At 51.6% G+C, this 285,234-nt stretch overlaps 4 protein-coding genes across 4 annotated transcripts; 1 reads left to right on the top strand and 3 right to left on the bottom strand.

The window, feature by feature from the left end:
- Positions 1–12,476: 12,476 nt before the first annotated feature.
- LOC106500264 (gonadotropin-releasing hormone II receptor-like) lies at positions 12,477–15,430 on the top strand. Its single transcript, XM_013961983.2, has 3 exons — positions 12,477–12,989; positions 13,614–13,815; positions 14,595–15,430. The coding sequence occupies exons 1-3, from the start codon at positions 12,477–12,479 to the stop codon at positions 15,005–15,007; spliced, it is 1,128 nt and encodes a 375-aa protein (XP_013817437.2). The 3' UTR covers positions 15,008–15,430.
- A 5,586-nt stretch (positions 15,431–21,016) lies between these two features.
- PARP16 (poly(ADP-ribose) polymerase family member 16) lies at positions 21,017–27,672 on the bottom strand. Its single transcript, XM_013949022.2, has 6 exons — positions 27,406–27,672; positions 26,454–26,591; positions 25,270–25,476; positions 24,322–24,493; positions 23,440–23,581; positions 21,017–22,757 (listed from the first exon to the last, which is right to left on the bottom strand). The coding sequence occupies exons 1-6, from the start codon at positions 27,589–27,591 to the stop codon at positions 22,613–22,615; spliced, it is 990 nt and encodes a 329-aa protein (XP_013804476.2). The 5' UTR covers positions 27,592–27,672; the 3' UTR covers positions 21,017–22,612.
- Positions 27,673–69,758: 42,086 nt separating this feature from the next.
- On the bottom strand, positions 69,759–167,169 carry IGDCC3 (immunoglobulin superfamily DCC subclass member 3). The gene is made up of 14 exons (XM_067305786.1): positions 166,907–167,169; positions 154,140–154,445; positions 110,490–110,634; positions 107,632–107,762; positions 101,562–101,699; positions 94,870–95,028; positions 87,369–87,534; positions 78,282–78,529; positions 77,448–77,612; positions 72,001–72,189; positions 71,623–71,727; positions 70,536–70,674; positions 70,016–70,223; positions 69,759–69,902 (listed from the first exon to the last, which is right to left on the bottom strand). Exons 1-14 carry the CDS (start codon positions 166,980–166,982, stop codon positions 69,759–69,761), a joined length of 2,319 nt encoding a protein of 772 aa, XP_067161887.1. The 5' UTR covers positions 166,983–167,169.
- A 9,589-nt stretch (positions 167,170–176,758) lies between these two features.
- Positions 176,759–279,369, bottom strand: IGDCC4 (immunoglobulin superfamily DCC subclass member 4). The gene is made up of 20 exons (XM_067305335.1): positions 279,277–279,369; positions 244,101–244,430; positions 235,661–235,802; positions 229,188–229,321; positions 210,028–210,162; positions 206,792–206,947; positions 205,845–206,255; positions 204,403–204,567; positions 202,794–202,931; positions 201,167–201,340; positions 200,382–200,615; positions 195,188–195,295; positions 194,252–194,435; positions 193,423–193,550; positions 192,305–192,475; positions 191,027–191,164; positions 190,322–190,427; positions 189,359–189,593; positions 180,623–180,787; positions 176,759–178,783 (listed from the first exon to the last, which is right to left on the bottom strand). The coding sequence occupies exons 1-20, from the start codon at positions 279,335–279,337 to the stop codon at positions 178,253–178,255; spliced, it is 3,846 nt and encodes a 1,281-aa protein (XP_067161436.1). The 5' UTR covers positions 279,338–279,369; the 3' UTR covers positions 176,759–178,252.
- Positions 279,370–285,234: the final 5,865 nt, after the last annotated feature.

The raw sequence follows: 285,234 nt of genomic DNA, 5'->3' as shown, positions 1-285,234 counted from the left end.
AGCTAGTCCCGGCGTCGCCGTAGGGCCGCCAGCCAGGGAGCGGGTCGTGCCGGCGCTACGCGGCTCTCGCCCTCGGGACGCTGCAGGTCGGGGCGCATTGCACCGCGTGAACAGGCTGCTGCTTAATTCCTTCCCGCGGTAAATTCTCGTTGTGGACGAGACTTCCTGCGCCGGGGCTCAGCCTTCCGCAACGTGGGCACGGTGCAAGTCGGTTTGGACCGTTTTCCTTTGCATCCCCACCGGGGCTGAGCAAATGGCGCCGGCGTGCGCCTCGCTGGGAATATTGCCGGCACCAGCGCTGGAGCAGGCTGCCGGCCGCCCCAGCCCTGGCGCTTCCGAGCGGGATGCGCCCGTCGGGGCGAGCAGGAGGAGGAGCGAGGTGCCGAGGAGCCGCGTTCGCAGCTCGCCTTGGTTGCCGGCAGGCGAGGAAGCGGAGGCGGGCTGCCCGGCGTGCCGCGAGGGCGGCGTTTTCTGCTCTTCGCACAAACATTCGGCTGATTTATTGCGTTGTTTTTTCCCGGAGAAGCGCTGGGCGGCTTTCCCCCAAGCCTGCCTCGGTTCGCGCGGCGGCTCCGAGGGGGAAGGAGCGGCTTGGCGAGCGCGGTGGGGCGCGCCGCTCATCCAGAGGTCTCCGCGTGGCGGGACAGATGGCCTGTTTGTCCTTTCCTGCTCCGACAACACCTTAAAATTAGGCATGGGGGGGGGGGTTGCACATCCCTTTTCGGAAGCTGCTTTATTTCCCTGGCAGCGCTGTGCCCGGGATCCACGGGAGAGGACGAGCGCCGTCCCGGGGGGCGATCGGTGCCATCCAGCCCCACCGCCCAGGTGGAAAAGTGCCGCCGCTTTCCGGCGTTGTTCCCGCCGGCTCTTTGCTCCGGTATCTGCTCCGGGGAGGTGCGTTTCGCTCCGGCCCCCGTGGGACGTGCCGTCCCCGGGCGTTGCCGCCAGCCCGTCCCGCCGTGCACGTTGCTGCAGGCGCTAAGAGCGGTGCCAGAAACGCCTCGACGGCGAATCCCAAGGAACCGGCTCCAGACGGCGCTTAAGCCTTTTTAATTACGTTGCTGATCGGGGGAAATTGAGATAAGCGTTTTGGCTCATCTAGAAATTCCCCGCTGGGGGAGACGAGCCGTTACGCTGAAGTCCTCCCCAGGCAGCGCCAGCCCTTCCCGGCGCAGCCCTCGGCGCGTTAACTCCTCGGCGACCTGCAGCCGGGGCACGGCCGCTCGCTGGCGTCCCCGCGCCGGCGGAGCACCAGCGCTTGCAAGGACGGACGTCCTGCAGGGAGATGCGGGCAGGGCGTAAGTTATGGCAGGGCAACGGAAATGCGCCGGCGGCGAAGCCGGGGCCGGCGTGCTCCGAGCGCGGCGGGGGCCGAGCCAGCGGAGAGCCTCGACGGGGGCATTTAAAACGCAGGGGAGCCGCGGACGCGGAGCGCCAACCCGCAGCTGTTTGGTTTAGCTGCGACCGGGGCTGGGCGGACAAAGACCGTCCTGTGCTGAACCACGTGTTGCCTTGGGCAACTGCTTGGTCCTGAAGAAATCCTTCAATTACTACTCTTATTTACGAGCGTTAGGTGCGGGCTCAGAGCCACGCCGGGAATCGGGCTGTGCACGTACGCTGGACCCGCAGCAGGAGGGCTCGTCTCTGCCTCCTCCTGTCCATTCTCTTGGTGCAGATCGGGCTGATTTGGGGCTGATTCGCGCTCTCGGCGCTTTGGCCAGATTTCCCCAGATTGGCAAAGTCTCGCAGGGGCGGCGAGAGCCGCTTGCCCACCGGCGCGCCGGGGTGGTCTCGCGACGCGCTGCAGTTTGTCGCCTTCCCGCGCCGCACGGCTTCGAGGCTTACCTGCACCCACGGCGCGCAGAAAGGGCTCGGGCTGCGTAAGCACAGCCGGAGCATCCGGAGCCAGCAGCGAAACTCGAGTTCAGGCTGGGAGCTCCCTTTTAGAGTGCAGACAGGCTGCTGGCTGCCGGGGCCTGGGAGAAAACGTGCCATTTCTGCACCGTTCGTAGCCACCTCCCCAAGGCGTCTCGTGCCCTTCCCCAGAGCAGCGCTGGCGGGCTGATGATAAACAGGACGGACTATCACTCTGATCCCATCTGGCAACTCCTGCGCTCCTTTGAGGGTCTGGATATCCCTGCGGGGGATATCTTGGCGTTAGAGCTGTGCAGAGCTAAAGGGACAGACCTGCAACGGGGGTGGGATGGGGTGCAAGGTTTGCCGGGGCTGCCGGGGGCTGGAAGGTGGTATTTTCATGATTGGTCATACCCCTGGCTGTGGATCAGCAGTGTTCTTCCCTTCCTCCCCCAAATAGCATAAAAAACACTGTGCTTTTCGTGGTAAGAAAGCCACCATGTAATAAAATCAGGGGAGATTTTTTTTGGTTAGTTGATCTCGTTATACGTAATTCTTCATAGGTGTCACTGAAATCTCAAGATTTTGTGCTGTGTTTATGGCTCGACTTCAGGAATGAAGTCGTCATGCCCCAAAGCGCGAGGAAAAACAAGGTTCAGCTTGGCGGGCTGGTGGAGGAAACGGCGGGAGGCTCCAAGCTCTTCCTTGCTGAGTCACACGAAAATTTATTTCGGGTTTGTCGCCAAAGCGACACGGAGCCGAGCCCGGGCTGGCGCAGTCAGGCTGCTCCGTCGCCTTCGAGGGGGCGAAGCCACTCGACTCTTGCAGGAACCTGCAGAGAGCCCGCGCCATGGTGTCGTTGCCTCCCCGTTCGGTTATTGGGGCGACGAGAGCCGTAGCACATCCCCCAGCCTCAGCGAGGTCACGAGTGTCTTCACATGCTCAAAAAAGTCCAGCTCTGCTAAGCCAGTTTAGCCCTAACCCTAACCCTAAACCCATCCCCAACCCCAACACTAACACCAACTCCAACCCTAACTCCAAACCCAACCCCAATGCTAACACCAACTCCAAACCCAACCCTAACCCCAATCCCAACCCCAACCCCAACTCCAATCCTAAACCCAACCCCAATCCCAACCCTAACCCTGGGGGATTTCCCCCAGGATGGTTATAGCTGTATCACCTTTCTTGGTAGTGTCTGTGTGGGTTTGCCGTAAGCCTTGCTGGATTTCTTTAAACCCAGCTCTGCTCAACTTAAGAAAAGCTTCCTTCCTCTCGGAGAGCCTCCCTGGCAGACGGGGACCTGCGGACGTGGGCAGAGGGTTCGAGCGCCTGGTGTTGATGGGTGTTGGATCAGGGCTTGTGTTTGCTACAACGGCGGTGAAACAGCTACCGAAGGAACCTGCCGACAGTGCCTGGATGTTAACAGCTTGTCCTGGAAGACGCTCTGGATTAGATTAAAAAATCAGGACCAGCTTGCAAAGGCAAGATAAGCAGGTCAGGAGAGAAACTTGGCGTCATGCTCACATTGGGGGAACGAGCGCCTCCTTCCAGACCCTCCTCCCTGACAGACCGGATCTGACAAGGTGGAAGTATCAGGACCAAAACCCCGTGGCCAGACTGGTGTGACGAGAGTACAGCCGGGAATATCGCTGTCCGGGAGCTCGGCCGGCCCTGCGCTGGAGCCGGCTCCTGGTACGAGGGTAAAAACCGGGCAGGGGGACCTGAAATAACGGCCCTTCTGCTGCTCCTTCAGCCCATTGCATCCAGCGTTAGCTCTAGCTCTTCGCAGAGTCACCCAAGTTGGGCTCCTTTCCTAAAAGCAGTCGTTCTTGAAAAATGCTCCGCGAACCTCACCCCGGGGCCTCTGTTCCCAGCGTTTCCGAGCCCTGAAGGCTGTTCGGAGATAAGAGGATCTGAACAACATGCTGGTGAAGCAGCCACCAGGGAAGCTTTCCTGGTAGCTTGCTTGTGAAATTCGTGGTTCCTGCCGGTGATGTTTCTGTTAGACTTTCAGCTTTCAACATCTTACCTCTCCCTAACCAAAACGGAAGAAAACAGCACTTGAGTTTGGCTGTGGTTCAGAGCTGTGTTTGGGAAGGAGCATGTGGTCAAGCCGGTGGTAAGCACAGTCTGTTGAAAAGGCAACATCTGGATAATTCATAGTGCCCTGCTCAAACAGATTTGCAGATGGTGCTCCTTGACAAAAATAAAGAAGAACCCTGTGTCCTCTCCAGAAATACTGAAGGAGGAGATGGCAAGGATTGCAGCTGGTTTCCATCCCGTGTTAACTCCTTGGAGCACCAACGAAGTTGTAAATACAGCTTTTACTGTAAGAAAAATCAGAACGGGGCCTGAACAAAGCACGTGGAGGAACGTGGCCTTTCCCATGGGGCGCATGGTCCTGGCTGCAGCGAGTGAAGGGAAAGGGTCGCTCCGGCGTGAGCAGAGCAGCATTTTAACCTGTGGGCTCAGGAGTTTTACCCCCTCACACACCTCCAGCATCTGTTAGTTTTAATAGCATGTTACCTTTTGCAATTTGTTTTGCAGAGGGGAGGAGAAATAGCCAAAATCTCTGTGACATAAGTAATAATCACTTTCCCGTAACAAGTCTGCCTGGGCACCAGCTGGGGATGGCAATGGGCAATGGCCCAGGCCAGGGGCACTAGGAAGAAAACCAGCAGGGAAATTCCAAGATTTCTGGCCTTAAAGATGGTCTTGGGGCCATAATATCTTGGGGTCTTTGATTTTGGAAGCGTGGGAGAGAGGAAGGTATTTGATGTTTGGATCAGTGTGATGTGCAGGCCCAACGGCCGAAGGTCCAGCCCGTGACAGCCACAAGCTGGCTATGGGTGATGACAAGCTCTTCCAACAGTCACCAAAACCCTGGACTTTGGCAGATCCAGCAGCTGATGGACCTGTGAAACTTCCTTGGTAATTGCCCCAAATCTGTCACCTTCATCCCCCAGCTCTGAGAGCAGCAGGGGAAGCGTTGGCTGATTTGGGGGTTACCTGGCCAAGCAGGACATATGTGATTTTTGCTGGGAGAGAAAAGACATTATTTTTTAGCTTGCAGAGCCTTGCTTTTCCCATTGCACGGCCGGGTTGTGCTGCAGCCCAACGTACTGCTGCAGTACAGGAGGTCTGGCGTTTCCCCCGGCTGTACGTGAGCGGGTCCTGCCAGTCCGGCGGGATGATCCTGGGGCAAAGCTGAGAACTGGCAGAAGGGAGTTAAAAAACGCAGAGGATGAAAGAGAGCATGAAAGGGAAAGACAAGGAGAGCAACTAGGACCCATATAAAACAAGGGCAAAATTGTTCAATTCCATGCGTTAGTCACAGGGAAAACATTCCATTTCCTAATTTGTTCCAGCTCAAGAAAAATACCCACTTAGTGCTGGCTGGGTTGGGGCGCTCCTGCCGGCGCCGGGGCGGTAGGAGCCGCAAGCGCCGGAGGAGGCCGCAGCACCCGGCAGCGCGCGGGAGCCAGCAGCGGCTCCGGGACGCCCTTCCGGACGAAGCGGGGTTGCTTTGTGGGGATGGGGGAGCTGCGAGCTGCGTTTGCTGGGCTTTCCCGGTATTAACGGGGATGAGACTTCAGCCGACGTTATGCGAAGCGTGCTTTGGGTCCCCCGTCTGGGTCCACAGTGTCCCTGCGGGGTATTTGGCTTGGGCTCCCAGCGTGGCTTGGTGCGATGGGCACCGCCGGGCAACGCAAGGCGAGCTGTTCAGACACAAGACGAGCAATGGGTTGCAGCATCAAAAAATGCATTGGCCTCCAAGCGATGCGATGCATGAAACCGAATCCAGAAACAGTGTTATTTCGTGCAGAAATGGCCCGAAGCAGCAGTTTGCCAACGTGTTGAGCTTGGTGGGCAACAGAGATGCCGCATGTGGCTGAGCTGGTGCCAGGCGGGTTACCCCAGGGATGCGTTTTACCCTCCCTGCTAAACGAGGACTTTTCTGAAGGGCGACTGGATGACCCAGATTATCTGTGAAAGCCCTGGGATTGCAAACGAATCCGAGCAGCGACGCTAATTAACTTCCCACTCGGCAGCCTCAGCGAAGCAGCCAGGGCTGGGTGAGCACGGGAAATGCATCGCCTCCCCGGGGCTCGGGCGGCACGTTGGCGGGGCCACGGCGGGCGCTTGTCCTGCCGCTGCCCAGTTTGGGGGACGTAGGGATGGAGTGAGGGGGTATAGCATCAGCTCCGATCGAGAAATAGGGATAGACGCGATTGCTTTTTTGCCTCGCTGTTTGGTGCTGACTCCCTGTGGGGCTGGCTGGGCCCGGGGGGTTGCAGCGCTGCTGTCCCAGCTGTGGACAGCGAACCCTCTACTTGGTGTGGTGGTCACGCTCATGGGCTGTTCTGGGCTCACAGCTGGCCAAGGTCTAATTCGTTAATGCCTGAAAAGCACCTGGAGATACTTGTCCTCTTAAAGGGCATGGGATGATGCTGGTGACTGTGTGTGCTGCTGCAAGATGGAGCTTGAGCTGGTGCCTGCTGCTGTGGCAAACCTGCAGTGCAAGAACTGAAGTCAAGAGCACGCGTGTGCCGGAGTATTTTATCCTCTAGGACCAGTAATAGCCTGGGTTTATGGCCGGGCTTTACTCCTTTGCAGTGTGGTGGCTGCAGGCTGCTCCTCCGTTTGCTTTCTCCCAGCCGTGGTGATTTCGAGCAGAGCTGCAAATCCTTTGCGTTAGCGTGGACTCGCTGCCGTTCACCTTCCGCCTTCCGCAGGCTGTTGAAAAGCTCCGTGCAGCGGCTCTGCTCGAGCTGCAGGGATGCAGCTCCGAGGGAAGTGTCTGTGAGCTTGCAAGGTTTCTGCTAAGTGTGTAAATGCGATTGCTGCAAAGCCCATTTTCACGATGTTTTCCCATAAACCCTTAGGGATGAATTCAGCCACTCTAAGTAGAGAAAGGTGCTCGGCAAAAGTAGTTGTCACCCACCTGCTGGCGTGGCCGTGCAACGTGGCCATGGCCCGTCCCTCTCCTGTTCAGACGTGCGCTGCCACGTTTGGGGGCTGCTTTTTTGGGAGGGATGTGGCTGGAGCACCCTCACGCTGCTCTGCCCAAACCGCTCCTGTTGCAGCGGCAGCCCCTCACCTGGCGAGTCCTAAAGCACGGGCTGGCCAGGAGGCGACTTTCCTGCCGCCGGGGAAAGCAAACCCTTTCCCGTATGGTTTTGCCGTGCTTGCAACCAACCTGCATCTGCTTTGCCACTGCTCATCCCCTGGCAGGGCTCCCGCGGGCCGGTGTAGTGCAGAGCCGCAGCCCAGAGGCTGTTTTTCGACGGGCAGGGTGAAAACCGGGCCCTTCACGGTTGTCTGTCTGCCTGTGAACTTTGGGTAACGGTGGAAGCCGTTCCAGGGGTGAGCTCACCGCTAACCCGAGGAAATGACCTCAGGGACGCTGGTATTTACTCGCAACAACACCGCATGTCAGATGTCCCTGACTAGACTTTCTGTTTCGAGTCCAGCATGAGACAAGAATTTCCTTGGACAAGTTGCTCCTGAGACAATGCAGGCCTTGGAGAGGGAAGAGGGGAGAGAGAAAAAAAAAAAAAAAAAGGAAAATTCTGCATCTGAAATCATGAGTCCTCCCGAACAGACAGGAATCCCCGTGCGGACACCCAGGCGGGAGCAGCAGCTGCCTGCCCTCGGAGGGGGAGACGTCGCAGCCCGGGGTGGCTTCCTGCAGCCTCGCACACCTCATCCATCACTTTGCATTGCTTCGGAGGCAGCTGACGGGAAGAGACCGTCCAAAAACACGGGCCGGGGCGGTGCGGAGGGCCGGCAGCCTGGGATGAGGAGCTCGGCCGCCCGGCTGCTCCTGCACCAGGCTCTGGCTGGGCAAGGTGAAAGCTCCGTATGGGGTCGTTTCCACCTGCTCCGGTCCCTCTGCCTTTGGGAGAAGGAGCAGTGTTGGCTCCTTTGCAGCTCCCCGGAAGGAGGTGGGAAAGGCAGGTTTTCCCCTGAGACGCGGTCAGTGGTCGTGGTCTATCAGCAGACCTTCCAGCAGCCTCCACGGCGCGCGCGCCAGGCTGACCAGATCGGAAGCGATATCCTTTGCTAGCTTCCCAGCACGAGGTTCCCGGCTGCACGTGACATTACTTGCGCCTTCCTTTAAGTCTGCTCGTGCAGAAATTGCCGCTGGATCGTTACCGCAGCTGCTGCGGCTTCCTGGTTTCCGCAGCCCCAGCAGCGGGGACGCTGATCCGTGCGGATTCGGGAGGAAAAGTGCCATCCGCAGAGCCTGGAGGTGCTGTGGCTCCCCGCGTCCCGCTGCCCGCCAAGGTCGATGTACAACCCCGGCATCCAGAGGACTTGGACCAGCGCCAGCTCGCAGGACCCGCGGAGGCAGGATCCCCAGAAACACCCGCGTCCGGGCGCCCGGACACAAGCCCTGCTGGCCAGCGCTGCCTCCTGAGCCCAAAAATCAGATGGCTAAAACAGTTTGGGAATATCTGTCCAGAGATGCAGCTGAAGGCTGCTGAGCAGACAACATCCCAGCTGGCCTTCGAGGAGACAAAAAGAAAAAAAGGGGGGGGGGAGAATTTACTGTGCAAACGCCAGAGGAAAATAGTCATTTTAACAAGGAACCACACCCTCAAAATAAGACTTATTGGTAGCGCGGGGCCAGGACATTTCTGCATGACGGCATGCTGAAAGCCTCCCCTCTGAACCGGGACCAAAGCCCTTCTGGTGCCACGAGCGAGGTTTACGCTCCCCAGGAAAAATCCTGTCCCTCTCTCGCGTCATGCCGTCGGCGAAGGGGAGGCCGTTTCCAGACAAAGAGGTATCCAGCTGGGAAGGCAGGCAAACAGGGAATACATTCCTGACTCGCTATTTAATTGGTTTAGTGCAGGTGCAAAGAGCTTAATGAAAGAAAAAAAAAAATTAAGGATTACCATGTGGCGCTGAATTAATCTCTACTCTAACCAGGAGGCTGATGCAAAAAAAAAGGCTGATGCTGTAATAAACAGGCTCCCGTCCAAAGTGCTTGCAGTTTCTGTGCTTTTTTCCTCCCAGGGACCACGCTCTTCCTCGCGCACCGTGCAGCAGCCAGCGGCGCCGGCGGACGATTCCCGCGGCCGGGGCGGCAGCCCTCTCGCGTGCGGCTCCGGGGGGATTTTCCGCAGGGATGTACGGGGGCTTCGAGTGCACCCTTGCTGAGGCCGCGAGGATCAAGCGCGTGCCTGGGATGTGTTTCGTGTCTTTTAATTCCCAGAGCCGCTGGGGATGGCTTTTCCAAACGTTGCGCTGAACTCGCTGTAAAACTCTTTTGTTGGAGCGGCCGGGACCATGGGGACGGCTTTATTCCACATTTGATTTTCAGCCGAGCCTCGGAAGCCAGGGACCAGCTGTTTTCTCTCTTTGGAGCAGACCTCGATGCTGGCGCAGGAGGCGGCTGAGCGCCGTGTTTGCCCAGGAAAGCGTATTCCCGGGAAAGTGTATTCCCCGCAGCGCCCCTGCTAAGGCCGCCAGTGGGGTTTCTCTCGGATTTTGGCAGCTCCGGCGTCAGCGCCCTGCTTGGTGCCGCTGGGCCTCGAGCGCAAACCGGGGGCGAGAGCGTCGCCCTGCGCGTACGAGCAGGGAGGTGCCAGCGCCGTGCTCCGCGCGTGCCGAGACGGCGCCGGCTGGAGCCGAGGACCTGATTTGAGAAGTCTGCACAAAAATACAAGAGCGTTCCCTTTAGCTACGGCCCTGGAAACCCTGCTCGACAGAGCTGCCGTCCTCCTGCGACTCCGCGCCGGCGGCACGCCGGGCACCGGGTCCGGATGGGTCACCTCCCCGGTGATAAGTCGGCAGTTTGAACAGTCATGCAAGCAGATATATTTTCCTTCAGGGCACAGCAGCTTTGCTAAAAATTAATGTTCGTTTCCTCCGGTGCAAAAACTTCATTGGGGTAATTTTCCTGGGCTTTCAGCGGTGCTTTGGTGCAGCGCGTTCGAGCACCGCCTCCCGCGCGGGGCCTCGCTGCTCTGCCCGCAGCCAGAGCGCTTTGTCCTGCGGGTCCCAGCGTCGGTTTTGTTATAAGCCGAGGGAAGACTAAACACTTGAAACACAGCTGAGCAGACACGGGCTTCCCATCTTTTAATCATCTCATTGCAAGGACGCGCTGGGGCACAGCGGCCGCAGCTTCACCCGCACGGCGAGCCCTGCTCCGGGGGGCTGGTGCAAATCCCCTTCCTGCCCGTTGCTGGCCCTCTGGCAGCCCCACAGCTTCTGCTTTTGCAATCCTCCCTCCTTTTGCTGGCTGGAAAAGCTGCACGGGCTCGTTTTCCATCCCAGCCTTTGCACTGCGCATCGTGGGTTTTAAGGCCTTGTGAGCGCTTTGTCCCTCCCGGGTTTCGTGCAGCACGTTCAGGGTTTGCTTGCACCGCGTTGCGCTGAAATAAATACGAAAAGAGCAAAAAGGGAGCTGAGAAAGTGCAGAGGAAAGAGTGTATTTCTCAAATGGCAAAATGACCTCAGTTTCCCTCTGTGTTTAATTCCCTCATTAGCAGATTCCCAGTCCAGGCACGTACCTGTGTCCACCCCGGTGGTGCTCACGAGGACCTGCGTGGCCCAGGAGCATCACTTGTGTGTGTGTGTGTGTGTGCGTGTGCGCTGCGAGTCCTATGGTTGTCTAAGCAACAGAGCCTTCATCAGAATCTCCAGGGATAATTAACTCATTTTCCTGTATTTATAGAAAACCGATGCACTGAGGGTTGGCAGTTATCCCTGATGGGGCCACACTTGGCCGTAACACCAGAGGCAACATCTTGAATTTTGGCCATTCCTTAGAATACGGCAGATTTGTCATTGTCCCCGCTGCCTGCTCATTAAATCTTAAAGTGGGCAGCTCGTTAAGCGCGCGAGGAGAAGGATGCCGGCTTGCTGCCCGGAGCGCCAGGACCGGGTCCCTCGGCTTTCCCCGCTCCGTGGGTGCTCTGCTGGGACGGGCGCCTGCCCAGGCGCCGCTCGGGCCGTGCTCCCCCATACGGACCAGTGCGGGAGGTGCTTATATCAGTTCTGCCCGCTCCGTACGGCGCCGCGGGCGTACGCCTGTGCTGCAACAGCACGGCTCGAGGCTCGGCCCCCGGCGCGCCGTGCCCGAACCGCCGCCTTCCCCCTTCCTCGCGCGCGGCGTGGCCGGCTAACCCCCGTGCCGCGGTGCTCCCCGCTCCCGCGCCGGAGCCGCAGCAGCGTCGCGGCACAGTGCCGGGCTGCCGACGCTGCAGAAGAGGAGCCTGAGGTTCCCGGGCACCGAGTGCAGGCGGCGGGAGGAGAAGGAGCCCTTTCCCTTCATGCGTATTCCAGGTACGGCAGCAGGACTGAACCAGGACGGCGGCACGGGGCTCCTCCCGTTCCTCCGAGCTAGGCAGCAATCAGTTTGGTACTTTTTCCTGCCTTTTCTTTTTGCTGTCTGCTTTTTGGTGTGGAAGGAGGGGGGCGAGCGCAGCAGGGCAGGCGGTTCTCGCGGGCTGGGTGCAGAGGAAGCGGCTGCAGGAGGGAGGCTTGCGGCAAGGTGCCGGCGTCGCGGTCCTGCCTGGGCTGGAGAGAGGAGAGGCAGGTTTGCTCAATGCTGCTCTTTCATTTCTGCGAAGCGGGGGGAGGCGTTATTTTGGTATCTGTAAAGCGGAAGGTGCTTAAAGCACCATGAGACCTCGCAGCAGTTGGGAACGTTACGGGCTTGCGCTGCCCTGCGAGGTCCAAGCAGTCGCCCTTGAAATGCGAGTTGCTGAAACGTCGAGCCGGTCGCGCTCAGGAGCAAAGGGCGATTCAGCGAAACCGGGGTGGGGGGATTACGGGGGGGGGGGGGGGGGTCGCCCCCACGGCCACCCTGCGTGTGCCCCTGCTCCTGCCACCCCCTCTGCCCAGCTCTGCTCCCCGTGGCGTCCCCAGCACCGCGGGCTCAGCACCGCCGGCGACGAGGGGGGTCTTCACCCCCTTGTCCCCCACCCGGCCGTGCCTGCACCGCGCGGCAGCAGGGCACGGAGGCTTCCTGCAAAAGTTAAGTTTGAACACGTGAAAGCGCCCTTGGGGGGGGGGGGGGGTTTAAAAGGCAAAGCCTGCTTGAAAAGTCCCTGCTGACCGTCCCGTGCTGAAACCTTGACTCTGAGCAAGCTGCCCCGAGCGGGGCTCCCCGGGGAGCTGCGCGACGCCGGCTCCGGCGCAGCTCCGGCGCGGCGAGCCGCACAGCCGCGGCCCTGGGGAGCATCGCGGCCACCGCGTCACGCCGCCCCGGCCGCTTCCCAGCTGCTGAACCGCACTGCAAAGAGCTAAAAATACCTATCGCTGCGAGCGATTGCTATAGTTACGGCAAGGTGGGGAGCGCGAGCCGGGAGAGGACCACATGGGCCGTGTAACCGGGAACGGGAGACTCCGCGGCTCCACAAAAGCAGCCGCAAAGCCCGGACGAGGTGGCCTGGACGGCGGCAGACCGCTGCCATCGCTGCCGGAAGGGCCTCTGGCTCCTCGCCAACCCTCCCGCGCAGGGCATCCGCCAGCCTCCCAGTTTCTCTTCATTTATATATAATATTATATATATAATTGCTCATATTTAAGCCACAACGCACTAAAGCACTAAAAGGGTTTGCCATTTTTTGCTTTTTTTGCTGTTTGCTTTTCCCCAGGGAATGCCTGAAGAGCAGCACCGAGCATCTCCTCACCAGCCCGCCGCCGAGGGCGATGCCAATATTTCTGCCTCCAGCTGTCCCGAGCACTGGGTCGAGCCCACATTCACGCCAGCCGCCAGGATCCGTGTCATTGTCACCGTCGTCCTCTTCCTGCTAGCGGCATGCAGCAACGCCGCGGTGCTCTGCAGCCTCATGAGGAAGAGGAGGAAGTCCCACGTGCGGCCGCTGATCCTCAGCCTGGCGCTGGCGGACCTGCTGGTGACGGTGGCAGTGATGCCGCTGGACGCCGTGTGGAACGTGACGGTCCAGTGGTACGCCGGCGACCTCTCCTGCAAGCTGCTCAACTTCCTCAAGCTCTTCGCCATGTACGCGGCCGCCCTGGTGCTGGTGGTCATCAGCCTGGACCGCCACGCGGCCGTCCTCCGCCCCTTCGCCTTCGCCAGCGCCCGCCGGCGCAACAAGCTCCTGCTCTGCGTCGCCTGGGCCGCGAGCGTCCTGCTGGCTTCGCCCCAGGTAGGGCTCGGCCAAGGCCATCCCCAGCCATGGACCTCACTGGCACCGGGACAACACGGTGCTCAGCACCGTTTTACACCTTGCTTATTACACTGGCTCACTAAAACATGGACTTTATATAAGTAGGGGGGAAAACTCTAGGAGCAATTATTTTTAAACTCTGATGCATGTGGCTATCTGCTCCTAGAAATGCATCATTGTGCTACTACGAAAAAAATTGGACTGGACCAAGACAAACCAGACCAATTACTGACCAAATTAACATGCAGGTAGGACAGAAAGTAAAGAGTGAAGGCCACATTTCAGTGCTCAGGCAGAGCCCAAACCCGCTGAGTCCTGAAGGAGATTTGCAGGGGACACTGTCTTCCGTCTACTCAAGCGTAGACCCTAACTCACTTCTACCTCCAAAACAATGAGGTTTTTGAGATAGCAAATAGGACTTCACAGATGGCCGATCCCATCCATCCTGGCCAAACCTGTGAATTAGCCTGGGAGACACCAGAGCGTGTCTCCCAGTCCAACAGCAGAAGGAGACTGTCCTCAGTAACCCAGCTAGGAACATTTTCAGGATGTAGTGCCCTGTTTCACAGCACCTCTGAGTTGTTATTTGGTTTTTGATTTCAGCTTTTCCTTTTCCACCTGCATACCATCCCGGGAGTGAATTTCACCCAGTGTGTCACTCACGGCAGTTTCCAAGAGCACTGGGAAGAAACTGTCTACAACATGTTCACCTTCACCACCCTCTACATCACCCCGCTGAGTGTCATGATTATTTGCTACATCCGAATCATATGGGAAATCAGTAAGCAGCTAAAGATCAACAAAGGTAAGCGGGCCGTGGCCATTTAATATTCAGCACGACTCCATCCGATCAATCCTGTTCTATCCTTGAGTGTTGTTGGGTCCATCCCAAACCCCTGTGATTTCAAAGGGGTATTTGGTTGTAGGGTTAGACAGATCTTCTCGCTTCTCCAAGGCCAGGCAATATTAAGGGAAGTGCAAAGTCACCTCTGATGGAAAATAACAGAGAGTTTCATGGGGGGAAGTGTTTTAGAGAAAGTCTTGTGCAAGAAATTACACGCCATGGCAAGGGGTGGCAAAGGCTATGGCTTCTCTCTGGGTTTTTTTGCCCACCTGTGCCAGGATCTCCAGGTTCTCCTTGCGCCATCCAAGGCCTGCAGGAAAGGTGCATGGGAACAGTTTGAAGGTGTCTGGTGTCTTACTGACTTCATGCCCTTGGCTTTGTAGGGTCAGACCTCAACCTGGCTTTATAAGCAACTGTTCACTTGAAGGGTAGCCACTCTGAAAACTGGTATTCGTCATGGTCTGTGCCCATGAATTGCACTAAGCCACTGTAAGAGGAGATAAACCTTGGCATAGAGCAGCCCACCAGCACCCTGCGGTAACCCAGCTGGGGCGCTTGACACAGTCTTCTTGACCCCCATGCTCACTGCCCTCTGCTTTCTGTGGGCATTTGACCAGACCGTAAGATAATCTTCCCCTCTTTGGCAGATAGAGTGACTCCGGCAGTCACGGATGTTTTTGTTTTCCTGTTTTCCTGGTTCCTGGCTATCTACAGTTAGCCTTTTGACTCTCCCCTGGCAGGTCTGATGATAAGAAATAGAAACGACCACATCTCCAAGGCACGCATGAAGACTCTCAAGATGACCATAGTGATTGTTGCTACCTTCATCATCTGCTGGACTCCGTATTACCTCTTGGGCTTGTGGTACTGGTTCCAGCCAGACATGATCCAAAGGATGCCTGAGTACATCAACCACAGCTTCTTCCTCTTTGGCTTGCTGCACACATGCACCGATCCCGTCATTTATGGACTGTACACCCCCTCCTTCCGGGAGGATATGCAGTTGTGTCTCAGAGGCATTGAAACAGCATTTACCAGGCAGGAGAGACCCAAACCTGTCTCAGACTCAGAGAAGAAAGTCAAAGATGATGCTGGAAATGGTGGGGTGGCATCAGGGGGCTCCAACGGGACAACTGTGCACACGGTGTGCTGAAGAGACATATCCGAAAGGAGTCCAGAGACCCAGTTTCAGGGGCTGCTTCATCCCGCAGCCTCATTTTGGAGACTGTCACAAGGAGTTTCCACCTTACTTTGGTCAGTGTGAGCCTCTAGCCAAAAACTGTAACAGGGAATGTTTCTGCAACCTGTACTCAGGGTGAAAAACATTGATTTTGGAGGTAATTACAGTTATTCCTCCATATACTTGGAGCCCTGTGACAACGAGGAAACTGGCCTTTTTATTGCCTATGTGTGCTGCTCCAGGCCAGACGTCCCCTAGCACCAACTCTGGGATGGAGCACCTGCCACACATCCGGAATCAACCCATGGGAGAAGACACGCTGGCTTCTCAGCCATATGGTGCGAGGGCCACGTTTTCTGGGAGGCTCAGTCTGTGGGTGCCCCTTGGGGCCTGTTCCCAACTGCAAATTTGTGCAGATGCATAGTGCTCTGGGGAATTGGGCCCCGAGACATTGCAAAAGCGGGAACTGCAGGTTTTGATTCCATTTTCCCCGTCCGTTGTAGGAAAGTCTCTCTCGAAATTTCTGCTCTCCTGGCTCCATGCCCGTCTGGTTCTCCCACAGCCTTGAGTGAAGCTCCAAGAAGGATTTAAATCTTGGGGAGTGACTAATGCAGGGTGCTTGTTTTGTACTTTTTGCAACCTGCACAGTAGAAATAAATCGTCCGTGAATTGTTTGTGTACAAGTGTTTCTTGGATTGCTGTCCTTGGACCCTCGGAGCAGTGTTTGTGTTAGCGAGAGCTATTACAGGGTCTGAATTTTTGGGTGGCATCTGGTGTTCCACCCCAGCAGAGGACAGTCAGGGTGGGTGGGTGTTGACCCACATTCTTCAGCTGCATCCTTTGCTCCACACATGAGGTCTTCCTCATCCCACCCTTCTCCTCTCCATGGCCTCAGAATCAGAGGGGAGGGTCCTTTTCCGCCCCTCTTCTCCCACCAGGCTGGCTCTGCAGGGGGGGAAGGAGGAGATGCTGGGGAGGTGGAGAGGCTCAGGCAAGAGGAGGTATGAGAACTGCTGGGGGAGGGGGGGGGGGTTTCTTCTCCCTTTTGGAGCCTGCCAGAAGGGGAAATACTGCCTTATTCTGGCATGCGGGGGGTTAGATAGACATGTCCGTACCTAGCCGCTTTCTGGGGCACATGGATCAACTGAGAGGGAGCATTTGGGATAACAGGAGAGAGAGAACAAGACCACAATGTTGGTCTGTCCCCCTCAACTGCCTCTGTCCCAGGTCCCTCCCCAGGGAACACGCTGGCAGGTCTCAGACCATGCACTGGGCTGTCTCCAGCAGCAGCTGATAGAACAGAAATCACAGTTTCTCCTCTGTGTTTTCACCTCTCCCATTTATACACACGTGCTTAGTCCTAACTGCTCAACCCGACACCAGCAAGAGGCACTGCGGGCTCAGCCACCCCCACCCCAGCTCACTTCTGCCTGAAGCAGGGTACCTGCAACCATTTCTGCAGGCCAGGGTGATGCTGGGGGAGTTTCCCAGCAAGTAACATGATGGGAAACACCTGCAGGGTGGAGGGGCCAAATCAGCAGTAATGGGTGCCAGGTGGGTGCTGCTGGCTGCACAGTGTGGGGAAGGGATGCTGCTGGAGGGGAGCTCGGGGCAGAAGCTGGAGCCCTGCACAGGATCAGGATGAGGGAAGGAGCTGTGATGCATCAGCTGAATGGTGAGTAACGTGGATATTTTGCTTTTCACCAGTTTGTGTGGTCTTGGGGGAAAGCTGCTTCTGAATGGCCATGAAGGTTGTGGCCTTTCCCAAGGGTGTAGGTTGAAAAGCTGGGTTTATTCGATTGTGTTGTTGCCTTCTGAGCAAAGAGAAATAGCTGGGTTTTTTGCTTGTTCATTTTGTGTGCTGATTGCTGTTAAATACATCTTAGCTCTTGAAGCTAAATTTAGTTTTGAATTTGGTGGATTTTTTGTTGTTTTGTTTAGGAGGCAGTGAAATCTTTGGGCAATTCAGGAGCACTTTGACCCCAGCGCTTGGCAGGAGGCAGTTCTCTGGGTATTTTTGTGACAACTGAGGCTCTTAATGAGCATCTGGACTTTGTAACGATGAAAGATTTTGTTTTAAAAACAATTCCTGACTTGCTCTGGATGAGTGTATAGGGAAGTTGGAAGGTGTCTCCGCATGGGCCAACACCGAGTCAGCAAACATCCTTTGGGCACTGGGGGAGCTTGCTCAACCCTGTCTGCCAGAAGGGATGGATCCCCATGGGTTGAGAAGGACCTGCTAGTGCCTTCGTGGCCAAGGGCATTGCTGCACAGAGGGGCAAGATCTTGCTGAACTTCAGCCATGTGAAATCCGGGTGCCTCGTCCAAGCTTGCGTCCAGCCTCCCTCTCTAGGTGCAAGGAGAAAGGTGTTCTGCGGGAGGAATGTGCTGCATCCCGGGAGCTCGGTCTTTGCTGGGATACTGGTGCAGACTTTGCCTTTGCATCGGTGCCTCCTCCTGCTCTTCTTCCCCAGCCACAGAGAGCAAGTGGGATTTCAATCAGAGAGGTGGCAAGTGGTGTTTGCAGGTTGGCTGACGCTGGGCTGGAGAAAGGTGTCCGACACTTGCTTTTCCCCATGCTAAGCCAGCGTTTATGCTAAATGTGCTGCACAAGGAAAAACTTCAGTCAGAGCAGCAGGGGCCCCATCTGGCTGGTGGGGATTAACGCGAACCCTTTAGAAAGCTTCCAAACTCACTGAGATGCGTAATCGTTGCTTTGCTTTCCCGGGCTCGCTCTGTTGAAGGTTAATTATGCAATGCTAATGGGGAGTGGAGCTCACTGCTTCCGTGCTGTCTCAGCTCGGCCCATGCAAATAGGAATTTTTCTCTAAGGTGATGGGAGTGATTTGTGGTACAGGAAGATAATTTATTCATCAGACTCTCATTTGGTCTCATGGTTTAAATGGCTGAAGATATCTAAGGGGAGACAGACCCGTAAGGTGTCTGATGGGCCTCAAACAGCCAGGAAAGTGTCCGTAATCTTATGAGGATATTCTTCATCAACTTCCTACCATGTGGGAGAGAACAGCCCAGTGTTGTTCATGTGCTTAAGGCCACTTGTCCCTTCTTGTACAGCTGCAAGAGAGCTCTGAGGTCTTCTCCATGGAGTAAGAAACACTTTTTCCCTTGTGGGAAGGACTCGCAGCCTTTACAACCCACAGGTATCTTGAGAGGGCAGAAGCCGGTTTTGCATTAGGCAAACTAGCTCAGTGGGAAAAGCATTCTTCAGGATGCTATAGAGGACACCTTCCTCGCAGAAAAAGGGGTGGGAGGGTGCTTGGACAGACGGTGTGCTGGCTGGAACAGCTATTCCCAGAGCATCCAAGGTTGGGGCTTTCCTGCCTCCAAGGGTTGGGTTTTGCACAAGTTGTGCACTGAAAACTGTAGAGTTTGTGACTCAGGTGGGATAAAATGAAGTAGGGAACTGAGGAGTGTGTCTGTGACCAGGGAAGAGCTGACCCTGAAGCCCTGGAGAGAGGGGAACTTGTCCAAGCCACGCTCCGGATCCCAGGCCCTGGGTCGTGCTGCCCCTCAGCTCTTCCTGCATTTTGAGTTTTATCCTCTGGCCATTGGCACTCTTGCTGTTACCTTCCTCTCCTTTGGTGGTGCTCGAGGCTGACATTTCAGGAAACCTGGAACGTGGGCAAGGTGCCCAAAGCGACAGCTTTCATAATAGAAGGAAAATGTCACCAAAAAAGCATGTTGCCAAGCAGTGTGCGCTGCCTGCAGAGCGCCAAGCGGGCAGGCAGAGCTGGAGCAGGGAGAGCTGCCCAGGAGGAGCCAGGGCAGCCGTTTGCTGGGTCACCGCGGGGCAGTTCAGCTAATGTGTTTCTGCTAGAGGTGGAACGAAGCCCAGGCCTAGCTTGAATTTTAAGGTTGTGCTGCCTGGATCTGCCTTTCTGGACGTGAAGCCGTGCCTGCGTTTCTGATTCTGCATTTCTTAAACCAGTTCATACTTTAGAGAGCAAAAGATTTGTGCACTGTGAATGTGAAACCTGGTTCCTTGGTCATCTTCAGCCAGGAGGTGGTTCTCCTTTATCTGTAGCAGTTCCCTCCTCCCCCACACTGCCTCAAACCATGATCTCCAACACCTGCCCTCCACCTCAGGTGGCTTTTAAGACCTTTTTCACTTAATATATTATCTATTTTCCCCTTATCATAGGAGAAATCTTCCACTTCTCCAAAATGCTTCCATTCCCCCACCACGAAACACCAGCTGCTGTTCTTGCCCTTGATGCATTTGTTGCAAGATCAGATTTGTCTGATTTCATACCAGATTCTTAATATCCACCACAGTAATGTGATGAATGTATTAATAAGCACAGGTAGCTGTGTATTTTAGAGCTTCATGACCACCTAATCCTGGGCTGCCTGCTCCAGACACACTAATCCTTTGTTCAGGAAGAAACTCTGATTCACTTCCCATTAGCATTTTTATAGCACTGCACATGCTCAAAGAGCCACGCAAGTGCCTTAAGAGGCTAATATGAACTTTAGGTTAACTCGTAACATTGTTCGTTACTCAGCACAACACTCAAATCCATTCAGCTGACTGCCTCTCGCCACACTGGGAAACATGCTGAAATCACCAGGGAGCACTGAAAACAAGCACAATATTAGTATATTGAGAATTTTGCTGGTCCATTATGGTAGAATCTGAGCACCTTAAATGCACTTATTTTCCCATTATCTTGGAGGACAGTGTCACCCCTGCTCCACAGATGTGGAGCTAAAGCACTGAGGAGCTTGTGCCCAGCTTCACTGCAATGCTAGGAGCAGGAGGGACAGGACTAAGAGCCCTCCAAGGGGTTCCTGAGACATGTACGTCAGGACATCAGACCCTGGGTGCCCACCTGCAAACCCCTCTTTCTTGTGGGTCTAGTCAAAACCTGACAGTGGCTTTTTCCACTGGCTCTTCCTTTGGTATCTCATGATCTAGCTGCAGTGCTGGACTACACAATTCCTGCCTTGAATACCCCCAGAATACTTCTCTCTGAGGAAATAGCCTACAGCAACTAATGCAGATCCGTTTGGGATTAGCTCCCTGCATAGATGTTGTTATTCCACACTTTCTGAGTTAAACTAAAAAGTTTAAAGCCAAATAAAACCCCACACAGATGGCAGGATTTAGCGCTGAATGGCCACCATGCATTAATTCCTTTGCTTATTCTACAGGAACTTTCCCATGCAAAGAAACCCTAGTAACAGGGCCTCAAAAACCTGCTGCCCTTCTGCCCATCTGTTCCTTTTGTCTGTCCTGCTGACTCCCAGGTTTGTGCCTTTCCTTGCAGTGAAACAACCGCCCATCGAACAATTGCTGCCTAACCTCCTCCTTTTCCAAAGGGCTCCAAGTATCCCATCTGTTCCAAAAGATGCTTCATTTGCAGACACACACTGAGCCTTTTAACAACACCGTCCCCTTTAGATGGGATTAAATGCTTCTAGGTTTTCTGTCTGGCACATTAGCCATCCTAAACTGGCATGTACTCGTGTGGCACACCAGTAATGAGCACTGAGGAGGACCAGAAATGGGCAAATACTTTCAGGAACTCCATGTAGGCTTCAAACTCCCAAGTCTCTGCACGGGAATATCAAGGAGTTAACTACCATAAAGTAGTTAAATCTGTCATGTGATATTTATGTATATTTTAATTTCAAATCAATGCTATAATTAGTGCGCACATTTCTTGGGCTCAGGAAATGCAATGTGCTGTAACAGTGAGCATTATTAATGGACTGTAAAAGGCAATGGGGAATTGGATTATAATGTTCTTGTTTTGCAAGCTGTATGGTGAATAAATAAATTTGTTCTGGCAGCAAAATTAACTGGAATAAATGCTTCTAGCTGCATCCACCAACAAGAGGGGTTGCTGTAAATGGACCAATTCTTAGACTTGAGTTAGAAAACCTGATTACCAGGTCATTATTTCTGGCAATTAGGTAACAGAACAACATCAGAGGAAGACAAGATTTTCTTTGAAATATTTAATGAGTAAGGTTGTAATCATATACTCATCTCCTGGGAGTATGTGATGAGATTTATTTAATTTTTTTAGGGTTCACTGTCCAATGAAAAGCTGCATTTATCAAGTCCACAACTAAAAGCCAGAGTGCAAGCTTGAACAGTGACAGGTATCTAGCTTTTCTGCACCTAGAATCTCTGGGCCGTTCATCACATTTGTCCCATGCCCAAGGGCACTAATCAGAGGATATTTCTTTGTTCCTTTTTCAGTTTCAGTTAGTTGAAGGTTGTTTTGTAACAACAGCAAATACAAGAGACTTGGACAGAAGGGGGAGGATGTTTCCTTCTTTATGTTCTACAATGAACTCATGCATGCCCTACTCGCTTATTTTCAAACAACCCCCCGAAACACAGTCAGAATTCCCTACTTCAAGATTAGAAAAGATGATTCTGAGATGTACTGAGGTTTTACACACCAGCATTAAGCCAAAGCACATTGCAAAGAGTGTAACTGCTGTAATTCTGACCATGAAAAACTCAACCTCGTTCTGAAAACTTAACGTGGACAATCTATCTTACAAACGTAGTATTGTGCACAAGCTGTCATGTGGAGACTTAGGCGAAGTCTACGCAAAGCTAATTATACTAAGAATGTTCACAGTTACAAAATACATCCCTGCCAGCTCTGCTGCCGTTTTATTCCATTTCTTAGAAAACTGTTTCAGGAAATAGTTGGTATGTTACTGCTAGTTAGCCTATCTGTTTGTAAAGAGAGGCAGAAAACGATTCAATATGGGTACAAATGTTGAAGGTAGATCCCAAAAACCAAGCAGTGCCAACCCTAAAAAGCCTGCCAGGTGTCAAGGTAAGTGGAAACCTTCACCCTCCCCCTTGTTGGCACAGAAGATACGAGTGGAAGGCAGTTTACCAGGAAAACCCTTATTTAATATTGATGCTGAGCTGATATTTCAGCCTGATCTATACGCTAAGAACAAGGCAAGTCATGACTGAGCACAAACTGTGTGGATTTTATGTAAACAAAACAAAACCAAAAAAACCTTTACTAAAAAACATTTAATTTCTCCCATTTTGGTTGCTATTTCATGCTGTTTTCTCTTTATGCTCAAATATAAAAATTCCTGGCCAAAAACAAAGTTAGTCTTAAAAGTGACCGTCTGCATCACTACATGAGAAACATCACTAAATACAGTTTCTACAAATAAACTGGTAAAACCTGCTACAGGTAACCTTCTCTGACATACAGAATAATCTTCCTTTCCAACTACATGCAAATATTACTACCTCAGTTTGACAGAAAATAGTCACACTAAGTTTTCATTAATTTTAAATAACTTTTTTTTCATGGACTCTTAACAATTTGTTCACGCTAGACTGCACCATCACGACCCTTTTCAGCTGTACTGGGCATCCTCATAAATCATGGGAACACAGAAATAAGAATAAATGGAAAGATGCCATGAAGATAATTTAGCGGAGGCAGAACTGGAAAGCTCCAGGCACCTTCATTTCCAGAGCTCTTAAACAGATGCAGTACATAGTGGATTTGCTATTATTAAGGCACGTGGTGAAAATAACAGTTCATCATCCCAGGCAATTCATCCTTCCGAGTCAAACATTCTGTGCCAGTAGTAGAGGAAGGTTGGTGAATTGCTGGCCCCTATCACCATTAGCAGCAGTAGGTACAGCATCATCATTACAGCAAAACGGTGGGTGGAAAACCAGGAAGATTGACTACAGGGCCTGAAAAGGGAGAAGTGCAGGAATTCTGTGAGATGTACAAATACCTTGACAAAGTGATCATCGTAGGTTTTGTTATTTTAAATGACTGAGTACACTAATGCAATAAAAACAGAAAGTTGCTCCGTGAGCAGTGCAATGAACAATACCTCTTTTCCCTATAACTAGTATCTTGTGAACCCCAAGTCATCATGTCCCACTCCAGTCCTTTCTCCCCATATTCACACCTTTTTCCGTGACTGGTTCGGAGCTGTGCCGGGGCTGTAACTGGCTGGCCTGTACCCACAGGCTGATTAGCTGGGTGAATGCTGCCTCCTCAGGACAAGTAAGGGCAGAGTTAAAACTGCCCTTATGAGGGACACTCATTTGGGCTTCTCCCTTGTTTCCTGCCACGGACAGACTATTACAGGTCTCAGAGATTCTTTCTAGGTTCTTACAGATTTGGTGAAAAACCCAATTTAGCTGAAACTGAGTGTTAAATTACCATGAAGGGGAAGGATAACTGCAGAGATGGCTATAGAGGCAGCATGATCGTGTAAGCCTTATTTCCACAGGAAATAGGCTAAACCCAAATTCTGGCAGTGAAGCGTCATTGTCTTGCTTGTTGTCTGCTGTTTTGCACAAATGAGATGTGTTTATCTGGCTGTTAGAGCATGCTCATCACTCTAGACAGCTGAAATCTTACCTCCTATGCTGTTTCTGTGAATATACTAGTAAGTATTTAACTCGTAAAAGCTGATTGTTTGTGACAACGAAGTACTTCTGTGGTACATCACCCCCTTCGCTGTTTTTCACTCTTGCTCTTTTCCTGTCTATTTCTTCTGAATCTGCATGGGAAGAGAAGAGGTCTTTTGGGGAACAGAAAAGCAAAAAGAGACACCCAACTTTGAGTGTATGAAACAAAACAAAGAAACCCATTCACCCACAATAGTGGGAATGAGATAACCAAAGATCTAGTCTTGGCATTTCCCAGACTCCCTTAGCATCCAAGAATAGACTGAAAAGTTTATTTAAGGCTATACCACTCCTAGTTATCCTTGGTATGGTTGGAATTTTGCTTTGGGCCAGGGTAAAAAGGAGACGGATCTCACAGAGTGCTTGAACAGCTGCTAGCATTAACAGGGAAAGAGAAACAACACTGAAGGATTGAGCATTCCAAGCAGGAAGCAGTCAAAGCAGACGGACAATCAGAGCGGAGGTTTCCTATCTCACAAAACTCATTTTTATGCGTTTGAGTCTTCTGTCTTTCAATCACAAATGACATGACCAGGCATTATGGAACATGCTTTATCACGCTATTGAAACTAGTAAAAACAAATGAAGTAACCAAAATAATTTCCAACCTTTAAATTGACTGTCTTAAGAAAAGCTTCACAGTCAAGAAGGCTGTTGTACATTTGTGAAGGGTCAACCAGAAAAGGTGCCCCCAGCCAGTTCCTGCTGAAGGGTATACACTCCATATGCTGCACAGTTTGTATGAGAGCATATATGCACAAGGCTGAAATATGAGACGTACTAACAAAAGATGAACCGTATGTAATGATTATTATTATTGCAATAGGCTCACCTTTCTTCTTCACCTGACACTTTACATCTGGGTGGTCAATGATCTCACAAACAGCTACGCAGCTAAGGATAGAGCCCAAAACACTCCGCTGCCACCCAAGCCCATGAGGGCTGTAGAGGAGAGCCAGGCTCAGATCACTGGTAAGATAGGTACCTTCACCGAACAGGGATGTCTGAAATAGAGCAGAAATATATCCTAAAAGTCTGCAGTGCACCCTATAAGCAGCATACAAGTGTTCTTTATTTTCAGACTGGCTGTTCTGTTTCTGAAAGTAAACCAAGAAAGGCTTTTCTTACCCTTGTTGGGCTGGGTGCGCCCACTGCTTTTGTCCTGAGACCACCTCTTTGGGGTGAGGCGGCTGCCTTCTCCCATCCCTCAAATTAACGCCTGTTTGGCATGGCCTTTGGCATGGATGGACTCATTCTTTCCCATATTTGGAATAAGTTTGCCAGTGTAAGTGTTTTATATCAACACGACTGAAAAATTGTTGGGGCCCTTCACTGATTTATTAAGCTTGCCATTGTTCAAAGAGTCGAACTTCTACATACAGACAAGGCTTTACTCCCATTTAGAACCCTGCCTTACAAGAAAAGAGGGAAGAACGCTTTAAGGGCGAATACCTTTCAAATATAATTGCTTTAATAACTTTGAATCAGAAGTTTTGCCACACTAGCTAAAATCGTTAACCCAGTAAACCCATTACAAAGAAGTAAAGGATAGCCATAACTAGTCACACTGGAGAATAGGGCAGTGGTTCATGCCACTTCTAGTTTTTACCTCAGCCTACATTAGAAAATCCAGCACAACCACACACACAAAGGTCTACACTGAGGTGAAAACAGCAGTATAAGATCATCAGCAAATTTCCTATTCCTGAATGAATTTGTGCCTGTTTTTGAAAAGTGTCACTGGCTTCAAGTGAGCAACAAGAAAGAGCAAAAGCCTCACCTTGTTCAAATGGCACTGCAGGCCGTTGTGCAGAATGGAATGGAAGTTCTCGAGGCGGCTCCCGTGGAACGCGTAGATGAGGTCCCGTTCTCCCCTGGTCTCGGCAAACTTGGTATTCATTTGCTCACAATACATTATCTCAAACAGGAAGTCCGGAGCAGGAACAGCAGCACCAGACATCCCAGTGAGTTCTTGGATCTTCTCATACTTACAGGCAGGAAAGAATACTCGTGTTGGTTTAGGGAGTTAGATTACTCGCTGGAAATTCTCCTTACTGTCCCTTAGTCTTCCAAATCGTTTTACATATTTTGTTAATTCCCTCTGCATTACAATTCAACATTCCCACAGTTCAGAAGGAATAAGTGTACTGTGAGAATTCTGACAGTTTCTTACCATCCTCTATTTTAGCAAATTGCTTCTCTATCAAAGCTGAATCATGATTTCTCTCCCAAGAAAAAAAAGGTTAGAGCGTGACTAGAAATTAACTGGTGATGTAAGGAGGGTATCACAATCTTAGCGTGCCAGTTTGACTACTAAGATGATACATCATCAGCTGATCTTGGAAGAGGAAAAAATGTGAAACTAGAAGGTATTTTCATCTTGCTACTTATCTCCGCAACTATTTTGGTCCCTTTTACAGAAGCACATCAGTGGCTCACAACCTGCTCTCTCCATTTTTGTGGGGCAGTATGCATTTGTTATCAAATGTATAACAAATTAAAACAAACTTGTTCAAAGTCACACAGGAAGGCTGTAAAAAGCAGAGAAATGAACATTGATCTCCCAAGTAGCAGGCTGGCAGCTTAAGTACAATTTTGTCTGAGTAAGAAGCAGGACCTAGCTCCGTGATACCTGAAGTTGGACTCCTTGGTTTAGTACTAGTGTGTATGTGCCATGTTAATGAGTAACCAATTACAGTTATTGCCAATCACCAGCTACTGACAATGAGAACTATTTCTTCTAACCAGCTTTCTGAAAAACTATAAAAAAAATATAAAAAACTAAAAAAACTATATAAATATATAAAAAACTATATATAAAGAATTCTCTGTACACAGAAAAAACATTCATTCACATTGAACTTCAAACTCTTAGAATAACCAACTAACTTCTGGCATTCTCTGAAATGCAAGTTTGCCTTAAAAGGCAACTTCTAATCAAGACTTTCAGAATTGAAAACTTACCTCCTGCTTCTTAGTACTTTGTATCATCAAGATCTTAGATGATAAAATCCAACTAAACAAATCCCAGGTCCTTTTCTCTGTGTTTGGAACAGATTCTAGAAGTTCTTTCAGGCTTGGTAAAGCATTTGTATCTGCAAGCTAACAAGAAAGACGTTTAGTACAATTTCCTTCTTTTCATTATGATTAAACAGAGACCTCTAGTGAAAGTAAAACAATATTTCACCCTAAGAGCTTGTAAACTGAAAACAGTTTTTGTTCGGAGATATAAATGTTTGCATTGACTTTGTGGGAAAGTTTGTCACGTGTTCTCAAAACAAATGCCAGAGAAGTTATAAAATATTTATATTTATCACGAGTATCTGTAAGGTACGCATAGGAATGATCAGACAAGCTCCTGGAGGAAAAAAAGCCACGCAGCATCTGAAGTGGGACAAACGAGGCATTCAGGCCATCTAAAATGCAGACCCTTCAGTTGCTTTTAATTACGCGCAGGGCAGGAAGCGCCCTCTTGCACCTCTTCCCACTTCAGTACCGGATTTGGACGTTTCCAGGTATGAGTTCATTAGCCAGAATCCCCAATTTACTTCAAAACCTAGATTCCTTAAATGGATAAGCAATTTACTGCGTCTGACTTGCAGCCGTGGCGCTTCGCTGACCCCCACCGCGGAGAGGCAACCTCACCTGGCCTCCCCCCCCCCCCCCCCCCATATTCCCAGGCGTTTTGGGCCAGGACCGGCACAGTCACCTGGCAGCTTCACCAGGTGGTTCTTCCTCATTCCAGAAGCAAAGCAAAGCATTCCTGGAGGTTTTTAAGCTGTTCAGCGACACAGATTATTAAAATAATAATCATAATAAAAAAATCTTTGTCCCAGGACCGTGAGGCTAGCTCACGTGAAAAGAAGCAAGCGCTCTTCTCGGGCTCCCCCCGCGGCTTCGGGCTCGGCACACTCACCAGCGCCTCGAAGTCCTTGCTGTCGCCGCCCGCGTAGCGGCCCGGGAAGGGCCTCAGCGCCGAGTCGCGCTTGTAGCTCTGCAGCGCGGCGGCGAAGAGGCTGCAGCGCAGGTCGGCGGCCAAGGGGTCCCTCCCCGCCGCCTCCCTGACGCGGGAGGCCGCCTCGGCGGGGCCGGGAGGCGGCATTCCTGCCGCCGGCGGGGCAGGGGGCTGCCGAGTGGCGGCCGCTACCGGCAGCGCGGCGGCCGGAGCGGGGCGGGCCCGCCCGGGCGGTGTCTCCCCTTCCGCCTCGCCGCCGGTGGCCGCGGCCTGGCGCCGCCGCTCCGCCCCGCTCCGCCCCGCCGCTGGGCGGGCGCCTCCGCCCGCCCCGCTCCGCCCCGCCGCCTCAGCCCGCCTGGCCACCCCGCGGCTCTGCCGCCCTGCGCAGGCGGCCCCTTGGGCGGGAAGGCGGTGCCTCTTCCCCGGAGACAGGGAGGAGAGGGGCCCCGGGAGAAGATGGCGCCTTCCCCCCCCAGGCAGGGAGCAGGAGAGGGGCCCCGGGAGAAGATGGCGCCTTCCCGCCGAAGCAGGGAGCGGGAGAGGGGCTTGGAGGGAAGATGGCGCCTTCCCCGAGGCAGGGAACGGGAGAGGGGCTTGGAGGGAAGATGGCGCCTTCCCCGAGGCAGGGAGCGGGAGAGGGGTTTGGAGGGAAGATGGCGCCTTCCCCGAGGCAGGGAGCGGGAGAAGGGCTTGGAGGGAAGATGGCGCCTTCCCCGAGGCAGGGAACGGGAGAGGGGCTTGGAGGGAAGATGGCGCCTTCCCCGAGGCAGGGAGCGGGAGAGGGGTTTGGAGGGAAGATGGCGCCTTCCCCGAGGCAGGGAACGGGAGAGGGGCTTGGAGGGAAGATGGTGCCTTCCCCGAGGCAGGGAATGGGAGAGGGGCCAGCGGGGAAGATGGCGCCTTCCCCGAGGCAGGGAGCGGGAGAGGGGCTTGGAGGGAAGATGGTGCCTTCCCCTGAGGTCCACTCCCTATTGCTGGGGAACAAGATCTAGAGCTGCTGATCCCTATGGATCGGTATTGACCCCTCTCAATCTCGGCTGGCATCTGTAGGTTTCGCTCTGGGACGGGTTTTGCTGTCGGTGAGGCATTGGCACCCACCGCTGCGGATAGGTCTCGATATGGCGCAGCATCGATGCCTATCAATTTCCAGACCTATCGATATCGATCCTTATCGATAGGCATGAGCTGGGATTCCTGGCGAGTGATTAAGGAATGGGGAAGGGCAGCAGTTCCTGTGGAAAAGCTAGAAGTGAAGGCCAGCCTGGTGAGATGCCAGTGGGGAGAGCTAGAGGGAAAGGATTTTCCTTGGAGACACAAATTCTGGAGATGCTAATCTCACCGTGCCACCACTTCTTTATATTATTTTAAGAGAGTCTCTCAAAGCGAAGACGTTTTGTTGACTTGTCCTGGCGTGAAGAAACTCACCCAAAATAGATCTAAGACATGACTGGCATCATAACAGTTAATGACGATTCTGAGCGCATTGATCCCAAACTGATGTGTACCTTTGGGATCTCAAATGGATGGTGGTTCCATTACGGCAAGCTCAGCTGATTTAGGCAATGACAGATATTGATGAGATAACAAGTTTGCTGCATTGGAGTTGACCCAGAGTGCTGGCTGGTTAAATTCATCTAAGACTGAACTAAAACGTGTGTTTTACAAAGCAGCCACTAAACCAGAGACTGAAGCCTGAAAGCTTTTGGTGCCAGTTTTAAGGGAGATGCCCCTTTGTGTGCCAGTGGTGCAGGACACCAACCCGCTGCAGACTCAGGCCTACAAAATGTGGGGGGGTATGTCAGGATCAACGTTAGCGAAAGGCCACTGCCTTTCTGTTAAAGTTATCAGTGTGATTGTTAGGGCCAGTCTCCTTTTAGATTTTTGTCTTTTCTCCCAGAGTTAGGGGTTTACTTTTAAAATTGTGGGAGGTAGGAGTGGAGTAGACAAGGAGTCCTGTACTTGTAATTACACCAAAATGGCGAAGCCAGTTAGCTGGCAGCTTTGGAGAAGCACAGTTCTCCCCTGTTGTTAGCAACACCAGATATGGTGTTCCAGCATGACCAACGCTGGAAACCGCAAACCCGGCCGATCTCATCTAATCCTTCTCGCAACAGCTCTAACAGGCATGGTGTTGGCAAGGCTTTGGAGTCAGAAGAAATACATTACAACAGCTGTTTTAGCTTATGCATTGCTGCGTTTTAATTAAGTGCTGTGAGTGTGTGCAGCGGGGCAAAGGCTGAGATCCACAATGCGTCTTCCCAGTCCTCCAAAAAAAACTGATCAACAGACCTTTGAACAATACGGCATGCGCCTCAGCATCGCTTAACTACTGCATCCCCCATGGCCAAGCTAGCTCGTGCGCTTCTGCACCCCTGCCCAAACTACTTTCTCTTGCATTATCTACAGGCAGGCAAGACTGGCTGGGAGCACTTCCAAGGAGCTATGGTTTTTTTGAGAAGTGCCCTTAAAATATATTTCCCTTTTCAATTTTATTTGTCTAGATATAAAAACTATCCTTAGTGGTTTGCTATGATTCAGTGCAAAAATAGTTTTGTAGAAGGTTCTGAAAGGGTCATTGCCAGTGGAAGAGTTTGAATAACGTAGCTGTACAGCTTCTTATGAAATTGCAGATCTGATTATTTAACGTACATGGTAATAAAAATAGTTTCTGGTGTCGGTGGATACATTTCAGCATAGAAACATGGCTTAAATGTCTTCATTTAATTCCAGTGTGTTTAAAATTGATCTCATGGACCGGAAAAGAGATTTTTTTTCTCCTTAACTAGGGTCTGTGAAGGAAATTAATATAGGGAAGGGAAAATAGAAATACAATACTACACTCAGTAAAACAAATGCTTATGACTGAGGGGTTCGTTACTTGCTAGCAACACTGGAAAAGCCAGCTGTATAAGGTATGTTTTATTATAGAATTAACCTTGACCTAGGGTTCAAAGAGAAAGGTTAGTTTGAAATAAATCAGTAGTATGGTCAGGTCACTTCAAAGAGTTTAAAGCTGAGCTTGAAGATTACATGCTGTTTATGTGTATCCAGTTTGAATAGAACATATGGTAAAGATAATAGAAGTAAACTATTTATCTCTTCCCTCCCCCCCCCCCCCCTTAGGATTTAACGCCTTTTTGTCCTTTCCGTATAGATGCTGCAGGGGATATTTTTGTCCTGAGAGATTTATTGAAAACAGAAATGTGGAATAAAACAACCTTCTTAAGGCAGTTGGGCAAAATATTCTTGCCTTTAACATGTAAAATAACTTGCTCAAGTGAAAGCAACAACTGTTTTGGAAATAGTCATGTGAATATGTTGAATCATATTTCTCTGCCACTTATATAGGTGAATTTATGTAGTCATAGGAAAATGAAAACAAAATGTGGTCAGTTCTGAGTTATTGTAGTTCTCACCTAAAAACAAGACTACATTTCATATTTGCATGCTAATTAAGTGGCTTTAAGAGCTTCCCAAATACCAGGTAGTTCATGCAACATCCCAGCAAAGTAGGCATGAGTATCCCAATTAGCATGGGGGGTGGGAAATGAAGGGGGTTAAGCAATTCACCCAAAGCCACTCATAATCTATAGTAAAACTCAAAATGGTCTTCAAGGCTGCAGTTGATTTCAAGGCTTTTTGGGGAGTCCTGGAAGATACCAGGACTTCAAAGATGGAGACTCCAGCAGCTATTTGGGCCGGTGTTCAGATCTGTATAAGTCACTACACAGGGGGAAATAAAGCAAATTTTCACTTCACCCAAGCACACCAGAGGATGAAAATTGCTCTCTGTTAATTCCTATTAGATGACAATTTTCCAGGTCTTTCCAAACCACCACAGGGCCAGAATATCCAGTAGCATATGCCTATGCCCAGGCAGCCAGAAAGGCTTTTTCGGTTGTTCTGGTGAAATTCAGGAACAACTCCACTAAAGCAAACATAGTTTCAACTAAAAAATGGTGTGGCTAGAGAGCCGGGTTCACTATGTATAGAAGGAAATCACGCTTTCTCGATGGGTAAATACCACGTTGGCAGATGCAGTAATGAACTGGTGGTATTCATTGTCTCAAGTGTATAGGTCCTCCCAATTTGAATTGCTGGAGCGTGCGACATATGTGAGGGTAACACCGGAGTTTTGCAGCGCTTACACAGAAAAAGTGGGAAGAACAGAGCTCTTGGCATTGCTGGGAAGCGGAGGGGTTCTTTTGCTAAAATTAAAACCAGCTGCTGATTTTAGACATGGTCACTCTGTAATAGCTTTGCCCAACAGATTGTTTTTTCCCTGATGTGATACATGCATTGTGCAGATAGTAGCACATTTTAAGATTTATGCTTGGCTGGTCTTTCCCATTAATAGGGAAATCTGATAATTATCCGTTTGAAAGCAATTGCTAAACAATAAGAAGGGGCATGCTTGTTAAAAGTAAACATAAAAGCGAGCTGGATCTATCTTAGGGTGCTGAGCCTTTGATAGATTTGCTCCTTACAGCAGTCTTTGATCTGCCACACTAGAAAATAAACTCAGTGGGAGAGTGGATATGGGATATAGAGCAGTTCACCTCTAGGTCAGGGGCTCCGGTCCGAGCCAGGGCAGCAGCGACCCTCCGGGTCAGGCTTGGCAGCGGCTGGGCGGCACCTGCTTTGCAAGGACACAGAGAGCGCGGGGCTGCCGGGCTGGCGTCCCCCTGCTAAATCCTCCTCAAGGAGGGAGGAATGTCATGGACAAAGAAGGAACCTATGTCTTTTCCCCCTCTTTCCCAAATGAGAGGTTTACAACTTTTCCAAGGAGATGATTTGCAGCTTTTCCAGCGCGTTCTAAGCCAGGTCTGCGTGCCAAGTTGTGCCAGCCTGCAATGCAATCTGTGTTTTCCTCTGATTTTTCAGAAATGCAGTATGGGCTGTGTCTGTTACTTATCAGGTAATCTAAACAAAAGAGAAGTCTTTAAAGTAGTCCTATCAGTGCTACAGGAAAAGACCCGTGGGACTGCGCAACAGTTGTCCTGGAGACAGCAATGTCTCTTCTGGCAAAGCGCTGTACTCGCTGAATTCCCTAAATCGCTCTTCAGTCTGGTATTGCTGTGCTACAGCACAAGGTGACAGTGTTTGTTATGGGCTAGATTCTCTCATCTGATCCAAGTGGGAAGTGGTGCTCAGTGGCACAAAGCTAGCCCAGCTTGCCCCTGCAGCCTGCTCTTGATAGCACAGGGAGGAGCACAGATGCTCTTCCACCATCTGCTCCTGCTACAGCCACGGGAAAGAGATGTGGCAAGGTTGTGTCTATGCTCAAGAGACCCTTGACACGGCAGTAGCTGTATGTGAAATCCAGCCTGGTGGCTCGTTCGCAGCAGGCCAGCCCCAGGGCTGGTGGGGTGCAAAAGGGGCTCCCGACCACCTTGCCCGTCCCCCAACTGTGACATTGCCTGATGTCCTAACCAGAGGACTGACCATCTTGGTTCCTCCGAAGTCTGCTCCGGTTTCTCTTTCTGTTACATGCTGTGATACCATCAGGTGATAATATTTTGGCCACAAAGCTTCACTGCCCCTTTTTCTTCTGCTCTGCACCTTGATCCCTCTAAAAACCTGTAGCAAGGTTTCACAGATGGTTTTCACAGATTCTGGTTTAAAGACTGTGTTGTCAAGAACAGCCCTCGGTGGGCTGTATTAGAACTGACCACTTCTTGTGAGGCTCTGGCTTCATGCTGTAGTAGAACAGGAGCAAAACCACCTTGGCTTAGATGGTCTGGACAATGGAGCCAGCCCTGGCAGAGTCAAGCTCTTCACTCTTTCCCCGCTCTTCTTTCCTAGCCTGACACAGTTGCTTCTTAATCATCCCCATTTAAGAAAAAGGTAGGCTATTTCCCTTCCCTGGTTCCATGTGAATGATAGTCAGTGGCACCATAGGAATCTCTTAAGGGATAAAAACCCTTGAGAGAGGCAAGATGCAGATGGATTAACAGAAATTTGGGGTACCCATCAAAGAGGTTGACATAATACTCTACGACCTGTACATACAGCCCCAGGATATCTTTTGAACTATTGCATTTTCAATGATTCTGACACAAATTAGAAAGGGCTATTATTTCATAAATATTTAAGGCACTATGTCTCCCCCCCATGCAGAGAGCAGATTCCAAAGGAAAATTGGTGCAGCTTCATTTTAGAAATGGTTGAATGCAAACTGTTCCACACAGGAGGCACAGCACTTATACCAGGTCACAAATAGACTGAGCTCATGGCAAGCATTTACAGAGAATTAGCGTAAGCTTTTCTGGCAGTGCTGTATCCAAAACTTGAATCTGAGCTCAGAAGGAATATGGGAGAGAAACAGAAATTAAATGTGAGAAGTGAAAAACTCAGGGTTTCTCACCATTGGGGAAGTCACTTGTGTTTCTGTCTGATGCTTCCAAAAAGAGCAGAAACAGAGATTTTATTGCACTTCAGTCGTGTCAGATCTGGGGAGCTAGTTCTGTTTTATCTCATACGAGAGACAACTGTTGAGCTTTATCTTTGTCGGGTGTTTTGCAGAAGGGGAAATAGAAGTGAGAAAGGTCTGGAAATCTGATGTAGCTCTGTCCAAAATTCTGTTATCTGGACTAACTGGGTATCTGGAATAAGTGGCTATCTACAGCCCAGCCAAACCTCACTCTGTGTGAGTCTTTCAACACCAGACTAGAGCTGTGAGGCCCCAGACTAGGGCCTCAACTCCAGCCCTTAGAGCAAGACTGAGCCTGCCTGCTAGGGGACCGCGCACCTAAAAAGGAGCTTTCTGACCCCAGAGGAGCAGTTTGAACTGCTCCATGGGGAGCTGAAGGTCTCGGCGCAGCCCAGGGCGGGAGGCGCACACTCCCGCTAGCGAGGCAGCCCTGGGAAGTGGCCGCGCGGGTCGGCATGGTCGGTCCTCGAGGAAGCTGGGGCGCATGAGCCGGCAGCACCGCAGGCAGCTGGGCCAAGCCTGGCTCCCAGGACGGGTGGGACGTGCAGAAGGACCTGATCGCTCGGTGCTATCTAGAAATGACTGAGATCTAGCTTGGGAGGTGTTAAACTTCTGCCTGTAATATTTTTGAAATCAGCTTTCACTTCCTCTTTAAACACCTACCTTCTTCGCTGATGCGTTTTCTCATGATTTAAGCCAGCAGGCGACAGACGTGTATTTTGGGAAGACCACGAGGCCTTCTGCTTTGAGGTGTGGGCAGGCAATGAGCTGTGAGATTGGCAGCAATTCACCCAGCAGGAGGTCAGGGAAACGCAGTGTAGAGGCGATTTTGCATGGCACAAGCCTGTGCAAGGCTCGGTAACACCAGCTCCTGCGGGCCGTGGGGACCCCGAGATCCTGTGGCTAATTACAGGGGCCCTGCTGGAAAGGGCAGAGCAGGGGACCGGCAGGGAGCACTGGAAATTAGAAAGTGAATGACCTAAAAAAATCTAGATGGAAGAGGCATGAAATTATGAAGATGGTAGAGCCAGCTTGCTTCTCAGGGCTGCGTTTAGTCTCTGTATCGAACGCGGTGTATAACTCCGGTGCAACGTAAGTTGTGCTTCAACAGCATGCAAGGGAGCTGCTCTGCCAATCCCGCTGCTGGTGAGCACTGCAGCACCCAGCCCAGGTCCGCGATCGCTGGAGAGGCCTGACTCATGCTGCTGCTCCAGCCTCGCGCTTCAGCAGCCGCTCAGATGAGCAACGTTGGATAGCGGTTAGATAGTAGACAGCTGGCATTTAACCGTGAGTTCTGCTTAAGGAGGTCCAGCCTTGGTCCACGTCTGAATATGCCAGCCGGCGCGTTGCTCTTTTTGCACCGAAATGCTCTTTGGAGTGCAAACCGCAGCCGGACGGTTTGGTGCGTGCACTGAGCTGCGCACGTCTCGCCTGCGGCTGCCTGGGCTGGGTGTCCCCGCACCCCGTGCGCTGGTTCGCGTTTGCCAGCTGATGGCAGCAGTGCATCTCGCCAGGACCGCCAGCCTCTCCCGCCGCTGATTTGCACTGCTGAAGGTGGCCGGGCAGGCAGGACGGGGCGAGGCGCCTCTCGCCAGCTGCCCTGCCGCTTCCCTGGGGTGCCCTGACCACGTCGCCCCCGCTATCGCAATCACGGTTTTAACGCAGCCTCCCGCCGCCCCCGTGCAAACCGGACCTTGCAGCTCACTGAGCAGCTCATGCGGGAGGAGAGTTTTCGGAGAACGGCACGGACAAAAGTCTGCTGATTTGGAGGGGGAACACTGCAGGAAGGAGCGTTTTGTGTTGCTACACCCATCTTCGGATTCTGCCCCTTTAAACACAGCAGAACTGATGAACCGTCTCCAAAAGTAAATGCCGGGGTCTGAATTGTTCCTCCTCCAAAGACAGAACTGAAATTTCCTTGGAAGGCAGGAGGTGAAGGCGCAATCCCTGCCTGATGGAGGGGTCTGCAGGTTTTGCCACGCTATTATCCTGGTTTACCCAGGGATTTCTCAGTGCATTACATTACGTTTAAAGCGAAAGAATATTCCCCTTTTGCTATTTGCTATTCACCTTAAACACAAGTAATCATTTTAGGGGAAGAAAGAGGACAATACATTATTGTTATGCCGCGTTCCACCTCACCCTCACACTGAAATATTTAAGATCCCCATGAATAATGCAGCTTCAGCCCCAAGCCTGCTTTGCACTTCACACTAACTGTCCCATAAAACAACAGGATTCCTCCTAGCATACATTATGCCGTGTAGGACATCTCCCACCGAGGGAAGCTTTGTCTTCGCTGCTACAAAGGTTGTTGGGATTTTTCCCTGTCTCCAAGAGAGATAAGGACCATGAGAGCTCTTGCTGTAAAGTGTTAGTGGAAACAAGCCACCTGTAGTTTTTACCTGGTGCTAAGTAGCTGCGGTCAGCGCTGCATCTCCTGCTTATGGCTGGGCTTGTGTACTTTCCTTCTTATTAAACTGCCAGGCCCTATAGCAAGAGAGCTGATGCACTGCAGTTCATCTACAGGAAAAATGTGCCGTTATTTAGCAGAGAGGCAAAGACAAAACGAGCCAGGTCAGTGGTTTGCACCCTTCTGTTCTGCCACAACAATTGCATTCATTTGATTTAAAGAAGGAAAACATGGGGGACGATTTGCAGAGGTTGAGTCTCTCTCTGACCAGCTTCACCCTGGCATAATCTGTGTCTGCCGGAGGGTTTGATCTGATTTACATTGGCCTCCGAAGAGAGTCAGGTATCGTTGAGTCCTGGGAAATAGACTGATGCATTAGGCGTCAGGATCGCTCTATAAACCAAAATAGATATTATTTCTTTTCTTTGCGGTCCTACAAGGAAGGCATTTCAGTGACAGCTCAGAGGCTCTGCAGCAAATACCTTTGAACTAAAAATTACCAGAGGAGACTTCAGCTTGAACATCAGTACTAAGTTGTTACAGGTTGTGGAGACAACAGTTACACTTCCTATTCCATCTAACAGAGGTCCTTATGTGGCAATTCAGTTATTTTAGAATTTCAGGCTGGAGTTCAACCAGAGGAAGACTTTTCCCTTCTTTGTATGCACCCAGTCAGAAGTACTTATTGCATTTATAAATCCAAACTTTGGGATGCACCTAATGCAGACTCTATTCCCCTATAACGCTCTTTTCAGCACTTACTAGACTCATCCAGGAATAATGTGCCTAAGATGGGGCAATAAGCAGGGGCAGCAGGCTATAATGGCCCAAGGCTCATGCATATCCTATCACACAAACCATATCCCTTCCCATATCCTTGTAAAGTTCAAGTGAGATTTTTATAGCGTTTTAACGACGTTGCCATTCAGAACGGGACCCCTTTGGTGTCAGGTTTAGGCGTTCACAGCCGTGCCGTGCAAAGCTCTGCCCTCCTCGGAGGAGAAAGAAAAATGAGGCACGGGGGATGGAAATGTGTGCCTCCTCCACCCCTTGCCATGAAGATACCTTTACACTCGCCCCAAACTACAAAGGTGAGGCTCTTGAATTTGGGGTTAAAAGGAGCAATATGCCTCCCTGGACATCTGGTCTGTCGGCAGTAATGACATTAGGATCTGTCACAGAGGAATTGCCATCTGTGATCCGGTCGGAGGCCTTTCAAAGGAGAGGAAGCGGGAGGATGGAGTGGGGGGTGGGAGAAAAGAAATGGCTTGCTGCAGGGAGGAGGGCCTCGCACGCCCCGAAGGGGTCTGTGTCCTTCCTTTGACTCTGCAAATCATCCCGTTCCTCCACCAGCTCGAGGGAAAAGGTGGAAAAAAATGGGGTTTTGGAAAAATCCTGGGAAGCCTTTGCTGAAGGGAGGAGATTAAGCAGGGGAAGTTAGGATTGTATGCGAGGTGGTGCTATTTAGAAAGCATGGCTGTACTGAGTGAGTGCAAAGGTTCATCCACACCTGACCCTTCTCCCGGGTAGAGGCTAAGAGCGGATGCAGAGGGAAGAGTAAAGCCGTGGACAGGCAGACGGGGGTACTTTTTGGCATGCTCTGCCAGCCTCTGCTGTGCTCAGGGACTTCCCAAGTTAACGTGGGATGTCTGAGGGAATGGCCAAGCTCTGACGTTCGCGTCCCTGTGACCCCGCTGCCAGGATCAGCCCGACAGTGCCCCGGGTGCCCGTGGTGCCTGTGGTTAGCTTGGCTCTGCTCACGGCTCATGTCCTGCACCGTCGTTGCCGATTCAGTTAACAGTCGTTCACCATGGCCAGCGGCTGGGTGGCATTTGTCCGCTTCCAGCTTGCTGAGCCGTATCAGGCAGAAGGTGGAGGAAGCAGCTGGATTCAGTCCTTCAGTTCAGTGGCTGTTTCAGCTTTGGCCGGGCAAGGACATTGGTTTTAATGGTGGGGATGCCCTCCTGATAACATGGAGGGCACTACCATGTCCTACTCAGCCCTGTCCCAGGCACACAGGTCCTTTTAGGTGGTCTCCACTGTGTACATGATGGAGCTGAAAGTGGTTGAGCGGAAGCTGCAGGATTTGATGTCTGGGAAGGAGGAGCAGCAAATGTCCTCTCCATACCAGCACCTCTTGTTGCCTGTTGGGATCTTGACGATAACATTTTGCATTGTCCAGATTACACCACCTGCTAATCCAAAATGAGGGTTCCTCTCCCAAAACGGTGATATTTGGAAAGATGAGTGTTTGGATCTCCCATGAGCAGTGTTTCCCGGCTCCCAAGGGAAACGCACCTACTGCCATGATGGCAAAGGCAATGACATTAAAACCTCCAGGGACCTAGTGATGCTATTATCCACGCATTTTGTTTTTCTCTTTATTAGCTAGGTATAAATTTTCCCGTAGAAACACAAGATTAATCCAATCACCAGCCCATCAGCTATTTATTTAAAGAGGTAAATCCTCATCTTGTATTTTGGCCATCAATCCCCATTAGTTTCCTGTATGGTTGATTGAATAGTCCATTGGCTGTACTAATAAGCACCCATTAGTTGTCCCACAGAGCTTTAGTTTTATTAGAAACAATTCATGTCAGTCTAGGCCAGATGAAATGCTTTTAGCTGGATTGTTTTGATTACATTATTTGGAAGGTGGCATCTGAGAGCCAGGGAGGGTAGCGAGACGCAGGACCTGCCTGCACTGCTTTTGCATAATGCCAGGCCACATATGCAATGCAGGAGGAAACGCAGATGACACTGTCCGTGAGTGAGGCGAGGATTTGCTGCAAAGGCACAACGAGGGCCTTTAAATTGGCAGAAATCCTGCCCCCTTGCTCCCTTCTCCCTTTGCCGCGATTGCCAGAGGTGCAAGAGGCCGGCTCGGATTGGATAGAAGTGGTGGGATCGTTAACCGTGCACTTGCGCATGCTACGATCGTGCTGAGGGCTCCTTAGGCTAAGTGGGTACTATATATAACCTACATGTTATTTCCATTGATAAACAGGGCTTCTCCGGCCCCTCTGAGTCCCTTCCTTCATGCTGGACCTGGTCCTATGGAGCAGGACAGCTGCGCTTGGGGAGGAGTGCGAGAGCCAGAGCTCTGGAAAAGACAGGGCTTCACGAGCCACTCATCAGGCAACAGGGTGGTTTTATCCCTGGCAAGAGCCTGCTTTCTCCTCCTTCTGAATGCTCCCCTTTTCCTTGTTACTCTTTACTGCAAGTTCCTCTTGCTCCGTCTCTCCGTGTCTCCCAGGCACAGTGTCAGTCTCCTGCTTGAGCAGGAAAGGGACGGTGATGGCGCTTGGCTTGGCTCCGCTTGGGACCCCCGGGCCTGTCTGGTGCTGCCGGGATGAGAGCTCAGGAAGCTCTGCCCTCATGTTGGGCTTTGGGTTAGTCCGGACGGATGAGGGGGCGCAGATCTGCTCCGAGGACTCGAAGAAGCAGTTCCCTTCGCCTCACCTCTAGCTTTGGGTTTTCCAAAGCCAGTGGGTCTAGGACTTGTCACTGGTGCTCCTCTTCACTTTTCATTCTCCCTCTTCATTTGTCAGACCGCAAGTCCAGAAATACCCCCTTGCCCCGTAATTTTTGGCTGAGGTAAGCTGTTTACAAGCAATTTGGCTGTCCACTGCACAGAGCAGTGTGGAAGGCAGGAACTGCTGCAAATCACTGCTCAGCTGCTCTTCATCACGCAAGCTCTGGCTTCCATCTACCGGACAGTCTTGCTAAAAGGATAATAATGCTTTAAAAATTAGAGTCAGGCGAACAACTACTTCATAAATTCATGGCCTTGCCCTGATCCTTTCCAGAAGTTTTTCTTTCAAATTGAGTCCATGTCAGACCTTGGATTCCTTTCCTTTGGAAACGCTTCTTCTTTTCTCCGTTCAGCCCTCGCACTGGGTGACCCAGCTATGCAAGGGGGGTTACCAATTATCTGTCATTATCTCAGCATAAACAAGCCTCATTTTAGGATAATCTTGTGATCTCTCCTTCAGAGAACACAAGATAATCTCTCCTTGATACGGTCTCATTGTGGGATTTCGTCCTTGATAGATAAACTGGTCCTTAAATCCTATTAAGAGCTCTTCAGCCTACCCTGAAAAGAGGCAAACTCCCAGATGAAACAAACTCCTGGCAAGTCAGAAAAGACTCTTAGCTTTGTCTACCTGATGGGAAACAGCCCTGTTTTCCAGCAGCTGTTTCCATCTGTGCCAGTTCTGAAAGCAATTTAAGTTCTAACACGGCCCCAACTTTTATATAGGACTGATGGTCCTTCTCAGCTCATCAGATCCGCCTTGGAGCCACTAGCAGGCAGCTGTGCCAAACAAATTGAAGGCTTGCTAGAGACCCCGCTGGAAGGCAGCACTTGGTTGACTGGCTGGTTTAATGGGAGATGTAGCATCTTTTCAACCAAAGGCAGGGCGTAGTTGCGGCAAGGGCATTCTGGCTGTTAGTAGAGAGTGTGTCCGTTCTCCCAAAATAACTCTGAACTTGGTGTTTGACTTTAGCTACATCAAGAGAGGGATAGCTAGCGCTCTGGAAAGTTTTCAAGTATCATAAAAGGGATGTTCATGTAGAGGAAACTCTTTAATGCTCTCACAGAGAAAACGGCTGCAGTGTGGATTCAGTAAGCACCAGAGTCAACTGGAGAGAGAGAAAACGAATGTCCCATGTATAGAAAAACTTTCAGCGGATGCACAAACTCAGACACGCAGAATCTAATCACTGCACATAAACCTGCAAGAAACCCGTCTACGGCATATCGTTTGTGTGATGACTGCTTGATCATTGCTTTCCTCAGAAGAATTTCAGGACCTGCCACACCAGCACCATCACTTGGAGGCTAGCGGAGCTCAGCCTGAGCAGAAATGCGTTTGCCGTGGGAGGGGAGGAGAAGGCCCCGTGCTTTCCTGATGATGTGCAGCAGCCAGTGTGTCACTGCAATAGCTCTGGTCCCTGCAGCGTTGCCCGTGGCTGGCCCTGCTACAGCAGCATCTTGTACACGAAGCTTCAATCCTTTTGTCGGTGTGTAACCACCCTTCTCAAAATGCTCATCAGTAGCTGTTAGAAGCAACTCCTTAGGCAAGAATTTGTTTTGGAAGACAAACTTGTACAAAATCCTAGGTGGTCTGGATGCAGTCCAGGCTGCAGGGACATAAAGACTGGCAGGAACGGTGGCACATGCAATGCAAAGAAGCATCGAGGGACAACGCTAGGGCACTGCCTGGCACGCGTCGCTTCCCCTTGCAGTGAGTGACGTGTTGCATTCAGCACGCAGGCTCCCTGAACTCGGACCTCCACAGCTCGCAACGTGGACAGCTGTGTCCCTGCCCCGTCTCCTCTCGCTCCCTCCTGCTTCGCGGTGCTGGCTTCATGCTGCAGGCCATGGCATTCACCTTGCCCCAACACCCTGGGCAGCAGCCACAGCCACGCTGGTCATCCCGACTCACCCCAAACAGGAGAAATTATACCTTTACCCCGAGAAATTAGGGCTCCTGCTCGTCCTTGTTTTTCTATATATCCTAAAACGCTAGACCGGATGGCCAGAAACACTAATAAACATCCCAAACCAACTAATCCCTGCATAAGAGCTCCAGAGTGGGTTTTGCAGCTGGTTTGTCAGATGGAGGATTGTCTACCATCAGAAACTGCATGTGCAAATGTCATCATTGCTTGCCTTTTCGGTTGGTGAGAAAGCAGACTTGCCGCGCTCATAGGTGCCCACCTCCTGGACTGGGTGGCCTTCTTGCTCCTGAGTGCACACTGCATTGCCTGATTTTTCCCCCCCCCATAGAAAAATGTAGTAACACAGAGCTGCTGCTCTCCCATGAATAAATAAAATCAATAACAAACATCTGTAACCCAGATAAAACTCCTCTGCCTTCAAAGACACCCTGGTCTTCATATGCCTGGGATTAAAGATGAGCCTTGCAGAGAGAAAACGTAATAATATATGGTAGAGGTTGGGCTCCAGGGAGCCTGGAAGGTTATTAGAACCCACGTTTCCTCCAAGCGCAGTTTTGTTCCCTGCTTAAACTCTGCGCGTGGGACTTTATTAGCAATAACAATATTCTGCATTGCGGCTGCACCCGCCGCCGCTGGGGACTGAACGGCCCCGCGGACGCGCGCGCCTGGGAGCACCGGCGCAGGGCGGGCGGTTGTCGGCGGCACGCGCTCAGCCCAGTTTCTCCTCTGGTTTGTTCTTTCGTCTTGGGGGCTCGGTTTAACCCTTTTGTACCATTGCTTCGCTGTCCGCAGCAAGGAGGAATATCCCTGCCGGGTCCTAAAATGTCCCACTGCGGCTGCAGGGACGTGAACGTGAGCGTTAGCGCAGACGGGCATGGCCAGGCAGCGCTGCGGGTGGCTGCAGCGGCGCCGAGCCCCTGCCGCGAGCGGGGCCTGGTGGTCACGTCTGTCTGTCTGGACGTCCTGCTCGGGGACAGGCTGTGCAGAGCTTGGATGCCCCAAATTTGCAAACCATGCTATTTATTAAGAGGGTCATGGAAAACGGAGCTTAACTTTCCAGCAAAATCGAGCCTTGAGAAAAAATGTCATTTACCCGCTGCAGAGAGCGAAGGTCCGTGCGCGGCGGTGTTCCCTGCACCGAAACAGAAAAGCGAAGAGGAAAGTTTAAAACAAAAAATACTACGGCCAGAAAAAAGGACCACCTGCTACGTGGAAACACTCCGACAATACCTGTGGCTGATAGAAATCTTAGCTATATAGAGAATTTATTTTTGACTCCTGGCTGACAATGGCAGTGCGCTGGCTGGTTTCCCTTGGCAGAGTTCATGCCTCTTGGGTGACACGAAGATTTTAAGAGACAAAGAAATATCGTCTTAGCGGCAGTCTCTGGGACATGGCCGTAATAAATACAGACTATGTTTTTAGGCAGCTTACTCTTAAAATTTAGGATCTTTATGTCATGAAGGAAATTATGACAATAAAAGAAAAACAAATCCATTAGCCATGATGGGAGTTTGAAAATATTTTAAGAAACGCATATGGATCTGATTAAAAGAAAAAAAAGTGAGGTTTAAAAATGCCATTTCTTATTTTAGAAATCTGACAAGTCCAGAAAAATCAAATTGCTTCTCAAGGGATGTCAAAGCCAGATTATGGGAAGACACATCTACCACAGCCCGGAATTCATGAGAAAGGAGAGGAAATCTTCTAGGTTGTCCGGGATTTGTGTTTTTCCCGTCGGCGCAGAGCCACTCAGCCGCAAAGGACTGCTGCCTTCCTCCCAGCTACATCTTGCCCCGCTTAGTCCCCAACTGGTCGTACTTTCATGGATGAGACCATACATACGTTCTTCGATTCGCTTTCCAAACCATCCGGAGACGGCTCCAATGCGCCGGTTCCCCTGGGTCACGTCGCTTGTGGTCACGAGCTCAAAGGCTAGTACAGATCTGCTCGGCAACACGAGCGTTTGGGAGGTGCCGTGAGCATTGCCCTGGGCTGCAGAGTTCGTGTCCGAAAGCAGCCAGACGAGCTGGGTAACCCGCTCGGGTGCTTTTCCTTCTCTGCATTTTGCTTTCGGCCTCTTCTGTGGTTCGGGAGGCCGGAGGTGCTTTCCACGGATTGGGAGTGGGGCTCCAGCTCTTCTGCAAAAGGTGCTTTGACCTAATTTGGGAAAAGTCAATATTCCTGGAAGGATGATTTTTCCCTATGAAAGAGAATATCTGCTTTGCGCATAGGTGGGTGAGGCATTTCACTGTGGCATGCCCTGCCAGTCCTGAACTGTCCACCCTCTTCTAGTGCCCCCCTGTTAGGTCATCTCCATTGGTGCAAACGGTGAATTGTAGGTGAAGTTGGTGGAGTTGCCGCCAGGCCTGAGTCTGGCACGTATGCCGTCGGAGGAGCCGTGAAAGCTCTGGGAATGGTCTCTCCTCCTCCCTGCATAAGCTGCTGGGTCTGTAATACGTCCCCCGTGTGGTTTCCTAGCCTGAGGACTCGCAAGCGCACGTCCGATCTTCAAAAATAAATCCATCGCAGGAGCACGGAGCAGAGGAAGCCACAGCAGATATAAAGGTCAAATTACAAAGGCCATGTTAAAATATGCTCATAGGAAATGACAGCTTATAAGTACCCGGTTATCTAATTACTTATGTCAGGCAGATATGTCTGAATAGCAATTATTTTTAACCTAAATCATGCAGACAAATATTGTGGGACCTTCTGCGGTTCTCCTTGAATTATAATTTTGGGGGGCAAAATGTGGAGATCTGCAGGACAAAGAGCAGTCTCAAAGGGGCAGTTTTCACTCTCTCCAGAGTCTGAAGGTGGGGATGCTGCTTTATTTTTCACCTTTTCCCATGCTGAGAAAAGTAAACCCAATGCATGGTAGTCCACCCTGGGAGAATGGCTTGCAAGGCCGGGAAGGATCATGCTGCTCTCCCGATCAGACCGGGGCGTAGCGCGGGGCTTATGTGCTACAGAGCTCAAAAAGCTTCGTTGTCGAGCTAGAACACATCTGCTAGAAGCACACGTTGCCCTCGTTTCTGGGGATGGAAAATCCCCTTTGCCCTTTTTCAAGCTGGTAACGCAGCATTTAGCTACAGCTGGGCACGTGGCTTCCAGTTCCTGGGAGTCCAGGATCAGCTTCCAGCCTCTGCGTGTTACAAAATCTCCTGTCATCTCGATGGAGAAGCTTTCTAGCCAAAAATATTTCTCTGTGCCTTATGGAGAGATCTCGGGACAGCGTATCATCTTAGCCGGCGCTTCGGCCTCGGCTCTTTGCCCTGCGCTCGGGCGAGCTGCCCCGGTTTGCTCGAGGTCTTTTGAATGTCAGCAGGGACGTTCATCATCGCGGGGCGCAAGGGCAGGTATTGATCATGCGTGATGGATCGACGCGGGTGTCTTGCAGGAGGAGCGATTAGTTAATGGACGGAAGAGGGGAAAGCTCGCGCTTTCCTGCCGCGTTGCTGCCCGCTTCTCTGCCTGGCCGGTGCGGGAAACGCGCAGGAGAGCGAGGCAGGGTGGGTGGGTGGCAGTGGGCACCTTCACCTTCACCTCCTTGGGACACAGCGTGGGCTCTCCCACCGCGGCAGCCGGGACCCCCGCGCGCGGGTGAGGAGCTTCACCGAAACGCTGCCTTAGCCTGCAGCAGTGCAGCCACAAGGAGGATCCGGCCCCATGGATAACACGAGAGGCCACGTTTCCCTTGATTAAAAGAAGACTTTGAGTTCTGCACCAGTGCAGAGGAGCATAAATGGACCTTTAGTCCGCAGCGAACCCGCTGCAGCTTTGGCAAAGTACGTGGTTAACCTGCTACGGCTGCAGTGTGAACGTGGTAACGAGTGTTACCGCAGCAGTGTCCCTTCCAAAGTGAATAGACTGATGGGACTTGCTTGGCTGTGATGTTTGTTTTGCACACCCCGTTAGTGTCATTGCACCAAACCTACTAACTAGCTGCTTCGATAACGATCCGTTTTGAAGCCAAATTCTTTCTCTCTCTCTCTCACATTCTCCAAAGATCTTTAAAGAAACATAAAGAACTCCTTTCACCTCAAAAATGTGGAGGAAGGCTAAAATATTCGCCTTGCTCGTTAGCTTCAGGGAATACCGGATTCAACAGGTCTTTTTGCCTTTGGAGTAAGATGAAGCACGGCGCGGGTTTAGCCCCGAGCACAGCCTCGTCCGAGGGCCGGAGGTGAACGACCTTTCATGGCCACTGAGTCGCCCGGCCGTCCCTGGGGGGGTTCGATTACCGCGTCTCTGAAACGCAGGCGTGTGTCCTTCCTCTGTCTTTCCACGTCTCCTCCATCCCATTGCGCCTGCCCATTTATCTCTCTGGACTAAGGAAGTGTTTTGGGATTGAGGGGGTGAATTTTCCCTCTGATCCGATGGCAGATCCCCGGGGTAAAGATAAGCAAGGCAATGGGTTGGCTCTCGATCTCCAGGGAATCCCACTCCTCGGGGTCGGGATCAATTCAAAACCCCACCGAAATCCTACAGGAGGCTCCTGCTCTTCCCAGCCTGCCCCAGTGGAAGCATCCTTGAGCAGACGGGCTTGTAGTTGGAGTAGTTGGAGTAAGAAGCAACGCTCTGGGGACACGGTGTGGGGAGAAGTGTCACGTTGTAGGGTCTGTCTGAACTGCCGAGGATGCTGAGGGCTTCTCGGAGCACCAGCACTAGAACGTGTTCCTCGTGGGGCTTGAGGGCAACGTGAGGAGCGGAGGGATGCTGTGCACACGCTGCTCCCCAGCCGGCGGGAACTATTACCGCTAGCAGTTCATGAAACCTTTCCAAACCACTGCAGCATCGCCTGTCCCCACCGAGAGCTTTTCTGCATGAGATGTTGTTCCAAAGAGCTGTTTCTGATTGGTTTTTTCCCAATTTTTCCCCTGTACGAATACTTTGGAAGGAAAGCACGTTATTCCAAATGAGATTAAGTCATTTGAAAGAGGATTACGGTGTTTTGGAATAACGGCCTCTTAGTCCAGAATGAGATCAGTCACACGGGGAGTTAATCGGAAACAGCTCCTTTGCTCATCCTCCGAGCGCCCAGACCGTGCCGGGCGGTCGGAGCGCTCCCCCAGCCACGCGCCTTGCACTGCCCGCCGGCACCTTGCTTCATCCTCGGCTCTGCGTGCCAGCTAGTGGGTCTGACTCGAAAATTCGGGGATAGAATTTTATTATTTCTGGGCTCGATTCTGTGTTCTTTTGTAGTACTGAAGACCTCAGAGGCCTCCACAGAAATTGTAATGGGCAGGCGCTTCACGGACTGAGAACTGAGACAATTCATGACGGGCTGCTGTTGACTTCAAGAGCTAGGGGTTTGCCTGCGCCACGAATGATTTTGCATCCTCTGGTGTGTATTTGTTATTTAAAATTAAAGGGTTTCCTAAATTTTGTTTTCCAAGCCAGGACCAAACGCAGATTACCCATTAAGCAACGCATACTTATTTCAGGCTTGAGCAGGAAAAATATAACTTCTTTCCTTGTGTTTCTGTAATTTCTTTTCTGTGCATATGCAAATTGCTAGTTTATTTGTGCAAGATTTATGCAGCTAAATGACGGGGAATTATAGAGGCAATTCAGCACTCAGAAGGGAGAGAGACAACTGCTGCAATTTACTTGTGCCACGTGCTAATTCCTTCAGAAAATCCTTTTGCTCATTTATTTGCATCAAGCATCAATTTCAGCACCTCGGAGCGAACTTGCAAAATTTCCTCCAGAGTCCCCATACAGCAAATGGTATATATTTCCTTTCGCCTTTGCCATTGAGTCCCCATAATACTTTATAATAATTAATAACAGTAATGAAATATAGCCGTGATTTCTCAGCACTGGCTGAAAAACCGCAGCCGACGCTTGCTTGTGAATCAAGCGCATTTTCTAGTGAAATTGGCCATTTAAGCATGCTGCTCAGGAAGCTTTAAATCAACCTCAATGGATCGCTACAAACTCAGCTCCACGGGGGGAAAAGCAGCCTTAGAAGCCGCAGCTTTCCCTTTTCCCACCCGGTTTTGTCGCTGCCAAGAAGGAACCCGCTCGGTGTGGGGCAGCTCCCCATCCCGATCCTGCAAACCCGCGTGCGAGCGGGACCTCGTCCTCACCCCGCCGACGCGGCGAGACGCCGGTTTGCAGGAGCCGGGCAGGGAGAGCCTGAGGATTTCTTGGGATTTTCCTCCGGGTGCCCCGGGAGAGGCCGAGCAGGGAGATCCTGCTGGGCTGGATCCTGCTGGACCCGGGGCAGAGCTGCGGGACGGAGCCGGGACGCGGAGGGCTGGAGATGGCGGAGCTGACTTGGAGGTCCTGCAAAAGGACTTGGTGTAGTTAAATGTCACAAGACAGCTGGTGCCCGGCACTTTAGAGAAGGGGAAGTGATTTAGGTTTGGCCATTACCAGAAAAACATGTGTGGAGGACGGGGCAGCGAGAAGAGCAGCCGTTTTCTATTAGGATAAGAGTAGGTCAGGTGTAGTTAAAAGTGGGTAAATGGAGCAGGAAATGTGGCTGTATATTACTCACCCAAGATATATTGCGCACATTAGATTTGTTTGATCGGGTTATTCTGAGATTCTGCACTCCGAGCGGTGGTTTAGGGTGGCCAAATCCAGGCTTTGTACTCTATTAAAATAAATATATTGCTAGCGTTTAATAAAGTCGCTGAGTTTAAATGTAATCGAAAGCCTGCGACGGTCTTTTTTGGAAGTCTGGGGCCTTAATGAATCCATGCTTGTGATGTGCTTTTGAAGGTGGAAGGTGTGACATTAATATTGTTCATACAGCAAAATAATTTATCAATTTTCATTTAATGATGTTACCAGCCTCCAATGTGTTTCTGCTCTTGGGGGCTCGAATGGTTTTGGCTGTCGTGGCAGAGAGCAGCCCCGTGCAAGGGGAGCGAAGGCTTTCCCGAAGGCTTTCTCGAGCCTGCTTTGGGAACGGCCATGGGAACTGGGCCCGGCTGCAGGAGCAAGGCCAGGCTCAAGTTTGGCTTTGAAACCTGCGTGTTTCTAGCAAAAGAATTAGGGAAACAATCTTGTTCTGGAAAAAAAGCTGCACACAGCGTGGACGGCGTTACTGGTTATTGGCACCAGGCAAGTGAAAACGTGTTGGGTTTTTTTAACGCTTGGAGCTCTAAAAGTGAGTCTTAACGAAGAATTGCGTATGCACCCAAAAGTGGAAAACTAGAGCAGGATCTGCTGAGGAGGATAGTCATTATATGCTAAAATTAATTTGCATTAGACAAACTTCTACAAATAACGCTACTTCTTCTCTCGGCCGTGCCCTGCGCACCTTCTTGGTCTGCGTCTTCCTCAGGTGCCTTTTGACCCACCCCTGGGTGCACGGACAAGCTCTTTATAGGGTCCCTGTGCCTCCTTCCTAACTTCTGGGATAAATTCCTGAGAATGCTCCCGGCAGGAAAATATCCCCGTCTCCATTTTCGCGATGGGGAACCGAGGCCCAGACCCACCCGCCCTGGTCTGGGACGCCCGGAGCGGGAGCGTCCGAGGTTCGCCCTGCCGTCGGTGGGCAGAGGGACGTGGGCAGGGCGAGCAAACCTCCCGCCGGCCAAATTCCCCGCTGGGACGCCGCCGGTCTCCGCTCGCTCCGGCTTTCGGCCCCGCCGTCGCCCCGCCGAGGCGCTGGCCCGGGAGCGATGCGAAGCGCAGCGTCTGCGAACCCATCTGGGGGCAGTAAATTAGGAGGCGGCGTGACGAAGGGGCCGTCGCTTGGTTCCCTCTTTGCCTCCGACAAAGCCTGATTGTTTCGGAGCGCTCCGCTTTTAGGGGCGCCGGAGTCACGGCCGTATATCTGTCCCAGCCGAGCGCCGGAGGGCAGCTCGGACCCCCGCGGGGTCAGTTCAAGGATGTGTCGTGGCCGCGCAGCAATTATACCCTGAGCTTTAAAAAGCCGGGGCCAAAGCTGCTCCGTGACCCGGAGTCGTTTAAATCTCTGAACGGTCCCAGGCGGGCGAAGAGCGTGGCTGTGCCGTATCCACGCACCCTCCGCCTCCGGCCCACGGGCTTCCTCCAAAAAAGGTTTCCCGCTACCGCTCGGCGGTTGGTTTATCTGTGCGTCTGCAAGACTCCTTCGATGCAAGTAACGCGCTTCCCGGCCCTGCGTGTTCCCTGGGCCGTGCGCGCGGTTCCCAGCCGCAGGCGCTTGCTGCCGGCACCTAAGGCAGGAGGCTGCGGCTGCATCGCGGCTGGCGCGGGAAAGCAGAACCGTGTCCTGGTCCTTGTCCTAGTCCTAGTCCTAGTCCTGGTCCTGGTCCTTGTCCCTCCCCGCCTCATCCTGCGCCCCGGGGCGACCCATCCGTCCCGGCTCCCTGCTGCTGGTGACCCCGCGGAGAGGCAGGGATGGGGCAGCAAAGCGGTTTCTGTCTTGCTTTCCGGAGCTGCTCGGACGGCGGACGCCTCCCAGCTGCAGCTCAGCTCTGCTTCCCGAAAAGCGGATTTTCTGAAAAGCAAACTCCGGCCGCGGCAGAGGGCTGCGGGCGCCTCGGCGAGCCCCCTTCCCGCCGCTCCGGGCAGAGGGGAAGGCTGCTGGCTCACATCAATTTGCTAAAATAATAATAAAAAAAAAAAAAAAAAAACACGCGGGCAGAAGGTGCGAGTTTTAGGGGGAAGGATGCTGTCGCCCCGGGGAGATGCCAGCGTGTCCTGTATGCATTAATGAAACACTTTCTTTCCGGTTAGGACTTGAACGATGCTCATTGAAAATCAGGCTGCCATGGAAACCAAAGGTGTTTAGTCTTTTGGGAATGCTGTTGGACGGCGGCAGAGAGAGGTGCAGGGAAGCGGGGGGAGGAACGGGCTGCGCAGCCGAGGCGTTTTAGCAAAATCCTTGATTTGACATCGCTTGCAAGGTTTTGCAGCCCGTGAGTGGGAAATGCAAAGGGGAAGGCGGGCGAAGGAGCGTCTCCGCTGCCCGGAGAGCCCCCGGGTTCCCCTGCCCCGAGCAGGACGCCTGGGCCCCGCTCTCCGGCCCCGCTCGCTGCCACCGCTCCTCAAGGACGAAGCAAAGGAAGATGGAAAAATAATGAAATTAGGGCGCCTCCTTTCCCAGCTCTGTCATGTACCATTCATTTTAATTAGCAGAGAACATACGCTCCATGACAGCGTTATTAATGAAGGTTGGGAGGTTATGGAAAAACAGGGTCGTCTTCCTACACCTTGTCACTTCCCGGCTTCATCTCCGGGCCACGTTCCCTCTCCTTCCCCTCTGCTTTCTCGTCCCTTCATCCCTCCGGCTTTCGCCCTGAGCCCTGGCGCGTGGCCCCGGGCTCGTCCTGGAGCCGATGCCGGACCCGGCTCTCCCGCTCCCGCTCCGCGGCAGGCGGATGTGCACTGCCAGAGGTGTTGCCTGCTGCCTACCCCCGTGTTTTAATTAGCCGGAATAGCTAAATGAGCTGGAGCAGGGAAAAGGGCAGGCCCAGCTCCGGAGGGGACGGCAGCCGCGTGCGCGGGGCAGCTGCTGGCGGGTCCCGCGGCGGGACGCGAGCACGACCGGCGCTGACGGCGGTCACGGACGGAGAGACGCCCTTGCAGACCCCAGTTTGGGCGCAGCCTGTAGGATTAGCGCCCAGTAATTAAATTGCGTGCTTGAAGCCGCGGTCTTTGTCGGGAGCGGGACACAGGCACTGATGAGCGTCCCGCACCGTCTCCGCCGGCGGCTCCCCGTGCGGAGGCGGCTGCAGAAAGGCGCCGTGCTGGCGCCGCGCTGCTGCCACGAGGCAATTGCCACCCCGAGCGTTTCCACCCGGTGGTTCGGCTGAAGTCCCCTCGGCAAATGGGCACGCTGCAAAGTAGAGAAAAAGAGCAAAGCAGGGCGTATTTGCTCGCTGTTTCCTGTGTTTCTGCCCCAAATTGCACGCTTCCCGCCCACGCTCCCTAGCCCACCGCTGCGCCGCGGGAGACGGCGCTCGCGCTCCCGGGGGTGAAGCCGCACGGGGATTTTCATCCACTTCTCTGCTGCCCTTCGGGCCGCCCGGGGCCATAAGGAGAGAGTCGTGCTGCGCAAGCTCGGGTCTGGGGCTCAGGACTCGGGGCCGCGGGGGGGAGCCAAGGGCTTCTCGCCTGGACTGCGAGATCGATGCACCCGTGATCCGCATTTCTCCTTGCACAGCAGCCGCCGCGCTCCCGGCGTTTCGCCACGATACGCAAGCTCCTAATTACGCTAACTGCGCCTATTGATTAGCAGCCACTTAAAGCCATTAACAGCCCGGTCCCGGAAAGCCGCGGGAAGGGCGCAGGCGGGCGAGCGGCCCCGTGCGCCCGGCGGATGGGCTGGAGCCGCTCTCTGCCCCGCTGCGGGTTAGCGACCCCCTGCGCGGTGCCTGCAGCCACGGTGCAAAAACCGTGTTTTAAGAGGGATTTTTAGGAAAAAACTAGCGATGTCCTCAGCTGAGGAGCCACGTTTCTTGTGGGTTGGGGTTTTAAGGCTCTGGTTTCTCGGTTGCTCCTCTGCTTTTCTCAATTCCCACGGACCAAACCGCCTGCGCTTGGGGTGGGCTTTGATTGCTGCGCTCGCTGCCCTCCGACGGTGGCGGGGGAGGTAATTCCCTTTTAAACTAGATCCTATCGAAAGTTAAGCCTGACATGTTCTGCAGGAGATCGCTATCTTAACTATTGCAGCGCGTCTCGAGCCGAAGCGGGCGATAAATAAAGGAGTCGGCTCTCGATTGCAATTGGAAAGTGAGGGGAGCCGGCCAGATACAGAGATTAGGGGAGGTAATTGCACCGCGCTGATATAAAATCAATCTTTGTCCACTAACGTGTGGAAACCCGGGCAAAGAGAACCCGGACGGTGTGCCTGGATTTTAGAAATCTGGTTTGGTTTTCTTTCCCTTTTAACTGCTTCTTTGTCCGGTCGTGAAATGTTTTATTTCTGGGGGATTTCTGGATTGCCTTTTGGAAGTACTTTACGGCGGCGGTGGCCAAGAGATGACAGCTCCGTTTAACGATGAGCTTTATGGTCTGAAATTCATTTTTGTTCAGCACTGGAAAACACCCAAAACCTCTGAATGTTTCTGTCTGGAACTGTCCTGAAACACCCATTTGCGCAGGAAAAAGAAAACGCTTTGTCTGGGGTCCTGCTCCCAGGGGTGCGAGGGAGCTGGGGGAGGCAAAGCTCCCCAAAGCATTTTGGCTGTTTCAGCGAGAAGCTCCAAGCAGATCTGTTCTCTTACGGTGTGAAAGCCTCGGAGCCCGGGAAGCGGGTTTTTCGCGGTCCGAGCCAGAGCAGGGGTACGAAAGCATTCTCGCATCTGCTGCTGCAAGGAAAGTCAAGTATTTTCTCTGTGCCTCGGTTTCTCTGCTGGAACACCAAATATTTTGTCTACCTGTCCATTGAAGCAGCAGTACTCTATGTTATGCTGATTAGCAGATATCCAGCTCAGCATTTTAGGTTAACTTGTTTATCAAACTGGAAGACAACCAGGTCCAGCTGGAATGGTTCAAATTAAAGAGCAGAAATAAAGCTCCGGGTTTTTTGTAGAGTCTGTCCTGATGTGACGGTGAGCCCAAGCACCAGAAACACAAGCTCTTCTTTACATCTGGCCTGCCTTGTTTTGTCTTCGAGGAAACAAAGCCAAATTTATCAAAAAACCACCAACAATAAACCGACACTCTTTCTCTTGTACCAGAAGAGGACAGTGAATAACATTCGAAAGGGTCCCCAAAGAAGCAGGTTTTTTTAAGGTCTCCTCAAGAAAATGCAGGTTGATGAAGCCCTCCGCAGCCCTGGGAGAGGTTGGAGACTCTAAAACAAAACTTGTAACATTCAACATCTCCAGTGCAGGAGCTTTTTTCTTCTTTCCCGTTGAGGAAAACGTTTACCAGGTTTCGTGGTTGCTACAGTACACGTAAATGGTACAAACCAGAACCGGTCTCGCGCAAAGCCTGGGCCACGTGTAGCTCTGAGGTTTCCTTACACTGGGCCAAGGAACCTCTTCCTGCGTGTCCATCCTCGTCTCCGACCTGCTTTGCCCGCGCTGAGCCCGACCATTCCGTGCTGCCCTGGGAGAACGACCGTCCCTGTGCAGGGTCCCCGGCAGGAAGGAGCTCTGCGCGTTCCAGCTTTTAAGCAGTTTAAATCGCTAGGAAAACGGTGTTCCCTGTCCTTCTCGTCGTCTTTTTAACGAAAAATAAAAATTTAAGGCCTTGCGAAAAATGCAATATTTTGAATCAGTTTCTGTGAAATTCCATTCGTTTTTTTTTTAAAAAAGCCGTTCCGGATCTGAGAAAGCCAAAGCCCAACCGTTTGGATGTGCAGCATGCTGCTTCTCTCCCCATCCTCATCCTGAAGAAAGCCGGCTCCATCGTAGCGGGCTTCACCTCCCTCCCCTCGCTCGTCTGCTCCTGTTCCTCTGCCGGCCAACTCGTACCGAAGCTGGGACGTAGCAAGGTTATTTTAGAAATCCGCTTTGTATTTTGGGCTCTGCTGGCCGGAGGGTCAGCGGGAGCGGCTGGGAAATCGTCCGCGTAATATTTGAACGTCCTCCAGCAACACCCGCGTCCCTGCCGCTTGTTTTCTGCCCCAACCCTCCGAGGAGGAAAAAGGCAGAGGGTGAGGCTGAGCCTGGCCCGAGCCGGCGCTTCGGGGGTCTGAGGAGACTCATATATCAGGCTGACTTGGAGATGAACTGGGAGATAGTAAATGTGAAGAGTTCGACGGGGCGTTACACAAAGCAACTCTGAGAAGCGGCAATAAAAGGGAAAGTAATCCAATAACCTGGGAGAAGGAAATTCCTGCCTTGTACACAATATCACGGCTCTTTGTAGCACTTGTGGTCAGGCAGAGGAATCAAATCCGATTCTTCCTAGAAAGGAAATGTGTCATTCCTTAACTTTTTTTTTTTTTAATGGAGGAAAGTCGAGGAGGCCTTACAGAAAACATCTGGCCAGGGAGGAGGAGGACGTGCAGGACACGGGCTGGAAACCTCCGTCCCTGGCACGTACGAGCGTGGGGCTCGGGACCCTCTGGGGCCGGCCAGGCTCTGGCGACCCTTCGGCTGTTCCCGAGCTCCCGAGATGAATGTTGCTCCAGGTGGGAGCCGCTGCTGCAGTCCGGGCTGAAAACCCCAAGCAGCACTGCAAAGGGCTCCGACTTGGTGGGATGCAGGGTCCTGGCCCCTCGGAAATGTGAAGGGCTGCTTAGTGGGGAGGTTAATTAAATTAATCTGTGAATGTCTCTACAATCAGGTTTTCCAGCTGGAAATTTGTCATTTGTGCTTCTTCCTTAACCGTTAGGTCACACCTTAGCTTTTCCAGCTCTGGGTTTTATCGCCCTTGGAACCAGGTAGCTGATGCAGCACCATAGCTGGTGTGGTAGGCACGTTAAGAAAGAGGAAAACATGGGATTTCAGATGCCCCCATTCCTGTAACGCCTGAGCCTAGAGGAGACCCCAAAGCCACACGCGACCGTGTCTCCTGTTTGGGGACACAGAGGCAACCCAACGCTAAAGAGGGTTTGTGCTGGGGCAGGGACTTGGTCCTTGCCCCCCTTAGCCAGGAATAGCATCCCGATAGGTTGTACGGACCCATTGGTGTCGGGCACGTGCTATTACTCATATGAATATTTAGGGCAGGCCACGCTACCCGTGGCCCACATCCGACAGTCAATAAAGCAGGTGGCAGGCTCCAGGCTGGCAGCTTCGCTGGGAAGACTTAGCGGGGGCAGAGAAACCGCTAGGGTGGAACTGAGCTTTTCCCGGTTCATTGGAAGAGATGAGGAGATAGGGGAGAAAGTGGCTTTTTTGCCTTCTTGATCGCTCTTGCATTTGCCTGCCCGTGTCCTCCCCAACCACATCCCTCTGAGCAAAACCCCACTGCGCACAGGTGCTGGGAGGCAGGCACACTTCAGAGCTGCTCGCAAGGCACAGCTCATCAAGGGATGTATATTCAATATGGGCTGAGCAGAAAAGTGTTTCAGGTGGAAGAGGTCAATTCCACGTGACCGGGGTGGTAAGTTAGACATCCTGAATAGCAAATGCAGAGCACCTGAAGGATGCCTGGCTGGGAATGCAAAGCAATCCTGCACGGTTTGCGGGCTGCAATTTGTTCTCCCTGTGCCTTCAGTGACTTCTGAACAACAGGCAAACGCGGAAGGATCCTCCTCTCCCTGCAAAGCGCCGGCAAGCCGAGGAGCAAAGGCAGCTCTGTCGTCTCATGGCAAGGTCTGGCCTGAGGGTCAAGTCACAAACCAAAACTGTAAATCACTTCTGTATAGAGCTGCTTGGGGCGTTCTCTAAACCAGGGTGCAGCAACTGTAAATATTTGCAATTGAAAGGATTATTTTCTCTTTGGGAAGTGACTTGCTGTGTGTGTGACTTATCTTGTTGCTCGATCTGCGTACCTAGGGTTTTATGTGCACGCGTGCCTGTGTATCTGTTTATGGTTAGTGCACAATGCAAAAACACATGCTATGGTGTGTGCTTTTCCATGTCGTCCTGTTATATTGTATACGAAAATAACTTGAGGGTTAAAAAAACATATCTTGGGTATGGTATTGTTCATGCTGGATAAAATTCTGTGAACAAAGCAATTGGCATAATTTCACTTGCAAATTGAGCAGTGAAGCAAAATAGCATTTATGAAACTGTAATTTATTCTTGGAAAATCAAGCACTTACAATGTCTGCTTGTCACAGGTTAAGTTACAGAAAGGGAAAAAATAGATTAATGATGAACGTGACAACATTTCAGGGTAAATCATCACAGCAAAAGCCTTTGAAAAGCTTGTACGCTCTCTGCACAAACTGTTTTTTTTCCTCAGCATTAAAACAGCAGTTGCTTTGGACCCGAGAGTTGTAGGCTGAGTCTTAGAAAGCAGGAGCAAGGTCCTGCGTGGGTCTTCAGGGAGCACATGCTCCCACTTTGCTTCCCTCCTGCTGCATCCTTTGCTGGAGGGACTTCCACCACCTTCAGAAGGTGCCCAGCAAAGCCATTCTGGGGACTTGAACCAAAATCTTGGATTCGGGACTGGATCTGGATTTGTAGTCTTTGGGAAAAGAATCAAATCTGAAGGTCAGATCCAACCTCTGGAGCCGGAGTCTTCCCACCGGGAAGCTGGAGAATGGACTCCTGTGCATGTAGGGTGCCAAACACGAGCGGGATGAGATGCACAGGGGCAACCCATGGACTGAAAGGAGAATGTGTGCTTGAATGATCCCCTGGATCTCAGCCCAGAGTTGGGAATAAACCCCATGCCGTTGATAGAGACGCGTCTCTTGAGCATGGCAGTTGATCCATGGCTTTGGTAGAGCCTGGATCTAACTTGGCTGAGGTTCAGCCCTATTTTCCATTGAAGTCCCCTTGAGGAGACCCCCCTTTCTCCAGCCCATAACAGAGGTGCTGCACTTGCACACCAGCAACACGAAGCACAATTATAAATCCTCCCCGCGGCTTTGAGTATCTCGAGGCAGGGGAGCCTTTCTAAACTTGTCGTTGCTCTGACATCTCAACATAAGTTCTTTCAGGTGCTCAGAGCACCTTCTTCCCAATAACTCAAGACCATGTGGAAGTGGGTTATATTAATTTAAGGGGGGAAAAAAAAAGTTTGGAGTATGAATAAGGGTGCACAGAGTGACTCAGGACCATAGTCTCCTGCGGGTTGTCCTGGTGCAAGCCTGCAGTCCTGCCGTGGGCCTCAGCTTGGTTGCTTCCGATTTACCCCCGAGGAACTAAGGGCAGAATTTGCTGCTATGCAGCCAACCCTAATTGGGATGCAGGCGTTTATTATTTGCATTTTTAGGATGACAAATAAATGATTGTGCTTTTCTTTTTTCTCCTGTCTGCAATTAGTATGTCCTTTAATGATCCTCTTTCTTGCAGATGTGCATATTATTACCGCTTGTCCATGTTTCCTTATTTTAGCTGTGCAGTACCAAAATATAACAAAGACTTAAAAGAAATTAATTTTTATACCATGTGTTCCCTTGAGCTGCTAATAGCATTTTAAAGATCCATTTGGCGAATGTCTAATTCATAAGAATGGGAGACTCTTCCCCCCACCCACCTCAATTTTCCCAGAGAGGGCGAGAGTGAATCAGCACATGGGCAACTGTGGTGGCCGCAATCATGCAAAGCGGCCAGGTCGCAGGCTCCCCATTGCCAAGAGCAATAATCCAGGGGATTATTTTGTCCGCTTGCCACAGGAGAGACAAAAAATCTGAGCTCAACTTTCCTGCTGCCAAGCCTTAGGCTTAGCCTCAAACCTTTGGTTGAGGGTAAAATCGTAAAACCTTATTCTTGTGAGACCAAGAACTCCACCAGAATAATCTGGGCAATCTCCATGTTTATTTTCCGCGTGATGAATTTTTGCTCCCTGTTTGTCATTTTCTCCTTGCCAGCCTGTCAACTCAGCTTAAGGATGTGGGCCATCAATAGCGAAGTATATTCTCCAGTGGGAACATCACTGGTGCTACCACTGGTGCATCAAATCCAAGCCCTCATCAGCTCCTCCCAAGGACCCGCAATGCCCAAGAGCCGCTAATGTAAGCGGGCACCACCAAGAGATGCTCCACAACCAGCTCTGTCGCAGAAGGTGATCTTGTTAGTTCTCCTTTCTGCCTTTGCTTTTACTCCCCATCCCACCCTGTTATCCCTTTTCTCTCTGATCAGAAAACAAGAGTAAATGGCTCTGCACAGCGTGGGAATCTCTCTGTTTCCGTAAGGCACATTGGTGTAACTGCAACTTAGGTGTGAAGAAAATGAATACTATTCATGGTGGTGTGCTAGATGAAGGCAGAGCTTGTCAAAATAAGTCAATAGACAATTAAGAGGTCTGGCCTCTCTTCAAAGTGCAGGGGAGTTTCTAGACCACTTAGTAGTTGTGAATCAAACAGCTTGAATCAACACTTGAGATCACACTCTGGACTTACTCTTACGTCTTTACTGGGAGAAGTATCAGGAAATAGTCCTAGCCTCTGCGATTTTGACTGCATTGAAACGAAAGAGAAACGCAGAGGATATCGCTCCTAAATCAGCAGGTGGGAAGAAGAGGTTGAGCTTCTCTGGTCCTTTCAGCGGAGGGAAGCGGTGCGGAGAGCTGTAGGTTTAGGCTGTAAGAGACTCTCACCTCTTCAGGACCTAGCAGGCTGTCCCCATGTCGAGCTGGTAATTCAGCTCTTTCTGTGCTGAGCGCCCCGGAAAGCCGGTGGAAACGTTGGAAGGGACGAGGGAGAGCCAGCTGCTGTGCCGAGGGAAGCACGGTGCCACCGGGCAGCCCGTGCATCCAACGGAGCGTGCAGGGCGCTTCCCACCAGCAACATCTCATGGGGTTCAGGTGTCACAGTGCTCTTGTTCCTCTAGGCCATGGTGGTCAGGTCTTCAGCTTTGCATTTGGGCTCTTACCCGCAGACCTGATCAGCGTTTGGGCTGTCTTGCCATGGCGCTTGTTGGAAAGCAAAGATGCCGAGATGAGAGGACGACAGCTTGTTTGCACCCCTGCGCTGTCCCACGTTGCCTGCTGGTGAAGTTGTACGATCCATACCGCGTCTGTCCCCTTCCCATGCGTCCAAATTGGGGTTTCCTAAAAGGTAGCTCTTAAAATCTCACCCCAAATCAACCACTGCGTTTGAACCCCCGCCGCTGCCTTGGGAACGGTCATCCAGGCTCGTCCTGCCTTTACAGGGTCTTGGCAAGGAGGGGAGGAAACTCCTGATCCTAAAAACAATGTTTCGGCTAAAGAAATTAATTACATGGCCGCAGATTTATTACTGCTGGTGGCGAGGGTTTTGTGACCCGTCGCTGAATCCACGCGCCGAGGAGGGGGCCGTGTCCGGAGCGGCCATGCGTACAAATGTACAAATATGCACTGGGTTTGGGGGGGGGTTTTTTGTAACCCCCAATGCAAGCGCTTGTGGAGCTGGGCAGCCGAGGCTCGGCTTTCTTCCTCGAGCTCGCAGCAGCGCGCAGGGAACCCGAGGAATACGCCCTCCGCGACATCGCAGCATGTCTGCCTGGCCTCGAGGGAGCTGTGATGAGTTTGCAGGTGCTCAGGGGCCAGCTCTGCACCCCGCTGGGCCAGGGCCGGGCACCGCGGTCCTCGCGCCATCCCTGCGGCCGGTGCCCGCTGCCACGCGGCGGCGGTGGCACCAGCTTTCTGGCTGACGCTGAAACAGGAGCTGTCCCCCGGAGCCGGTCCCGTATCCCTCCCATCCCCGTTTTCCGGGGCTGCAGATAAACAGGGCGCCGGTTAAGCCCCGACCTGATGGATTAACACAATCGAGATTTAATTCTGCCTTTTATTCTCTCAGCACCCAGATGAAATCAAATTCGCCCAAGCGGCGGGTGCAGAGGCATATATATTTTTTTATGACGTCCCCATTTAATCGTAATCCCCGTTACCGGCTGTTCGGGACCCGAGCGGGTACGTGCATGATTCGGAAAGGGCCAAGGCGCTGTGCGTCTCCCTGCAGCGCCCTCGAACGGCAGTTCGTGACCTCGGGAGCTATTGCTGGCTGTAATAGTGTGTCACGTATTAAGGGAACATGTTTGAAACCACATTAGATTATTAAAATTCATAAGAGTGATTTATAGGGGTTTTTAAAAAACAGCAGCCTGCCAATATAAATTGGCTTAGGAAAGTCAACTGTAATCCACACAGGTCCAAATAATGACATTTCCTCCAATACATCCAAAAAGCTGAAAAGCAGAAAATAATATCCAGGCTCCAGAGATAAGGCGAGCGCCCAAGGGAAAGAGGGCTCTAAAATATTCATGCAGTTGTAGATTGGATGTCGGAAACGGTCGTTCCCAGTGGCGATGTTTAGGGACTGATGAATTTAGTTACTGTACCTTTATATTTATCGCTCAATAAACAAGACAAGCTCCTTTACAACTCCGAGCAAGACTAATTTAGCCATTTTAGCGCCGAGGAAATAGCTTTCTGGACAACATGAGGTTTTGATAATGAGCAAGTTTCTTACGAAATTAGGCCAATTTTTAATTTATCCTGGCTGGAGGTAGCAAGGGTTCGAGGGCCCTTGCGAAGCAATGCGTAACGGGGCTGGAAGCCCCAATCTGGGGACTCTGCCGGCTAAACGCCGCGGGGCCGGCGGCCGCTCTGCGCCGTTCGCCCGCAGCTGATGAAGATGTTCCAGCCCTTGGTTTTTAGAGATGATTTTCCAAGGCAGAGAACATCCCCATAAAGGTTTTACAGCAGCCCGGTGGAAATTAAGGCTAGATTCATAAAAGTGTCAGCAAATGAAACCATAACGCGCAAGCCGCATTAAAGCGCAAATGACCTTTCGGATAGTTAGGGTTTTATGGGCGAATATAAATTGCGGGCGCGTTGGCGGGGTTGTAACCAGGACGCTGGGGGCGGCGGGAGGGCTCGCGAGCGCCCTCGGCCGCCCGGGCACTCGGCTGCTCGCGCGGGAGCTGAGGGCCGGCCCGGGTTCCCTGAGCGCCCCTTGAGCTGAAGGTCGATATCGAATGTTTCCTGCGGAAATGTGAGGTTCTACGATCAAAACGAAGCGTCTTTTACCGGCCCTTTGGGTTGTTAGAGGTGAGAGTTTTGGACGCAGGTACCTTTTCTTGACAATGCGGATATTTCCAATAGCCAAAACCCAAAAGACTGTTGAAAACCATGAGACTTAAAAGTATTGTTTGGCTTCTTTTTTTCTTCTTCTTTTTTTTTGGCTTCTTCAGATTAATATTTTCAAGCCTTTTTTTTTTATTGCTGTGAAGGCAAGGAAAGTCCCTTTTTAATGACAGCCAAGCGCTTTATGCAATACCTTGATTCCAAAATCTGCTATTTTCAGGTCCATATTTCACAGAATTTGCAATAAAATCCTTAGCGTTAACTAGCTCTGATCTTTTTTCACCTTTCACTTTGCAGCTGAGCAAGAGAATCAGTTTTTACGCTTGTGTTTATTATGAGATATATATTTAGACACTCAGAACTACAACTTCGCAGTTCCAAAAGCATCTGGGAGTTGCTTAGAGTGACTATTTTCACTGACCTGCTTACTGAAATGTTCTTTAGCAAGAGCTGCTTGTCTCCGCTTCATTAATTTCCTGCAGAATTTTACTCTGAATGTCCTTTTGCTCTGAAAATAGCAGGAAAAAAACAGGAGGAGGAGGAGAGAGTTGGGCTGTTCCTTCACAAAGCTGTTGAAGCCAGGTGGGCTCCCGAAGCTGCGTGACCGCCGCCGGCCTGCCCCAGCCCTCCCTGCAGCGGCTCCCGCGGCCCCTCCTGCTCCCGGCAGCGGTGGCAGCAGGAGCAGGTTCATGGCGTGACCTGGCTCCTGGTTCCTGCCCCAGGTGCCCTCCTGGGGAGCTGCTCATTGCTAATGCACCCAGCACAGGGATGCCCAGGACATGGGATGCCCAGGGTGTTAGAGATGCCCAGGGTGCGGGATGCCCAGGGCGCGGGATGCCCAGGCTGTGAGATGCTCAAGGTATGGGGTGCCCAGGATGTGGGATGCCCAGGCTGTGGGAAGCCCAGGGTATGGGATGCCCAGGATGTGGGATACCCAGGGTGCAGGGTGCTCAGGACATGGGATACCCAGGATGCAGGAAGCCCAGCACATGGGATGCCCAGGGTGCAGGAAGCCCAGGGTGCAGGAAGCCCAGGACATGGGATGCCCAGGGTGCGGGATGCCCAGGGTGCGGGATGCTCAGGACATGGGATACCCAGGATGCAGGAAGCCCAGCACATGGGATGCCCAGGGTGCGGGATGCCCAGGGTGCGGGATGCTCAGGACATGGGATGCCCAGGGTGCGGGATGCCCAGGGTGCGGGATGCTCAGGACATGGGATACCCAGGATGCAGGAAGCCCAGCACATGGGATGCCCAGGGTGCGGGATGCCCAGGGTGCGGGATGCTCAGGACATGGGATGCCCAGGGTGCGGGATGCCCAGGGTGTGGGATGCTCAGGACATGGGATACCCAGGATGCAGGAAGCCCAGGACATGGGATGCCCAGGGTGTGGGATACCCAGGACATGGGATACTCAGGGTGTGGGATGTCCACGGCGCTTTCGGCCAGCGATGAGCCCAGCCTCGCCGCCCTCCTGCCAGCGCGGCGGGGGCCAGCACAGGTTCCCTGACGGCTCCGCGCTGGCATCCCACCACCTGCCCCCAACCCCCGTGTCCATCGCCAGCGCTGCCCAGGGACCGCTGCTGCCGGGCGTTCGGCATCGGCGGCTCGAGGCGATGCCCCCCGAGCAGCCCCGGGGCAGGCGAGGGACGGGCAGCCCAGGCTCGCGCGGCCGCGCTCTGCTCGCCGCCGCTCTCGAGGCGGTTAATTACTTTCGGCAGTAGCTAATTGCCTCCGCGGCCCCGAATCCTGCGGCCCGCTGCCACCCGGGCCACGCTGGTGCCGATTTTCTACCCAGCGGAGCAGAACTTACGAAAAATCATTCGCCTCTTTCAGGAGCCTTTTGCATTTAAAGCGAAGGCGCCAATAACCCCCCGGCGGTTTTAACGTAGTTAAAATAATCTGCAAAACCGGGCGCGTTCGGCTTGCCCCGGGCAGCGCTGCCAGCCCCGGCCGCGGCCCCCGTCGGCGCGGGAGCGTTGCGCTCCGGCAGGGCGGGCGCTGGAGAACGGTGCCCAAACCTCCGCTGGGACCATCAGCCGGGAGACCCGGCACTGCGGCACGCGCCAGCCCAAGGCTGCCCCAGGATTTATGAGCAAAGCAGCAAAAAAACCCCCAAAAAAACTAAGCACAAGGAGCCCCGGGCAGCCAGGTTTCTTTGGAAGCCGCGCGCGGAGCACGGTGATGAGTTGGCCGGTCTCTGCAGCGAGCAGCCGGCGCCAGCGCGGTTCCCACCTCCTGCTGCGATAACAAAGCACCGCTCAGGCCGAAGAGCTCGAGCTAATTTATTCTAGTTTTTATTTTTCCTTGTACAAGTAGCCACAGGCTAAAATCTAAACAGAGCAAACTACAAAAAAACTGTTTTTAATTCCTTTTTTTTTTTTTATACAGAGCTAACAATCATAGGATCAGTGGGATTTCAAATATCAAGACAGTTTAAAGTAAGAAAGGTAGAAAACAAACAGTAGAAAAGTGCTTCGCAATTTGGGTTTTTCGTATTACTTTAACGGCTGATTCCCGAAGAGGACTGGGACAAAGTTTCATCATCTTTATTATTACTTTATTACAAACGTAAAGATATTGCGAGTTTAAATGCTGTAAAGACGATCAAAGTAAAATCCCTCTTTGCTTTGTAAGTAAGACCCGGCTCCAAAGCCCCGTGAAATCCGGCCTTTCCCTGACTCCCTGGGCTTTGAACCCGGCCCCACGGCCCGTTGCTTCATCAAACGCTGACGAGCGAACGCGGCTCTCATTTACGCTGGCGCAAACCCAGAGCCATTTCGCCGATTTACACAGTTACGGTGCATTTGGGCTGCTGCAACCGAGAGGAGAGCGCGGCCCCGAGCGGGCAGAGCCGAGGATGCTCCGAGGTTCGCGCCGGCGCGTTTCCCGGGCTCGGAAACAGCCCGGGTGGCAAGCAGCCCCCGCGCCTCGCCTTTCCCTTTTAATTTCTTGATTCGGTGGGTGAGGAAAATAAATTAGCAGGCGTCAAGTTGCTAGATACGATCTTCAGTCTGCCTCTAAGGGCCCTGCGCGGGGAGGGATTTATTTCCCGACAGTGTTTGCACAAAGTAAGGAGACGAGGCGAGCGCTTCCCCCGCCCGCGCCGCTGCCGTTTGTTGTCGCAGGCTTTGAATTTCCTTTTTTACTGATCTTGCCGGGCTTAAGCGCTGCCAGGCAGCTCAGGGGGGCACCTCGCCGCCCGGCCGGGTCCCGGGCCGCCCCGTAACGCCGCGCGGACGCGGCAGCCCTCCTTCGTCCCGTTCCCGGACGTGTCCGCACGCAGACACCACCTTTCCCCTACGTAGCGCCAGCTTTGGGCTTCGCGCTGTCTAAATATCTTAAAAAAACCCCACAACAGCACTGTGACAAATGAACGGAGGCTTTGCCCCGGCCGTTTTCCGCCACGCAGGGAAGCGCCGGCACTGAACCGGCGGTGGCATGGCGTGGGAGCCGGCGCTTTCCCACGGGGCGCTGCACACGCACGCGGAGGAAGGGAAATGGGGAGCAGCGGTGGAAAGCCCGGCGGGGACGGACGCGTGGAGAAGTCGCGGCTGTTGCAGCCACGCCGAACAGGCGTGAAATGAAGCGGGGTGGAGGAAACCCCCCGTTTCAGTGCAGCGTTCTCGCACTGCTCCCGTTTCTCCTCTCCTCGCCGGTATCCCAGCTCTGCGCACACCAGTGAGCCTGGACCGGGGCATCGAGCCGCGAAAGGAATGAGGAGAAGAATTACGTGACACTTTGCTTTGCTTTGCTTCGACGCACCATCATCCGCCCCTCGCACGAACATGCACACACGTAAACCCAGCGTGGGAACTGCTGCCGCCTCCGTTCACCGCCCGGACGTGGCCCGAAACGCCCTGCCGCAATCACCGCGCGGCACAGGCATCCCGGAGAACCGGCCGGGCCGCGGGCCAGCCCCGACCCGCCGCGGCCGGCGAGCCTCCCCTCCGCCAGCACGTCTCCCCCAGGGGACAGCGCTTCGCGGCCTTTCTTTGCTTTTAGTGCCAACTTAAAACGTACAGTCCTTATCCGGCGTCATTTTGGGCGGAAGCTTTTCAATTCCCAAACCGGCCTAGCACTTAAACGCTCCAGCATCTTTACAAAACAAGGAAGAAGAAAGGTACATTAGACAAATAAATACCTGAATCCAACAGCATGAAAATACCCTGTCGCAGCATAAAACTAGTCCCTGTTCAACTAAACACAAGGTGGATACTATCCCTGAGGTAGCAGCCATCTCCGGTCAACTTGAGATCTCCAAGAATAGGTTGTGCCCATTATGGGTTACCAAAATCAGCTTTTGGATACTTTTTAGTCCTTGCTGCAATTTCATCTCACTGCAGCCAGAAAAGCAAGAAGGTTTTGGAATTGCCCAGAAAGGGCAGTTAGTTGAATCAATGGGATTATTTCCTTGGAAAAATACTATAGGTCAAGATCCCTATCCCGAACTTCAGTGGCTCCCAGCAGCTTGCATGAAGTCCAGTATCTGCCCATTAACCAGCAATTTTTTTGTCCGCAGATGCAACATTTTGATTCCTCCTGACTAAAAAAGGGGGGGAAAAAAAGAATAAGGAATCTGGCAAGCTTTTGCTTAAGTGCTTGAGCTGTATCCATGGACTATCGGGGTGGAGACCAGCGATACGGCGGGGAAGCGCCTGTCGGGTTTGGCCATTTGCCCTCTGCGATCCGGGAGGGGAACTTCAGACGGAGCACGGATGCCTTTGGTACAGCATGTCCCAAAGCCCCCAAAACAGCCAATTTCAGGCTTTCTCCCACAGTTCGGGAAGGCCGGGACAGGTTTCCAGGGCAGAAACCCTCCCGCTAAACCAAGAGCCTGGCCCCAGCCTGGAGGCGATTGCCATGAAGAAACCTCTGCCTACATGAAAACGAGTAAGTGCTCAGAAAAGACCCGGCCACGCGTTACGGATGCTTGTGAGACCCCGGCCGGGTCCCGGGAGCGCGGGGGACCTGCAGCCCTCTTCTCCATCCAAGCGTAGTTGTGCTCCCGTGATTCCCATCAGGGAAGGGGCAACAGGTTGGATCAATTAAGAACGGATTTAAATCTGTGCCCCAAACGTCAGTTAAAGCCAAACTCTTTGTTTTCTTTCCCTCTTGTTTTACAGATTAAAACCCAAACTCCAGGCAAGCTTTGCCCACGTGGTTGGTCTTGGTCCGGGCTTGGCCGTCGGGGCACCGGTGACCCCAGAGACGGGCTGCTCAACAGCACGCAGACCCCGCTTGCTGTCCCGAGGTTTTCTGCCCAGCTCTGTGCACTTGGGAGGCTCTGAGAATCCAGGTAAGGTCGCATCGTCCTACCGAATCTCCAGGCTTTGGAGGCTGGCCGGCCGCAGACTTCCACGGATAGGTCCCAACGGTACGGATTGACAAGAGCGTAAAAGAAACCCCAAAAAGAGGAAAAGCTAAATGTCTAAAAATAGTCTTTAAAGATTCACATCCGTCTTCAACCGTCTCAAACCAACACACAAGCTGCATTGGTTTAAGCCATCACATTTCTGCATAATTATTTAAAGAAAAAAAAATCTATTCTTGACATACTACCATATTTCAACTAGTCAAATGGCACAGCATTTCCCTTTAATAAAAGGAAGTAGTGACAAATACTTGTTACTATTACAATATCACAATAATATGATATTAAATTAATAGCGTGTTCACAGCTGCAGGATTTCTGAGCCGAAAGCTAGTCTAAGAAGTCATGTGTTCACTTTGGCAACAGTACTTATTCAATGTGAACTTCAGCATTACACAGAAAACCCAACAAAAATAAAAGCTTGGCTGGGCAGGGAGCAGGGCGAGAGGAGGAGATTTGGATTCGCTTTGATCTGGGGTCATAACCGGCGGACGGGGAGATACGTCTAACCGCAGCCCTTATTTCCCTGCCTTGTGGCAGCAAAGCAGAGAGCGGGAGCTAGCAGGGCTGCGCCCGCCTTGCAGGGACCTGCTCCAGGACCCGGCCTGGGCAGCGAGTCCTGCAGCTCTGGGCCAAATGCGGCGAAATTTGGACTTCCGATCGATGCTTTTGGCCATTTGGGCTTTTCCAAATAAGTGTTGGAGAATTCCGGCAGGACCGTGCATTTGAGGGAAATAAAAGCCCTTGAATCTGCTGAATTTGATCCCTTTTTGGCCCTCGAAGGCCAGCAGGAGCTGCATATTCCCCCCGCGCTTAAGCCGTTGGGCATCTCCTCCTCCTCCTCTCTCCCACCGCCGGCATCCCCTGGCTCCCCGACGGGCTCTGCTGCGGGCGGACACCCGGGCATCACCCCGCGCAAGCCGGTTCCCTTCACATCCTACTCCCGCATCCGGAGGGACCCTCCCGGCGGCACGGCGGACACGTGAGCAGCGATGGGTCCGAGGGGCTGTTCAGGGAGAGGCTACCCGGGGGGTTCATACATCTATCGATTTGCCCCTTCGGATTTCTTCGGTCCTGCAGGATGCTGACAGGAGGAGGGAGCTTGGAGGGCGAGGGCAACCGCGAGCACCGACCCTCCTGCGCTCTCCTTGCGTGCGAGATCGCTGCTGTTGTTGGAGCTGCTCGTGCCACCCCGGCTAACCGGAGCTGGAAGGAAGCGGTCCCGCCGCCGGATAACCCCACCGATGCCGGGCTCCGCTCGGGGCACGGCACCTGGTGAGCCGCGTCTGCCGTACCGTCCTGTACGCTGCGTTATTCGCACAGCTATCCAGCTGCCAAAAGTGCAGGTGAGGGGGGATGTTTCCGACGCGAGGGACCGTCCCACTGGTACCACTTAAAAAAATAGGGTTATTATTTTTTAAACTTAAACTCATTTCCTTTCCTGACTCCTTTCACTCTTGAAACGGGCGACGCGAGATTTACCACCGCTTATACAAAGAGCTCAAACCTTCGCATCCCCCCTGGTGTTAAGCATCCCAGGCAGCCGGGAATCATCCCAGGCACAGCATCCCGACAACCCTCTTGCGTGGGGGGTCCCAGAGGGGGTCCCGCGCGAATCCGCTCTTTGGTCTCGGGGAGCTCCTCTGCCCAGCGGAGCACACCGGGAAGGGGCGGCCCGGACCAGCCTCCGGCGCGGCATCGCCCGCCCGGAAGCCTCCTGCCCTCGTCCCTCCCCAGCCGCTAGCTCGGCAGCTCCTCATCGTTTGCAAGCGCCGCGCCGGGGTTTCCTCGTGCGGGCTCCCAGCGGCAGGGTGGGCTTCGGCGGGATGCGCCGGCGGCCGCCCGGCTCCCAGCGTGCGGGAGCCTCACGCTGCTCGGGATGCTGCTTGCTTAAATCATCCTGCGGAGACTGAGCCCCGGAGCGCGGCGCTCTAGCCGGAGCAGAGCCGACAGTCTTTAAAGTAAAAAAAACAAAAAAACAAAAAAAAAAAAAAAAAAACCCAAAACACACCACGGCACGAGTCTCCGCCATGCAAAAGCACGCCGGAGCCCCGCTACGTGCCTAAAAGTAAAGCTCATAACACTAGCGACGCGCGGCCGCGGCGGCTGCGCCTGGCGCCAGCCCGCTGCCCGACGGGGTCTGCTGGAAGGGGGAGGCGGCGACGCGCGCGCACGAGTTCCTATCACGCTTGAGGTAGAACATTGCTTTCAAGGTTTGGAAGTGCTTTACATTGGAACGACGACGACGACGACGACGACAAGGACAAGAACGACGACGCGGCAGGTACAGAGCGCGACTGCTGAGGTAGGACCAAGCTTGTACTGACCAAGTGCTACGCTACTCGTTGCTGAACACGAAGGAAGACGCAGATATTTCTGCTTCCCAGAAGACATTCATTCCGGTTGAGGTAGGTTCGGATTCCACTCGGGTTGTTTGTCCAAGTCTTTCAGTAGCCCTCAGGCAGGCCTCCTTTGACATACACTCTTTTTTTTCCTTTCTTCTTCTTATTTAGAGTCAATCAGCAAAAAAGTATCCTGAGAAATAGAGAAAGTGTACAAAAAAAATCACCAAATCCATGGAGAGACGGCCTTCCCAGGCCTCAATTTTTGGAGTCAAGTTAGAAGGATTTCTCCTCATCCAGTCTTCTCGAAATAAAAAATAGATCCAAAAAGTAGTCCTAAAGCTGCTCATCAGGAAGAAGTCCGTGACGCCAAGAGAACACAGCTCACCATATTCCCAATCTGCCGGAGACGGGAGAGTTTGCCAAACGCGGCCAAGGAGGCTTTTACTTAGCAGCCGTGGGAAAATCCATCCCGACCAGTCTCGATAACGTGGCCGTCGGAAGAAGCGCACTGAGACAGGTCAGAAAGCTCAACTTCACAGAGTTTCAAAAAGGCTGTGTGTATATATATATATATATATATATGTATATTTATATATATATATAAAAATAAAGCAAAACAAAAAAATAACAATCAGACCGTAGAAATCTTAAATTGACCTGAGATTGACGAATCATTGTAAAGACATCACCAGCCGTGGGTTTGGTTTCTGGTAACTCCTACAAGAGGGTTCGAGTCGGGGCAGTTTATCCTTCATTGGCGGGACCGTGGCTGGCAGCGGGAGCGGCGGCGGGGGCCTCCGGCGGCTCCTCCTCGATGACGCTGAACTCGTCCAGCGGCAGCGCGGACAGCTGGGTCTCCTCGCGGGAAGCAGGCAGCCCCGGAGCCGACTGGCAAGAGAAAAAGGGAAAACGCCGAGACGCCGGCAGGTCGCTGATGCTCTCGGACGGGCGGCCGCGTCGTTGCCCTATTGCGTTTCCCGTCCCGCGCCTCCGGCCCTTACCGTTATCCCTTTATCCTGCTGCTCCTGGGAAGGCAGCGGCGGGAATAACCTCTCCAGCTCGTTCATATCCAGCTGCTTCCCGTTCAAGTCGCGGTCGTCGCGGTCCCTGCGAGCGGCGCCGTTGAGAACGAGGCCCGCGGCGCTCCTCTGGCTTCTGGGGACCTGCGGGGTTGACAGCTGCTCCTGCACGTTCTTACACATCAGCAGCCTGAAAAACCAAGCGGCAGAGCCCGAGGGTGAGCAGAGCCGGTGCCGCTCGCCCCCTTCCTCCCGCCAAGCCTTGCTCCTGTGCCCTGCTCCTTCCCAGCCAATCCCGCTTCTAAAGTCACGTCTCCTCCCCTCTCAGTGAGCAGCTTTCGTTTTACGGCGACGGTCGGTGCTTTCCAAAGCAGAAATAGCGACGTTCCCGGGAAGCGCCAGGTCCTTCGACAGGGACCGTGCTGGGGTGGGAGGCCCTGCGGGGCAGGTAGCTGTGGGGGTCCCCGCTGCCCCCCGCGAGCAGCCTCACCGCGACTCCTACCTTCCTCTGTACCCGAACATGAGGAAAAGGACGCAGAATATGATGCAGGTGACGCCGATGTGGATCCCGATGATGATACCCGTCGTGGAGGTTTTATTGTTCTGCTCGTCCTTCATGCAGTCGCAGGGCGGGTTCAGCACTGGCAGGCGAAACGGGGAAAAGCAACGGTCAGTGGTGCTGCTCTCCTACTGCTCCTCCAGCTTTTGGGAGCTGCCTTCGTCTCCCCGGCAAGGGGCACGGCGAGAGGCGGCCGGTACGGGCCAGCTCCCCGCTACGGCCCCAGCGGGGGGCTCGGACCCAAAGCTGGACCCCGCGAAGGCAACCGCAGCAAGCAAAGGACCGTAAGGTCCATGGAGACCCAGGCCCGTCGTCCTGGCTGCCGTTAGCAGATGCAATGACTTAACGAACAAAAAGGGATCTGGCTGCCCAACCTCAAAACCAAAGTTAGCTCGAGAGGTTTTGTTTTTCCCGGAGCCAAAGCCAGCAGCTCGAGCAGCGCTGCGGGGCCTCGCCACCGCGCTCCGACGGCGCTGAGGCCTGTTGCTCTCATGCCCTGCAAGAGGGCTGCGGGGTCCGAAACACCTCGGCACCCCGGGGTGCTCGCCGGGCCAGTAACGCTCCCGCAGGCCTCCCGCCCCCTCGCAGCGCCTGCCCAGCCCCGTAACGCTTCAAGGGCCAAGCCGCCAGCTCTGGTCCCTAACGCCGAAGGATAACACGTCATTATTTTGCCTTTCCACCTGGGGATCTGCAAACCTTGCATTCTCCCTGTGCCAGCGGTGGGACGAAGGCACCACGCTGGCGAGTACGGCACGCCGGAGCGGGCCGCGGTATCTGACGGAAAGCACCGCACGGGCAAGTGCCAATGAGCTCAGTATTTACTCTAACACGGATAGAGGAGGAATAACTAGCTCTGCTTTGAAGATACTCCCAATGGAAAGCTTAGAAGGACTCCAAAAGCAGCAGCAGGTGTTTTACACGTAGCTGAACGGTGTCTGCTGGACGTGTCGGGGTGAAGCCCCTGCTCCTGGCCAACCCTCCTGCAAAGCGCTTTCCTCAACCCGCTGCCGGGAACGGGGCCGCTCCTCACCTGTCCTTTCCACGGTTTCCCTCAAGGACACAAAGCGGACAGTCGAATTGCCATCCCCGTGCTGGTTATAGGCGAGGAGTTTGACTTCGTACACCACCGACGCGTCTGTTTGGAAAGAGGCACAAGCAGGGTGTTTCAGGCTAAAGCATCAGGCTTCTCTCCCCAGGAGGGTCCTGATTTGGGAAACACACCTTACCAAGCGCATGGGACTGCTCCAAATAACTCATGAGGCAAACTTTTGCTGCCTGCAACTGGAAAAGCACCCAGAAAACCTGGGGCAGAGCTGCAGCACCTCCTCCTTAGTAGCCGACCCACGTGCCCTAGGCAGGTCCTCCCGGCCACGGAGGATGACGTGCATTGGGTGGTTGCCATACGTACCCAGGTGGGTGATGTTGTACGCTGTCACATTGCTGGGCAGCACCACCGGGCCGGTGTACTGCAAGAGGTGGACTTTGCGATAGAAGAGTTTGAAGCCTTCGTGCTGGCCCAGTTTGATGGAGGGCTCCCAGGTGGCCTGGACGGTGGTGCTGTTGATGACTTTGATAAAGAGGGATGGCATCGCTGGGACTGAAACAGAGAGAGAAAGACAGTGGGTCACGTGCGTGCTGTGGTCTGCACGGCGAGAAAGCCCCACTAGGCTTCCCCTGCAGTCACCGAGCCAAAGACCGTGCTAGACGAGACTGAGAAAAATCAGATTAGCCCAGATCCTGGATTTTGAATTTTATCAGTAAGTTGCATGAGTTTCCGAGGTTTTTCCTATGCTCGGTTCAGCAAACGGAGAGGCTACCTTCAGGTTCCGGCTGCAATCCGATGCTCAGCCCCGTCCGGTCAGGGCAGGAATGCAGCGACTTGGGAAATGCATTCCTCTGCCCTCACCCTGGGGCAGCGAGGCCCTTTCGGAGCGATTAATCCCTGAGGGAGGAAGCAACCAGAAGGGATGGAGCCAGAGACATCCGTCTTAACAGCAGTAGGGGAAATATGCTGCTACTCAGCCGAGCTCGCCAGGCACCTGCGCGGGCTTGCAGGGTGCGCGGGAGCTGGCTTGCCCCGTCAGCTTTGGAGGCAGGTTTGGGATTCTGGGATCAGGGGATCAAGGAGAGAAAGGGAGCATCTTCAGTACTAGCCCTAAACGCCTGAGCAGCCCCAGATCACTGCCTAGCCGCAGGCACGCACTTACCTGGCCTTAGGGATGCACAGCTGGGAAGATGTCCCTGCTGCTGCCCGGTGTCACCGAGGCCTGATTCAAAGGCCACTGGGAGGTCTTTTGCTACCACCAATGGCAGTCCCACCAATGCCAAAAAATCCTGCCCTCATCCCTGGGGTGTGCTGCAGCACGGTGTCACTGCCACTTCCACCGCGGCGCCCCAAATAGCTGGCTAGCCCCGGCGCGGCCCAGCCGCTGGGCGGAGAGGTGCAGGTTTGCAAGCCAGCGCCCGCTCCCTTGTGAGTTAAACGCACGGGTTTTCCGAAGCTGGTCCTGCATAAAAGCCCTCCGTGGAGCCCTACGCGATGCTGCGGTCACAGCGGGCCACGCGTCCCCCGAGCGGCTCGCCTTCCCCTCGCCCTCCCTTTCGCCATCCACATCAACGCAGAGATGTGTCTCGGCAGGACCTTTCATCAATGATTTTTTTTTTTTTCCACCTAATTCCCACAAAAGGCCGAATGCTCCCATCACTTCCTGAGCCTTTTGCACCGGTCGGAAGGCGCGAAGCGCCAGGCACTGCAGGGCTCTGCTTCTCCAGCAGCCTCGGGCCAAGAGCAGGCTTTGAGGCAGAGCTACTTTCCGATCCCAATAAGCTCAGAAGTCCCCGAGTATAAGGCTTGCTGGGCTCGCACGGGACCCGTGCAGCTTTTTGTCTCATTTTTCCCCAAACGGTGTATAAATGATAAGCATTGAAGCCCCAGCCTTGGCGGCGTCCTTTGGCACAGAGGTCAGCACAGCCGTTTAGTGAGCACCGGCGAGAAGCCGACGAAACGCGGTCGTGTCAGTCCAAGCCTGACAAGAGCTAAAAAGGGATATTCCTCGATTTAACAGCACAGCACAACAGTTTGCCTTCTCCCAGCCACCGAAAGCTCGAGCTTTGGAGGCGCAGGGGAAGGAAAGACGAGTCCCGCGGGCGAGCAGGTGGCTCCGTGCAACGCTGCAGAGAGCTGCCCTCCTCCTCCGAGCCCCTGCGGGCCGCGGGGGCTCTGCCAGCGCCCTCCGAGAGGTCCTGGGGAGAGGAACGAGGCCCTGCCGACCATGTGACTTCAGGAGGAGAGACCACTGCGTACAGCGAGCTCACCCTGCCTTCGTGCTGCCAAGGGGACGAAAAGCCCCGAAGTGCTCCTGCTGGCTAGGATTTATTCTGACGTGCGCTTCGCTGATGGGACGTCTGTGCTTACCGATTTCTGGGTGCAAAACACAGAGCAAACTAAATTTACACCAGAACATACCATTCTTCCCAAGTCTAGGCTTTTTTTTAAAAAAAAAAAATCCAATGGCATAATTTTTTTTTCTAGTTCTCCCAATTCCCTTTAGGGCAAAATCAGGAATTGTCTGGATCCCCCCTCGAAGAAGTTGGACCCTTGTTCCCAGAATCATTTCTTGAATCACGAGTGAGAACACCACAGAAAGGGAAATCACATTATCCCATGGACAAAGAAACACTAAAGTGGGCCATCCTCATTTGTGAAGAGTCGGCTTTATTTTACGGTTGCAGAGCCTTACAGTTCATAAAAACCACAAGAATCTCTCTCCTTCAAAGTATGCGATATATAGTATTTATTCAAACTTTGAATATATATATATAGATATGTATAATATCGATTATATGTATGCACTTGTAGAATGCATGTGCTGTTTATAATGTCATTACACAAGTAAGTGTATACAGAATGGAGTATATCTCTGTGTGTGTGTGTGTGTGTGTGTGTGTGTGTGCGTGTGTGTAGATATATGCACACACATGAGTGTATATGTGCTTCACAGAAGTATATATAAGACATAATATGTATCTAATATAAGTGAGGCATCTCCCTCATGCTAAGGGCTGGGATACTTGTTTTCCTCTTCCGTGCTGTTTGGAATTTTCCCCAGGTCATTTCAACTTTCTTCTTGAAGGCGTCTTTAGCCGAAGGTGACTAAAGGAACAGTCTTCATCCTAGAGAAATGTCAAAAAGTCCTGGAGAAAACCCTAAAAAGCATTAAAAGACAAGAACAGGGGTGTGTGCTGCTTAACGAAGCGGATATAGTTTGCGATTTAAAATACCACAGCATTTGTGAAACGGCGTAAAGGAGCCCAGAGCTGAGCTCGCAGAGGAGCACGCGCTCGCCGGAGTGCGGAAGTCGAGGGGTTTTACAGGGAGCGAGCGAGCTCCGCGTCCGCCTGGAGCTCTCCCGGCTGCTCCCCCTCGGGACGGCACACCGCAGGCGCCCGCTCCGCACCCTGCTCCCAGCGCCTGCTCTCGGGAAGCGCAGAATTAGTGCCAGATGGAAAAGCAGTCAGTGCTGGGGGAAAGGAGAGCAAACACCACGAAGGACAGAAAGACCCTTCCAGCGAGAGAAGCTTAAGGAGGAAAGAGTTAACTTGCTTAGGTGCTCTTTGGCATCTTCCCTTCTTCTTCCTTTCATCCAAAATCATCACTGCTCACAAAGGAAGGAGCATCTTTCTTACTTTCAGAAAGCATCGGAGACTTCAGCCAAGCCCATGTTACCGGTACTGAAAGGAAGGCCGACCTCCCCAAAGCCCAAAGCAGCCCCATTCCTGAGCATCCCAGCCACTTCTTCACTGTATTCCCGCTCCAAATAACAACCGCATTTTAACATGGTAATTCACCCTCTGAGTAGTATTTCCAGCTGCCAACATCTCCAGGAGCCCCTCAGGTAGGTAAGTGCCGTCCCGGCCCCGTGGAGCCGAGCTCTCCGAGGTGGGCACAAGCATCCCCCGTGTCCCACCACGGCGGTGGCGTGACAGCCAGGGCCCGTGGCACCGGGGCTTTGCCCACATCGGTGCACACACACACCTTTGCACACATCTCACGCCCATCGCTCGGAGCCAACCGGAGGGGGCTCCATCGATGCCGGCCGAGACTGCAGCTCCTGCATGCCCCGTGCCTGGGAAATCCCCTCCTTTCCCAGTGCTGTTTCACTGCACAGATCCACGCACCCTCCCACCCCTGCACGAGTCACAGGTCTTTGGGGCACCTCGGGGCGAAACAGCGTGGCCGCGTGCAAGAGCAGGCACATCTGTCCCCCACGCCGCGGATGCAGCGACACGAGCCCCAGGACCCGGCTCCCTGACCCGCTCCCAGGTAAGTGAGCAGAGGGCAGCAGGGACCCGAGCGAAGCACACCAGGGCCGTGGCTGCCCTGCAGGCCCTTGCGCCCAACCTGCCTACAAATCAAGTCAGAACCGGGGCTTTTAAGTCTCTTTTTATCTTCCTACAAGGCAAACCCTAGCTGGGGTGGAATAACTTTTTAAATGGGCCGGTTTGTCTGTCCAGAACATGTAGCTTCTTGCTGAAACTCTGTTACACAGGACAAGCCTTTTTTAAGGACAGTAGAGCAGGACAATGATGCCTTGAAACTTCAGAGAGCCCAGAAATTTATGATCCCATTACCAGATGCCTAACTATTCCTATCGTGATTGAAGGTAATAATGTCAAAAAGTCCTGTCTAGCTTGACCCAAACTTCTCCAAAATATCCCAAGCTCTCTGAAGCATGGCTGGCTTTTAGCTGCTGTAGCTGAACTCAAAGCATTGGGTCAAGGAGTTTCAAGTTTTAGCTTCGTCAATCCCTCCACCTCTAAATTGGAAGGAAAAACAAACTCAAAGGGTGACTGATTCCCTGTCGAGTGTCAAAGAAATAAACTTGCAGGGTAACAACCCAGCAGAGCAAGGATTTATTGGCGTTGTTACTTAAATGCTGTAATAAATGTCTGCAATAGCTGAAAATGGAATGAGATTTGGATCCCCCACCTGGAAGTCAATCCACTCTTGCCTTTGATTCTAAATCACGTCCTCATACCCAAGGCCCTCTCTGCTCCAAATTCATAATTACTGAGCGCTCCAGAGAAAGATGCAGTGTTCCTAAGAAATTACTTTCAGATAAGTGAGATAAGCCAGGACGCAGAGGTGCTGGAAAGGCACAGGAGCCTGCAGGAACACACTCCTGCAGTGGCAGCTGACAGATGGCTGATGATACCTGACAGTTCACCCAGGGGCTGTGGCTTCTATCTGGTGTCTGCGCACAAGCGACCCGCATTAAAGCACCCAGTTTCTTCCTGGGGAAGTTAACTGGTGGCCACATCTGGGAGACAAAGTCAGGGAAAAGCCTTGGAGACTGCCCTAACTTTCCACTGAAACAGAGGCTGCTCCAAGGCTCTAGGTCAGGACAGCTCAGCTCTGGTGTGCTTTCTCCAGGGTGGAGCAGAACAAAATTCAAATTCAGAAAATGCGGCATCTGTCAAGAAGAGCTGCGAGTACCAGAGCTGCTGGAGACTGCTGAGAAGCTTCCTGAGGAAGGAATCCGCAGTTTAGGAAAAGCCCAGAGCAGCTGCGATGCACGAGATCAGCTGGACAAGAGGACTGACGTGCACTCGCCCCCTGCCACAACACAAGCCGTGAGAGGTAACGCCACGTTTAAGACAGTTGGTCGATCCCCACGTAGCGATACAAATGAGTTTCACACAACCTCGCAGGGTACCCGGAGGAGCGGGAACAAGCAGCAGCAGTACAGGCCGTGTGCCAAGGGGCTGAGGAGGGGTATCAGGGTGACTGGCGCTGCTGCCGCACGCACAGGGGGTTTCAAGCATCTGACGGCTCAAGCGTTAAGACTTCCTTACCTTCTCCTAGCGTGCTCACCACTGTGACTTCGGAGGCTTTGCTGGCACCCCGGGAGGTGTAAGCCTTTATATAGAAGCTGTAGCTGGTCGAAGGCTCTAAATCAGTCACTAGCTGCTGGAACGTGCTCTTGCTAACAGCCTCCTGATACTCCATCTCCACGGGATCTGCAGCACAAAGGAAGGGAGGGCAGAGTGGTGTTAGGCTTTGCAAGCGGTAAAGGGACTAAACAGATGCTGTAAGCCGTAATTTTGTTTCCTATCAAGGAAATGTGTCTGCCCAGGCACTAGTTCACTCGCATTTCTGCACGCTTTGCCAGAGACCTAAGCGGGCAGCAAGGTCTTGACCATGCAGCTTCACCTTCCTTCCCTTCCTAAAAGAAATCCCAGCCTGTGCTGCCGCGGTTAGTGCTGCCAGCTCTGGGCTTAGTGGACAAAGGCCACCAGGAACACAGCAAAGCCTGTTGCGGGATGGCCCAGCACTCCCTAAGAAGCTGTCTCTGAGCAGGGGCAGAGCAAGGCAGAGCTCAGGTGGTGCCAGATGCAGCAGTTGCTGAAGAAGGCCAGGTTCTCACGAGCCCCAAACCAGAAAGTGTCTTGCATTAAGGCAGGTAACATAGCTAGGAAGGCTGAATGCTAGCCACCCCACTCTCCTCACCCTTTTGGCATTCACATCACCGTTGCTGCCTTGTCTCTGTCTTTCAGAAACACGGAGATGAGAGAGGACAAGGGTGGCAGCACTGTCTATCATGGTGCAGACCTGCTTTAGCCAGTGGGCCTTGTTGCTAAACCGTGTGAAGGATAAGGAAGCTCTGAGCAGCGGGCAGAGTGCCGTACCTGCAGCTTTCCGGATGTGCAGCACGTAGCCGATGATCTCCTTGGTGTTCTGCAGAGGCTCTTTCCAAGACACCTGGATGGTGGTTGCAGAGACCGTCTCAGCCTTGACACTCTGCGGAGGACCAGGCAGACCGTCTGCCCACAGGACCGTCAGGCGAGCACTGGCTTGCGTGGAGCCGGCGCTGTTCTCGGCGATGCACTGGTAGATGGCTTCATCCGCCTGGTTGATCCCATAGATGGTGAGAGTGCTACGGGGGGACACAAGTGGGACAAGCACCTCAGGCACTGGGGACACCCACAGCTCTCCCTGCACAGACGACCCTCCCCTCCCAGTTGCGCCAAGGCCACCACGATGGGTCTGATGGTGCATGCAGTGCTAACTCGCCTACGGGGGATCATCACACAGCTACCGGCAACGAGCCCGCGCAGGCAGCGCACACGGATGCTACGCCAAGTCTCAACGAGTGCAGCCAGAAAGCCCGCTGGTGATGCTGTAATTGTATTATAGCACATCAGAGCGGTCTTAGGGTAACATCCGGATTAGCTGACTTATCCTGCAGGGTTACAGCCTCAGCTCCTGCCTTTGCAGTCTCAAGAACCTGAACACCGTCAGCCAAAAGCCAAAGATTATGAGCAAGTCGCAGGTTTTGTCTGCAAAACCTCTGCGCGTATTTCCGACGCTGGTGCATCAAAGCTTGCTTTCCCACGGCAGCCGTCAGAAGGTCCTTCCTGCCTGCTGCCAGGTGCCTCCACACCAGGCTCAGATGCTGTTTTCAGTCTGAAGATAAAGACAATCTCTGTCTACCTTGGTCGAGAGCATCCCTCAACGGGCGCAAGGATGACCAGACTCCTTGTACGCACAGCGAGCTGGACTAAAAGCCCATTTTGAGCTGCACGACTCTGGCGATACCCATGCACAACCGGGGCAATCCCAGGCTCAACGCAGGGGCTGCAGCTGCCCAATGCCTTTAAAACAACACCAGCAAATATCAGCTCAGGAATAAATGTGCAACACATTAGCCCTATCTTGCCATTCAGCATGCAGAACAGCTTCCCTTAATAATATTTGTTGGCAAATAGGGACACATCACTGAAAGCTCAACACGTTGCAGGGCTTGCACGGTTCCTCGGAGATCAAGCCTGGAATAAAGCAATTCTATCTATCTGTGACAACCCAGCAGATAGATACCAGACCCTGCAAATAACCCCCCAGGGCATCACCCTGGGGCTGGTGGGGTCTCATCGCACTGCTCCTAGCACCGAGCTGGAAGTGGAAGGGCAGACTTCGAAGTTGGAGAAGTTTTTAACCAACCTTGAGGCAGTAGCTCAGGAAGGTTATGATAAAATACGCTCAAATACCTTTAGGCCAGTCAGGATGTGTTTATAAACCAGGCAACTTGGGGCTATTTGCAGAAATATAAACTTTTAGTAGGGGCCCAGACTGGCCCGCCTAAACACAGTGACACCTTTGACGGCACTGTAAATGGCAATGTAAATGGACTCCTTACTGCAAAAAAATTCCAGTTTGCAGTAGGCCTAGTCCTATGGATGGGCTATAGGGCAAACTATTTGTCCTAAAGGGATCTACGTCAGTTCAGCAATGGGAGAACTACCATGAAGTGGGTATCTGGGGAAATCATGCAGAGGTGAAGAGCTTCTCTCATTAGAAATCTTTCCAATACGGGCAAAGAGAGGTCCTGGTATTTTATGTTTTTAGTATCATTGCAATGTATGAAATCAGAATTACTGGCAAATTAGAAAACATTCCTGCAAATCAAAGATATCTTTGTCACACCTCGACTCAGCGTTCTTACGTCCACCGTGCCCAGACTGCAGGAATTGGTTTTTACCAGTCCTTGGGTTGCTGTTTTAGCCACAACCCGCTACAAGGTGTTTCTCGTAACCTGGCCCAATGCTGCCCAGGTCCTGTGCTCACCCACACAGCATGGCTTATAACTGCGGCTCGCCACGGCCTCCCCCTCTGTTTGAGAGCACCGCTCACACGTGCACTGCTCTGGATCAATCCTTATTGTACATCTGCATTCCCAACACTATCCAGCTCATTCAAAATTTGCTTCACTTCTGGTTTGGCAAGAATTAGTTTAGGAGACCACGATGTCTTTGAGCTTCAGCATCACCTCTTTGGCCAATATGTCAAAGTTTGCACGCGCCTTTTGGCTGATGCTTTTCTGCAAGAAATGGTCCAAATCTAACCACATCCATAGCTTGCTTCCAGGGAAAAGTGAATTATTTCCTCCTCCTGGGGTGAATTCTCAGTGGAATTCAGATGTGTCTGCACCTGGGTAAATTGCAAGCACCTCTGCAGGTCTGAGGGGCATTTCGCAGCTTTTCCGGAGTCATAATCAAAGCTGCCCTGTATGTAAATGAAAAATTGTACACAAAAAGTGGAAATGATAAATAACCTGCCACTGCCTGCCTGTATGTCAGAACGAATGCTTCTTCTAATTGCAGCAAAATATTGGCCTTCTTGTATAAAAATTTATTATTGCTGTTGATTTAACATTCATAATTCTGTCTTGCAAATTATTGGGGCCACGGTGAGTGAGCAAATGTTTAACAGTCATCTATTTATGTCCTGTGCCTTTGTTTCCTTGGAAACATTGTAAGTGGAATATCAAATGTGATGGTTTCGGCTGATATGGTGATTTTAGAGAATGGGCCCTAAGCTCCCCTCATAGCCACAGGCTCAATGTATCTGATTAAATGGAAGGAGAAAGCCAGAGCCAGGGGCATGGGCGGGGGCAGGAGGGGGGGGAAGACCCAACATGTGGCTCTTCTGTGTCAACAAGGCCTGGTTTCCGTGAGGACAGATGGTGTCGGGCAGGATTATGCAGCCCGAAAGCCGTAGCCGCAGCTCTGCAGAAAGCAGATGTGTGAAAGGAGCAGCACCGCTTCCTTCTGCGCTGTCAATGCCGGGATTATTTTCACGCCGCCGCTGTGCATCTGGGCACCTAGGAGCAGGCAGCCGCGGCTGGCACGCCACTCGAGAGCCGCATTAAGCTCGCCGAGCACGGACAAAGCAGCCCAGGAACAACGAGGAGCATTGAGGCTCCGCTGCCTCAAAGCTCGTTTGCTTTACGTCGAAAACACGGCGTGGGTGGGGGGACGATGCAAGGAAGAGGGAAGCCTGGCTGAAAGCAGCCCAAGGGGTGCAAGGACTCCCACGTTGTGGATGATGGGAGCAGCCCGACCCCAGGACCACCGAAGACCTCTCCTCCCTGGGAGGGCTGGGGGCTCCTCTCGCGCGACAAGCGCTCCTAGTGCAAGAGCTCCCTCGCAGCACGGGGCCGTGGGGGACCCGGAGCGGGGCAGAGCCTTGGGCAGCGCCGCTGCCTCTGCGGAGATCCCCAGGCGGCTGATAGCACTGCCGTGCACAGCCAAGCCAGAAGAAACTGAAACAAAGCCGACCTCCCTCCACGCTGGAGAGAGCAGGTAGCTGGAAACTGCTCCTCAGGCTTCCAGAAGTTCATTTTCCTGGGGATCTGCAGTCGGGAAGTGCCACGCAGGAGGAGCTGCAGCTATCCATCACCTCGGGGCTGCGTCACCTGCAACGCCGCGCAGGCACCGAGGCCAACGGAATTGCCGGATTTTCTGCTATCCCTATAAATCCTGGTTGGGAGCAGAACCCGAGCGCCTGAGAAGCTGGTGAGCAGCATATAAACTTTGCGAAAATAAGGGTTTTTCTCTCCTTCTCTGCCAGTCTCTCAAACACGCATGGGGAGAACGAACCAGTCCGCGCTGCAGACCTCGGGAAGAGAGCAGAGCAGAGCAGAGCCGCCTCTGCCGGGCTTCTCCGTGCGCCTTACCCCTTCCCCGACTCCGCTGCACCAGCCGCGGGAGGCGGAGGACGCGGAGCGGCCGCTCAGCCCGGCCACGGAGCCCGCTTTCCCAGGTTTGGCTGCCAGAGCGGCAGCGGCGCCGGCACAGCAGGCCAGGCGAGATGCCGAGGGATGCGGGCACGGGCTCAGCCGGCGCACGGGGGCCCCCGGCCGCGGCGTGTTCCTGAGCTGTCTCCCGGTCTGCAGCAGCTCCCGAAACGCATGGGGATGTGCGGGCGCTCCGTTGCGCCCGTTCCCGGGCCGCCGGCCGGTGCCACACTGGAAAGGAGCCTTTCCCTTCGGGGCTGGTTGTTGGCCGCTTTACGAAAACGCCCCGTGTTTGGAGGTCAACCAGGCCAGACTGGGAGTGCGCTCGTGCGGAGACGCTCCGGCCAGCCCTGCCGAAGCAATCAGGAGACCGCGCAGGCTTTCCACGTGTCTTCCAAACAAAGTCAAACCCATAAATTATTCTTAAATCAGGAGCAGCTGGTTCACATCCCAGTTCTCCACGTACTTATTTATCATGCTTCTGGGAACTAAAATATAATTTGCTATATGGCACCTTCCTCATAATCACCAAAGCTCTCCAAACTCATTGCATAAAAAACCTGCAGGCTTGCCTGCCCTTCCTTACAGTGTCCCAAATCCCTCTGAATTCAAGAGCTTGCGGGGTGTGCGCAAGGGCGCAAACAGCCCCAGTCCAGACGCGAGTTCGCGCTCTTCAGAAACTGGATAGCTGCCATCTCCCAGCGCCGGGCCGAAGTTGGCGCGCGCATCCCGGCAAAATGCAGATTCACAGCTCCCGGAGCTGGCCTGCATCCAGGCAGGATGCACGAACCACGTTTGCATCTCCCTGCACCCAGCCGACATAGTTTTTGCAGCAAAACGCCGTCCTGCAAGTGGCGGTGGCATGCGGCAGAGGGTAGTTTGCTTCGATACCGAAAGGGCTGCTCTGTCCCAAGCATGTGGGTGTCTCTGTTTGAAGCCTGCTCTCTGTATCTGCGCTAGGATTGAGCAAAACGATGCATGCAAGAAAAGCAAAGTGGCCCTTAAGTTTATTTACGGAGGAATATTTTCTCTGATGAGCCATAGGCATATATGTCCCTTGGAGCGAGTCATTCCCAGGGCACTAAAACAAGTGCCAGGCAGCGACAAAGAATTTAAAAAGGAGACAGTTCATGAGCGAAGGTCACCGAGGAGAGCAAATGCCACCTGAGCCCAGGTTCTAACGAAGCCTTTTTCCAGTGGAACAAATGAAGTCCCTTAATTACCATTTTGTAAATAAAATCTTCTTGGAAAATCAATATTTGGAGCCTGCCTTCTCTGAAGATGTTGGCCTTTGTTCCTTGCTGTTCCAGCAATATAAAGCCCATGGTGTGATATACTTCTAGGCTGAAAATTACCCCCCTGCACCTGATTGGGTCGGAGCAGGAAAAGCCATAAACCTTTCAGAGCAGTGATTTGGGTACCGTTTTGTGCTTCCTTGTAAATTTTGAAGTAACAACCTAAAAAGCCCAATTTCACACAAGCTCACAATTAACACGGCCAGTAACCAGCCCTTCCCCCTGCAGCGATACGGCTGCTTTTGGGCCAGGCCGGCGCTGGGCACGGCTCCGTCAAAGAGGCTCCACCAACTTCCACCAATTATTTCTCCATCCGAGACCGCGGTTCAGTGCAGCGTCACTCCAACAGCTGCCAACTCCATCCCCAACACAGGGCTTGCACGGCAAGACACCTCCATCGCCGGCTCCCTCCGTGATTTTTATTTACAGCTTTTAATGGAAAACCCCACAATTCCCTATGCCTGCGCCTTCATGCATTTTTCATTAACAATTACGCGCTATCCCAGAACTGCTTTTGATTTTTCTGATCATCGATTGGATATTTTGTTCCCACACAGCTGGCATTTGCAAAACATCACCACCACCCCTGGAGAGAGCACAGCAGAAGGCTCCTCTTTAATGTTAACGTGCCCGGAAGTCGTCGGCACATCAGGCCATCAGAAGCCACATCCGAGGGACCTCAAGGGAAGAGGTGTTTATCGGACGTGGCCTGCAAAGCTTATTTTATTGGGCTAAAAGCCTGGAAGTCGCCTGGTGTGTGACTCAGGAGGCGATTTGATGTCGCAGATGGCAGCCACAGCCAACCTGCCGTGAATCTTGAAGCTGCCATCTCATCCTTGATGAAGGTGGGCTCCCAAAGTCCCCCTCCATGGGGGTTTGCTCTCCTTGGGTTTGCAGGTGCTGCATCCGAGAGACATCGTGGGGTGACTCACATGCCAACGGGCCCTTCCCAGCGGCGCAATACCACAACGGTGTGAAGCCCAAGCAAGTGTTTGATGGACGGATTTTCCCAGCAGCTGTGGTTTTGGGCAGTTATGCCGCTGCCTGCAGGAGCGATGTCTTCAGTGGCGGTTGCACTTGCAAAGCTTGAGGGAGCAGCGCAGCACCTCGAAGGCGCTGTGTTCTGCAGGGCTGGACCTCATTTCTAGCTGTGTTGTTTACAAGTTTGCTTGTAATGATATATTTTGCAATCAATTAGCACACATCATGATTTGGGATGATTTATTCTTTTTTCTAAAAATCCCTCTGGGGGCATTCAGACCTTCATTGCCCTATAAAGTTTGAATCCAAATGAATTTTCTACGGAACCATGTAATCTAATTAAATAGCTCATAGTACACTTTAGTAGTTTCATTGCTAGAAGATTCGAGATCCATCTTTTCATGGACAAATATTTTCCTAGTGCAATAGACTGACAAATCCAAGGCATAATCACAAACTGATTCTGCCTGGAACTAAGTGAGTTACAGCATTTAGTTATGCCCAAGAGAACGAAACAAAGGACAACCTGGAAAAGCTCAGAGAAAACCAGCCGCTGATCTGTTTTCTCCAATCCATGGCGTGCCCAGCCTCACTGCACCAGCAAGGGCATTTCTCAGACTGACAGCTTTGGAAATTGCCGGGCACAGCCACCTTCCTCAAGTCGGGAGTCAGGCTAGACCACAACTAGCGCAAAGGAAGCCAAAAGTTCAGCATCGTCAAGTACGATGGCTTTAGGGCTCAGGTTTACAATCGTCGCGTTGCTATAGCTTAAGAAGATGCCGCGTGTCAGCTGCGCCCCAGTGACTGGCCGAGCTCCCTCGGCCTGTGACAGATGCAATGTAATCTGATCGCTTAGCTTGCAGCGAGAAAGACTGAAGCCAAATTGCATTAAATGATTGCCATAAGAAAACGATTCCAGTGATGCTCACCCAGTCGCAGCTCACATGCACGCGTAGCCCAGCTCCAGGGGCAGGGACCCGGCCAGGATTCCTTACCACGACCGGAGACACGACTTTTGCCTCCCTTGAGCAGTGAAGAGAATGATTTTACAGGCTAGGCATGCAGGAAAGACGCAGAACTGAACTCAATGTGAGTTTTGTCATGGGTTTAACAACTGCTTGTAAAGTCTTTGGTCACTTATGACTCTGCTTCCTGGTCTATAAAGGGGATGGCACTAATTTCCCTTCTTCTGTGTCTGGTCGGTTCATATTGTAAGGGCAGAAATGCCTCAGCAACCCACAAAACGAGCTGAAACACTGCAAGCCTGGAACAAGCAGCAGCTGTATGTACATATGCAAAGTTCCCTGAAGCTTCCTAAAAACTTCCAGCTGGGAGAAAACCTCCACCGATCGTGAAGATTTTATTGCAACTCACGGTCTTCCCTCAGATAACAAAGCTTAAAAAACAGCCCTCAAACCTGAAAACAAAAAGCCATATTATAACGAAACACTGAAAGATAAAACCGATGCTCTCCCAGGAAGAACATGCCACGGCACCTGCACAGCACTTCCCGATGGACTAAACTGAAGGACCAGACCCTACGGCTGGGTAGCTGCTTTCAGGAGACGCATTTGTTAATACACGTAACAGTTATATCACGCCATAGAGTACCAATCTCTACTGATAATTCAGATTTACAGCACACGTACTACTATTTTTCGGCATATTGTTCCACGCTATTTCCATAGAAACTGTGTTGCCAACTTGTAATTTTCACACTAAGTGCATCCCACCGTATTATTTCCACAGTACAAACATCCCCATACTTCAGCATGAAAATGCAGTTATTTAGTACTCAGAGAAAACACTCTTGCCCGGTGAGATAAAAGGCTTAAGTAAGTTTAGTGAAAGTCAGCTTCCACGCAAACATTATCTCAAGCGGGGGCAAACGTATTTGCATTTGCACACACAGGCAGGTCAAAACACACGGGTTAAAGCGCGGTGCCTCGGCTGCTGAGGGAGCACGGTTCGGCATCCTTCCCTGCTGCCGTCAGGGACAACATTCGGTCCTTCCAGAAACACCCAGGAGAGGGTCAGGACAGAGGCCAAATTTCTGCCAGGCTCCAGCATCATCAGTCACAGCCTAACCCCGATGTCCGGGCACAATGAAGCACAAAGCACTCAAGTGTAAGCCCACAAACCGAAGCCGGTGGGACTGGAGCAGACGCCTCCGTGCTTTGCCGTGCGGAGCCCAAGACCTGCTTCTGAACCCTCCCGCCTTTGGAGCAGCCCTTTGCTAAAGCAGAAAGAGAGCCGACGTCTCTTCCCGCTCCCTTTTCCACTGGCGCCCAGGTAGTTCAGAATAATGGCTTTTAATTTAGCCTCCCTCGTAAGCAGGGCCAGGGAGCATTTCATCCGTTGGGAAACCATCCGAGGGAGGCGGGACAGCGACCCACCTCGTCTGCCGAAGCCGAGCCGGCTCTAAGGCGGTCCCTCCTCGAGGCACTCGAGCAGCAGGGTCGGAGCGGCTCTGCATCGCTCATGCCGTTCTTGGCCTCGAGCACGTAAACCACTGCCCAACGCGAGGGGCTACGGCTAAAGCCGGGCTTGCACGGGCACACCGGGACCTGTTCCTGCCTGCCCAAGGGGCAGTGCGGGGGCAAGCGCCAGCGCTCCCTGCTAGCCTTCACCAACCGGTCAAAAACGAACACGTGCATCCGCGACAAATCAACCGTCTCTGCAAAAGCGGAAGCCCACATGAAGCTAACTTGCTCTTTGCCCATTTTGATGCCATGTCCATAGCTAAATAACATGAAATACGTCTGCAGGGACAGCCATTTCCAGAGGCCACCAGGCAGGACATCCCAGCCTTCTGAGCAGGGTAAGCCCAGATCTACACCAGGGCCACGGCACAACCCGCTGCGTGTTTCACACCACCCTCCAGCCCACGCTGCAGCGCCAGTGGCCCGTGCACGAGGATTTACCTGTTGTTATTCTTCAGCTTAATGTGGTCGCTCGTCTCCAGGATCTGCCCGTTCTTCAGCCACGTGATCTGCGGCGGGGGCTCCCCTTGGGCCACGCACGTGAAGATGGCAGTCGTTCCCACGGGGCGGGAAATGGACTGCGGATGCTGCACGAACTCCGCGGGGGCTGCGGGGAGAAAGGAGGAGAAGGATGAGGAAAGTCATGGGGATCCCAGCACAAAGAGCAACCTCAGAGGTTGTTCTCCAATGAGCATCGCTTGCCTGGGGACACGGGGAGGGAAAGCCCCAGCATCTGTCAGACCCAGGGCTACCTGGCCGACGCATGGCACAGGCTGTAGACAACCACAGTCTGGATGGCCTGTCTGTAATCAGTGCAATAATGCAATTTGGCTGCCCAGTGCGCTGGCAGTCACGGCTTCATAGCGGGCACCAGGTCAGCTCGGTGCTGTACGGAGAGCTGGGTACCGGGAGCCTTGGGTTCAGGCGAATGGGAAGAGGGTACAAGACCCCTCATCGCTCCCCAGTCTCCCACTGAAAGCAACCCCAATGCTGCAAAAAAATCCGTATCTGACAAAGGTTATTTAAAAACGCACCCTGCCCGTTACGGGGAACAGGCTGGAAGATTATCGATCTCCAGCTGTTTGCAGACGCATAAAACGGGAAGTTTGCATAACCCCACGTAGCAGCACACAGCACCGAGGACAGCCGTCATCCAGGCAGAAACGAGCCCGCTGGTAGGGTGGCTTACAAAAAGCAGCACGATTGACAGCACGAAGAGGAAGGAAGGCTGCAGCTAGCACGTGGCAAATATGGCATTTGCGGTTGGGAGGTTCTGCTGGACAGAAATGCACAGAAGGGCGTAGAGCAACCCTGCAGGTGCTTCTCCCCTCCACCAAACATCAGCTTCGCTGCAGACCCTCCCAGCAGCAGGAGAGCGGGGAGACCTCTCTGCCCTCCATGGGCAGCCTGGGGTCCCGAGGTCCTGCCGAGCCTGGGAGAAGACTCCGCCATGCCTGTAACTGCTGCTCATAACCAAAAGTTTTAACCTTTATCAATAAGATTTTTGAACAGAAAGTGATTTCTCCCTCTTCCAGCAGCTCAGAATAGATTTAAAATCATTTCTCAGAATAAAAACAGCATATTAGCCAATGGAAAGCAGGGCCTGAAAGACACTGCCAAATAGGCGAGTTTATACGAGCAGTTACACTTCAAAGGACAAAGTGATAAATATACTCCCCGTTGCTGCCGAGACCTAAAATCAGGTGGAAGCTCCGGCAGCCGTGATGAAGGCAAACAGATGAGAGGTATCAGTCCGCAATGATTTTACCAGCCAGCATCCTGCAACGGATGGCTGGCGTTAAATTTTTCCGACAAAAGTGAGAATATCTAGAGCGAGGCCAGCAGGCATTTTCCAAGCGAGGGGTCGGTGCGCTCTGCCACCAGGAGAGATGCAGGGACGGGAGAAGGGAACGAACTGGTCCAGCAAAACGTGCCGACCGCAGGCAGGAAAGAGGTGCCCAGGAAGCGAGCAGAAGCAGCTACGCAAGAGCAGAGCTTTGTGGTTTGTGGCCAAAAAAAACCCCCCTCAGCGTCTGCTGCAACAGTGCGGAGCGCTAAAGCCCCTTCCCCAGCTGCGCGCGGGCAAGGGAACGGCATCGTTACCGCTGCAGCAAGGCCAGAGAGCAGCGAAAGGTGCCGGCGCGGAAGAGACTGCAAGTCCTGCAAGCAGCAAGACACAGAAACCCACTGAAGAGCCCGTCTTCCTCGAAGGAGCCCCCTCTTTCATTTTTAATAAGCAAAGCGAAGCGGAGCATGGCAGGCCGGACTCACGCTAGCGGTGGGGGGTGTCCGCTGGCAGAGCTTATTGCCAGGCCACTTCTGCTGCTGACCGAGTCGACTAATGAACCTGATCTCAGCAAACTAACGGATATGTACTTCCAAAACCTCCTGCTAAACCGCCCAATGGGTGCCAATCAATGCATTTTCCCTCTTCTGCCCTCCTACGTTCTCCCCCTAGATGAAATTAATTCATAAATTAAATTAAAATGTCGGAGGGATTCAATAAAAGGTGAAAGCCTGGACATACGGGGGGGGGGGGGGGGGGAGTCTGCCCTGCAGTGAATGGTGCCTTTGTGGCGTACAGTGAGAGCAGAGTGCATTAGAGACTTGATTTTCAAGACTTCCTTCACCTCCCGCCCCTCGCTTTGTGCTGCCGCGGTTTTGCAAGAGCAATTATTTTGCAAGTGGCTGTGCACCTCCCGGCTTTCATCCGGGCTCACGAGTTGTGCCCACAATACTCGCAGGTGCAAAACCCGGTGCCAAGCAAAGGCAGGGCCATCGCCCAGCTCCTCGCCGCGGCTTCATTAAGGACCCTGCCGCTTGGCTCTCTGCCGCTGCTCCCCCACCCCCACATCGCAAACCTGCTGCTTGCTCCAGCAGAAGCAAAGTTTAAATATGGAAAGAGGCATCCGGCATAACCCTTCTGGAATCACTTGCTCTCCTTATCCTCCCTTATTAGCCTGTGTCAAGAGGGAGTAATTGGAGCGGTGTCGCGTGTGACTCGGGGGTAACGAACGTGCAGCTGCGGCTGCTGGCTCGGCGCCAGCGATGCTATTCAGCCCCGCGGCCCCTTGGGCTCCGCGCGTCCCTGCTCCGCTCGCGCTCCCTCCTCCGAGGGAGGCACAGCCACACCAGACCGTTGAACTTGCTCAAGCTCTCCGGGGAGCAGAAGTTTGAACCGCTTCGAACGGCGCCCACCTCCGCCAGCCCGAGCCGCTCCCGCTCGGCGGCATCCCTTGCCGCGAGACACGGGCCGTCCTTCTGCTCCTTCTGCTCCTCCGGCGTCTCCCCAGGCATTTTTCCGTCGTGCTCGGGTCTTGCCCTCCTCTTCGTTTCCCCGCATACCCCGACTTGGGCTCTTGGTGCAAAAGGAGCAGCAGCGTGGAGCCGCCGTGGCCGAAAGGCCCGGGCTGCGGCAGGATCCCCGTCCGCAGTGGAGGCGCCTGCCCTGCGGCCAGCCCTCCGCCGGCTTCGTCATTCCTAATTAGCAGAGCACCCTGGCAGCGCCCGTCGCAGGCTGCACCGGGGTACACCAGCCTGACGCCTCTCCTCCTCCCACCCCACCCGGCGAAAGGCCTGGGCCACGCGAGCGCCGAAAAGAAGCATCTCGTGGCCAAGACTGGCGTTCGGACTCAGACGTGGCGAGGAGGAGCACGCACGCTCCGGCCCTGGCTGGTGAAGCACAAGGATGCCGACGGCTTGATTATTCAGGACTTAACGGGAGGGAGGAGAACATGCGGGTTTAATGAATATTTAAAGGCATGACATTGGTATCAAAAAGCAATAACGCTCAGAATTGTTAACCGAGTGCTTCAGTAGGTTTTGCTGCACTTAACATACTGTGCTATTATGAAGACGCTGTAACGGGAGACTCAGACTGGCTCCGTCCCTTCAGCGACATCTCATCTCGGCGGTGACCAGCCACCAGCCTCCGCGGCTAAAGGGGAGCTTCGCTGCCCAGGCACAGCCGTCGGCACGAGTTTGTGGTGCGGAGCGTGTGAAACCAAGCCTTTCTGCATTAGGAGGTGCCGGTGTTTTCCCTGGTAGCTCGCCGGGGCTGTCCTAAGGAACGGGGAGCCCTGAAGTGCGAGGTGCCAGTGCCAAACTAAAACTTGCCCCGTGCACCTGAGCACAAAACAGTCATCAACTCTCAATAGCCAGAGCACCGGCGTGGGGAGGGAGGCTGGGGTGAGGAGAAGGAGGAATAACCTGGAAACAACAAACCCTCAGAAATTAGGCTACCGTAACATACAACGAGAGTATACAGGAGAAGGCAGGTCTTTGGGGGAGTCAGCTAGGCACAGCATCAGATGACGGGCGACTGAAGACGAAGAACTGCTCCCCACTTTGCTTCTCTCTGTTGACTACAAAGTGCACCCAGATGTTTATCTGAGCATCTGGTGGGACTGGCAGGGCCATACGTGGGAACTGTGACCATGTCTCCCCGGGAGCCAAGCAGAGACCACTCAAGGGGTTTTGTGGAGGCTGTCCATCACCCATCAGAGGGCAACGAGTATCATGACACGCTTGTCCCGACGAGGTGCAAGTTCGAGCTCTTCAGGAGTGGGACGTGTTCCCATTTCACCTCCCCGCGTACTCCTGGGAGGAAGCTTCGGAGGGCTCAGGCATCCCAGCTCGCTCCAGCTTCCCGACGGACGAGACCTGAGTGCCCGTCTGTCCCTGCATGGCCACTTTTCGTCAGGAGGAAAACGAACACGTGGGCAGGCAGGGGACTGCTCCGTGGGGCGCGCCTGCCCCACAGAGCAGCTTCCGAAGCTGCTTTGGTAGCATGGATTTAGGCCAGGAATGCAATGGCTAAACTCGAGGGCAAACCAAGCCCCACAGAGCCGAGCCGAAAACACAGCAAGCACAACACATCTGCTGATGAATTCAGCCCCACGTCCGAAGCTTGCAACAGCTCGCTCGGCGAGCGAGGGCGGTGGAAGAAACGGCAGGAAACGCAGCGGTGGCCGAATCTGCTGGACCAAGAAGCGCAGCCCAGTTCTGCCGGCAGCGAGCACCACGAACAAGGCAGTCATTGTCACCAGAGCCTTCAGAAACGTGTCCTTAAGATGGGCACTCATTTATGAGATGGGATCTCATTTTTCTGCATAGCTTTCAGGAGGAAATGAAGCGTGGAGTGGAGAACACTGGTGACCATCTGGCCATTCACAGCCCATCAGTTTGTTATGACACCAAACACATAATAAAGCACAAAAGATTGCACAGGAGGTAGAGAGAAAGCGCTTTGATATTTTTTTTTTCCCCTTTCCACCGAAGCCTGCTCTTCCCTTGCACCACACACACGCGCACCCCCCGTTTCGGCCGGCGACGCATTCGGCCCTTCAGCAACTCCCCCCGTGAGACTTTCATTCGCAGCCCGGCACAAAGCAATATTCAAATGGCTGCGCTGGGATCTTAAGAGAAAATGGAAACTTTCTTGTGTGAGAACCTTATAAAAGAGATCAAAGGCGCCTAAATGGCCAGGGGAGGGCAGGGAGGGAGGGAGAGGGGGGCTGAGGCCTTGTCCTCCGATGGGAGGAGGAATTCCCAGGGAGATAATAAGACAGCGCTCGATGATCTGAAGGAGCGGCTGCAAGGCGAAAGGCTGTTGACACTGGAGCAGACTGAGCGCTCACGCGGGAGCGGAGCCCCGCGACAGGACACCGCTGCCCACGCAGCTGCCAAGATGGGACGAGGTGGGAGGAGGAGGATGGACGTGGCTTCGGTCCCAGCCTCCTGCTAACTCCTTGCCTTGCAAAAGGAGACGTCGCCCTTTCCGCCTGGGTTTCCCTGTAAAACGCGCCTCCTTTAAATGGCACAGGGCAAGCTAATTTGGGGCACTTCAAGGGCCCTGCGCGGAGGCAGCAAGCACCTGGCCTGGCCGCTCTGAGGGCTTGCGCGTTGTCCTGGCCCCACGCTGACTTCCTCTCCAGCCAGGCTTTTGATCGCTTCTTCCTTGCTTTTATTCCCTTTACGGATGTAATTTGCATCACTGACATCTTGACAAAGATAAAACCCACAGTCTTCCATGTCAGTCATTATCGGTGTTTTCTTCCCAGACAACCTCAACGGCAATCATTTGTACCTCTCAACTGGAAAATTCAGGCAAAATGAGATTCAGATGAAGGAGAAGCTGCTGCCAAAGGGAGGCTGAGCAAACGCGGGACGAGTCCAACAGCTGGGCCAGGTTCTGCCATTAGCTTCCCGGGGGGAAGGCCACCCCTCAGGAACACGAAGCACTTCATGGCGGGCGACAGAGGTGGGGATGGCTTGGAGCTCCTGAGCCATGCCGCTCTTGTCCACAAGGGCTGCTTGGAGGACGCGTCACCCACGCTTCCCTGCTCCACCGCCCACTTCTCCGCTAACCCTGAATGCGAGAGCATCTCCCTTGCACAGCCAGTGGCTTTGATGGCCCTTCGATTAAAATTTTCAGGACAAAGTCTCATTTTGGTAGCCAGGGAGAAAACCCACAGTAATTCCACCCCAGATGAACTCCAGCGCTAGAGCAGCTGTTCAGGAGCCGACGTTCAAAACTCTGAAGAGACTGAAAACTGCTCACCTGTAGCAATGAGAAGTTGTGCTACCCTTTTCCCTCCCATCCAGTTGCTAACAGGAGCAGTCGACGGTATGCAATAGCTACGCTTTTACAACTTCACAGATTTTTCAAGTAACTTCTTTTGGCTCTGCCTGCCTGCCTGCCGGACAACATCAGCTCTGCGTTTGGATTCAGTAGCCTCTACTACATGCACCACGTGCAAAGCCATCCGGAGCAGCTCTAAACCATTTGTATCAGTACAGCGAGGTTGTCCTTAATGCCTGGGGTGGCATTTCTTAACCAGGGCACTCACAGGTGTGACCACCCCCGGTCAGTTGGGAGGTTCCCTCATGACATTGCTCACCTAGAAATGCAACAGCAAAAGACACTGCGAGTTTTCACCTCCCGTCGTGTCTGATCAGCACCTGGGACTCAGGAGGAACGAGCAGCCCCGCACAAATGGCCCCTTCTGCATCGCTCCCCACCCGCTCCCCAGGCAAAGCGGACTGGGGGACGCCAGCGCCCAGCGACCGCCACCACCGCAGAGGTGACGCGGTGCTGAACTGCCACCAGTGACTCCCGGGACCTGTCAGGTGAGCGTCAGGGCTGAAGGAGGGCACTTTCCCCGTCACCAGCATGAAAGGTTCAATTAGCTCGCTCCGGCAGGAGGTGTATAATTTCAGATTCAGGATATCATCAGTCAATAGTTAATGAGTGAGCTGATGAGAGCACGAGATGCTTTAAGTGGACTAGGTTGAAGAGGAGGTGAGTGCCTGTAATCAGGGGCGGATTGCTGCCATTCAGCACGCGCTGCCAGCTGGGTTTGCCTGCTGAAATACTTGCCGGGCTCCCCTCACCATGGAGACTGGTCGCTCGGAGCACGCGGAGGAGGTTTGTTTGGTTTTCCGAGTGCTGATCTCTGCTGTGGGTTGAATCACCCTACAGAAGTGGCATTTCAGGACAGTTGCTATGGGGAAGGGGAGCAGCCTGCATTCCCCAGGCACGGCATTGGGGCATTTTGGGGATAACCCCCAAAGGGCGCTTCGCTTAGCGAGGGTCCTTGAACATCTCCTGAGACATACAAGGGCGATAACCAGTAACAACTGGGGTCCGTTACCTCAAATGTTTGTGATGGGGTGGGAGGCCATTTCAAGCCATGCCCCAAAGGCCCCAGCTGGATGATACTGAGGTTGCTATTCACCTGCGTGGGATACAGAGACATGTACTCACCTGGGCATGGCATACATGGGAAAAGAAAAGAAACACTTTGTCTGATACCATCAGAGAAGCACGGTCAGCATTTGCCCAAACCAACCCACCACGTCGCCCAGGGGACAGGTCGAGACCACATGGAGGGCACAGCAAAGTGGGCATCCCCACTCTGCAATCCCCGATTTCACTCACCTTGCACAACGAGCCTGCCCTGGGCAGTCCTTCGCACCCGAGTGCCGGGTTTGTTCGCAGCGCACACGTAGATGCCAGAATGCTGCACGGTGACGTCTGAGATCATGAGATTTCCTGTCCCCAGCACCTGGATCCCCTCCACGCCAATGGGGCGGCCGTCTGAAAGAAGGGGGAAAAAGGTTAAGACTCACGTGCTGGTTCTTTGGGCGAGGTTCTCCAGAGCACTGTCCTTGGTGAGGACAGATCTAAGCACTTATGGACTGATACCATGCTCTCTTACTGGGATTTGCTGAGTAAAGTCAATAGGTTTTAGCTCATGCTCTTAGCAGACCTGCCCTCCAGAGAAAACCAGGGTCATCAGTTAAGTGTTTGCTCACAGTCACACTGCACTGCTTGGAAAACCAAGGTACCACCACTCAGGAAATCTGAAAGCTTTCAATAAAACGTTCAGATTAAAATGAAGCCCTCAGAATGCTTTTCAACAGAGCAATAAAACCAAGTGAAATCATATCAGCCTCTGTGAGCCATTACCTGGGCTCTTACAGGGACATTAGACCGGCCAAAGATCAGACCTGGGATCCAGCCAGCTCAAGAGCCTATTTCCAACAGAGACAGTCTGGGAAGGAGAGGAGCAGCAAACCTGCAGGACCTCCCTAATGCACTCGCCCAGCCATGAGCAATTACTGACTTGGGGATTTCCTGAGCCAGAAGAGACATGTTTTTCTTCTGCTAACCCTTGATGTATTTTTATGCCCTGGATCTCTCCCATTGCTTTCTGAAACCACGAGAACCCTGGATTTTCAATTGCTCAGCCCCTGAACACACAGCCTGGCCCAGAGCCAAGGAGCCAAATGCCGAGCTGGGCGATTGGATCTGCCTGGCTCCCTCAGCCCGGAAGGGCAGCTGGAAAAGGCTGCCTTCATCCTGCAGCCCCTAGAGCCCCGCGGCCGGGGCAGGCTGGCAGGAGAGCAGCGATGCTTCCAGCAGACCCTGCCTGGGCTTCAGCAGAAGGGCTTCAAAATTGAAGGACTTTTACTTACATGAAACAGTTCGGTATCAGGGAATTTGCCCTTTTCCAACAAAGCCCGTTTCATTGGAAAATTCCCAGCCAGCTCTAATTACAATGTGTTTCATTAGTATCAGGCTATTGCCTTTTATTGTTTCATTGGTTTGTGTTTTAAGACACTGTCTGACAAATGCAGCTCTAAATCAGTCCTAGCATGTGTCAGGGTGTCTGAGCAGAGGGGCAAGGCAGGGGGAGTATGTTTACTGGAGGAGCAGTTAAAAGCAGTGAGGGTTCTCAGTCCAGAGTAATGGCAGCATCTCACCAGGAAACGCTGGCAGAGTGGACTGAAAATATGAAGCCGTTTACAAACATATCTCCAGCGATGCTCTTTGCAGTGTTTTTCAGGAATCTTTAAACTTAAAGCTTTCCTTGCTTCACCACGTTGGCAATGCCAGGCCACTTCATTATTTACACTGCAAAGAAAAATTCTCAGGTCTTTTAGACAGAGAAAAACAACGCCATTAAATGATCACATAGCTGGTCGAGCCACTGCAGCAGTAAATGGCTCAGTCATAAAAAGGACAGTAAAACATGACCTGTCCCACATTTAATGAGCAATAAGAAGGAACCATTCCCTTCAAACATCATTTCAACTGAAGTGTAAAGAAGGTCTGAATTAAATTCAAATTGAACTTGATTTCATCTTTTAAATTAGACCTTTTGCAAGTCCATATTTACAATAGGTGCAAAAATCAAATCTCTCTCTCTCAAGGGAAGGACAGGACCAGTGAAAGATGCAAAGCGGCCATACCTGGACGCTTCATCACACCATTGCCTTAAGAAATATCGCAGAAATGTGACTCAAATGTCAGCAGGCTTATTGTATTATTTATGATGTGCTACATAATTTAAGCATGAAAGACCCAGCCTGCCCCAGGTACTCCACACGGTCCAGATATCAGCGTCTATATATCCTCAGTTGTCTCTGCAGCTCCAACTATTAATTAGAGGTGTGATGGTCTGAAGAAACGTTGCCTGTCAACTGAGCGCCTCTTATTTCCCTAAAGAAGAAAGTTCCCCGAGCTCAGAAACCTCGGGGGAACCGCCATTTGATTCAGGGAGTTTGGCCCTCTCTAACAGCCAGGAAAGAATACTGTGCCAGATCAATCCGTACACCTCTCGCTCGACATCCCCCTTCCAAAAAAACGCTGGAAACGGCTTCTGGAGTACAGCCTCCGCTTTCGCAGCTGGCTCCATCCTCCTCCTCACTCCGCTGTGCTCTGGGGGTAAAGAGCCCAGTCCTGCACTCCTGAACCCCCCAGCGCCACCTCGATGGGAGGAGAGGCAGGGCCAGACAGCACTGCACAGCTGGGACAGGTTTGGAAAGGGCCAGAAAGGGCTCTGGAGCCCAAGCCAACCCAACCTGAGTCATCCTCTGATCAATTAGAAGGTCTTCAGCTGATATCAGGCCCAACAGAGTAACACACAGAGCATGTATAGATCGTACTTATGTAAGAAATCACTTGCATCCAAAAAGCTCAGCACTCTGCAGAAGTGCTGTGCAGAGGGACTGATGTCTCACACCTGCTTTGCAAAGACTGATACCTATTTTAACCCTGTTTCACTTACAGGGAGACCTGGACGGTGGCTTGCATCAGTGATTTCAAACCCAGAAAAGCCACCTTCCTGGCAGTGCTTTCCGTCACCAAGTCAGCTCTCCATGGAGGAGATAAGACTGCAAGAGCTAACACTGTTGCTTGCTTCCCAAAGCACTTGGGACCCAAGCAGATTTGAAACTGTTGCTTACTTAACATGACCTTCCACTTCTTTTTATGAGGTCAAAAGCAGAGATTTTGAGGGCTGAAAACAAGCCAATCTGGGTGGAAATGCAGATCCTCTCTGTTGATCCCTGATGGAGCATTGCAGAAGGAGCAAGAGCAACGCCAAACAAGTTCACTTCTCTGATGGTGGTCAGCCTGCAAGCAAAGCCAAACTAAAAAGGGATATAAACCTTTTTACTTGCCATAAGACATTGAGCTGGACAACTCCCTGTCCTGATGAGGACAGGAGAAAAGGCAAACATCAATACGATAGGGAAAACCTGCAACACCAGAAAGCAACGTTCGTGCTGGCCTGGCTCCACGTTCAGTCCAAATTGACAAGAATTTGCCTTCCTGAGAGCCCACTTTCCCACAGAGGAAAGAAGATGCTCCTGCTGCAGCCTGTGATCCTGCAAAGGGGCTTCGTGCAGTGGGCACGGTCCTGGACAAGAGCAAGAGCACTTCACCAAACTCTGAAGAAAGGTTCAGAGCTCAGATTTCACCTTGAGACTGTCTGTCCTGGCCAGGGCCTGACCCTGCAGGGTGCTCAAGGACCTCAGTAGGGTCCTACGCACTCTATGCTCTCTCACATCAATTCAGTGAAGCTTAAGAGTTTGTTGTGGTCCTAGTTTAGGAATGAAGCGGTCACCCATTCGTGCAAACCATCCTCATGCTGCTCGTTGGAAGGGCTTTGAGGTGAGTGAGCCCCAAGCACACGAGTCTCCTCTGGGGCTGCAGGTCCAGCCACCTCCATCGTGCTGATACGGATCAGATGATTGTGGCAAAACAGCACCGGGAACCAGCGAGGAACCGGCAGGGCAGATCAATGATGTGGCCCTGAAAGGCACGCTGTCTCAAAGCGGGGTTTCGGCCAGTCGGGAAGAGCAGTGGGGCAACCGGTGAATAAAGCAGGCCATGCTCCAAATGGGTGATGCTCCCAAAGAATGCCCTGGCTGGAGACAAATAGAGGTTTCCAGGTTTCCCGTTGGAGCAAAGCCTGGTTAAAAGATGCCTGAAGTTTGAGAGCCAAGTTATTTATTTTTCCAAGGTGTATGCGATGCTTTCTGGAGCCCATTCTCCGCCTGCTAACCAAGTGATTGGCACACCGGCACCAATTACGGAGCTCCGTTAAAACGTGCCAGGCGATATGAATATGCAACAACACGAACGCCTTTCTTTTGTAAGCAGCAAGTAGAAAGAAAGTAACAACTTTCTAATGTTGATCATTTAGGTCTTTTGTGCATTCTTTGTATTGTGGCACAGTAGCCTTCCACTTTTTAGACACATGGGTCTCCTGCTCTGTCGGACATTGGGCACCGTGGATTAGCATATTTAGAGTACATTGCAACAGTTGACTATTCAGTATGTGAAGTGGTGAAATTTACTCTATTATTTCTAAACACTTACGGGAACGGTGCTCCTGTCAACCAGTCAGCCATCTATTGCAAGCTTCTGTGTCCAATAAGTTACCAATTAATTGGCTCCTACAATTGTTGTATAGTTTACTTCTTGAATGGCTCCCTCTCTAGTAATTTCCTTCCCATTGTGCGGCCCTTTCTGACAACTTCTGTATAACGCTATCAGATAATCACTGTCTTTTCTTTTTCGCCTCACTCTTCTATATCTCTCTAAATAGTGTATTATTCTGCCTTGGTACCTTTTATGGAGGCCAGCTCAGCGGCCTGTCAGTTAAAGGGTAAGGATACATTAAAATCGTCATTCATTCCAAAGGCTTTGCAATAAGTGCCCAGGATATTCATTTGTGTGCACATACAGGTCCAAGCCTGAAGTGCGTAGTTCTCAAAGGAAAAGCCCTATCTTCCCTGAACAAACCCCTAATGATTTTACATTTCTCCCAGAGCCTGCTCTCTAATGAATGTTGACATTTCATGCGCTGCGAGACACAGGAATTTTGTTTGTGGTCAGGGGCTACAACATATTCCCAAGGAAACTAAATTCAAAATTGATTGTATAACACTCAAAAACTGGCCCAGAATCTGAATGATTTCCTGCAAGCAAGAAATAGCTGCGTTTCCCACTGAAAGAACAGCCAGGTTTTAGCAAAGCCAAAGCAAAAAGTGGAAATGGTTTCACGGCTCCTGCCCTCAACAGAAAGCTGTGAAAGCAAAATTGTTCTTTTGCTCATTTCTGAGGGAAGAAATGCCACAATGTCAGAACTGCGAGTAAAGAGGTTCAAACAGATGCGTACAGATGACAGATGCTAGGTGGACCTCCCTGTCCAGCGACACCTCCTCTCCACCCTGCTGACGGCACAAGCATCGGGATATGAAAATGCTCCTGAAATCGCTACAAAGAGATGACAAGTCCACAAACTCATCAGAAAGCCTGTAAGCCACAAGGCTGTCGAGACCGAGGTAATACTAAACAAGATCTTGTGATTCTTTGGACAAGAAACATTCACGCAGAAGGAGAGGTAAAATAATGGGATCTCTTTCCCATTCAGTAGCTCCATCTCTGTTACCGTGCCACAAAGCAGAGTGGAAAAGGTATTTATTTTTGGTTGAAGGCAATGCTGAGCTTAGACCATCCAGAGGAACATAGCATGAAGCTATTACATCTTCATTATTACGCTGCTCTATAGAGACAAGTGTTTTGAAGAAGGCAATAAACTGTTATAATTAAGGCAATTATAAAGTAGTTTATTATAGTTGAGCACTAATGTAGAGCCGCCTTGTGTCCAAGCGAACCAAAACAATGATATAGTATATCTGGGGAGTTTTTAAAATGGCATCAGTCTGACGGTTATGGCTCTGGGGAAAAAATCAGTCAGTGGCAGACGGGGTTTGAGTGTATGAGCCACCAGAGGATGCAAGCAGGAAGGCAAGCGAGGAGAAACCGTGCAGGACTGTTGCTGGATGCACGTCCTCATCACCTGGAGCAGGAGGTCACCCTTCGCAGGAGCCAGGCCCCGACCCCACCAGCACATCCCTTGGAAAGCCCCAGGGGAGAGGTTCTGTGTCCAGCACAGTAGCGTGAGGCAGAATTACCACTATTTGTGCTTCACAGCTACCCTTGCGTGGCTCTGGGAGACGAGCTTGTAAAATTAAGTGACCTTGCAGAACAAAAGTGCTTGGGAAACATTAACTGGGTTCAGGAAACACAACGCCCCAACACGCGCACACACGCGTGGAGTTACAAGCTCCAGAAGACAAAACAAAAGGCACCAACTATTTGCTTAGCACAGATTTCTTCTGTCTAGCAGTAGAAAGAAAGTGCCATTCTGCGCAAAATATTTTCTGAGCTAATATCGCACAGGTAGAACCTAAATTAACCCTTGCTTTCGGACTGGAGGAAACACTGCACTTAGCTCTTCCTCGCTTGTACGAAGCCACAGGACAGCGGCTCTGGTTTCCACGCTAATTAATAAATACCAGTAACCCCACCAGCAAGCATCTGCTTTTTCAGAGCTTCAGATATGCTGCCTTCACCACTCTCTTCCCCTCAAGATTGTTTAAAACTCACTGAGCAGAAAGCCAGACTCTTTCAAGTCTGTTTTACGCGGAAGAACTGTTTGTGTATGCTTTTGCTTCTCTGGGCCAACACTGGTGATGTTTTCAATGCAGCTGAAGAAAATGCTGTCACTTGGGGAAAGATAAAATTATCACCTTTCATGAAATGTCTACGCGTTTAACCAACCCACTTCTCTAATATGTAAAAACAGGATCTTGGCAGAGAGAAAAAACAGAGTGTAGACAAGAAGATAAAAAGCACTCCGAGCCTACAATTAACCTGCGTGGCAATGGGAGGGCTGAACCACTCGTTGCATGAAATAGTTGGTGGCACCTACCTATTTCCCACGCGAGGGCAATGGAGAGGAGGAGGAAATTCCGGCCCGCGGGGCTTACCTAGGCGGCTCCAGGAGACGATGGGCCGGGGGTTGCCCGTTGCGATGCACTCCAGCACCGCGGTCTGGTGCACCGTCAGCGTCAGGTTCTCCGGACCGACGAGAATCATGGGATCCTTGTAAACGGTAGAGTGGGAGCCTGCAAGGACAACATCATCGTTAACAGGCACTCGCGTGGCCTCCCAGCGTCTGATTCTCTCTTGTGCAAAGGAAACCAAGAGGGCCTCATAGGTTCTAGCCCCTGCTGAGAGTCTTTTTGAGAGATGCTCTCCCAGGGAAGCTCCTCCAAGGGCTGCAGCCCACAGGGTACTTGTTATCATGCTTTTTACAGCACCCCTGTCCCGGCCCGCTCTGATGCAACTGCATGCAATGAGAGGATGCATCGCATTGCTTTCCACTGACACAATCACTATTTATTTGCACTACAGTAGCACCAGAAGGCAGCAATCAAGAATGAAACCCCACCATACAAGACGGTGAGCAGATCACAGAATGACAGAATCACAGAAGGGCTGAGGTTGGAAGAGGCCTCCGGAGATCATCTAGTCCAAATCCCCTGCTCAAGCAGGATCACCTAGAGCACATTGCCCAGGACTGTGTCCAGACAGCTTTTGAATATCTCCAAGGAAGGAGATTCCACCACCTCTCTGGGATCTGTCCTCCAGTGACCTCCAGTGACCTCCACTGACCTCCAGTGCTCTGTCACCCTCACAGTGAAGAAGTTTTTCCTCATATTCAGATGGAACTTCCCGTGTTTCAGTTTGTGCCCATTGCCTCGCATCCTGTCACTGGGCACCACTGGAAAGATGTCCCCATCCTCTTTACACCCTCCCTTCAGGTACTTATACATTGATACGATCCCCCCTCAGTCTTCTCTTCTCCAGGCTGAACAGGCCCAGCTCTCTCAGCCTTTCCTCATAAGAGAGATGCTCCAGTCCCCTAATCATCTTTGTGGCCCTTCGCTGGACTTGCTCCAGTAGCGCCACATCCCTCTTGTACTGGGGAGCCCAGAACTGGACGCAGTACTCCAGATGTGGCCTCACCAGGGCTGAGGAGAGGGGGAGAATCACCTCCCTCCACCTGCTGGCAACACTCTTCCTGATGCAGCCCAGGAGACCATTGGCCTTCTTGGCCACAATGGCACATTGCTGCCTCATGGTTAACTTGGTGTCCACCAGCACTCCCAGGTCCTTCTCCGCAGAGCTGCTTTCCAGCAGGTCAACCCCCAACCTGTACTGGTGCATGGGGTTATTCCTCCCTAGGTGCAGGACCCTGCACTTCCCTTTGTTGAACTTCAGGAGGTTCCTCTCCGCCCACCTCTCCAGCCTGTCCAGGTCTCTCTGAATGGCAGCACAGCCCTCTGGCGTATCAGCCACTCCTCCCAGTTTGGTGTCATCAGCAAACTTGCTGAGGGTGCACTCTGTCCCTTCATCCAGGTCATTGAAGAATAAGTTGAACAAGACTGGACCCCGCATTGACCCCTGGGGGACACCGCTAGCTACAGGCCTCCAACTAGACTATCCATAATAAAAAAAGCCCTGGCGCAGGGACACTGGAAAGTAGACAAAGGACAAGCAAAAAGGAACACATCCCACTGGACAGGAGACCATGGGACAAAGATACCATCCCACGTCACATACACCAGAGCCGAATCCATATCTCCCGAGTCCCCAGAGAGTGCCCTCTCCCTGGACTGAACATCTCTTCAGCCTTCGCTGCCACTTGCTGGAAGCAGGAGAGGAGGAGGAGGGCCATGGGCAGGAAGGAGAGGTCCTCCATTCTCCATCACTGAACAGGGACACTGATAATCTGTGTGTCAGTCTGCTCTAAACTTGCGAGCCCCGTCCCTTGTGCCGAGGCCATACCACAGGCACAACAACAGGACCCTGATCTCGCATGGCATCTCCATTCCTCACTACAACAGATAAGCACAAGCCCTGGAGCTCCCGGCCCCATCTGCGAAACCTCCCAAACACAAATGAATCAGTATTATCCATCCTTTAGTTATATACAATAAATGTCTCCCACTGCTAAAAGCTCCCGCGAGGACCGGAAAGGCAGCGGCGGCCGCGGCGGGCAGCGCAGCCTCGGCACGCTGGTGTTCCCGCGAACGCCCCAAGCCCCCGTCTGACCTCGCGCCCCAGATCTTCAGAGTCCCCGTTTCCTGCGAGAGCTGGGTTATACTCCAGAAATGCTGAGGTCAAGCAGTGTTTCAGGAATTTCAATCATGACAGCTGCTGCTGGCAAAAATAGTCAGTACACCTGCAGAGAGAAATACTTGGGCTGCTCTTCCCCCTGCACGGGAGAGGGGCACGGGGAGGGCCGGGAGCAGCCGGCTGCCAGGGGCCAGGGCTCGGCTCTAGCCGCCGTCCTGCGCCGACTCCTGAACACGGGGCCTCTGATGAGCAAAAATCTCGCTGGAGAGAAGCGATGCACCGAAAAACCTCTGCAAGGGCTTTTCGCCAAGATTTTCTTTCTTCCTGCACTTTTTAGCTTCACCCTTTCACAGCCCATCAGGTGCTGAAATCAGGGAGGCAGCAGGGGGGATTTTGCAGCGGTCCGAAGGCAAGGCCACATCAGACTGGCTCATCTGTTCATCATTTCTGCAGGGGCTAAATGGGGGGTGATAAAGCGACTCGGCGATTGTGTCTAAATGGGCAAAATCCAAGAAGAAGCACCGTGTCAGCGGGACTTCAAAGCTGGCTTTCTCACTAAATGCATTTCACTGCAAGCCATAAAATGCAGATTTTCTGATGAGAACCAGAATGCGCGATAAATTCATACGACCAGCTGGTTAACCTCGAGAGATCTGAAAAACAATACCTTCCGCTCAGTACCTCAGAGTGCCTTTAAAACCCACGTAAATTTATTGTTCTAAATCACAATACTAAACGTTCCTGTTTAGAATAATACGATATTATCATCATATCACATAACGATTTCAATATTTCAAAACGCAGAGGAATGAAACGCATTGTTCAAGGTTAGCCAAGAAGGTCGATAAATGGGAGCTGAGACCAAAGCAGGATTTATAAAGCACGCTATTTTGGCTACAACAAAAAAAAAATTGCACTCTTTGATTTGTATTCAGAGTCCTAAACAGGCATCCTGATTCTCACCAGGGATGAACATGCAGTAACTCTCCAGGACATCAGTCGACCTCTTATTTAAATAATCCCCCGGCATGTAGCTTGGGGTATCCCAGCACGTGCCAAAGCTGAGTCCGGACGCAGACTGCTGCTCGACGCCCTGAATTTGGCCCAAACCTGCGTGGCTCTGAGATGGGCATTTCCCCCGCTCCGCACCCGGCTCCTTTGCCTGCACGTCACCATCCCTGCCGGCTTTGCCGCCTGCTCCTCGGAGCCGAGCCGGGCGCCCGCGGCCACAGAGGAGGTTTCCTTCCGCAAGCGGGACAGCGCTTCGATCTGGGGTCAGGAAGGAAGGAGTGACAAAATGCGGGATTCTCCGTAGATGAGCGCGGGCTCAGATCGCGATCAAAAGGAGAGCAGCAGCAGCAGCGGGGAGCCGCGGCTCGCGCGGGGACGGCGTCAGCGCCGAGGCAGGCTCCCCTCGGGAACGTCGCCGCCAAGCAGCCACTTGAAGATCATCAATCAGCGGGGCTGGCAGCCACATCCATGCCCCTCGCTGTCGCCACCGCCGCTGCTGCCAAGAGCTCAGGAAGGTGCTGCGAGTGGGCTGCTTCATCCCTGCAGGCGGGCACCCTCCTCCTCCTCCTCCTCCTCCTCGGCAGCCCGGCTGCAGCAGCGCCGGGGCACATGCTCCCAGGACCTGTCCTCAGCCTCCGTCCCCTCCCAGGGGCTCGCTGGGAAAGCCAGGGCAAGGCAGACCCGGGGCAAATCCCTGGCAAAAGGTTTTCGGTGGGCCGAGAGCGTGCAAGCGTGCAGGCGCTGCGGCTCCGCGGCCGTACGGGAACCGAACCGCGGCCCCAGCCCTTCAGCAGACACTTACGCGCTGCGCCCACATCCATCATCCGATTGCTTTCTTTAAGGAAGAGAAAAACCACAAACATTTCACAGACAGGAAACCTGGAAAATATCCATTTGAAATGAGGGATGGTCAGATGAGAAGAGCGAGCACTTTCTGCTCCGAGGGAAGTAATAACCCGGAGCAGTAAATTGTTGCAAAGAACTTTACCACGCTGAAAATTTACTGTTCTTTTTCCCCTCCGTGTGGCTACTGTTCACATAGATCAAGAAAACAGATACGTAAGAGGCAGCGAAGCTCCCAGGCCGTTCAGAGCCAGTTAACCCGCTTGCTTCCCCCGGCAGGGCTGACGTACGCAGCATCTCTCTTTCCTCAGCCTCAGCCCGGTTCCCGCGAGCTGCTTTTTTGCCGTCGGCAGAGGCTCATCTCGCGCTGGGCGGAGGCGGAAGTCTCCCCCTGCAGAAGCGCTGCCCAGGCGGCCGTTTCGGAGGAGACCGCCGGCGACCAACGCACCCCGCCAGCGAGAGGATCACGGCTCAGGGAGACGCGCCGCTGGTCTGCCCGGCCCCAGGACATCGCTGCACCGAGCGCTCTCTGCAAACCCCGTAAATAAGCTGCTCCGGCCAAAGGGCTGTCAGGGTTTGCCATCCCCTGGGTGGGCAGGATTGGCACCGCAGTCCTTTTGGCAGCTATACAATTTAGGGGAAGACCCTTGGCTGCATAGAAAAAAGCTCCAAGAGAAACACACACCCAACCAGATTCCTCTACGGCCCTCGCCTCTTCTATCTCCGAAGCTGTCAGCTCGCTCTCCGCAGGCAGCCTGGGCCTGATCCCCCAGCGGAGCACCGCGGATGCACTGCCGCTGCTGTCACGGGGAGCGGGGCAGAGGCACCCAGGTGCCCAGCGTCACAGGGGTTTCTGCCCTGCACCGCGTCCCGCATCTCAGAGGCTATCCTGCCAGCAGGACCTAGCCACAACTTGTGGATGATCATTTCTTTGGTGCTCTTCTCTTCCACACACAATTGCTTTCTTTAAACTGGGCTCTTCTCTGAGCATCCTTCCTGCCGTACATTGCAAACGAAGTGTTTATGGCCACAAGGCATGGAGAGCTCACACTGGACATCCAGACCTTTGGCTTCTTTGCCCAGCAGAGAGAAGGTAACCAACAAACGCTCTGAGGTCCAGGAGAAGCAAACTGTCCCGTTCTCACGTGAGGAGGTTGAGCGTATTAAGGGCATTTCTAAGAAGCGACACAAAGGTGTCATTCACTCCTAGCTGCTTGATCAGCTTTGGCTGCATGATTTGATACTGCCCGCTTCCCAGACGCTAGGCACAGTTACTGCACCGTCAAGAGAGGCACTTTTAGCATCTGAGGCTAAAAGTGTTTTACATCAGAAAAACTGACCAAAAAATAAACGCCTAAGTTAAAGGCAACAAACTAACATCAGCATTAGAAACCGGCTGATCAGCTACTGCTCCAAGGGGCTCCAAGAGATCAGTTTGGGTCCCGCGCAGGTGGGTGGGCAACGGGCAGGTCTGTGGAGCGCAGCAAAGCTACGGAAATGGGGTGAGCACCTTTGCACCTAATCCTTCCTCCACTGTTTGATGCCACTGCCTTCCAATGTAGATGGAGAACCAAATCAAAATGCAGCCGGGGTGCTCATGATTCCTCCTCCTCCTTCTTCTAAGGAAAGGTTAGCCCGCTTTGGTCCCAATGTAATGCTAACAGCCAGCAGAACTTAATTCCTCTATTAGATAAATAATTGATCGCCCTGTGTGCTGCAATTACTTCCAGAGTGGGCAGGTCTCATAAGGATATGATGAATCTTTCACATTTCCAAAAGAATTTATTTACTCTAAAGCTGCTGTAACTCATGTTCTCACCATCCTTCCTCTCTGCAGAAACTGGCACTAATTTAAAGGCAAAGGGACAGATTTATCTGCTATCAAATGGACCGATCTGGCAAGAACTCATAACAATCCAGAACAAGGAACATACTATTGCTGGACAGAGGAACGCTTTTCAGTGCTATTATCCTAATACTCTGTTAAACCATCCTAGTCCAGAATGGCAGCAGGAAGAAAAAGACGGAAAGGCTGTAAGGACAATGTTTACTGGTACTAACCTGACACAGTGAGTCTGGCCTCCCGGCTGAATTTCACATTAGCAATATTGGTAGCAACACAGTGAAAAATCCCACTGTCTTCTGCCCTCAGGCCGGTAATCTGGAGGACTCCCTTAGGAAGCAGCGTGTACCTGCAGGAAGCGCAAAGCAGAAACAAGAGCTCGCAAGGCAGGACACGACTGGAAAGCAGGCTGCGCGCCCTGCGCGGGTGCTCCGGTTTCGGCCCCGCCGGGGAGGCAGGGGGCTCGCAGCACCCGCTGATGCCGTGCCCAGGAGGCTCACCCCACACCAACCACTGCAGCGGTTACTTCATTTTTCTGTATTTCAGTCTCTGATCTTCTCTTATAGAGGGTAGGTTCCTTTTTTTAATCTTCTGATACATCCTTTAGAAAGGATGGCTTTCTCTGGAAGGCTGCAATGTAAATGCTCTATATTTAACCCGTGGAAGAGCTTCATAAGTGCATTCTCATGTGATCATGGCCAACCATGATGTGGTGAGCTACCACTCATCAGCTGGTGCACAGTGACCACGGATGGTCATCCAGGGAACGCGTGGTTGCGCCCCACGCTCCCAGCGCCAGGTCCCAGATACAGGACTCAAATCCACGTAATCTTAAATGCATGGGAAGGCATGTTAAAAATAGATACTGTGTGTGCATATGTATCTAAATATGTATTTTACATATTAAAATATAGGTAATTTAAAACATACATATGCACACACACACACACACATATATATAAATATATAAGTATACACATACACTACAGGTTGCTTGGCAACTGTGTGTTTAAATTGGTTGGTAGTAAGTCATTACACTGTGATGAGTTAATAATCCATTTCCATCTGGAAGATGAAGAATATCTTTTTCTATATCAGCATATGGTTAAGTGTCTATAACCTGCTCTCTGCGCTGGGTTCCAATAGCGCAGCTCAGTGTTGGAGGCAGCGTGACAGCAATCAGTTTTATACGTCCTGAAGTTGATTGCAATCTCTCTGGGACTTTAAAATGCCCATTGTTTTCGATGAATTATACCACAAGAAGCCTTCATTTTTGTTAACAATCTGCCCACAGCATTAGAAGATTCAATTCCAAAGCTATTATTCTGCCTTCAAAGCCTCAAAGTGCAAGACTCAGCATACAAATTTATATACACTTTATACGCAGAAATGCACCAAGCATGATTAATGCAGAAATCCAATTCCGTTAGAGAAGCAACCCTCATCACCCAGTCCCATTGGTGTCAGAGATTAATCTACTGAGCTAACAATAAAAACCTTCCACAGTAACCTTACTCCCACAAGAAGCCAAATCTGCTCAAAATCAGGACACTGAAGGTTGGAAAAATGCTCCTAGCCCACCTCCTCCAGGGCCTGGGCAAGCTCCCTTGCCCTAGAGGAGAAGCGGTGAGGATGAACGTGGCTTGGGGCTTTCCGGCTCTTCCTCCTCAGTCTTGGAGAAAAGTAGTAGTTGTGGTTGCACCCAAATCCTTCCCACATATTTGTCCCCATCCCTGCACTAGTGATCCTGGGCTTGAGCAAAACCTGGGAATAATGCATGAGGGACCTCTAGGGAACTTCACATGTCCTGCAACATCTCATCTGGATGCACACAGGTGTCAGGCCCAAATCTGCACCTCATACCCCCACTGATACCACCTCAGACAAGCTGCCCTGCTGTGCCACGCCACTAGTTTAGGACTTGTGTGAGCAAGGAGCCTTCAGCGGAGATCAAGTTTAATAAACCAATCCTTCGCTGGGCTAAAAAAAGCCCAGATGAAAAACACAAGTTAAAACAAAATCTGACAGTTGTAGTTTCCAGCTCCAGGGCTGGGCCTCTTGGGTCCTTCTACTGTAAGTTCACCATAAAGATGAAAAGGTCAGGCATTGTTTCAGCCCTCGTGTTTTCTACAGCCCCCAAAGAATCCAACCATCTTCTGGTGCACAACTGACATTTTAAGAATAGGGGCTTTCAGGAAAATATTTACAGCTTCCTGGTTTCATCTATTCCCAACGCACGCACGTCAGTTTGCGATCAAGGTGTGCTGCGACTGATTGTCTCCTGAAGAGCGGCCACACGGCTCCCGAGCTGCAGCTGGGACCGTTGGAGGCCAGCCGGCGCGAAGCACGCGCTTCCTGCCACCTGCCCTGCGCCATCCCCACCGCCGCTTGGGAGATCAAACCGTGATTAGGGGCACTTCCTACGCAGAGGGAGCAGCCTGTCAAAGAAAGGAAGCGAGGACGTGCCGGCCCAGGTCTAGGCTGGAGAAGGGGGACTGCATGGGAAACGGCAACCCAGGGCTCTGCGGGACGCTCTGCGCAGACCCTCCCTGCTGCCATGGCTGAAGCATCACGAGGGAGTCCACCTGGGAAGGCAAGGCTAGCGGCCACGTTGTTTTTCAGAGCTTGCAAGAGTTCAGGACCCACCTGCAGGACGCTAAGTCACGGCTCTGACTTGGAAAGAGTTGCACAAATGGAGCCTCCTGGGGACAAAGGCTGCCAGAGTCACCCCAGCTCTGCTAGGACTCCTGAGAGGGCTTTTCATGCTGGAAGGTCAACATGGAGGAGGGCTGCCTCCTCTCAGGAAGGTCAGAGCGAGCCACTGTCCCCTCCAAAAATCAGCTAACAGGGTTTATCTAGCTCTCCTAGGAGATGCAGCATTTCTGTATGGTCCTTGACCAGAAGGAGCCCAGAAAGCCCACAATATTAACTAAAAGTCTTCTATGGCGGAAATGCTGGGGAAGAGCCTCAGCCCAGGTCTGTTGTGTCCTGGGATAGCTGTGGGGGCAAGAGCAAACCTGGCCACCTGCTTCTATCTGGCGAAAGGGCAGCAGTATGTGTTTTGGACGTCTCCTACCTTTCGTTGTCTGTGTTGACCGGCATGCGATTTTTTTGCCAGAGGATGACCGGCTCAGGCAAGCCATGGATCTGGCACTGGAACCTCGCGACGCCGCCTTCTTCCACAACCGCATTTTGAGGGTGGATGTGGAAGTCAGACATCGCTGGAAGACACAAAAAGAGACAAAACTATTCACACATGAAATGAGATCCATTGCCAACAGCATCACATGACCTAGAAGCACCCCAGTTTCCCAGAGCTGGCAAATGGGACTGTAATGTAACCCATCCCGGCAGAAGAGAAGGCTGGTTTGCAGCCTAACCTCCTGCATGGAGAAACAAGACAACTGGCAAGCTCGTGCTGTAGGTCTGCCCCTGCACACTGAACTGGTTGACCCAGCTGGGACAGGAGGCAGTGCTCCATGACCCATGTGCTCCACAGCAAGTTCTACAGGGGCAGCAGGATGCCCAGACACTGCGCTGTCACTTATTGGAGGTCTTTCTCAACAGCTGCAATGGGTTTCAGATCCAAGCTCACATCAGAAAAGAGATGTCTCTCTTTTCTGTTCCCTCCAATGCTATCGGTGTCTTTCTGTCTTGTCTGCTGTAAACATGCTTCTGATGTGCATGGCTTGACTACTAAATTCATTTTCATACCTTCACTAAAAGCTCCCAGATACCCTGGTAAACCTTGCAATCCTTGATTTTCCATCTCTGCTTGGTATGTGCTCCAGGCAGCTTCAGCTCATGGCATACTCTGCCTTCCAGCATCGCGGAAGCAACAGTCACATCCCCCTGCTACGGAGCATCAGGCCTCGGTCGATGGAAAGAGCAGGTGGCCCAGAGCTCAGCAGCTCAACTCACCAAGACACCAGGGGTCGGGACCACCCGACTGCCCTGGCTCAGGGCAGCCAAGGACCATGCACGCTGCAGCTCCGTGCGCAGCTCAAACACCAAGCACGCCCGTCAAACAGGGCCTGAGGCAACGCGAGGTGGCAGGCACCCAACGGAGGCAGAAATGCCAGGGTGCCCCCAACGCCCGCAGCTGCCTTGGCTTCCCCATCCAGCCGCCTGGCAGCAAACGGCAAATCCCAGCGTGCCCGCCCAGGACAAACGCAGACCGGCCCGTTCCCACACAGTCACAGCTGTAACCATTGTGTGGAAAGACTCTGGCACGCTGTTAGAGCTACATAAATAATACAGTAATTATTACTATTAATTAATTGGAAGGTGCTGCCTGTTGACTCTGCAATAAACATATTCGAGGCTAATAAACATCCCAGTGGTTATTTAGCTCATGATTCATTTATAGTGCCACACGCGCGGGAAGATCTCTCCCATTATCATATAAAATAAACTCCGAGAGAGCCCCCTGCTCTGCCATCCCAGCCCGATAATACCGCGCTCCCCAGCGGGAAAGCCTCGTCCCCTTTTACATGCACCAAGTGTAATGAATGTACCTCGGCGGCGGAACAAGCTGCGTATGTGTCAGGGCAGCTTAATCATTCATCTGCAAACTCCAGTTGGGCTCGGGCAGATGGGAGATGGCCATTAGCAATCATACATTAAATATGTGCTGCATTAACCCGCACCGCTCCCCGAACCATCGCTCTCCACCCGCTTGCTGCAGATTTGTTAAGCCGATCGCGCAACACAGCAGCGAGGCCCCAGCGCAGCTCGGCCGGAGGGTGCGCGGGTCCTGCCGGGCCGGGGCCGGGGCCGAGCAGCGGCCCCGAATCGGGGACAGCGATCAGAGCCGCCGGCCCCGGGAGGGGGTTCTGCAAGGCCAGGCAGCCAGATGTGCGGACACATCAGCACAAGCTGAAAGACGATGCCAATATCTATTTCACTTTTCCAGGATGAAAGATGATGCAAATGTCCTCTCCGGGTACAGGACAGAGCCCAACGGCAGAACGGCTATTTACCCAATTAATAAGAATGACGCAAAGCTTGTTAATAAAGCAAAAAAAGCAGGGATTCAGATGCCTGCAGGAAAATTCCTTTGGGATACACAGATCGCCGGTGCTGAGGTTTCGGGGGCTGGCAGGGCTGATGAGAAGAGGAAGGTGTGAATGAGAGCGGCCCTGGCACAGGCACCGTTCTGCTAGCTGCAGAATTCATTGCCATTCCTTTATTTCAATAATATCATCTCTTATAGGTAAAACTGCAGCAATAACCTCTACTCTTAAAGACACTAGTATTAATATTTATCATGAATAAAACATGGAAAGTTATAAATAATTCAGTTATGAGGATGTTAAGTAAAATATTACTCTTCAATGACCCTGTAATGTGGCTCTGAAGCACAGTCTTATGTTAAATGCCTAGGAAACACTGTGACCCTTGCCAAGACCAGCTGGTTTGCAGAAGAGGCATTAAAAATTCATGCACTGAGCTACAAAACACTATTTTTACCACAGGGTTACGAGTTTATTTACAGTTGTAGAGACAAAGGCTTTTGTGGCCCCTCCTGTAAAACAGCACCAAAGTTGAAAGCAAGCGATTACCTGGGTGCTGTTTCCAGCCGGGCAATAAATCACTGGGTGCGCAGAGGGGAGAGGGACGGGAACCTACCGCTCGGAGGGCATAAATCGCTGCTGACCCACGTAAGATTTTTACACACGTCCCACCCGACTGTAACCAACTCCTACAGCGGAGTGCCTGCTCCTGTTTGGCGCCTGTCCTTTCACCAGAAAACGCCAGGGCTCCCGTTATCCGACGGGCTCTATTGTTTCAGCCGAGGCGAAGAGCTGCGCAACATCCAGGGTGGAGCTGGCCAGCAGCCAGGGAGCTGCATCTAATTTCTATGCTAATGGATATAATCATTTTTAAAATAAATACATGCAATCACAATATTCCCCGGCATCCTCGAGCTCCTAAGCAGGGAGGCGCTCTCCAACCCATCTGCCCGCATCATCCATCACCCTGCTGCGGTCGCCCTCATCCCGCCAGCCGCGCAGCACCCCCGTGCGAACGGAGGAACCGGACCCCTCTCGGGCCCCGCTACCCGTCGTCAGACGGGGTCTGTGCCCCCCGCTTCCCATTAAACTTTCCTTTTCCATCTCCGTGTGCAGCAAGGTACCATCCATGCACAGCATGAGCGTAGGTAGCCGGTGAGCTGTAAAATCACCCCCAAACCACGTGCACGCTGACTGCTCCGTATCGGCACGTGCTCGGGGGAGATGAGGGTTAGGCAGGCTCTGCAGAAACCAGGGCTGTGCCCGTCACGGATGTCACCGCACGTCACCTCCCTGCAACTCGTCAGGTGATGCCGGGGCAGTCTGAAACCTCAGCCTTCATATTGCTTCTCCGGGTCGGTGCAAAACCAGCTGACTTTGCGCTGGAGTGGAGCAGGGAACAGCCTGTGCCGTTATCTCCGCGATGTTACGTTATCTCTGCAGGGTGGAAGATCTCAGGGATGCTCCAAGCCGTGGCATCTTGGTGCTGCTATCATCATGCCTGAATTTTTGCCCCAGTACCTATGGACTGGCACCGAGCAAGGAAAGGCAAGAGGAGGTGCTACAGAGGAGAGCTCGCAGCAGACGGGGAGCTGTCGTAAAAGCCTCCCATGCCGTGGGTGCAAGCTGTTAGTGCGCCACGAGCCCTGGTGTGAAGGCACAGCCCTCCGCTCTGGAAGCTGGGGCAAGCTGCATCGTGCAAAAAATACTGTTAGGGAGCATTTTTTGGATGAACTAGCGATACAAAGCCCCACCACTGGTTAGGGAAGATCCTATGGCACTGCTCATTTAGCAGGACCGTTCTCACTCCGGCACCCCAGCTGGGCTGTCTGCAGCCGTACCGGACCACGAGTCAGAGGAGTTGCTCTTCCTCTCTTCCTCCCACATGTTGTAGCATGGATGATCTCAATTGGGAAAAGGTTGGATCATGGGTGAGACTCTTCCCTAAAGAGCACCGCAGGCGCGGGGTCTCCCCTCATCTAACCCTCCCCAAAGGTGCATCCTACGGACACCGCGCTGACTCCACAGCACCTCGCAGGTGAGCAGCAGCTCTCATCCTCATCCATATTCATGGAGGATTTCTGCTAGCAAACAGGTTTGCTGGGTCTCCTATAATCGAAGAGCAAACACACTTCCCAGCCTAGCAGACCCCATGGAAAGGCCAACGGAATAAAAATGAAAATAGCTATTGAATGAAATTTTCTTTACTCCATGAAAAACTAAATTGAAACCATTAGTGGCCAATCCTTTTTTGCTCAGTTCAGCATTAGTGCTAAGCCAGAGATTGACCTAGATTTGATATAGAAAAAGAAAACATTAACTTGGTATGTCAAAGCAAATCCCAGGCCTGTTGGAATCATTAAAACGCAAACATTATTATCAACTGCAGGCACACGGGGAGGAAGACGACGAAAGGTTCAGCACCAAGCACGGTGTTAAGAGAGTACTGGGGAAGCCCAGCTAGTTTTGCAACCGCATTGCTCTTTGCTTTTAGATTACTTCAGGGGAAACAAATACCCAGGCTGGCTGTGATACAGCAGGGTGCTGGGGAGGCGCTGGGCATCCTCACCGCCACTGAAGCCGGCAGCCTACAAGTGACAGCTCAGAAGCAAAGACCTTTCCCAACATTTCTGCCACTAACTTGTTAAATACAGACTGCTTCCGATGGTTAAAACACTTCAAAGTTAGCACGGGACACAGAGCAAGAGCTTAATGGGGACGTGCCTCCGGCACTGGGGCTCCCTGATGGGGCTCTGCGGGTCCAGCCGTGCCACCCTCACGGAGGAGAAGCTCGGCAGGCCAGCGGCGGCCCTCCCGGACATCCCCAAAAACCGTCACGGCTGGATTTCCCCGCACCGAAGGACACTGGGCTGGTGCCGGCCGGGCCGTGGCTTGTGGCTGGGGCGACGCAATGGGAATGGGATGCACCTGAAAGGATGGCATTGGGGAGAGGAGCTTTCTTTGCCCACGCTAGACTGATTTTAGGGGGCACACCACCACCGAGCTGTATTTTCCACTCTAGCGGGTCACTTCATTTGCTCCCCTCCGCGCTCTGGCAACGGAGGATTTGCCTGCAGGAAAGAGCCGGGCACAAAAGGCGGGGGGCGTACGGACACCACAAATCCCAGCCTCCCCGCGCCGACCCGTTTTCAGACGGGAACGCTTTTACAAGGCTTTGAGACGCTGCATCTTCATCTTTTTTTTTTTTTTGGAAAAAAAGATGCATTTTAAAGAACGCAGGCGGCGGCGGCGGCGGCGCAGCAGCAGCGCGGCGGCTCCTCGCAGCTGCGGGCGGCTCCGGTGTCCGCGCGCCCGCCCGGCGTGTCTAATGCCGCTATTGTGCAAGGCCGCGGCTGAGCTGCTCCGAGCCCAATTTCGCATGCCAGCCGCTTTGTGCATAGCGGAGCGTGAACGGCAGCGCCGCCCATTTATCTATTTAATTCTCGAGGAGTAGCGGGAGCGGGGGCCTTCGCTCCCAGCGCCAGGGAAGAAAAATCGCCTTTCTCCCCGGCTTGGGCAAGGGAGGGGAATATTCAAGACCGGCAGCGCGGAGGAAAAGCCCCTCCGCCCCCGCCCACTCGCCACAGGGCTGAAAAATCCCAAATCGCTCTTGTCCGTCCCGGCCCTCCGATCTTGAAGGAAAACGGGCTGCAAGAGTGCGAATCCAGGAAAACATTTTGGAGGAATGCAGCTCATTTGGAAGTGGCCAGAACACGTGGCCGAAAGAAAGAGGGGGAAAACCCCGTCTCGTGCTGTGTCGGGCAGATGGAGAGAACATTTGCAAATAACTATTTATTCCTCTAGCACTTGCTTTCGCTGTGCTTTTACCCACACAAAGCCAAAACGACTGCTCAGAGCAGGGACGGAGGCGTTTCACCTCCTTGCGTCTCTGCTGTTGCACAGTTTGAAAGAGTTGGACTCGATCCTCCCCAGTCAAAGCTGAACAAAATAATTTCAGGGAGATTCAGAAGACACCCCATCACGCGCACTTCTCCGGCTGAGGAACAAAGTTTCCCCCTGCCCTGGATTTTTTCCCCCTCCGCTTGTCGAAGCCCCTGGGACAGGGCTGCAAAGGAGGCAGCTGAGCTAATGCCTGGCGGTGCGGCAGAGCATCTGCCCGCAGGAGCGGAAACGCAACAGATATTTTGCAAGGGAAGGGGGGCAAAAAATCCACCACTTGGCATCTCAAGCGCACCAGGAGGCAAAATCGCCGCTTGATGTGCGATGATGACTTCCGAATCCTTTGCATGACACGGGAAACGCCGGCGGGCTGAAACCAGCTCCGGCGCTGCCCTTCCTGCACCAGATCTCCGTGCACCAGCGCGTCGCAGTGCGTTTTGGCCCCCGGCGCTCAGGTCACCTCCGGGCATTGCTGCAGCTCGCTCCTCTCCGCGAAGCCCCACGAGCGTCGCTTTGTGTCCCCCGCGCCCGCTTCACCCTCCCTGTAAAGCGGCTCATCCCCCAGCCCCGCTGCTCGCGGGACAGGCTCGGGCGCGTGTCCGTGCGGGACAAGCCGCCCCAATCCGCCGTCCAGCCCTCAAGTGCCAGCGGCGCGCTCTACCCACGAGGTTGCGCCATATAAATCACTCGAAAGGAGGCATCTCGGCGACTTCGTGGGCGAAATTTCTCCCTTCTCTCCTTTTTCGGACCGCCAGCTTGCTGCCCTCCGCGTTCCCCACCACGGCCGGCAGCACGAGGTGCACATCTGTCCTCCAGCACCCTCTGGCTTTGCAGGGGAATCTGCTGATAAACAGCCCCTTTAGCACTCTTGAACTGGTTTGGGGGAGGAAAGACATTTCTGGCAGAGAGGGGGGGCATCCCTGGGAGAGACCGTTATCAGGGAGGGCTATTGCAGGCATTTTTCAAGATGGATTGGTCACTGGCTCACGACAGCTTTTAGCGTGTCCTGATGCCACCACTGGTGAAGCCCAACCCGCGGTCCTGCCGCCCTGCTGCCGAGGGAAGGGGGAGCGTTAAACGCCATAAAGAACTCCTCGTTTGCTTGGGCGGGCCGCACACGGGGCTAGCGATCCCGGAGCGCGCGAGCAGGTTATCCATCATCGTTACAGCGCTCCGGCACCGAGGGGTGACGCCGGCTGGGCGACGCCGGCCGCTCTCGAGCTGGGCGACTTCTCCAGCGGGGGAGACCCCAGACGTGTCCCCCCGGGCATCCTGCGGCGTTCCCACTCCTGTCGCATCCCCAGCTTGCCCTGCCGCGGGAAACGGCTTCTTCCAGACCTCGCCGCCAGCCGGGCTCTCCTCTGGAGCACGCGTTTGCCCTTTGCAAAACACCTGGGAATGATGCTGCCCGCGAGGCGCCGGGAGCGAGCGCTCGGCCAGGCGCAGCGCCGCGCGCAGCAGGCTGCCAGCGGGCACGGCTCCGCTGCCAGCTCTCCGCCCGCAGCGTCCTCGGGCTCTTCCTACTCTGACACACACAATTAAGACAAATTACACGGTTACCGTCCGGATTTGTCGCACAATGACGATGTTTGCCGTCCCTCTCCCAAATGTTGACGGCGACAGCACAAGAGGACGTTCCCGCGCTGCCGGTTTTGGCCCTGGACCATTCTGTTGGCAGCCAACCCCTTTCCGATAAGCGTGGACCTGTAATCCCGGTTCCTAAGAGCTCGGAGAGGCGGCGAGCCGCCCGAGCAGCGCGCCGCGAGCGCGATATTCTGCAATAGCAGAACAGCGCACGGCGCTGTCCCCTGCCCGTGCCCCGAGAGCCTGCTGCAAGCAGGAGAGATGCCTACGGGAGCTAGAAACTCCCGTAACTCCAGCAGAGGCACGTCGAGCGGCTTCAGGCGGCCACACCGCCGCCGGACACGAGGCCCGTGCGGCCGCCCCCGTCTTTTTGCGCTTGCGAACGAGCATGCCTTTCCTTCTGGCATCTCCGGAGGGGATGGTGGAACGCAGAAGCGCGAGGGAGAGGAAGCTTTTTGCCACGGCTGCCCGCAGAAATGCCACCAGCCCCGCTCTCGGGCAGGGAGCTGCCCTGATTTACAGGCTAATGAATTTTAAATGAGAGGTGGTTTTTAATTTTTTGTTGTCAGCCCCCATTTTTCTGCTAGCAATCATTTCTATAATAGCTTGAAATTCTCAGCATCTGTTTTTACCAGCTCTCTTGTAATTAGTTTACTAATGTATTTCCCTGCGCCTTTGTTATTTTCAGGGAATTGCTTCATTCCCAGCTATCAGAGATAGCGCACTTCAGTCTATAAGGAGTTTGGCCTTTGTTCCCCCGCGGTTATTCACATGGGGGAAGATGGCTCGGTGAATGACAAGCCTTTCTATCACCACACGTTCTCCGTTTAATGTCTTTATACTGGCTCATTAATTACCTCGGAAAACTCCTTTCCGAATGGAAGCGGTGATTTATAGAAGACTTGGGCAAGGTGCCATTTTTATCAGGCCGACGGCGAGCGGCGCCAGCGCCGTTAACTCGCCCTTCGCTTGCGAGGCGGACGCGGCCGGAGGAAGGACGGGAGAGCCCGGCTGGCGCTCGGCCCCTCCGGGGCAGGGCGGCGGGACGGGCTGCAGCTCGGGTTCGCGTGGACTCGGCTGTCCCGCGTGCTCCGCAGATATTTCCCACTCCTCCGGCTTTTCAGTCCGGCTGCTTTTGCTAGGGAATGAAATAGAGGTGAGAACGGTGCTTAGCTGGACTAAAGGAGTTATTCAATATAATAAAACAATCATTCAGGCTGGATTTCCACCACTTGAGGCAGAGGCGCCGCCGCACCCCATTGCCAGGGAATTATTCAGCATCCGCTGCGCAGACGGGGAGGAGACGAGCGGAGAGAGGAGCCAACGGCGAGCGCCGAGAGGTCGGGCACAGAAAGTTAGCCTTGCAGAGCACTGCTACAACGTCCTTTCTGTTCGTTTTCAGCCTGAATTTCTCCGTACGCATCTGATTTTCCAAAATGCTGAGCGCTGCTCCGCTCCGGTGCCTTGGTGGCGAGCAAGGCCATTGCGTTAGCCCATCCCCGGACCCGGATCGAAGGTGTAAGATGGAAGATGCAGAAAGGATTGAACCGCCGTGACACCGAGCGCCTGCAGCGACTTCCTCCGAGGTTTGCTCTTCCTCCCGGCAGCGGCCAAGCCGTTAGCTGTCATCTCGTCCCCGTGGCTGCGTTACAAACATAAATTCCTGTTCGCTCCTTGGCAATAGCAACAACAGCTTCCTATTTTTCTGGCAGCGATCCAGGGAAATTCAAGCTGAATTACAGCCGTTCTTCAGAATATAGGCCAAATCCACGAAAGCAGGGCACATGACCGCGTACGCAGACCTCGTCCTTTCTCTATTTATCCGCAGCGAGGAGCCCCGTCGGCTGAAAATAGCTCATCTCTGGAAATCCCCCTTTCCGCGCGCGGCGGCCGCTCCTGGCTGCCAGCCAGGCTATTACCACCTCAAAGAGAAAGCTCCCAGCTCGGGCGTATCGGCCGCGCCGCACAGTCCGTGTGTTTTGATGTTTTCCCCGGTTTCCCCCCGGGAGCTCTGCGAGGACGGGGGTTGCGTTTCCGCGCAAGAGCCGGCGAGCGCTAAGGCCGTTGCTGCTCCGCCGCCGGCCCGGCTGCCCTCGCGGTTGGGTACCCAGCGCCCTCGCCTCTGGCAGCCCCTCACCAGCGTGACCCCCGCGGGGCTCTAAAAGCAACCGGGAGGCTCATCGCCGTCCGCAAGCGCAACGTCGGACGAGCGCAAGCGGGGGCGCGGGACAACGGTTCGGGGCAAGAAGAACGGGGAGGAAGTCGCACCGAGGAAGACGGTGATGGCCGGCTTCGAGGAGGAGTTGCAAACGGCAAGTCTCACCGCCTCGGTCTTCCTCGCTGCCACCAGGCCACCCCCAAGACTTTATCGCTTGATCAAATCCAGCTCGTCACCTCCAAAGGGAAGCATTAGGACAGCACACGTACGGCCCCGCCGCGCAGGGCGCCGCGCTCGGCGCGCGTTTCCTCCAGGCTGGAGGGTTTACGCCGGCCATGTTCCCGTGCGGTAGAAAGCCAACATCATTGTGCCTCCAGGAGAAGGCTGCAGTGGTGATCTGCCATCACCCGATCCTCGTACCACATCGCAACCAAACACAGGACTTCAGAAATGCAGCTATTACTTGTAAGGAAAAAGTACCAACTCCTCTCTACGGGGAGTTTTAAAACTGAACAACCAAGCAAAGCAAAAATCCATCTAGGAACACTTCGTTAAGATGTTCACAGCAGGTCTTCAGATATTTTTAAGGCTTTTTGCTTTTTTTTCTCCTGGAATTTAGACGGACATCAGTAACCTCAGGTAGCTCCTCCAGTCCCAGAGACCTTGGGTGAAGCTGAGAAGATGGAGCAGGATACCACGAGCGGCCCTGAGCAACCAGAGGCGGGAACGGTGAGCCGCAGGAAGCCTTGGAAGAGCGGGCTCATTCCCGCCGGGTCCTGCGGGAGGGGACAGCTACTAGCTCGCAGGGCTCAACGGAGGGACGATACCAGCTCGCCGGCGGGAGGAGAGGTGGCAAGAGCTTGCCTTCTTTTCAACGGCGGAGCTTGCAAACGTTTCATCCAGCTGCGTTTCAGGAAGCCCAAACACGCGAGGAAGCACACGCGTGGCTGGCGGGGGCCGGCGGGCTGCCAGACTCCCCAAACGGCAGCGCCGCCGATGAGGAGCCGCTTCCTTCCCTGCGGGCTCGTGGCGACCACAGGCTAAACCCTCCAGCACCGCCCGCCCGCACTTCCAAACCCCTCCCCGGGGCAGCGAAACTCGGAGGAAATCCTGAAAAAATGATCCCAGCACCCGGCACCCAGCCCAGCTCGGAGAAGGGCTAAGCGCCCTTCTGCCAAAGGGAAAGCAATCGTGCGGCTGCTGCCACGGGAAAAGCGACGGTGGATCTAGGAGAAAGGCAGAGCCGTACAAATGCTGGACACGCAAGCAGCCGTGCGAGCCAAATTTGAAACCGATATTTGCCTTCGAAGGCTCTCGGTGAAAGGAAAGCCAGGCAAACCTGCAATTCCCGAGCTACGATGCAGGGGTGGGATGCATCCTGGCATCCGGATGGGGAAATCGGGGTTTACCCACCCAAACTCCCCGTCGTTGCGCGATTTCGTTTTAATAAAGGTTTGCTCAGGGCCTGCGAGAAAGGACCAGGAAAACGGCCCGGGCTGGGCGACGCTGCACGTCAAGGGGCTGCACCGCGGCAGGGACGCAGCTTTCGGAGAGCCAAACGCGCTGCCTAAGAGCTGGGGTTGGGGGGGGCTTTTTACCGGCTTTGAGCTCTGAACTGGGGCTTTGCCACAGGTTTTGCAGCCCGCTGGGGCAACGGCAGCCTGCCAGCCTGCTCGCCGGGGAGCCACCCAAGTTCAGCCCTGGGGAATCAGCCCTCCCTCTTCCGAAATTTGCAGCACCCCTCCCCACGGATGCAATAAAACCAGGGAAACAAAGTCCGTAAAGTCTGCATGGGGGCTAGGGATGGAGGCACGCGCACGGAAAAGATGAGCAGCAAACCCGCAGCTCCCCGACAACGCAACGAAATAAATAAATAAAGAGCGCTCCAGGAATTAGCCGTGACGGTGACGGGGCCCAAGGAGAAGGAAAGCAGAAGGGGGGACAGAAGGGGGCGGGCAGGCTGGCTTTCGCGCGCCGCGCCGAGCCATCACCCGCCATCCAGCACCGGGCCGCCCGCTAACGGGGCACGCGGGTGCACGGCCCGGTGCTCGGAGCTGCATGGAAAGACGGCCGACGCTGCCTGCCCCGCCACGGCCAGACGCAAATCCCGCGGCAGCGGGGCCGGCCCGGGTTAACGCTGCCAGCTCGGGGCTTTGCTCTCAAAAACACGCTCGTTAACTGATGCTCCGCTAACGCTGCGTTGGAACGGATCCGCCGGGACGTTACGGTGCACGGGGTGCGCACAGGGAAGGGGATGAAGATGCCGATATCAGGGCTTCGGGGCCAGGCTCACGAGCCGGCCAACGTGCAGGGCAGGAGCTCTCTCCGGGAGAAATCCTGCTGCTTTGGACCCCAAGGTGCTGGCTCAGCACCTTGTTGAGGACACCGGGTCCAGCTCCAGCCTCTGCGCAAGCCAACGGCATGGAGCTGCTGTACGATGTGTGGGAAGAGAGCAAGCCACAGGGGACTGTGGATGCACAACACCTTCTAGGCATGGAAATGCGTGTCGGAGAGCCCATCTCCAACCTGCTGGGACACACAGTCCCCCCACGTCCCCTGCTCCTCACCCGGCAGTGGGTGCTGGAGCCAATGCAAAGGCCAATGCCTGCTTGCAGGTGGCTCAACACCCCAGAAAGCTCCCCAGGTGCTATCTGAGGGAAACCGGGGTACGTTGGTCGGTACCCAATGCTGCTTCCGCAGCGTAAGAGGCAGGTCAGGGCTCTGGCTCAACACGCGAAAGGATCTGCCCCTCCACCTGGGCACAAACGGGAAAGTCAACCTTCGGGCAGGGATTGCAGGTCTCCCCTCCATCCCCAGCTTCAAAGAGCTGCTGGGACCTCCCTCCGCAGCAGCCCTAGCAGGGGATCAGAGGCAGCGGGGTTAATTCGGAGGCGGGCAAGGAAGAGCCTGGGAGGAGGATCAAAGGAGCATCGCCAGCGCGGCACACTGCAGCAGTTCACCACTGCTATAACTAGCAGCCTGCCTATCGCCAGTGCCAAAAAACGGTCTTGTACCCAACCAACAGGGTCATCCTACGGGAGACCTTCAGGGTATCGTTGTGACAAACCTTCGGCCAAACAAAAAAACGTCTTGTATAGACGAGGCGCGTTTCTGCATCTCCGGATGCAGCTGCTGTTGCACAGCCCGGGGATGCTATCGGGGCAGCCGTGACGCCCGAGCAGGTATTTGGGGATCCATCGCTGCTGCCCGCGCTGAGCTCCTGATTACAAGCACCGCGGGTAAACCCAGACCGTTTCTACACTATTTTGGATTCATAGCCCATTCCTGCAGATGGAAAGTTTTATTCCCAAATGCGCAGAGAGCCACAAGGCAGCAGCTTGAGCGATTACGGTCTCTGCGCTACAGATCTGCTATTATTCGCCCACGTTTTACCTAAAGGGGAGGGTAGTAGCATATGGGAAGCGTAGGGTACGCTCAGGCCCGGTAGCAATGCTCTAACTCTCACACAGCTCACACCGTGTCCCGATCACATCCTGGTTCATAAAGTCCTGCCAGAGGAGAAGCACAATTTTTGCTGGGGAGAACGGGAGAAAAATCTCTCCATGCAATTAATTTGGCTCCAAATTCAAGCCAGTTGAAATAAACTGTTGATAAACCTGAAACACCATGGGGATAACAGCTGAGTGGAGGCTAATATTAAACAAGCATCTTCAGATGAAAACATCACTCATCTAAAAGGCATCACCATTCATTCATGCTCAATAAAACACAAAATGGTTACAGATAGAGCTGATGGAAAATGCGAAAGAGAAATGGAAGTAAAGCTGAAGCTGCCAGGCAGGAAATAGCACAAGGAGAAGAAGGAAAAAAAAAAACCCATGGTGAAGAGGTTGATTTACCATTCTGCTTTAGGAGAGAATCCAAAAGCAGGTTTTAATATCTGATAAAACTTCACCGCTGGCTGCCCTGCTGCCACCTGACAGAGGCACGGAAGGGGACTAATAGCCGGGTGCACTTCATGATAAAACACTTTAAGTGGCACAGCTTTACTCGGACTTGCTACTTTTAAGGGTGTTTTATGGCTCCCTGCTGTCCCTCAGCATCTCACCAGCAGCCCCTGGGACACACAGCTCCTCACCTACCTGCCAGGCAGCGAGGTTCCTCGAGCCTCAGCCTTTTCCAGGCTGTTGATTTTTCACTGGGAGATGGTTGGAGAGAGGCCCAATGCAGGATGACCCATGCAGGGTGTCCCATGCAGGGTGCCCCACGCAGGACGTCCCACGCAAGACGCCCCATGCAGGGCTGACCCCGGGCTGGCTCTGGTCCTCTGGACTCCCGCGTGGCTCCGTCGGGGCTCCCCAGCGCCCGCCCCGCTGTCACGAGGGCCCCTTCCAGGTCCCGCTTCGTGCAAAGCCTCCGTCGGACCGGTCGGACGCTGCTGGCTTGGCGTTAAGGAGGGACGCGGGGGCTCACTTGCAAATGCACTGCTGCTTTATAGACAATTTCCCAAGCCAATAAAGAGGCGGAACGTTATCTGCCTTTTCTGCTCTCATTTCCCAAGGAACAATAAGGCTGGAAACATCTTTCTGTTTCACTAATAAAACTTTTATAACCGTCTGCCTCGACAGCCCAGGAGCACCAGCGCTTTCCGGCACAACCGTGGGGTAAGGAGGGAAAGGAGCCGTGCGACGTGCGTGCACAGACCATCCCAGCCCAGGTGGCAGCGGCAGACGTCGGAGCCGCGCTTGGGCGCAGGCTGGAAACCCCTGCCCGAGCTCGCCATCCCGCCCTGTGCCGCCCGTCCGGGGTTCGCGCGGGCCAGTCAGCGCATGCAAAGGTTTCACTGCACACAGGGCAGCGCAAGTCCTGCTGGCAAGACTTAAAAGCTATTTGGCCATTCCAGGAAAGAAAATAAATGCAACCAAGGTGGGTTTTGCTGGCTGGTTTCAGTCCTGTGCTGTTGCATGTTTTTGCATGAGGCTGGTACCAGTTTGTTTTTCCCGACAGCTGTCCTGCCGTTTCTGCAGTCCGATCGGGAGAAGTTGAAAACCAGGCAGATTTGGTCCTGGGATGGACAGGTCTAACTACATACCCCTCCGCACGGCCACGGCGTGCACACGAGTTCCCAGCACAAGCGGCCGCCAAGCCAAGCCCAGTCCATGCAGCTCCTCAGCTAGGAGAGTGACTGCTGTGACTTATTTTTATTGGCAAAGTCCCTCGTGTAGCCTGCAGCCGTTCTGCCACACCGGGGCTGCCACCAGGACAAACTATTTTGGTTCCTGGACCTTTCCCGGCCACAAGCACAGGGCGCCGCACACGGCAGAAGCAACGGCAAATTCACAGCCGGGGGGGAAGAAGGCCAGCAAGGAGGAGGGCAGGAAAGTTGTTTTTTTTTTTTAATTGCATAAATCAAGCCGGGGGAAAGACTTCATGCCCCAGAAACCCAAGGCTGAGTTACACGTACATCCAAACATAAACTCCAGGAAGGAGAGGTCTTTCCTTTCTTTCTGTAAAATGCTTTTCTAATACCAGGAATGGTTTTAATTAGCGTGCCCGAAGCTTGCAAGCGGTTCTGGGGCGCTCCGGAGCCGGCCCGTTGAACAGTTGCAAGGAAAGCCACGAGGGCCAGCAGGATTTGTCCCAATTCCCAGGGACAACTCATCCCCCCGGCTCCAAACTAGCGACAGGGCAGGAAACCGGTGCACAAGGTGGGCATCCACGCGCAGGGGAGACTGTCAGGTTTTCAAAGCCGTCCCGACTCCTGCGCAGCCCCGCACGCTGCAGCAGCCTCCAGGGAGGGCTTGGAGCGGCACCAGCCCTTTCCTCCCCGCTTTGGAGCGTCGCCTGGCCAGGTCCGAGCCATTTGCAGGGCGCGCGTGCGACACCAACACGTTTTGCACTGGGCCTGGCTCACGAGCCGCTCAGATCCCGGCTTGGCACATGGCAAACAGCTGGGGAAAACTTCCTTTTGGAGATAACATTGCCCTTTCCCCGTTGTGCTTTAGCCCGACCCGGGATAACAACTGCTGGTTGCTCGTTAAAGCAGAGCGGTGTTTCGAAGAGCGCACACCACCTCCCTCTACATTAAAATAGCAACCTGACCTCAATAAAGCATAAAACAATTAACTTACTAATTAGTCAACAAATAACTGTTTCACCCAAGTAGATACCAAGTTGTTAGGAAATCTATTAGCATTTCCACTGTAATTTCATGCTTTGCTGATGATGAATAAAACAAGGTTGAATGGGACCTATTCACATCCAGAGCACAATGCCCATCGGCTGGAAGATGGCTAGTGGGAAACTTCCTCCCAAGAGCCAAATACCAGGATCAGGACCATCAGGTGGCCGGTGTCACCGATGCCACAGCAGCACCGAAACCCAGCAGGGTCCCGGGTGCGCTGCCGGAAGGAAGAGCGATGGCCGAGAGGCAGCGGGGGTGGAAAAGAGCTCTCCCCCGATCCCCCTCGCACGGCATATGCCCGCGCCCCACGGCCCCTGCCATCCTCTCGCCCCGACGCACGCCGGCTTCCCAAAGCATTTGCATGTTAGAACAATTAGACGTGAAACATTACATCCCTTATCGCGGCGATACGACATAATTGGATTTGCAGCGCACACAGATAATGAAAGCCAGAGCTTCCAGCAGCCAGAAATATAAATCATACGCTGCATTTTCTCCATTTAAAGTTAGGAATATTTTAAGTGCTCCCAGCAAATACGTTGCTTATATTAAGAAATCGAATCATGTTATTAGGCCCTCCGTTTATCTAGTAAAATCTTTAAAAAGCTCATAAACTCGTTACTTTATTAGTTCAGACTTATTATATGTATTTGAAGCAATACTCAGAGGTATTGTTAAGCTACTGCAGGCAAGGGTTACAGGTCTTATGTATTTTCCTTTTGGCAGCAGCAGATGTGCTGGAGGCGGTGGCTGTGCCGGGGGCTTGTTGGGAGCTCACCGCTCGGAGCGAGCCCAAGCAACTGTTTGCACATTCCTGCTCACCCGAGGTCCCGACGCCGCAAGTTTTTGCACTAATTAACCCGAACGAGCTCCCGCTCGGCTGTCACCGGGGCACCTCCGCAGCGCGAGCAGGATCGGCACGACCGGAGTATCCGGGAATCCTGCACAGAGCAGCTCTCGCAGCAATCTGTCTCCATCACCCTCTCCGATCCAGAGGATTTACGCAAACAGCTTAATGTGTTAATTTACATATTTGATGAATATGCATTGTCTTGCCCACAGAAATGACAGCAAACATCCTAATTAGCAGCCGGCAGCCTGGGCGGGCGGCAGAGCGGAGCGAGCTGGCGAGGCAGAGCTGATCCCTTAAGGATGCTCCAGCTCCTCGTTCTGCCCTCGCCTCCTCCGCCGCCCCAGCCATCGGCGCCCTTTCGCCGGCGTTGCCGGCACGTGCCTTTGGGCTCCGGCCTCGCCGCAGCCGGAGGAGCACGGCTCAGCCTGCGACGAGCCCGGCCCCGGCGGCTGCAGGAGGAGCCTCGCCGCGGTGTCCCAAAGCATCTCGAGGAGACGCTCCCGGGGCGCAAAGGCACAGGGCCCCCAAACGAGGGCTTGGGGTTTCTTTCCCCTCGGGTAATCTCATCATTTTTAACCTGCTCCCCGGGTTTTTAGGGCTTGGATCCGATTCGGGAAAGCTGAAGGCAGGATGCATGAGCAGCACCACCTCCGCTGGGCCCCCGGAGCGGCCGTGCGTGGAGCCGAGCCAGGCCGGGGGCTCGCGGTCCCCGCGGCTCCGCTCCCCCCGCGCCAAGGCCTTTGAACTCGGCTCATGATGAAATGACGTGCTGCTTCCTCCAGGCCTCCTCTCCCTCCGCCCACCCGCGGGGCCCCTCGCCCGACCTGAAGGTGTGACGGCTCCGCGGGCTCAAAACGGCAGGAGGATGCTCCGACGGGGGCCGGTGGCCGCGCCGGGGAGCCCCAAACCGCCCCGCGGTGCGGCTCTGCCCCCGACCGCTCCTCATTGCACAGCGCCTAACGGGTGCTGCAGACCACCACGATTTTCCTTTCAGTGCAGCCCCAAAACACTCAGGAAAGCACTGGGTTTCCCTTTTTTTTTTGCCCGCTGAGCCATGCGCAACTCAGCTTCTACACTGGGAGTTTCTACCTGGAAATCCAGTTGTTTGCAGGCAATTGGCCATCCCAGCTCCCGGTGCCACCGGAGCCCAAATACTTTGTAAGGTCTAATGATTGCTGCAAGCAGACGGGCAGCGATCGTGCTGCAGCAGTGCTTCAAAGCGGGATCGGACGAGACCTCGCTCCCTGCTTGCTACGGCATCTCCCTACCCGCTGCTCAGCTCAGACGCCGATGAACACCGACGGGGCTTTTTCACGAGTTTCCTATCTCCTCTTTAAGAAAATAAACAATAAAAACACTTGAACGCCGCCCTCCCAGGGTTTCTGAGCAGCAAGAAAACATTTTTAATCTCTCCCTCTGCAGCTTAATACCAGCAATCAGTTACTGTAGGCTCAGATTTATTTAATGGGAGGTGCGGCATGCACAAGCAACCAGCCACGATTAGGAGCTGGGGATGCAAAGCTCCATCACTGGCGGCGGCAACCGTCGTAAAGGCCATTAAGGGAGCAAGTCTGCCTAAATGCACATAATCAGCAAATTTATGGCCTGTTTCTTCTGTTCGGCGAGGAACTGGCAGAGGCAAGAAAGATGCGTGATGCCGTCAGCTCAGAGCCGCTCGGAAACACCGTCTCCTGCAACCTGTAAGGGCTGGTGTGCAAACGTGCCGCACATCCCACAGCAGCTCCCTCGCACACGCACACAAAACCGCCTGGTTCAATTTAATTGATTCCCCCAAGGGCTTTGGTACGGGTTTTATAGTGCATAACTAATACTGATAAGCAGGCGTGATAAGGTAGTGTTATTACCCAACTAATGGGTCACTTCATCCACAAATACTTTCTAATTTAATTGAAAACAGGAACATGAGCTATGAGCAGTCAAAACCTCCGGTACCATCAGCACTCACATTCCTGGCGGTTTTCCGCTCTCCCCTTGCCGCCGCCGGCAGCTTGCGAACCGCGGCAGATGTCACACGACCGTGTCGTGCAGCCACGGATTCACAGTTCAAGCTCTCCGGGTTCAATCCAGCCACGCAGCGAGGAAGGGCAGCACCCAGGAGCTTCAAAGCGAGTTGCACCCATCGCTCGGAGCGGGGCCGCGCTCGCCTTCCCCTTCCACCCACCTCCCCAGCCTGCACCGAAAAGGAAATTCCTCGAATAACTTCCATGTGCTCAGCCCTAAGGAAATGGTAGGTATTAATACAGCCGCTCCTCAGCATCCGCCTGCCTCCAGAGGTTGGAGGCCATCCGTGTCTGAACGGCAGAGAGCTTTGCCGGTCATTAACGAGAAACGCGCCTCCGCGTTTCCATCCTGCTCAAAACCGGTATATCCCTCGACTCTCCTGAGGCCGCTCCTAAAAAGCACAGCTACCATTAAGCAGATTGCTTCAGCAGGAGCCTGGCCCCCTCCAATAACAGAAATGTCAGATCGTGACTTCTCCTTCGCCACGCAGCGCGGCGAGGGCTGGTGCCCCGCTCGGGGCCGCGGGGTGCTCCCGCGTTGCAACGCTCCGGCTCAGCCGGCACGGGGAAACCGGGCCAGCGCCGAGCGTTAGAAATCAGAATTATCGAAGCATTACCGACTGCGTCTTCCCCCTCGCGCCTGGCAGCTCCCCAGCAGGCCACGAGCGCCCGTGCCACCACGCTTCAGCGTCGGACGGTTTCTTTGGCGAGGGACGGGGGAGTCGGCGCGGGGGGCGGAGGGCGGCCGGCGGCGGGCAGGGGGGGCGCGCGCCGCGGGTGGGCACCCGCGCAGCCCGGCAGAAAACGCCGCTGCCAGCAAAGCGGCAGCACGCTCAGACGAGAACAAAACGCTCCCCAAGCCGGCCCCGAGCGCGTTCCCCTTCGTTAGCGCGAAGATCGGCCGTCTAACAGAAGGCAGCGAGGGGACAGCGAGACCAATCCAGGCGGTTTTACTTAAATTCCAGCTAAATGAACCCAGTTCGGGGGGCTTTTAGCAACGGAGGGATAATGTATGCCTATTAAAGAGCATGTCAAAGCCCCAGCCACAGGGTCTGGGCGCTCAGCTAAAGCGAAGGTCACAGATCCGCGCCCTGGGGCCAGGAGAGAAAGGCTCGGAGGAAGAGGAGTGGCCATCTGGTCCCCCGCTCGCGCAGAGGTCACCGCTTTCTGTCACCCCCCCTGCGGCCTCTGACTCCGAGGACTCAAAGAGAAGGAGGAAAAAACCAGGCGTGATGAAAGCGGGGCCCTGATGCGCGGAGACAACTCGCTAAAAGCGCTCTAAGTGAAACCAGCCCCGCGCTCGGCACCGCTCAAGGCGCAGCTCTGCCCTTGCCGCTGCCGCGGCGCCGCGTGCGCGGGCGCGCTCCTCCACGCGGGGAAAAGAGCCGGGGTGAAACCTCAAGCAGGGGAAAAAAAGCCTCCCGAGGCACCGGCGCTGCAGTAGCTCTAAGAGGGAGGCAGAGTGCAAAACGTGCGAATGCATCAGCAGCCCGACCGGGCTGCAAAGCAAGGAGAAAAACAGAAGGACGGCGTGCTTGCGAAAGGCGCCGAAGCGCCTGATGCTTGCACACGCCCGCGAGAAAGACTGATGCTATTCATGCCCAGCGTGCTCGCTTCCGGCTCGGCAACGCCGCGCGGGCTGAATGAAATCCGCTAATTGTTCCGTTCGCACCACGATCCGCGAAGGGGATTGTTCGGGAGCCAAGAGAAAATAAATGAGGTGTTTAGGAAAACGCGGGCTGATTTCATATGCTTTATAAAAGCTCCGCTGACTCTCGGCACTGTCTCCCAAACTGGCTTTCTGGTCCCGACCTGACTTTGAGCTGCTGGGGCTTTTATCCCTCATTCAGCATTCAAAGCAGAAAGGCCTTCTAGTAACTCTGCCATTTATTTTCAGAGTAAACAGGTTTCTTGTTCATTAATTACATGGGTCTTCCGATAACACACACCATTTCCCATTACCTGGCCTCCGTGCAGTTTGCGCCCTGCATGCCTGAACACTGCAGACGTTTTATCAAGCAATTCTGCTTCATTTTAATCCGTGATTTATCTGAGGAGCCAGCCTCGGTGCCTGAAGGGTATTGTCCAAGTAACAATACTGATGTACACATTCCCACATCAAATGTCAAGGGAGAAGAGGGCCGCTCCGGAGGATGCAGGGGCTCAAAGGAAATCATTAAAAGCCACTGGCCTGCAGAAACCAAATCGTATTCGAAAAGAAAAACCAACAGCAGACAGGAAGCTACTGGCAACCAGGCATGGCTTAGGAAAGGCGCTCTGTGGGGAATAGCGCGGTTTCCCCTTACAAACTCCCAGCATGGCCCACACGGCTTTTTTCAGCAGTGACAGGCACAAATTCAAACTCCAGTTCATGTGCGCAGCCCTGACCCGTGGCTTGGTGTCGCTCGGGTTTAATGCTCCTTTGCCCAAAGCGCAAAGCCCAAAGTTTGCCGGGGCAAACCCGCCGGCGCCCACAGACGGAGGCGGCACTGCACCACGCACCTCGCTGCCGCTGGCTCCGAAGCTGCTGGAAACGAGCGTGGCCCCAGCAGTGACAGCAATTGCAATTAAAAGCCGTCGAGAACCTTTTCCCCCTTTGCACCCCAAACGCGGCTCCTGGCAAAGCAAGCACGCATCACCCTTGGGGAAGGCCACAGGTTTGGGGCACCGGGAGAAGAGATGCCTCCCAGTTGCCGACTCTTCCTGCAGCTGCTCAGGACAGACGTGTTTCTTCCTAGGCTGCAATATGCACTGCCATCGGCTTAGGAGCTCCTTTAAATCCAGGGACGGGCGCAGAGCTACGCACAAGGCTAATCTGGGCAACACAGGGAGAAAGCAAACCATCAGGTTTGTCAGAATAATTTTTAAAAGCGCCACTAAGGCAAGAAACCGTTATCTCATCCCTGCGGCTCAAACAAGGTCAACAGGAGCTACTGATACACCGGGGACGGAGGCAGCTTCCAAAGGTGGAGGGTGGAAACCCCAAGGAGGTGGGTAGCCACAGCCCTCTGGAGAGCGGCGCTGGGCATGTCCTTCAAGGATGCTGGACTGGAGCCTACTGAGGACTGCAGAGAAAAGAGCTGCTGTCTTTATTTTTTTCCGCTAACTAGCGAGAGTTAACGAAGTGTTGCGTGATGGAGGCCGCCCGCAGAGCCGGGGGAGCGGAGCCGCGGAGGGGGCTCTCCGCGGCGGCGTCCTCGCCGTGCGCTTCCGCCCCAGGCGGCACCCACTCCCCGAGGGAAGGGGGCATTTCGGAGGAGGACGTGGGGCAGGACCCCGAGCCCCGCGGCCTCGGCCCCCGTCCTCCCCGGCGCGCAGCGCTTGCGCGGGTCCTCGGCAGCGCTGGCCACAAAGCCGTCATTGTCGAGCCCCGGTGCTTCGCTCCGCGAAGGAGCCACCAAGGTGCTATTTACTTAGGAAACCAAGCCGGAGCAGAGGGAGGACGGGAGGATGCCCTCCGAATTCGACGCCGAGCTAGAACAACAGATGCATTCACCTCGCCGCTGTTTCGCCGTGTTTTGGTCGCCGTCGGATCGCGTTTTGCTTTACCAACCGCCAGCAGAGCAGCTCCCGAAGTCCTTCGTCCCGGCTCGACAGCACGACGGCGTTCCAGCAATTAGCAGTCAGCTCACAAAAGCAAATTAATACAGTGGCAAAACCGGCTGGCACTGCCACCAGCCCCGCTCGGGAAACATCTCACCTGAGAACAGCGAAGTAACAGCTCTGCTCGGCCCCGGCAGCCTGCCGGGACCCTAGTGGGGCTGCGAGCTCGCAGGGACGTGCCTTGTTTTTCTATCTTGGTGATACCATGTCCCAAAAAGCTCCGGCATCATTGGAAATGCCAGCGATTATTAATTACTCAATAATCAATAGATATGGTTGCACACAGAGTGATTGCACTGTGATTTCAAGCAGCAGCTCCAAGATAAGCTGGAAATGTAATGAATCTCCCCTCAAAAAAAAAAAAAATACAAAATACCAATGCCTGTGGGGAAAAAAACATTTCCAACACACTTCACAACAGAAATGGAGAGAGGAATTAGCTGCTAATTCATCTGCAAATATAATTAAACTCTGCAACACTAAGACTTCATTGTTAATTTACTTGCATGTCCATGTCATATGTGCGAAAAATCAGAAACAGGTCTATTAATTTACAACTTTAGGTGTAATATATTCAGAACACAGCATAAAATGGCAGGAATACAGGCAATTTCATCTAAAACTCTGCAGTTGGTAAATTAAATCTATTTGCAGCAAAGTAAATTGAAATACATACTGAACTTATTACTGTGTCTAGTTTAATATCTACAAATGGGTTGGATTTCTCCAGGTGAAGATTATCCATATGCAGTGGAAGAGATGCGGCTGTTCCCACACCTCTGCTCACAATATCACCGTCACCCTGGAGGGGCTGCTTAGCCCTGACCCACGCTGCGGTTTTGGGGTGGATGGTGGCAGGGAGCTGCCAGCAAAGCAATAGTTTCAAAATGTGACGTATACAGCCAGGTCCTCCAGATGTGAACAGGAATCAATACCTCTTTCTTTTCAAAGCACGGTAGTGCCTTGAGTGCTCCTGCAAGACGTCACACAGACACAATTGGAAAAATAAAGACGTTTTGGTCCTCCCCGGGAGCGTTTAGGCGGTTTCATACCCAGATCCCCATCGAATACGCACGGCTGTGGACTCCAGCTCTGAAGGTCAGGGGATGTCCCACATGTTATAACAGCCCAGGCCTTGGGACACAACTGCAAGGTTGAGCAGAAATTTGAGGGGGGAAAAAAACCAAAAATACTCCTACTGCATGCTTTTTTCTGCCCAAGACAGTCTGCAGTGTCCCTTTGCTTCTCAGCCGGCGGGACCACCACGCGCCCAGCCCGAGCTCAAGCGCCAGAAATCAGCATCAGCTCAGGAGACTGCACTTCAATTCCATTTTCAGGAAAAAAAATCCCCCTTTTCCACCCTCTACCACTCCGCTCCTGCCTAACGGGCTTCATTTGTACGGGCCTCGCTAACAGCTCTCAGCCCCCCCCCCTTTCCTAATACTTTCCATCCATAACGCCTGAAAGGCTCTTTCCGCGGACCTTGCACGGTTTATAGGGTTAATTGAATGCACACGGATCTCCTAAGTGTCCCGAAGAAGCAGCGCCGCTCTTTCAGATGCCGTTTCTCCCCCCGGCCCCCTCGGCGGCCCCCCGGACAACGCCGCGCGGCGAGGCCTGGCCCCCGCCACGCACCGTCCCCCGGCCGGCCGGGGGGGGCTCGCGAAAACAAAGCAAAACAAAAGAATCCCCGACGCGCCGAAAAAGGAGACTTCGTGCCGGAGCCAACCTTTGAAGATTTATTCCCCGCTGCCCTTGTGACCCAGTTCAACCTCCATTACTCAGGAATTCCCCCGACAAGCCCCGAAAGGCAGGGGTGGAATTTCGGACCTTCTAACTCATTTGTTTGTGCAGGACAGGGTGGTCTGGCAACGGCGGCCGGCAAGGGAATTCCTGTGCTGGGAGCGGGGCGAGCCTTTAGATAAATATACCTCTGCATTTATAGGTATTTTATATATTATATGTAATTATCATGATGGTTCCTTCTCCTCCCTCTGCTTAAAATCGCAAATCCCCCACCTTGCACAACGAGACACGGGGTGGGAACAGGCTTTTGTGCCGTCCCTTCCCTCAAGCCTTAGAATTCACTGCCTGCTTTTAGGGCTGGAAACTGAAGTGAAAAAAATAAAAAATAAAAAGGCTCATCTACATTATAAAACTGAAGCTGTTTCTCCTGCGAATATCTCCGGTGGGGTGAGAACTCGAGGAAACGCTCCGTTTGGACATCTGCTCCGAAACACCTCCTGCAGCACAGCTCAGAGCCGCACAAGGGCTGCAGGGCGAGCGGGGCCGGGGGAAATGCCCGGCTACACGCGTCCGCGGCCACAAAAAGTCGGAGAAACCCTCATGGAAATATGTAAGAGCCGCGAGGTCAGACGGACCCACCCGCCAGCATTATCTCTGCATCGCTGTGCTGCCTGCAGATAGCTTTCCCAACGGCACCGGCGGCGGGGGGACGGCAATCCAATTTAACACTAAAAACACAGAGGAAATAGCTTGGGAAGGAGTCATAAAAATGTCACATACGCCTGGTCTCATTAGGCCAGCGAGGGACGTGTGTCCCCCCCCCCCCCCCGCCGTGCCGAATGCAAAGCAAGCCGGGCAGCGTTGTTATCCCAGGTCCGCCGCAGTGCCCCGGGGCCACGGCTCCCTCGCCGGCCACCCTGGGCTACCGTTGCACCCTGCCTCCAGGCCAGCACGGGGGACGTCGCTCTGGAGGAAGGGGGAAAAAGGTCTCTCCAGATGGGCAGCGGTAGGTGGCAAAACCTGGCGGGGTGGAAAAGAACCGCCTGGCTCCAGCTGCCCACCAGCCCTTTCCTGGGAAAACAGCCGTGAGCTGCCTGCTCCGTTCCCCCCGGCTTGGGAAGAGCTGGGGCCAAGGCATCTCCGCCTCAAGCCAACATCCCCCAAGGCGGAGGGGGACCACCTCAGGGAACGGTCTTTATCCCAACCCGACCACACTGTGGTCACTGGAGAAAAAGTAAAGCCTTTGCTGGCAAGAAGGAGGAAACATCATCAGAGCTGTCGAACGACTCAAAAAACAGAGCATGTCTCCAAGCAAAGAGGTTTAGCTACAGGTGACCTCATAGAATTTCATCTGGATGAGACAAGGTGCTCCAGACTCGCACAGCACAAAATAGTCATGCCACTGCCTCCCTCTTCCAAAGGGCCGGATCCTGCCTACCTACTTGTGGAGCAAGGCAGCAGCAGAGAGCACTTGCAGGCCATCAGGCATGACATGAAAATACTCTGGGCTCAATGGGATTTAGGCCCCGGCATAAATACGCCTCCTGGAGAGCAGGTAGCTCTCAGCCCACATGCAGAGTGGCAGCACCATCCGACCTCAACAGTGGGGAAAATCCCTGCCCTTCGCTCATGGAGCCAGAGAAGTGTCGCCAGCTCTTCACACTCACATACACTGAGCCTTTAATCTCTGAAGTCGTTTAAGTGCAATAACTAATGATCTTTCAGCCATTTGTGCATTAAAAAGCATCGAATCAGAATGGGAACTTTTGATGTTGGCTTTGAGTGAGCGCGAACGACTCCAGCAGAGCAGCCCTGAACTCCTCTCCAGGCAGGACACGCAGCCCCAACACGGACCTGAAAGCTTTCGGGCTCTACAGCAGCCCTGCAACAGGGCGCTGGGCCGCCTCAGCACCGCCCTACCCCTCCGCCAAACGACAGCGATGGTGCTCATCTGCTCCAGCGGCCCTGCAAGGGCTCCCTCGCCACCCTGGGCACAGCCCTCGGCAGACGCGGGGCTGCTCTCAGCTGGAGCCGGGCTGACGGACGCCAGCTGGAGGCCTGTCCCATTCAGGGGAAGGTGGTGCTCGGGTCTATGTTCAATACCTAGGAAACAGGCTGGAGAAACGAGGTTGTGCACACAGCATGGTGCTGCACGTGAACTAGTAAAAAGAGCTTTACTTTTTCCTGGTGGACGCAGCCCTGACTGACTGGCTGATTACTCCATTTATATACAGTAAGGCTACACTGTAAATACGTCAGCGTCGTGTCAAACAAACCTCAGAAGTGGTAAGTTCAAGGTGAGAGTCTGGAATGTAGAAACAACCACGTTTTTTGCTGGTATCTGCTAAGTACATTGGCTAAATGTCTAAACTGTTATAGGAAGGAGCTTCAAAGTGACCATCGCTTAGCACAGCACAGATCACAAATGTATATGCAACACAGCAAAACGCACGACACTAGCCAGGAAAAAGTTGTCTGCAAAATTCACTACATCATTACCCAAATCGTTTACCAAGTCACAGCAGACATACTGAAAAGTCTCTCAGGTTTCATCTAAAACCTCTCTCCTAAGCCAGACCTCAGAGGACGTGAGCATTAAATCCCAGGTAGCTACACCACCCAAGCTAAAAAGCCCTGTGCACCCAAAATGCAGGCACATCTCCCAACAAACATTGGGTAGGCTGAAAAACCCTCACTAAGCAAAGCACTATTAATCTCCTGACCATCGTCATTAAGATAAATGAGGTCTGACTGTCACTTTACCTTGCCACCCTTTCACTCAAAACCGAGAAGGAAGCAGATGCTTCATTAGCATCCATCGTGGGAGAAAGCAATCTACTTTTTCTTCTCAGAAGCCCTTGGCCACATCCTCCATCCCCCTGCACCGATGCACACCGCTGAAGTCCCTGGAGGGACGCCTGCCTTACACCAGCGGGACAAACCTCCAGGCGTGAAACTCGGGCTTTGCTAGAAGCCCATCTCTCCCCTCTGAGCCGAAAGGCAGCCAGATTCCCAAGTCAAACGCCCACAGCTACAGCTGCAAGGTCTCTGTGATCTCTGTATCACTAAGCTCTGGTTGAGCTTTAAGATCTTCTAGCTCCTAGCCAAGGTAACTCATCCACTCCAGTTACGGACGCAGCAATGGAGTATTGTACAGTCCAAGATCCCACACTCTATTAGACGTGCATAACCTCCCGTTAGCTGGGGAAAGGCTGGACGGTGAATGATCTACCTTGGCTGTTTTACAGGGCACTTGCTTTGTTATCACTGGGGATTTTCTTGACATGGACTACAAAACTGCAGAACCAAGCAGCAGAGAGATGCTTTAGGAGGCTTGTATAAAACCAAAGATTCTTCGCACTCATGAAAAAACAGCAGATCTGATTACAACAGTTTTAAACAGTCAGGGTTTAAGACACTCATTAAGGACCTGCAGATACAAGGCAACTCTGACACAACCTGTAGGATCCACACAAAAAATAGATGTGTACAAGGCTAGAGGAAAGCTTCAGTCTCTTTTCAGCCCCACAAGGACAAGTTGGATTTAATACACCATGGGCTCTCCTGGTCCTTCTCCCAGCAGAAGAGATACAAAAACCAGAGGGAAGTAATTCACATTTATCTGGCTTGGTCCAAGGAGGCAATCACACAAAAAGCCAGTCTCTTTTAAGCTCTATCCACACTCCTTGCACCTTCCTAATATTTTGCAGCACCCAGGAATAGGTTTAGACCCTCCTCAGAAAATGGGTCTCTTTGGGAACCGACGCAGAGCCCAAGCTGTTTGCCTGCTCGTGTGCAAGTCAAAAGGCACCACATCCTGCTCCGGCATGACAGAGGTCGGGCTAAGGGTCCTGAAGGTGAGCTTCAGTAACCTGCACTGCTGCAACACATGGCCATGGTCCACCCCGTCCCCATACTGCCAGAGTCTCCTCAGACAGAATTGAGACAGCGGGCACTTGAGGAACAACGTGTGGACTTACTTCATAATCGTGGCCATGAGGTGTGACTGTCATCCCCACAATAGCTAACTGTCATCATCTGAAGTCTACAGCTGGTCTTCAACTCTCCAGCGGGCCAAGGCAGCCCCCTGCTCACCCGTAACAAATCCTATCTGCCCAGTCCAGCAGACACCATAAACCCGCCTCGTAAGGGAGACCATCCATGCATGCCAAAGGCAGGCCATTTCACTGCAACTGAAGCTTCGAGGGCTGGAGCAGATCTAGACACAAGGAAGGCGTGAAGGTGGCCGAGAAACAGGGAAACCAAACGCATGCATTCAGCTATACTCCTGCCGGACACCAGCGAAACACGGCTGTATTGCTCCCGCGACGTCAATGCCAGCCGGAGTTTGCATCTTGTAGCCCTACTCACCTAAATCCTAGGGAGGAGATACTGCCAGGAGAACTAACGAGAGGAGCAGGAAATCCCCAGGCTGCTGAGATCATCTAAATAAGTCGTGTTGCGAGGCCTGATTCAGTCCTCCTTGCTCCCACCTGACAAGACACTCAGCGACTTCTCTCCAGTAAAAACACAGCAGGTTGCCAAGTGCAAAAGAGCAACAGATTAGATCCCTTAGGGGAAAAAATAAAATGGACTATCGGGTGTTTAAGAGCCCTTGATTTGAGGAGGATGGGATTGTGGTTCAATTTTATCAGCTGCTCGATAGGCACATTTAATGAACTACATTGCTGGCTGTCTCTCGACTCAGACACGGATTAGCATTAAACTGGGGGAAAACAAAGCCATTTGATGGAAAAATGTGTGCTTGGAGCACATGAGAACGGAGAGCACTTCGACCTCCACAACACCATAGAAATTTGGGGTCAAACCCATTTAAAAATTCCCCAAATATCCCCAGACTGGAAAAAAAAAAAAGAAAGAAAATCCCCCAAAGTCACCTTTAAGCCATCCTCCATTTATTCCCTATTAAAAATTCCTGGTTGCCTAAATTGGATTCAAATGAATGTATTTACATTTGCAGCAAGAACCTGAAGTCAAGCTGTCAAAATGTCACTCTGTCATTCATGTTTTCATTGCAGCCCGTCACAACACGGAGACGGGTCCCCCCCCCGCCAGCTTCTTTGGACACAAGGGAATGAGTGGCAGGAAGGACGGCTGCTACGAGGGTGTCTCGTAATGACGCCGCGCTGCAAAAGTGTTATTTGTCTGCGAATTCTGGCACGCCGGGCCCTTATTGTCATTGGCTTTCAGCCAAGCACTGCCAGGACACAAAAAGTCAATTTATGTCAGGATTTTCATTGACTCACTCCCCCTCGTTCCTCACGTTTTTGGGGCAACTTATTATGAAAGCTGGCACTGGCCAGATGTGGAGTTTTCACATAACCCATTCATCCTAATTAACAGTATGGCAGGATGGAGACTAAATTACAATGGGCCAAGATTATGTTCACCTGTGAAAAATAGTGTGCTATTAATCTGGGACAATATATTGTAGGTCAGGCACTACATACAAACTCTTGCTTTCCTTCAAAAAAAAAGACCACAGGAAAAAACAGTCTTTAAATAGTTTAGACCCATAAAATCCCTCTCTCCTAAGTGAAATTTCTGAAGGCAGTAAAAAATCTCCAAAACAAAAATAAATTCCAAGCAAGACCAAGATTTACCATGTGAGGCTAAAAATTCAAGGGGAAGCACCAGTAAGTTATTGTATTTTGTATCACAATGGGACACTAATGGCTCAGCTGAGATGTGCCATTTCTGTCAGTCCCTACGCGAAGGAAGGGGAGTTCAAGTCCTGAAGGTCTCACAAGCTGGATCAGGGAAGGGATGGAGGAACCGGGAGGAGAAAAGGCAGAGTATGCTGTTTGAGGTGGTGCATTATCCCATTTTGTTGCTCCAGCTGGCTGTAAAACAGGAGGAGCACTTTTTGATAAAAAAAACACAAACTGATACTCCTCCTAAACAAAAGTCAGGGCTAACAGAGCTGGAAAACGGAGCGATCTGCAGCTCAGAGCACGATAACCCTACGTATCACGAGCTGCTGCTGAAAGGAGGAGACCTCAGGCAGCCCGGCAGTGCACGCACCCGATGGCACCGCCAAGGTGAAGGTCAGCACACGGAGGCAGGAGATAAAACTGAGGTTTCTGCCTGGATTGCAGTTTGGCACGTTCCCAGCCCGATCCTTAACCAACATCAGCTGATGACACTGCACCCACCGTTATCGCCTCCTACGGTAAACGTCTCCCCGGTGCCGGCCAGGGAGTCTCCGGGAACCAGGGCGTACGTCTCACTTAGTCCAAGTAACGTCACCTCTGGGAGAGCGGCCGCGGAAATAAGGCACATTAACGGAAAAGCAAAGCAAACGATGATAAACCTAGCGAGCGCTGCTGCGTTCAATAAGACGCAGGAGACGGACGAACCCCTACGGACCATCCAGGCACGTGGCTGCAAAAGACTGCGGAGATTAATCCGTAATGAGTGACCGCCGGTGTAACGGCGGCTGGCGCTTACCTGCGATACACGGCTCTAGCCTTAATCTTCCAGCCTAGTCAGGAAACAGCCCCAGTTTTCCGAAGGCGCCACCGGCTCTGGCGTGGAACGTGCCTGCGGCCAAACAGCTCCGCGAAACGCTGCGCAGCACCAACGCAAAACGGGGCATAACCCCACGTCCGACCAGCGGCACGAGAATCACGGCAATACCCCAAAGGACCCGGCCACTCTGCTGCCTCTCAGGACCAGTTTCACCTGTTCCCAGGAAAAACGCCCCCGAAAGCAGAATCGCCGGGATGGGGGAAGGTCTCTGAGCCCCCCACCGAGTTGCCTGGGAGCCCTTCTGGCCTCGACGGCGTGAAGCAAAACTGGAAAACGTGATGCCCACAGTCTCCGAAAACAGGAGACCACCCAAGAGAGCCTTTGGGAGTGATCTCGAAGGCCAAATCTCAATTTTTAAACACAACTGCTCCCAGTCCAGAGATGGGAGCATATCCCGTGAACAAGAACATCCCATGCTTTGCTAATAAGAATTAAAAAATAAAGAAGCATTCTGAATGCTCACATCTTGCCCTTTTCTTTGAATCAGCTGGTTTGGACCCTGTCAGAGGCGAGAGCTGACGCACTAACCCATCACTGCTGCGCTCCTGCGAGATGCTGCCCTTAAGCTCATTATCCACAGCATAAATTGCAAAGAATCAGATACCTTCACTCTGCATATCAGCAGGAAAAACAAAAACAAAAACCACAAGCCCATGATCTAATTAGGAAAGAAACTTCCCGTGTCTGTCAGCATCTCCTGCTGCAAAAGGCAACTAGCACCGTCTCCAGCACGGGACTGCCGTCGCGCTGCCTCCCCAACACGCCAGGAGCGATCGGCGTTAGGCCTTCCTAATGTGTCTCCGAAACAATAGCAATTACGGAGTCGTCCATTCATATCTAAAGGCTTACCAGCCTAAACTTCCCTCAGGAGGCTAAAGACATTTCATCAAAGCAATTATATTTATGTAGCATTAAAGCACTTTCTTTAAAGCCGGGGCAGTTACCTTCTTGCAAGAGAACCAGTAACGAGGAGCCTTTGCACCCAGCACAGCTCCTCCAAGCAAATTTTTGCCTGTTTAAAGATTGCTAAAACACACACGTTGGGGGTTTTGCTGTTTTATTTTTAATGTTATTACACTCACTCACCCGAGGGATCTGATATGCAGATTGGAGCCTATTTACATAACAAGGGAGCAAAATGGAAGAAGCTCATCAGTTTATTCAGCTCTCATCATCGTTTCACCAAGAAGCTTGCACTACCTGGCGATGCTGCGACGCCCCAACTTGCAGCATCTCGCAGCCCTACAAGCCTGAGCTCTCCCTGTGTTAAAAGTGAGATGTTTCTAACATTTGTGATTTAGGGAGAAAAAGCTTGGAAACATGACCTAAATGGAACATAACAGCTGAAAGTCAATAGATGAGCTAAAGGAGCTGGTAATTTGTTATTTTCTAATATCCAGATTTCAGAACCAGTGTTACGACTTTGGGAGGTGAAGGACGGCTTGACTCGTAGGTTTTGACTGCTGGCAGCTGTCAATACGGTACATTATTTATTTCCATGTTTTTCTTCTTCTTTTCCTACAGGAAGCAAAGCAGCTCTCTAGAAATATCCCACCTATGAATTTCACAGCATGCATCCAAAATCGAAATGCGAAGCCTTGGCACGAGGCCTCAAATCTCCGCGGTTCAACAGCTGATCGGATTTTCACTCGAGCTGCCCCAGCCACAGCCCACCAACACGCCGGGCTCGCGCGGGGCCGCCAGGAGGTACCAGCGGCCGGTCCGGCAGCCGGCATCCCGCCGGGAAAAGCCGCTGCCTTCAATGCGGACACCGCACCGCGCTCTCATATGCAGTGGGGATTTTAACGCAACTGCTTGATGTGCTGGGGCGAGGAACAGCATTGCTGCCTTGCACTTGACCATCGTTTCCTTAGCTCCGGGCTCCCCGTCTCTCTGCATGGGAGGGCAACAGCTATCGCTGCTCCGTGCACCGGTGCTGCTCAGCTTAGGGCCCCGAAACGACCACCCCGTGGCTGGCGAGCGACTGCCTGGCCCTCTGGGGCAGTAAACCCTGAATTTTGCAGCCGGCAGACCATCCCACGGCCATGAAACCCAGCCCCGTCCCCCAGGCCTTCCCGGGATGCTGCAGCCGGGACCGGCTCCCGGCCGCATCGCTGCGTCGCGGCCGACCGTTGCACTGGCCGAAGGATGAACTTGTTGCCATGGAAGGAGTGGAAGCATGCGTGGCGCTGCCGGCACGGCGGCGAGCAGCGGCACGGAGCGCCGGCTGCTCCTCCACAACGGCTTTTTTGTTATTCCTTTCCCACCGAGGCGGCCCCGCAACAATGCGCCCGTCATCCCGCCACGTTGCAGCAGCCTGGCAAAATCCAGCTGACCGTAAAGCAGAGCAGCACCGGGGCCGAGGGCCCAATGCTGCATCTGTCTGCTGCAAACTCCTGCCCATGACTCCCACCACGGCTTCCCCGCCGGGGCCGGGGCCAGAATCGGGGCACGGTGGGGGAAAGCCGGCCCCACGACAAGAGGCCGCTCTCCCATTGCAAACACGGGACACAAGGATGCCAAAGCTCGGAGGCAGGAGCTCCGTCCTGCACCGAGCAGGAGATTTTAAACAAGGCTTAAAATAGCATCACTCAAGCAGGAGGTGGCCTCCCGTGAGATTACGGCTAAAACGCATTTACTCGCTACCGCGGGGATGTTTGCCGCAGGACGGGCTTCGCTCGGCTGCGGGGTAGTACCTTTTAAAACTCCCTCAAGCTTTCATTAGCCTTGCTAGAAAACTGAAGGGCATCTCTCACTCATACACTAATTAACCACAGGTTTGGAAGAGGGCTGGATGCCCGATTTTAACACGGAGGAATGCAAAAGCGGACTTAAAAAAAAAAGCAACGCTTGCCCTTCCCGCGCGGCAGAGTTTCAGCGCCTCCGAGATTACAAGGCAGCGCTGCTGTGTGTGTCAGCAAGCCTGTCCGAAATAACGAGCCCGCTTCCGTCCCAAGCAGCTCCTGTTGCACTGCAGAAGTGAGCAGAAAGGTATTATGGGCTCACGCTCACCAGATGGATGTCCCGCTTTGTTCTCCGCTCGCAGAAAACCCTGCACATACAGTTTGGATTATCTTCATTGTAATTCTAATCACCAGCCCTCTGCGAGGCGGGGAGGGAGGGAGGGATCCCGGCCTCGGTCAGGAGAGCTAATTAAAAGTTGTGAGCCATCCAGACTTCTTCGCGCATTGGGAACGCTTTTTTGGAAGGCCAGGTAATCCCTCATTCTCGGGGGAGCCTGGCTAGCAGAAGGAAAATGAGGCAGGCTTCCCTTGGGCAGCGAGCCGGGCAAGAGCAAATCCTATTTCCCCCCTGCAGGACGCGGCAGCGGGAACCGCAGAGGTGCTTCGAACGTCTGCAAACGACGCTTTAAAACAGAGAGGCTTGCACACGCTCCCCCAAAACCCAGCCCCGGGTACGAAAACGAGCTCTCCGGGAGGCTGTCACGCACGCGCATGCAGTGCGGGCATGTCCATCTCCCCCCAGAAGACCTCCCGAACCCGCTGGCTCATCTCCTTAGGGTTCGGTGCGCGCGCAGAGGGCTCAGCAGCGCCGGGCCCACGAGCCTCACGCAACGCGACAGCCGGCAGCACCCCAACTCCGCGACCACGCCGAGCCGCAGAGCGCCAGCCCTGACGGGACACCGGGGCAGAGACCACTGCCGGGGAGGGAAGGGGGCCTGAGTTGATCCTCAGGGTTGGCAAAACACACGCGGGGAGCCTGCCGGCAGCTCCTCGGGGCAGCAGGAGCGCGGCCACCACGGCCCCGCGCACCCCGGGCAGCGCCTCCGCGTCCTCCCTCTGCAAAGGTCCTTCCAACGTTGCGGAAGAAGTTAGAGGGTCTTCCCAACGCTCATTAAACATCTCCAAGTCTCATTAGCTTCAAGTCCGGGTTGCTTAGAAGAAATTCTTTTTATAAAGATTTTTTTCTTCTTCTTTTTTTCTTTTTTTGAGAGTGAGAGAGAGATTTGACCCCCTTGAGGCCCTGCCTCTCCTCTCTCCGAGCATTAGGATCACAAATGAAAGCCACAGGCAGGACTTTCCCTCCCACCCCTTTACACATTTCCGTGGGAAACCATGGTGAGCGGCATGTGGACACTGCTCCGACAAAACAAAGTGGCGCAGCCAGTGCCCTCGCCACTGGAGGAGCCGCCGCTGCTGCCGCGCCGGGCACCAAAGCGACGCGGCTGCGCTGCTCCGTGGCCCCGGGGCAACATCTCTCCCGCGGTCCCTGCGGCCAGAGCCTCCTCGTTTTGGAGGCTTGTTCAACACCATAAATCTGTTCTGGGTTCAGACACATTTGGGCTTTTTTTCAGGGGAACCCAGTGGGCCCTGGGGGACCCCCTTGGCAAAAGGACACTCCAGCGAATGCTCCTACCTTCATGCCCAAGACAAATCCAACCCAAAACAGAGATCCCAAAATAGAGCATCCTGCCGCCCATTCATTTCCACTACCAAAATGGTTTGCAAGCTGATTTTAACTGGTACCACTTGGGGACCTGGGCACTGGCAACCATCTCACCCTGAACGCACATTAGCTCTGTCTTTTTCTTGTATCTGAAGACTCGTGTGAACCTGAAGCACATCTCTTTGTTGCTCAACAAAGCACCGAACCCAAACCTGTGCATCCTCAGCTTTTCCCTATCCCTCCTGCTGCAGTCACAGCATCCTCCGTGATGAGAGTTCGCTCTCCCTCCACTCCCTTTGACGTCTCACTTTCCTCCTCTCATCACCCAGAACTAATTGCTCTTGCCTTGCTCCTCCAAACCAGTGTCCCTCTGCAAGAAGCCTCAGGAAAGCAGCACAGTCCCTGGTGGGGTGAAGTACCGCCGGGGCTGAGGATGCCCAGGGAACGCATCGGCCGTGCTCGCCAGCCATCAGGCGAATTTGCACTGCTGTGCTTGGAGACGAGCAACGCGACTCAAGCAACACAAGCTGCTGCTCCTGCCAATGGCCAAAAACATCTCACAGGGATCAACGGTGACTTGATCCAGCAGGTTTTCTGTCCCTGCCCTTCCTGAGAACAGCAGGCAGGAAAATGCTTGGTTTTTCCCCACTGAATGAGTGCAGAAGTATCGATCAAATGCAGCGGAGTACAATACTGCAGCTGAAGTACGCGCACACACAGAGCCTTTTCTGCCGCTGCAAGCACCACCACTCATTTCCACACCAGCAACCTAAAACTATCTCTTTTGTACACCCAAATTGATCCTCGCTCTTAATTAGTGCTCTCAGTTGCAGCAAAATTTCATTTGTTTCTTCGAAATGTGGCCTGATCCATTGTCCCTCTCCCGTGACCTGTGAAAATTAGTCATTGAGCTCAGTGACAGTGGTAAGTGCAAAATGCAGCATCAAAGGGACATAATGGGGGCCTCTTAGGACTGACAAAAAAACACTATTAATCAAGGCATGCTCAAGAGGTGCCAACTTACTGAGGCATGTGAGCGGCGCCAGTCCCGAGAGCGGGCCTTTCCGCAGGAGGCCGGATGCAGAGAAGAGACGCACGGGCCCAGGAGAACTTCCCACCGCCCCCAGGACCGCTGCGCCGGGCTTGCAACGCCCGCTGCGGTACCTGGTCTCACGATGCCCAAGCTGCCGGCTCGTGCTCCTCCTGAACAGCCGTGCCTGGCACGAGGGCTCAGCCACGGGACCAGCAGGTCGGGCGCTTTTGGCATCGCTGGCTCGGAAGGTGGAGGACGTGCAGTGGTGGCCGTGCTGGAGAGCAGCTCCTAGCGCATCTCAGCCTACCACCCCTTGTGTGATCCCGGGGCCAAGCCGAGGGGGAAGGCTCAAACAGCTGGACCACAGCAGCGCGGAAACTGCGACAAAACCATGCCGGCAATTACCCTGGGGATCAGGGCCGGAGAGCCCTGGGACACATCCGCACGGGCACAAAGCCCCGCTCTGCCCCGCGAGACAGCAGCTGACAGGTTAAGGGACCAATTTTAGCTGGCTGAGCGTTTTCATCTCAGAAAACTAGGCAAAGCAAAGAGGTAAATCTCTGTAAAAATTCAGACCTCCATCGCAAAGCGGCGTGTTTAAACCCTCTGCTGCAAATCCGTGTCATTAGGCAGAATAACTTGGACTCGGCAAATCCAAAGGACTCTCACTTTCAGGGTTCTGCTTTCAGTGGCCCACAATGGAGAACAATGCGGCAGGGAAGACGCCGAGGATCCCGACGCCGCATTCAGCAGGCCATCTGGTCCGGCCGGCACAGCAGCGCTGGGAACGGGCAGCGGCGCGGGCTGAGATTTAATCTGAGCCACTTACGGAGTGACCTCAGGCGAATCGTTTGACCTCCCTTTGCCTCAGTCAACCCAACTGTAAAATTGGGTTTAAAGCAAGAACCTCTCTGAAAACCATATGCCGTGCCTAGGAGGAGAAGGAGCAGGCTCCCTTCCCAGCAACAGGGCTGCGACCGCGGGCGAAGCCGAAACGAGAGCGGGAGAGGCGGTGCAGCCGCCCGGGTCCCGGGGCCCTCGGTGTCCGGGAGCGCTGGCCGGCTGCTCTCCGGCTCCGGCCCGCTGCGGTCCCCTCCCGGGCACCCGCAGGTGCCCCAGCATCCCGCTGGTCCCAGGGAAGCCACCTTGCCCTGCGCGTAAGGTCTGCCTTTGCCAGTACCGCTGACGGACCCAAAGGTATCCGTACCCATGGATCAGCGCAGGATTGCTCTACAGCTTCTCCTTCCCCTCCCACACCTTTTTTGGGGGATTGTTTTTGGTAACTGTGGGTTAAAGCCATGATCAGAGCTCCAAGGCAAATGCGGCGACGCTTTCTGTTCCCTTGCAAAGACTGGCTAGTTACCCACTGGATCAACAGCATCGATCGCTGTGGTCAGATGCCCCTGAAAGTCGATTCCTGCTCACAGCCCTGCTGATGAGCGGTGGCAGAAAAAGAGACCCCGCTCCTCTCGCCTGAGCACCACCTCTCCCGCCGGCGCGGCGAGCTGCTCGCCCCCGGCGCGGCTGCCGGGAGCAAAGGCACAGGCGAAGCATCGTCCCCAGGAAACACAAACCGGCCGCTTGCCCCCCCCCGCACTCACAAACGGTGGCACGGATCGGCAAAACCGCCCCAAATTCAGAGGGGGGAAACCGAGGCACGGCTGGGTTAGAGGCTCTGCTGGGCACACCATGGGGACCGGCACGGCCAGCTGGGACCGTGGAGGGCGACGTGAGAGAGAAAGGCCACCTACGACCATCGCACCATCCCCAGCCTGCTGGGGAAAAAAAAACCAAAATCATGCAACTGGTGACATTACAAATCCTTCAGCTGAGACAACACAGCCAGACAAACAGGTGACAGCCCCGAAGAGATCCCAGGGTGACGACCGCGAGCAAAAGGTTAAGGCAGCAGAGAGCTGCTCTCCTGGCCGAACCGAGGGCTAGGACGGGTGGCCACGTCTGGCCCCACGGCGAGGACAGGCTGCAGCGAAGCAACAGCCGGAGGGAGAGCCGCACGGGAAGCACGCGAGGCCAAGCACCGCGCGCTCCCCGGAGAGCTGCCCGGCAGCCGAGCCCGGCCCCGCGCGCACAACGCGGGCGGCCAGCGCGGGAGCGGGGCGGGCTGCCGGCGCGGGCTGCGGCCGCGCCGGAGCCTCCTCAGCTGTGCGCCAAGAGTTAATTGAGACAAATAACTCAACAGTGCTGCCATTAATGAAATTCTTCTGATATATTTCCCTTGAGCTTTCTGTAAATGACTAAGTGACATTACTGCCTGCAGTGCAAACCCCTGTACGGGAGATAACATTGCCGTAGCTAAGGCTGGCGTATCCACGCTAGAAGCCTGGCGGAGAAGTGCGAGATGATATTTAAATAACCATCACACTGCTAAGAAACGAGCAGCCAAAAGAAATATGGTCTTATAATGTGCTTGAGTCTCCAAGATGAATTCTGGCTGTTACGGGCAGACACTGAAATGCAGTGGGTGGTAAGTGACAAACTCTCTTAATCCCCAAACCTACTAAAATTTCCAGCCAAATCTCTCCATTCCCCGGGGTGACTCCTGATATTTGTACATTTGTTTTGCAGCACACGCTACACACGCAGAGCCAAATGCTGCAACCGTACAGATGCGAGAGGCGACCTCGAACGAGCCAGCATGTCCAAGAGCCAGCCGAAGGAGCTGATGGAGGGAAGCGATCACCCACCCATCATTTCCCTCCCCTGAAAGCCCTCATAGCCTTTTTGCTTCACTCCATCTTTTTTTCCTTTTCAGTAATTCCTCGTGGTTGGGTTTTTTGGTTTTTTTTCCCCTGAAACCCACTGCTAGAAGCCCAGAATTTGCTCTGGGCTTACCAAGAACTGTGAGCATTTGAAGCAAAGACAACAGTCAGAGAAACACCACCGGTAGCAAAACTGAGCCCTTACGCTCAGACTCAGCATTTCAGAAGAAAGCGCATTAAACGCGAGCAAATTCACAATTGAAAATAAAAGGTTTTGGGCGCAAGCAACTTGGTATGCAACACCAGGAGCAAAAGCGCAATGAAACACGAGGGAGAATCAGCCAAAAGTTCCCGGGAGTAACCTGACCATGTCTCCAGAGAGCCGGAAACCGACACCAGGGCACTTTCTTTAAAAGCTCACTTTTATCTCGAGCACGTTTCACACCGCTAAAACGTCTCAGCGCAAAAGCACCCCACTTTCAACTTCAGAAGCAGGTTCGCTTGCTCTAAGCACAAGCTATAGGTAGGGCTCTGCCAGCAAGGCAGATATCGCACGCGCACAAGAAAAACCCGAAGCAAAGCCATGTGTTTAGGCTCTGACATGATGTTTTGAGCTGGGACTCGCAATCTGCATCCAAACAGTGGCACTGCCCAGGAAATACCTTGGTGACAACTTCGGTGCCACCTTATTTAAACCTTAATTTAAAATGCTAACTTCATAATGAGTGGAACAAAACTGTGTAAAAACATTTCCCACTCTAATCCTGGGTTGATCCCCCCAGTATGGCCTTCTTTTGTAATTACATCCCTTTGTGATCTCCCTCTAATGCCTTGTATTGTGACCCATAAAATAATCAGCCCCCTTTGTCTCTCCCTAATCCTTTTAGACTTCCTTCTTGTCTCCGCGCTCTTATAAATGCTGCCATTCTTTGGGCTCAGCAGCTCTTCCCACCACCCCCGAGCCTGGAAAGGGGGCTGCAGGTTAAACCCTGAACGTATTCTGCGCCGAGGAGCCGAAACGGTGGGAAGGTCTCTGCTGCTTTATAAACCCCGCAGCTCCCATCCTCCTCCCGCAGCCTCGCGAGGAAAACACCTTGCACGCGGGCGTCTTCTCCAGGCCTCCTCCGCTTTTTTAGTTTTTGCAAATGACCGGCTCTGCCCGGGGCTATTCCGAGGCTCCGCAACGCTTCCAGCGCTGGGCAGCCCGTCTCGCCGAGCTGCAGGAAACTGCCCTCGCTCCGAGTGGCGTGGCGTGACTGACTGACTTCCCCTCTTTCTCTTTATTTTTTTTTATAGCACCGGATCAAACAGTGAAAATTGCTGCTCTCCGGCCACATGCGTGCAGAGCCCGATCCGATACCCAGTTTGATGGTGATTTCCAATTAGTGGTAACTGCTTGTTATTGAGTGGTATAATCAATGGGTCCTACTCCACCGGCGGGGCGGTGATTTATGATGATGTAGGGCCAGCTCCATCAAATTACAGCATTGGCAAAAAGGCTGGAAGTGCCATGAGACGATGCGGTAAGTCAGCTGAGGTCAAGCTAAGCGAAGGGTGAGAAGGAAGGCGGCTGCGTTTCGGGGAGCTCCTCTGCTGAAGCAGTGCTCAGGGGAAGTTTTCAGGCCAAGCGTTCCCTGCTACCATTGCCCCCGGAGAACGCTATATCCGTGAAACTGATTTTAATTAAGACAGCTCGGAGTCATGAGAAATTACAAAACTGTCATTAGGAAAAAAAAAAAATCTGTATTCAATAACCTGATCAGATTATAAAAACATGTTGCATTCCACAACCTTTTAAACCAACACACCAGAGTCTGAACAGGCGCAGAAACAGCAACCGAAAAAATTCCAGCCAGCGTGTCAGGCACAGGGCAGAAATGCCGAAGGCCTCTGCTCGAGTCAGTCGCGCCTACGTCTCTTGTACGCTTGTACTTGTTCAAAAGAAGGTTACAGTACAAAAATACTATCAGTGTATTTAGCACACAACCTGCCAATCCACACACCGGCCACGATCCACTTCCCTCCACCGAGCGTCTTCGGTGTTAATAACGATGATATATAGAAATTCCCATGAATTTTAATTAAAGGACGTTCATATGCCCACGCTTAAACTGCAAATTAGCGCACCTCTGCGGTTCCCAGATTTCGCCAAAGCCGTGGCTTCCTCGCAAACCTGGGATAATTTACCTCCGCAGCAGCACGGAGGGCAGCCTGCCACGGCAGCGGCCCCGGCCCGGGAGGGCGCCCGCCCGGCAAGCCCACGGGGGCCCTCCGTGCCGCGGCTGCCAGCAGCATCTTCTTCCAGTTAAATTTCGCTCAGTGCCAAGTGTTGAAGTAAATTTGAAACATAAAAATATGATATCCAGCCCACATTTCCTGAATGCAAATATGTACATTCCTCCGAGCCAAGAAGATTATATTCCAAGCCCTAGTACAAAGCCGGGGTCTGTAACCGTGATATGAGACTAACAGCAAGCCTTTGAAGACAGCGAAAAGTGCAGCAGAGCTCTCAAGGGGCTCCGCTCCGTCAGATCCCTTTTATTCCTCGGTAGCATGGCCTTGATCAACTTTCACGATTTTTGTTTGGGGAAGGTTTTTATTTCGCCGGGGCTTTTGTGTTCGGACGTCGGGCTCGGAGGAAAGAACAGATCAGCATCGGGATGAGGTTTTACCCCACCAGCAGTATTTACTCCACTCCGCAAAGCTCTGCCTAGCGCTCGATTTCTTCCTTCGAGGCAGCCAGCACCTATTTCATCGGCACGACGGTCCCCTCATCTCTAAAATGGGGTTAATGACCCTCCTCCTCGGTCCGGCTTGCTTCTCGGGGCAGGGGACATTGCTCTTACTTGTACGTAATCACCCCAGGAAAACGTCCCCCGTTTCACTCCCGCGCTCAGCAGGCGCCTGCGGCATCGAGGCCAGGCGCCCCACATGTTGCACTGGCTTCACTCGGACCCTTTCTCGGGGCTGGCAAGAAGCCGAGCCTGAAGCCAGAACAAGGTCCAAATTATTTTCAACGCGGTCCCTTTTTCATTCTGATTCACACCAAACCGTGGCTACAAAAGGAAACGCTATTCAGGGACACGCAGCCCACCACATACATATTGATGCAGGAGCCGAGATAGCAGTGTTTATTGACAGTCCGCCGTCCCAAAGGTAATTCCTCTGGCTCTTAAGTCTCCTGTTTACAGGTCCGAGAAGTCTGACATTGTGCTTGTGTGTCAGCCGGCTCCCAGCTCATAAATGACAGAGCTGTTCACCAAAAGTGCTCCAAGGTTTAGCACCACCAGACTGACAAGTTTGAGATCCAGCTGCTAATCTGGCAAACACCCAAAGCCTTTGGCTGCCGGACAATGTCATTTCTTACCCTACTGAAAAGCTAGGTTTGCAGATGGCCACTTCATGCACTCGGGAATTGTTGCACACAAGAGCTGGAGTGGTCCCTTGGTGGGCTGCCAGCAAGCCCCAGCGCTGCAGGGAGCAGGAGGCAGGGCGTCAAAAAGCCCTCCAATTTGGGGAGTGCAACCAGGGGATCCTGGCCCCGGCCCCAAACTTTGCCATGGGCTTTTCCTACCTTGCACCAGAAATCACAGCACAGTTTGCAAACGCGAAGGAAGCGGCACTACGGGGCCACACAAAGAACAGAGGTGGCCATCTCCCATGGGAGCTGGAGAACCCTTCATTAAAACTGCTTTTTAACAAACCAGCATTTGGCCAGGTCTCGGGGCCATACCAGAGTCCCGTCCTTGCAGCCGTATATAAATTACACCCAGCAGCAATTTCTGGTTGAATGCAAAAAGGATTAGCAGCTGCACCTCCGGAGCCTGCAGACAGTCTTTGGGCAAAGCTGGCCACCAGCACAAGGACAGAAACCACCACGACACAGCTCCTTAGCTCCGCTGCCATTCCCGGGACAAACTCAAATCGGCACAGCAGGAGACCCCATGGGAGCAGCCGCTCCGGTCGCGGGGGCGAAGCAGGGCAGCGTTTCCACGCACGACGGGCTAAGCCGGGCGCTGCGCGGGGCTGGAGTCGCAGCCTGCCCTGTAATTCTTCCTCCCCCACCTTTAAATTTCATTCCCACGCTGACATTTTCATCTCTCTCCTCCTCTGAGCTCCCCCACCAGACAATCTGTCTGGCGTTGTTAGCCTTGCCCCCAAAGGCACTGCCACGCCGGGCAGTAAATAAGACCTTGCTGCCTCCACGCTGCCTGCCTTAAATAACAAAATGAAAGAAAGAAGCCGTGACCTTCAGAAGGTCTTTGCCTACGGTTGGGGAAGCGCAGGCTTGCCGCAAAGCGGAGGGGCTTCCAAACCTGCGGCAGGAGAGACACGAACCGTGGGGCTGTTTCACCGCCTGACTTTAATGCAACTCACTCGTTAGAGTCAGGGAATTTCCTGCTACAAGGTGGCTTTTAGCTTTCTCCCCCTGAGGAGGCTGATCTCCTTTCACACCTGGACAATTACGCAGATCAGATGCCAGCCAGATCCCTACACCAGCTCCCCGCTCTTTTCTCTTGAATCCTCCCTCCCAAAACCATTCAAATTTCCAGACAGAGACCACAAGCCTGCAAACACCTCCACTCCTGCGGCCCTCCAGCAACGCTCCTGGGCTGGCCCCGCAAGCACGGCCCGGAGACAGGGCTGCGTTTCGTCCGAGCTGCAAGCCAAATCCCCGGCCGGAGGGTGCAGGTGACTTGCCCCCCTCTCTGCCCAACCTGCCCGTCTCCATCCCCACCAGTCAGACAAGCAGCCTCCACCAACAGGGCTCAAAATGCTCCCAGCTCCCTGGTGCTGAGAGGTCCCAATGGATATGAAATCAAGAGGCACATCCTGCCGGCTTTGGGGTCCCCAGCACCCACTGCCTTGCTTCCGCGGGCAAGGCTGAACGCACGGCACCCACGGCACTGCCCTCCCACCTTTGGGCAACGCCAGTGCCCGCTGCAGGATCGCCCCCGGACACGCAGGTGGGACAAGGCCCGTACTTACTTGCTGCCTGAATCTTTGCCTTTCGGCTGACCACCAGCCCGTAGTGGTTTTGCGCCATGCAGTCATATTCGCCTTCATCCGAGGACCCGTCTCCCCGGACCCTCTGGAAGCGGGAGACGTAGAGCGACCCATTGGCCAACATGAAGGCGTTCTCGCTGTCCACGATCATCACGCCATTCTTCCGCCACGTGATGGTGATGGGCTGGATGCCCTCCACCTGGCAGTAGAGGATCAAAGGCTGCTCCTGCACGGCTATGTCATCGCTGGGCTCCACAACGAATGCCAGCTCCGTGGAACGACCGAAATCTAAAACACAGGGAGGAGAGAGAAGGTCAGAGTCAGCAATGTGCCCACAAGAAGCAATGAGAGTCAACAGCTAATGCACCAGCCAGTGTGGGATGCAGGAAACTTTTCGGACGCAACGGGCTATGCTCGTGCTAGAGGGTGCAAGCATCCTCTGGGCTGAACACAAAACCCTCGGGCGTGCTTTGCCTACGGTTTAAGACAGGATCTCAGCAGGCAGCGGCTCATGCAACGGCTGGCTTCATCCTCCCCTCTCTTTGAGAGCTTTGCCCTCAAAACCTTGGGATGCGACTTTCACGGAGTTTCTGCCCAGCACAGGAAACACCCAGAGCCGTGTTCATTCCACTCAGCCCAGCACTGCCGGGGGGGATACACCAAGGCGCAACTGTCGGCACAGGCCTTCAGGGCTGCCTTCGGAGACCACAGCGAAGGGACTGGCACGCGCACCCCTCCTGTGGCTTGCCAAGCCCCAGCTCCACCGCACACCCTTTCGCACATTTGCCTCTTCACCTCCCTTTGCAGCAGGGCAGAAATAAGCAACAAAAACTTGCACGATCGACCATCCTCGAGTGTTCCCACCACAGGAGCAGGAGGCAACACCAGTCCAAAAATCTGCTCCTCTCTTCCCTCTACGCGTGCTGAGCAGCGGTCACACCATGCCCCAGACCCGTGTGCAACGCAGCCAGCGGAGGGGAAGGGGGGATCGGCAGCTCCCCGTCCAGACCTTATTGCCGCCTGCACCTTCACGCCATTTCTGCAGACGGTCCTTCGCTCGCAGAGCCTCTCGCGCCTAGCCCCGTGCCCCTGCGCTGCTCTTGCTCTCGGGCAAAGGATGGTGCTATTCAGCCCTTAATGAAGAGCAAGTTATGCACAGAAATACAAACGCGCAACGTTCTGGCTCCGCAACACAAAAGGTTTCTTTCAAAGCAATTATACTAAGCGACGTCCATGGCAGATAAGTTATTGCAGAATTTGTACCAACAATAGGCAAACCCATGCTTTCCATCGCGCAGATACGTACTAATTAACTTCTTTTGCCAACAGAACGTTTAAACACTGTGTCTTTGGCACGTTACGCTTCACTTGGTCCAGCACACCTTTTAGGATATAATTTGCCGTACAGTGATGATTAGACACTGCAGAAGGCAGAAATGAACCTATTCTTTAAAGATTAGCCCAAAACACCCACTGATGTGGAAGACAAAAAGTGACCACGAATCAGAGGTCACGTAAATATCTGAAGGGTGTAAAGGCAGGGGCAGAAGTGAATTTATTTATCAAGAAGGGCAATGAGATGAAATGCCAGAACACTCAGAAAACTAAAATTTCATCTGAATACCAGGAAAGCCTTTCTAACAGCTCTCTGGTGCAGCAGCCCCTTGACGGGTGGAAGTTTCCTCGGGCCACATTGCTGCCGTTCAAACCCAGGACACAGCCCCAGGCAGCGTTGCTGTATCTAGGAAGGTTGCAGAAAGCATTTGGGGACAAAAAACAAAATAGGAAGGTCAGTGAGCCACCGCGTGAACCACAGCGAAGCCCCACGCAGCTCTGGCCCCATCTCAGCTGGGTGCTGGGGCTCCGGAAAGGGCCTGGAGAAAGGCATCAAAGACGATCGGGGTATGGGGCAGCATCCGTCCCGCAGAGACTACACAGACCAGGGCTCTTCAGCTGGGAAAAGAGAAAGCGAACGGGAGATAGGACAGGATCTAGAGAATTGGTACTAGAATGAAGAAGGTGGACAAGGAACAGTTACTTATTACTCCGCACGGTCAAAAAATAAGGGACACCTAATTAGATTATCAGGCAGAAGGTTTAAAACAAACACAAAAGCGCGTTTTTCACCCAGCACCTAATTATAGATATTGTAAAAGCAGAGGTATGGGTCTGAAAGCAATCAGACAAATGAGGAAGAAAAGGCCCATCTGGGACTTTCAGACGCGATGGTTCGTACGCAGACCCCTGCTCCGCACATCCTTAAACTGCTGATGTCCAGCGGCAAGGAAGGTTCGCCAGGGAAGGACCCCGCTCGCTCGCTGCCCCGTCCCCTCCCTCGGCACCGACCGGGCTACGGGGCTTGACGGCTCGGGTTCGACCCACCACGCTGGTGGTGTGCTCCCATAGGGACATGCCCTCGCCCTCCCGCATGCCCGGGTCTCCCTGGGTGCGGGGACATCCATATAACAGGACCTGGGTGCAAGTTGCATTTCTCACTGATTACACCTACTGGAAACGGTCTCCTCGCCTAATGACAACACCTAATTTAGTCTTACATGCGTCCTAAGTCTCTTCCAGCCTCTCTCATGTGGACGAGGGGTTTGCGTGACTTTGGCAGAGCAAACGTAGGATCCTGGTGCAGGGTTTGAGCATCCATGTGGCCTGACGTTGTAAATAAGGCTGTGAATACACTGAAAAATTACAGCATCTCTCAAAGCAACTTCTCTAGCAACAGGGAAAAAGAAAGCACACTAGATCCAGCCTGACCCTGCATTGCAGCAATAGCTGTGCCGCTCTCAGGGCGCTGTTACCATGAGTTATCACCTTTCTCTGTTTTCCACACCACAGCCCCCAACACGTGCCTGGTTAGATCAGCCAGCACAGCCAGGATTTAATCAGCAGCATCCTACACACAAACCCGAAGGGAAGTATTGACAGGAGGTCGTACAACGGGTAAAACCTGCCATGAGACATTGCATCGCAGACCTGGGCTCTCTCCAAGAACCACCTGCAGGATGAAGTACCCCAGGGTGCAGAAGACCCTATGATCTCCATCAGAGACAAGATGCTAGCAATCAAAACAATTTCATTGCTGACTTTCCAGTTACTGAGCAGGGTTTTCCCACCAGAGTCAGGAGCGGCAGATGCCCGTCAAGCACGAGGCTGGCTCGCCAGCTCGGGAAGTCAGACAACATTATCAGGTAGCTCCACTTGCGCCTAGCGCAGCTTAAACCCAAGCACCAGCGATGGTCCAGGCCATCAGACAGACTGCTCCAAACACCCTGCAAACGGCACGTCAGCCCAGGTCCACGAACCTGCTGGAGCGGGGATACACCCTCTGCCAGGTAGTTCAACATGAAGGGTTGGGTGCTCCCAATCCACAACTCCCTAAAACTACACAAATTTCTCCCAGGCTACAGATCAGACAGTGAAAAAATGAGACACCTTGTCTAGCTGCTTACAGATACCCAGCCCTACCAGCCGGTAATCCCATATCTCCAGCAGCACCGAATGGCAGGTGCTCCAGAAGGCAGTAAAGTGTGAGACCCTTTGGGGCTGCATAGCTTAATGCAATCGGTTCATCATTAAAATTGCTGACGTGGTCAACAGTGGCTGGCACATAGCTGGCACAGCGACTTCGAAGTGCAGAGACTCCCCGTGCGTGCCCACACGGGGACAGCAAGCCACCTTGAAGGCTCTCTGGACCACTGGATATTTAAGACTTCAACTTACGAATTCCTAGCAGCTCGTCCCCTCTCTGAGGGGCTCAAGGGGACCCACTCCACAGCTGCCTGCAGAGCTGGGACTCCCGTGGGCCAACTTCTCTTGGCAAATACCAGCGGCGGCACGCTCTTTGTAATGCCTGCCTCTAACACAGATCTTTAATGCATGGCAAAAATAAGAGAGACGAGAGGAGACAGTTATCTAAAGGAGAAAAAAAAGTCTGTCTTTTCTGCTTTTTGAACCCAGCGAGGCTTTTTCTTTCTTTCTGTAAATCCCCATTGCTTTCTATGGCAACTTAAATTGGATTATGGGGGATAAACAGTGAGTGCAACCTGAGCCGAGGCAGATGGACGGAGCAGACAAAGGAGGCAGGAGCAGCGCACGGCAGGTCAAAGGTACTGCTGTCAAGGTATGAGTGTGTGCAGGGAATGGACCAACTCTATTTAGCCGCAGACACCTAAAACACACACTTTATTAACCCATTAAGTCTTAAAATGTCAGGCTAGCTCCAGCCAGCTCGGTGATCTATCACTAACTATGACTTCTTTTCAAGAGATAGCCCTGGGGTCCTCTCAGCAAGTGAGACTACAGCCAGCACAAACCCATCAATTACTTTTTTTGTGAAAATTAAGGAATTAGGCAAATGCTCTGCATTTTTCTGCAAAGTGGCCAGAGTCTCAACAGCATCTACCACGCTGGGGCCCCGTTCCCTGTGTGGCCACTTTTGGGAGTCACATAGGATAAGGACCCTCATACCTTGACTCCTCACTGAACCAAGTGGGACTTATAACTGCATAAAGATTGAATAAGATTTCAGGATTTGGCCAACAGGCAATCAGAAAAACATTCCTAATAAAATAAATGCCCCATCTTCCCTCAGCTCCCCTGTACTCTTACATAAAATAGCTTATTATTATATGTACAATAAAAGGAAGAATCAACATAATTACATGCCCTTCCCGCAACCGCAGTCATTATAACAACCATCATTAAGGCCTGTGATTGGAGATAATCATGTTTACCTCGGTAAACATTCGGTCTGCGTCCTAGCTCGAGGCTGCTCGAGCAGGAGAAGCGATGATACTCGTAATTAGGACTGGTGCCGGGGTGGCCACGGATGCTGGCTGGTTCCAGCACCTCTCTGGGTGTTAGTTGAGAACCGGATCGAGCCTCCAGGCGCGACACCGTGCCGGGGACGGCACGCATCTGCTTCGTCTCCCACGGACGCCTCTTGGCGGCAGAAGCACCCCCAAATCCTCCTTGCTCGTGGGAAGCTTTCCAGAAATCCCGCTGCCGCTTTCCGGCACTGACCCGTCTCTATTCCCTGGGGCTTCAGGGCTGGGTGACCAACTAAGCTGAAGCACAGGGCAAATCAAGCCCACGTTAGATATCCCGAAGCTGCCTACTTGCATCTTTAGGCAGCTGAATCGCCTTAAAAAATGGGCTTTGGTCCTCGAGAGCCTTGGTATCCCACTCTGTAAAAAAAATCACAGGCCCTGTCTCTCCGGGGGTAAACGGAGGAAAATGTTTGAGTCATTGGAGTAGGGAAGTTCAGCCAGCAAGAAACAAGCCAGCAAGCTTACCCGTGCACACGGGCACCCCCAGCACTGCAATTGCCCCGAGAAAGTCCCCTCAGTGGGATCATTTGCACTAAGAAAAGCTTTGCAGGACGGGGCTTCGAACACAGGCGTCGGGATTCGGCCCTCCGAGATGCGCGCTGTGGGGTCCCAAAGGCAGCCAGGAACGCGGAGCCCCGCTCCCCCCCGGACGCTCGGGGCGAAGGGCCGGCGACGTCTGCAGGCAAATCCCCTCGGCGGGACGCAGGCTCCCGGCGCAGCTGGGAGCGTTTGCCGCAGAGGTCGGCTCGGACGGCCAGAGCGAGAGCGCGTACAAAGGCAGGAGGTATTTTGGGGGCGAGGGGGGGAAGCCAAGTCTTTGAGCATAAATAGCTGATTGTGCTTAGCAGAGAGGCACAGCAACGATGCAAAGCTGGAAACAAATGACACTCCACAGGCACATGGAAACAGTAAAAACGCAATTAATTGAGGGAGAGGGGAAATCGCTGAGGCTGCGTGCATTCATTAGGGAAGCCTGCTTAGTAGATAAATCCTCCCCATTCCTCCCCGGTTCCTGGCTGCGTATCCAACCTCGGCTCGCCCCACGCAGAGGCCAGGTACCTCCGGAAACGCCCCGCAAGCCAGCAGCCTCCCAGCCCCGCTCTGCGAGGTGCAAACGCCGCAAACCTCCCCTCCCGGCAGCCCGGCTTCTCGCTCGGAGGCAGGGCCCTTATACGGGCACCTAAAGAGGCGCTCGTCTCAACGCCAGCAGGCCGTGCCGGGCGACGCGCAAGGGAAAATTGCTCCACTTTCTGCAAAAGGATCGGAAGGAGGAGGTATTATTAGCACTGACGTAAAGGCAAAGAGAAAATTATTGGAACCCTCATTCTACAAGTCTCCTTTTGAGAAACATTTACCGTCTCCCTGAGCAATACAGTATGCGACTATATGTGCAAATATTTAACAAAAACTACTCCCCCAATTGATCAAGGAGACAGGCACACTCAGAGAAACCAATTAGCACCAGCGCTTTTGAACCAAGAGATTTATTTAGCAGTGAGAGAACGAACCTCGAATTAATGGGTAGCTCAAAAGACACTTTGAAGTACATTTAAAAAAAAAAATAAGTTTAATTATTTTTTACTTGACACTGTGATTCACGTTCAAAGCTTCAAAAGATCCTGCTCATGCCCTAGCGTTGTCCTTTTCCATTTGGGAAGCACAGTTCTGGCTTCTGTTCCTTTGCTTCTGAAAAACGAAGCGGCTAATTTGACTGCTCTAATTGCCATGAACGTCCACCGCAGAGGCTGCAGCTCTCATCGGGTCTCATCCTTCCGGCCCCGGTCCAGACCCACAGCCAGCGAGGCCGACCCGGTCCCCGTCCCGGCCGCGCACGCTCCCGACAGACGAAGCCCGCGTTGCTGCTCCTGCTCCGGACAGGGGACATTAACCACTGAGAGACGAAGCGACCTGCCGAAGTCCCCGGTCCGAGCGCGTGGCGAGGCAGGAGCAGCCGGAGCCGCCCGTCCAAGCCCCATGCGCCTCCAGCTCCTCCGGCACCACGTCTGCAGCACCGCTGCCCCCGGGAAGCCGCCTCTCGTGAGCACAAGGCTCCGATCCACCCCCTCGAGATTCCCGACGCGTGCTCCTAGCATAACGCAGCGCAAGTCAGCAGCCGCCCACGCGCCAGCCTGACCCCCCCCCCCGAGGTCGGTCACCCTGGTCCTGCTCCAAAATCAAGGCAAAAGGAAATGTCTCCGGACTCCCGCGAGCCTGGAATCGGAGCTTTTTATAGCGAGTTGCAGGTTAGCTGCAAAATCCTTGGGTAGGGGTTGTGGACAGTCCTACAGAAAATAGCTTCCGGGGGTGTGTGTGGGGGGGGTATGTTTCTTTTTAAAAAATATCTCTGCAATACCAAGATACGGAAGAAACAGCTACTTCAGACCCGAAAGATGTTTGCCAGCTGATTATAACAGGTTTCAGGCTGATGAAATTGGCAGCCTAAAAATCCAGCTGGTGCCCCTTAAATCTCCTTGAAGCTGACCCAGGCACTAACGAGAAAAGCACTACACCGCAGTAAAGTGCAAATTGGGTCTTTAGGGCATCCAGAAAAATTTACATTTAAAGAAGAGAGGAATAGGCCGTAACAGGCCCAACATCTTGCTGGCAGTAAAGTTTACTGGCTCAGAATTTTTTATTCCCTTGCCTTTTGGACGGGAGGTTACCTAAAGCGATTTCTCCGTCAGGGCGCAGAAACCGCATCCACTCGTTAAGCGCTCGCGGGAGGCCTCCGCGGAGGATCCCGCGGCCACCTGACGCGCAGCCCGGAGACGGGCCGCGGGTGCCGGCTGAGAAAGGCAAACTGGAGAGCCCCAAACACGTTTCAGATGTTAGAGAGCAGAGCGGGCAATTCCCAGGAGGCAGCTCGCCAACCGCGGCGTGGAAGCGGGAAGCGGTCGCGGCACAAAGGCCCTTCCCGGGACGAGCCCCGAGTCCTCGTGGGCTCCCCCGTCTCCGCAGGAGCTGGGGTGAAACCTGTCGGTAGAGCCGGGAAGGGCAAAGACCTTTCCCGAATTAACTGGGCACAGCAGCTCCATCCACAGCGAGGCATCCAGAGAGCAGCAGCAGCCCAGGTGTGCTGCTGTTATTTATATCCGATGTGCTGCTATTTGCACGTCCCACGCGTTTAGAAACCCCGACCGGATCACAGCCTCATCGCAGAAGGCGTCGGCGACGCAAACACCGAGTTAGAAACCACCGCGCACGAGAGGGGTCTGCAAACGCAGCAGCGAACCCTGCGAGGTTCATGACAGCCTCGGGCAAACCAGAGCAGCCCCCAGGCTGCTCCAACAGCCAGGAGCGGTGGCAGTTCCCCGCTCCGGCCCCCGCCTCCGCGAGAAGGCGGCAGGGAGGTAGCTTTCCCCGGAGCAGCGTGCCGAGGGGGACGGACCCGCCGGCAGAGCCGCGGCGGGCTGGCACGAATGCTGAGGCACGAGGACGCCGGCCGCCGAGAGCCGCGAGCGCTCTGGCATCACGGTGTCCGAAGCCACCGGCCAGGGGAGCCGCTTGCTCCAGACCGGCCACGTGCAAGGAAACATCAGCGCCTCGCTCCCTTTCCAGGCGCTCTCCGGTTCCAGCAGCGCAGACCCCTTCGCAAAAGCACCCTAGCAAACCAGCAGAATCAGCCCCCCGCAGCCGGCATCCTCCTGACTTACCATTAGCTCCGTCAACACAATCAGACGCGCAAAAAATAAATAAATAAATAAATAAAGGCAGCAAATCCTTGCCTCCGCTCTGAAATTCTGGTTTTAAATTACCAGCGCAGGAGCAGGTCTGGGTTGTTAAGTGACCGGGCTCCTCGGGAGCGGAGGGCGCGATGCAACAGTGACATTCGATATAATAGCAAGGCCGGATCAGTATGCGGCGTGTTTTTCTCAGTGCGCTCGCCCATTTGCCTCTCTCTTCTCTTAAAGTGCAATTATTGACATGTTTGCCTCCTTAACCATCAGTTTTATATGCTTGCCAATGACTCCTGAACATGTGTAAACAATTATTTTTATTTTCTTGCAAAACCAAAATGTTACATATTCTTTTGGAAAAACTGACTTGGGGAGGTTTTCATGAGCCCTGCTGCATAATTTATTAGTTTCTAAACTCTGTAAAACTAAAAGCTCCAGTAAAGTTCAAATAACTTTGCGATTTCAAAGTAATTTTGCATGGACTACTCCTGCTCCTGCGCGACGCTATTCAGTGAATTTAAATGAGAATTCTTGCTCTGCGGAGGGGGGTTCCTGCACTGTTTTGTTGGATCAAATCGAAGGACAATATCCGGGGTCAGAAGCCCAGCAGCGCAAAGCGCGAAAGAAAGGAGGCGGTGGGGGAAGAGGGGCACAGAGAAAAGCATCTTCGGTCCCAGCCCTGCCGCCGAGCGACGCGCACGGCCCGCTCCCGCGCACACCGCGTTAGCTCGCTGCCGCCCCGAGCCCCGGGGAGCCGGCTCCGAATCCCAGCGCCGCGGCGAGGGAGCCGGCTCTCAGCGCGCCGGAGCGAGGCGGGTCGCGCGGAGGGGTCACTGCTAGGCGCTGCACGCGCCGCGAGGAGAAGGGACCGTCTGGGGACACCAAAATAAAAGTTCGGGCAGGACGGAAAAGGAGGAAAGAGGCTTTCTCATTCGCACACGGGAAATAAGAGCGGTTTCGCAGCCCCCACGAGCCACTCCACGCCAGGCTGCAGCAGGCCGGTCGCACCAGGAGCCCGCGGGCCAAAGCCGGGGGAGATCAGGGAGGAACCGGGTGGAAATCTTGGATCCGGGACCCTTTGCAACCGCCAGTTCCTACACGAGCGCAGGAGTTTGCACTGTGCAAGCTCCAAAGCCCGATGGATAGTAAGAAGCGGTGCAATCGGATTAGTTTGGGATTTCTAACTCACCGCACCGGGAGGGGACGGCAGGCCCTATATTCCTCCCCCTGGGCCGCCTGTAAATACACTCAGTGCAAAGTTTAGCGCCGGTGCTGCGGTGCTCCGGCGGCATGCCAGCAGCACGGGCGGCTGCACACTCGCAGCCCCGTGCACGCACACGCACACGCGCACCCCGGCCCCAACGCGGCCGGCACGCTCGCCGCCGCCACCGCCGGACCAGCGGCCCCTTCCAGCACGCGGGAAAACCGCCAGCTCCGCGTCCCGAAACTCCCCCGGTGAACTCCCCGAGGGAAGCAGAGCCCCAGCGCGGGGTTGAATTTCATGTATCGCCTTTGAGTTTTACTACAGAACTGATACCGGATACCCTGTATGTATTTTAAGAGAAAAGACGGGGTATTACACCAATTTAGGAGAAAGCAATCCTTTTTTGTGCTAAAAAGGAAAAAAACAAAGCCACACGGAATAGGAATTAGTGAAAGCTTATAGCTTCAATAATTTAGAAGTTAAGCCTACTTAAATATAAATGACAATGTTTAATTCCCGGGCTGTTACGGAGCAGGAGCGGGGAGCCGCTGCTATTCCATGCCTCCCTCCGAATGCAGGGCTCAGCAGCAACAGACAAAAGCTCTCCAGCACCCGGAACAAAGAGCTCCAGGAAATAAAAAAAAAAAAGAAAGAAAAAGGAAATACTGTCTGGTTGCTGAGCCCACTCCGGCGCACTGACCAGCCGCCAGCTCGCTGCCTCTATTTAGGAGTCGCCATGCCAGCAGCTCGGGCAGCCTGAAAAACGCGCTGAGGGAAGGGGAGCGTGGCGAGCGCGGCCCCGAACCGAGCATCCCCGCGACGCGCTCTGCCCGGCCCCAGGGTTTCTGGCTCCCGCAGGCGGTTTTATTAAATTCGGCAGCGCGCAGAAACCCGTTACCTCGCTGTTAAGCGCACCCAGGGCGCACGAACCCACCGGAGTGGGGAGGAAAAAATAAATAAATTAAAAAAAAAAAATCGCAGAACAGAAAAACTTGTAAACTGCAGCCAAGCGCTCTCCAGGAGGGCCAGCAAGACGCCCCCCGAGCGGGGAGCCGCCGACCTGCCAAGCGGCAGCGCGAGCCAACGCACGATGCAACTTAAACAGCAGCGGACGATAAACTAGTCGCAAACTCAACTTTCAAAAAGTCGCTCCCTTTTCTGCCCTCCCCCCCCCACCCCCCAAAAAAAGTATTTTTCCAACCCTCCTGATCGCACTGCTGCGCACCCAGGAGTCACGACGGACCCCCGGTATCCCGACCTGCCCCCTCCACTCGCTTCACGGGTGACTCGTGTTTTCCCGGAGCTGCACAGGCTTCTCCTGCCGGTGGCGGCTCCGAACCACGTGGCAGCAGTTATGATGGGAATAGCCCACAGCCTGCTTTCCTCGACACCCCCCCCGTCAGGCCGCTAATCTCAGATGTACCTAACACACGCTTTTCGCTCGCGGACAACGCAGGGCTGCTCACGCTTTTATTTTTTTTTAAAAAAATCCAGCTTTTCTTTATGTTAGAGGCTGCTAAGCTAGCACGAGGCAGCGGGCGCGCGGCTATTTCGCTGCAGAGCAGCATCCTTTCTCCGCTTCCTTTCTCAGGTTGGATCCGCGCTTAAGTAGCATCCCCAGCAGAGGGAAAATGTTGGAGTTTATCAGCAGGGCGCGCGCACAGTAGGTCCGGGGGAAAATCCCTTTGCTGTTTTTGTAGTTCGGCCCCGGTCCGGTGGGTGGTGTTACCGGCTGCGCCCGCGGGAACCGAGGCCAGGCACTAACGTGAAAGCACAGCATTTCGGGGTCTAAAGCAGCTCGCCGTCGTCCCCGCAACTTGCGGTCCAGCGTCTCTTGTTTGCAGCTGCCGGCGGCGCGGGCGAACGCGGCTCGCGCGGGCGGGCGCCGTCTCCCACTCGCGACGCTGGCGGCGATTTCGGGTCTGAGCCACCGCGCCCTCCCCAGCGCTTTTCCCAGCTCGAACGTGGCTTTTGGGGACCGCCGGGGCTACCTGCGGCGACCCCAGGTGAACTGTCCCTCCCCTCGGCAGGCTGATGGCGAAGCTCGTCTCCCCTCCCCGCGGCACGGCTCCCGCTCGGTCCCGCGCGGCCGGAACGCCTCCCCCCCCCCAACCCCCCCCGCGGCGGGGCGCGCAGCCCCCTCGCAGCGGCGGCAGCAGCGGCCTCGCTCCGCGGCAGCCCGAAAGGCCGGGCGGGAGCCGCGGCGGCACGAACCGCGCGGCGGCACGAGCTGCCCGGGGTCGCGCCGCGCTGCACGCGTGCACACGCAGATGTGCACACGCCGTTGTGCACAGGCACAGATGCACGCGTGCACACGCAGATGTGCACACGCCGTTGTGCACAGGCACACAGATGTGCAGATATGTGCACATGCACAGATGCACACGTGCACACACAGATGTGCACATGCACACGCAGAGATGCACACGTGCACACATGCACACGCAGATGTGCACACGCAGATGCACGCAGGCAGTTGTGCACACGCAGATGCACACGTGCACACGCAGTTGTGCACACGCAGATGCACGCACGCAGTTGTGCACACGCAGATGCACACGTGCACACACAGATGTGCACACGCAGATGCACACACGCAGCGCGCGCGCCCGGCAGCGTGTCCGAGGTGCGCCGGGCACCGGGGGCTCGCGGACGCGGGGCTCGGCCCCGGCTCCCCGCAGCGGGCTGCCGTGCGGCGGGAACGGGCTGCGGAGCGCGAGGGGGACCGGGGCGAGCGCGGGGGGCCGGGGGGCGAGCAGGAGGGGCTGGGAGGCGAACAGGAGGGACTGGGAAGGAACGTGAGGGACCGGGATTGAGCGGGAAGGACTGGGAAGGAGCGTGAGGGACTGGGGTGAGCACAGGGGACCAGGGACGAGCGCGAGGGACTGGGACTGACCGAGCACCGGACTGGGAACGAGCGGGAGAGACCGGGGGACAACCGTGAGGGACTGGGACTGACCGTGAGGGGCCGGGGGGGGGGCGATGGCGGCAGGTCCGTGTCCCCCCCCGCCGCGAGCCGGCTCTTACCTCCGCGGCAGCCGAGCAGCAGCAGCAGCAGCGGCGGCAGCAGGCAGGCGGGCAGCGCGGAGCCCGGCGGAGCCATGGCATCCCGGGCGGGCGGGCTCGCCTCCCTGCGCCCCACGGGGAGGGAGCAGCCCGCGCGGGGAGGGAGGCGAGCCGAGAGCCCACCCCCCAACTTGGAAGAGAGGGAGGGAAGGAGGGGGGGGAATAAAATAAAATAAGGGGAAAAGCCGAAAAGCGGATCTCGCGCGGCTCCCCCTCCGTGCCCGAGCACGCCGCCGCCGCGCCGGGCGGGCGGGCGGGGGGGGGGGGGGAGGCGGCGCGCGGGGGCCGCGGGCGGGCGGGGGCGGGCGGGCAGCGCCTTGCGCCATCTTGCGCATCCGCCAGGCCGCGGCGGCCGGGCCGGGTCGGGGGGTCCCCGCTGCCGCCGCTGCCTCCGCCTCCGTGTCCTCACGGGGCGGCGAAACCCCTCGGGGGGTCCCCGCGGCCCCTCGCTAGGCCTCGCCGGGCCCCCGGGAAGCGGCACCCGAAACGCGGGGGTCGCCCCGACCCGCTCCCCGCCCTGAGGAGGGAGGGAGGGAGCCGCCGCGGGCCCCTCTCGCCCCTCGAGGCGCGGCGAGATGGCGGCGCTGGGCGTCCTGGGGGGGCTCCGAGCTGCGGGAGGGGGGTCGGGAAGGCCCCGCCGGGCATCGCTTTTAAAACCCTCCGAGGGTTTCACAGCCACCTGTGCCCGGCCCTGGCTCCCAGGAATAAGGCGGCTTTTCTCCATCCCTCGCCCAGATCCTCCCTCCTGCAGGGAAGCCCGTGGCTGCTCGCAGCTGAAGTGGGGTCACGAGTGGGTCCCCGGACCCCGGCAGGCGGCGGGGACGGCGTCCCAGTGTCGCGGCCGCCGCGGCTCCCCGGACTGCTGTGTGCCAGGGCCAGCTGCGCTTCATCCACCCTTGGAGCTTGGAACCAGAAATCCTGACGTTAACATCCCGGTGTTTTTCCCAGCTAGTCCCACCAAACATCTAGTTTTCAGACTTTTGTTTTGAGGACGGAAACGCTCGCTGTGGTGGTGGACCCTGCCGGCAGGTAACAGGCCTCTCCGGAAAGCGAGGAGGAGGAACCGCAGAGGGAGATCGAGCAGGGACCATGTGGGAACCCCACATCTGGGAAGGCAGAGCGGATGGGTGCGAAGAACAGGACGAGGGGCAGAGCCCCGCGCAGCGCGGCCCGCGGCCGCCCTAGCAGGCAACTGAGGCGGCCGAGGTTGGTGGCTCAGCGCTCAGCACCCCGTATTTTAAATACCGTCACAAGGTTGGTCGTATCGACATTGGACCAACCAGCTCATCTTTGAACGCCTACGCTCAACAGCCCAGTGGAGAAGGACGCAGTGAGGGAGAAGACCTGGCGTTTACTCTGAAATCCTGCCGCAGCCTCAAGATAAGTGCGTCCTCCTTGCTGGCATGACATGAGGGTAACGGATCCCTGTGCAGCTCTCAGCCTAAAGCCCTTAACGCCAATGCGCTATTTTGCTGCCCCTCCAGCTGTGCTGCCCCGTCCCTCAGCCCCCGCTCTCCACAAACAGCTCCACAGCAGCAAAATGCCTCTCTCCCTCTTTAATGACAGCTTGAAGTCTTTTGCACTGTTCGTTTGGGGGTGGGAGGGGGAAGAAGTAGACCCTGACTCATTTCTCTTTTCAGGAATAAAAATAGTTTGATGGGCCAGGTTACTAAACCCTGTTAGTGATGCGGTCAAAATACTTTGTAAAGACTAGCAACGTGCTCTCCTGCATGGTACATAACCTGAACGCATTTGAGTCAGCAATTAAAGAAGACGTCACTACATCTGCTCTACATTAAAGGTTTGCTCACTTAGCAGAGGGCTGAGTTGTGAGAGGTTACTTTCAGCAGGGGAAGAATTTGCTCTGGGCTGAACAGGCTCCGTTGGCCTCTCGGTAACATCTGAATTTCTGCGCTGTCCCTGACCTTTTGGCACAACCTCTTTGCTCCTGTTCCTTAGCCGTATCCCTGGCTCCTGCTAGCGCTGTGGGGCCCCACGTGCATTTCCGTAACGCTCACAGCCATTGCAGGCACGTGGAAACTCCCGGAGAAGATTCCAGTGTGGCGAGTGGGCTCCTGAGCCCAGCCAGCCACGAGGAAGGCTCCTGGAAATTAATAATTGCAAGGAGCAAAGGCTGGGGAAGTGAAGCACTGTGTTTTGCAGGGCTCCTTTCCCTCTGGAAGGAGCAACCGCAGATTTTGGATGCTTTTACTCCTGTGCAAGGTAGACAGCCGGAGCGGCAATGGCAGGACCCAGAAGCAGGGGTAGGTAGCTACATGTTTAGGGCCCCATCCAGTTCAGCCCGCATCTTGCAAACAACACCAGTGACATTGCTGGTGTCACCTTCAAAAATCGCAAGCGTGGTCCTGCCAAACGATGGGACTTGCATGAAAAGGCATGGGATTTTTAAAGAAAAATACAGGCTTGGGGCTCCTCTTAGAGCCACTTTAGGGCAGGAACCTGAAGCACTCCTGTTTTCTGTGCTCCTCATGAAGGCTTGAAAAAGTTGCTTTTTATTGGAAGCAGGAATTTGCTTGTCACACCATGAGCAAAAATGGGAGCCTTACAGAAAAGAGCAGTTTTGCAAGAGTGGCGATGCCCAGCCTGTCCGGGGCTCCGAGCCCCTTCCCTGCAGAGCGGCACAGGGTCCGTCCCTCTGTCCTCCCTCCAGATAAGGTTATCATCCGTGAGAGCAGACCGCAGAGGTCTCCCCTTGCCCAGTGAATTTCCTCCAGCTCCAAAAGTGCTCCTGATTTACACCAATTAATTGAGAACTCAGGTCCCCAAGACACCATTACTCGTTTCAGGGAACGAGGTGGGAGATTAACCTGCCTGAATTTGCTCCGTTTATTATTCTATGTGTAATTGTGGTTTCCCTATCTGCTAAGAGCCTGGGAGCTTTGCACTTATGTACATACACCATTTCTTAGCATCTTTTTAGCAGTCACTGAGCTACAGGGAGGGGAGCAGAAATCCAGCCTTTCCCAAAGCAGCCCGTGCCAATGGGCCAAGGAAGAGGTGCCGGGGGGACCTTGGTGCCCCTGCGGAAGGGCTGTTCCCAACCCTGCAGCCCCCATCACCTCCCCTGCGCAGCCATTTCATATAACCTTTGTGGAGGAATTAGGTTTTATCTCCAGAAGCCCTCACAGAAGATGGAAACATTAGCTGGATGGCCAACAGGTGCCCTCATAAGAAGAGGAATTAAAGCACAGAGGACCTCTGCAGATTCAAAGACACCAGCCCTAAAATGCTGAGGCGCCCACCTTGAGGAACCGAGCTCAAAGCCGGCCAGGCAGTGAAGTGGAAGCCTCTTTCCCCAGCAGAAACCCTTTGCTGTCCCCTCTTGGGCCATGACTGGGACCAGCCCCAACCATACAGGTGCAACTCTGCAATGGCAGAAGCCACCGCTCCTCACCATCCTCCCACCAAGGGAATTCCTCCTGGTACTTAGTTACTTGGCTGAGGAGGAGCTACGTATTCTCCATTAATTGCAAACAACTGTGCCAATGATCCAGCAGTTGTGCCAACAGGGAAATGAGCGTGTGGAGTCAGCACTAATAAAGCCTCAGAGAAACCCAGGAGCACAACCGTAGCTGCCATGCAAATGAGGTAACTTGAAAGCCCACATGAATCTCCTCCTAGCAGCTACCTGACAGCCCCTCCGGCATTTTCTCCTCTGTTAAAGCTCGGCTGCTGCCGTGCCAGCAACCACCTGAAGCAATGAACTCACCCTGTGCAGAAACATGGGGGAAACGTTTACCCAGATCTGCCTGAAATCCAAGTTGCACAGCTGGGCTTTGGGCGAGCAGTTACCAAACGCATGTTCAAGCTCCTCCTGGACCAGGTGAGAGTGTCGGAGCAAGGGGGGAGGAACAGTCCTAGTGCCAGCACATGAGCAGCTGGTCTGGATTCAGATGCCCTTGAAAGCAAGAGAAAACCAACAGGGTTAACTGTTCAAAGCTGCTCTGTGCACCCCAGATACTCCCGAGCGGCGTTAGAGGGCTCGGGCCATGAGCACACTGGGGCAGTTCTGGTCACTGCAAAGGGGTAAGGACAAGGCTTTGCTGCGTGTCCTTGGGCAGATCTCCTCTCTCCCTGGCCATGGCTGTAACATACAGGGGAAGGCAGGGGCACGTTGTTGTTTGGAGAGCCTGGGAGAGGCTTTGTAACTGCTAGCACAGTTACACATTGGGATGGAAGCAACTTTGGGCACCAGCAACAGCTGAATGGGAGCCACACAGGAGCCAAAAAGGGGCCAACACGGCCCCTCGGCCCCACAGGGCAGCACTGTCTGGGGGCAGGATGGTGCTGTGACCGGCCGCTCAACCCACCTACCAGCCTCTCTGGGGCTGTGCCTGCGGTTCTGGCTAAATGCTGCAGCATAACGAAGGTGATTTAAACTTGCATCTTACCATACCTTTCCTCCTGTGCTGCTCCAAGTCCCTCACCCTGCAGTTGGGGGGAGTTTGGTATTGCAGGGGAATCCCGGACCCCAGCAGCACGGCCCTGCACAGGGTGGCCCCGTCAGGGTGTGCAATGGCTGCAGCATCTGATGCAAATTTAAACTGGCTCCCAGCCAGCCTGGTGTTGTCCCTGGGGCGTTACTGCCTTTGGACGGGTCAGGCCACCTTGATTTCAGCCAGGCCAATGCTGGCTCTGCCCTCGCCTCGCTGTAGGGTCAGTACAGCCCGATGGGGACTGGACTGGTGAAAACACAGAGATTCGACTGTGCTGGTGTAACTGCGCTGCTCCGGTGCTTTGCTGGAGAGGAAGAAGTCAGAGGATTCCCTGTGAGACGGTGTTTCCGTGCACCACAGCCAGCCCTGGTTTGCGGAGCTTCCCCAGCTGGACCTCACTGCATTGCAGCCCATCGACTCGTGCCGTGTCGCTTCCCAGAGAGCTGAGCTGGGCACCGCACTGCACCGGGCACCTATGAGCTACCTAACACCTGAGACCACAGCAGACTGAAGCCGGTTGTACTAGTGCCAGCTGCACTGTAGCATAGCGCCCGGGGGCGATAAAGGCCGGGAAGAGAAGGAAATGCAAACAAACGCCTCATTCTTATCTTTGCTTCTCCATATTCCCGGCCCCCTTCTAACTGCTGTGTCCACCCCTCTGCTCTCTCAGTCTGCGCACTGCCCCCTTTCCAGCCACCCTGCTGTGTCCCCTCTCAGCAGCCTCCTGCTGGCGCCTCTGCTCTTGCACTGGGAACTGAAAATGGGAGTTGCAGCGTGCCTCCTCTGCCCCAAAGTCCTTCCTTGCTCATTTGTGGGGCTACCTGTCACTAAGAGAAAGACTCATCAGAGTTACGCAGTCTGACAGAGTTCCCTGTAACCACTATCAAAGAACACTATGCTAAGTGCAGATTTATTACCTCTATAATGCAGATAAAATGAGATTTTATGACCCTGTAGTCCTGGCAGCATAAAGCAATAATGGAAACTATCTGCTCAAGTAGGGAATGCAACCTAGGAAGAAAGGGAGATGCATGGGAGGTTAATAGTGTGTCCTCAGGCACTGCCAGGCATCCTCTTGCCAATCTAGCTGGATGCAAGCCACTGAATGTTTAGCCCAGCACACCATCCCAGAGAAGTCTCACCATTCATCTGCTAGATGATGCTTCTTATTTTTCACATCAAATTCCCTAGCAAGATAAAGTACAAAATTGGACAATTATTTCTTCTCTTACAGGCAATAGTTCAACAATTGAGAAATGAGCAAGCATCAAGAGATGCCTAATGAACCTGATCTCTGCCCATGCCTACAATCCCAGAAGAGCTGTCTCTAAGGAACCAGGCATCCACTGACATCCCACACTCCTAACCTTCATGGTTATGAGCTCAGGTACTGAACTGGCACCAGCATGAATCCCCAGTCCAGCTCCTAGCACTGCTGCCCACCAGGTAGGTGTCTGGCTGCAGTGCAGTCTCAAATTACCAGACCAGACATGGGTTATGGTGCATCTGGGTCCACCCTCTCCCCTACAGTGATAGGCACCAGCTAGCTCAGAAGAATATGCAAAGTCTGACATCAAGTAGGTTCGGGCTGTAGAGAAGTGATGAGAACTAAGCAATCGTCTCTCCTTGTAATACGCTCCAATACCGAAGTTATCCCACCGTGCAGCCCTGGGTGGCAGCTGCCAGGTGTTGTTCGGATCCATCCTGAAGTGAATTACTCTGATAAGCACCAGGCTGGATTTGAAACATTAAGAAATGCAATTGCATTCCCCCTCACGCCATGAGGCACGGTCCTAGCCAGGCTGACCTAGCCTGCAGCAACGTGTCGCAGCCCCGTCTCTAGCAAACCCATGTCTTCTGCCATCTCACCTGTGTTTTGGAAGGGTGGGTACAGCCCACCGTGTAACAGCTTATTTCCCCAGGTCCAGCTGCTCCGAGCGCTGTTACAGAATCAGCCTTCCATGACAAAACCTCCTCTTGGAATATGAGTTGTAACAGACTGAATCATGAGAAAAATGCCACCATTTTAAAAAATATTTTATTAATAATCCATTAATTAAGGAATATAAGGACAATGTTTTCTTACACTTTAACACTAAAGAATATTTGTGGAGTAAGAACAGTCTCTGAAGAAAGAAAGTTATAATTAAGTACAGCATGGAACCAAATACAGACACAATCTTAAAACAAGATCAAGTTCTGGTTACACTTCCTTATGCATTGTGTACAAAATTAAATGAAATTTAATTTTAAAATATTAGCAAGGGAATACAATAACAGAACTAAATGACAGATTTCTGCTGGACTAAACACCTTTTCTAACAAGGGTATTGATTAGAAAAGACACAATGATCCCTTCAAAAGATCTATTTCTAATGAGATCAAAAACGTATATAGAGTTCTATTAAAATGGTTGTTTTCTTACAGAGCATATTTCATGGGCTGATCTCAGAATTATTAGCTAGTAATGCAACACAATTCTCAAAACCTAGGTTATAAATTATCTCATTTGAACTACTTAAACCAGAACTTTACTGTCTGTTAAATAAAAACAATCAAAAAAGTTGAAAAGATACTTTTAGCTGAGTCATATGTTTCATGTAACAGGAAATTAAAAGAAATAAAAGAATTAGAATTTTGACTTTCACAGCAGCATGGGAAATATACAGTTGTGTAGCCAAATGGTAACATTAATACTACAAAATTATGCCAGTGAGACAAATCTGACATTTTAACAATGTAAAACAACATACACCAGCAAAATGTTGAACAGCAATAATCTTTAGTGTTACTGAAAGGAAGAAAAGGGGAAAAGGGAGCCTGATGTGTAGGAACATATATTAAGTATGATGTGTAATTAAAGGTATCAACAGTTTGAGTGTCTGTGGGAAATTAAGCTACTTACTTCATGATAAAAAAATATATGCACTGGTTGTTTCAACTTTGCACACGAGCTGTGTGTTTTCTGTCTTCTTCCATTCATTTCTCACCACTAGCTGAGACTAGAACGGTCCCACACGTTCAAAATAGTAGGGACCTGGGGTACAGTTGAGATAAACGAGGACACCAAGCGTTTTGCATGGACACAGATGCTCATATAGAGAGTGATTTCAGAACTTTTGCTGCTGTCCATCAGTGAAGATCTTTTGGCTCCGAGGGAATTGCCCTGATTTATGCAGCTGAGGTCTGGCACATCGGTCCACTGCTACTGCAGTACTTGGATGTCCAGACGCTGCCAGTTTCAAGCTCTGGTACAATCCACTGGGGTGGAACAAGGTCAGAAGAAGACTCAAAATGAGGAGACAAAGTACTTTTGTGGTGCAACTTTCTACCTGAATAAATCCTAGCATAAAGAGGACAGTGTGCACTCTGCTGCATCTCCCCCCAAGCTCTCAAAGTACATAACTAACTTGGGGGTTTCATGATCAGCCTAAGGTGACCCAAGCGAACGGTCCCACACTGTGCCCACTTGTGTTGGCTTCAGTGACAGGTATAGTTTTGAGGCAGATCAACAATGGCTGCAGGATCTCTAAAGCCGGTGCAGGGAAAGCAGCAGGTGTGTGTACCAAGGAGTGCTCCTGGCAACTGCGGCACAGTCCTAAATCAATTTGAACCCGCTACTGAACTAAGCCTCTGTCCCCACAAACCCCTGTGGTACAGACAGAAAGCTCAGAGCTGGTACGTGACCTGCCCCAAGTACAGTGGCATGATGGGGAGCTGGGAGAAGAGCTCCAGCAGCCCAGTTCTGTCCGCTGCTGGCCAAACTCCTGCCCTCCAGGAGCAGAGATGCTCAGCCTTCAAAAGCTACCAACTGGCTTGCTGCTATTTTCCAGAGTACGTCCCAAGATGATGCTCAGAGAAGACATACCCCAAGATCCTGCAGCCATTTCCTGGAGGCCACTAGCATGTTTCTAACCCATGCGTTCGTTCCAAAAGTTCAGTCCAGGGAGCTCTCCTGAGTCGAGGCTGCTCTGTCTGCATCTCCAAGGAACGTGCAAGAAGCAGTCTTTTGGCATGCTGTTACACTCACAGGTTTTGCATGGGGGACCAAGGCAGGTGACTTGGTTTTGGAGTTGCAAGGAAGTCATCAGGAATTCCCTTACAGTGAGCCTTTCAGAGAAGGGTCCTTCTCCCTTTTTGCACACCAGAGATGGCAGTCTGGTTCGTACAGAGAAAGGGTCTGTTTTGTCACTGCGGAAGGCAGGGACTCTTCCCCAAGACTAGCTACAAACTAAGGTCCAGCTACAGAAATCTACCCCCACCCTCCGCAGCTGGTGCTTGATACTCCCAGCTGGAGGGTTTATACCTCAGCAATTGCATCCGCTCTCATATAGCTGTGGATTGCCCTTATTGCCTGCAATAACCCTTCACTGTCTTATCTGTAACCCTGCTGAGTCATTAGTTTCAACATCTTGTTGCAGTGAGTTCTGAAGGTTAATTACGCACTTCCTCTGCCCCGTTACCATCTCCTGCCTTTCTAGCTCCTCGCTCTGGTAGCACGCATGCACTAACTCCTGCCTAGCCTGCTCACAGGCACTGATTTCAAGTCTCTCTGCTAAAGCCTTTCAGAGTGATGGCGCTTCAGAGCATGGAAAGCATTTCCAAGACTTCCCAGGGTACCAAGGACCAGCCAGAGCGACAGAGCGAGCAGGACGACTGGAAATACAGCCATTTACCAGAACAGTGCGTCATGCTGGGAGGAGAAGTTGTAGGATGGGGGAAGGCGAAAACTTTGACATCCTTCTGAACTGGGTGCATGACAGCTCGGAGGTACTCGTCTTCTGAACGGCTGGAGCTAACAGGGTCAGATGGACGATTGAAAGGACACGGGCTGGCCCAGCTCAGCTCCAAACACAGGCCAGACTGTGACATGGCCCTGCACAACAGAAGCAGGGATAGGGCTGCTGGTGGAGAAAGTTCTCATTGCTGCAGGTAGTGGTATCTCAGTCCAGATTTCAATACAAAAAAAAGTCCAGAGCCTTTTACAGATCAGCACACAGCTTCCCACACAGCCTTTGGGGAATTCCAGTAGAAAAACAGCAAGCTGCACATCTTTCCCTCGCTCTTTAACAAACAAATGGCCAGATCTCCAAATCCTCAGGAAGGAAGAACATTTACCAAATACCCAATGAACAGCACAGAATTACAGATCCCAGTCACCCCTGAGGAGCTGATCCAGTCTGTGGCATTTGCAATCAAACTCTGCAGGCCTGGAACAGGGTACAGACAGGCTAGGGACAAAGCAGCAAAAAGTTCACCCAATACCAGAAGGACAAGCTGAGAGACTTGTCAGCAGTAAGCAGTGTCAGCAACGAAAATTGTCAGCAACTGGATAATTTTTAAGTGTACTCTGTAATAAAACTCAGACCCTACTGGTATAAGAGCTAGGATCTGATTTTAATTTTTAAACTCTGTGGTGCCTCTTTAATAAACACACTTTGGCCAGGACTCTCAGAGGTGCTAGAAATTATCACCTGTGCATTCGAAGCCTTCAGCAAATCCACTGCTTCCAGGAGACTGAGAGCTACTCTCTGGAAATCAGAATCATCTGAGACATGTCCACTCGGGCACAGAAAAAGGAACAGATGTCCCCGAGATCACAAGTTACTTTTGCAATTGTTGGTTCTTTATTCTCTTCACTGGTATAAGCTTCTTAAAGACTGATCAACATCCCACCAGCTGAAATACTCTCTTTTGGCCAGCTCTTACAAAACACATAGTCCTACAGAGAAACACAGCCCAACTCTCCAGCCATAGAAGTGCCCTACAGCAATACCTTACAAAGAAACAAAGCAAGAGAGACATCAAATCTGCAGCGCTATTCATTAAAAAATAGACAACAACCAGTGCAAACATGTTCTTTAGAAAAAGGCAGTATAAGAATAAGTTAAAACCTATAATGGACTATAACAAAAGAGTAGATCTACTGCTTTTTTTTTTCTCCAACAGACATGAGGTAGTTGTGTTGTTAAGGAGGAAAAAAAAGAAAGAAAGAAGTAGTAAAAATGCTACTCTATACCACACACTACTCCACTTTATAAAATTAAATAATATAAAGATGCTCCAAGGAAATAAAAATACATGTTGTACATTAAAAGGACAGATGTGTACCTAAAATATTAGGTACAAGAACCTACATAAAACAAAGTCCAGGTTGGTGAAATGACCCAGACACTGGAGAAGGTTCTATATAGTACAAGTTGTTAGAGGCACTCGTAGAGTGTGTAATAAAAGGCCACTACATCAGCCTGCTAGTAATAGTTACTGTGGTAGCGTACAAAGAGAGCCTTATAATCATTTTAACCACGGGAGGGCAGAAAAGGCTGGTGGTTACAGCTCACTGAACTTCTGTTCGCATTGGTTTCCACCTCCTCATTTGACAAAATTCATCCCAACGCTGCAAGGCAGTAGGTAATGCCAAGGCCCTCCATGGTGAAGAGACATCTGAGAAGGATCACTCAGTGTACTCTGCCTCTTTTCAGCATTAAAAGACCTCTTACCAGTTGCCATCGAGGACTACAGGGAAGTGACTGCACCAGTCTAATAGAGAAGGCTCTGTTCTAGCCATGGTTTCACATCAGACTTTGACAGATGGCTCAATCCTGCTTCCACAAACACCAAATTACTTATTAGGTTTAGCGGGAAGAAGATGGGGCTCTTATCAATCTACCTACTGATTTCTTGAAGGTAATATGTACAGCTGACAGGTCCAAATCCTGTTCTGATGAGATGCTGCGCTTTCTTAGCTCCTGCTGGACTCAGTAAGTCGAGGGCTTGCAGTACCTCACAGGGACAGGCCTTTATTAATGCTTCTAGCTCTCCCATGATCAAAATCAGATTAGTTTACGCTTTAATGATTGTGGACATATGTCATGTTCTCAGATGCTGAGGATGAACTGGTTAAACCAGAGTTACTACACAGGGGGGCATCCTCTGGGGCCATGGAAAGTGATTGGCACTTGACTCGTTGTACGTCCCCCCTGCCTTCCTGGATGGAGTCCGAATCTCCACTCTCCACTGAATGTAGACTTTCCCCATGCCTGTGGAAGCCATTGGTGAGCCCATGGATGCAAACGACCTCTGTTTCGTTAGTCTTTCTGTCAGTACTTAATGGTCCGCCCTGGGTCTGAACCTCAGAATTGCCCTTGCAATCCATCAACGGTTGGCCAGCACCCTGCTGGTTGCTGGGAGAGCTGGGAAGAGCCAGGTCACTGGAGGGAAACTCTTCAGGCTCTTGGTCCTCGTTTTCCGTTTCTTCACTGTCCAGTGTGTGAAGCTGAGAGTCGTAGTCTCTGTCAGAGGCTGAAAAATCAGAATGGACGATGACCTCTGCTTCCACTTGATGGAGGCAGGCTGGGGGGTGGCTTTTCTTTGCTTCATTCTGTTATCAAACAGGAGAGGGGAAAAAAAATAAAGTCAGTCAGATAATTGAGACTGCAACACAAGCAAGCACTGAAACATGTGTTCCTCTTTAATCCTACAATGTGGTGGGATGTACATATGTCATTATTAAGCCTATCTTGATACATTTCTCAAGGCTGAAGTCTTAAGAAGCATCTAAGGATCATTATTGCTGTTTTACATTTGGAAAAGCAAGTCCCAAGGGAGTGAATTGATTTGCCCAAGGTTTCTTGGCAGGCTGGAGCAGCAATTCCTCCCCAGCTTCTCCCACTGGGGTCAAAGACCACAATTTGCAAAAGTCACTACTCTGTTTCCATGTTAAGGGTCAGATTTTTAAAGGGTGGGTGGGCAGCACTCTCAAAATCTGGCAGGTTTCTGGGACAGCTCATGCTAAAGACCCACAACTAAGATATTAGGGCTCCCTTCACCTTTCTGGTTTAATCTTGGCTACACATCACAAAATATTTCATTACACCTCTTGTCATGGCTTGCAAAAAATTGGTGTAAAAGTCAAGCACTTTAATTCAGTAAAAAACAAAACAAAACAAAACAAAAAAACCCAACAATCAGTTCTCCTGTGCAGTGTTTAAGCAGAGTCCAGGCTACTGATCTCGAAAGTTTGCTAACAAGCAGGTTACTCTACTAGATTATCATTTAATAATTTAACAGGCATATTATTTTGGAAGCTCACAAAGAGCTCCGTAGGTAATCACTGCTCAAATCCTGGGCTGGCTGTTAGTAGTAAGAAGATGACTCAAAGTATGAAAGTGGGAAATACTATGTATAATTTGTGCTTTCTGTTGAAACCAACTTTGTGTGTCATTTACATATTTTAACACTTTTCTCCCTTTGTTGACAAACTCTGATGGGTAAGCTGTGCTGTAAATGGTGCCCTGTAATTGGGTTGTAAAACATTGTCTTAACTCTATCCACAACGTTAATTACATCCTGTGTATAATTGATTTTCACACTACTATCTAGGAAGGAAATATAGGTAGGTTACTTAGAAGTATTTGTTGGGGGTAGGGTGAAGAGGGCTGAGCTTAAAGCAATAACCAGACAAATCTTCTGGTATGGAGTCAATCTGAGTGGGTATCAGCCTGCTTTGGTGAAACTGTGGCACAGACATGATCCTCGCGCAAACTCTCTCAAACATGGGAGCGTGTATTTATTCCAATGAAGGAATATCAGAAACTGGGCTTTTCTCCCATCTATACACCCACATAAAGAAGACAAGTGCAGTGGAAATTGCTCTACCCTATCTGGAGAAAGAGTTTAAATCAACCCTTGATCTTTGACTCCTTTTATAGGCAAAAATGCAATTCCTTCTTCAGGCAAGCACACTGTAGATCTTAATGAGTCTGTGCCGAGCGCTGCAGCTCCTAACTCATTGGCAGGCTGCTTGCTGCATGGCCACAGAGAAGATCCAAACCAGACTGGTGGTGCCTGGCTCTGGTTCCTCGGGAAGCCTCGCCAACAACCAAGGCAGCCGGCCCCGACTGACCATCACCAAAAGAACACAGTGCACAGCACACCCCTCAAAGACAGGCTGAAGTCAGGAGCAGGGGGGGACCAGGGGAGAGCTGAGCCTTTGAGGGATGCCTGGAAAAACCAAACAGCTTTTACTCAAATACTGTCAGTCTTGCTGGCATACAGTGCTGCACCCAGGAAAAAATAAAGCCGGTAATCAGCCAACTGAAACTAGCTCAGAGAAGAAAATATTTCTCCTTTTTGCAGCACAGGAGAAAAGGGAGAGGGGGCAATAAATGAAAAAAACACATCAGAGTACACAAGCCAATAAACCACCAAAGACACCCACCATAACAGCATCATAAACCAGAGCTTGCAACAAAAGCTTCTGTCCTGCGCTGGGCTGGAGCTTCAGTGATCCGTTCACAGCAGAGAGAGGCTCTTTTGTGATAGTGTCTCCATATCTGGCTATGTTGTTTGTCCAGGGCTGGTTAGCTGATTTATTCCATGAAGACTGCAGAAGCAAAGAGGGAGGAGAAAAGACCCAATTATCACAGACACAGATTCTTATCCTCATAAACCTGAAATAAGAGGCAGCTTGGAAAAGGAAAACGGAAGCTGTGTTAGACACAGTGTTAGAAGATCTAAGTTAAATGTAGAAACGTAGAAAACGCATTTCCAATGGCATCAAAATAAAAGTGCTTGCTACGATGGACTGGCACAGTCGCCCCAAGACAACAGGCTTTATCGCTCTACATTACATGGTCTGATGCAGAACAAGTAGATAAAAGTTGCCAGATAGTTCACAATGAGGATCTTTCCACTGATTCACAAATTTTGAGGCCAAGAGGTATATTATGGCACAAAACCTCACTTAAAAGTCCACTGAAATCAACTCCCTGCAAAGCTGCAAACAAACCCAAAGCAGTATGAGCCTACTGAAAAATACTGCAAATCTGGAAAGGAACAGGGATGGTGGGAATCTTCTGGAGCTGAATGATTATGGTATTGCTTTGGCACAAGCAACACTCTGCAGCATGAAGGACCCTCAACTGTGCGTACGGGCTCATGCACTCAAGTAGGAGTTGAGGACAACGCTAAACCACTCGCTCTGCAGTGCGGTTGGTTTTCCTGCTCTAAGCTAGGGCCTGGGTAAACACTCTGGTACTCCCCATCAATACAGAGGCACAAAATTTGGGGCGTTATTTTATTTTTTTTTGTAACAGACCACCAAGCAATTCTTAGTTCAGCTTTAAATCCCTTGGGCAACCAGTGTTACCTTGTTTGTAGATCTAATTAAATTATATGGGCTGAACACAATTTGTTCTGGGTTCTCTCAGCTTCCCCTTGCAATAAACTGTTGAATGCACACCTCTGTGTATGGGAAATGTGTGCCTTTAAGAGCTGCAGTTATTTAACAGCTCAGACTATTAGTTCACAGGCAAAAAAAGTATTTTCTTTCCAGGGCTTGATTTTACTGAGTTGTCTTGCATTTACCTGAGCTCAGCCTTGCTACTGACTCAAACGCATACACAAGTATACGGACACACACTCAGATTTAGGGGAGACATAAGCCAATTATCTTTCACAGATGTTGTGTGTTGCCTGGGTAGAAGCAAGAGGAGGATGCAAGGTTAAAGTGAAGAGAAAATCCCGACCCTACGCAACTGAGTGTGCACATACATGTGTGTGGGAGTACAGAATATTGGTCCTGTGAGCATGATGGCAATGTAGGGGGAAGCCATGAGGCACATCTATTCAAACCCATCAACCACCTATTGCTCCCTGTCGGGCAGGGAAAGCCCAGGTTTCTGCCCCGCATTTATGGCTGCTACTTTCACAGGCCTGATCTATTCCAGCCGCAGTGGATGTAGCACAAGTCCAGCGGTGATGGCAAGGAGATTTCTGACATCAGCCTGACCTTGTGTGAGTCATTTGACCTCCTTGTGCCTCAGCCCATCTGGCTGGAAATTAGGTAGAAATGCAGGACCAGATGTTGTACGTAAGCCAGGCATTCCAAAGTCAGCTATTTAGCAAGAAGCAAATGCTACCTCATGCTGTCGGTGCTGGCAGAAGACACACTGAAGCACTCACATACACGCTGAAGGGGTGCCCGAGCCTTTCCTGAGCACTCTCTGCCCACCCTGCCCTCAAGCACCCACAAAGCTTACCACCTTGCAGGAGGCAGGGCCCCAGTGCCAAGCAGAAGTCATAGGAGCTTTTGCCACTGCCTCAGGATCAAATCCCAAGACAACAAGTAGTAAAGGGCCTCATTTATGTGACAGAGCTCTACAGAGCAGGAATTTCCAAACTCGGAGCTGTGGATATGAAGTGTTCACTTTAGAAGCAGATGCTGGAGATGGCCCTTTTGCCATTCCTCTCTTTGCAATCCTCAACAACATATGCTGAACCAAGAGCATTCCCTAATTGCTCCCTTTCTAGGTGGACAATCATTAAACAACATTTTAATAGCAAGAAAGCAACTGAGCGATCACATGTGACTTGCATTAAGGAATATCACTAAATGCAAGTACTCAAAGAATGTGTTCAATTTGCTTCTGCTGCCATCTGAAAGGCTTTCTGCAGAAACATCACTGACTGATGGCTTGTGTGCCTTTTCCAAGGAACATACGTTACTAAGCAAATACTGCCTGGAAATTTCAGAGCTGAACCTACACAAATATGCACACATGCACACAAATGTGTGTGTCCTATTATAGATGCTTACATGCATATTTGCCATCAGAGAGATCTGAGCATCACATGCATACACACACACAAAGCAAACTTGAAAACCTTCTTGCAGGCATCTTGTGAATACCAAAAAATGTGGAAAGAAACAGGCAGCTCTACTGCAATCCCCAATGGACCATCTGTTAGCGGAAATGTCAATCTGCCATGTTTACATAGGTTTTGATGACTCTGGGAACAGCCTGTTCAGCTCTGGCTGAAATTGGCTGCAATGAAGAACAAACTTGTTTTGTACCAGTTTGCAACTTTCAACAAACAAAAAAACCCATCAGCCACAAAACATGGCCTATATCCCACATGTTGTTCAAGCACATTATGTTTGGGGAAAAAAATCCCTCTTGGGCTTAGTCTCCGAGGTTGGGCAGCTGCAATTAACTCTAGGTCTGTTTTCATCAGAGACCTGAAGAAGGTCTTGTGTGCCTGAAAGCTGTTTTTTTTCAAGCAATATCTCTTGGTGTAATAAATGATGCTATTTCTTTCTACTTGAGAGGGGCTACTGAACGGCTGAAGGAAGACAAGGAAATTTTCCTTGTTTTTTTTACAATAGAAGAATGAGGGCAAGGAATGTCAGTCTAATACTAATTTAAAGAGGAAAAAAATCCCTTTCTGAGTTCACTGCAAACACAAGAATGAAAACTAATAAAAGCATCTTCCCATAAAAGGTGTTTCCATTACAGCTAAATCCTTATCAAAGCAAACAAGCCTTTTCATTTTAAGCTTTTTATAGAAACTCTGACTGGTAAAAATGAACCTAGATCATGTTACCTTCTCAGTGACAACTAATTATTTCATGCAAATATACGAGCTGAGAATGAACGTGCAGGAAAAGCTGATCTTGAAACCTTCTCTGTTTTATGAGGATGGTGATTTAAACTAGCTTGAAATCTTGTGCAAAACAAGGCTGGGGACATTCAGATGCTACGTACAGCATACAACAGCATACAAGCTACATAAAACATACAGGCATCCCAGCCAGCAGCTGGGCCTCAAAACAAGGCGCACCATAGCACAGACCTCTCCCACACCAGATAAAGGAGAATCTCTGCTAGCTGTCAACAGGAGCAAAGCTCATCTCATATTTTTGAGAAAACATTGCAACTTTTTTTCCATGCAGAAAATTTTCAAAAAGAAAATGAAAAACAACTGGGGAGATCCAAGTTCCCTGATGCATTACAGCTTTTGCTCTCTGAGTCGCAGGGATGCTTCACGGCAAAGGCAGTCCCCACGGGGAGGAGGCCCACAGGGACAGAGCAGGAGAGCTGGAGCCTTGACGGCTTGCTGTCAAGAAGCACAACAGCAAATATTTCCAAGCCAAAATGCTTGGGTTTGGCTTCATTCAGTGAAAAGCTGAAGTCTTCCATGGAAAGCAGATGCTTTTTAACACTCCCCCCACCCCCCAAATTGCTTGGCCCAAAAGCAGCAGAGACGGAGATGTCTGGAGCAGAGCCATTTTATCATCCTCAGCCCATCTGTCAGGGGAAATGGAGCCACATCACCAGAGCCCGTGCATTACAGTGTTATTTATAACCCATGCTACTGAGGGCATCAGAGTCTGGGGGTCACCTGGAAGGGGAAGAGAGTAAGAGGAGAAAAATCACTTGTCAGTGCATTTACAAATCCTTGCGTGTGACCACTGGGAAATGCACAGAGGGAAGGAAAAGGGTCCGCTAAATGGCCAAGTTCACTTCTGCCTAATGGAGCTGTCAGCCATACAGAGGGGCCCCATGCTGATAGCTCAGCTGCAGAAGGACCTTGCTGTCCTGCAACCAGAGACAGGGTGGCCAGATGTCTCCTGTGGGCTGTCCAGCAACACAAGAACTGTTCCGGCATCCCAGGACACTACTGAGCCCAAGACATGGGATTTTCCCCCCTTTCTCCTTCTGAAGCCACGGTGCTGGGAATTTACCTATTCCCATACCATGTCAAGAGATGAGGAAGGAGAGGTTAAGGTTCTTGGCCCCATGAAGTGGTATGAAGGAAGCATGTCCCCTGTCAAGGGACTGAGGAGGAGATGGAGGAAAGAGACCATGTCCCTCCATTGCACAATTCCCCATCCCCCAGGGTTATTTGTAACAGTTCAAGAGGAATCACTGTCCTGCATTCAAAGGAACTGGGGATCTTGACTTGAAAAGGGACTAGGGAACTTCTCAAAGCCTTTCCCTAGGATGCTTTGCAGAAGTCGGTTCAATTCGTAGCGCTGTTAGAAACTTCCTACCCTCAGTCTCACTGGTCTTCAGTCTTCACCCCGGTGAAGTGACATTTGCTCGCTTTGACTGTTTGAGGCACAGGGACAGTCTCTCTTTTTTGTCTGCACATCTCCTAACAACATGGAGCCTCCAATCCCCCCTAGAGCCTTGGGCTGCCCCAAGAATATAAACGATTAAGAAAAAAGCACTAAATGCTAAGTAACAAGCCAGTATGTGAAAAGCCTGCAAGCAGGGGAACAGCTTTCACTGCCGCTGCTAACAGCAGGTGCTACCCAGCCAACACCGCACAGGTTTCGGGAGAGTACCTTGAAGACGGAGGGCCTAGCAGGCAGGCAGGCAGGGTCACGCAGGCTTGTAGCTGCCAGTTTGGCAGCATCACAGCTACATCAGCCTGCCCAACCGTGGCAGCAGCCTCAGACTAAGGGTTTGTCCCAGCTGACATTTTGAGCTCTGTACTGCATGATACGCTGTTAAGCATGAGAACCTAAAGACATTTCTCACTCCCTTTCTTTACTGACTAGGATTGCAAGTGCTAGTACCAGACCTGGAGCACCTGGGCAGCCTGCCTTTGACAGGAATTTCCTTCCACAAGCATTTGTTCTTTCCTGTGGCTCTACCACATTCCTTGCTATGGGTTTTCACAGCCTCAACCACGCTCACAGCATGAGAAAAGAGAAGAGAAGGCAAAACAGGCAGCTGGTCACTGTGGGGTACAAAGCTCCTGGCAGCGCTCGGCTCCAGGCAGGTCTGCCGGGTGCTTTTGGCAGGCTAGGAGAAATGGCCACAGGAGGAAGCCATTTGCACAGGAGAACCCAGGGACTCCACAACACACGCTTGGGCCTGGGCTAGAAGCGTTTTGTCTGCGAACAGGGAGCTGCACACCCCCAGCTGCACACGAGTCCGATTTGCATCCATCGTGGGACCAGGCATGCCTGTACCAGTCCAGCTGCGCTCACGAGACCCGACTAACTCCCCAACCATACAGCCAGGTCACTCGCACCACACACTTTGGGACATGTGGCTGCCTGACAACTCCAGCCTAAAGATGTATTTGGCCTGAGCCTTTTCACCCTTGAGTATACATGTCAGAGAGTGAGGAGGATGGGGCAGCGGAGTGGGGAGAAAGAAATAAATAAAGAAAAAAAGACCAATCAAACCCAGAAACCCAAACCCAAGAGCCCTTTCACTTTTCCATGGGACATTGCAAGCCAATGTGCAAACATTACAAAACAGCATTTTCCAACGCCTTGCAGAGTCTGTAGGGTTCCTTCTATGTAGGATGGGAAGTGACCCAGAGTATCTACTGCCAGTGCGGTATTTCCATCATTAAATAATTCCTCCTGTAGAGCACTGACATTATCTGCATTTTAGAGAGGAAGACACTCACGTACCAACATATCTAGTGACTTAGCTAAGGTCATTTAGGGAAGCAGTGCCAGAATTGGTAATTAAGCCATCCTCTGACACCTCCCATCCTGCACCCTATGCCACTCCTGCTGGCAGGACTGCCCCTGCCTCCAGGCCCAGCTTACCAAGCCTGCCTGCAGCCTGGTGCTCAGGGCTGCCTCAGGCTCCAGGCAGTGCAGGTGGCACTTCCAGCTGGAAAGGGGCATCCGAGAGCGCCAGGCTTCCTGCATGGGAGCACATCTCCCTCCAGTGCCCACTCCCAGCAACAACAGCCTGTTGCTCCCAGCAGCCACTCTCCCGTCCTGCCTGGGCAGCACGGATGACAACACTGCTCTCCCAGTGGCGGCTGCGTGCGGCTGCTCCTCAGTGATCCTTGCTTTCCTATCTTTAGCCATCAAAAACCAAGCCCTTTATTCTGCTGGCAACCCCAGCGAATTTAACTCCCGGTAGCCTTTCCTCCCTCCAGTGAGACTGATGGACTAAATCCTTCTCCATCACATCAATTTAGACATTAGCCAAGGAGGAGACAGGAAAGAACAGGTTTATGGAGAAAAACTGGTAAGAGGTGAACTCTGGGAAGTTAGCAGTCCCCCCTCCTCTGATGGCCATCTTCACTGCTGTCACCTGGAGACTGGCTGCAGAGGAACGGCCTCCCCCGGGGCCAGGCAAGCCGGCTGCAGGTGGCACTGACCTTGGTCTCCCATGTCCTACCTCCTCTGCTGCAGAGGAAAGGCAAGGCAGGTGGTCCTCACCCAGCCCAGACGTTTGTGAGCGTCTGAGCGCTGTGCTCGTGGCACGGGGGCTGGCCTGGCCCTCCTTCCGGAGCTGGTCTCATGCCCTCTCCTCCACAGACCCCTGAGGCTCATTCCCTGCTCTGCCCCTCGGCGGGGGTCTCCTCTCACCTCAACAGGGCTGCTGGGGGACTCTGGCCGGCAAGTGCCAAACCGAGGACAAGGCTGGAAAGCTCCTGGGGAGGCAGAAGAACTACAGCCAGAATCGCCTCTCTGCCATAGCGCTGATCTCTGAAGATAACCCTGCCGCCTGCCACTGCTAGCCTCTGCGACGGACGCTGCGGGCCCCAAGCTCTCAGGCTAAGCCCTGAACAGCCAGGCCTTGACGCTGCCCTCTCCAGCCCTCGCTCCGCGGGCACAAAGACAAGATCCCTGCTTTGGAAGAGAGATCTAGATATGCTACCCCTGGAAAGGCCTCCCGGGGAGGGAACTTCCCCCCTCCCCAACCTGTTCGCAGGGTAAATCACCCTCACTGGAAACATTTGTTCCTTATTTAACAGAAAGGGCAGTAGGAAATTCCTCACGCTCTTTGGCTTGGATCCAGAAAGGCAGCCACATTCCGCTGAAATCTATGGATGCGGCTTGGATGCTAACACAAGAGCACCTGGGCTGGCTACGCTGCAAACCAGCTTCTTCAGCTGAGCGCTGATCTGACCCAGCAGTTGGAGATGGCCAAGAGAACAGGTCCAGCCCACAGGATTATTAAAAGCAGGGAAGATGCAAAATTTCCCAAAGGCTGCACCTGCATCGCCACTAGCAGCGGGGACCGGCCTGTCAGGACTGGGCTGTGGCACCTGTGGAGGTAGTGGAGTAACCTGAACACACCTCGCCACCAGCGGCAAGCGAGCGTATCGTCGATGCAAACATGAAATCCCATGCGCTCACAATGCATTTGTTTTACTGAACCTCCTAATTACTTTACATGCTCTCCCTGGGTTACAAAGAGAGACATAAACAGATTAACTAAATTAGGCCAATTAAAGGTTCCCTAATGGAATGAAATGTTTCAGGCAAGCTTGAGAGACGAAATGGGCAGGGAGTGAAAGACAACGCAATGTCAGGCAAACCAAGCGGGGCAGGAAAAGACTACTTCAAAAAATAAAGCCCACAAATAAAACACGGTTTCGCTTCTTGTTCATCTTCAAGGGTATTCCAGTGAACACACTATTTATGGACAAAGCACCTTTTCCCCGAAACAAGTGAGTATCCTGGAAAGCAGAACATCCACCCTGGCCCTCACAGAGCTGATGTCTGGAGTGCAGATGTGTTGCTATTTCACCCTCCACCAACACCAGTCCCCCAAGCGCCCTGAAGATATGGTAGCATCCTTACACCAGCTCCACAGGATCTCAACTGGGGGGGAGGAGGTCTCCCTTGCTCAACCTCCCAATACAGCGCAATGCTTTGAGGCTTTTTATGAGGAGAAATACCTGTATGGATAATTCTAGGACTCCCTGTAAGTACTGGGACTGTGCCCGGGTAGGAGCAGAGGCCGGATCACTAGTTATCAGGCAGTACATGGCTGTTTTCTTCAGATGCTCTTTCCCAGGCTGTTTAGTTCTCTGTGCCAGACGGCAGCCACTTTCTTTCATGATTCTTACGCCACGGCAACAGGAATAACTCAGCTTTCTGCAGCAATTAAGTTTGGTAGCTGCTTGCTTGGGCACAAGGGGTCACTGCCCCCAGCAGATGAAAAGGGGAGGGGGGAGGCACAGTGGTCCCAAAAATAGATCCAACAGCCAAGACTGAGCCACTCCATCTTACAGAGAGAGAAGGAAATGCATGGCTGTCCAGCAGCAGCCTACAGCCAAGACTATCAGCACTTTGTAGAGTCAGGACAGGATCAGGCCTTGACTTCCCAGCAGCGACACACCAAGCAAAGGCTCCTGCATTGGGCAGGAGTTTGGTCACCATGTGCATGGTCATTACCTTCCTCTTCCCATGGATGGCGTCCTCGGGGAGGCTTGTGTGGATGAGGCTGTGCACTTCTGTCAGCTCTGTGATGTCCCCCAGGGGCACGGGTGCATCCTCCGGGAGTGGGGACATGAGGGACTCCAGCTCATGCGAGTCTGAGGTGGCACTGGGAGCTGCCACCCCTTGCCTGCCCCGGTGGTAATAAGTGTGGTTGCCAGCTGCCTGGGAGTCCAGGCCTGGTAGGGCCTCCCTGAGGGAAAACAAGAAAGAGTTGGCAGAGTTGGCATCTCCAGTGAGCTTCACAACCCTCCGCCCCACCAGTCAAGGGACTGTCAGAAAAAACAATCCACTCGGGACCACTCAGCCTGTCCTTGTGGAAGAGTCTGGAACCAAGTCCCAGCCCTGACACTCCTGAGGAAGGGGATCCTCTACCCACATCCTACTGTGGCAGCTCTCATTGCAGTAGCCTCTCTCCAGGTGCATTTCTCCATCCCCTTTCACTAATCCCAGAGCTGACACAAAGCACAGCACTGGAGGAAGACACCGCAGCCCTCCCTGCACCGGCAGGTCACAAGGACAGGACAACCCAAGTCCAAGGGATGGGGTCACTGCTCGCTAATCCTTGTCTACAGGGAGTTGTGCCAGTCTTGTTATCTCTGCTTTACACATGAGAGGAGCAATAGGAGAGGAAGGTTTGGGGGCCGCTCTAGGATGAGACTTCAGAAGTTGCTTGTTCCTAGTCCTGGGATTTGCCACCAGCTCAACATCTTTCTCAAAAACTAGGTTGATTTCCAGTCGTTATCCTTCCACACACTTGTGGCTGGATTTAGATCCCTGAGAAAGCAGAGGTTTCCAAACAGCCTCCCACTAAACTGCAGTGTCAAACAGCCCAACTGAACATGGGGAAGAGGTTCAGTGTATTTCATCTCCTTTCACATCAACCTCCTTTACCTCCTGCAAAGACAAGGGGACACCTACCTCTGCTTGCTGTTGCGGAAGCTGGCACACATGCAGAAGAGTATGCAGAGCAGTCCCAGGCAGACTCCCACAATGATTCCCGTGACAGAGTGGATATCCAGAACATCTAGTTGGGGAAGAACAGATGTGTCACTTCAACTGTTAGCAGGAAGAAGGCACAAAGTGTCTCATGTTCACAGAAGCGTCACCTTTACTAAAACTAATTGGTGATGCCTGTATATACACACAATGAAGTACAGATGAAAAAACCCTATTCTCTAAAAGCTTGGGAAATGGAGGTCTGCCTTCCCCACTTTGGCAGGTGTTTAATACACTCAGAATCATAAAGGAAAAAAATGACTTGACAGCGACCATTTAAAGCAGCTTAAAGCAAACTGGTGTCTATGTACATTCATTAAGTTTATGTGACACAGGCCTAACAGAAAGGCAGCAAGGTGCAGGTCGCATGTGCCTTTCCATAGGGGTTGAGGTGGAGAAGAGAGATCAAGGTCCGCCGAGGGACAGATCCCCGAGCTGCCTGAGGCTCGTGGAGCTGCACATGAGGACTCTGCTGTGATCCTTCGCGCTGGCCTGCGCACAATCATATTTCGCATTCTGGGAGGTGACATCAGGCAGTTCAGTGACACACAGAGAAGTGCTGCTGACAACCTACAGTCTTCAACAACATGACTCACTTCCCCCCCAGGATGAAGGGGAAACTCGTACCAGACAGCTTCTCCCGGAGGGTGTGCACATCCTTAACGTTTGAATAGGGCCCAGATCCCACGACTGTCTTTGCTCCCATCTTGAAGTAGTATCTGGTATCACTTTCCAGGCCATGCACTTCAGTGCTGAAGATATTCCCTGATCAAAAGCAAGTCAAAAGAGGAATAATACATGCAGTTTCAAGTTTATTCAGAGGGTTGCAGCAAAGCAGCAGTGGATTTCTGTTGGATCCTCAGAAGTGACAGATTTTATGTCATGTGCTCTAAGAGATAATTCATACCCCTTAGAAGTTAATGAATTTTCTGCTTAAAGAGCTGATACAAGGCTGCATGTGGCGCTGCTGGCATATGTTCTCCTAGGAATTACTGGCTGGTCGCCTGTATCCACAGGACATTTGCAGGACGACAGTGGCTGTTTCAGCCCTAGACACGTATGATTTCCTGTCTCACAGTAGCCATGCTCCTGCACTCTCCTCTCTGACCAGGAGCAAGGCCCAGAGCAAACCACAAGAAAGCTGGCAGCATAAGCTCCTTGAATGTATATTTGTATGTGCTCAAATGTATATTTGTATGTGCTCAAAGGGAGGCAAAAATCAAAGCCAAAGACAGAGAAACATTAACTTTGACGGCTAAAACACACTTTAAAGCCTTGACCAATTTAGCTATGATTCCATTTACAAGGAGTTGGGGGCCCATTAAGCCTGATTCCTTGAGTGGTTGCCCCCATGGTTAGCCACCAAAGCTGTTTGCTTCAAACAGAGCCTCTCAGACAGGTCTCCCCTGTCTCTAACACCTGAGGTGCACCTTGGACGTTGAGTCAACAGCAAACCCTCATGCTGCCTTCCCCTCTAATAATATTGTGCCCTTCCTCCCCAAAAAGAGAGAGCAAGAGCCTGGAAACCTGGTATTGGCATGAGCCCCACCTCTCCTCTCAGATAGCCATCTCCATGTTCTCTTTTCCGTTCTCCCTACATCCACCGTACTCTTTCTTAGAAGTACTCCCAGCAAGCCAAACCTTTCCTGGGTTTCAGCTACGCTCAGGCAACACAGACCTTGCTTGTCACACTGTCTGAGCCAGTCAGAAGGTACGTTAGCACAGTGCTGAGCAATTTATTCACGTGGGCTGAGCCATTAGGACTGATCAGCCAGAACTCTGTAGGCAGAGAGACAGACTGAGGGAAGAAGGCAGGAGGAGGATAACCTCATGGAGTATTTACTGGAGTTTAGAGGAGACTGAAGACAAGTGTTTGCTCAGGTTAGAGCACCCCGGGAGGCTCACCTTCGCGTGTTAGCAAGGTCCACATGTCATCGGGCTGCGTGTTGTTGGCATTGTACAGGATGAGGTACTCCACGATGATGCCGTTGGGCTCAGCAGGGGGGCACCAGTGCACCTGGACAGCATAGGGATTGAGCGGGTGCAGCCGCAGGTCAGACGGAGGAGTTGAAGGACCTGGCAGATACAGGTAAAGACTCGGTGTGAACAACAGAAATGAGGAGGAAGGCATTCAATCTGCAGGGCACAATGACTGCTCTGCCTGCTGTCAATCCTTTTCAGTGGTGCCACAGCCACGTTCGCCAGCATGAAATGAGGGGTGACCTGGGTGGCTGGACATCCCATCCAAACACACCGTGAAGAGCCCAGAGGGGAGAGAGCTGAGCCCAATAGAGGAGATGACACGAGCATCTTGGCCAGCTAGCCAAGGGAAGCACGACAGTGCCAATGAAGCCACATAGCTCATTTTGATGTTGTGCAATGTTGTTCACCTTTGAGAGAACATTCCTAGCCCACACCCCATCCTTGTGGCTTTCTTCTCCATCTCCCCCAAAGCCCTGCTTGCTCCACAACTTGCCCCAGCTAAGGAAAACAGGGCACATGACACCTCCAAAGCCAATCACTGCTGTTCTGTGGAGCTGAATACAGGAGGAGCTGCTATAGAATAAGAAGCTAAACCACCGCAGCTCCCAGGATCATCTTTGCCTCCCAGCCCTCACCAGGCCTGAATCTAAGATGTGGAGGTCTTGCTGGAGAGCCAGGCTGGGCAAGGCACACTTGTTATGACAGTGACAGTCAGCACTGGGGAGGACTCAGTGTTTAAGCAACACACCATCAGCTCTCTCTAGTGAGCAAGATTTCTCTGAAAGAGCCCAGAGGGAACCCTGCAGTAACAGAAATTGTTGCCTCAATTCTCTTTACATATTCCTCTCTGCTTACAAAGCAGCACTCCTTCAATGGGCTTGGGAGAATCGCTGGGACCCATAGGGACTCTCAGTCTTTTATGTACACAGGTATATCAGAACTTGGAGGTGGTCAGAGATCACCACACCATTCAGAGCCAAGTTAGGAGAGAATCAGGGAAAGCCAGAAGAAATGAGGATTCAATCCTCATAAATACTCACGGTCTGGAAGGGTGAACCGCTCCACCACGCTGCCAAAGGGCCCATCGATGCCAACACCATTGGACTGCACGGCAAACTCATACCTTGTGTAGGGCTTCAACCCACTAATGAGGATGTCTTCATCCGAGCTGCCAAAAGAGGATGCATCCACAAGGCCATGAACGCTAACAGGTTCTCCCACCCACTGCCACCTTAGCACCTTACCAGAAGCACTATAAGAGATTATCTTAACTGTTACTGTATTTGATGCTTCACTTAAAACTCCATCTCCTGCAGTCATGTGAATGTAAGAACACTCAACTCCCAGTTACAGAGCAAAGTAGCCTCCAGGACCATTTATGATGTGCTTGCAGAGAAAAGCTTCAAAATACAGCCTGATTACAGGCTGACAACCTGCATGGGAAGCCAGATTTAAAGTATATTCCCAAATTATTATTACTACTTAAACTCTTGCAATTTTTCAAACAAACTTGTGAAGACCATCTCACAAATTATGAATGCTTTGAGACTGGTGATAGCTGCATCTGGCTTCATTATTAAAAGGAAAACCAGCACGCAAGGTCCAGCCAGAGCAGAAAAGATGCAGAGACTTGCCTGTAAACAACCCTTTGGCATTTAAGTTATGGACAATTCCCTACTGTGGAAGTCCTAGTGCCACATTTTACTAGCTCTGAATGTACCTGTGATCAAGTTCAAGGCAGGCACTGTAGCATATGAAATGCTCAGGAGTGTGCTCCACACTGGGCCTTCCCTGCAGGTTTCTCCTGCTTTGTGTTTATTCATGACATGGGTAACCTTTGGCAGATGAACCCTTAGCATCCCACTTTACCTTGTGTAGTATGTAACGAGAGAGGCGTTTTTCAGGCCCCACGGGCTGAAGCGCACAGTGTAGTTGACAATCTTGACTGTGGTGAAGTCAGGCTTCTTCCACCTGAGCCATATGGAAGTTGAGCTGTTGGACTCTGCATAGACTTGGACTGGAGGCAGTGGAGGACCCTTCTGCACTGGGGGATCTGCAGTGCAGAAAGAAAAGAGATGCAGAGACATAAATGACACAGGAAGGCAAGGCACAGCTGTCATTCACACAGAAAACAGGGAATAAAACAGGCCTAGGTTATGAAGCTTGCACAAATATGCAGGCCTCCAGTTTAAGCTTGGACACCCTACTTAGCCTTTCGGTGCCTGCAGTGATCTGAAGAGCATGCTTTTCCTCATCTGTGGGATCTGTGTGTGTTACGAAGATCCACACACTGGGCTGGCAGCGTACTACTGTGGAGCAAAGGCCAGTTTCAAAGTTACACACTCAACAGGCCCATACCAGGGTAAGGAAGGGCCAAGACTGTTCACCATCCCACAACAAACTGGTAGAGCTGGGAATGGAGCCTGGGTCTTCAGAGCTTTAACTTCTTTACAATACTGTGAGAAACATGGCATGTCGCTAATTTATTTTCTGGGGTCTTTATAACATCACAGATAAAACCCAGGTTATTTGGCTATTTCCAAGACTATCCCTGAGCCACTAACAGGGCCAGAGGGAACTTGGTGAAGCCTATCCAAACTCAGGACAGGATGGGGATATTTTGCCAAGTTAATTTCTCCAATGCGATTTACAATGAGTGTTGCAGGGAGTTCCCTTATATTGGGATCTTCCCCATTTTAGTAATATCTCTCTTGAAGTCCTTCCTCTGTAACTTTAGCTTTAGCCTTCCTTTGAAGCCACACACCAAACAGAAGAGATGAACAACAAATAAAGGGCATTTCTCACCTACTGCTGTCACAGGCGCCTTTTCTGTTTTGCCCTTCCAAACCGCTGCATAGCCATCTTCATGCTTATTAAATGCCACCAGCTTCACCTCATAGAGTTTCCCAGGAGCTGGGGAGAGAAGAAGAAAAAAAAAAAAAAATCAACCAGGGTTTGTCTGTTGTTGGTGGGTTTTCTTCTTTTTTGGGGGGGTGAGGGGGTGGTGCCACCCACCCTGGTTAGACACCTTTTCTTAGATCTGACCAGCTTTTCTCACCATCCAAGAAAGCTGCTTAAATGGAGCTGCATTTGTTAAAATGTATCAGGTACTTCCCTTCCACTTCCAGGCTTCTCCCATTCAAATGCTGGCTTGCTCATCCTCCCAACTATTCCCTAGGTCTGTCCTCCCCTTTTATAGTGGGAGGTTGTTGAGTGAGGACATCCTCTCCTCTCTCCAAAATGATGTAGTACCTCTCATATCCAAAGGCCTTTCTGATTTACTCATTGCTGTGAGGATCTTCCTTCCAGCAAGTCCTTACATTCCCTGTTATTTAAGTCACTGGGGCTTTTGTTATTTTGCCTCCACAGCAAGTAGAGGTTCTTGATTTGCAATTGGAAAAGCAACAGTGCACGTAACTCCCACACCAGAAACTGCAGGATCCTCAATACACACCCTTCCCATCAGACCGCCACACACTCTATGGGCAACATCACACTTTCACCCAAATGGAGCTGCAGGACAGGGTGACCTGCTCACTAGCAGAGCTCTGGTTGTTTCAAAACTCACTTCCCTCTTTCTTCCTGCCTTTCATCAGCTGAAACACTCCTTTGCTGTGTCAAGGAACATCTGAGTCTTCTTTTCATGGAGGTATTTAATGGAGGAAACAATTTGGGAGATCCAAAGTTCTCAAATAAGAGAGTCACCAGCTTCTCTCTTTGGCAGCCAGCCCATTCAGAAGCTCAGGGAGAGCAGTCCAGACTGTCTTTGGTTGCCTTGGCTGCAATGTGTTGATGAAGTTTGTTAATTTGGGACGTGCCTGTTCATTCCCTGCCCTGATAGATCACTGCTCCTTTTGCCAGACAACATAAGTAGCACAAAGCCTTTCTTATTGATGCCAATTTTATTATTACTGCACTAATTATGCTCCCAGAGGCTAATGGTACCAATTACCAAAGGCTCTCACTGCTCCACAACACATGTTCACGCTCAGAATATAAAAACAGTTCAGCCACATTTTTCTCCCTGAAAGAATCCCAAAAGCAAACAGTTTTGTCTACCACCAAGGCAGCCTGGATGCTGTCCTGCTGCAGGAACAGGCTTACTGATCTGTATTGCCACACTCTCCAGTCACAGAAAACCTCCTCAAAACCACACAAGGGAGAAGAGGCCAAAAAGTGCTCAACTTCCAAATGGCTGGACCACGGGTTTGGTGGAACAGAGAGCCCCAAAGCCTGTCTGTCGCCAGCACACACACTCCAAGCTCCTGCCTGAGCATTTGCCTGGGCTCCACTGGGACACGAGCTCACTGCAGATGATGCGATCCAAGCAGGGAGGAAGTGCTCACAGATGTGATGCAGCTGTGGTCAGCTCGCATTAGAGAATGAAGAGAAGGAAGGAACAAGTCCTCCATCTCCACAGAGCAGCAAGAGACTAGCCTGAGACACCAAGTTGAAAGATCTCTGCAGTGCATCCCAGCCGGGTTGAAACCCCACTTGAATTGTCATCCACAGGAAAGGCCATGCTCCTCAGCCAGGTTCTCAGTACCGTAGAGCACACAGCAGCTCTCATGACTTGGTGTGGGCATTCATCATTTACATATGACTTGTATGGATAAGATCAGAAGACCATCCCGTGTAGTCTCTGGCTGTCCTAAGTGCAGGATGCTTCAAGGACGTGCAAGCAGCCCCCAAACAAGCAGCCCTCATTTGCACCTTGTGCCATCCAGTATGGCCTGATCTCTAGAAATCGGCAAGCAGACTAAATCCCCAAGACACAGTTATACATTTCTATCAGAAACTGGTGGGCCCTGGATTTACAGGTAATTTGGAGTAGGATCGATATGGCAGCCACTTGCACGTGAAGCCACAGCAGCTCTGCCACATGATCAAGCGACTCATATTCTGAAAATAAAGGAATTTTGGATTTCTCTGTCAGAGATTTGGCTTCACTTTTTATGCACAGACCCAGACGTTCAAGTTCTTAGAATATGCAGACATAAAGCTCTATCAAGCTGTCAAGAAGCTAGTAGGCAGTATGAAAACAGATTTATTTCATTGCATTCCATCATACATTAAATATAAGCAGAATAATCTAGTTCAGATCATTTCAAATCACTACTCTGTATGACTGTGTAATATATCCAATATGCTAAATATGTTGTTTCATTCAGCTTTCAAGGTGTTCATGTAGGCTAGATGCCATACTTTCCCGTAAATGGGAAAATACCCTGATGTCCAGGGAGTCACTCCCAGAGGAATGCAGTCTTCCTTCATGTGAATGCGGAAGACAGGATCAGCTCCTTACTGTTTATTTTTCATGTAAATTATGGCCCTGGTAGTTGCACCTCATTACAGAGACTAATTGCTAGAACATAGATGGAAGTCAATGAGAATTTCTCAGGGATAAGTGCTCATGGTGATTCAGGATAGCTTCCTTTTGATGTTATGGGATCATGAAATTGCTGTATTTCTTATGTGCCTTTGAACAGCTGCCCACCTCTCTGACAAGATTTTAGCACATGACTAGATTCAAGAAGTGTCACTAGTAATTTCACTAATGACTTTTCACCAAGGAGATGCAAGGTATGCTCTAAAGGATAGCAAGAGCATGGGAGAAAAAGTCTTCTCCTATTTCAGACAGCTCAAATGGAGAGAGCTGGGACATTACCAAGCCCAAGATGTTAGAGGTAAGGAGAAGGGTGAGGAAGAGGATGCCTGCAGGACAGAGAAGAGGTGATAGACAAAGCTGGTACCATTTAACAGCAGAACGAGCCAGTGTAAGAGAAGACAAAACAAGAACCTTACACTGGACCAGCCCATGGGCCCTTATTGCAGCCTGACACACACCTTGATATCATGGGGAAACTAAGGCAGGGAAATGGGTGCAGGGCTCTTTACTGGTTCAACAGTTGTACTATTGCTGTAAGTAGAGAGCGACTGTGTGTTCAGGAGCTGTGTGCAAAGCTGCTTTCTGCAAAGCTGCTTTCTACATATCCATCCAGCTCTATCTGAGGCATGCCCCAGAAAGGGCTATCTCCTTAGAAGGCCTTCACCTGTTCCCTGCTGGGCTCTTGGAAAAAAAACAGGAAAAAAGAAAAAAATCAGGAAAACTAAATCACGTTCCCTAGGAACAAGCAGTGGGACAGGAGTTTTGTCACGCAGGCCGCACCCCAAATCAAGACAAGACAAGGGACAGTGTGTCCACTTCATTCACACTGTGGAGATGTAGAGGCTAAGGTGCCTTTAGTGACTGCACCGCAAGAGTACAGCGTGTCCAAGGGGGAGATTTGGACCTTGTTTGCAGTGACATGGTATACAACCAGGTCTGCGCTACAGCCTCGTATTCCCAGTGCCTACTCCTGGGATTTCTCAACATCTTATCTCTTCAATCTCTTGACCCAATTTGCAGTTTCAGCTGTGACACCCTTCCAGTGCCCATGATGGGCAAATCTGACTCTCCTGCCAGAGAGCACCTTTCACCATGCTCAACTCCCTTAAAGAGATATTCCCAAGACATAGTTTTCTTACGCAGGGATCTTAAGAGAGCTTTCCATTGCTGTGAGTCACAGGCAGACATCCATGAGCTGGGAAACCCACTCAGCTGATTCCCCATCCACCATATGCCACAGTGCGGATCATGTTAGATCTGCCAATCTTTTCTGAGATTCCTAACCACTCTGCCTACAAGACCCCTAGGTAGATGTAAGCACCTACACTGGGAATTCCCTTCCATGAACCTAAACGCTTCTAAATCCCAACCACTCTTCCTCTTGCTTCATGTACAGACTCCATGCCTTCCACAGCACAGCCAGATTCCTGACCCCTTCCTTCACTGTATGCATGCAGAAGCATGTCATTCAACAGAGCAAGGGGGAGAAAAAGAGAACATCCATGGCTGGAAGAAACCCGAGACTCTCTTCCTGACACGATGACAGCTGATACACACCAGTCAGATCATAAGGAAACCATCATGTCTTGATGGATGCCCAAATTTAAGGAAGTAATTACAGAAGAACAAGCAGTCTTCTCTGCATCGCCGTGCCAGAGCATTTGGAACCAATTCAGCCCACTCCCAAGTCTCTCCGCTAACTGATTTGCCAGTGGTTAGAGCAGCGCGTGATGATGTTCACATGTGGTTTCCTCAGCACAATAATTACAGACCTAAATTCTTCAGAGAAACTCATAACTGTTAACACCCTCTCAATAGCAGGATGGCTGCAACATGACTTGAGAATTGGAAATCTACCCAGTGATGATACAAACTGCCTTTCCAGGTGCTGCACACTGAACTTCACGCCATGCATAATATATATGCTATATGCTAAAAACATAACTCCTTACAGGAAACACCAAATGCCTTAGTCAGGCAGGTGGTTCTGACTGTGACACAAACCTGTTTTTCAGCCATGGACGCTCACTTTCTTCGGCCCTTTTCCCTTAGGTGGAGGAGATTACAGTCCCAAAAATCAGTATGCTGTGAATTAACCTGTCACTGAATTTTAATGGGGAGATATTTCAAATAGCACCCAATTACGGAGCTTCTTAGAAATACACAGGCAAGGAGAGATCATCGTCCTGACTAGAGATTTTAATCTAAGCACTCTCATACTGACATAATACAATATACTAATTGATTCAAATCACATATTCATATTTAGTAATACTAAGTTGTTATATTAGTACTTGTAAGTACTATGTACTACTTGTATTAGTAGTCCTCCGTTAAAAATACAATCCCTGCTATGCTGCCTTGAGGAATTTCCTTCTTTTAAACTCTTCTAAGAACATGCCCCATAAGCCCCACTCTGGAAATGGCTTTGGGTGCTCTTAAAAAGGTGTGGGAGGGATGCTCAGCTCACACAGTACTGGTCAAACCCCGACTGCAGCAAGCAGGTAACTCTGAGCCTCTTGGAAGTCTGTTCTGGGACTGCTACACAATGCAAAGGACAGACCCCAGGTTTCCTTGCTCATTGCTCAGAAGGAGATGTAACCAGCTAACCTAGTCGAGTCAGTTCGTATTGCTTCACTTTCTTCTTTAGCTTTATGGGCCCTACGTCCCAGCTCTCATCTTCAGCACCATCCAAAGAGCTTTCATCACTGGACTCCTCCGTGCCCACTTCCCGGTAGTAGAGTTTGTAGCCTGATATCTGGGCATGGTTGGCTGGGGGTTGCCATGTTATCAGGAGAGACTCCATCTTCGCTCGGACTTTTAATTCTGTCGGGGCAAATGGAACTAGAAGAACAAAAGAAGATAAAAATGCTCAGCCATTTATCTCCGTTTCCCTCCTCTACTGCATCCTCCCTGTCCCTGGCGATGAGGGAGAGGTATGAGGAGAGACAGTCCTGCAAACAGGACCTCTCCACTGTCTGTTGGTGCAGTGATGCTCTCCCATAGCCCTACCAATGGGACAACACAAAAAACAATGACACGAAGTCACAGTGGCAGTTTCTCCAAATTTTCTGAGTTGCTGCTGTCTTTAACCACTGCTTGAGGCTGAGTTGCTTCAGCTCTGTGTATCAAAATTGTCTAACCACTCCCAAATGTCACAACATTGCAGGGTTTTTTAGGGTTTATGGCTTTCCAGAAGCATAGGGAGGGAAAAAGGACCCATCACCCAGGCAAGCAGCAAGATGTACGGGGCAGCTGAACAGAAAGCTAATGGTGGATATCTGGTCTAACGAAAAGCAATGGTTACAATTCCCTCATGAAAGCAAATTATTTCTGATCCAACCTCAGGTCGTGCACCCCCCTCCCTGAATCCCAAGCAATACCCAGCTTCCTACCATGAGTCTGGTTGTCCCTGTCAGGAGTCCGATGCTGGGTCCACTCCGAAGGGGCCCCATAGCCCATGCTGGTGCTGGCTGCAATGCGCACTTTGTACACTTTGTTGGGATGCAGCGAGTAGAGAGTGATTTGTGTCTCGTTTCCACCCACTTCAATGGAGGTGACCTGATCTGCTGGAATCAAGGTGACATCACTGAAAACATGTTTGTCCCAGTCAAAGTGAAATACATCCAAGCAGCCACACGAAGTCCAGCAACTCCCCTGTGGTCCACAGGCCCTGGGCTGGCTTGGCTTTGCCCAATGCAACCTCATGCCACCAGGAAAAGCTAGAACTAAAAATGGAGCAAAACTGATACCCTGAGTGACAACCCCTTTCATCACTTTCAAAACTGCAGGATGCCTTCAGCACAGAGCCTGTCTGGAGGGGGAGCTGCTAGAAACCTTGCTGATGACATGATGGTGGAACAGGAGCACAGCTGATGGTAGATTCCAGTGCTTCTCATCTCTGCATTTAAATCATCACCTTAATTTGAACCACAACTGGCTAGCAGCCCTGCTCTCTGCAAAATTCACACCTTCACCCAGGCCAGGCTATGGTTTTATTGCTCCCTTTTCAGCCCACCCATGTTCATAAGGGAGGTAACAGGAAATTTAAACCGAGAATGGCCCAAGAATTTCACTGTAACTGATACAGTCAGGCTTGCTGGAGATTTGTATCACTGTATGATGAATGCAGAGGTCTTGCTTTTGTGCTTCATGTGGTGTGAGCTCAGCTGAGACTGCTGCCCTTGCTATGTAACACTGAACTGCTGAGTGTTCAGTCCCTGGACTGCAAAAGTTTCCAGAGTTTTATGGTGCCATAGAGCCACATGCAGTCACAGGGTGAGAAAACAAGAACCAGAAGTCACAGTGCAGAATACTAATCCAGATCAAACGCATGGGAACATGTCCAGCACTTCATCACGTTCCTCATCCTTCTCTTAGTAGGACGCGTGAGCCTGGGAAGTGATAAGCTGCAGAGCTTTGATGGTTTTAAGAGTAAATACCCAGAAGGATTTGCAAAGCGAGCACACATGGAATTGAAACGACTGCATTCAGCACAGGGAAACATTACCATCCCTGCTGAAGGCTTCTTAGAGTGTCTAACAACATAAATAAAACCAGATAAAACTCAGCAATAAAGCAACACAGCCTTGCCAGGATACTTTCTTGTTTTACACAAGGATAACCTTGATTAGATTCCACTTAAAAGGAGTCAAATGTATTTGCCCTTCCTTCCCATCAGCATGAAGCTCTTCCCCCACCAAGCACAGTGCAGATGGCACCACAGGGTTGTCCCTGTGGGACAGGCATTCATGGAGTAGCACAAACACACAAGCATCAGACCAATCCCCTGGGGACACAGGCTCAGTCCACCACAGAAAAAGGTCAACTCCTGCCAAAGGAGGGACCAGCACCTCTGTGACCACCGACAGCAGAGCCAGACTAAGGAAGGGCCGTTCTCTTGCCCTGGGTGAAAAGGTGTCCTGCTATTTTCAGTCTTGCACCTCCTCCCCTCAACACAACATGCTGTTGGCACTGCCAGAGCAGAAGACATCAGTCCCCTCCAAATGGTGCTCCCCTCACCTTCCTTGAGGGTGCAGTAGTCGATCTTGTACTTCGTTATCTTGCCATTACTCAGCTCTGGAGGAGGAGGCAGCCATGTCACACGGATGTCACCAGGAGTCATGCTCGACAGGGACAGCTGAGGGGCAGCGCTAGGAACTGGGCAGAAGCAACAACGGGAAGTCAGCAAAGACTGGGGCAAGACTTGAGCACATCTCTGCCAGCTCTTTCGCTTGGCTGGAGGCCACTGGCTGGTCTCAGCCCTGCCACAGCCACTGGTGAGATGCTGTCACGGCAGAACCAATGTCCCACAACTTTTCAACAGCTCAGAGCATCAGTGATGTTTCTGCAGAGGCAGGAAAACTGGCTGCTCAGCTTGAGCAGGCCTGATTAAAGGCTGCTGGCACAGCACACCTCACTTGCGCCACTAACCTACTGTACTTTCTAGGGAAGCAAAATCTAAGTGTCTGGCCTCCCCTCAGAGAGCAAACGACATTTTGACACTACTGGTCAACTCCATTAAATTCAACAGTCACAGAGAACTGGAGTCACTGTGGTGGGGAGAAGAGTGGTGGGGACATGGGGACACAGGATCAATCTAGTGCAAACCAGGATCCACTACTGCCCCAGTTCATGAAATAGCCTGGACTTAGAGCCAACAGCTCACCCTTCTCCTACCCTCACTGCCCCTGCACTTGAATAAGGATTCTCTGCCTGACTTGAGAATGACGAAGTCTTTGAAGAATTATCTGACAATATTTAAAAAGTGATCCTGTGTCACTACGAAGGGGGCACATCAGTACAGACTGGCTAACCGGTCTGCAGTACAGTGTAACGTCGAGGAGACACTAAAGGAAACGGCTCACAGACTCAGGCCTCAGTCTGGGAATCCCCGTTCCCTCAAGAGTCACAGACCTGTGCTGCAGGCTGCTTTCATGCTTTCAAACCAGCTTTTCAGGCTTCAGACACATACACAGGGGATCACACAGGTCACTACGTCAGGAATATTAAAAGCACATAATGCATCCTGCAGCGTAGCAGGAGCCCGCATGAGGTCTGCCAAAACCATCTCTTTGTGCCCCTGTCCCGCAGCTTGTTGTTCCCTGTACATGTCCTCCCCTGTTGGGCAGCTGTCCTTCAGGCACTCTGCCTGCACTGCTCACAAAATGCTACATGATAAAAGATAAAATCAACACAAACTACTGACTCTTGAGGGACTCAACTTTAAGCTTGATCCCACGCCTACAAATTGCAATAGATGTCTTTCCTCTGAGTTTAAATCAAGTCTGGCCCAGAGTCAAGTCTGGAGCAATATTGTATTAGCTAGGGGAAAGCCCAGAGGAGCTGACTACAGTTCCTGCAGGATTCTCCTGTGCCCCAGTCTCAGCAAGGTCATCTTCATGCTCTTCATCACCCAAGCTGATGATCAGACCAGGGTGATCTTTTCATTTTCTAAGATTCTGCTACACTTTTTTTTTTTTTTAAAAGGGCTTATGGCAAGAAGCCGCAGGAGCAGCGAGCACAGGTATCTAGGAGCTGCTGATACTGTTCTCCATGGCATATTCAACATACATCATGAAACAGGAGAAGAACATTTTTCAGACACCAGTACCCATCTAATTCAACGCACCATCCTCCAGGGTCTGAACGATTATGGAAGAGGATGTCCGGCTTGCTCCAAGCTGAGAATACGCGACCACATAGAAGACATAGTTGGTATTGGGTTCTAGGTCCTTGACTTGCAGCTCAGTGGTATCGTTATTGACGGCAAACTGGTACTCCACGTTATCTGTTCCTAGAGCCAAGGAAACACTGATCAGCAGGTCAGTGAACTGCCAAAACACTCCCTGCAAAATCACTTCATTCACAAAGTCCACAGTGACCACCTTCAAAATCACTGTCTCCTCTCCCAATTACCACAGCATCTGCACAAATCCCATCTCTTGGGCAGAAATATTCAATGCCTAAATGTGGACATCTCCCCTTTGACTCAAGCTCCTTAATCCATCCTAAGGCAGCTGAAGTTACCAGCCTAGTTTTCAGAGGAGCTCTGGGAATACTTCAATAAAAGCATCAGCTTTGCTGGCTACTCTGGAAGCCAGACCCCAAGAGACCCAAGTGCCTCACTTCAGATTTGGAGTGTGGATAATGTAGTGACCATCTCTGGACATAATGTAGCTGTTTAATACCTTCATTAATACCACACACTTTGCATATAAAATCAAAGTGTAGGAAAAAAACAAAGAATGGAAATAAGTTTCTAGTGCCTGGTCCCACTAGAACACACCAAACAGCCGTACAGACATGCTACTGCAGACCAACAAGTTAGTGCATGCCTACTAAGCCACAGGCACTGGCACACGCTGCATCCAAGGGAATTTGGAAAATTCCTCTGCCTGCAATGAGAGAGGCTAAACTAACTGGAATTCCCTCACACTTGCCACCAGCTGGGAAAGAAATTCAAGAGTTCCTGTGGTCTAGTAGATGCCCTGTGTCTTGTACCTGTGATGACTTCTCTATGTGTCTAAGCTCTGCCAGGGTCAGGGGCCATGCAGAGGGAAGGTGCCAGAGTCAAATGCAGAGAACTGGGTAAGCAAAGCTAGAAAGCCTTGGCTTCCTTCAGTTATAGGAATCTAGTCTCCATAGAAAGAGCCCTACTCTGCCACAAGAGCTGAGCTTCCAGAAAGGGGAGAAAACACAGCTTAGGAGATACCCTGGATTGTTTCCAAACCATCTGGATGCACTAAAACTCTCCCAACTCTTTTGGAACAGAAACAGGAGTATGCGAGTGGCTCTCTGAAGAGGTGTTGCAAACACCAAGCTACCATAGCCTGGACTATCCAGAATAACACACCCTGTTCTTTACCTCGAGTACAGCCCTGCTGAGACCATGATAAGGACAGGACACAGGAACTCTAGCAGTTGTAAGAAGCACAGTACTAAGCGCAGGGCAGACCTCCTCCTGTTTTTGGAAGGGCATTCTCTGCCCAGCACCAGCGGCACACATGCTTTCCTCCTTATCATCTCACCCCCAACGGCCACAGCCCTGTTGCACAGGCAGATAACACCTACCCACAGCCCGCTGGTAATGTAACGAGAAGCCAATGATCTGCTCGCTGTTGTACTCCGGACGCTCCCAGGACACAAGGACGGTGGTGCTGGAGAGGGACACAGCTGACACCCTTTTGGGAGCGCTGGGTAAACCCTCCCGCACAATCACCGAGAGCTTGGCAGTGGCACAAGCCATGCCCAGGCTGTTCTCAGCCACGCACTGATAGTAGCCAGCATCCTCCAGCCCGATCTGATTGATCACAAGGCTCCCACTGCTCTGGATCTTCACTCGCCCATTGGAGAGGATGGCCTCGCCGTTCTTCAGCCAGTGAATGGTTGGGGCCGGCTCGCCCTCTGCCTTGCAGACAAACCGGGCTGTGCTGGCTCGGGTGCGTGAGATGGTTTCAGGAGCCTGGGAGATACTGGGCATAGCTGGAAGGAGAGGGGAGAAATTAGTGCAGGAATGAGAAAGGAAAAGAAAAAAAAGCAGAGCAAAATCCCTTCTCCTCTCCATCCTGTGCTATGTTTTATTCAGTAGCAGCTTTGCTTACATGATAGGATTTGCCAGGCAGACTCTAGAGGCTTAATTTAGACTCTGTCCAAAAGGAAAAATAAATTCTGTATCAACCATGTGCTACATTCCCTGATCCTAGGCTGTTCTCCCTTATGGCTTCCACAATGCTGAAAGTTAATTGCTGATACAGATTTTCATGGGGGAACCTGGAAGAACAAGAACAAGGAATAACAAGATTCAATAAATACAAGGAACTAACCCCCAAATTAAAGAGGCAACACTCCCATTGAGAGCTATCCCCAACTAGGCCCTCCTGACTCTAACTGTGCTCCCTTCTGACCCAGCACGTGCCACATACACAACTACTTGTAGAGCTTCTGGATGTCAATCCAGGTAATCCAGGCAGAAATGCTGGCCAGCTAACTGTGGGGTGTTTATCTTGCTCTCTACTCACCAAGGACCCGGAGCTCAGCTGCGGCTGTAACAAATTGCCTGGTCTGGGGTTTGTTAGCACGGCAAACGTACACCCCTGAGTGGTGCGGTTGACTGGAAGGAATGAGGAGGTTTGTCCGGCCCAGCACAATCGCATCCGTGGAAACAGGCTTTCCATCTGCGGGAAAAGACACATGCTCAGATGTGGGAGGGAGCTCCAAGCTGCCCCTTGGCAAGGGCTTGCAGGCAACATACCTACCCCGATCCAGGATCACAGCTGGGGAGCAGAGGGAACCCCGCATCCCAAACCCCAGCCCAGAGGAGGATTCCTGCCGGGACATCCCTTAGTGCTTGACTGAGTGCAGACCAGCCAAAGCCAAAATTGCCCCAAGGTTTAGCTTAGCCTGTAATAACTGAAAAAGTTCCATTTTGGATCAAAGCAGTGTCTAATTCTTAGAGTGTGCCTGGAATGAGACCCTCTAGGAATAGCACATTCAAGGGAAAGCTATGCTAACATGCTCTTTGCAAAAGGCTGCTGGATCTGCCTGATGTCCCTCACGCACAAACACACGTCTCCTGCCCTCACACACGTTAATGCAAACGTCAGCGAGAGCACCGAACCACCAGCAGCTCTGGGAAGTCAGGGTTCCCCCCCACCCTTGCCTGGGTCCTGGAAGTGGATCCAAATATACTAATCTTTTTTTTTTTTTTTAATTTTCCACCTGCCCTGGTTCCTGATCTGTAAGGTATTAGCCAGTTTGATTACATGGCCCATCCCTGACATGGATTGTAAAGGTGGACTTTCACAAGAGCCTCTCCCTTAGAGCAGACGGAGGTGTAAAAAGCAGCCACTTTTGCATCCTCTGGCAGCCATGGGTAGACAACAGACATTCTGGAGAGCAGCTGGCCTACAGGACACTGTTGTTCCCTCAGAAGGAAATACCTCAGCAAAGACAGCTTGTGGAGAAGACAGACATGTCCTGAGGGCCCAGCTCGAGGAGATGATAAACACCCTCAACTTCTCCAGCAATAAAGGCAGTTAGGAACATGCCTGGTTTTCGTCGGGGCTCAGGTGTTTGGGTCAGAGACGTGGGCTTGAGCCACCTGCTCCCCATTCACCTGGAAGGGGAACATCGTTCTCCTGGCCGGATGCTCAGCACCGTTGAGCAGGGAAGGAGGAAAGGGCGGCTCAAGTCCCCTGGCCAGGAACCAAGATGGCCTTCTACAATTTCAAAGAGCCCTGGGCTCTTGAGCACATCATGGACAAGCCAGTAGGCTGGTTGCTGGACATCACTTACACAGCACTGCTCTGACAAAAAGAAACACAGGGACCCTGGTGCTGGTACGGAGCAAGTTTGGATTTTTCTGAGACCTCCTGGATGAGTATGGGGGAGCAAAGCCAAGAGCTGGGGACAGAGCATAGGCAAACCTCGTCCTGCCAAAGAAAGGCATGACTGAGGGGTCAGGAACTCATTGCCAGCTCTGGCACAAGTTAGCAGGGCTGGAAGAGCCAGCCTACTTCTGCAGTACCTGCGCAACACGAGACCTTGACCCTCTCCACCTGCAGAAGGATGGGCACCTTTTAGACTCGCCTGCCTTTGCCTCTCAAAGATTCAGCAGAGACTTCCTTTAGACAGGCACAAGCTCTCAGCCTCCACCGTGAGCATATGCGCCTACTTAGCACCATCAGCAGGGAACACAGCCAAGATTAAATTCTCTGCCCCTTCCATTGATTTCAGGGGTCTTCAGATGGCCTCACAGTTCAATGGCTGTGCATTCAAAGGAGGAAAAAAGATCTGTACACCCCACTTGCACAGGAGCAGTTTGAAAATCTGGCTCCAGATGGTAGCAATTAGCTGACACCACTGAGGTTGGCAAAAGCCAAACTGGCAACCCAAAGCTACAATCCTCGGTGTTACCTACATGACTTATTGCCCAGTAACTCAGCCTGCTCCTTAACGTAATCTTGGAAAGAAACATGCTTGCTCAACCTGGAGAATTGCTAGCACAGTCCCATTCTTTCTAATCTGAAGAGGCCACACTGGAAAGCAGAGGGTACTGAGCAAACACTTTGAAATAAAGTTATTATTATGTATTGTTGCAGGCAAGAAACTGTTCCACCATCCAAGACTACACCCCCAAAAAAAACACTTTCATAGTGTTAATTGGCTCTGATTATATCTCCTCTGAGCATCAGCAGCTCTCAGCATAGCAATGAATAAATGATTCAGCATGTGAAAGCTGGATATTTCTAAGTCTGAAGTACCCAGGATAAAACAGAAACATTTCTGCCAGAACGTTTAACCCTCCCTGATTTGATTTCCAAAGTTGTGTCTTCTGAGATTTTTTTGCTCCTTTTCTGAAGTGAAGGGGAAATATTTGTATACACTAAAATCACTGCCTGTGGACAAGTCTGGGCTGAAGACCAACTACAATAAATGGATACAGGGGGAAGAAAAGTCTTAAATCGTGACCCAGATTTATGAAAATGACTGAGAGCCTTTTGGGGTGCAGAAGCAATTCCTGAGCAGAGAACATCTACCATCAGTCTCTGAAACATCTGATGGATGTGACACTCCACGAAGTGACACTCATGACTTAGGCTATCAGCCCTTGAAAAACGTATGCCAATCTGGCTTGTTTGTACACCTCTGACAAGACCTAAGTGTCTTCTCCATCATTCCATTTTCTGGAGGAGGGAAAAAAAAAAAATATATATATATATATATATATATATATATCTCTGACCACAGTAAGACTTTAAAACAAAAACCTCACCCCCAACTCAAAGCCTCTCCAATGATTAACAGATCTTATCATGTTTTATAATCCTGCAAGATAACACAAGTTATTTCTCCAGTGAAATGGTAGATTTCACAGAATCCCCACTAACCTCTCTGAGTCACCGGAGGAGTGGCATAGACCTGACCCCATCTCATGATCTTCACCGCTCAAGCTTATACAATATGACTATGACTAATGATGATCAAAATGCATCCGGGCACCAGAACTTCATATATTTCACAGGTCAAACAGCTATAAAGTGAACTGCGTGCTTTGTACCATTCTGGATTTAATTAATGATTCCAGTTTAGTAAGGACATGCAGGCCACTGTGACGCTACTTCTGGAGTTGGATACTGATGTAAAAAGCACCCTTCTCGTCCCACATATTTTGTCTCCTTTCAATATACTTTAAAAACAAGTGTCCACATGTTCCTCTTGACAACAAAAGAAGAACTCTGTGCATCACACTCACCCTGTCGTATCCAGGAGACGAAGGGGGTGGGATCGGCAGATGCCATGCACTCCATCACCGCACTCTCCCCTGCCACCACCGTTGTGTTCTCCGGAGCAGCCACAATGGTGACATCTCCTACTGCTGGCTGAGAACCTAACGCCAGAAATAAAAAAATAAAAAAAAGTCTGTTCTTTCAAAATAGAAAGTCCCTAGAAAAGTACCATCTGGGGCACCTTTAAGGGAAAAGGAAAATACCCTTACCACCAAAAAAGAGCAAGTCATCTCAGAACATGGGCATATGGACATTTCTCCTCTTTATTTATAGGAGGAGAATTATTTCTGTGCCCCTTTTGCATTTCATTCAACTGGTGAGGCTAGTGTCACCTTTGATTGTGGTTGCTCTCACCATCAGGCTCTGGCATGCAGCAGAGTTTGCTGTGGAAACTACGAGGAGGGAGCAACTCACCGGCTCTATCAGAGCCGAGGCTGGGACTCCAGACCCATGGCCAGCTACTGCGGCTGTCCGGGACTTGGTCTAGCCATCTCAGTCCTGCTATCACATCTGTGGTGCCCACTGTGATACCCCCAGAGGAACATCTGGAGTCCTGCTGTACGTGACGGTGCTCTGCACCTTTTCCAAAGCTCAAACATCCTGATGAAGAGTGCTGGGGCCTTTCTTTACCATGAGCCAAGCTGCCAGAGCTGAGCACGCGCACACCTGCAGGAATCCCACCGCAGATTCCAGTCTAACTTGAGCAAACTCAGGCAAACTTCATCTCAAAGGTTCACCTAATTAACAAGCTAAAAAGTATTCCCTTAACTAGCACAAGATCAAGTTTTCTAGATGCTTAGCAAAGAGTCTGAGATTAGAATGGAGCCAGAAAAAGATTTTCCAAGGTCCTACAAGGATGCAGAACACAAAATCCAGACATCATGTCTGTGCTTCCCCAGGTATTCTCACATGCGTTAACAGCTCGCTCCTAGTTGGAGGAGAAAAGCACATCTTGTTTTTACACGAGTACAATATTTTTGCTAAACCAGTAAATAAACGAGTGTCTGAAAGATTTGTTCAAATCCTACCAGCACTAATAGAAATTAGTATCAAGATTTACACATGGAACATAAGTAGGGTTTCAACCCAGAGTCTTCAATGACTATTGCTAAATAGATGCTTGTTAATTAGATGAATAAAAACATCACTATCCTCCAACGGAGCAACCACTCAGGACACAACACACGCTCTGCCAAGGCATTATAACAGTTACAGAAAGAATCTGGTAACTTGGTTAGAGAAATTCAGGTATCCAGACACTATATTGTAAACTGCAACAAAGAGAGGTCAGTCCTCTGCGTCCAGGCCATCACCTTATGGCACAAAGACTACATCAGTCACTAAGCATCTGGAGGAGAGAGTGCTATTTAGCTTACATGGGCACAGATGAACAGCCAACATGCAAATCAAGCAACATTTACAGGAAGGTCTATAGGCTGCATTGCACAACTTCTTGCTGCTTGAGAATGGGATGGGGATTTTTTGCTTGAAACAAACCTCCTGTCTGTCTCTGCCCCATTACTGAGCAGAGGTTAAGGGAAGGTTAAGGAAATGCCTTTGCTGTGGCCAGATTTCTGTTGACAGATGAAAACAACTGGAGCACTCTTGAGAAGACCAGACTGTTCATGACCTTCAACAGTAGCAACACTATTCTCCCAGCTCTCCCAGAAATGCGCAACTTTGAGGGACAATTGTTGTTGTCCTCACAAAGAGAGAAATACACCACATGACTCCTCTGCAGTTTATGTAATTCTTAAGCCTGCTCCAGGTGCTCCCATGATACAGCAGAGAAAGTTTTTGGCAGTGGCTCTAAAACACATAAAAAGCAGATTTTTTCAGCACACAAACTCACTGTCTCAGGATGCTGCAGAGTTCAAAACAAGTAAGTTCAGACAAGCTCATGAAGGATACATTTACCAGGACTGTTAGATATAAAGATCTGAATGTAGTCCCCAGCCTAGGATGTGCCCACATCCCTGACTGTCAGATGCTGAGGAAGATACCCAAGGAAACCATCATGTTCTCCTTGCCCATTTCCTTATGCACTTTCCTCTAGCCATTCTTGTGGTATGCAGGCAACATTACTCATACAGATTTTACTTGTGAAAACAAAAAAGAGATGCCTTGGCCTCGGCGTGCACATCTGTCTGCATGGTGGGAGGTTACACACCGCTGCACTGAACACACCGTGCTCAGCCCACCTCCAGGCTCACTGCAGTTCACACTTGCAGAGAGTCTCACCACGGAGAGCTGGATCTGCACTGAAACTTCCTCGCGGTCCACACATGTGTAAGGGTTTTCCATCTGGGGGATTACATGAACACAGTTGAAAAGGAGTTGAAAAGGGAAAAAGGGAGAGAGCAGGAGCCTGTGCTTGTCCAGCAGATGGAAGCAGAGACCGAGGAGCGCCGCGGTCCTCATCCTGGGGCAATGGCTGGACAGCACGTTAAACTGTGAGCCCAGCCCTGCGCAAACACCAGCATAAAGAGCTGCCACGGAGCACGAAGGAAGAGAGGAGCAATTTCAGCCAAGCCGAGCATCCTCTTTCCCAGTGAACAACTATGTTACAAGCAGGGCCTGGTGGAAACAGCCACATGACGATCTCTTCTCATGCTTACAGTACGCTGCATCCAGGACTCGGCTACATTCAATTATGTTAGCTCTTCACGTAGTTCAAATAAGCAGTATGGAAGCCAGCAGGCACTTTCAGCCTAATAGCCCAGCGGTGCGATTACCCTACAGTGAAACGCAAGGAAACCAGAACAGCCCCGGCCACAGCACATCAGCAGCCAGCGTTCGGTCCCCCTGCTGCGCCCAGTGGTGATTCCGGTTGGTTTAGGCTAGCTCCAAATCTGGCTCACCGTTTTCCAGCAATGGTGTAGTTACTCAGCACAAAAGCAGCTTGGGAGGAGGAGCACTGGAGCCCAGGGCTACGAGGGACTGACGGACAGAGATGTTCTCTATTACTGGGACACACAGAGGAAAGCAGAGGTAAGTGAGTAGCAGAAAGCGCTTTTTCTTCTGCTTCTCAGTCCCACATCTGCACCACCACTTCTAGCTGTAGCAGGACAACCGAGGGAGGAAAACAGGGACAAGAAGAAACAGCAAACTATGGATTCAGACACCATCACTGAGCAGATCAAAGTCCCAGCTGCTCTTAACTGTGGCATCAAGGCTGGGCCTGAAAACTCCTGTGACAGAAAATTGACTTAATGTAAAAACAGGCATGAGACCTTCCAGAATAGGCATGTAAGCTGAAGGATCAGAGAAACGCAAGGCTCTTTTGAACAGCAGCTTTCATTTAACTCCAACTCCAGTTCAACAAAGCACTAAAATCCACAAGTAATCATTAGTCCTGCAAAACAACTGAGCACAGGGACTCCAGTGAGACCTGGCTAGATAGGTGAGACTGCTCCATGCCTTGCTAATTTGAGGTCTCGACCCTTTCTCTCCCATACAGTAGAGAGAGATGAGGCAATATTAGAGAAAGAAAAAGGAGAAGCAACTTCCTAGCCAAAATTGGGGGGGGGGGGGGAGAAGAACACATGAGAAAGCACCAGAAGCAAAGGAAAAGGTTTTTGCAACAGCCATTGCACAGAAGGCAAGACTGCTCGCGTTAACAGGCCACTAGGCTGGGAAAACACCAGACAACCCAGCAGGTCCCCATGAGGTCAGCTGTGAGAAGCAGCCTGGGACAGAGGTGCAAAGGAGCCAGGTGAGGGATTGCTACTCCTTAAAAATGCAAATACAGCCCTGAAATCCTGATGTCTTGCAGGTGAACACCTACTCCCAGCCCTGTGCCCTCCCACGGGGCATCAGGTGGGGTCTGGAGACCAGTCTCTTGCTGGGACCCTGGGCCCATGTTCTTCCCCATCCCAAGGCCTCTCTGGGCACCCCCCAGCCTTTTTGCTGGTCCCAGGAGCAGGAATTAACTGAGACATCGCACAGATTTCCAGCCTACCACAGGAACGAGCTTCCTTATCTGACACCACAGGCTGCTTGCATACCTGTTGGGTAGGACACGGATGAGATACTTCTGCATGTATAAAGCTGTCCTTTTCTGCAGGGTGCTGGGAAAAAAAACCCTAGAAAGCTGAAAAATGCCACCAGCCAGATGGCAATATATTCCTTGCCAGATTTCCAAGTGGCTTTCCAAGCCTAGAGCAGAGGAAGAGAGAAAGCACCACTCTTCAAACCTTACTTAAACACTCAGCTGGTGCACTTGGGGCATGGCCCCCACCCAGGTGCCAACTGTCAAAGGCACATGGCAGGTTATAGAGGCTTCGTGTGAACGTGCCTGTCCTACACCTGAGATCACATCATCTGCTCCCTCAACAGCTGCCTTGTAGTGCTGTCACTAAGAGAGGGATTTTGCAAACTGCCCAAGCGCTCACTCTGAAATGGTCCCAAGAGCAGGCAGGCAGGCAGGCACTGAAATCTTCCAATTTGGCAGAGCCACCATGAAGAGCCACTACCTTTAGCTTCACCTTTTCTCAGAGCGTTGCATTTCTCCTGGCTGGGGAAGGACCAAAGTGCTTCACTACCCCGCACCCCTAAACAGTCCTGTAAGAGCTCTGTGTGCTGCCCCTGCCCCTAGCTCTGCCCATCCCACACCCTGGATGTATTGGAAGGGGAAGGGCAAGCAACTCTGCTTGGCCAAGTAACCAGCCAGTAGGAACCCAGCTGGCTACCCAAAAAAATTCACAACGAGCTACTTGCCAGCTCAGTACTCACTCTGCAGAAGACCAAAAGACAGCTGGCATAGTGGCTTCCCGACAGCCAAATCCAAGGGCGTACCTCAAGGTCTCAGTGCCTCTGACAACCTAATGCAATACCAAGATCAGCAACAGCCACGTGGATCTGTAGCTCAAACATTCATTGCTGCTTTCTCCCCCCTCAGCCAAAACTCTGATTTCAGCCTTGAAAAACTACTGGGAAAACATATTATCCCAGTTGCCAAGTCTGTTTGTCACTGATTATTATTGAAATTATATTACAAAAATAAACACTTCTGCTTTTCCATTACATTCCTCGGTGCGTGCATGGATGAATGCTCCATATATCTCTTGCACACACAAACACAGCTCTCTCCAGCTTTCTACTTCCCTGTGGGACTGTCAGAGCAAGCCTACTAATCAAGCTCCTCTTTAAACTGAGCATCCTTTAAAGGACATCTTTCACTTCCTATCTCAACAGGCTGGTTGGATAGGATGGATCGCAGGTTAACTGCTATGAACTGGCTTTGGTTTGAAGAGCTCCCAAGGACAGTACTGAGCTAAAAAGGAAAGCTTCCACTCAGTGGAGTCTGACAAACATCAGAGAGCAAAACCAACTTGAGCTTTTGTCTCCACTGCCATTAAAACAATTTCAGGTCAAGAGGCAGTACTGTTAGAACCAAAGACAAAAGGAGCTGCTGCTTCCAAGACATCTTTCACTGCCCGAACAAAATAGGTCACTGAACACATGTGCACCATGCTGCCCATTCTATGATACTAAAAGCTTTCACAGTGCTGCTATTTAAAACGTGGGGCTTAAGATTTCCTGCCCCCACCCCCAGCTCTGTGTTGTTTCTCCAAGTAGCAAAGCTGTTCTAGGCAAAAGCTTTGCACAGCCCAAGGCATAACCTATGAATTCATATCAAAACCTACCGTCACCCACTGCCCTTTGCAGACTTTTTGCCCTCCTGAATCAGATGGATTAATTTTACTGTCTTGTACTGAAAAATGCCCGCAAGGTGCCAAATACTGCTCTGGGATGACTCTAAATAGTGCACTGAGACTGAGAGAAATCCTCTGTGCACAGGGAGAGCTGGAGAGATTAAGACCCTCTTCCTGCACATATTGTCACCCTGGGCACACACTTGCGTTTGCACAGGGAGACGGCAAGGAGCCATCACAGGGCAAGAGACAAGACTTAACAGGTGATCTGCAAAAATATTTCAAAATATTCCCCCAACTTTTTTTTTTTTTTATGAACAACTCATTCCAGTTGATTTCTCAATGTTTATGCAGTTTTCTACTTTCCTGTCATGAGATAGAGAAGTCTTACAGGTACCTTACAGGGTCACACTCCCGTAGAAGGGTTTCAGCGCTAGGCTTTGGCCAGGCACAGAAGAAATGCAGGAAATAGCTTATAATAAAGTGTAACATAAAACCAATAGGAGGCAGTGAGGGGAGCACAGGGAACACCACGATAGCATAGCAAGCATGCCAGGCTGAGACCTCAGCACACAAGCTGCCTAGCTTGTAAAAATCAAACCTGTATAGTTTCAAAGCAAAGGAGAGTGATGAGCAGGGATGTGAAGGGAGGCACCACGGGGAACTGCTTGGGACAAAGCACAAAATGTTTATTTGAAGTTATAACTTGAGTTATAACATACATGAGTGATTTCAAACTCCAAGAAAGTTTACAACTCGGGTCTGCCTCTAATGCATCCATAATTCATCAGCTATCCTCTCCTTCCTCCCTGCTCCTGCTAGTGCAGAGGATCAGCTAAGAATTCAGGCAGTGCAACAGGAGGAAAATGTTTTTTGTTCAGCCAATTTGTGATGGTCGTTTGCAGTGACAAGAAGATGACTTCTTCTTGGACGGGAACTAACACCTCTCTCCTGATTCTATAAACACCCTGCCTCGGCTAAACTGCTGGAGGTTAAACATGACTTGCGCGGTGACACATTCAGCTCTCAGCTGTCAGCAGTTCAAGATTTGGAGATATCCAACAATCAAGCAGCAATCTTCTGTTCCGCGAACTTTCTCACCCTCTCTGGAGGAGGAGCCTGAAACCTTATTCATCCCTGCGAGTCTCTGCCGGGAATAGACTCTAGCACGGAGCAGCTGTTCATTACACAAAGTCAATGCTGTCACTGCTGTTATGCTGCAGACAATAAAGGAGCAAACTACCCATTGCAAAGCACACACCTTCCAAAATGCAGGCACTGTGTTTGCAGAGCATGTCCTCCTCCCACTCCCCAGCTCTCTCCCTTTTCTCAGGGAGCTCACAGACCTCCCAGACTGTGCAAGGAGAAAGTAGACAGCAACCATAGAAGAGAAGATCATCCTCCACACCTGCCTTTCTCCTCCATTTAGGCTGTCCTGGAAATTTATCTACAATTAATTTCTACTTCTGGGCTAGACCCAGAAGAGGAGATTAGTAGTGCACAAGATCTCTAGGCAGGATACCTGCCTAGCTATAGCCTAACATTATAGTTTATCTGCTTCGGGGGCAATATAAACAATGCCAGACCTCAAAACTGAGCACGCTTAGCAACAAGCATTTCTTCTTTCATAACTGTACTCACCTGAACACAGTATTGCACAGTTTTGCAGACAGGAAAGCAAAGCAGCCAAGAGAGGACTGGCCCCAGTGATTTTGGGAAGTGGCTACAGACGGTGGGTGCTGCCATTCAGACACCCTAAAATCCAGGCCTCCCCAAAATACCACAAGTCAAACACCCCCTCCTCTTCTCCCCAAGTGGCTTTCACAACCCCACATCCTTTCTGAAATGCTGGGTGGTTTGGCAATGTCAGGCTGGTTTGCAAATTACCATTAGCTGTTTTTTTCCCCTCCTCTTTTGCTGTAGCAGCCCCTGAAGCTGTTTGAATCCAAGTCCTGTTCTCCATAATTACTTAAGTTGGGGAGGGGTGACTTTGGGGTACAAGATTATAGGCTCAATTCACCAAACATTTGGTAGCGCTTTGGTGGTTCTCAGTGTGGAAAACTACTCCTCTGCAGAGAATCTGGCTCTGGTTCATGAGCTTTGAATGAGCTTTTAGATCTGAGTAACATCAGAGATTTGCAAAAATAACAGGAACTCCAGCGCTGACCACTCTTGGGTACTGGGAGTGCAAAATTTGTTCCAGTGCAATCTGGCAGCACCAGCGCTCTGGGCTTCCTTCATTAGAAATGCTCCTTTCTTTCCCTTCTCAGGCAGCTGTGGAGTGGGTGATTCAGTACGAGCCCAACACAGAAGAGAGGCTGAAAAGGAATGTGGGTTTTCTTTCTCAGTAACGCAAAAGTGACATTGTACTGGCAACACTGCTTTTTCTGCCCAATCACATGAATGAGCTCAGTAGTTCGGTTTTGTATTGTCTTTTTACCTCACACCCTCAAAACATTTTGTAAACACTTATGCATTTGTCAAAGCAGAGTTTTCACTGAAAAGCTGAGTAGGCAAGAATTTATCTCCGTGTTTTGGAGCAGGGATGGAGTTTATCTTCTTAATTATCAAATAAGTGCTACAGCAATACGGGTACACACACTTTGTCATCATTAAAGCAGCATACAAAGAAACATACACAAGTGATTAAAACACAGACGTTCAATCACTTTCTTACCGCTATTTGTATCTATCTCCAACCATTATCCTAAAATCCTCAACAAAGAAATCAGCAAACATCCCAAAACATACAGTGCCACCTACACTTTTAATAGCGAGCACAAAACCTGCTGCTCTAATGACTGCATATTTAAGGCTTCATATATGTGCAAAGCAGAGAATTCAATAGATAAAAATACATCTCTGGTGAAAAAAAAATTAAAAAAGGAGATATTAAGGAGTTTGGATGGGGAGTGCTCATTTACTACTTGGCCACATGCCCCTAGACATCAGAGTCTAGCATCAGCCACAGCTTCTGGGGTCTCTCCATGGAGCGTGTTACACACCGAGCGTGGCAGGAGGAGCTGCTCTAGTAACCGCTTCTCAGTTGGCTTGAGTGAAACAGTCTGTTAAACAATTTCCCCAGCTTTTGTGTCCTTCGTCTGGAAGCCTCGGGAGCACATGGATCCCAGTCTGGACAGGCAGAGGGGCCATGAGGCACTTCTCTTTCGTTTCCCTCAACTTCTTTATACAGCTGCCATGGATTTCAGCTCAGAGATTAAATCCTTTAATGTACTAGCTCAGCCACAAAGCTGACAGCCTGAAATGTATGTAACCAGATGCCCAGAAAGAGGCTGAGCAGCGGCAGTTTTCCACAAATTGCCTCAGATTTTTAGGGGTTTCTTTCCACCCACCCCCCACTCCTTCAGGGTACCGTTTTATGTCCAGGGAACGTTAAGCTCGGCTGCAAAGCAGTCGGAGCGTGCTTTGCCCACCGCTGCACCTCCTGTAAAGCTGTCAACATTGGCTCTCTGTTTGCGTACATGCGTTTGAAACTGCTCTTCATTACGCCAAGAGGGACGGGTGCCAGCCAGACTGCATGATGAATTCCTGCTCGCTTCCCCAGCAAACACTTGGAAGCGCCTACATGTGCACCACTCCGAGATGGGAGCTAGTCAAAATAAACAGGAGGTGCTGGGCTGATAGCCGCGGCCATTCAGCCCTGCAGCCCCACGGCACAAATAGAGCTGCTGCTTCTAACAAGAGCTAGGGCTCTTCTTTTTTCTGCTGCAGGCCCAAATTAGCCAAAGGGTTGGAGACCTCAGGCCATACAATCAAAATCCTCAGAAGCCTGAGGATGTGTCGCAGAGGGTTTCTAGGAGGCACGAGAAGCAGACCAAGAGCTAGAAAATGACAGAGGCAACGGGAAACCCAAGCCTAGGGCACCACACGCAGCTCCAGCAAGGTGCTTCAGCCCTGACCAGCCAGGAAGACATCCCCAGCTTCTCAGAAGGGCCAGGCTCAGGTCTGGCGTTTCAAGAGTAAGAGAGAGTGTCCTGGTCTCTGGCACTAACTCACTGTGTGACTACGGGCACCTCAGCATCTCTCTGACTGCATCTTCTCAGAGTTCATAACATACCTAATTCAAAGAAGGGAAGGTGCAAAAGTAACAGCCAGAAAGCACCAGAAAAACCTTAACAAAAACCATATTGCCACAGATTTGAATATAGGAACTCCCCAAATCAGTAAACATCACATGGTCCTGGGAACCTAAGTTTGCTGGCCACTGGAATTCAGCAGGAACATGCCCACACTTTTTTAACCATCTCCACTAATTATACCAGTTCTCTTTGTAACATAAGTGTCTGAGTACTGGGTGGGGGGAAAGGAGGGTTTCAGAGAGGGTTTCATTTTGTGTCATGGGACACAAAAGCCATCCTGTAGCTCCTTCACCACCTAACAGGTGCTTACAGACAGGGTTAGTTAGCTGGCTACTGCTCTGTGCTCACAAAGCCGAGTGTCCTCCAGGTTCTGGCTCTCAGACCTGCCTTCAGGCCAGCACACAGGCAAAGAAACTTGGTTGTACGTACTGGCGTAGACAGATGTGCAGGCGACGTCACTCCTGGATCAGCAGGGTCACTCCTGCCATGTGTAGAGGGGAAGAACAGCTATGGCAGAGCACGGCACGGACTCGCTCACACACTGCAGAACCACATCTGCCCTGCCAGCCAACCATTTCCCAGAAGGATTTTCCTAGACCAGCACATTAGCTTCCAGGATGCTGCAGGAGACATCTCCAAGAAAAAAGGTGCAAGGCAGGTAGAAATATTCTGTTACCTCTTGTACAGAAATGAAATAGAGCCAGGAGAACAGCCTTCTGGCTCACACTCCACAAGCCCCATAACTCATCCTTATCCAGCTTGTCTCAGTGACTGGACCCATTTCACTCCAATAACATCCTATTTGTTCTCAGAGGCTGACATTTTGCAGGGGCTGACACCTATTTGCATCGGATCCATTTGCAATTCATGCAGTTGCACATCTAGCAACAGCAGAAAGGGAACAGGCTGGAGGCCCTGGGTTACGCAGTAGGACACAGCCCACTTTCTTTGTGATCAGGGACTGTGTCATGTGCCATTCCCGCTGCCAGCAACAGGCATCCATATTACTATCCCACACCACTTTAGAAAGAGAAGTGCTATGGGAAGCCACATCCCGGTGTGGTCTCCCTGATGCCAGGTATGCAGAGTGCCTCCTAGGAGCTACACTTCAAGAGGCAAACACTAAACACAACAGGAGCCTAGAATAACATGGTCAGGCAGTGAATAAAGACTAACAACTTGAAAGGAAGAGCTAAAAGCAGGTAGATGCATCTGCATTAACTCAGGACAATGTAAACCTGTTTTTTCAGGAAAAGCCAGGAAGGAAAGCTGGGGAAGGATTATTAGCGATACCCATAAATCCTGTCAAACTCGTTTGGTTGGACACTAGCTAGAGTGCTGCAGAGAGCCCCAATCCATCTAACGTTGTGCTCAAAAATGCACTGTGGTTGGTAACACCACCTGCCTCCTTATCCCACCCTTCCCTCTTTTCCTGCCACTCATTCTTGTCCACAAGCCATGCAGCACTGCCCCGGGCTGCACTGGAAGCAGTGTTGTGCAAGAGCATCTCTCGCTCACGCAGGGCAAATTCCCAGCTGTGTCCTAAGCAATCCCAGGCACCCAAGACATCTGAGCGGGGCTCAGAGCACCACGGCTCAGCTCTTGACTTGGCCTCCCCTGCAGTCAGGGCTGACTCACCCCTTTCTTGTGCCTCAGCACCACATGGCCTGTCAATACCAGTGGGTCTTTGGGGCAGGGACAAGCTCCCCCATACACCTGTCCCACGTCTAAAGCAAAGGGACCGTGAGCCTGGCTGTGTCTCCAGACACTTGCAACCTCTTCACTCTGGCTGCTAAGATGCTGCAACACCGCAGGGCACTGGTAGCCCTCGACCTCAGAGCTACTAAGGCTTTGCTGTAACACGGATGATTAATAATTAACAAGTGCCATCAGGAACTCAACCACATCAACCTTGCTGTCCCTCAGCCCATTGCGGGCTGCTGACCTAATTATTATCTCTATTCTTAGCTCCCTTCCAGCCTCACCACACAGGCACAGCCTGTTTGTTTAACACCCCGCCGTGAAGGCCAGGTGTGATCCCTGCAGAGCAGATGTGCTGATGCACCGCGGGGTTACACCAGGACCAAAAGACTCTCAGAGGAGAGCTGAATAAAGCCAGCTGCTTAAACCCTGCTTCAGTTAGAGCCTTACCAAACACCAGCTCTTATTTCAGAAAGCCTCAAAGACACAGTGATTAGCCAGCATCACTAATACAGTAGACTTGGATTAATAAGAGATGCACATGGAGAATACTGGAGGGCTGCGAACTATCCCCGGTCTCCAGGAGTCGGACGCTGGGCTGTCTGTAACACGTGAGCCTGGCCAGACCCGACAGCTCCAAACCTCATGGGCTGCCAATGCTGTGTGCGGAGGAGAGCAATTTCCCCTCAGGAGCTGCAAACAGCTCACCTGTTCCCAGCGCCACATCCCCTGCTCTGCTCTATTATCCCTGACACCTCTCTTGCCACTCGCGCCGGTGCCAATCCCGGGCCTTTGCTGTTCTGCTTAACGGGAGGTGAGGGCTCTGAATTTCGTATCAAACCTTCTGTCACCGCGGGCTGCTAGAGCTGTCAGGACTGCGGCACATCATGGCCCCGCAGAACTTCACAGACAGCTCAGCGAAAACTCCCCCTCCGGCTCCCAGGGAACAGGCTGCTGGCACTTGAAGTTTTCCCTCAGCAATACGAGCGGTGTTATACGCGCTGGCCCTGTGCTGACTCCAGGCAAGGAGAGCGCAGTGTGTTTGGGGGGGTGTCTGATACAAGTTTGCACCAGCCCTTCACAGGTTTCACCCAAAATCTGTGCTCTCAATCCTGTTCCATACTTGCTTGAAACCACCTGACACTGCTAGGCTCAATAAAAGGGGGAGAGAGTGAAAGTCTACAGCTCATGTTAGACAGAAGGTCCCACCCAGCTTTAAAAATCTATTTATTATGCCAGAAATGCTCTGTATTCCCTTTTCCATTTTGCTATCCTCTGAGCTCATCCTTATCACGTCTCCCTTCACATCTTCTGCCACAGAGAAAGGATCAAAACCCTTTTTCACAACCCAGCAGATTCATTACGCAAACGGCTTCATTTACCTGCCGCCCAGGAAACCTGAGCCTGGAAACACATGAAAGCCGAGTCCTCACGGCTGAGCTTTCGTGATGTCAAGTGGAAAGCAATTCCCAGTTTAACTGCTAGTAAGGAGAGAGCACAAGGAAAAAAAAAATAGGATGACAGGGAAGCAGAGAAGAAAAAGTGACAGAGGTCCAAGCCCAGGAGAAGAGGCACGAGGAGCTGAGACACAGCACAATAGCTGCAGGCTGGACCTGGGATCCCCCTTTCTCCAGGGGGAAGCATCACTTGCTGGTTAAACCAGCAACTCACAGTAAGAACACAGCTGCCTTAGCTGCATTTACAGTGCAACCACCACAGCGGCTTTACACACAGTGCTCCAACCTGTCTTCTGCCTTCAGTGGCAGGACCAGGAACGACTCCTCTGAAGGGGCTCTGCTCACATCCCCCTGCAGTTAATTTCATTTGTTTGAAAAGCATGAAATAAATGAAAAGTTTAGGTCTATCATCATTTCACACCACACAAACAAGGGAGGAACGTATACGTCAGAGCAGCTATGTGGCAGCAATGCCTGGAAGCAGAGCCCAGACTGAGATCTGCTCTGAGAAACAGGGAAGTTTCAGCCTCAGCCACCTCAGCTGCCAGGAAACCCCTCTAAGGTCTCACTCAAATGAGGAAATCTGATTTGATTGCTGCCTTGGAGATATGGGAACCTGTTCACCTCCAGTGCAGGGAAGAACTCCACAACGTCATTGCCATCTGAAGGTGAACGAAGTGCCATGTTTTCTCTCCCTACGTTTCCTTGACTCCCTTGTCTCTTCAAGGACCAACCTTAAATATCCTCTTGTTCCCACAAAACACGGTTGCAGGTAGCTCTCCCCAGCAGCTCTGGCCCCACAACATGGCAGGGCCCTGCTGGCTCTGCCACATGGGCTCCAGGAGAAGGAGAAATCCCCTGACCAGGCAGGACAGTCACCCCACTCTTGTGAACATGGCCATCTCCATTGATGGCAGCACAGGCAACAGGATCAACGCCTGGCCGAGGTCAGAAAGGAGCAGCACAGACCTGGAGCCGAGCCGCCCTGGTCTCATATTGCACGGCACCCGCGTTCGAAGCTGCGAGGGGAGCACTGCGCATGTTGTCAGGGCTCAGGCTGAGAGCCAACCCAGCATCCAGCACGTCATTCGCACATGCAGGGACTGAAAACCCACTTGTGGTAACAGCACGTCTGTTCCTGCAAGGTGATGGCCAACTGCGACTGCTGCTCACTTCATCACCACCTTCCTCTCCATCCCCACAGCTCATCACATTCAATAACTACATTTTCCTACAACCCTTTGGAGCAGGAGCCATGCAGGTCCCGGCACCCCAAGCCTGGCTCTCTCTTGGCACCCATAAGCCACTGCAATACAAAGACAATAAGAAGAGGAAAAAGTGAAGGTGTTTCAGCTGCCTCCAAGCTCTGTCCCTGTTATCATATCTCATACAAATATTTGACTGAAAAATACATTTCCTGGGACACTGCTGCAGTGAGTTGCTACAACTGTCAACATAAATGATGTTCTGCCACCGGCAATCTCACAGTGTCATCTCCAATAACACAGTACTAAATCCCAACTCACAAGGGACACGCTCGTCTGCTGGAAGATTCCTTGGTGGCATGCTCAAGTCCAGGCCCCAGTCCTGCTATCCCTCAGCCCATCACCGTGAACCCTCCCTCTGCTTCTGCATTTATTCCAGTGCAGGAAAAGACTCACACGGAGCACACCTGCGAAACCACCACACTAACACCATTCCCCAGCTGCTCTGTCAGTGTTGGAGGAAGGCTGTTATGCATTCTCATTCTTGCCAACCTGGCCTGAGGTAAAGCTTTTACATACGTACCAAAGTGACATACAATCCATCCTAGCAATCACAGCCACTCTGCATGCACAGATCAGGAATTGGGTAAAAATGACAAAAAAGTGGACAACAGTGTTCTTCACAACACCCACAACCAGGCACATAGCTGTGCCCTCTTCTGCAAGTGCAGTTGGATCCACCTGAGCAGATGGACCTCCAGCATCCAAGGCCTGTAATTCTTCTCCAGACTGACGTATCTCTTCTAAGCGGGCAACTCCAAGTCTATTACATTATCCCTATTTACAGATGCAGAAATTAAAGTGCAGGAATGGATTTTCCTCTGTGGCACAATGTCAAAGAAAAAAGGAGAACCCAACAGTTCTGGCTCTCAGGACCATGCTTTGCTCACTAGGCTGCAATGACTATCATGTAAGTGCGAAAAAGATATAAATACTGAAGTCTAAAGGATGGAGCAGTGAGATGAGGATCCAAACTGGATGGTCCTGCTTTAATCTCTTCTACTTTTCCCAGCCTTGTCTAAACTCCATTATATTCTAAAACTAAGATCTTTTAACTTCCTTTAGCTCCTTTAGGGGATACCAGACTGTCTATAAAAACTCAAAGGGTTTAAAACCCAAGAAGGAAGGAGGATTTCTTTCAAGACCTCAATACTGTGCAATTAAAAATAACAGGATGAGCTGCAGGAAAGTGAAGTCTGGGTTAGCTATGGCAAAGAGAGATCCTAATATCCCTTCAATAGGATGGCATTAGGGGGAGCCACACTGCTTGTGCCATTTAAAAACAGAATGGACAAAATCTTTGCAAAAACATACCATGCTAGCAGAAGCACAGCCTCTGATGGTTATTTGTGCTGCAGCAGGGGTGCAGGCCATGTAACACTAAACACGGTACAAAAATATAGTGAGAGGCGTCCCCATCTCCAAGAAAATGCATAGGGAGCAAACACTGTGCATGACAGGCAGGAGGGAAAAAGCAGGCAGGTGAAGTGACCTGCTTGAGACTACACAGCATCCTGCTCCCCAAGCCATTCTCCTGCCGCGTGAGCAGAGCTCAGTCTTTAGACCTACAGCGCTGCCCTGCATGACTCCAAGAGGCCCCTAAGCCACAAATGCCACCTACAGAGGTGCTGCCCTGTGTCTGCAATTCAAACACTTGTCGCTAGCCTGGTCTGCCCACCCTCATCTCCCATCACCGGCCCTTCCCTGAGAACCTCTTTATGAAGCGGGGTAGTGCTTTCCTGTGTGCATCAAGGACCTGGGAGCATGGGCAGGACCCACAGGGAACTAATTCTTCACAGATGAGTTCAGAGTAGGGCCCCAGAGCCAGCTTGCAGAAAAAGGAGCTACAAGAAACAAGACACAGCCCCGCCAAGAACTGACCCCAAGCAAAGGGAGCGCACACAGACAGAGCGCATGGGAAAAGCGTCCTGCAGCCAGCTCTTAATGCCCTTTTTGGCAGAGGGTGCAGCAGGGCTGCAGTGTTCATTCATCATCTGCCCAGGTGAGGGGTGAAGGGGCAGAGCTGTCAGATGTTCGGTGCTCCATCTGCCGGGGAGCAGTGGAGATCCAAAGGGAAAATCCAAGTTATCCCTCTGCTTCTATTTCTACAGCAGGCTCTGTTTCAGGGCTGCGTGACTGTATCCCGCTCTCCGTCTGCTCTCCTCCCTTCCTGCTCAAAACACCACTTCCCCAGGGAACGTCTGGAAATTTGCACCATGAAGTCTGCACAGCCTAAACATCTGCAGCGCTTACAGCACCATTGTGCACTGTCGCTCTCTGCCCTGCCATGTGTAAGGCCAGCATGTGTTTAGCCCCTGACACATAATACAGCCTTCCTCACATGACAAGGGAAATCACATCGTAAAGGAAAATGACACTTTTTGGGTTTTTAGGCCATGCAGATATGACAGAAGGGGGTCGTGCTAATTGCTCTCTCTACTGGGAAAAGGCTTTTAATAAGGGAGATGGAACAATTCCCAGCCATCATATCTGAAAGGGGGGGAGGGAAGGCAGAAAAAAAGACGACCGGGCAGAAAAGCTATAGGGAAACGGATTCTTTCACTATGCACAGCCAGTTCAAATCCAGCTCTGTCTGGCAGGGGCAGAGTCGTGAGCACGAGATGTTCCCAGGCCTGCGTGCTGAGGGCTGGCAGCCCAGGGCAAGTGCAAGCATTTGCACTGCAACCAGCCCAGCCCCAAACCCCATCCCTGGGACACAGACCCAGCCACCATCACACAGCAGTGCCCAGTGCTGTCACTGGGATGTCAACGCTGTAGGCAAGATTGGTAATGATACCAGCTCCCACTGCACAATTCCTTTCCAGGAGCCTTGGCAGTGCAGCCAGGGACTGAAAGACTGGACTCTTGTCTTGTCTGAGAAGAAATGATTCATTAGCCATCAGCAGGGAGGGAAGAAGATGTTTCATCGCTCCTGCCTGCAGATACAAAGAGTTTGGCCTCTGAAGTTTCCAAATAAGCAATTCGAGCAATACTAAATAGCTGTATTCTGGGCTTTTGTTCTTTTGGCTTTTTTTTCCTCTCATTTTTACAACCAGCAAAGGATTTCTGTCAGACCAGTTCACTCTATCTACTATCAACTGGTTTTGAACAGGGAGGAAAAGCCCCCTTCAGCCAGTCCAGGCATCCAGAAATGTGCTTCTGATGGTAAAGCGCTGAAACAAAAAAAGGATCAATACAGTGCCAGTCACTCATGGAGAAGTGTGTGGCCTGCAAAGGTCACTGCAGTTTCCCATCTGTCTCAGAGATACTTTTCCCCAATTATAAAAATCCCCAGAGATTTAACAGGCATGTTTTTCATCCCTATCAGCTCAATCTGGTGAAAAACTCAACCTCACATATTTGTTTTTGCAGCCAGCGGGTGGTGCGGTGCTGCAGAAGCGAGATTTGGGTGAGAACTGCAGGCAGAAATCTGCTCGGCCGGCTGGTGCTCCAGAAGGAACGCTTCCCATTTAACCTCTTCCATTGCCTCCATTTGCAAAGCAGATTAAACATCACACAGTTACAAGATACAATTATGCGGAACTAGTTATGATGCCAAGGACAGCACAGTCACTTCTGCAGCTTGATCAATATTACTTATCAATAGCAAACCAGACCCAACGCGGGAGCTGCCGCCCGAGCGTGGAATTGCCCGTTGCAAGCACTCCCCTAACCCCTGTGCTTCATTAAGCACGCAGAGGATCTGGCAGGGGCTGGCAATTAGATACGGAGAGTTCAACTGCTCACAAATTCTCCGCAGATCCCACACAGATTACCTCCACGACACAATCCATTGATCAGAGGTGTATTCTCAGGCTCCACAGTTAATTACACTCCCTGCTGACGGATGAACAGCAAAGCCAGCTATGTAAAAACACATTGGTAGCAGAGCGCCAAACAATACAATGCTAAACAAAGACAAAAGGGGCTTGGAAGGATTTCAGAGCTTTCAAGGTTAAAGCTGCCTACAAAATACACTGGGGTCAGCATGCGCAAGGGACAGACATGGCATGGGGGCACTGTCCTGGGACAAGGGAGTAACTGCTCTGCCAGACTCCCAGCCCTGGTGAGTTTTCCCACTTGCAGGGTGCGGATTATATAATACTGGGGAGGCAGCCAGGTACACTGGGAAAGACGCTGAAGCCTGGAGACCCCCAGCGCACTTACACTCTCAGCTACGTTCTCATGCCCAGACTTGCCCACTGCACTCTTGGTTTACAGAGAGAAGAAAAAAGAAGAAAAAAAAAGAAAAAAAAAGTACTCAGAGACTGAGGCCCAGATCGGGAGGCAAAGAACAGCTCACGTCCCAAGCCTTGCTCAAATGGTCCAAGCCACCAAAAGAAATCCCAGCTGAGGCTGTCCCCAATACCATGAGGATCCTTAGAGCCTGCCTGGCAGCTTGGCAAAGAGCCGGCAGCACAAGACAGAGTGCAGGTCAGGTGTTACTGTTCCTAACCTCCTCCGGATCCTGCTGCGCAACCCAGGGCAGACACAGCCCTGCCAATTACTCCAGCCTCTGGCTGTTTATCTTGCTAGCTTGGGCAAGCAACTTCCTCGCTCCCTGCCCAGCTTTTACCTGTCTTGCTTTACCTGTCGAGGCCAAAAGGCGGCTGCTGCTGTTACAATCCACCTGCAAAAGAGAATCCCACAGTGCAGACAGAAACAACCCCATGATCATTTTGTCAGCAGCTTGGTCCTGGGGCTGGGCAGACCAGCCAGCTGTGACTCTCAGGTAGCAATGCTTCCCAACCCAGCCCATTTACCCCATCATATTAAAGAGAAGTCTTTTTTAGAAAGCCTTCTCTGCAAGTTTTGGCCAAATTCTCCCACGCTCAGAGCCACTGTAGCAGGAGAGATCATCACTGACATTTCAGCTCAGCCGGCCATCACACACAACTATCCATCACACCTGTGCTCAGGCCACCGCACGCCTGCCTGCACCTTACCTTTCAGGACGCTGAGGACTGCATCATTGCTGTAGCGTTTCCGGGCAGCGTTGGTTGCCACGCAGTGGTAAGCCCCAGCATCACTCTCCTGCACATCCACAATTTGGAGGACACCATTTGGAAGAGTTATAAACCTAAGTGACCAAAAGGAAGAGCATAAGACAGACTGTACCTTGCCAGAGCTATTCAATGAACTCAAAATTCTTTTATCTCTTTTCTCCTGCAAATGTATCATGTGAAGGTCCTGGTAACCATGAAGAGCGGGGTTGAGAAACCTGTGAGCCACCCAACTGGCATTTCTTAAAAAGCAGTAGGTACAGACCTATCCATGGCACTGGAGTCTTCACAACACAGGATCAGCTTTTCAGAGACCACGCTGACAGGCTTTGCCTATTCAAACCAACTGCATAGAAGCAAACAACTATATATGCACACCAACATTTCTACATACAGAAATGCAGACCTACCCAGGTATGCAAGTGCCTCTGCACCCATAGTCCTCAATGGCCAGCCACTTGCTTTTCACAGAGGTTTGGCAGCCAGGGAAAAACAAAAACACTGCAAGGAGGTTTGAATATCGTCTTTTCCCTGCTCCACCTCATGTGCATGAAGGAAGGACCAAACCATGCACAGCTACACCTTCATGGTCCAAAGCAGCCAGGACACTGTTCCTGCAGTGGGCAGTCACCTGAAATTGCACTATTCCTGGGCTGTGTTGATTGCTTTTGTTCTTCCAGGAGTTTCTGGCTCTCAGAAGCTCAAACTTCACACCCAGGCATTCAGTATCCCCCTATTTGTCCATGGGGTGTCACTGGGGAACACTTCCATGAAATAAAATGGCTACATGGCTCGCAACATGAACACAATCCTTGCTGCATTATCCTGAACAAAGCAGATGATTAGCAATTAGCATAAAAGTAGGAGCTGGCTGTCAGCATCTCCATTTTCTGCCTGGATTCCTAGATGGCAGCCTCTTTATTCTTGAATGCAAGGCGCAAAGCCTACATGATCCTTTTTAATTATATATGAGATCCTTTTTTAATTGCAAGCCTCTATAAACAGAGCTGCCGAGCTTTGACAGGCAGCTCTGGGTTATCAGTCTTTATTATGAAGAGGGCACATTCAAAGGCAATTGCTAAGGGGAGGGATTAGCAGCTATTCCAGAAACGGCACAAAGACAAGTTATAACCATGAATGCCAGTCCTTCCTTCCATGAATATCCCAATAAGTATAGTAGATACAGATATTAGTAACCGTGGCTCTCCAGGTGCTGAAACAGCTGGAGGGCCATGAGAGAGGGTCACAGAACCAGGAGGACCTTGAGAGATCACCCACTGTGTGCTCAAGGCACTATCACTGACAGCACGCTCATTCCTACAAACATTTATCTGGAAGGGATATTATGCTATTATTCCTACAAACATTTATTGGGACACCAGGTCCCAAAACCTCCAGTGATGGAGGTCCCTTCCCTGCCCTAGGCAGACAGTTCCAGGGATGAATATCCCTACTGCTAGTCTAGTGCCTATCCTGAACCTCAGTTGCTGCAATCAGAGCTCATCACTTCTTGCCCTCTCTGCAGCAGATGTGGAAACAAGAGAGTCAGCAGAGCCACTCCAGTGACTGTACTGTCACTACGTGCACAATCCTCAGCCTGATTCATAGACACAGCCTTGCTGAAGCTTCCCGTGTAAACGAAGAGGGAAGCTTCAGCTTTGCCCTACTGCCCCAGGTCCCTAAAGCCTTGTTCCCGCTAGCTAAAAAGACATACTTTTCTCAGGATCAAGCCCCAGTGACCTCAGAGGAGGTGGTACCCAGACAGCCCTCATCAGGATGCCTCATCAGGACACAGGAGAAAAACAAATATTTGCATCCTCTCGGCTCTATGGATGGAAAGCTTCCCGCTGTGATAATATTTATTTTTAGTATGCATCTTCAAGTCCATAATTAATATCAATATATTTCAAACACTAAGCAAGGCATCTCCCAGCCAAAACAAAGAGAGCCCAAGCATATGTCACAGAATCACTGAGGCTGGGAGGGACCTCTGGAGATCGTCTAATCCCAATCCCCTGCTCAGAGCTGGGCTTGCCCCAGTACGTCCATGCCTTTCTTGTACTGGGGAGCCCTGAACTGGACACAGCACTTCCAGATGTGGTCTCACAAGTGCTCAGTGGGAAGGGAATAATTACCTTCCTTGACCTGCTGGAAACGCTCTCCCTAGTGTGGCCCAGGATGCTGCTGGCCTTCTTTGCCACATAAGCCACAGCCACTGCTGGCTCACATCCAACTTGGTATCCACCAGGACCCCCCAGGTCCTTTTCTGCAAAGCTGCTTGCCATTCCCCAGCCCGTACTGGCGCGTGGGGTTATTTCTCCCCATGGGCAGGACTTTGCATTTCCTTTGCTGAACTTAATGAGGTTCCCGTCAGCCCATTTCTCCAGCCTGTCAAGGTCCCTCTGAAGGGCAGCACAACCCATCTCGTGTATCAACCACTCCTCCTGGTTCTGTACTGTCTGCAGACTCGCTGAGGGTGCACTCTAACCCTTACATGCCTTAATGAAGACATAAAACAGAAGATGCCCATGAGCACCTGGCTGGTTTTCATTACATAATCATCTGCCACCTTCCAGGGAAAGGGTCAAACTTCAGCATTGCCCACTTTGACTGAAACACCAGTGTCCAAAACCAAGGCATCAGAAACCTCACTGGTACCCCCAGAAAGTTTAACTCGAGGAACCAGCACAGCTGCTTGCCACTGTAAGGCAAGGCAGGGGGGAGCCCTGAAAACAAAGCACAAACCCTGAGCAGTTCTGCAGGAGACAACAGTGCATCAAAGGGCTGATATGCTCAGCTTCTCCTGAAGGTGCAGAAAGGAGCCTCCCTCTCTGCCCAGCCCCTGTCTTTGCTAAAAACAGCAGGAACAGGAGGCAAAAGGGTGCAGGGAGACTCGACTGATAGAAAGCTCAACACGGTCCCTTTGGCAAGACCAACAGAAGAGAGATCCACTTACTACGGTAAGTCCTGTTGGGAAAGCAAGACAGAGCTGAGCACTGCTCTCCCAAGGAAGCAAGGGGGAGGAGAGACAAGATTTCTCTACCACAACCTCTCCCAGCCCCTCACAAAGCCCTGGCTCTTCAGGCTCCCTGTGGCCCTGGACCAGAGGCCTGCAGGCAGCCTGCAAGGGCATTTCACTCCATCCCCAGGCTCTCTCTCTCTCTCTCCACAAAGCAGTTAAATTTGCCTGGTGATTCAGAGCAGACAGTTGGCACTGGCTTTTCTTGCACACAAAGGGCAGAAGGATCTTTTTTGTCTGCTCACCTTCACTACGGATTAAGCAGCAAACAAAAAAAAAACAAAGGACAGAAGGACAAAGGCTCTGGGTGAAACAGAAATCCTGGATCCTTGGCAGTCTCAGGAGTTTCACTGGTGACAGCTACAGCGCTAGGATCTCATTCAGGGCTCATCCCATCCCAGGTGTCTGCATTAAATGGACTAAAGGGAGGTCCCCACTTGCAGCGGGTAACTATTTAAAGGGCAGCTCGCTAAAACCACGGCACAAGCACCACGGGCACAGAGGGCAGAAAGCAGAAAGGTTAACAGGGCACAAGCAAGCAGCTGATTCTCTCTCCTCCTCCCAGAGTGGACTCGAACACTAGAGCAGGGGCAGAGGACAGAGCGCAGAGGGGCTGACAGCTTCTCGCTTCTTCGATGACACTTACAGGCCTTGAACAGCAGTGCTCAAGAACCACAATCAAGCGCCGCAGCCTGGCGTCCAAACCTTGCAGTTCAGTGCATTAGACTGCACGGAGAGCAGGGAATATGTGTTAACAATCCAGTTCCTCCCTGTCTCCCCAGTAAACTGGTGACACATGCTTTCTCACGGCCTTTTAAAGGTATACCAAATAGACTAAGCTACCAACGCTTAGCAAGGGCAGGAATTTGCAGCTTTGCTGCAGAACACAGAGTGGCTGTAACTCGAAGCCTGCAAGCCTTTTTGCTCACTGCTCGAGACCCCTGTACATGGCTATAAGTCATATTAATGCACTTCTGACACATGAGAGAAGTAAGCTCCATGTAGATGTAACCTTCATTTAGGCAAAATGCAGAAAAAACATTACAATTGCAGATCACGTGACCTCTAAGGTATGTGTTTACATGCAGACCTCCAAAGGCATCCAGCTCTTAACAGGTACTCACCTTGGCTCTAGAGAAAATAAACAACTATTTGGAGCCTGATGAAACCCAGCCAGCACCTAAAACAGAAGAGACTGCAACAAAAGATGCAGCACAGACCCCAAAGAAACTGCAGTCTAGAAAATTCCTGCAAGCCACTTCTCAGCAGCTGCTGTAGATTTAAGACTATGTTTTTAAAAGTACTTAGGAGCCAGAGGAGCAAAATACTTCAGTGCCTTACTCCTATATGGAAGTTAGATTCTGACCTGAACTTGAGCTAGGTAGGAAAGGTTTTTTTGAAAACATCAGGAGACATCTCTCTACCCTTTGGGTTGTCTTAAGCATTTTTTCAGCTCAGCTTTTAACACCTCTGAGGTGGCACCATGTTAGAATCTGCACTCAAGTGCAAAGGCCAAAGAGTGTCCAAAGGCGCAATCAACATCAAAAAGAGAGCAGCTGCCAGTGCGTTGCGATTATTCCATCCTTCACTTAAAGGAAATCACACACACTGGTGCAGTAGCATTATCTCAAGGGTTGTATCTATAGCCCCAGAGTCTGGTTTTGTTCATACAACTAACCTTGCTATTTCGGGATAGGAAGTCAGCATCCTGATGCCTACCTATCCAAATGGTTACTTTCTCACAGACTCATCAGATGCACGCACAGGAGGGAGTCCACGGTAGGCTGGACTGAGATCTGGTCCTTAGGCATGATGGGGTAAGGATAACAGAGAGAGGTCTGGTTGGCAGCCAATGTTTCCTGGAATTCGCTTAATTCCTTCGAAAGCTGGTTATACTAAATCCAACAACAACAACTAAACAACAACAAAAAAAGCAAATCCTTCTGAAATAGCATATTAGCTAAAACATGATTTAAAAAGCAAGATCTGCAGCCAGAGATTACAGTCTGGCTTTTACAAGGAAAACAATTTTCAAGCTGCCCATGTTGAAAGCAATCTCCGAGCAAGTAATTTCACAACATCCATCGAGCTGTCACATTACAAAGTCATTGCCCTATCTGTGGCACACTTCCCTCTGCCATCCCTTCTTTTGCTTTTCCCCCCCGCTCCTTTTTTTAAATATTTCATTTTCTTCTCATTACAAAGCAACAGCTTCCTGTGAGCCTTTAGATACCACATTTCAGACTTAAGGATGTAAGCAGTTATTCTTACAGAAACAGTCTTTGTTGTAAAATTATTTCTAAATCTCCTCACCACCACCCTTCCTCCCTCACGGCTTAACTTTCCCTGAGAGGAAAATGGCTCCTTCTGCGGAATAGGAAACCAGTTTTTAGGAACTAAAGGACAATGTAATCACTGATCCCTTCCAGCAGTGATGTCTGCAGACCAACTAATAGCCAACTGAATGGCTCATCCTCTTTCTCACGCCTGTAACTCACTTTCATTAAGAAAAAGGACCTCTGCTGCAAGATTCTTACCTTCTCTCCAAATTTGAAAATTCAGAGTCTTTACTAGATGACCTCCAAACACAGGAATGAAGCACAAACAGTGCTCCAGAAGAAACATTAACCTCAAAACAAACCTCACAGGGAAAACGGTACCCCAGCACCCTGGCACAGTACCCCCACACTCATCTGGGGACAGATCCCTCATGCCAGGCCCCATCCCTCAGAGACTTCCACCTCACTTACCTTTGCCAAAGGGACTAGCCAAAGGCATCCCATACTGCAGCCTGCTGGGCTGTTAGACACGCACAGGCCTTTACAGGGTGCAGGCTCGATGCTGTAAAAATTGGCACAATTTCAAGCCCTTTCATTCACTTTTACACTGCTGCCTGACCCTACCTTCCAAATACTCTTTTTGGTTTCCCTTCAACCATCTGTACAGGGAGTAGATGGCTGGTATAAACTGCCAAAACCGCTCATCCTTGCACACAGACCTTCCAGATCACCAGAGAACTGAGGCCTAAGTCTCATTTAGTTACTTTGTTATTAGCCAATTCCTACCCAATTTCAATTCCATGAAACTGTCATTTATACACTGAGCACTCGGTTCATCATGACAAAGGTTCCAAGTCAAGACGTCAGTAATGAAAAAGGGCTTGGTTCTTTCTTTTTGGTGGGTTAGATGACATTTGCGGGAAGGTTTGTTTCATTTTGGTGCTTTATGGACTCATTTGTGTGGATCGCTTGAATACCTGCTCTTACAGCAAGTAACTTTCAGGTCCAAACCTGTTCCATTGGTCCTCTCTTCATTCTACGTTTTTATGAAAGATTTTCATCTCCTAAATGGTCAGAATTTTTTTTTAGCTAAGCCTGGAAAACAATCAGGGTATCACCTGGGCTCTGCTGGAATGGCTACGTGATCCTTCTCCCACGTGATGACTGGGGAGGGCAGTCCTTCAGTGCGACACTCAAACCGGGCCATGCCATTTTCTTCTACTGTCTGTGACTCCGGCTGTTGGAAAAAGCGTGATAAGGCTGGGAAAAAGAAGAAAAGAAGGAAAGTTAATACCTCAGTGTTTCTGCTGCGAAATGCAAACCTATTACGATGCACAAGCTAAGAGCAATCCCTTTCTCTATTAAAGACAGCCTGAAATGTAATTCGTCACTTCCCCGTGCCCTGCAGGCCCTCTGTACTCCTAAGAACAGTAACTGAAACATTTCAATGTGCAAATTTGCTTCTGCCTCATTTTCTCCTTGGAGGCAACTGTGTGAGAGAAGACAGGCAATTAGTTGGTTTTGCCAATCACTTTCCTACATTGCTTCCCTCTCTGTTCATTTGCTCCGTTGGCCTCACAGTGCACTTTGGGAAGAACATGCGGAATGAGAAAAAGAGAAGGGAAAATGCTACTACCCTGACAGATGAGACTTCTCCCTTGCCTCGTGGCACTCCTGCAGCCACAGGAAATTAAAAACAAGGCAAGAGAAAGAACAGAGTCAGATATGGCCAGCAGCAAGTTTTTTACTCTAAACTGCCCATTGGGCTGGCAATGCTGGAAACTAGGGTGAGAGACCATAAGGGTTATGATCCTCCTTCTCCGTTAGCGAACATTTTCGCCATGCAGACAGGGTGCCCCCCTAAAAAGGTGAAATCTGTAGGCACCTCTGCTCCCTCTGCTTCATCTCCTGTCACCCCTTTCTCATCCATTCATTATTAAGTGGCACAATCTAAGCTGACACAATGAAGCCCCAAAGTTCACAGCAGCTGAAGACCAGTCCCCAGAGAACCGAAACCCCAGGTAGCACGCAGTGAGCACAAACAGCAATGCTGCTGCCACCGACAGCAGTGAAAAGGCTCAGTAAGACCCGGCGAGCAGCTCCCCGTTCTCAGCTGCGTGCTCTTTGCTCTCCCCCACGGCAGCAGGCAGGTGTATTTTCTAGTCTCTTTAAAGCTGGTAGGAGATGCAGGACTTTCAGCGGGTCGTGTTTACCTCTGCACTTTTTGCCCCTTAAGAGCAACAGGGTACAAAAGACACATTTCCTCGTGTCCCAAACCAAGGGCTGCCTGCTGTTCCCCCCATCGCCTGCTGGACCTGTGTCTACAGGCTTGAAATTCACTGCTGAGAACCAAATCCTGCCCTACTCCTCAACCCAGCCCCACCAGCCTGCTGCGCTGGGCTCTGGAACGGCTCTTCGAAAGCAAAGAGCCGAGAAATGCACCCATGACAGATTTCTCATTAGGCCGTGCAGGAGTGTGACTAAATGGCGACGGTGATTAGGGAGCGCAGAGCCCTTCCCGCGCCGAGCAGCACGCGGGAACGGCCGGGTCTCCCGAGCTGAGCGGCAGCTCCCTGGGAGAGCCAGCAACGGCCGAGAGCTCAGCGCATGCAGGAGGTTCAGCCCTGGCGAAGCTGAGGAAACCTTGCTTTGTCTCTTGGTGTCTTCTTGGGATAACTCTTGGGGCCGGATGCAGAGCCTGATCAGCTCTGTCATCCCCCAGGATCAGGACAGGGTAGTGGGAATGCTAAATAAAATAAATCAGCCCTGCAAGCTTTGAAAGCAGCAGCCTGCAGCCTCCCGAGAGGAAATGGCCAGGCACCGACTGGTGAAGGAGGGAACAAGGAACATGAACAGGGATCTGTAGCGCCCAGAAAGCAAAATCAAAACAAGGTAAGAAGGGTGAAAAGGTTTCCCTGATGCAGAACCGCACAGAAACCTGAGATCTCAGCACCAGGGAAGCTCAGGCAGAGACCCAGATTCATTCCCACTGTGCAAACATCTTCTGCCCCAGCCAGGGGCTGTGACCGCAGCACCCTCACATTCCTTCTCCCATCCCATTGTGGGGCACAGGGGTGCAACGGAGAAGGCAGGACGTGCCTGGCACCTACAGACTGGCCCAGCCTAGGCACAGCGCTGCGCTGCAGACAGCCGGCACTGGGAGGAAGGGAGAAAGATCAGACAGAGCAAGCCAAGCCTGCTGTGGACAGAGAGGTCCTGCTGTTGCAGCGGCTGTGCTGCCCTGCACAGACACACGGGTCACAGCCGCCACAAGGCAGGCTCCAATATAGTCACAGGGATATTTAGGATGGTCTGTTCTCCTCCCCAAAACACGTTCCGACGGGAGAAATTACTGCAGAAGTACTGCAGAGCGAGAGGTTTTCACGCAGAGAGGCAGGGAAGGAAGACGCTTGAGGGGAAGAGGGAAACAAGACAGATACATACCCAACATTTTCCAACTCCTCAGCTGGGGTTTAGCTTTCAAAGCCATCCTGAGCCACAAAACACCTCCCAGCCCTGTTTCACTGATTACTCTGAACACCTTAATAGGCCACTCAGTAAAAATTACCCACTGCAGGTGAGAAGGTGAAGAGCTTTACAGCAAATAGCCATCAGCGACATGCCAAAGCACTGTGCTCTGCGCACGCAGGAATGGAGCGCACAGCTCCCTCCACGCTGACACGCTAAACCCAGCTGCAGTTAAGCCGTGTGTGCCAAGGCTTTTAGCCCCGAGCCCAGAGGTGACTGCAGCATGGGGAAAACACAGCACCCTCCCCCTCTCCCGTCAGCCTGATCCGCACGGGAGGCTCCGAGCTTGCAAAGACTGCCAGCCAGCAACACTACACCCCAGGCAGAAAATGCAGTCTATGCAAGGAATTCGGCCTTCTGAAACTGGCTCGCTGCTCTCTCCCACAGCGCTTTGCTACTAGATTCTCCATCTACAGACTTGTCCCCTTCATACCTAATAATAATTCTAAAAGGTATTTCTAAGGTGGGGGCAACGCGCCGCCCAGACAAGCCAGCTCTGAACAGCCCACCTCTAAAGAGGCCAGAGGCAGGGAAGGGAAACAGGCCCAGGAGTCACGGGGGGGATTTGCCACAGCCCCGCAGCGTGATGGAGGCAGAGCCAGAAACGGGGCTCAGCCTGCACAGCCATATGGCAGCAGATGATGCGTGCTGCCTAGCGAACCCTCGCAGGGCTTGCTCCTGCCCTCTTCACCAACGGCAGCTCCCCATTTACCCAAAACGGCACCTGAGCCATCCAAACGTCGCATCTCTAGATGGCCCAGAGCCTGCGCGCAGAGGAAGTGCTGGGTCGGATCCGCATCCGGAGAGACCCAGCAGTGCGACAAGGGGGAGAGGAAGTCACCCTCACAAATGCCAGGGCTCCAGCACGGAGTCCCATTTATCTGCTGGAGGTTTCCTGGAAAGCGCCGAGATCCCCAGCCCAGCTTTGCCTACAACCACAGGCCCTTGACTCACCTATGCACCCAATCCACAATGCAAGTGGTACAAAATCCATAAAGTAAGTAAATCCTTAAAGTAAGAGTAAATCCCAGTCTGCCTTTCCCTTAAAGGCCAGACACGCACTGTGCTACGGAGAGGGGAACCTCTCCTTTGGCAAGGGGAGCACAAAAGCATGTGTACGTTTACTCCTGCTCTGGCCCGTGTGCCCCTCCAGGCACCACCACCACCGCTCCAGCGCGCGCTCCCTGTATCTCCAGTCATAACAACACACTGCGTATTGCCAACACGCACGTTTAGCCGCTGCCAGCAGAAACGCAATGCAAGCCCGTTCCCTCCAGGCACAGCAAACGTCTTCATCTGACAGCTACAATTACTGTAATTTTCTAGAACCTCCCTCGCACAAAATGTTTAAACGAAATTAACAGCTTTAACAAATCTTCACAAATGTAGTTATTAACAGGTAGAAAGATACACCTTCCCACAACTAAAATAACACCCCTGGTAGTTCCACTCTGGAGCACGCAGGGCTCCGAAACCTGCAAACTTAATTAATCGGCCTAAACAGCTATTTACTTAACAGGTACGCTGACACCTGGAATCGTCACGGATTCACTCCTTGTTTGCCACAGCCAGCACCATGAGACGTGGCTCGTGGTCCGGCTCTAACCTCCAGTGGCACGTGGGGAAGCCGGGGAAGGAAGAGCAGGGAGCCACAAGGCGCTGCCATGTCACACGTTTACTACCTGGCATCAAAATCCAACAGAAATGGAACGAGCTGAGCACACAGGTCACACTGGAACAGCAAGAAAGGAAGCTGTCACCGTGTCTCAAGGCTCCCTGGTAGCCACTGATGTGGCAGAGACATCAGGTCACCACTACGCGTGGCAAAGGACCTGGGTGCTGGCCCCTGCCAGTCACTGCTCTGGCACGCTGCCTCGGGCCGGCGGTCCCCAGGCCTCCACCCACAGTTGTGGCCATGTCTGACAATCAAAGCAGCTACCCAACACTATCCCATGCACTCAAAGTGTGGGACTGCACCCTGGACACACACATGAAGGTAGTCTTTGCAGTTCCTGAAGTAGGGCTGCCTTTGAGGCCGGCAGGATCGATCAAGCATGGGCATATCGTAGTTAGTGCGTCTCTGCAAGTAACAGGAAGCCTATGCAACTTGGCAGCTACCATCAGACAAGAGACATCACTTTTGCCCATGTTTTACTCCCTTTCACTAATCACCTCCAAAAACCCACAGGGCAGAAGACCACTCAGCCAGTCACCCGGCCAGCCCAACCTCTGTCACTCCCAGACCTCACCTCCGAGACAGTCTGTCTGCTCTGATCAGCCTCTCCGAGCCTCCTGACTCGCTGTCGTCTGACACCTTCCCCTTCCTCAGCTGGAGAGCCATCAGCCCCTACACATGGAAGTGCCAGAGCTGCCCGCAGCTTTCAGGGCTATTGGGAAGGAGAAGCAGACTCCTGCAAGTCTGAAATGCAGCGGCTATGTCTAATAGTATAGAAGCAGCCCTGAGAAAGGCAGGAGATACACAAAACGACTGGTCTACAACCTCCTGCACGCGCCAGGGAATGATGCTGCCAGGGACTAAGCACGTCATGGGCAGACACAAGGAGAGGAGTTTACCCTCCGTCCACAACGGGCTTGGCATCTGCCTTCAGGGAAGGTGCACAGGGCTCGGTCCAAATGTGAGTCTTTGCACTGACTGCAATGGGGCTGGGCCAAGCCCTCAGCTTCAGCGCCACAGCTTCCTCACGGAAACATTTGCTCTGCCCACATGGGGCAAGCGAGTCACTCATGAACGAACAAAGAACTGAACACAGCTATGAAAAGCCCCAGGAGATGTCCTGACGTTATGAGTAGCAAGTATTCTTATTTGTCATTGCACCACCCAAAGGTGCACAGAAAGCCCTACCTCCCTCTTCAGGATCTCCAGCCCGGGCAGGAAACGCACTGCCGGTGGGGAGCACAAGGTTGGCGGTAGGGCTTCTATACCCCACCTGCTAAACAGGCTTTCTTCTACTGCCTGGTACCGATCGGCAGTGCCCAGGGCAATCAGTACAGAGAATAATTCCATCTACATGTAAACAACTTTGGATGGATTACTGTATTTCGCCAGCTGGGAAGAGGAAGGAGGGGGAGGAAGCCTTTAAAATCCTCATTTGCACCAGCTGAATGCTAATGTAGCAAGTGCTTCTGCCCAACCCACAAAACAAAATGCAGTGGGAGATGCATTTCATTAATCAATTCCCTCGCTGCTCTCCATTCAGAAGCAAATATGTTACGTCAGGTGCATTTGCGTGCCACAGAAGCAGCACTTTCCCCGTGCAGATGGTAATAAAAGGAGATATACGAGTACACCAGGAGAGAAGCTGGAGACAGTTCACCTGAAATTCCCTGCCTTTGGGAGAAACCGAGAACGGGGTGGAGAGATGTGTCACCTAAACTCCTATGGAAAAATCTCAGAGCTGGAGGGATGGAGGAGGAAAAAAAATGGCAATTTAAGTCAATCTCCTGTTTCTGAGATACTCCCACCATTCTCACTCATGAGGCACCAGACAATAAACCCAGGTCCTAACTGAAGCACAAACTGTTGCAATTGGGCAAGAGACACGGTGCCAGCTTCAACATACATAGCCCCTAAAAGTGAGTATATCCTAATTCAGAGCAACTAGGGTTGGGGCAAGAGTAGCCAAATAAATCCACCTAGAATAATCTGTTCCAAGTCTCTCAGCTGTCCAGACAGTATCTGTGTGCAGGACCCTTGACTCCATCTATCCAGTGTCCTGTTGGAGCCCCCCGCCAGGGTTCCCTTCGTGTAATGAAATACTGCTAGCAGCACTGCAAACCCCTATGGAAAGGAGGGGGCAGGAGGGAAAGGGCACCAGCAATCTGTGGGTGCTGCATGCCAGACATTTTCTAAGCAAAAAAAAAAAAAAAAAAAAAAAAGACTCACTGCAAAGGTCTAGGCCAAACACAGAGCCCTGATCTGGAAAGACCTCACCTCCTCTCAGGAGCACTGATTTCTACAGCAGTGCTCGCAGACTGAAATATATGCTTCCCCCCGCCCCCGCATAGGGCGCCAGGAGACTATGTACGTCACAGTGCATAGAGCCCAGCTCTGGGAGTTAGGACATCCCTTCAGCATCTTCACCTAGGACAGCCCTGGGCAAGTGCAAATGCATCTCAGCCCTAGTTTCTCTAGACGGGAAACACATTTCAGGCCTGTTTCCCATGATGTGCTGTGCAGCTGCACTCATCAACATTTACATAGGTCACTGTACTAGAGAGAAGGGTTACTGCATTTGCATTATTTTCTAACCTCACTTGTTTGCTAGGTCAAGAAATCATTTATTGACGCTCATACACTTGAAATAATTTCAGGAGCCACTTCTGAATACAAGGGAATTTATACTTGGATGCTGCACAAAGATTCAGCGGTTCAGATCTTGGAGCGTCATTCTCTGCGACTAAAATGAAAAGCAGCCTGAACCGAAGATATAAACAGATATCCACCTCGCAAGACAGTCCTGACACCAAGCGGAGCCACAGACTCTCTGTGACGCACAAAAGATTTCCTCATCCGGGAAGCCAAGAGTCAGCTGCTCTCTCCCCCTGCACGACGCACACGAGAAGCGGAGTGCTGTTCACATCCCTCCATGCTGGGACACTCGCCGGCACCCAGGCACTGTAAAACAGTTACAGGAAAGAAAGCCTACCCGCTTCCCTCCCAAACCTGAAATCGGCAGCACTGTGCTTTAACAGAGGACGTTTGGGAACGAAAATTCAGCGCGTCTGTCCCAGCTTGGGCCCTGGCACCCCCAGGCACACGGACAGCCACAACACTCCTGCTCGCTGCACCACCAGCCCAGGCTCTGCTCAGAGAGCTCGCCTTGCCAAAGATTAAGCCCGGCTCTTCCGCTGCTCACTGCGCTAAAGTCAGCGCTAAGCTTTCACAAAGAAAAGCCATCAGACGGGGAGACATGCAACATCCTGTCTGTCAGGACCCCACAGGCTGGGAGAAAAAAGACCCGGCGGCCTCCCTTGGAGCCTCAGTCCCCAGCTACTTTCAGAGTCTATCATTTTCACAAGACCACATTTAGATGTGCTAAAAGCCATCAAAGTCACCAGACCTCATGAATGGCCAGAGCAGTAGATGCCTTTAGAGACTCGTTATGATCTAAGCTAGCTACTGAGAGCAGGGACAAAAGGGAACTTGGCCCACGTGCAGATGGTTTTGCCTGTTTCTAGCGCTTTCTACCCCTTGAGCGGCCACCCACATCCACCTGACCATCTCTCAGAGATAACTGTTTTATCAGTGTATCCACGCTCTTCTCTCAGGGCAGATCCTGATCTGGGCAGAGCTGCAGGCTCTCCCGTGCTGCCTCTGGGGTTTGGATGGGACAGCACGCCAAAAGCAAGCTACCCTGTCCCAAAGGCAGCCAGTCCTGTCCAGCTGCCCTCGGGCGAGTTAGGCGGGTGCATTCCTGCACACCCCACACCGTCGCCGGCTGGCGTGGCCAGCTCTGCCCCGGCCGGCACGGCCCTCTCAAACACTCAAGCTTTGAGCTGAGCAAAAGCAGTGACAGGAGAGAGCATCCAACTGCTGGAGAATGGCCCGAGCAACTCGCTACTGGGAACCCTTCCTCCAACAAGAGCGACGGTCCAAGCCAAAGGATGCTGGAGGCTCAGAGCAGCAGGAATTAGGGGACAGCAGCAGTCACAAGGCAGCTCTAATACACGTAAGGATAACGGCTGTGTTCAGCTCATCAGTGGGACAATCATTACCTCTCGTAAGCTGGGTTCCGAGGTGTTGATTTCTCTGCAAAAAACAAGCACTGGCTTTTGGAGAGTTAGGAGGATCCTGTCTTTAATTCACAGCTCATGACACTTACCTGGGAAAGTCACACAGGATATTAATAGAGAGATAGGAGAAAGACAGCACATCTTATTCGTGGATGATCCCAAATCCCACCTACACACTATTAACAGAACTGCACTTCATAGACACTTTAGTCCAAACTCTCTGGGAGGCAGACTGTCTGTATAAACACGAGGAGGGAAAAAAAAAAATCCACTTACTTGAAAATCTGACCGCAGCTGTTTGACTGGTGACAGCCCCTAGGGAGCTGTGGGACACGCAGGAGTAATTACCCTCAGCGCCAGCCCTCTCAGGATATTTGCCGTCTTTTGCCACAGCCTGGGATGAGATGAAGAGTGATCCATTCGGAAGCACATGCAGATGTTCCTGCTCCACTAACGGAAACCCATTCTTCTTCCACGTGACATTAATCACCTGTTCAACAGGGGCCACGTTACAGTCCAAAACCACAACTTGGTTCGGCTCCAATATCACCTTCGCAGGACCAGCACTACAGCTCAGCTCCAGAGAATCCCCTTCCAACAGCTTCCCTGCAAAGAAAAGATAGTTGTCTCCTTGGGGTCACACTGCTTGGTTAATCATGTCCCAGTTTTGCACAGCAAAGGAAGCACAGTTCTCCATGAGTTTGGTTGGGGATTACAGACAAAGTTCAGCCCTGCTAGATGACCAGCACCTCCCATGACAGGAGAGACATCAAAAGAATGTCTAAAAATGTGACCTGTTATCTCCAAGTGTTTTATCCAATATAGCTGAATCCAGAATGAATACAAGCAGGTTTCTCCCTCTAGAAGAGAAAAGATATTCCAGCTGCAAAGCAACAGACCAAGAGAGAGTTGCATCACGTCTTACCCAGAACATGCCCTAAGGCAACCTGCCTCCTGCAAGCAGAGGCCAGAGCAGTGACCAGCAGCGAGTTAAGCTGAACAGGTCTCAGTCTGGCCACTTTCCAAACCCACGTACTCGTAGGAGAGCTCCACCTCTGAAACAAGGCTCAGCGTTTCCTAAAAGAATATTGCCATTAATAAAATGCATTTGCTGTTAGAGTTCTCCAGAGACACTAAGTCAATGTTAGCTGGCAGCGCTGCTTCCACACACCAGTAATTTCAATCTCTGCTGTGTTCAAACCATCACCATCCACTCTTTTTATGGCTCTGCTCCAAATTATTTTGTCACTGCTCCAATCAAAAATGTTTCCTGCCTCTATAACAAGTTTATCAACACTGGATACGAACCACATGGCTCCCTGCCCGTCTCCTATCGCAGAAGGCTACAGATTAATTTTATAGGAATTCAAACACCCTATTAAATCTTCTACTACCTACTGCTGATAAAAGGGCTGCATTTTAAAAGAGTGTGTGTTAAGCATGCAATTAGGGGCAATGACACGCAAAATTACACATGCAGGGAGATGGAATTATTTCAAGGCGTGTGCTGGGAACTACAGGTGCCCTGAAAGGAAGGGCCTAGCCCTGCCCGTGCGCGTGGCTAATTTGGTACCTGTCCAAGCCCGTGGGGCAGCAAGCTTGTCAGATTTGCAGCGAGTGCTGCTAAAAGCATCCATGCTTGCACTGGCCCACCGAAATGCAACCCCCAGTCAGACCACTGAGAACTTGACACTGGCAGGCTGTGTCCCTTCAGTGACGAGCTAGCTACGCACAAATCCTACCTGTCCTCTGCCTGCTTGTTTATTGCCATCGTTGTGGGGCAGGAACAGACCCTGCCCCAAGCCCCCCCTAACTTCCCTGGGATGTCTAGGTTAGGAGCCCAAGGGCACACAGGGCTCTCCCTTGAGATAGTGATCCCCCACGGTGGGTAGGAGACATCTTCCACTGAGGTCAGAGGAAGCGTACGGACACAACAGCTGGGACTTGGGCATCTCAGTTCATTTTCAAATGACAGATGGGATGAAGCTGGGTTCTTGCTCCCCTCAACAGCTTTGACAGGCTCTGTGCAACTCATCACACGGGGACAGAGACAAGGCATTTGCTCTCATCCTGGTGAAGATCCCATTTCAGGTCCCCTCAGTCATCAGCACCAAGAACTGAGGAGACAGTGTCCCAGGGCTCTCTGCACACATGAACATGCCACCCCAGAGAGCCAGTGTGGGACAACACAACGCACATCTGTGCTTGCAAGGGGGCATTCCCCCAACCCCCTACGTCGAATCCTGGAAGATGCAGAGAGGCACATTTTACACGTGGCTGCGCGGAGCACACGATGTTGCACAGCCAGCACAACACCCACACGCTGTATTCCCCTGCAAAGGGGCAGCCACCACCAACCCGGAGCAGCCTGTGAGCCCCTGGATTTGCCGTTTACCCGCATGGATGCTTCTGTTGTGCCGCTAACTCATGATCTGCAGGAAGGAGGCACAGCAGGGAACAGCAGACGCCATCAAGCTCAGATCCGACTATTCCCACCATGTGGGGACCTGGATTCTGAACACACTGAAGTGCAGTATCTGGATTTACCAGCTAGCACAGTCTGAGCCAGCTTATCTCTGGTTCGGCCACCTCAGGCAGCACAGGTGTTGCTTGGGAGCAAGCTGAGGAATGCCACTTTGTAGGGATTGTTACCAAATGCCCCACTGTAGGGACAATTCTGCCCATTCTCCATCACTTCTCCTTTGGAAGACTAGTCCTTTGAGGACCACAGCAAGCTACAAAACTCACTTAACTGGCTCCACAGGATACTAGAAGTAAGGGGAACATAAGGCTGAAAGGATGCACCAAACGCTCTGAAAGGACAATGTTATTGGAAACCTTCCCTCCAAGACACATGGTACAAAAAGCTGTACGAAACAGGAAGAAATTAAGCACATAGCAAGTTACCAGTAAATATATATGCAGAAGATGACACCGCCAAACCCAAGAATGGGTTAGCAGTTCGAGGCTGAGAAAACTTAGCTGAGCTAAGGACAGGATGCACACCCTGAGCAGCAAAACCTTTGCGAGAACACCCATCCATGGAGAAACAGCATCTCAGACACTTCACCAAAGGGCCCTCCCAATAATAGCTGCTCCTGGCAGCACGTCACACCAGACTTATGTCAGCCTGTACTTACACAAAACCTCCTCGGAGGTAGGCTCACCATGGGAAAAGGTTGAGGTGTGTGGCACAGAGCTACTTCTCTTTGCCTGCTCTTACCATCCTTCATTACGGACCTTCCCTTAATGCAGCAGGTCTGGCTGGGCGCTGCTGCATGCAGCCCCACAGCTGGCTCTGCACGGAGCCCCACAGCTGGCTCTGCGCATCTGGCTCCACGCAGCCGGGTGTCCCACCTGCCCTCGGCCACCCCACACTTGCGCTGTCCTCCCCGCTGCGCTTTCTTCACGGGCACACGTTCTGCGCCAGGCACTCCTGCTCATCACTCCGGGCAACAGCCCGTATTTCTGTCCTATCTTCCATTTCCTTCAGACTGTAATTAAATGGCATTTTGCTGAAAATACTCCTCTTCAGAAGGTGAAACGAGAAGGGATAGCTGGCTGGCTCAGGCAGCCGGGAACAGAGCAGAGATCTGCAGGGCAGCTTCCAGCGCCAGCATAGGCCGGTAAGAGGCAATTACCAACCTCTCCAACTCCAGGCCTCTAAAAATCAGCTCAGCAGACAAGCAGGGGAATAAGAACAGACAGCTCCATACTTTCCACCAAAACAGAAGAAATGTTTGAGTTTTTTTTTTTTTTTAAAAAGAACATGAAGATGTCTGCATACCCCTAAACATCTCTGAACTCCTTTCCCCAAAGTCAAAACCTACCTGGGATCCAAGCTTTCAGCCATTATGCTAGAAAAAAGGGCCAATTACAGAACTCAGTGCCAGGCTGCAGAGCTCACCCATGGCCTAGCCTGACTGCCGCGTTCAGGTCTCTCTCTCCTATACCAAGAAAGGAGAAAGAACCATTTGAAGGAAACGCATTTGAAATCAGACCCTCGCAGGCAACTGTTCTGCCACAGCCTGGGAACATGCTTATTAAGGTGACAAGGATCAAAGGCTCCTCCTCACCTCCAAGAGAGACCAGAGTCTGTTCCTATCATCAATATTTGGTGCACTCACTGAGCTGATAAGGACAATAAAATCTCACTGGCTATTAATAGGAAGAAGTTGCCTTCTTTTATGCCTTCATGCCAATACACACACACCTGCACATCTCTGAAGTACAATAGTCGCTCCTTTCCTGCAAACATGTTCCTACCATTATTATCTAAATGCTTTTTGCTGTTTCTGGGTAGAAGCAACCAATCTCCAGGGTATCAATGTTTCTACTCGTAAACATCTGCTGCATTGCCAAGCTATACAGTATCCTTATGATGGTGAGAGCTACATGACCATACTCAAACTGCTGCCCTTTATTCCAGGGCCACCAAAAATACTTCTAGACCAAGAAGCCACGTAAAAACCCAGCGGTACTCACAACCCTCAGGGTGGCAGACTGGCTCAAACTGAGCACTTGGCAGAAGACTGTGACAAAGGTTAGTTTGGAAAAGGTTGCCTTGGCCAGACACACGTGACAACCCATCACTGCCTGTCCCTTAACACAGCCCTGGGAGGCTTCTAGCTGGGGCAAATGAACCCCCTGACACTGGGCTGCTCTGGGGAGTGCAGATCTGCCCCAAATCATCCAGCCCTCCCTCCTGCCCCTCTGGCCCCAAAATACTGCTAGCTCTTGGGAACAGGCCCTTTGCATGTACAGGGGTTGGAACAGCAGGGCCCAGGACCCAGACATGGCATTGCAAAAAACCCCACTATGACTCTAGTCCTAAGATGTTCAAAGGACTGTATAAACACTCCCTGATTAAGGAAGGAACACCTTCCAGGCTCTGGAAACATAGGAGGAGGTCTGGTTCAAAACACCACACTAAATTAGCATGCCTGACAATGAGGTAAAAGCCCTTTCAAGGGAAAGGATCAGAACAGAGTAAAATTTCTCCAAGTGAGATCAATGACAAATGAAATCAGGAATGTTAAGTGCTTACAGAAGCTGCTGACTATTTCCAACCTCCTTTCTTCATCACACAGTGACAGAAATGGATACAACCCTGTTTAAACACAGAACCATGCACACACGCGGCCTCCTGCTCACCTTCACCCTCTTACCTGCCGGAAGTAATGCTCTAACGAACGCAACGAAAGCCACTCACAAGAGCGGTCTGCCTCACACAGCAAATCCAGCTATTCCAATGGACATCAAAAATAACACGGAGGCAGACTCAGAAGTCAGAAGCCATAAAGCCCTTCACAGATCAGTTCAAGGCAGATATTTCAGCTACAGAACCTGTACTTTGGAGCTGGAGAGCTTCTTCCCTTTGGCTCCTCACAGATGTAACTTCAAACGTGAAAGCCTAGCAGAACCAGAGATGTTCAGCTCACAGATTTCTAAATTTGGGCCAGGGAACCCTGTACAGCTTTCCTCTACGGAGAGCAACATCACACGGTACATTCAAAGAAGGCTTTTAGATCAGAGCACGCAAATTCGCCCATCACCTGCCCAGAAATTACTTAACAGCCACTGAGAACATCTCAAAATAACTATTTAGAAGACAAAACAATGAGGAAAAAACAAGGGGGGGGAAGGGGGGCAAAAAGCACACCGGGCCATGTGGGGAGAGTGGAACAGAGCGTTCTGTGCCCATTTGGTCACAGGTAACCAGCAGGGTTCACACTAAACTCCACTAAGTCCAGCAAATCACCGAGCTGTTCCGCTGCAGCCAGTAGCGGTTTCAGGACTATAAATGTATGTGCAAATCCTTACATACATATAGACATATACAGTGTACACGTGCATACACAGAGAGCGTTCCGGGGGAACGCAAATGCACTGAAGTGCAGAGCATGCCCTGAAATGGAGGGTTTCTGATGCTGCAAGTTAAAAGCATTTTGCTTCCAAGAAAATTATACTCTCTGCACCAGGCTCTGCAGGGGTGCTTACTCTCTCCTGTGTTGCTAACACCAAGGCTGTATCAGGCACAAAAACAGTATAGGAAAAAAAAATTCTTTTTACCATCCATTTCATCTCTTCCTCACTCTCATTAGCCATCCATTCACCTCTGGTGTTCAAGCCCAGTGAAGTATATGGAAAAGTCTCCTGTTGACTGGCACAAAAAACAGGGCCTGTAGGATGAACACAGCTTGTAACATCTTCAAGGCCAAAAACCGTCCTCTGCACTTCATGTGAGCACAGCCCCTGCCAGCAAGAGGTTTGATCCCAGATTCAAACAGGGACACGCAACGGAGGGCATCTGAAAACCCACGTTAAACCAGCCAACATCTCCCTTTCTGAAACACACTTGTCTTAATGTACAGCCAAAAACCTCTCCTAGGATCTCTCCTCCTCTGACATCAGAGGCAGGAATAGTCCAGCTTACCACTGAGTGCAGAGGAGAAAGAATCAATTCTCTCGCTTTCATGATTACAAAACTATAAACAACCATGTGAAGTGTGAGCTAGCAACACAGCGAGGTTTGACAGATTCCTGACATGCAATTACTTGGTCAGAGGCAAGACCCTCAGAGCACTGTTTTCACCTCCAAGACACACAATACTACCAGCCCATAAATCTGTTGGGAGCTTGCACTCCATGGCTGAGAATAGCATGGAAAACCCTGTCTCCTGGTGAATAAACCCTTTTCCTTCCTTGGAATTTAACCACTTAGAAAGAGGAGGAAAGACCTAGACAAGCGACATACTTGTTCTGGTGAAATTTTGGCTATCAGAAGTAAACACGTCCTTGATCTCTGTTACACAGCATGAGCAAATAAAAGGTTACTGTTCAACAGGAGACAAATGGCTTTGTTCAGAGAAGGAAGATTTGTGTTTTAGTTATTATTTTAAAAACAAAACATACAGACAAAAACCAAACAGGGCATATTTCTGTACAAGCCAGTGGAGCATCTCCTGCCCTTCTGTTTGTGTACAGCACCTAGCACTGCTGGAATCACCCGAGCCGCAGTTGGGCTCACAAGTCCCTGGGCAAGGTCCATAATTAAACTAGTTACCTGCTCCTGAATGGCACAGTACCACATGGAAACACAGCACTGTCACGCTGGTTCAGACAACCAGGGTATGTCTCAGCTCCAATGTGCTACTGCCATAAACCCACCAGAGAAACCCATTCCAGTTATGCAGCATAGCCCATGCTGCCTTCTGGCTGGTCTGAGAACAGCTCCAACAGCTCTCCATCAGGGCCACCACCTTGTCATCATCTAAGCCATTACCCACACTGACCCAAAGACAGAAGAAAGGCAGTATTTTTGGAGATGTACTACCTTCTGTTAGACAAACTGATACAGCTGGAAGAAGCAGAAGAGCTTTAGGCACACACAAGGCCTTCTTCAGGCGTGACTGAGGCATAGCAGACAGCAAGCAAAGCACAGGCAGCAACAGCTCTGGGCAGAACCAGGCTGCACCCCTCCATGCTCAGTTTGACGTGTGTCGTTGCTGTTTCAAAGCCAGTGACAGCCTTGTGCACTCAAAAGCCAGCCCGCTTTTTCTACCTCTATCAGTTGATCTAGTAAAAGATAACGCCTCTCCCTATACGTTTGCCTCACCTACTCTTAGAGTGCCATAACTAAAACGCTGTTATTAATGACGAGGCTGCAGTTAGACATCACAGCTTGCATCTAATTCCTGCAGTAAGAGATGGAAAGGCGCTCACAGAGGGCTAGCGCTAGAAGAAACAAGGTTACACAGCCTCCAGCTGGGTGGCAAAACACTCACAGCAGTATGTACCAACGCCGTAACTTTGCATGGAGGCACAAACCCTGCAGCGCCCATGGCACCCCCCAGCCCCACGGCTACAGCACATGGAGGAGAGCTGTCAGCTAGGAGTTGCTCCCTAGACCAAGGAAGATGGTCCCTTTCCCCAGGGCTCTATGCAAGCGACGACCCTCAAAGAGTGCTGGTACCCAGAGCCTGACACTTTGCCCCAGGACTGCCAGACCACCCTTCCTGCCCGCCCGCCCCACGCTGGCTCCTGCAGCACGCTGCCACGACAGCCCCACGGCTCCATCCAAAGAGCCACCAACGAGCAGGGCTGGGTGGGACCGTGCGAGATCCGATCCCTGCCCCAAGGTGTCATCACCCGTCTGTAACCTACCCCAGCCAATTCCTACAAATACTCATGCTGGCAATTACAAGGTTTAGACCTTCACTTCAGGGTAGGGGAGGCCGATCTTCAGCATGGCTGAATGAGGCTGCAGGATCAACTCAAGGACAGGATCCAGCCCAAAGTAGTTAAACTACAGCCCACTGACAGCTTCCAGTGCCTTCATGCAAAAACCCACAAACACTTCCAGCCCAAAACAAACAAACTTGCACGGAGCCAGACAGGACCCGTTACAGCACAGGCCTTGGGAGATTAATACTTCACAGAGAGCAAAGTACAAGGGTTTCTAATCTGACACACTTCCAGAGCTGACATCACTTCTAGTTCTTGGCAGCCAGCGGTTTTCCTGGGGAGCCGCTGTTGTGCTGCAGGTCCCACAGCCTGGAGCCCGGCCAGCGCATTTCCTATTCCACACACATCTGGCACTTTGGAACTGGCTTGTGCACCTTGCAGAGCTCCAGCCAAAGAAAACCTTCCAGGGAGCGAGGAAAGGTGCCCAGACAACGCAAGCAAAGCGCTCGGGCGTCGTGTGTGTTCTGCGGGATATCACGCGCTAAGAGAAAAGAGCTTCTCTCCCCTCCACATCCTGCAGGAGGTGGCAGGAATTCAAACTGCAGTTAAGCCTCTGCACTGTTGCCAGTCTTAATTTATGTATTTATTTTGGATGCTGAACTCGCAGAACTCAACAGCACAATTAATCTCATTTAATCAGGAGTGAGCAGCGCTGAAGAAAAACCGCAGTTATTCCTTCCAAAGGGTTTTCCCCAGCTATCAGCGAGCCAACTACCGTGCCATTGTTCCACCGAAATGTAACGTTCTCTGATGCTCTTCATATGCTCTTAGCACCTTCGGAAATCTTTACGTTCCCATTGTGTAATTCAAAGAGCAATTATACTTCAGTGTGTCCCTGCTAAAGCAACACAGAGCACTCTTTCTTCTTGAAAACGCTATGCACTCACAACTAAAAGTCAATAGCTTGTTCTCAGCCCATTTTTAGGGCAACTGCACTTGGCAAATAGTGACCCAGAAAGAAATCTGGATGGAGATATCTAAGTCTGCATTCAGGGTGCTCAGCAACATCAGCACTGAGAGTAGGACCAGATGAGCTCTGGGGAAGGAGGCCCCAGTCCTCCAAGGTATTGAAGCACCTGGCTCCCTTGATCTCCACAGAATAGGAGGCTCAAAGAGGAGCTCTGCACCTAAACGGCCTTGGGCACCTTGCCTTCAGCCTCCCTACGGCACAGCAAAATAGGGCTTTTCCCAGGGAACTTTCTGCAGCTCAGCTGCAACGGGGCCTGGAAGATGGAGGGGTCAAGATCCTTCTATTCATTTCCCAGGACTGTCGCCAGATGTTACTGCAACTTTACAGCTTGTAATGGCCCCACAAGCAAGCTAGAAACAAGAAAGTAACTCCTTCATTTCAACCCGTCTGGAACAGAAGGTTCCTAAAACTGTCTACAGGACTGCTGGAAAGACCATTTCATTAAAACTCGATATCCTGTTGCAGCAGAGCTATTCCAGCACTCAGCAGTTGTTTGCTGGTGGGAAACAGGCCTTATTCTAATCCTGCATATAGGCAGGCTAGATGGTTTATTTAATAGCGCACCATCTCCCACTGCCGCAGGAATATTTATCCAGCCAGCAGCAAGGGACTCTCGGATCATCCACCGTCACTAAGCGGATCTCGGCGTTTGATGAGCAGCTGGGCACCAGAATGGCGCTGTGTGCAGCAAGAGCGCAGCAAAGGCTGCGAGGAGACTGGCACACACTCCTGCCGGTCCTGCAGCAAGGGGCAGGGCACGATGCAGCACCCGGGAGCCATCTCTCCTGGCCCCGCACGGACCCAGCTGCAGCGTGGTGTGGCAGACACTCCCCGGCTTCAGAAGCCTCCTTACATCCAGGTACACATCTGGGCCCAGGATTAGCACCGGCAGAGCAAGCTCAGCTCTGTCCACACGCAAGCCAGAGGAAGTGTCCAGGAGCCAGCTGCTAAGGGAAGAATCGGTGTTTAGCCGTATCATGACCTTGGCTGGTCGCAACAGCTACAGCAAGAAGACAGGCCTGGAAGTGCATTTTAGACAGCAACACTACTTTGAAATACGCTCTCAGGAGGATATGCATCACCCTAAAGCTTTAGGGGGGTCAGTGTCCAGATGCTCTTCTGAGCAGAGTGCCAAATGGGAGCAAACATACTTGAGCCTTGCTAACTGCATTTGTCCAAGCAGGTGGTCTGTGCATCCATGGAAAGGTCGAAGGAGAGAGCAGTTACTGCAAGAAGACTAGGGAAGGAAGCATACTGCCAGCACAAAAAACTCTTGCTATGGTCCTACATCACTTAATTATAAAGATCTTTGCATCTAATAATTCTCTGTGAGGCTTTGTGCCTTTGGGACATCAATCTAATACATTCACTTCATAGTGGTCCCTTATTATGTTTTCACGTGTATATAAAGCCCTTCCATTTAAAAGTTGAATTAATCATAATTTATCGATTTGCTGTAGCGTGCTCCAAATGCGACTCTCACAGAAGAGCCATGCTGGGCTCTTTGTCTTTGTTCTGTTTAAACCCTCTGTTAAAAACAAGAAAGCAGAAGGGATGGCATGGAAAGAAAAAACAAAAACAAACAAACAAAAAAAACACACTAAAACAAATGCAATGCTGCATTGCTGTTTATAGGCCATATCTAAAAAAAATGACATTATCTAAAGCTGTAATTAAGATGAATAGCTTAATTACTAGACTCAGATAAAAGCAAAGGCTGCCAAAGCCCCAGGTAAATGAGTATCACTGCGTATAAATATCATATACCAGACATCAAGGAAACAAAACACCTTAAAAATACTTAGAGGGAGATCTTTTCAAGATGCTCCTGATGCTCCTAACACTGAAGCCAACTGCAGCTGCTCATTTCAGCCACTCAAGACCAGGGGAGCCACCAACCCATGGCCGATGTCAGAGCAAGGCTCCCTCCTTTAGTGTCCAACCCAGTAAAGCAAGGACCGTCTCCTAGGAGGGACTAACTGCTCTCATGCTTCTGTATGAGCATCAGGTTTGCCCAGTCGTCACACCTGTATCTACAAATGACAACTGTCACGTAGGGATAAATACAAAACCAGCTCTTCGGACCGAGTGCTCAGCTTCATCGAGACACCTGTTATTCTAGAGCTTTCCCTGCAAACAAGTGGTCCAGAAAGAATAAACAACTCAATAGCAGTAATAACGTATTCATTGTGTTCAATTGCCAATGGCGATCATAACGGTAAAGTGCTCGACTCTTTCATGAGGATTATAAAGTCTTCATACTTTCTTCTCTCTGTCCCCACAAAGGCTTTTGAAACAGCAACTGAAGTCTAGAGCAGGCCAAAATCTAGACTTGTTAACCCAGGCCTTCCTCAGATCTTCTCCCCAGAGTGTCTCACACCACTAAGAATGAGCAGGAAGAGCAGATTCGGGCTGTCCTTGTGTACAGTACCACCACTGCAAGCCTCGCTTGCATTGAAGGACACTTAGTAAGAGTGCCAAAGTGACTTAAACGCTAAAATTGTTGAAATTTGGCAATCCCACATGCTGCCAGAACCAGGGAGGGCTGAGCCAATTCCTGCCCTTTCCCACCTACTCCACTCCAAGAACACAGCACGCCAAACGAACCTCAGGCTTTACTCTGTAAACGTCTCTGAAGAGCCTTTCATCTCCTAGTTATCTTTCTGTTCTTAAAAAAAGCTGAGGAGGAACAGGCGAGACGATCTCCGCAGAAGTAGTTGCAAGCGTGGGATGCCCGGGGAACTCGGGACAGAGCCTTGAGTTTGCATTCATAAATTTACAGTGTAGAGGCATATTAAAATTACAGGCCTGAACAAACACACTGGAACAATAACACATCAGAGTACTGTAATTGGGCCCTGAAATACACTCAGTGAAAAACAGAGACCAGCTGCAATGTTGGAAATGCTCCTAATGCAATCCAAGGTAATTATTGGTAACAGACCATCAAACAAGTGCATTAATATGCTCTGATCAGAGAGAGAATCAGATGGACAGTCTGGCACAGCAGCTTGTACCTGCAAATTATGTAAATGACTTGCAAGAGCAAAGGCCCAAAGCTCTAGAAACACTAACTCTAATGAAAGTTATTAAATGCTATTTTTGTTATCTGCTGGTGTTAACATTGTAAGGCCCATTTGCTGAGGTGACTATAATTTCGCTGCTGAGCAGTGGTCCAAGCTGAATAAGCCTGAAATTTGCCATTTTAAAGGACTACATCAAGCTAAAATGACTGGCTTAGATTTGCATGATTTCATGACCAACATTTAAACACATAATTACTTTCTGTGTTTTTCTCCTCTGATGTTAGAGAGGAAACCCAGTCATTTTGCTTTTGTTAGATGCAAAAGTTCCTGTTTTTATTTCATAAAGCATATACATGTTTGATCTGCAAACATCACAGGAGAGTCTGAAACAAGATCTCCTGTTACAATGTTATCTATTTTTGCACTTGAACTATTTAAGTTTAGCATATTTTTAGGATATGCTTTCATCTCTTGATGACTGAGAACATTAAAAAACAAGCAATATGATACAAGTTTCAGTATTATGCCTCTTGAGTATAGTCACTTAGCTGGAAACTAATATTATAAAATAAAATACACAGAGATACTTCACTTATGGGCTATAATTAAAATTCCGAGTATGTTTTGTAGCTTTTCCCCCCCTCAGTTAGTGGCTTTATGTACTCCAAACATACAAATAAAAACCACATAAAATGGACTAAATTCAACTCCAACAGTGAACATTTCATCTGTCAATTCCTCATCACTCTACAGAGGAAAACTAAGCATCATATCCAGTTTTGAGGCTTGGGGGGAAAAAGAAATATAGAATATATACGTATATCAAAGCACAGAGGAATGAAACAGTGTCTCCACTGCAGGGCTGAAGTGAGAACCCAGACTCCCCAGCAAATAAATCCTTGTCCTCTCTACCAGACCGTGCTTCAGCCTCTGCAACTCAAACTGTCATAGGCAAAATGCAGCATAAAGCTTTGGAGCAAGCCTATCAAGCGTACCCTAGTCTTCTCTGCTTTTAAAGGTCTCCAGGAACTTGGGCTATGTTTTGTAATTCCCAATGAAAGACATCACTGAGAAATTTTTTTTCGTCACCCCGCAAGGCTGTTGAAGTGGGGAAGGACAGCCACCCACTCTGCCCTTGCTGTGGTGTACGGGGCCTGTGCTTCCAAGTATCAGCCTGCCCCAACAGCCCTAAATCACCCACCCTGGTAATATGCAGTGAAGGAAGAGGATGACAACAGCCGCTCTGATCGTTGTCCCTGCTCACGCTCACCAGTCCTGCACGAGGACGTACTGTTGCATTTGCAGGCAGACGGAAATAACGAATGTGACTTGAGGCCCCGGGAGAAACACTTCTCCATCGAATGTACTTTCCCTTCACGGGCTCCACTTCCAGTTGTCTTGCCTGTCATTAAAAGGAAGTTACAACATGCCGCTCGCTGATGTGCTGTAATCAATACAAATAGCCAGGAGAGCCTCTGAAAGGCATGTGGAAGCAGAGCTCAGCAGCGATAGTTATAAGTGCAGGATGCTGCAGAACAGAAGAGTTCCAACCCTCCAGAGTATTTCCACTATTTACACTGAAATCAGAAAATTAAAATGATATTTTACACTTAATGGTTCAAACAAGACCTGTGAAGTCCTTCTCTTGGTCCCATTTACAACATAAATGCCAATGACAGAGCAGCAGATGGTCAGAAACACTCCCCTAGAATATTCAGGCGATTCGACTTGAATCTGTGCCCAAATCATTTAACTTTAATGGATTCTTTCATTAACAACCAAAGAAAGGGAATATGGTTGCCAGGACATTAAAATCACTTTTTCAATTATACTGTTATAAAATCAAACAAATTAGCTGTAATTCTTAGCTGAAACCTAAATGGAAGCACGACTTTATGAAAGAAATGAAAATTGATTTGGATTAGTGGGCATCAAGGGCTTTTTAAAAATTAACAAGATTCTTATGACTTCATAGCATGGCTGGATTAGCCGGAGATTTCACTGCCCTGCGTTTGTTACCTGCCAAAGCATTGCAGCTGGCTTCACAGCAATTGCTACAGCAGGTTTTAATTAGACTGCGGGAAGAGGATGCAAAGATTGAAGCTGCAAACAAAGTTCTGGTAAAGTATCTGAATTCACCTTCTGGACCTGGTCCAGCTGGGTCTTGGTAAGAATCTGGAAAAATCAGAACCTCTACGCTTGAGCGGAATAAGGACAGGAGGCTGCATTATATTTCTTATAGTGGTCTTGCTCTAAGATCAAGGCACAACTGCACTTCACAAATACAACGCAAAAAAACAGCCCATGACCCTTGCCACAAAGAGCTCACAAGCTTAATGCAGACTGTTAAAAAACAGGTAGGCATACCAATGAAAGCAGTGGAAAGAGCAATTCATAAAGGAAAAAGGAGCTATAACATGAGCCACCAGATGTAAGGGAACTATAACACAAAGCAATGGGGTCACACTAGGAAGGAAGAAAAATGGCTTCTATATTGTGTATTGTGAGCTTAAAGAAAAAGACATTTACTGAGCACAGCTTATACTGATCCTACAAGCCCCAAAACCGTGAGATATATTTCAGAGAGTCATCCTCTAGCAACTTGGCCAGCAAGTATTTGCCTACATGCACACATGACATTTAGAGAGCACTCCGGGAACCCAGGAAAAAGCTTTCCTGCATGGGAAGGCTTGAGAATGGAAACTGCTGCCCAGCAGAAGGGAGCAGAAAGCCAAGCTAGGGGCTTTCAAACCTGAACTGGCTAAAGCTTTATAGAAAGGCGTGCTGCTGGGAACAATCCTGTTTTGACCCTTGCAAGACGGACGGGATGTTCTAACACACGCTCCACCCCAAACATCTCCAGGATGAGACACTGCCGAGAGCACCTGCCAGCTGGCAGCGCTTGCCTTTCTGTAAGGTAAACACAGAATATTTCAAAATCATTTTTATGAAACCTTGCAACACCCAGCACTTTAGATGACACCCCCTCCCCTTTTAAGATCAGCATTTCATGTTTAGTTATTTCCACTCTTTATTGCAACACAGGGGTTGACAGTTCATATCAGTAAAAGCTGACTTGAAAAGTTAATCTTTCTTTGGACAATCCTGAATATTGCTTCTTTGCCATAATCATGCCGATTTGTCACCCTGTGTCAAGCTTTCAGATATGCCACCAGATAATATTTTCCAACAAACGAAGAAGAGCTGTCCTCTCCAAGTCAAGTGTTGTATTGTAATCACTGTGGTTTTCCATGTGCTTCTTAGCAGTTTTTATATTTAAGAACACATCTTAATCCAGAACCTTTCATGCTCCATGTGTCTAAAAGCTCTTTTAATGAGCTAAAAATCAGGGGACTCCTTGGTTTTCTACTGTAACTAATGTCAAGATTCAGCCTAGTAGGGTAGCAATTATATAAGCAAGAGTAATATTCACAAGCAAGAGCTTTATCTCACCTAGGGTGGTGGTCTGAAAAGCACCAAGTTAGAGTGGTTTAAGAAAGGACATCCCCAGATGACACTCTCACTGACAGTGACCTTTCTGCAAGGCAAAGCAGAATGGGCTTCTCTAAACTGATGCTTTAGGCTGAAGGTGGCTTAAGCAATGTTATCTTTCTTTTGCACTGCAGTGGCATAGGAGCAGGCACATGTAAAATTACCGTGCCTCTGCTGAATGGCAGCAAATGCCAGGGTAGGGGACAGCGATTTCCAGCTAAAAGCATGGGAACTCCCTGACCCCAACTGCCTGGCCCAAGGAGCCAGCACAGATAAACACATTCAGCTACACACAAGAAGTCTGGCCTCCCAGTCCCTCACTTCTCCCAGGCAGAAGCATGCAGTAAACTGGTACTTCTCACCACCATGTACATGCACCACCCCGTCCACCAACTGTGATTTAAGAGCTCCCTAAGGGGACTCCTGAATATCCATTCTGTTATCTATGAGAAGAAGCTTATTATAATTATCAGTAACAATTATACAACTATTATATATGTTAATATATGTCAACAGAGTAAGAATATTAATATGCTCTCTACAGAGTATTCCACAGAATTAATGAGATCTTAGTAATGAGACCAGCCTCTCTGACATCTTGCTGATACTTACTTCTAAGCAAACTAGTAAATTCAGCATGGGCAAAGCAGGCAATGCACTGGGTTGTAACTAGCTTAATATGTGTAAGTCAAAAGGACGCGAACACTGATGGACAGAGGGCTGAGCCTTGCTCGGGGCGGTGGTGGAAAAGGCAGACATGCGATTGCTTCTGCTGCCTGTGCTGGCCACCTACTACCCTCTACCATAGGGACAGGCAGACGGTTCTGAGCAGCCAAGTCTCAAAGAGCCCCAGCTGTCTGCTGCAGCGAATGCCAGTCAGGCCTGAGAGCTCTTTGCCATTGCCACATTAATTCAAGTACATCACAAGGGCTGTCCTTGATGCCAGTCCCACCTCCTCTCAAAGACCTTCAAGCTTGGCACTGCTGTAAGCTCAAAAAGGAAGAGGTTTGGACTCCAGTGAGGCTGCTGTTGACGTGATACTGTCTTGCCAGTGGGCCTCCCATCCTCTGACACCTTCCCATTGCTCTCAGGTGCCAAGGAAAGAAATAAGCTCTCTCCAGTGCATTGAGAAAGAGATCACAGGGAATCTTACCATACAGCAGTCCTAAATGCAATGAGATGTGTCCCCAGGAACCTCAGACACAGACACAGTGAGTGAAAAACAGGGGCAGATGAGGCAACATTTGTGTTATTTTGCAGCCTACCTCCCCTAGCACAAGCTGGGTGACTTGGGAAGAAGAGAAAGATTGCATTATTTCAACAGCAGACCCTAAAAGCCCTAATTCTACTGTAGTAAAGTCAAGAGCAAAATTCCCGCAGACTGAGGGTGGAGGATTTAGCCCTAAGGAAGTTAAAAACAAAAGCAGCATCTGTGACTCACCCACAGCACACAACAGTGTCAAAATTACATTCACAGGGACCTGATGCTGCCTCACCGAAAAAACAATCCCGGATCCTTTCTGTTTGCAGATCCTATCTCTGTGCATGCTTCTCTCCTTCCTTTGTTCTTTACAGGATATTTGCATGGAAATGAGAGCTCCATTTCTCAGCTGCTCATCTCCTCCCGCTGCTTATTCTTCCCTAGCTGAAGACACACTATATAGAGAGCCTGCTTGCATGCAAACAGCCTCGAAGGACTACCACAGAAGAACAGAGTACACGAGCACCTCCTCGAGCTGGTCTCCCAGTCCCCATACTAAGGGGATGTTCCATGTGCTTAGAAACCATCTCGCCATTTTACAATTTTGCCGAGAAAGTTGCTGTGTAAATGGGAGCATTCACTGGGAGATGTAAAACACCTTCCACGGAAGGCAAGTGTTTTACCCTGAGACCATGCTGACAGCGTGCAACCACGTAGGATGCGATATCAATCACCAGCATGGGAAAAATCCTGTTAGCCTTTGGTATCCTCGCACTCAGCACAAACGTGGAATTTAAGAAGAGGAACTGTCAATACGAGATTCAGACCCCTTCAAAAAAAACAAACCAAACCAAACCAAACCAACAGCTACAGGAGCTCCAAGTTCTGCTCCTACCCCTGAATCTTCCCATGATTTTTGCTCTTTTATAACCACATCGCTATTGTTCCAACTGGTCTGTTAGGCGAAAAGCCCAACCAAAGAGGGGAGGCTGACAATGACCTGCTCCGGCTAACTAACCAAGAGCGCGAGCCAGACAGTGCTGTCAAAGGGCAAAGAATACACTCTGGAAACAAAACCTCTTTGTTCCTCTAATTTTGTTCCAGTTAAGTCAGTTCAGCTGTTCCATACAACCAGTCAAAAACATACAGCATTTCCCAAAGTATTTTAAGACTTCAAAGTTGTAGGTTTTATTTTGACAGTTTTAAAGTGTATAGCTTCTTTAGAAAAAAATAATAATTCTTCTGCATTAAAAACAAGGCTGTTTAATAAATTAAACTTTAAAATAACCACTGCAGCTCTGCTTTTATCATGGCTTCAATTAAAATGTTGTTTCTTGAAGACAGCTAACAGCTTCTGAGAAAAAAAAAAATGAGGGTGTTTCACTGAGAACACTTTCAATAGACTCCATTTGTTAAAACTTGTGATTAAAAACAAACTCCAAGTTTGTTGGCAAGCTGGAAACCAAGAGTGTTTTAAATTGGCCCAAGCTGCTGATCTGAACTCAAAACTCCCCAGCCTGCAATGGACGTATTCACAAAAAATAAAAAAATTAAAAAAAAAAATCACAAACACACACACAAATGCACCACTCTGGTCTCAAGAGCCAGCCTAGGCCACCACTCCACCCATGCCCACCGCAGCAAACCCTCTCCACTGTAGAGCAGCAGCTCTCAACACTCGGGCTGCAATGGCAGAAACTCACCCTCCGGGAAGAAGCCCAGAAGCACCAGCCAGCAAGCTACAAGGCCCCAGGCTGGACAGATTTACCCTCGGAGCTGGATCTGGCCTCCACTTGGGTCTGTGACCCCAAAGGAGCTGGGGAACGGCTGCTAAGTGGGTGGTCCCTCCTATATCCACACGCAGGGATGCTCAGAGTTAGCAGGGCACCAGTCAGCTGGCAAACTGCACCGCAAGGGTGGGAACAGGCAGCAAAGACCTCTCAAATGCTCATTGCTGAGGAAAAAGGTAGGAAGCAGCAGCAGAGAGATGAAAACGTTATTCAGACCTAGTGCCTGGCAGTTCGGCAGAGACGGGAGCTGATCAGGAGCAGTCCGTTCCGGAACAAAACCCTTCTACATAGCCTAGGCAACAGATCTGACCTTTTCTTCTACAAAAACCAGTCAGCCCACCACTGAACTCATTAACATGGGAGATCTGCCCCTCAGAAACGTTTTGTTAAAAGTCTCAGGGCCAAACCTGTTTTGACGCTGATTCCCTCCTGTCGGGAAAGTGCTGGAACAGCTTGGGGACGAGACCTGTGCTGAAATCAAACCTGTCTGAACTCTGCTCGTGTAACATGAGCTTCACACACTTGTGCTGACATTGTCACGACACCAAACAGGAGCCAGGCAAGCAAGCGAGGAACTTGCATCTTCAAAAGCAAACAAAAGGGAGTTATAAAAACTAATTAGCTGTTCACGCTCACTACTCCGCTTCTTTGCAAAGTTGTATTCACATCAGTCATTTTGAAGCAAGTACAACTCTGAGGGCTTCATACAAACAGCACCGGGCCGTACTGGGTCTAGCCAACTCCATGGTGCCAGCAGCACAGGCTTTAATCCCATCATTTTGAGGCCAAAGCTGCACTCACACAGTTCACAGTGCAGCCCACAACCAGCTGTGTCAGCACAACCGACAGAGCAGGATCAAGCAGCCGTGGGGAGGGAGCTCTTAAGCCTGTGATGCTGCCAAACGCTTCGTATCACAGCCCTGTGTATTTGCATTTCTGCTCTGGGCCCCATCTGTAGCTTCCCATCCATGTAAAACCCATCCCCAGGGAGAAGAAAGGCCACTGTCCATTTGTTCAACGCATCTCAAGCGCATCCAGTTTCAAATGAACTAGGTGGTAAAAATCCTAATGCTAATCTTTTCCATGCAGTTCTGAATTTCTTGTCATCTGGGGGTAGAGAGGATCAGAAATGGAAATATTTGGTCCAGTGACTCCATCAGCCGGTGCCAGGACACTAACGCAGTTCACGAGTTCTGCTTCCCAGCTCCCAGTCCTCCGACTGGGCAGCCCCACAGCCTTACCATGAGAAGCACAACCACTTGACTCTTTTCTCAACTTACCGGGAAGCACTGACTTACACTTCAGAAAAATTACCTTATAAAGCAGGTCTCCAAATGCAGTCTCAGTTAAATCACTTAGCAATAGCACATAAGAAATAAAGTACCTTGAAAACATGGTTACATCCTGTTCCAGAAGTCTTAATGGGCCATATTTTTAGCCCAGGAGCAGCCCGAAAGCCAGTACAGACATACTGCGGTACTAAAACTATGTCACTGCAAAGCTATTCCATTACAAACCACAGCAATCCTTGCAAAGACAATTTCTTCCACGAGCCCAAATAAGCTGTTGTAAGGTTTTCCAGGGTGCATGTACGTAGGGCAGCCAAAAAACAGCCCAGTAAATCATGTAAAAGTTGAGATCCAAGAGAAAGAAACCAAGAAACACAGAGTTTGGTCCCTTTCAACATACATGTCTCAGCAGAGGTCCCTGCAATGACTTGGAGCTGGAGGAAGGCCAAGGCATCATGCATGTGTCCGTTCAAGATCCCACCCCAGCTCCAGGCAGGCATACTCAGACACATGCTAACCACAACACTGTGAGAAGCAGGAGCTCAAGCTAAGTCCATACATCCTCTTCTGCCTCCTGTCACCTGCAGCAATGAACTGCCCAGCACAGCCAGGGAGGTAACTGGCTGGCATCACGTGGAGCAGCACAAAGAAACACAGCCCCTCCTCGAACCACAGCTATTTTAAGAGCAGCATTCCCAGCCCAGTAAGTGCAATTCTCTGCACTGCCAACACCTGAAAGTCACGGACACAGAAGACAGAGACAAGGCCAAGCATCTGGTGCCTCAACCTGCTTGAGGCTTGTGGGCACAGCTGTGGCAAGGGGGACACGCATGGGCCTTGGGTACCTCCCCCATGCTAACGCTGGGGTAGAGCGAGCACAGGACACTCACGATGTCTGCAGCTGTGCTGGAAAGTGCCCCAGGCCATGAGCACCAACCTGTGCTCCAACTACAGGCCTCTTCTGCCACTCTGTGAAACCACAAAAACGTTATTGATTTAGTGAGACTCTGAGAAGCTCTGACAGACTGCAGGGTTCAGCCAGGAGCAGCTAAACATCTTCCTGTCCTGAAGGGCCACAGACCAAAACCCATTCTTGGTGAGAAGCCCATGGTACAAACAGCACAAAAGGGGGCGTGGGGTGATGTTGATGTCCACGTTTCATGGAGGTTATGGGGGTGGATGAGATACAAACCTGGGTCTCAAAGGGATCCAAAGACATCAAGCACCAGCCGCTTGGTAATTTCTGCCCATACCCAGGGACTTGAACAATCCAGCAGTCCCTGCTGCATGTGGCTCAGCCCCAAAGCTCGAGCCCTGGCTTGGATGCTGCGACTGTCTGGGAGCCATCCAAGGCTCACGAGCTGCGTGCTGGCTGCTCCCATCCTGCCCAGCTAACGTGCTGTCTGGAGCAGTTTGAAAATAAGGCTAAGAAGAGACACTGACACAGCACCAATCGCTCACTGTCCTGGGGGGAAATCTGCATTGCTGCTCCCTTCTCTCGAACGGGTTAGCAAGTCAGAAACAGCCTCAGAAAACGCTGGGGAAGCCGAGACCCTCAGACCCTCATCTAACTCAGAGGGGCAGCATGAGACTTTGCTGGCTTTCAGACTGTACAGAGAAACAGCATTGCTTTTCTGAAAGCTGCTCCTCCCTGTATAATCCTGGAAGGGAGCTGGAGTACGAGAGCACCCCCACTGTTCTCGTCTCCCTCAATAGGAGGGAAAGAAATTGCCCAAGAATCTAAAATCAGCTTCTCATCTGAATGAGCTCCAAAGCCACCTTAAGAAAGGCAGGTTTTCTCCCACCAGCCCAAACCATTCCTAGCTGGTATAGGATAATAAGCCATTAGTACTGAGCAATCATGCTATTACATTGTTGTTTTACATGGCTATAATTTAACCGTTCATCACCGTTTGCTTTTAGAAAATCTATTCTTGAAAGGTCTATAAAATTATGAACTCTTGCTCCAGTTTGAAAACACAGGCATGAGCAGGGATTATGTACACACACATTTCTCTTCTCTAGTAAATCACATTCCCACACTAGTAAACACTAGCTTATAAGAAACATCTTTTGTTTGTTGTAAGTAAATGACATATGGGCATTTTAAACAAAAAGAAGGTGGGAGGCTGAGGGGAACAGACAGAACAGTTCTCAACAGCTCTGTTTTCCAGACCAGCTGCTATCTGGAACCAGAGAAAGGGAACACGATACTTGGGATGTGCAAGGATTACTCAACTTTGCACACTCACTTTACCCTGCAATCAGTGTTCTGGATACTGAAGCCACGGGGAGCATTATTAGGAGTAAACAATAGCTTTGGAGAGACTGGTTGGCTTCATCTACAAAGCAGTATAGGGAGTTTCACTTGAGCCATGCACAGAGAGAATAGCGTTGGCTGAGCTTCTGTGCCAGTTCAGCCTGCCGCAGGATCAGATCCGTTGCCTTCCCACAGCTGCCCATGAACCTGCTAACAGGACAGTTTTGAAAGGTGACTTTGATCCCTACAGCAATAGCTGAGGGAGAACACCAGAGAAAACAGCTTTTACAGATTCCTCAGTGATTAGACACCTGCAGCATTTGTGAAACAAGCTATTATCCTCAACGCTTTTTGGCTGTGATCTTGCCTGTTCCCATAAGGTAAGGACATCACCCAAAAAAGGCCTTTATAGCACCATGGCTGGAGTCCAGAACGCAGCAGCTTTTGACCCCTTCCTATTCACCCCCTTCAGTTTTTGCAGGAAAGCCCACAGCACCTGTACAGCTGGGGAACATGCACACAGCCCAAGCCGGCCTGCAAAGTCAGAAACAAACCCTCCGCACAAGCCCTTTTCCTCCCATACCCACACAACTGGCACAATATCTAAGCCTCCCTGACAGCTCATGGATTTCACTGCTACTCACAGCACAAATAAGATAATTAGGCCAGAAATCTTCAAAGCTCTGCCACTGCCATTAGTAATGAGATTCTGCAGTTCACCTGGAAATAAAAAAGGGCGGGTGGAGGGCAGGTAAAGCCCATTCTCCATCAGCAGCTTGAAATCACTAACTGTAAAGCCATCCATCAAACAGCTTGGTCCAGCTTCCATCAAGAGGTCCTCTGTAGCAGTTGAGAAGTCCACGTATGAATACAACCCCTCAAGAAAGAAGAGCCTTCATACAAGGAAACCGATGACACAACATATTCACAGCAAAACACGAACTACAAGCAGAGAAACTGATGTGTTCATCAGTGACAACCCTTTTACCTTGCTGTGTGCTGCCTTTCTCCTCTGCAAAAAATAGACCAAATCACATCTGTACACCTACCTGAAGAGCCATCTGCCAAGGAAACCTCAAAGAATGCTTCTGCAGGAGTGACACTGCTTTGACACACATCCCAAGACACACTCCTTCCTCAGACTGCACAGAAAGCTTTCGCAACAAAAAAAGTCCACTGGGATATATTTAAAAAATAATAATATATATATATTTTTAAGTCCATTAAACAAAGAGTCTCTCTTGTTTGCTCTCAATTTCACGACAGGCCATGGTTCAAGTCTGCAGTATCTTCTGGACAGGGTGTAAAGTGCCATAAGACAGGTCGGATACAATACTGCTGTCAAGAACAACTCAGGTTTCAGTCCTACCAGGTACCTGAAAAATCTGCATATTTAGTGTATTTCTGCTCCTTGTGCTTTCCAGCTCTCTCTAAAAATAGAAAAATTGTCCCACAGCAGCAGGACCTGGGTGTGTAACTCGCCATTCCAAGAGGACAAGAACCAACTCTCACACTCTCTGTATAGTTACCAAGTCACCTACACCAAGAAGAAAAGTCAGGCTCCTGCTCTCTCTCCTGCATTTCCAAGGTAATTGCACAAACCATGAATTAATGAGAAATAATGAGCCAGCACACAGGGGAAGAGAAGACAATTCAGAACAGCAACAAAGAAAACTAATGGGAAAGTATGTTTAAATAGCTGACTGCAGACGACTGTCACTTCGAGACTGTATTGCCCCAAGAGGGGTTCCACTTCCAGGGGAAGATGCAAGGACATCAGAGCACACACACCACCCACGCTACATGAGAACACAACAGAAGCTTGATGGGGGCTTAGACCAGGAGCTAATTTTGCATGCAGAGCAGACAGCATGGGCAGTCCAGGCACAGCATCAAAAGCTGTCTAGGCCCAGCTTTGTCACCCTTCACAGCGTGACCTCTGGGAAGTCACAAAACTCATCTAAGCTTCTCTGCCTGATTACAGGCTGCAGTTTGTAACCCTGGCTCCCTCCGTGGGCGTGAACTACATCTGGCTTTATCTAGGCTCTCTCTCCTTTTTGTTATCACTTAACCCACAAAGGTACATTATCGCTACAGCTAGCCAACCAGCCTCACTTGGACAACAGCAGATAAGAGCGAAGGTTTGGGAAGGAAACATTAAACATGATAAAACATGAGATGCTAAACTGTAAAGTCAAAGGACTTGACCATGTCAGGATTTTGTATCCTTCTGGCATAACTTCTCATCTAGTTAAGTTTTAAAAGCCAGTATTCGACTGTAATCTGGAAACTCAACTTTCACTGGAAATGCAAAATGAGCTCCTATGGCTCAGTAACCATGTTAGCAGGAATAGCAAAATAATACCCATATCTATGGCTTCGGGGACGTGCTGGAAGATAAAGGAGCAGAAGGAGTAGTACCGTCTTTTGAAGATTGTTAGGACAGAGCATCAGAAGAAATTTGCCCTCCCATTTCCAGATTTAAACTTACTTCTATCATAACAACAGGAAGAAAATAGATATCATAGCCCCAGTTCCAAAATCCCTTGCACTTACTTGGCTGTTTAATTTTCCAACATCTACAGTGCATTTACCCACTGTCAGCACGAGTTTCTCTTCAGAGCATATAAATCTTTTCTTTTTCCAAAGCTGCAGCCAGTTGAAACCTGACAGTTTGAGGACAAAGCAATAAAAGGACTGGGTCTGTTTCCAAATAGTGAAGGACACATTGACAACTCTTCTCTACCAGAGCAGCAGAAAGCCTGTGGGGGCTGTCACACCATTCTGGGGCCTCTCCTGAATCAACAGGGTCTAGTCTCAGATGTGAGGCTTTTCCCTGCCTTCTCTGGACTTTTGTTTATTTCCAACAGAATACATCTAAAAGCAAGACCCCAGACTTACACCAAGATTTGAGCAAAAAGGCCCAAATCACCCAATTTATCCCATAGTGTTGAGAGATTTTACTCCTGTGCATCAAACTGCTGGATGAGCACCACAGGTGGAGGCTGCTCTGGACCAAGGAACACAACCTCATTTGTTAGTAAAAACAGATTTATTTCTATTAATCTGGACTAATTACTGCTGCTCTTCTTTTAATAAGGTCCTGTGTGCCTCAGCACAAGAAAAATTCTCATCTTTATAATCAGACAATTTGGGGATATTTGGGGTAACTCCTTCTCTATTATAAGGAAGAGGACAATGATCACACAGCATCCCTTAGTATGAAAACAGCACTTTGAAAGAGGCATCATCATTCTCATGTTCAGGTCAGTAACAGCCTTGCAAAATCTCCCTGACTTTATCCAACTTTTACTACTGCTGAGCAGGGATTAGCATTAATTGAGCCCACCCCATATTTGCCAAGGATTATTTGTTAGTCACCAGCCTATAATCACTTGCGCTTTCCAAGAGAGACCTCGCGCACATCGCTCAGATAGCTAGCGGGATAATCCACGTCACATCGTTAACGAAATCTACATAAAACCACACATCCACACCCTGGTCTTCCCCCTTCCAAAATACCCAATTAGTTCAGCTTAGGAAATGCCATAAAAATTAATACTGTGAAATTTCCAGTCTAACAAGTTTCTGGTGAGAAGCAAATATTTCCTCTGAGGACAGAATTTTTTTTAAACCCATAAACTTTAAAACATATAAACAAGAATCAGTTCTGAAGAATTTTCATTTACAGGCCTGCACATACCACGTACGCGCCTCTGTATTCACAGTCCACACGCACATCTCCAGCGCTGATGCCCCACAGGCAGGTAGGCACAGCCACATCCACACAGGCACCTACCCAGACGTATTTTGTACACCTGTGGTGTACTGCCCCACACCATCTGGGCGCCTCCACTGCTAGCGTACTCACGCTCAGTCCTCAGAGAGGACTTTTTAATACCCCCTTTAACAAATGAAAAACTACAATGCAGAGAGGCCTGCCCAAAGTTGCACTTAGGTGTGTGGTACAGTTTCCACCAAATGCCAGTTTCCTAAACACCCAGTCCTACTCCGGATCCTATTTCTGATTTTCCGATGTAATACCCCCACCAGCAGCACAGAAACCTGCCTCTGGAATTCTTCTATTCCGCATGGCAGGGGGGGAAGTACTACTCTGGTGCTTCTGGTATTCGGATGACTGCTCCAAAGATTAATGTCACCTTTCCACTGGTGTCAACAGGTCACCCCACAGAGCACAGCCACCCCAGAAAAGCGTGTGCACCCCACTGCTGAGCAAACACAGGCCTCAGATGTCTCACTGCTGCTTCAGGGAAACCGGCTTAGAACAGCTGGGCAGAGGCAGGAGCCATTTACACCGGAAAATAATGACCGGGTTGTGCAGGTGAAGTGGCAAAGGGCAGAGGTATCTTCATCCATACCCTTCACCTGTATTTGAAGCACTGATGGAGCACAGGGCTGAGATGTCACCTGGTAAAAGCTGCTGTAGGACTACAACAGTATTTTTCTATGCCAGTACAACTGCAGTTTTGAACTGCGAGGTATGATTCCAGCTTAGAAGACAGCATTTCTCTTTAAAAGCCGTATGGAAGCTGCGCACACATGCCCCATCCTCATTCTGCCCCTGGTTTCCTGCGCAGGAGAGCCCTGCTGCAAAAATCAAAAACCTGCCTTGGCAATGGCTCCAGTGCTCACCAAAGAGGCGCTCTCAGAGCAGAAGGCTTCTCTACCTTTCCCTGGGCTTGGCTCTGGCTCAATCACATCTGGAAAACCACATCCAGCACCAGCTGTCGGAGCCGAAAGGCAGCTCTGAGCTGAGCTGCAGGGGAACAGGTGCCCCTAGAGACTCACAGGGTCCAGAGCCAAAATCTGGCTCTGAAGCCAAGGATTTGAAGCAAAGTAGCTGAGAAATTTGTTTTGCTGAGCAGCAACTAACTACTGAGAAAAGCAGGGCTTTTACTTATACTGGTGTTAGCTGCAGAAGGCTAAGATTAAGGGACAGAAAACATCCTTAACAGGTGAAAGACTCAAGGACCTCCACGTATTCAGCTTAGCAAAGAGCAGGTTAACAGGAGACTTGATCACAGTCTGTACACGCACTCACAGGGAGGAGGGACACGTGATAACAGAAGGCTTCTCATACTAGTAGACGAAGATACAACTATAAAACACAGCCAGGTAAATTCGGACTGAATGTAAGTGCACGCTACTGAGCAAGGATATCAAAGCAGCTTACTGAGGGGCTGCGATGGACAAGAATTCACAAGACATTTTTAAATCAGAAGTGGGTGTTTCTCCTAAAGAGACGCTCTTGTTCAAGCACAGCCATTAAAACCGAAGCAAGAAACACACTCAGATTCCTGCAGCCTGCTGCAGGCAGGAAGGAGTGAACCACCCTAGCCTTAAACCTATGAATCTACCCAAGTGCCTTGACTGGTATAAAAAACAAAGAGCAAAAAGAATTACTTGATGGCTCAGCCCCATGCCCAGATGCTGAAGTGTTACTGAAGCCTTTCACCCCGCACTTAACTCCCTCTGCTGCTAAAGAGAAAATTCTGGCAGCAGCCACAGGCGTTAACTAAATGGGAAGCTATTCTCTGCCAGCAGCTGGGAGAAACTTCCTTCTTTCCCCACTTTGCCCGTAAAGAAAACCCCACAATAGTACTCGAGGTAATGCTGCTGGCCAGATTTGCAGCTGACAGACTCTTGAGGAAAGCCTCCAGATATCAATCCTTCTCCCAAGGACCCTCTACAGGAGGATGACATTTGACTTCAGGAACGTAAGGCTCATCCCCTCGAGGAAAGTTCACTTTGCTTTCCATAGAGAGAAAAGAGTACAAAGGGAAGGAAAGAAGTTGAATTTATTGTGACCTAGGAAAAACAGAACTAAGTAATCTTGATCAATATTTTGATTTCTCTGACAAAAGCTGCAATCAGAATGACATAAACAACTAGTTAGCAAACCAGGGGTGGGGGGAAAAATCAAACCAGAGTTTCAAGACCCTTATCTTTCCATCACAACAATTGCCACCAATGACAGTAATTTGCATGGCTAATAGGCAGTATTATGTTTACAAAATCATTCTTGGGAAGGAGGAATCTAAACAATTTTTGCCAACCCAGCAAAGGAGTTATTGGATCAGATGCTAGGCTTCTTCCCCTTTTATCCTGTATGTGCATTTTGCCAAGATGCCTTGCTACGCACTAATGCATGGTGCCTTTGCAAGTGCTCCACAATTATTTGCCAGATTCTCTCGATTCTCAAGTCTTTGCCAGAAGTGGGACTGGTAGGGCATGCAAACGGGCTGCAGCTGGCCCAGTCTCTTTGGGTTATTATAACTAAGAGAAGGACTACATGTGTTACCATCTTTAAGCACCAAAAAGGTAAGAGTGTGTCACAGCCACATACAAGGGTCGTGCTAGAGTTTTTCCACTAGCTAACCTCAAAAAAATATATAAAATAAAATAAATAAAGAGGGGAGGGGGGGCAAGAGAGAGAAAAAATAGAAAACAAGGACAAAGATTTCCAGAAAAACATAAAAGCCTTCTCAGTTGCAATAACAAATCAATAAACACTTGACTAGTTTTCTTTTAATAACACACAATTCCACTTTTTTCTGGAAAATACATGTGCCTAATTTGGAAATTAGATTCAACTAGCAAGTTGAGAGGCAGGTAGAGAACAGTCTTGCATTAAGTGCAAAACTTCAGGTAATTTTAAACCTTAAGCACCACTGATGCTTTTCAAAAAAAGGTATCTCAAAGCCCTGGGTGCATAAACAGCCAGGTTTTGCCAAAACCCTCAGTGGATTCACAGAGCACAGCACAGGAAATCCATCCCATTAAGTAATGACCTCTTTGGTCACACCAATTAACTTGATCATCTATCGACAGTCAATTTAGAAACTATCAAGGCCATGCATTCCCCAGCGCAGGCAGTAATACGCCAAGCAGGACCTTCTTATCGCATCCCCCCAATCTGCCACCAGACAGGCAGCGCTTCTGCATCTCGGGTTTGCTCCGCCTCTGCTCCAAGTCCTGCCATCCCTGCACCTTTCCCCAGGAAAGCTCTTTTTGAACTGTTTAATTTCTCAAATTCTTACATTTAACAGAGTGCTAAGCCATCCCAGCTCCAGAGGGAAAGTGTTCAAAGACCTAAGTAGGAAATGCAGGCATGGGAGTAAGTCAGAGCAAGGGAAAGGGCCACAGCAGACTAAAGACAGATGTGATACCTTCATGTGCTAGATTTTAATTCTCCCATCAGTCTGGGCTGAGAGCAGCCTCTGGGGATGCTTGCGTCTCCTTAACGTGATGCTGTCACACAAGCAATTCCCATGAGGCAGATCCCTACCAGACTCCGCAATGGATACAACTTTGCCCACCCAGCACTCAACTCCTTAACAAGCTCACAGTGTTTCCAATCTCCCATGTCAGATGGGTGCACACCTTTAATATTAACAACACGTTCTCGAGCAATCCACGAGACAAAGAAACTTGGGAAAAAAAATAAATTAAAAAAATAGAAAGCATAGAACAAACCAGGCTATTCAACATCTCAGCCAAATTTAATAGAGCAGTACCAGGCAATTGAGTCTAAAATGCAGATACAGATTTTAAAATAATTTCAGAACACCTGATAATAAAGTCCCAGTGGAATACAGTAATTGCTTATCATAACAGCCACAGAGTATGTTTATCACCCACTGAGATAAGAAACTGCACCGTATTATTCTCTGCTGGACTTTTGAGATAAAGCAGACCCACATCACAACAGCAGGATACCATGGATTAAGAGCAGGAGAGGATGTGACTCAGAAACAGAGACACCAAAAGACATCGCTGGACATGGAACCGAGGAGCTCAGGAAAACATGTGCAAGTGAGGAGCACCACCACCTACACACCCATGAGCAAAGTGTTTTGACACCTGCAAACGAGAAAGTGTTAGATACACTCAAACAAGGCTGCTGACAAGTGTTTGGGTTCTCCTCTCCATTTAGCAAAGGAGGGGCTCATTTAATGCAGATTTGATCTCAGCCCCTACCCAGCCATTTGTCCTCCCTCAGGAATTTCTATCCTCAGCAGCCACCACTCTAGCAGATTGCAACCTTGCTGAAAGTAAACACGGAGCAGCTCTCCCCCTCCCTGCAAAGGCTCTGTTTCTCTTCAGAATGAAGAAAATTCAGTGGGGTTTCAAGGATGATTTCAGCATGCTTGTACAGGTGGTTAGACAAACTAGCAAGAGCTCCTCAGTCCTCCCCTCCGTGCCTGGTGTGGGGTTTAGCATCTTTAGAAGGGCTCATGAAACTACAGCTCCCAAACTCTGCTTTTTATGAAGACAGCAGACACAGTTTGAACAGCTGTGGATCCTCACACCAAGAGGCTGTAAGTGAGAAAAGCAGAAATAGCACTTGGAGGTCACCGACACATGAGATTTTAATAAATGCAAGAAAGCTACTTAGAGCGATAGCGTTCTTCATATGTTCATAGTGCACCACAGCATCTTCTGCCCAGCAGGAGCAAATGGGGAAACTGAGGCAGAGAGAGCAAGCGATCAAAGACAACAGAAAGAGCCTGTGTCCCAGCCGCTCCAAGGGCTGGGTTTCTGTGTTTGGAAGATGCTCTCCCAGTCGGAGAGGAAAGCAAAACAGCTACCAAGTGCCGTGACGTGAATGCTGGCATAACAATAAAACAACGGCATGTTTAAAAGCATAAAGGGCTTTAAAGCTAAAATAAACAGGTGGTTACAAGGACTTGAAGTGATTTCCTGCAGCTTTGTGTTTCATGACTGGATTATTCCGTTCTATCCTAACAAGGTGCAAGCTCTGTTCAAAGCTTTTCCTGTAGTTGAGGCACTTCTGATTTCTCCCCATATGGGTTTTCCAGTGTCTAAAACCATAATTTCACAGCGTCTCCTTCAGTTCATGTACAAACTGGGTCTCCCTTCTCTATTCAGCTGCTTATTTTCAAATCCCTTATAAAAATGTGGAAGCTCCAAATTCTCCACAGCTCTGTTCAAGCTGGCTGTGACTGCCCAGCAAGTCCAGAAATTATTTGGAAAAAGAAAGGGAGATGGACAGACAGCCAGACAGCATGATTACCAAAGCCTCTTTTCCTTTGAAAAGCAGGCTAAAAATACTGTAGACAGTGGGTACAGTTCTTCTCCAGAAAGCAATGAAATTGCACCAGAGTTGATTTTGGCCCAATATGTACTTGGCAAATACTGATAACAAGGATTTACCATATCCCCTCTAGTATTACAGCTGACTGTAAAGCAAACATTTGCTTCCTACAGATAACAAAATGACTATGATCGCTCTGGGTTTGCAAAGGTTACGGTTCCTTCCTTCACCCAAGGCAGGCCCACGATTCTCACTGTCCAAGCAAAAATCCCTTATTTGTGACACTGGCCTGTTTTCCGCCAGGTACCTGCTCACCTCGTGCAAAGACATAGTTAGGGATGAGTTTGGGATAGGTTCCAACAACAAATTACAATGAGATTAAATATTAATTCCCATTTTAATTATATAACCATGACTAGGCTTAATGGTCAGGCAGCCATTAAACAGGGGAGAAGCATGTAAAGTGGATGAGAAGCATTTCTTATATTGCAAATGCCTGGACCCGTTCACAGGCACATGGATTTTTCCCCGGGAGATTAGCCAGCCTTCGGGAAGCAGCTCCAAGAGGTGCACAGTTCAAACCACCCAGCAATCACAGTACCGGGAGTCACGCTCGGGCTCCTGAGCCAATATGGGACAACGCAGCGCACCGCTGGGTCAGCACCCTGTCCTTGGGATATATGATCTTCTTCACCATAGCGTATAAATAACTATGCGCTAAACACTCATTGATGGATTTTATCCTCTGAACTCCTCTGACAGTGTGCAGCTTCTCTATTTCTGTCTAAAGATGGGCCCGGAGGACACCAGAGCAGGTTCAAGGACTGGCCCAGGATCACAGCGGGAACGTAAGCGAGATGTCCCGCGTGCCACAGCAACGCCCAACCCACCAGAGCAGTTCCCAAACTCCGCTTGCTCCGGCGTCCCGACGCAGAGCGGGAGCCGTGCTGTACCGCAGAGGCTGCCTCCAGCTCCTAACCGGACTGCGAGCACACACGCAGAGAGAACCGTCTCCCTTCTTCCCCAGGGACAGGCAGACTGCCAAACTTCTTTTTAAATTATTACTTGCGCCACTTTGAAGCGGCTTGCACACCGTTAGCAATACACACACCCCCGTACGGGGCCCCCTGCAGTAGATCAAACTTTCTACAGCTGTCAGTAGAAAGTCTGCTGCAGAAAGTGGGAGAAACATCAGAAAATTAGCTGGTTCTGCTTCGCTTTAGACTTCAAGGTGGTGAAAGGAGAGGGCATAAAAAAAGGAGAAAAAAAGAAAAAGAAAAAAGCTACCTCTCCATATGGAGCTGCAGGGAAAACAAAAACACAACCAAGTCTGAGCTGTTTCTCTTTCAGCCTGACACATGAGAAGAGAAACAGGGAAACACCAACCGAAACGTTCCCTACTTTTAAGCAGCCTAAGCTGTCAGGGCTTTAAGACTAGCTGTCATGACAGGCACAGCACAACGGCAGCAAGCTCCCGAGCGAGAAACCTGCGCCTGGAAACATGCCGTGGGCAAAACCGCACGAGCGTGGTGTGCAGGAGAGCAGGGCTTTTCATGAGGACACCGTCAATGCTCCACGGGGGCAGGAGGGGGTCTCAAATAAAAATGGAAAAACTGGGGATTCGAAGAAACACCCCTTCCCTCCTCTGCTCATTCTGCCTCCTCGCAACCCACCCCACGGAGAAGCAACGCCGCAACAATACAGTCAACAGGGCAAACAAAATCTGCACGCAGGTGACGTGCTGCAAAGCGCCGGCTATCGCGGCGGCGGAGACGCGCGATCTCCAAACAATGGCAACACTGACTTCGCTAGGCAAAGGCATCACTGCATTGAGCACGCTGCAAGGCTACAGAGCCGAGAAGAATGTGACAGGAAGGATAAAACAAATCAGGACTGAAGTTAGGTGATGTAGAAAAAGCAAATCTGTTCCACAACAGCAAAGAGACTTGACCACAAATCCAAATGACATGAACCCAGATGGATTTCAGCTGATCATTCAGATGGAAAGCTCAGCCCACTTCCCACCGCAACGTCCCCTGTAGAGAGCCCCAAGGAGAGCAACCAGCGCAACCCCCTTGCCAGGGCCAACTGAAGGGGGGGGGGCAAAACCACCACCCACAACCCCTTCCTGCTACTGCAGGGAAAACAACCTCAAAATAGGACAGCAGAAGGCTTTCAATACACAGGATCACGTCCCCAGCTAGCGTAAACTGGCACCGCTTCCATCAAGTCTATGGGCGGGGGGGGGGAAGGTTTTCCAGCCTAGTTCTCTCCTGAGTATTTCGTACCCAGAGAGGCTTGAACCTTGGATCAAAACACATGGGCTTCAGGATCAAATGCACACTTCTCCAAAACCACTTCAACCTTCTGCCAAATTAGTCTCATATTGAAACAAGTCCATGTTTTTCTTTTCAGAATCAAACCCACCTGTTGGAAAGCACATCCACATGCACTGAGCTGCACGTTCACACGCTGCACAAGCAGACACACACACATCACCTCTTCGCGCCCTACATGGCCCATTGTTATAAAACAAACAAAACAGTTTTCACTAGTTGCCTAATTACTTGCAAAAAGAGAGAAGCCACAACCGCAAATTCCCACAAAGCACTTGAAGTTTTCCTGTTGAAACAGATTTGAAAAATAACATCCACTCCCCCCCACCAGCTCTTTAAAAAAATCATTCTCCATTACAAGCTTCAGGATCCACTTAGCCCTTCGCTGAAACACGCAGGAGACGCAGCTCCCACCCACACGCATGCTACCAGTTCATCTGCCGGTAGGGTCACAGCCTGCCATCCATCTAGGAAAACCCACACACACCGATGACAACAGACCATTTACACGGACCGTTATTCACTTCAACGCACCGCCACAGTAACGCGGCACCTACATCGTATGATAACCTTAACCTTACAAAGGGCTTGCACAATGTTCCAAAAAACACCCTGCAACCATCCACTCTCACATTCTTCCCCCAAAAGGCTACTTCTGAAACCGAAAGGGCTGAACACCCTTTATGCTGTTGTTATATTCCGCTGAACCCGAATGAATCGCAAGAAGGAATAAAGCCGTACAGGGAAATAGGGATGACGACCTCCACTTCAGCCTGCGGTTTAGGAGTCTCTTTTAAACAAGCGCTTCTAAGGGGGACGCACACGGCACGCGTTTTCTGGCGCAGCTCCGCCAACGCGCACCTTTCCGGCCCTCGCTCGGAGACGCGGACAAAAGCGCGCCCGAGCCCGCGTACGCGCGGGGAACAGCCACGTATCCAAAGGTCCGCAGCTCGGGTGAACCTCGACGCAAACTTCTAGGGCAAACGCAGAAAGCGAGCGCGTCGGTGCGGCGCGGCGAGGCGGGCACACGTGCCCCCGCGCGGAGCCGCTTACATAACGGCCGCCAAAGGGCGAGAGCCGGGCGGTCGTTGTCGATGACGGTTATTATCGGATTGTTCGATTGATCGGCGAGATGCCGGCCGGGAAGCGGAGGAAAGGACCGGGTTGTCCGCAGGGGACCGGGTTGGGGCCACGCGCGGCACCTGGGCCTGGTTCGAGCCGGCGCGAGGGCCCCGTGTCCCCGAGTGGGTCTCCCTGGGCCGGGACCCCAAAAACGGCCCCGAAGGAGGCACCTGGCGGCCACGTGCCGAGGCCGCGAGCCCGCGGCCATCGCCCGGCGCGAGGGGACCAGAAACGGCCGCGGGGACCGAGGGGGGACTCGGCCTCTGAAGGGGGGCAAACACTGAGGGGGGGGGGAGAAAAATGGGCACGGAAAGGGGGGGAGGGCCACGGGGGGGGCAAGAAATAGCCACAGCGCGGGGACACTGAGGGAGGCAGAAAATGGCGGGGGGGGCAAAAAACGGCCGCTGGTGGGGGGAGAGGGACACTGAAAGGGGGGAAGAGAGACCCCGAAGAGGCCGGAAAACGGCCGGGGCCAAGGGGCGGCGCGGGGGGCACGGCCGGGGAGCGCATCCCTGCCCTGCCCGGCCCGGCGGCGTGTGGCGGCGGCGCAGGTGGCCCCCGCGGGCGCCCCACTCGCGACCGTGGGCTGGCGGGGACCGACCCCGGCTCTCCCTCTTCCCCTCCCTCCCTGCTCACCCACCTTGCACGGCCAGGACGGCGAGGGCGGAGAAGCAGAGACAAAGCAGGTCCTCCAGCGCCATGAAAGCCCCGCCGGGCGCCGGGAGCAGGGGCCGCCGCGGCCGCATCTACGAGGGGAGCGCGCTCTCCCGCCGCCCCACCGCCATCTTGTGCGAGCGAGCGCCCCAGCCCCGCGCTGCCCGCCGGCGCCGCCGCTCGCCGGCCCCGCTGCCGCGGCAGGCACCGAGGGAGGCACCGAGGGACGGAGGGAGGGAGGGACGGAGGGAGGCGGCCGCCCGCGGGGCTCTGCCTTTGTCAGCGGGGCTCGCCGAGCCGAGGGGGCTGCCGCTGCCCGCCGCCTCCCCCCGCTCCTCCTCACGCCGCTCCCGCCCGCCCCCCGCCCGCCACAGCGGGTCCAACAGGTTGCAGAGAAGCCCCGCGGCGGCGGAGCCCTTTTCCCGGAGGGAAAAGCGCTTGGAGCGGGGGAGCGAGGGACGGGGAGGCGGGGGGGGCAGCCCCCTCCGCGGGGGCCGGCGGCGGCGGCAGCGGCAGGTGCGGGGCTGCTGCCGAGGGGCCGCAGCGCGGGAGATCCGCGGCCGTGAGCAAAGTGCTGCGGGGATTTGGGGGGGGGGGGGGACGGGACGGACACACGGACACCGCGGGGCCGCCCGGCCGCTGCCGCGGGAGGGGTCGCCGTCGCCTTGCTGCTGGGGGCGCGTCGCCTGCAGCGACGGGAGCTGCCGGACACCGGCCGCTGCGGCTCGTCAAGCGGGCGCAGACCGTTTGCAAACGTGCGCTGTGGCGGACCGTTTGCAAACGCACACCATGGCAAAACGTTTGCAAATGCACGCCGTGGCGGACCGTTTGCAAACGCACACCATGGCAAAACGTTTGCAAATGCACGCTGTGGCAGACCGTTTGCAAACGCACACCATGGCAAAACGTTTGCAAACTCACGTTGTGGCGGACCGTTTGCAAACGCACACCATGGCAAAACGCTTGGACGCGTCCTGTGCGCACACAGACCCCCATCTCGGGGCGCGCGGCCGCGGATCCGGCTCCCCTGGCCAGGCCAGGACCAGCTCCCAAGCACAGCTCCGCCTGGCCTGTGCGGGGCGGGGGGGGGGGATCCGCTGGACTTTTCACATGTGAAAAATGTGCTTGTTTTTTTTTTTTAAAAAAAAGCAAATGCAACACCTGGTGCAACCTGTCTGCACCCTCTCGCTGCGGAGGGAGGAAGGACCCGAGCCGGCCTCCCCGGCTTGGCTGCGTCCCCCCCCCGGCGCACACCCGCGCACAGAGCCGCGGGCGCAAGCTCCGTCCTACGGGCAAGTGACACCGGGCAGTTGTTTGGTGGCAGTGGCTGGCACAAGGCAGAAGTCGTCGTCCCCGCAGCAGGTGGAAGGTGGTTGGCTTTGGCCCGCGAAAGGAGAAGAGGCTGCCCAGCACGCTGGGGTCTTTTATCGCTGCCGTGTGCATTGCAGAGAGGGCTCCAGCTACGCAGAATATGAATAACAATAAATAAATAAATAACCTTTTTAATCCAAACCCTCCTATTTATTAGCTTGTTTAATGAACTATAAAAACGTAACCGAAACCAGAAAGGCTGCGTAATGGGAAGCGGATTTCCCATGGGTGCAAGTCAGGCGACTTCGGCCCGGCGTCGGAGGGCGGAAAGCTCGGCCCGGTGGTCGCGCTGCGCTCCTCGCTGGGCGAGCGCTTGGCGCCGTGTCTCCCCGTTCAGGCACTGTTTCATTTCAGAGCAAAACGGCACATACAGGTCGCCTGGTTTCAGCAGGAACGGAGGCAGCACGGGGCTCCGGTTCGGGCAGAAAAAATGGGCATTAGCATCCATGCTCCCCTCCGTTAGCCAGCTTTACTCCAGTGTGGAGCTAAGGATTAAAAAGCCGTACAAACCCTCCACTCCCTCTGGCCTGTCCCGCCGGCTCCTTCTGCGGGAGGTGGTTTTAAGGGTGCTGTCAGCTGATTTAAATATTTGGTCTGTAGAAGAAAGTCTGCTAGTGTTTTTCTTTCAGATGCATCCACTTCCCAGTTCTTTTCTGTCCTTTTCTTCCTCAAATCCTGGACATTTCTCCCTCCCTTCAACCAAGGAAAGCTTCATCTAAAAATCACGCAAGTCCAGCACGATATAAATAATGAAAATTGGTGCCAGTGTGCAAAGTACTGCACTCTCCGGCTCGTGGCACCTGGCCATGCTAGTCCCTGAACCAGTTTGGGGTTAAAAGGAGAAGCAGGCACTGGCCTGGAAATCAAAGGAGCCAAGTCTAGTTCTTGTCTTTGCTTCCTGCCTGACTTTACGATGTCATTTAATCCTTCCGTGACACCTGCCCATCTTCCCGCACCTCAGCAGGAACAAGAATTAGACCGGCATTTTGGCAAACCCAAGCTTGCAACAGAAAAAGCCTGAAGAAAGAGCCACTTTGTAGATTTGGGAAACATCACACGTCTCCCTGGCTCTAAGTCCGTAAAGAACAAAGTGACGGCAGAGCCGGGCCGAGGGGAGCAACGCTCCTTCCCCCGACAAGGGTATTTCTGCCCCAAAACTTACAGGAAGCAAAAGCCCCCTTCTCGAGCTGCAGACTCTCCAAAGTGTCTGTCCCTTTCGGTTGGGAGCTTTATTCCAACTTTCAGTAGCTGCAAACCTTCAGTATTTTTGAGCTGAGGAAGTGTGAATAGCAAAGAGCAGCAGCAGCAGCAGCAGCAGCAGCAGCAGCAGCAGCAGCAGCAGCAGCAAGCGGCAGGTGTTTGTCGTTCAGCTTTTCCTTCCTCGCCTGGGAGACGTTGTTTCTGTGCTCCAAAAAAATGTTTGGTGAGCAGGTATATGCACAGCATATCCTGCCCGTCCCTTGGTCTGTGTGTGATACCAGCCACAGAGAGATCATTAGGGATCAGCAGCAACGACCTGAAAATGGCCCCTGGCTGCCTGGCACCGTTTGGGGTTCGGGGCCTGGAGAGGTTACGGGCCACAGTCAGAAAAGTTAAAATGAATGAAAGAAATGGCAGTTAATTCAAAATTCAGAGGGATACAAATTTAAAGCAGAATAGCTGTTATTTTAAAATCACCGTGTGGCTGTTCTTATCCCAGGCTGAGGCTGCTTTCTGGTCTCATTTAGTCCACCTGGCGCTAAAGGGAGCTGTTTAAATCGGGAACAAGGCGCTTTCTCTGCAGGCTAAGAGTGCCCCCACGGACCACGGAGCGGGAACGGCAGCCAAGCAACAAATCCCACCGCTGCCAGCCCCGAGCGCTCCGCAGTCAGCGGGCGTTAAAGCCTTCGTGGGAACTCTCATTCGGAAGGGCTTTCCTTCGGAGCAACCATCCCGCCGGGCCTGCAGCCCCCTCCAGCATCGCGGGCATCGATTCCCGTGCTGCCCGCAGCAGCTTGGCCCCCACCTAAATGAGCCTGGAGGAAGGGATGGAGCTGGAAGCTGAACTGGTGACAGCAGTGACAAAGTCAGTCCTCTGCTGCAGCTCCTCGTGCAGCCGCCCAGGAGCCAGCGCCAGCGTGATCCCAGCCGCGGGGACCTGCAGGGAGAGGCACGAGGCAGCTTTCAGTGGCAGCGCAAAGCCGGATCTGCTCAAACTCATCACAAATCCGCAGCCGCGGTCTTGCCAGCGCGGGAGTCCCGCGGGGACCTTTGCCACCAGGACCCGCTGCCTTGCCAGGCGGCTTGGGGTCTGGCAGCAGCATCAGCGCTGGAGGGCACGCTCGCGTCCCGGCGAGGGAAGTGGTGGCAGCTCCCGTTCTGTATGTGCGAGCAATGCCAAACAGGAGCAGCTGGCTGCACATAATAACATGCATTGTGTAAGTGAGCAACACAATCAGCAATTTGCTCGACAACCCAGGGACATCAGGACAATTCCATGTAACAGAGAAGAAAGAAAAGAGGAAAAAAAAAAAACAATGAGTGATGACCAAACCCTAAGGGAACCTCAGTATACTACACATTCATTTCATTATGCTTGCTCTTATAAATATTTATTGCACATACTATCTCATCACTCTTCCAGGAACGGGTGTTGTGTTATTGTTATGCGCAGAGAGGGCTTTCCCTCTTCCTCTGGTCCTGCTGCGGGCGGTCCACGGTTGCCAAAGACAGATAGGGAGCAAGAGTGTGACATTAGCTATGGAAAACGCCACTTAAAACGGGGCTTTGGGGCAGATATTGGCAGGTGCTTTGTTAGGAGAAAGCGGAATGGAAGAGGAAAAGACAGCAAGCAAGGAGACTGGGAAACCTTGTGTTTCAAATGCGGTGATGGCGAAAGGGATTTCTGCAAACAAGGGTGCTGGCTCTCGAGCCGGGACCAAGAGTGAACAGAAACTCTTCCACCCTGTAAATCCTGCGCGGCTCCAGGACGGGAGAGTTTCCATCTAGATGCATGCCAGGCTGGGAAACAGCTCACCGGGAAGCTAAGGTGTGTACTAAATATATCTGTCTGCAAGGAGAAAGCTTTCACGTTAAAGTAACCTACAAATCTGGCATTTAGAAAGCTGTTGTCATAAAACCACAGATTTTTAGCTCTGCTACTCATATTGCTGCCAGGGCTTCCTCCGTGCCCTGTTCTGGCCCTCCTGGTTGACCACTGGCCCCAGTCACACGGGTGAGGATTTGCAGGGTCAAACGCTAACTTCGTTATGCCGTGACGCCTCTGCTGATTCCTTGTGCGAGACCAGTGACTTGGGCTGGATTACTGGAAGTGTCATTTGGGAAAACATGCCGAGACGGCCCAGACAGAGTAGATTTTAGATTAGATGAATCTGTTTCACTTAAGTAACTCTCCCTTGTTGTCATATTCGTCCTTTTTTCTGCATTTGTTAACCAGCTTGTTCACTGCCAACTATAATCAACTGAAGATCTGCTAGAAACATCTCCATGTGTTATAAAGCGGCTGCATGGAGCATCCCTGTCTTGTAAACATACATGACCGTGAAAAATAGCATTTGCTCGTAAACAACATCTGTGGACTTCTCCTACAGCACTTACCAAGGCCCAATAAAAGGTTTGATCCCTAAATAGTCTAAATTTTATACCCTGCTGCAGTGCCTGCTAACCAGGGTTGGTTTTAGGCATAAACAACACCGGTAACATCAAGGAATACCGCACAGCCGGGGCCGCCTTCGGAAACGCCAGCCGGACTCCTTTGTAGCGGCAAATGCGCTCACGTGCCAAAAATAAAGATCTGTTCCAAAGTTTTATGAGATCTCCAGAGCTCGCTATAAAACGTCACGCCACGAGCGCCGAGCCGGAGATCGCCGGCGGCGGCGGCGGCGGCTCCTCGGCGCGCATCGTCCTGCCACCCTCTGGCGGCTGAGCCCAGGAATGAGCCCGGGGCGCCCGCCGTGCCACCGCCACCGCCACCGCCACCGCCACCGGGACGTGCGCCGCGTGCCGGGGCGCTTGGCCTCGCTCCGCGCGGACGAGCACGCTGCCCGGGCCAGAGCAGCAGCCGCCCCGCAGCCCGGCGTCGCCTGAGTCCGAGTTAGACGCGAGACGTAAGGTTTGAATTAGAAACCCCATTCTGGCGCTTCGGAAATGTTGGGAGCTGGAGCCGGTCGCTGCCTGGGGTTTCACTGCAGTCCGGCGTGCTGAAGCGCTGCCGGCGTTCGGTGTCCGGCAGGTGTTTGACTTCTGCGTCTCCGGCTAGTCCCCGGGCAGAAACCAGGACCATGCACCTGCCCTTGAAATAATTTTAGGTACAAAATTCCGTCCTTCTCTAACATTTCTCACAGAGCCAGAGGTCCTGACGTTTTTATATCTTCCCCTTCCTGCATCAAGAAGCCCCGTTGCCCTTTAGCTTCCAAGCAGCCCCCAGACCGGCATGAGGAGGTGGCCGGGGGCTCTCCACCCCCCCCATACACGTAAAGAGCTTTTATGCTTTTACTCAAAAACGGCCAGTTTGCACCGAAAGCCTGCGCTGGCTTTCGCAGCCTCCTCGGTGCCCCCGGTGTGCAATGCAGAC

Source organism: Apteryx mantelli, chromosome 15 (genome assembly GCF_036417845.1).
Source record: "Apteryx mantelli isolate bAptMan1 chromosome 15, bAptMan1.hap1, whole genome shotgun sequence".
NCBI classification, from domain to species: Eukaryota; Metazoa; Chordata; class Aves; order Apterygiformes; family Apterygidae; genus Apteryx; species Apteryx mantelli.
Note: the sequence above shows the minus strand (reverse complement) of the source record. Positions and strands in the feature narration are given on the sequence as shown.

Bases quoted from the DNA above. Each gene is read 5' to 3' on its own strand.
- LOC106500264 (XM_013961983.2), top strand. From the start codon at position 12,477: ATGCCTGAAGAGCAGCACCGAGCATCTCCTCACCAGCCCGCCGCCGAG. The intron at 12,990-13,613 runs GTAGGGCTCGGC...TTTTGATTTCAG, and splicing joins TCCTGCTGGCTTCGCCCCAG to CTTTTCCTTTTCCACCTGCA. The intron at 13,816-14,594 runs GTAAGCGGGCCG...CTCCCCTGGCAG, and splicing joins GCAGCTAAAGATCAACAAAG to GTCTGATGATAAGAAATAGA.
- PARP16 (XM_013949022.2), bottom strand. From the start codon at position 27,591: ATGCCGCCTCCCGGCCCCGCCGAGGCGGCCTCCCGCGTCAGGGAGGCG. The intron at 26,592-27,405 runs GTGAGTGTGCCG...CTTTCTTGTTAG, and splicing joins GCAAGGACTTCGAGGCGCTG to CTTGCAGATACAAATGCTTT. The intron at 24,494-25,269 runs GTGAGGCTTTTG...GCTCTATTTCAG, and splicing joins TGCAGTGCCATTTGAACAAG to ACATCCCTGTTCGGTGAAGG.
- IGDCC3 (XM_067305786.1), bottom strand. From the start codon at position 166,982: ATGGCTCCGCCGGGCTCCGCGCTGCCCGCCTGCCTGCTGCCGCCGCTG. The intron at 77,613-78,281 runs GTACGGCACTCT...TTTGTGCTGCAG, and splicing joins GCACATCCGGAAAGCTGCAG to ATCCCGTGGAGATGGAGTAT. The intron at 70,675-71,622 runs GTGAGGAGCGGC...TTCGCCTGCCAG, and splicing joins GGAAACCGTGGAAAGGACAG to TGCTGAACCCGCCCTGCGAC.
- IGDCC4 (XM_067305335.1), bottom strand. From the start codon at position 279,337: ATGGCGCTGGAGGACCTGCTTTGTCTCTGCTTCTCCGCCCTCGCCGTC. The intron at 244,431-279,276 runs GTGGGTGAGCAG...TTTTCTTTGCAG, and splicing joins CGCCGTCCTGGCCGTGCAAG to GGAAGCTGTTGGAAGGGGAT. The intron at 195,296-200,381 runs GTTAGCTGGTTA...TTCTCTCCCCAG, and splicing joins ATACGAACTGACTCGACTAG to CTCCTGGGAAACTCTATGAG.